This window comes from Vitis vinifera, chromosome 2, assembly GCF_030704535.1.
Source record: "Vitis vinifera cultivar Pinot Noir 40024 chromosome 2, ASM3070453v1".
In the NCBI taxonomy this organism is placed as follows: domain Eukaryota; kingdom Viridiplantae; phylum Streptophyta; class Magnoliopsida; order Vitales; family Vitaceae; genus Vitis; species Vitis vinifera.
Window position 1 is genome coordinate 2,756,299 of NC_081806.1, and position 278,375 is coordinate 3,034,673.

The 278,375-nt window shown below is 34.7% G+C and overlaps 29 protein-coding genes, 1 long non-coding RNA gene and 1 other non-coding gene across 63 annotated transcripts in view; 17 read left to right on the forward strand and 14 right to left on the reverse strand.

Annotated features, from left to right (window-relative positions):
- LOC100246139 (uncharacterized) overlaps positions 1 to 765 on the forward strand; it is a 3,566-nt gene extending 2,801 nt beyond the window's left edge. The window contains exon 6 of the mRNA XM_019216945.2: positions 317 to 765. Coding sequence (XP_019072490.1) covers positions 317 to 440 — 124 coding nt within the window. The 3' untranslated portion in view covers positions 441 to 765. The remainder of the gene's footprint in view (positions 1 to 316) is intronic.
- A 104-nt stretch (positions 766 to 869) lies between these two features.
- Positions 870 to 3,811, forward strand: LOC109121740 (gibberellin 20-oxidase-like protein). The gene is made up of 2 exons (XM_019216947.2): positions 870 to 1,986; positions 2,079 to 3,811. Exons 1-2 carry the CDS (start codon positions 1,625 to 1,627, stop codon positions 2,686 to 2,688), a joined length of 972 nt encoding a protein of 323 aa, XP_019072492.1. The 5' UTR covers positions 870 to 1,624; the 3' UTR covers positions 2,689 to 3,811.
- A 1,278-nt stretch (positions 3,812 to 5,089) lies between these two features.
- Positions 5,090 to 10,375, reverse strand: LOC100258234 (transcription factor EGL1). Its single transcript, XM_002270203.5, has 8 exons — positions 8,971 to 10,375; positions 8,054 to 8,308; positions 7,406 to 7,502; positions 7,237 to 7,251; positions 6,958 to 7,014; positions 6,007 to 6,846; positions 5,492 to 5,935; positions 5,090 to 5,349 (listed from the first exon to the last, which is right to left on the reverse strand). Exons 1-8 carry the CDS (start codon positions 9,090 to 9,092, stop codon positions 5,278 to 5,280), a joined length of 1,902 nt encoding a protein of 633 aa, XP_002270239.2. The 5' UTR covers positions 9,093 to 10,375; the 3' UTR covers positions 5,090 to 5,277.
- Positions 10,376 to 29,674: 19,299 nt separating this feature from the next.
- LOC100263372 (uncharacterized) lies at positions 29,675 to 33,852 on the reverse strand. Of its 2 annotated transcripts, none has more exons than XM_002270162.5 (5): positions 33,240 to 33,852; positions 32,523 to 32,589; positions 31,934 to 31,982; positions 30,275 to 30,319; positions 29,675 to 29,960 (listed from the first exon to the last, which is right to left on the reverse strand). In XM_002270162.5, the coding sequence occupies exons 1-5, from the start codon at positions 33,675 to 33,677 to the stop codon at positions 29,894 to 29,896; spliced, it is 666 nt and encodes a 221-aa protein (XP_002270198.4). In that variant the 5' UTR covers positions 33,678 to 33,852; the 3' UTR covers positions 29,675 to 29,893. The 2 variants fall into 2 exon arrangements, with proteins under 2 accessions (XP_002270198.4, XP_059598907.1); XM_059742924.1 differs by lacking the exon at positions 29,675 to 29,960 and adding an exon at positions 33,028 to 33,080 and having other exon boundaries at positions 33,240 to 33,618.
- On the forward strand, positions 30,805 to 31,089 carry LOC132255123 (uncharacterized). The gene is made up of 2 exons (XR_009467739.1): positions 30,805 to 30,957; positions 30,991 to 31,089. It is a non-coding gene; the product is annotated as an uncharacterized LOC132255123 (long non-coding RNA).
- A 1,253-nt stretch (positions 33,853 to 35,105) lies between the features above and the next one.
- On the reverse strand, positions 35,106 to 38,730 carry LOC100251282 (tyrosine--tRNA ligase 1, cytoplasmic). Its single transcript, XM_002274333.3, has 10 exons — positions 38,463 to 38,730; positions 37,967 to 38,114; positions 37,472 to 37,761; positions 37,300 to 37,396; positions 36,922 to 37,027; positions 36,748 to 36,830; positions 36,153 to 36,298; positions 35,893 to 35,998; positions 35,722 to 35,781; positions 35,106 to 35,388 (listed from the first exon to the last, which is right to left on the reverse strand). Exons 1-10 carry the CDS (start codon positions 38,561 to 38,563, stop codon positions 35,368 to 35,370), a joined length of 1,158 nt encoding a protein of 385 aa, XP_002274369.1. The 5' UTR covers positions 38,564 to 38,730; the 3' UTR covers positions 35,106 to 35,367.
- Positions 38,731 to 40,036: 1,306 nt separating this feature from the next.
- Positions 40,037 to 50,528, forward strand: LOC100256435 (kinesin-like protein KIN-14J). 2 transcript variants are annotated; one of them, XM_010662353.3, is made up of 23 exons: positions 40,037 to 40,582; positions 41,210 to 41,305; positions 41,626 to 41,844; positions 41,907 to 42,070; positions 42,175 to 42,273; positions 42,822 to 43,074; positions 44,427 to 44,554; positions 44,722 to 44,805; positions 44,945 to 45,022; positions 45,101 to 45,193; positions 45,289 to 45,318; positions 46,073 to 46,414; positions 46,495 to 46,576; positions 46,660 to 46,755; positions 46,841 to 47,020; positions 47,160 to 47,266; positions 47,352 to 47,530; positions 47,732 to 47,896; positions 47,986 to 48,239; positions 48,381 to 48,544; positions 48,653 to 49,173; positions 49,878 to 49,981; positions 50,135 to 50,528. In XM_010662353.3, exons 3-23 carry the CDS (start codon positions 41,730 to 41,732, stop codon positions 50,197 to 50,199), a joined length of 3,303 nt encoding a protein of 1,100 aa, XP_010660655.1. In that variant the 5' UTR covers positions 40,037 to 40,582; positions 41,210 to 41,305; positions 41,626 to 41,729; the 3' UTR covers positions 50,200 to 50,528. The 2 variants fall into 2 exon arrangements, with proteins under 2 accessions (XP_010660655.1, XP_010660660.1); XM_010662358.3 differs by lacking the exon at positions 41,210 to 41,305.
- Positions 50,529 to 51,090: 562 nt separating this feature from the next.
- TRNAV-CAC (transfer RNA valine (anticodon CAC)) lies at positions 51,091 to 51,164 on the forward strand. Its single transcript has one exon. It is a non-coding gene; the product is annotated as a tRNA-Val (tRNA).
- Positions 51,165 to 51,435: 271 nt separating this feature from the next.
- On the forward strand, positions 51,436 to 58,814 carry LOC100853340 (uncharacterized). 3 transcript variants are annotated; one of them, XM_010662377.3, is made up of 10 exons: positions 51,438 to 51,889; positions 52,249 to 52,338; positions 53,348 to 54,618; positions 54,710 to 54,828; positions 55,160 to 55,284; positions 55,863 to 55,962; positions 56,131 to 56,208; positions 57,193 to 57,276; positions 57,796 to 57,881; positions 58,166 to 58,814. In XM_010662377.3, the coding sequence occupies exons 3-10, from the start codon at positions 53,397 to 53,399 to the stop codon at positions 58,341 to 58,343; spliced, it is 1,992 nt and encodes a 663-aa protein (XP_010660679.1). In that variant the 5' UTR covers positions 51,438 to 51,889; positions 52,249 to 52,338; positions 53,348 to 53,396; the 3' UTR covers positions 58,344 to 58,814. The 3 variants fall into 3 exon arrangements, 2 of the variants coding, with proteins under 2 accessions (XP_010660679.1, XP_010660686.1); XM_010662384.3 differs by having other exon boundaries at positions 51,438 to 51,676; XR_787599.3 differs by lacking the exons at positions 57,796 to 57,881; positions 58,166 to 58,814 and having other exon boundaries at positions 51,436 to 51,889; positions 56,051 to 56,208.
- Positions 58,815 to 59,341: 527 nt separating this feature from the next.
- Positions 59,342 to 64,060, reverse strand: LOC109121741 (uncharacterized). Of its 4 annotated transcripts, none has more exons than XM_019216964.2 (3): positions 63,927 to 64,060; positions 60,872 to 62,834; positions 59,342 to 60,220 (listed from the first exon to the last, which is right to left on the reverse strand). In XM_019216964.2, exons 2-3 carry the CDS (start codon positions 62,816 to 62,818, stop codon positions 59,891 to 59,893), a joined length of 2,277 nt encoding a protein of 758 aa, XP_019072509.1. In that variant the 5' UTR covers positions 62,819 to 62,834; positions 63,927 to 64,060; the 3' UTR covers positions 59,342 to 59,890. The 4 variants fall into 4 exon arrangements, with proteins under 4 accessions (XP_019072509.1, XP_019072501.1, XP_019072506.1 ...); XM_019216956.2 differs by having other exon boundaries at positions 63,825 to 64,052; XM_019216961.2 differs by having other exon boundaries at positions 63,480 to 64,052.
- Positions 64,061 to 65,428: 1,368 nt separating this feature from the next.
- Positions 65,429 to 76,755, reverse strand: LOC100251356 (uncharacterized). Its single transcript, XM_019216977.2, has 8 exons — positions 76,341 to 76,755; positions 74,996 to 75,058; positions 70,429 to 71,184; positions 70,149 to 70,283; positions 69,120 to 69,203; positions 67,210 to 67,269; positions 67,045 to 67,131; positions 65,429 to 66,024 (listed from the first exon to the last, which is right to left on the reverse strand). The coding sequence occupies exons 1-8, from the start codon at positions 76,635 to 76,637 to the stop codon at positions 65,719 to 65,721; spliced, it is 1,788 nt and encodes a 595-aa protein (XP_019072522.1). The 5' UTR covers positions 76,638 to 76,755; the 3' UTR covers positions 65,429 to 65,718.
- A 5,262-nt stretch (positions 76,756 to 82,017) lies between these two features.
- On the forward strand, positions 82,018 to 84,168 carry LOC100261521 (5-amino-6-(5-phospho-D-ribitylamino)uracil phosphatase, chloroplastic). Of its 2 annotated transcripts, none has more exons than XM_010662403.3 (2): positions 82,018 to 82,177; positions 82,601 to 84,168. In XM_010662403.3, the coding sequence occupies exon 2, from the start codon at positions 82,747 to 82,749 to the stop codon at positions 83,854 to 83,856; it is 1,110 nt and encodes a 369-aa protein (XP_010660705.1). In that variant the 5' UTR covers positions 82,018 to 82,177; positions 82,601 to 82,746; the 3' UTR covers positions 83,857 to 84,168. The 2 variants fall into 2 exon arrangements, with proteins under 2 accessions (XP_010660705.1, XP_002273883.1); XM_002273847.5 differs by having other exon boundaries at positions 82,018 to 82,158.
- A 4,301-nt stretch (positions 84,169 to 88,469) lies between these two features.
- On the forward strand, positions 88,470 to 106,982 carry LOC100266723 (glutamate--cysteine ligase, chloroplastic). 3 transcript variants are annotated; one of them, XM_010662425.3, is made up of 17 exons: positions 88,553 to 88,861; positions 89,371 to 89,469; positions 89,735 to 90,080; positions 91,059 to 91,209; positions 91,553 to 91,660; positions 92,139 to 92,231; positions 101,727 to 101,810; positions 102,005 to 102,073; positions 102,155 to 102,225; positions 102,348 to 102,416; positions 103,388 to 103,481; positions 103,633 to 103,722; positions 103,807 to 103,887; positions 104,679 to 104,771; positions 105,511 to 105,591; positions 105,671 to 105,740; positions 106,639 to 106,982. In XM_010662425.3, the coding sequence occupies exons 3-17, from the start codon at positions 89,743 to 89,745 to the stop codon at positions 106,725 to 106,727; spliced, it is 1,581 nt and encodes a 526-aa protein (XP_010660727.1). In that variant the 5' UTR covers positions 88,553 to 88,861; positions 89,371 to 89,469; positions 89,735 to 89,742; the 3' UTR covers positions 106,728 to 106,982. The 3 variants fall into 3 exon arrangements, with proteins under 3 accessions (XP_002273626.1, XP_010660727.1, XP_010660724.1); XM_002273590.4 differs by lacking the exon at positions 89,371 to 89,469 and having other exon boundaries at positions 88,470 to 88,861; XM_010662422.3 differs by lacking the exon at positions 89,371 to 89,469 and having other exon boundaries at positions 88,553 to 88,865.
- Positions 106,983 to 109,228: 2,246 nt separating this feature from the next.
- On the forward strand, positions 109,229 to 111,944 carry LOC100244399 (tubulin beta chain). Its single transcript, XM_002273478.5, has 3 exons — positions 109,229 to 110,465; positions 110,664 to 110,933; positions 111,021 to 111,944. The coding sequence occupies exons 1-3, from the start codon at positions 110,072 to 110,074 to the stop codon at positions 111,689 to 111,691; spliced, it is 1,335 nt and encodes a 444-aa protein (XP_002273514.1). The 5' UTR covers positions 109,229 to 110,071; the 3' UTR covers positions 111,692 to 111,944.
- Positions 111,945 to 112,476: 532 nt separating this feature from the next.
- LOC100256502 (serine/threonine-protein kinase BSK7) lies at positions 112,477 to 127,325 on the reverse strand. 5 transcript variants are annotated; one of them, XM_019217003.2, is made up of 13 exons: positions 126,889 to 127,325; positions 126,722 to 126,788; positions 126,454 to 126,533; positions 125,987 to 126,340; positions 125,678 to 125,898; positions 124,452 to 124,587; positions 123,585 to 123,718; positions 123,394 to 123,499; positions 122,845 to 122,930; positions 121,549 to 121,737; positions 114,231 to 114,383; positions 113,641 to 113,754; positions 112,477 to 113,270 (listed from the first exon to the last, which is right to left on the reverse strand). In XM_019217003.2, the coding sequence occupies exons 4-13, from the start codon at positions 126,066 to 126,068 to the stop codon at positions 113,025 to 113,027; spliced, it is 1,467 nt and encodes a 488-aa protein (XP_019072548.1). In that variant the 5' UTR covers positions 126,069 to 126,340; positions 126,454 to 126,533; positions 126,722 to 126,788; positions 126,889 to 127,325; the 3' UTR covers positions 112,477 to 113,024. The 5 variants fall into 5 exon arrangements, with proteins under 5 accessions (XP_019072548.1, XP_059598935.1, XP_010660747.1 ...); XM_059742952.1 differs by having other exon boundaries at positions 127,108 to 127,124; XM_010662445.3 differs by lacking the exon at positions 126,454 to 126,533.
- A 9,463-nt stretch (positions 127,326 to 136,788) lies between these two features.
- LOC100261599 (lysine-specific demethylase JMJ17) lies at positions 136,789 to 181,443 on the forward strand. Of its 6 annotated transcripts, none has more exons than XM_010662455.3 (33): positions 136,789 to 138,428; positions 142,131 to 142,188; positions 142,720 to 142,842; positions 144,506 to 144,563; positions 144,684 to 144,823; positions 153,790 to 153,948; positions 154,055 to 154,141; positions 159,373 to 159,555; positions 161,223 to 161,375; positions 161,492 to 161,683; positions 161,770 to 161,841; positions 162,017 to 162,112; positions 168,538 to 168,624; positions 168,724 to 168,840; positions 168,941 to 169,151; positions 169,265 to 169,338; positions 169,536 to 169,594; positions 169,696 to 169,827; positions 169,921 to 170,080; positions 170,163 to 170,498; positions 171,147 to 171,329; positions 171,481 to 171,542; positions 171,762 to 171,840; positions 173,188 to 173,337; positions 173,443 to 173,576; positions 173,906 to 174,023; positions 174,102 to 174,175; positions 177,249 to 177,393; positions 177,663 to 177,812; positions 179,985 to 180,080; positions 180,170 to 180,265; positions 180,339 to 180,538; positions 181,129 to 181,443. In XM_010662455.3, exons 1-33 carry the CDS (start codon positions 137,092 to 137,094, stop codon positions 181,373 to 181,375), a joined length of 5,568 nt encoding a protein of 1,855 aa, XP_010660757.1. In that variant the 5' UTR covers positions 136,789 to 137,091; the 3' UTR covers positions 181,376 to 181,443. The 6 variants fall into 6 exon arrangements, with proteins under 6 accessions (XP_010660757.1, XP_010660765.1, XP_010660760.1 ...); XM_010662463.3 differs by having other exon boundaries at positions 169,265 to 169,329; XM_010662458.3 differs by having other exon boundaries at positions 168,944 to 169,151.
- Positions 181,444 to 182,895: 1,452 nt separating this feature from the next.
- Positions 182,896 to 186,142, forward strand: LOC100266792 (uncharacterized). Of its 4 annotated transcripts, XM_010662474.3 has the most exons (8): positions 182,898 to 183,169; positions 183,271 to 183,419; positions 183,496 to 183,553; positions 184,463 to 184,531; positions 184,609 to 184,670; positions 184,839 to 184,884; positions 185,059 to 185,148; positions 185,873 to 186,142. In XM_010662474.3, exons 2-8 carry the CDS (start codon positions 183,271 to 183,273, stop codon positions 185,918 to 185,920), a joined length of 522 nt encoding a protein of 173 aa, XP_010660776.1. In that variant the 5' UTR covers positions 182,898 to 183,169; the 3' UTR covers positions 185,921 to 186,142. The 4 variants fall into 4 exon arrangements, with proteins under 4 accessions (XP_002269986.1, XP_059598941.1, XP_010660776.1 ...); XM_002269950.5 differs by lacking the exon at positions 184,839 to 184,884 and having other exon boundaries at positions 182,896 to 183,169; positions 184,609 to 184,704; XM_059742958.1 differs by lacking the exon at positions 185,873 to 186,142 and having other exon boundaries at positions 182,896 to 183,169; positions 184,839 to 184,901; positions 185,059 to 185,149.
- A 1,663-nt stretch (positions 186,143 to 187,805) lies between these two features.
- LOC104881659 (uncharacterized) lies at positions 187,806 to 191,721 on the forward strand. Of its 2 annotated transcripts, XM_059742979.1 has the most exons (3): positions 187,806 to 188,258; positions 190,460 to 191,179; positions 191,377 to 191,721. In XM_059742979.1, the coding sequence occupies exons 1-2, from the start codon at positions 188,069 to 188,071 to the stop codon at positions 191,167 to 191,169; spliced, it is 900 nt and encodes a 299-aa protein (XP_059598962.1). In that variant the 5' UTR covers positions 187,806 to 188,068; the 3' UTR covers positions 191,170 to 191,179; positions 191,377 to 191,721. The 2 variants fall into 2 exon arrangements, with proteins under 2 accessions (XP_059598962.1, XP_019081734.2); XM_019226189.2 differs by lacking the exon at positions 191,377 to 191,721 and having other exon boundaries at positions 190,460 to 191,336.
- A 732-nt stretch (positions 191,722 to 192,453) lies between these two features.
- LOC100249560 (AT-hook motif nuclear-localized protein 5) lies at positions 192,454 to 199,830 on the forward strand. The gene is made up of 5 exons (XM_002273025.4): positions 192,454 to 193,783; positions 194,642 to 194,709; positions 195,088 to 195,219; positions 198,648 to 198,809; positions 199,236 to 199,830. Exons 1-5 carry the CDS (start codon positions 193,333 to 193,335, stop codon positions 199,461 to 199,463), a joined length of 1,041 nt encoding a protein of 346 aa, XP_002273061.1. The 5' UTR covers positions 192,454 to 193,332; the 3' UTR covers positions 199,464 to 199,830.
- A 515-nt stretch (positions 199,831 to 200,345) lies between these two features.
- LOC100254672 (probable glutathione peroxidase 8) lies at positions 200,346 to 203,288 on the reverse strand. 2 transcript variants are annotated; one of them, XM_002272900.5, is made up of 6 exons: positions 202,992 to 203,288; positions 202,499 to 202,575; positions 202,063 to 202,124; positions 201,468 to 201,586; positions 200,747 to 200,914; positions 200,346 to 200,650 (listed from the first exon to the last, which is right to left on the reverse strand). In XM_002272900.5, exons 1-6 carry the CDS (start codon positions 203,043 to 203,045, stop codon positions 200,618 to 200,620), a joined length of 513 nt encoding a protein of 170 aa, XP_002272936.1. In that variant the 5' UTR covers positions 203,046 to 203,288; the 3' UTR covers positions 200,346 to 200,617. The 2 variants fall into 2 exon arrangements, with proteins under 2 accessions (XP_002272936.1, XP_059598969.1); XM_059742986.1 differs by having other exon boundaries at positions 202,499 to 202,686; positions 202,790 to 203,254.
- Positions 203,289 to 203,673: 385 nt separating this feature from the next.
- LOC100259774 (probable phospholipid hydroperoxide glutathione peroxidase) lies at positions 203,674 to 206,786 on the reverse strand. The gene is made up of 6 exons (XM_010662503.3): positions 206,213 to 206,786; positions 205,687 to 205,763; positions 205,451 to 205,512; positions 205,178 to 205,296; positions 203,975 to 204,142; positions 203,674 to 203,876 (listed from the first exon to the last, which is right to left on the reverse strand). Exons 1-6 carry the CDS (start codon positions 206,477 to 206,479, stop codon positions 203,844 to 203,846), a joined length of 726 nt encoding a protein of 241 aa, XP_010660805.1. The 5' UTR covers positions 206,480 to 206,786; the 3' UTR covers positions 203,674 to 203,843.
- A 312-nt stretch (positions 206,787 to 207,098) lies between these two features.
- On the reverse strand, positions 207,099 to 208,730 carry LOC104881945 (xyloglucan-specific galacturonosyltransferase 1). Its single transcript, XM_010663688.1, has one exon. The coding sequence runs from the start codon at positions 208,728 to 208,730 to the stop codon at positions 207,099 to 207,101; it is 1,632 nt and encodes a 543-aa protein (XP_010661990.1).
- A 1,637-nt stretch (positions 208,731 to 210,367) lies between these two features.
- LOC100264973 (multiple C2 domain and transmembrane region protein 7) lies at positions 210,368 to 216,182 on the reverse strand. Of its 4 annotated transcripts, none has more exons than XM_010662511.3 (2): positions 215,938 to 216,182; positions 210,368 to 213,627 (listed from the first exon to the last, which is right to left on the reverse strand). In XM_010662511.3, the coding sequence occupies exon 2, from the start codon at positions 213,554 to 213,556 to the stop codon at positions 210,548 to 210,550; it is 3,009 nt and encodes a 1,002-aa protein (XP_010660813.1). In that variant the 5' UTR covers positions 213,557 to 213,627; positions 215,938 to 216,182; the 3' UTR covers positions 210,368 to 210,547. The 4 variants fall into 4 exon arrangements, with proteins under 4 accessions (XP_010660813.1, XP_010660820.1, XP_019080741.1 ...); XM_010662518.3 differs by lacking the exon at positions 215,938 to 216,182 and adding an exon at positions 215,099 to 215,628; XM_019225196.2 differs by lacking the exon at positions 215,938 to 216,182 and adding an exon at positions 214,572 to 215,078.
- Positions 216,183 to 218,994: 2,812 nt separating this feature from the next.
- LOC100242689 (glutathione S-transferase T1) lies at positions 218,995 to 224,183 on the forward strand. Its single transcript, XM_019217035.2, has 7 exons — positions 218,995 to 219,386; positions 219,546 to 219,619; positions 220,573 to 220,633; positions 220,994 to 221,047; positions 221,537 to 221,616; positions 223,137 to 223,342; positions 223,735 to 224,183. Exons 1-7 carry the CDS (start codon positions 219,322 to 219,324, stop codon positions 223,939 to 223,941), a joined length of 747 nt encoding a protein of 248 aa, XP_019072580.1. The 5' UTR covers positions 218,995 to 219,321; the 3' UTR covers positions 223,942 to 224,183.
- On the reverse strand, positions 223,739 to 230,277 carry LOC100259857 (probable copper-transporting ATPase HMA5). The gene is made up of 6 exons (XM_002269803.4): positions 229,585 to 230,277; positions 226,982 to 228,370; positions 226,628 to 226,882; positions 225,826 to 225,948; positions 225,069 to 225,548; positions 223,739 to 224,981 (listed from the first exon to the last, which is right to left on the reverse strand). Exons 1-6 carry the CDS (start codon positions 229,873 to 229,875, stop codon positions 224,565 to 224,567), a joined length of 2,955 nt encoding a protein of 984 aa, XP_002269839.1. The 5' UTR covers positions 229,876 to 230,277; the 3' UTR covers positions 223,739 to 224,564.
- A 3,617-nt stretch (positions 230,278 to 233,894) lies between these two features.
- On the reverse strand, positions 233,895 to 238,556 carry LOC100265045 (probable copper-transporting ATPase HMA5). Of its 2 annotated transcripts, none has more exons than XM_002269766.5 (6): positions 238,009 to 238,556; positions 235,994 to 237,382; positions 235,603 to 235,857; positions 235,229 to 235,351; positions 234,496 to 234,975; positions 233,895 to 234,416 (listed from the first exon to the last, which is right to left on the reverse strand). In XM_002269766.5, exons 1-6 carry the CDS (start codon positions 238,297 to 238,299, stop codon positions 233,991 to 233,993), a joined length of 2,964 nt encoding a protein of 987 aa, XP_002269802.1. In that variant the 5' UTR covers positions 238,300 to 238,556; the 3' UTR covers positions 233,895 to 233,990. The 2 variants fall into 2 exon arrangements, with proteins under 2 accessions (XP_002269802.1, XP_019072572.1); XM_019217027.2 differs by lacking the exon at positions 238,009 to 238,556 and adding an exon at positions 237,656 to 237,976.
- A 5,232-nt stretch (positions 238,557 to 243,788) lies between these two features.
- Positions 243,789 to 249,591, reverse strand: LOC100242756 (probable copper-transporting ATPase HMA5). Its single transcript, XM_002269722.5, has 6 exons — positions 248,992 to 249,591; positions 245,994 to 247,376; positions 245,634 to 245,888; positions 245,254 to 245,376; positions 244,511 to 244,990; positions 243,789 to 244,422 (listed from the first exon to the last, which is right to left on the reverse strand). Exons 1-6 carry the CDS (start codon positions 249,229 to 249,231, stop codon positions 244,006 to 244,008), a joined length of 2,898 nt encoding a protein of 965 aa, XP_002269758.2. The 5' UTR covers positions 249,232 to 249,591; the 3' UTR covers positions 243,789 to 244,005.
- A 7,037-nt stretch (positions 249,592 to 256,628) lies between these two features.
- On the forward strand, positions 256,629 to 258,971 carry LOC100253117 (probable CoA ligase CCL9). Its single transcript, XM_002272109.4, has 4 exons — positions 256,629 to 256,934; positions 257,145 to 258,192; positions 258,286 to 258,389; positions 258,511 to 258,971. Exons 1-4 carry the CDS (start codon positions 256,728 to 256,730, stop codon positions 258,727 to 258,729), a joined length of 1,578 nt encoding a protein of 525 aa, XP_002272145.1. The 5' UTR covers positions 256,629 to 256,727; the 3' UTR covers positions 258,730 to 258,971.
- Positions 258,972 to 262,958: 3,987 nt separating this feature from the next.
- LOC100247899 (serine racemase) lies at positions 262,959 to 267,250 on the forward strand. Of its 5 annotated transcripts, XM_010662544.3 has the most exons (8): positions 262,975 to 263,094; positions 263,187 to 263,267; positions 264,002 to 264,177; positions 264,324 to 264,410; positions 264,479 to 264,709; positions 266,220 to 266,293; positions 266,373 to 266,559; positions 266,900 to 267,250. In XM_010662544.3, exons 3-8 carry the CDS (start codon positions 264,002 to 264,004, stop codon positions 267,144 to 267,146), a joined length of 1,002 nt encoding a protein of 333 aa, XP_010660846.1. In that variant the 5' UTR covers positions 262,975 to 263,094; positions 263,187 to 263,267; the 3' UTR covers positions 267,147 to 267,250. The 5 variants fall into 5 exon arrangements, with proteins under 5 accessions (XP_002269706.1, XP_010660854.1, XP_059599007.1 ...); XM_002269670.4 differs by lacking the exon at positions 263,187 to 263,267 and having other exon boundaries at positions 262,959 to 263,094; XM_059743024.1 differs by lacking the exon at positions 264,324 to 264,410 and having other exon boundaries at positions 262,974 to 263,094; positions 264,449 to 264,709.
- Positions 267,251 to 267,711: 461 nt separating this feature from the next.
- On the reverse strand, positions 267,712 to 271,184 carry LOC100247828 (tubulin beta-2 chain). Its single transcript, XM_002271956.4, has 3 exons — positions 270,727 to 271,184; positions 269,897 to 270,166; positions 267,712 to 268,584 (listed from the first exon to the last, which is right to left on the reverse strand). Exons 1-3 carry the CDS (start codon positions 271,118 to 271,120, stop codon positions 267,905 to 267,907), a joined length of 1,344 nt encoding a protein of 447 aa, XP_002271992.1. The 5' UTR covers positions 271,121 to 271,184; the 3' UTR covers positions 267,712 to 267,904.
- A 2,688-nt stretch (positions 271,185 to 273,872) lies between these two features.
- Positions 273,873 to 277,371, forward strand: LOC100258154 (RNA-binding NOB1-like protein). Its single transcript, XM_002269591.5, has 5 exons — positions 273,873 to 274,313; positions 274,959 to 276,099; positions 276,394 to 276,562; positions 276,755 to 276,874; positions 277,008 to 277,371. Exons 1-5 carry the CDS (start codon positions 273,989 to 273,991, stop codon positions 277,152 to 277,154), a joined length of 1,902 nt encoding a protein of 633 aa, XP_002269627.2. The 5' UTR covers positions 273,873 to 273,988; the 3' UTR covers positions 277,155 to 277,371.
- Positions 277,372 to 278,375: the final 1,004 nt, after the last annotated feature.

Here is a 278,375-nt window from a genome sequence, read left to right on the forward strand (position 1 = left end):
CTGACACTTGAACTTCTCTCTGAAACCACTGCCCCCCCTTCTTTCCACCATCATCTAGGCATTTTCTTCTGTTGCTCTCCATCTCAGAATGATGCAGTGCCACCTGTGCTAGTGAATAAAGGTTTTGGCATGTTGATAATTGATAATCACTTATCATGTTTTCTTCCGGAACCAGTATCAGTGAGCTATTACATAGAGAAGCTGTTACAGTGTTTTGGGCCTTTTGGCTTGCCTAACTAGAGGCTAATATACATTAGCCATAAAGTATTTCTTCTCTCATGCAATTTCTTTTCTCTTTTGGATTGTGTGATACCAGGTACAATTTTGAGCACAAGTTCCTTGATGATGTGGCAAGAAAAATTTGCAATAGTGTTCGAGGTGTAAACCGAGTCGTTCAAGACATTACATCAAAGCCTCCATCAACAATTGAGTGGGAATGAAGCCATGTCGGAGGTTGATGGTTAGATGGAAATCGAGTAAGGAACTCTATGGCCTTATACAAGTGCAGGTTTTTAATCAATTATAGTTACTGTTAGTGGTTGCCTTCCCATGACATGAAATACAGTTAAGCTCGGCGGGAAGAGAATTGAGCCATGTGGAATTTCACTTTATTTAATGCTTGAGATCGGTGCTCTTAGCAATATTTCCTAGCTCTCATGAGGTCATGATTCTTTGTATGGACAATTCCACAAACCCTTTTGTGGAAACTTGCAATGATAAATTATTATTCTCCCTTTGATGCTTTGATGTATCAAGGAATTTTTATTCTTGTGCAACATATGTATATATATATATATATATGGACCTATGAATGGTTCTTATACAAGATTAATAAGTAAATTTTTCTGATTTGAAGTTTATCATAGGTGTAGCTACATAAGGAAAACTTCAAACTTCTGCTAGTGAGAACTGAGTAATGCTGAATACCTTTTTGGTTACCCTTAAACAACCTTCATTTCTCAGACCTATGGTTCTTTGAGTATGCTTAATTTTGTGCTCGTTGCAGTTGAGATTTAAAGGGTACAACCGTGAGTTATTTACTATTGTTATTATTGTCATTGTTTTTGTGATCATCATTGTCATTTTCATCATCATAATTGCTATCATTTTCATAATCATCATTAATTCACTATTATTCTAGTCCTAGGTCAACGGTTTTAGTCGTTAGCATTACCAGTAGCAGCGGTGATGGTGATGTGGTGCTTGTGGTTTGTGGTATCCATCGTCATGGGGATTATGGTATGATTTAATGGAAAATCCAATATTTAGAAGTGTCGATTTAGATAATACTCTCTTTCTTCCCACCTATTTATATATCTGTGTAGGCACACACAAACAACACCTTTTTGTTATGCCTGGGCAGTAATGGTATTCACGGTGGTGCCCCAATGCCAGCTCTTTTAAAATATGCATATTATTGTAATATATATATGGCAATCAATAATTATAGAGTTGAAAGTACCTTTATCATTGTTGTCCACGGTGGAGCTTATTGCGAGACCTTGATTAGCAAGTTGAAATTAACACTAACATTAAGCATCCTTTCTCTCTACCCTCTTGTATTTGTAATCAATCTCCTTCCTGTGACTGCAACCCAACAGAAGAAACTGTTGCATTTTCTTCTATGATAATGAATGAACCACCGACTCCCATACAACTTCCTGTGTTAGATTTATCTCAACCAGTTCACCCCTCTTTTCTAACTTCTCTTTCTCAAGCCTGTGAAGAATGGGGCTTCTTCCATGTAATGAATCATGGTATCCCCCAAGATCTTTTCAGCAAAGTATGTCTTCTTTCAAAGCATATCTTTAGCCTTCCTGCAGATTCAAAACTCAAACTGGGGCCATCTTCATCCATCAAAACATACACTCCCCGTTTTATTGCATCTCCCTTCTTTGAAAGCCTGCGAATAGCTGGACCAGACTTCTTGGCCTCTGCTAAGAGTTCTGTTGCTGAACTCTTTGACCAACAAAATTCTGAATTTAGGTAATAATGTCTAACACTCCAGTCTCTTTCTACCCTCAATTTGCTGTTTATTCATGTTTGTTTTGTTTGTCACTTTCTTTTTCACCTCATAGTGAGACGTTGCAAGAATATGGAAGCAAGATGGTGGAATTATCAAAGAGAATTGTGGAGGCTGTATTAATGAGCTTGGGAGATGGGTATGAGAGGAAGTTTAATGAATCTGAATTCAATAACTGTCAGGGGTATTTGAGGTTGGTGAACTACTCGCCACCCGAGTGTGTGGAAGATGAAGAGGTTGAAGGGCTTGGAATGCACACTGATATGAGTTGTATAACAATAGTCTATCAAGATGAAATTGGTGGGCTTCAAATGAGATCGAAGGGAGGGGAATGGATAGACATAACCCCATGTGAGGGTACTCTTGTAGTTAACATTGGAGATCTGATGCAGGGTTGGAGCAATGGACGATTAAGATCATCTGAACACCGGGTTGTTTTGAAGCGATTTGTGAACCGCCTCTCTCTGGCTTTCTTTTGGTGCTTTGAGGATGAGAAGGTGGTGTTGGCACCAGATGAAATCGTGGGAGAAGGAAACTCGAGGATTTACAAGCCATTTGTTTGCTTGGAATATTTGAAGTTCAGAGAGAGTAACGAGGAAGGTAAGTATGAGAAAGTTGGGTATACTGTAAAAGATTTTGCAGCTTTGAAACTTGAAATGAAGTGATGGGAGCTGAAACCATAAAGCTACCTGTTGTACTGCGGGCACATATATGTGTGTTTATTATACATATGCTGCTTGTTCTTTGCTGTTGTTGCAGGTCTTATTTGATTGTTCTGCAGTTGTTTGCTACTGAGAAGACAGGAACGGTTGTGTGATTCTAGATTTTCTTATCTTCTGTCTTCTTCTGTCTTAGCCTAATAGAATTTGTGTATAATTTCCTTGTGAAATGTGCCTATAGTGATTGAATTGGATACCAAGGTATTCTGGCTTGTAAGTGAGCATCAAAGTGGGCATAATGCAAATAAAAGAGGGAAGTTTGGTGGATTAGGATGTGAAAGGTTGAGTCTAGAATCTTGTTGGATTTTGGAACTAAATTGGTATTGTTATTGTATGTGGAAGAATATGTAATGAAGTTGAAGTTCAACTTTTTGTGTTATATGAATTGAATGTCATTCAGTGGATCTGGTTGCCTTTTTCTTCTCCCTTGTTTTCTTATTTCTACTTCATTGCTTTGACTAGGGCGCCTCTGGAGATAATATATGGTGCTCATTTTCCTGTCCACTTAGGAAGGATCTACAAGTTGAGAATATTTGATAAAAATAACTATATTTTATACATTGGGATACTCAAATGGCATACCTTGTTTCCCCACCTTGGTGATTTCTTCAGCTATTATGCTTTAACTCTCTGATCAAATGCTTGTATTGTTTTATACGCCGAAAGTGAACTTTGAAATAAATAAAAAGAACGATGATAGGGAACATTCAAGAAACGATCAAGTGAAAGAAACTCAATATTGTAAAAGAGGAGAAATAATGGGAGCTTTGCAGGTGAACAAAGGGAAAAGGGACCCAGATAAAGGAGGAAGTAGAGCTTGAAGGGGTGAAAGCCAAAGAAATGGAAGATACACCCTGATTTCTTCCAATATTGAAGCTGGGCATTCTTACTGCAGAACCACCGTGAATGGATTTCTGGAGAAGATGGTTGCCGATGGGAGATGATGATTGGGACCTCGATCCAATAAGTTATATGTAATGGCATTCTTGTGCTGTAAACCATGTTTTGATAAGTTAATCCCTCATTTGAATGGTTGATTTTAATAGAGCTTAAGCAACCTGATTCTCAATGCAATGGGTACCAAGAAGTCAAGGATTCTCAATCCCCTTGCCCTCCTTTCCCTTCTTTTTTTGACATTTGATGAGTTTAGTTTCCCTTTTACGACAGCCATTGTTTTTTAATTGTGATAGAGATGCTCTGTGTCGCCAAAAACTTAGTCTCCTTTATTTCACTGCCTAGATTTGGTGGACCATATGATTAGTTCCCTTTCTTTTACAATAAGAAAAAGCAAAAACATGCCTTGGAAAAGATCAAAGGTGGAAAAAAAGGGTACTAGATCTCCTCCAATCATGTCTGCCCAATCTCATATCTCAACACACCCTTTATTATCATTCACATTTGCCATGCAGCTGATTAAACATTCTCCAGGATCTCAGCCTTGGGTCATTTGTTTGTGTTTTCTTTAGCCCTTTATCCTTTGAGGGAAAGAAATAGAAGTAAAGAATGTGGCTCATGTTCTTGACCAAAATGAAAGGCAACCCCAGTAAGAATTTTACTCTGCTACTACATGCTTTCGTTCTGTCTTTGCGGCTGCTTTATACATGGTAATGATCCAGTCTTCCAACTCTATTATTATTAATCAGACGTTCTACACCGCTTTATCTTATTTTATTTATTTATTTCTGTCTCTTTCCTTTGAACAACTTTGCATAAAGTAAGCTTGCTTTACTTTATGACTAAAGCAATATCAGTATTATGTGCCTTTAAGCCCATCTTAATATTGATCGATCTAAATCCAATTCACATTTTTAAAATATATCTCATAGCCTCCTGGCCGACATTATAAACGCCCTTAAAACTTGATATCATTTTTCAGGCATTTAGTAGTAAGTCATTCTTCCTTGAAGTTGGTTTGGAGTACATGGAGAACAAAAATCACCTATGTATTTTTCGGATGGTTTGGAAGGCAAGAAACAGAATTGCGTTTGATGATAATGTGTTGTCCATCCAAAAACTAAAAGAGTTTTTTTGTTTATTTTCTTTGATCGGAGTTGAATTTGTTCATAAAAGATGGCCCTTCGACTTTAGTTGGTTTCATTGATTGGGTGGGTTTTTGTTGAGGGTGGGGTTTTTTTTACTCCTCCATGTTTGACAGCTGTTTGTTCCAGCTGGGGAGGGGGGGTTGGGGTAGGGTTTCTACTTTGTATACTTTGAGTTGCTGTTTTAGCGGCTCTTTTCAATACAATTTTATCTCTTTTATTTATCAAAAAAAAAAAAAGGAGAACAAAGTCACCGGTTAACCTCTATTATAGCTTCAGAAGTATATCCTAGATCATGGGAAAAAGAATACAAAACCCGGAAAATAGGTTTCTTCGACTTCATTAGACTATTCTACCTGTAGATTTATCAACTAGAGCTTGTGATTATGATGATCAAAGATCTACAGAGCTTTTCAACAACACAATTTTATAGTAACTGAAGCAAAAGATTCTAGAAACTCAAAGAACATTACAATTACCACCTAGAAATTGAGGTTCAACACTTTGGGACAACTCTCTGAAGTGCTTGTCTGATTGTTTCTGCTGATGCAAATGATGATCCCTTAAACTGCAAGTCAGAAACTACCCTTAGAATTGAGTTTTAGCATTTCTAGAAGTTAATAAATGATCATGTTCATGCTAGGTGCGCCGTAGATGATAGTTTACCTGGAAAATAAGGTGATATGGTTATGGTGATCTTGAGTTCATACCTTTGATTTAATGGTCAGAGAAAGAATTCCATCAACGCTGGCTGACTGAACTGACTGAGAATCTAAATGGAGATTGCTTACAGCATCCATGATCTCAAGCAACAAGCACTCTCTCCATGGACACCTCAGTTCGATTAGAATATCCTTCTCGTTCATATTGACTGTTATATTTTCAGCTGAATCATCTTTCAGTAAAACCCGGTTGGAATCAGGCTCCATTTCATCAATGTCACAAGCCTTCCTCTTGTTCAACAAAGGTTTCTTGCCATTTCCAACTCTGTCGTTGCCATAGTTATCAGATGTCCTCTCTGCAGTATCTGGGGTTCTCCTGCTTGTTCTTGCCTCTATTTCTGTTGACTCCTTGCTAGATTCCAACTCTTCAACTCTTCTTTTGAGCTCTTTCAGGTATTCTATGGTGTCATCAAGTACAGACACTTTGTTGACCTGCACAAACAAAGCCATTGAGTAGTGTCTTTAAACAGAGATTGACATGGGGGAATAGAGTTTCTAACTACCTGGTTAATAGAAGGAACAAGTGATCTGAGAACCGAGAACCTTTCATTTATTTTTTCCCTCCGTTTCCTCTCGGACAACACATGGTTCAGAGTGATTTCGTCAGCCTCTGGTCTCCAAATTTCATCGTTATCTCCATTATTATCCCGGGAGCTCATTAAGCAACCACCATGCATTTGAGCAACTTCAAACAGCACCTTCTTCAATAATTTTTGTTGGGTTCCAGTGTTCAGCTTCTGAGTACCCATCAATCCTCTTTTCTTCCAACTAACGAAGCTTGACTCCTTATTGGAATTTCGAAAGCATGGTCCCAAAATCAACTGGTTGGAGCTCAAAAGGGATGAAAGAATACACTGATAATGAAGATCATCCCGAAGATCCAATGAGGTTAATTTGGTGTTATTGCATTCCTGAAGGTCTACCAGGCAATGATCATTAACCTTTTCACCCTTTGAAATAGGAACAACCTTTTCAGGATTCATGATGGTCTGAGATATGCAGTCACTAGAGTTCATTGAGTTATGGACACAGTTACTGAATTCATCCTCCAAGAGTTGCCAGCTTTGTACCTGAGAAGCTCCCCCACCATTTAAGCAGTCAACCATAATCGATTCCTCTCCCAATTGATTCAGCTCAAACCCATCTGAGCTGTTATTTGGAGAACCTACTTCTAAAACTGCTGGATTAAGGTTGGTGTCGAGAAAATTATGATCAAGCTCTGCAGAAGCAGGGTCTTTGTCTTCTCTTATCTTTCTGGAATTAGATATCCTGGACAGCATGGGGTATGGAATCTCCAGAAAAGAAGTTTTGATGTGTTGGATGAGACTCGGGTCCTCCAAAACCTTCAAAGCAAATTATGAATAGGAATGTGAGTTGCATAGGAAATGGTACATGCTAATACAAATTTCTAAATGATTAAAACTCAGAGGCAAAATCTAACACAAAAACGTTACCATTTCAGTCGCACCCAGCTCTATCACACCTCCTAAATATGGAAAGCATACCACAGTCTGCAACTCAAAAAACAGGAGATGTTATCAATATCCAGAAAGCCAATGGTGTTGTGTGTTTGTAGTAGGAGGAAGGGTGTTGTTGACAATATCTAAAAACCCAGGGAAATTTTTGGAACAAATATCGCATTATATAGAAAGATCACTACATTGAATACTCATGTGACCAAGCCGGTCTAAAGAAACATGAGGATCAGGGCGAAAGAGAAACCATGACAATACCTGGATAGATGCACTCTGAGGAAGACGAATCAGTACAAGCCCCGGTCATTGAACGGAAACAAACAGAAAAGAAAAGTTCAGTTTGGTCATTTTAAGCATGCCAGCAAATCCCAGAAATTAAGATTCACTTAGAACTAAATCAGATTAGGGATGAGAAACAACAACCTACCTTTGCTAGCAGAGAGCGGCTGAACACTTTGCTCTCTGCATAAGGAGCATTGCATAGCCAGATAGGCTGGCCACTAGCCAATGTTCTTCCGGGCAATCTGAGGAACAATTTAGAGGAATATTAACAATGATAAAATTTTCTTTCTAAATCATTGTGATGAACATTATGAAGAATAACCCAGCACAACAACTGTCTGCAGTAGAACTCAGGATTCATGACTGGTAAAATTAGGTTCCAATCCAACAAAAAGCAATGTGGTAGTTTGGCAGATCTGAGGTCCAGTGGTCCCAAAATGGAAGACGAGAATTTATGAACAGAGGCCAAGATAGATATAGAAGACAAAGGAGTTATCAACTTGCAGTCAATAAATGTTAACTCAAATATTCTTCTCAACAATGACAATTCACACAAAACCTCATCACAATGCAGAATGATTTTTTATTCTTTTTCTGCTGAATTTTCCTTGTTTATTTGTGAAAATGATTGCAGAGCCTCTTCATAATGTGATGGGGTACTGTGTGATTGATCACTGCAGTCCAGAAAGATGTTAAAGCCCCTCACTGGAGAGGTATAAACCTTTGATTTTGAACACCTTGAAGATAAGCCAAAAAGGCTCAAGTTTAGAGAAGCAGTGGTGCTAGAATTTACCCTTGGCCTATATCGAACACGAAGGACATGCAAACCAAGTAATACCACTCTGCATCTGTGAGGTCTTCAGGTGATAATGCTGCAGAATGCCTTCTGGGTTGTGGGTTGGATTCACCTATTGAAAGGGACTCGTAAAGTTCTCTCAATTGCTCACTTCTCTGCAACCCCATTTGGTCAGCATTGAACTCCACAGCCTGAACGGTTTTTCTTGTTTTGATGTCTCCATTGTAGTACCCATCTCCCCACTCCAGTACCCTAAGGAATTCACATTTGCAATAAATGAGAACAGGAAAAGAAATATATGCATGTTAGTACTATAACCATGAGGGGCTGAATATAACAATATATTTTTAAGAAGTCCTTAGAAAGAAACCGAAATAAATCATTGCAACAACAAAGCAGCATTAACATCTTCCAGAATGCTACAAAGAAGAAATGACCTGTAAATCTTTGTCTGGGCAGTATGCCAAGATGGGAAACAATGTAGGAAAATGATGGCTACCATGACACTAAATTGTATTCCCTTCAGAAATCAGCAGATCAAACAAATGATAGATTAAAAGGAGTGGCGGATTTCATCAGTTTCAACTGTACAGGAACTACATTATACCTCACTTTACATGACAGATATACCATACTTAAATCCTGAGGCTGATATCAAGAGGAAAAGAGGATAAAGCTATTTGATTTATTTATTCATTGTGGGCGAAATGTAATCAGCTCCCCATTTTCTAAAGATTTCCCATAAACTTGTGCATACACAATGCAGAAGATGAAGACAAAATAATTATATACAAAAATTCTAGGTGGAAATTCAGAAGGCATATCATACGGAGCAAGAAAGCAGGTTTAAGGGAAAATAAAAATAAAAAATAACTAGGAACAGAAAGAAAGAGAAGAGATGGGAAGCTGAATACCCTGGTTGTCTAGTTGAAATTGACCAGAAGATTGCATAGCTCCATTGAATGTTTCTAACAGCAAGGGCAAGCTGGTTCCTTAGGTTCTCTGGCACTCCTTGATTTTGGGGTTCAGTATCCATGGTCTATTGCTTTGAAGTTGACTTATTTTTCTCACAACTAAAAATGAAAGAGAAAAAAAGGTAAAATCCCACCACTCAATCAGACCGCCAAAACCATCAGATACAAGTATTTTACAAAATGGATTCTTGCTCTGCAGATGATGCTTCTCCCTAAAAATAGATAACAAAACTCAGTTCCCTTTTTGGTGGAAAAATGCTACCCAAGTATCAATCAAGGCAGGTGTTTAGGTTGAATTCCTGATTTTGTATCCCAAAAAAAAGTAACCCAGATGGGTGTCTTTTGGACCGACTGCTTCTGGCTTTTGAACCAACCAACCATCACTCCAGAACCAGCTTGATCTCGCAGCAGAGTAATAAAAGAACCACACTCAGAAGGGAATCTGTGGATAGTTTTGGAGCTAAAACAAACAGAGATAAGAAGGGAAAAAGAAGCTTCTGCTGCTCATTCTCAGAAGCACTGGAACTGGGTTTTAAGCTAACCAGCCATACACCACACTCCCAGTGGTAAATAATTTCCTTCTCTGTACAGAACCAGAACACTCACTTTAATGAGCCCGCAAAAGAAAAGAGGAAAAAAAACTATCATCTTTGTTCCAATCTCATAAATGGGTACATGAATTTTCAACAAAATCAAACAATCTCCTGTCAAATAACCAAGAAAGACTACGCCTTTAATGGCTGAAAGAAGTGGGTTCCCCCACTCACTCACCCTTTTAACCCCAAAAACACCTCAATATCCTCTCTTATTTTGAAGATAGCTCCTCAACCCCAACAAACAAATTAAACAACTGCAGCACTGGACCTACAACAAAACCACACAACACCACTTTTGGCCTAGGGTGGGATGTGCTTGTTTTTCAGCCATGACCCAGCTCAAAAAACCAGTCTATAGTAAAGCTACTTTTAAGAAAGAACAAACTTCAAAATAGTAATAATTGTGCTGATATACATGCTGTCTTGTGCTTTTCTGCATTTCTTCATGGACTTTAAAAGAATTTCAAAAAAAAAAATCCAAGAAAAAAAAAAAAAGACACAGAAAAGTTTAACACAATAGCAGCAGAAAGATTCTCTCCTTCTAGAGGTGCCTTGATCCAAAGTCCATATCAGTGAAATCACAGTGACAGAGAGAGTATTTGTAGAGAGAGAAGGGGGTGGAGGAAGTAGTTGAGGGAACAGTAGTCACATGGACATTTAAGCTGCAGTTGCACGGCCGTCGTTATATGCTTGATGGTGGGATTTGGTTGAAATTATAAACTAAAAACCAAGAATAATTAATTCTTTCACCCTGAGGACAGAAAAAAAAATAGTCATTTCCTATGTTCACTCCCCGTTTTGCTCTCTCCACTTCCTCTATGGTGTGGAAGAAGCAATCACAGGAGTGTATGCAGCATTCCCGCAGTGGTAAAAAGTTTAAAAAATGACGAATTTCCGAGTTTGCCCTTTATATGCATGTGACGGAATAGCCTGGATCATCGGCCCGAGGCCATGTCACCGCGATTCCTGCTTGCGGTAACAGTGAATTCTCGGATCGGCTTGATACGACTCGGCTTGAGCGCAGTCTGTTGGAAGTACGGAATTGCCCTTGTGTCTAATAGAATAGTTTGTTATTTATCTGAGCCGAAGCTTCCAATAGGAACACGCCATGTCGGTTTCATCTGCAGCATCTCGGATCCATAAAAAATGTTAACATTGAATATTAGTTTAATTTTGAAGATTTTTTATTTTTTTATTTTATATCATTTTGTCTGAACTAAGATGATATCATACGTGAGAAAAAACAAACTTATTAATGTGAATTTGAGATTTTTGTTTTATCGAATTAGAATATTATTTTTTTTATCAATCCCGTATGTAGATGGAAATGATAATAAATATAACTAAATAAAATGTCATCCGCATAGATTAGGGATGAGAATGAATTTAAAAGAAAAAAATAATATAAATAAATAAATTTTTATTAATAAAAAATTGAGTAGGGAATAGGGAGAGGAAGTGGGAGGGTGGGGTGGCAGGGGACCATGAAATTGAAATCAAGAGGAAATGGGTCGGATTTGGAGCATGTGAAAAACAGAAAAGGAAAAGCCAAAAGACCAAATCCTAAAGGCCTTTTCCAGTTTGATTCATGTCCAATCCCCTTGTGCCACCCCTTACTGAAATCCATGCTGCCAGCTGTTCTATCATCACACTCTTTATGTTGTTCTCCATTATTTCTCAACCAATATCAAAGCAACTGTTTTCCAAAAACAAAAAACATGTTTTATTTTTAAATATTGTTGTCTCTTGTTTTATAAAACAAAAATATGTTTTAGAATTTGAAATATTTTTAACTTGCATTTAAATAATTTTTATATGTCAGAATTTTATTTTTAATCACTTTTTATGTTTGGTATTATTCAAAAGAGCTTTTTGTTCTCCAAAACAATATATATATCAAAATTAGAAAATTAAAAAAAAAACTTTTTCTTCTCAAAAATAAATTTTATTTAGTCAATTTTTAACATCTTGTTAGATCATATTTTCATCAGGGATAGAGCCAGAAATTCATTCATTTTAGAGGGGCAAGAGAGTGATCAAATTATTTCAAGAGGAGTAAATTTTAAGGAGGAGAAAAAATATCATTTTGGCCGGGAGAAAAAGTCAAAGGTTTGTGTGGAACTCGCATTTCGGCTCATGCGCTTTTCATAAAATGGCGACTCCAAATCATTTTCTTAATAAATAAAAATGGTCCACAGTTTGACTTATCCTATTTACAATATTTTGTTTTATTTTTCAAGCCTTCAACCTTATGGCTAACTTATTTGCCAGACAGTCCCTTTCGGTGCCAGCTCCTTGGTGCCCTCCCCAGTCTCCGCCCCACCCCCAGCTTGTAAGTATTTTTTGACAAAATATTTTTTCAATTTCTCTGGCCCAAATTTAACAAAAATAAATTAATAAAATTAAAATAAATAGGATCCGACAACCATATCCAAAAAGCTTGGGACAATATTTGTAATGAAATTTTGGTCGTTTTCTTTGGCTTCATTTTAGGAATACCCGTGGAAAGAAAAATTTTAAGCGTGTCCAATTGATACTAGCAATGAAATAATCTAAGTCATCAAAATTTAATGATAAAATTTAAGGGTCTGCTTGATAATTATTTTCAAAAATAATTATGAAAAACAGTTTTTGATATTTTGAAAAGTAAAAGTTTTATTGAAAACTTAAAATATTTTTAATTTATTTTTAATATTTTTAAATGTGTTTTAAAAATAGTTTTTATATTTACATATTTATATAATTATTTTTTAGAACAATCATTAAAAAATAAATAAAAATGATAAAAAAATTATATAAAAACAGATATATAAACAAATATGACTAAATATATAGATCTCTTATGGAATATAATTGATACCTATTAAGAAGCATGACTAATTACAATTAGTCAATATCCGATTTGGTGTTTTAGTTTGCATTCAACTTATATCTCGTTATTTTGTACTTTATATTTGTTTTTAGTACTTAATAACATTAATTTATACTATGATGCCTCGTAAATTTATATCATCATTCATCAACTTAGATTTCATTGTACGTTTTTAATGGTAGATATTATAAGTTGGTTAGATACCAAATCCATACCCTAACACTAATATTCACGAGATATTTTTCCTCACAAATTTAGATGAATCACTTTATGCAAAATAAACTTTATGGTCGCATTGGATTAGTGACTGGATTCCACTTCAAATATTTTAATGTCATAATAAAAAATAAATAAAATAAAATTACATGATATGTTACTAAAAAAATATGCTTAGATTTTGGAATTATTCATAAAATTCCACTGTTCCTTAAATTGGAACTTGAGGCAAGTCCCAAACAAAACACCACATTGCCTCTTGTCGTTACCCAAAAAGGCAAAATAATTGAATAGTGTTGCCCCCTGCATTCATTGGCTTCAACCATCTACTTTAATGCCTGTATCTTTCAATGAAACAATCATATCTTATATTCTTGTGGTCCAAAAATAATAATAATAATAATCAAACAATTATAATACATAGTTTTTTCTATATGCCTTTTCCCCATCCAAACAGACAATATGAAATCAACCCGTCCATGCATGGTCACTAAATATTCCGACAAAATCAAATAAATTACTTGAAATTCATGAGAAACCAAGGAGTGTTCCCATGTTTTAGCCATGAAAGGAATTCAAAATTATGTAGTTTAAGAAAGACTAATTCTACTTCAATAGACGAATTCTTTAAGTTCTTCTATTGTCTTAGAGTGGCTTGTAAGAAAACAAAAGTCATTTTGAATAATTTTGTCAAAAAATAAAAATAAAAAAATAAATAATTTAATTTAATTTATACATAAAATTAGTTAATACTTAATAATTTTTTATAACATTAATATTATTTTTAAATTCGTTTACCTTTTTTAAAATTTTAACTAAATATATCTGGTTCTTATAAATTTGAATGCCATTATACATTTTTTTAAGTATTTGATGAAATTTTAAAGTTATGATGATTGTATTTTTAGTAGAATCCTAAAAGGGAATGAAATTAACCCAAAAAATTATAATTTTTTATTTTCATTTTCAAGATAAAAACAAAAGTACAATTTTTTTATTTTTTATTTTTTAAAAAGGAGACCAAATATGTTTAAAAAAATCCTCACAATCACCTTTATAAACCAAAAAAAAAGAAAAGATTTTTTAATATGAATTACTAAAAAAACTATAAATTAGAGGTGACAATCTCACAAAGTTGTATATTAGGGTCAATGCGTTTTTAACACGTAAACTTGAATTTCAAAGTTAAAATCAAGTGGTTAAAAGTTAGGAAAGGAGTGTCATTTTCATAATAATGAACTAAAGACATCAAACTTTGAATAGTAAGTGTTCATTTATTGTCGGACTTACGTGGATGTATGGAAAAGTTGAACAACAATGAGGCATGCTTAAAAATAGTGGCACGCCGTCTGGTTTTAAATTCGTGGGCACTATTCTTGTACATGACTTCGAATTTGCAAAAGATTCTTCACAATCCAAAAATTAAGATGATTTGAACATGAATTTCGTATTCTCCAAGATTTTAGAGTAGATAAAATTTGATATTAGTATTTAATTTAAAAATAATTTACTTTTCTTTTTGTGTGAATCATGTCACATGTATCATAATTTGATTTAATAGAATTATTAAGAAATATATATATTTTATATTATAAGATATATTTGATAACTGTTTTTTAAAATTATTTTTAATATTTTATAAAATAAAAGTCTGTTTTAAATTTTAAAATATTTTTAACTTATTTTTAATAATTTTATATATTTATTTAATTTTTTTTAAAGAATCTTAAATAAAAAAGTGAAAAGAGAAAATTATTATAAAAAACAATTACAAAACATGCCCGTATACTTCATATGATGATTTCATTTGACGTGAAATCTTATAAAAAAAAAAAAAACACTTGTCGTATCACATTTAGGTTTGTGGGGTTTGTAAGAAAATTATTGAACAATGAAAAATAAAAAAGTATAAAAAACAAAAAAGCAAAAGAAAACCTGAAAATAAATCAATGGAAAGCTAATTCAAAGAGCAGGGTTTGTTCATTGAATGGGCCCTTTACATTTCTAACATTGCCATCATTTCAAATCATAAGAAAAAAATTGAGCTTTGACCCAAAATAATGCTTTTTAAAAAAAAATTCCAAAAAATAAAGTGGTTTTGAAAATAATGCCCGATCTAATGCGTTTGTGCCACATAAGCCGCCACATCATAAAACCGTAGTTGGTGACTACGGTTTTATTTTTCTAAAGTGTTTAGAAACCGTAGTTACCAACCACGGTTTTAACTTTTAAGTTTAAAGCCGTAGTTGGTGACTACGGCTTTGACTTTTTTTTAAAATGGTCAAAGCCGCAGTTGGTGACTACGGCTTTGACTGGTCAAAGCCGTAGTCACCAACTGCGGTTTTAACTTTATATATATTTATATATAACTTTAATTTTTTTAATAAAAATATTATATTATTTTGATTTTAAATATACTTATTTCATTATTTTAAAAATTATAATATACGAAATTAAATAATTGATATTTTTAATTTGATATAAAAATATATTTTTGAATTTTATTAAAATAATAGGCACTATATTTAATATAAATATAATTAATTAATTAAAATAAAATATAATAAATTATATTTATTTAAAATAAATAAATTATAAATGCCTATTTAGAAAAATAAAAAAGTAATATAAATTATTATATTAATTAATAATTTTTTATATATTATATATAAGTGGTATATAATACCTCTCACACACACACATATAAAAGTCTAATTTAAGTTTAAAATTTATCACATTTTTATTTAAATATATAAATAAATTTTATTAAAACATTTGACACTATATTTAATATAAATATAATTATTTAATTAAAATTAAATATAAATAAAATATAATAAATTATGTTTATTTAAAATAAATAAATTATAAATGCCTATTTGGAGAAAAAAATAATATAAATTATTATATTAATTAATAATTTTTTTATATATTTTATCGAGACCAGTTAGATGCACAGACCCATGACCATAATATATAAAAAAATTATTAATTAATATAATAATTTATATTATTTTTTTCTCCAAATAGGCATTTATAATTTATTTATTTTAAATAAACATAATTTATTATAATTTATTTATATTTAATTTTAATTAAATAATTATATTTATATTAAATGTAGTGTCAAATGTTTTAATAAAATTTATTTATATATTTAAATAAAAATGTGATAAATTTTAAACTTAAATTAGACTTTTATATGTGTGTGTGAGAGAGGTATTATATACCACTTATATATAATATATAAAAAATTATTAATTAATATAATAATTTATATTACTTTTTTATTTTTCTAAATAGGCATTTATAATTTATTTATTTTAAATAAATATAATTTATTATATTTTATTTTAATTAATTAATTATATTTATATTAAATATAGTGCCTATTATTTTAATAAAATTCAAAAATATATTTTTATATCAAATTAAAAATATCAATTATTTAATTTCGTATATTATAATTTTAAAATAATGAAATAAGTATATTTAAAATCAAAATAATATAATATTTTTATTAAAAAAATTAAAGTTATATATAAATATATATAAAGTTAAAACCGCAGTTGGTGACTACGGCTTTGACCAGTCAAAGCCGTAGTCACCAACTGCGGCTTTGACCATTTTAAAAAAAAGTCAAAGCCGTAGTCACCAACTACGGTTTTAAACTTAAAAGTTAAAACCGTGGTTGGTAACTACGGTTTCTAAACACTTTAGAAAAATAAAACCGTAGTCACCAACTACGGTTTTATGACGTGGCGGCTTATGTGGCACAGACGCATTAGATCGGGCATTATTTTCATAACCACTTTATTTTTTGGAATTTTTTTTTAAAAAGCATTATTTTGGGTCAAAGCTCAAAAAAATTGTCCCCAAACAGTTTATTGAATCCCCGGTCATGATGATGATATCTTATCCCCATCCATGACAATGATACATTGTTTTCATCACCCATTTTATATATTATTTTTGGAATAAATTTTTTAATATTTTATGAATTATGACTCTGAGTCTGAGCCATCCCATTAATTTTTCAGAATGTTGAGGAATTCAATAAAATCTAATGGTCCAGAATTTTCACCTTAATTATTTTAATCACACCACTCGTGGTGGGACCCAGCCCCAGTTTTTTGGTAAAAAAATAATTCTGACGAGGTCAGTTTTGGTATTTAAATTGTAAAAAGCTGTCAGCGGTCCTATGGACTACTAGGCGGCTTAGCCGTAAAGCTGACTGAGAGATTATTTAAAATGAATTAAAATATACTGAAAAGGTAAATATAGTGGGCCCACTCTAATACGTTGATACTACTTACCAGTCAAACGTCCCTTTTGGCCGCCGGTACGTCTGTAGTTGGTTCCACAAGAGTTTAATCAAGTATGAGCCGCTGTTTGCAATGATCAGATACGAGAAGGTCCACCATAGGTGGGGAGAACAGTCCAATAGGATGCGAGGAATATTCTACACGCTTTTGTGCTGGACTGCTACCCAGCCTGCAGATGTGTCCAATCAACGATTGCCTCACTCCTTACATCAGTGGTTCTGGTTGGTACACGTCAGAAAACCAGATCCCACTCAGATTATTATTATTATTTTTATATCAGATTAATTAATAGTTTTCATTTTTTAAGTCCACTTTAGTTAGAATTTGAATAAAAATAAAATATCGAATATTTTATCATTTCATCGAAAATTAATTAATTATGAAAATAAATAAAATAATAAATCATCTTGTTAAAAAAATAATTTAAGTATTTAATATTTACTCGTAACTTTCTCTTTTTATTTATTTTAAAATTATAATTAATAAAATAGGGGTTGAATAGAAAAAAGTATAAAAAAAAGAAGTGATAATTAAATATAAAATAAGGTCTTATTTATTAATTACAAAAATTTATTAACATCTATTTATTAATATGATATATTTTTTTCATTTTTATCTTTACCTTTATCATTTTAATTTAATTTATTTTTGTACTTCTTCTTCAATTTTTTCAAGATAAATGAAAAAAAAAAGTAAAAATAAATCCCTAAAAAGTCAAAGCCACTACTTTTCAAAGGTGGTGTTGTCACGTGAACCTTAAATATGCATACATTCATCCACATTTTTCCGATTTGTTCACATAGGAAATGAAAAATATAGTCAAATGTTCACACTTTGTATCATTATAACCATCTACGTATGAAAGTAACGTAGAAAGTTATAGTTCCTTCATACCTTGAAAGTTTTGGTTGAATAAAAATTAAATCTCAAACTAGTTTTTACTCTTAATATTTATACTTTAAATTTTTACTCAAATATTGTATTTCATTATTTTAATGTCACGCATTATTGAATTATGAAGTTTAAATTAGTTTTATTGCACTTTGTTAGGGATGTCGGGTTCGAATTATTTGGTCAATTCAGGGTTGAAAAAATTCTTTTATGTGATAATTGACAAGTTTGTATCTATCATATATTTAACTTTTTTTATGTTAAGGGTTTTGTTTTATGAATGAGCAAAATCATAATTGAGAGGTTTTTTTTCGAAAGTTTTACCATTATAACTCTTTTGATTAATGGATTGTTAAATATTAGTGTACTCCATGGATGTAGTGATCACATCGATTGTCGAACAACGGTTAAATTTTTTATTTATTTTTATCTTTTACTTGCATATATGCGTGATTTGACATATCTATATGTTCATCTCAATTTTTGTATATATATATATATATATAGACAAACATGTCTAATCATCGTGGTCCTTGATTTCGATTACCCCGAAAAGGAAAATGAAATGTGAAACAAAGAAAAATCAAGGAAAATGCAACAATTAAAAGCAGAGATGGCGGAGAGAGTAATGCATGGTTGCATGCAAAACGTGGCCATGCAATACTTCTCAATATGTAATTGTCTTTGTGGGTTGGTGTATGGATGTGTTCACATTTTCTGTGTTCGTCCAAATGTGAACTCGCAGGACAAGTCTTCCAACCATATGGTATCATATCATAGCTATCTACTTCTCAAAGTTATGTAGACAACTATAGAAATATTTAATAACTTCATTAGCCATCAAAAAGGATTTTGATTTTTATAACCATGAGTTTTTGGTTTTGGTTACTATAACCTTTTATAAAGAGAGACACGCCCTAAAACATTGAATTGTGAATAATGACAAAAAAAAAAATCACATGATATGTACGATTATATTATTTTACTTACATCAAGTTAGGGTTTGAAATGAAGACATGACTCAACTGAACCTTTGAGGAAAAAAAGAAAAAGACCATAAGACTATGTTTGGTTATTGGAAAGTACTAAAAAATGGAAATTCTTAAGAAAAATGATTTTATTATGCTTGGTTTCATAGTAGAAAATACAAAATAAAAAAAATAATAATTAAACTTAATTAAAAACTTATATATTTTAAAATTAGGTAATTTTTATATAATGGAGAAAAATAAGTTAAATGAGTTTTTAAAAATATATAAAAATAATTTATTGACTTTAATTCATTTTTTTATTTTACTTTTTTTTTTCTTCCACTTTTCTTCAAAATTTCTCGGAACCAAACATAACCTAAAGTATTAAACTAGAAAAAAGGAACAAGAAAATCACATCAAGTTAGGTTATGTTTGGTTTCCAAAAAATTCAAGGGAAAATATGAGGAAAAAATATAGAGAGAAAAAACAGAAGGAAATAAAAGTAAAGAGAAATAAAAAATAATTTTAAAGTCAACAAATTATTTTTATATCATATTTTAAACTCATTTCACTTATTTAATTATTTTATACAAGGATTAAATAATTTAAATATATATAAGTTTTCTACTAATTTTAATTATATTTGATTTTCTTTCATATTTTTCATAATAAAACAAAACATAAAAAAAATCATTTTCTGTAGTTTTTTTTTTTTTTCTCTTTCTTAGTACTTTCCAAGAACCAAACATAACTTTAGAATTTGAAATAAATATATGCCTAAATTAGACATTAAAGAAAAAGAGAAAAAAAAACCCTAAACTATTATACTATAAAAAAATGGATAAAAAATCATATAGTAGGAACAATTGCATTATTTCATCCACATCATATTGGGGTTTGAAATGAACCCACCCATGCCTTCACTAAACCCTCAAGAAAAAAAACACATGGTATGAATGATTACATTATTCCAATCACATCAAGTTGGCATTTAAAATGAATATATGTCTAATTCGGACCTTCAAGAAGGAGAAACCCTAAAATATTATACTATAAAAAGTGAATAAAAAAAAATCATATGGACATTATTTTATCCATGTCAAATTAGGGTTTCAAATGAATACATGTACGGATTGGACCCTCAAAAAAAAGAAAAAAAAGACCCTAAAAGGATTAAACTAGAAAAAATGAACAAGAACATCATATGATATGAACGGTTGCCTTATTTCATTCATATCAAATTAGGGTTTTGAATGAAATGTATGTTTGAATCGGGAGAATATATTGGAAACATGGTTCAAAGAGTTTAAATAAATGAATGTGAAAATTGCATAGAGGCCGGGTTTCTTTCTTACTTTCTATGATGTGTATTGATTTTTTTTGGGCTTTTGAGGGTGAATGATATAGAAGTAGTGACATGACAAAGAAAGTGATAAATGAAGAATAAGTGGCCCAAAAATGGACCTCCCTGTCTTTGAAAAAGAAAACAAAATGCAGGAAAATAATTCAAAGAAAAATTATTGCATATGGGTGTTCCCCCACTTGGCTCAAAATTTCATTTTTAATTGCAATTATAGACAAGGGAATTTAAAGTGTCACAATTGTGAATTTATACTTAGGTCATAATTAAGATATTAGTATGTATGGTAGGATTCATTTTGTTTGGGCTTGTGTGGAGGCATTCATATAATCATGGAAATGGTTATTTTATACCATGTGTTGGTTACTTTAGGATAAAATAATCAAAATTTAAAATAATATTTCTTTCTTCTCTCCCCTTTTGACATACCAAATCCTGGATTAGGTAAATCAAACAAGAAATAAATATTGCTCCAATCATTTTTAATTGAAGGATTTGATTGCAATTTCAACTTTTATAATGATGCCACATAATTAAAAATATTGAATTTTTTTTATGCATAATTAAGAATACAATCAATGATATGATAAAATTATGATTCTAAGTTTGAAAAGATTATAAAGTTAGGGATAAGATTTTAATCTATAATTACAAATTTTAAAACAGGTTGATTTGAATTGACCCAGTCCTAGTGTTGCCATATACTTTTTTTTTTTTTTAATGTTAATCACCTTATGAAAAATTATTAGAAGACAAAAAAAAAATTAGTGAAATTAGATAAATATTATCATAATTTAATATTAAATAAGAAAATTATTTAAATAAAATCATCAATGGACAGGATTTTAAAAATGGTTAATTTTTTTTTTCATTCAGATTAAATATCTGCAAATGAAACTTAACTTAAAAAATAAATGGTATTAAAATATCATAAGTTTATTAAGACCTCAAATAAACTTAACCATTGTTCTATTCTTCCTTCTACTTACTTAACCATTATATATATATATATATATTGGCAAGGGTCGTGGAACTATCACATGTGTCACATGTTTTGGTATGGGTTGTGGCACCATGGTAAAGGACACGACATGTGTTATGAAACCGCTTAGAATTTTTCCCATCTCAAATACAATTTTTAAAAATATTTAAACTAATTATTACTAATTTTTCCTATTTTTTAAAATTATTTTTCTAAGTAAAAAATTTAAAAATAAATTATTTTTTAGCACAGATAGTTTCACCGATCCTTGATTTCATATTCCAAAATTTTTTTCCCTTGAGATACAATTTTTAAAAATATTTACACTAATTTTTTCCTATTTTTTAAGTAAAAAAATATTTTTTCTAAAATAGCGTTGCATTTATATAGATATACCACCTTATTTTTCAACCGAATTTTTAGATTATCTAAATTTACTAAAAACTTTTTATTTTTTATATAAATAAATTTAAGTTTTTATTATAAAACCACTTCTTAAAGTCAAAATATATTTGTTGTACCCATAAGGTCACATATATCTTTATGCACCAACTTCAAAGGTTGTTGTTGATTTTATAATTGAAAAAAAAAATTCTTATATTGTTTCTTGATGAGACATCCCTTGTGGACATGATATGAAATATCAATAATCGGAAATACCATTATTATTTTTTTTTTCCACCAATAACATCAATCAATGAAAATTGAGATGACTAAAACTAAGACGTTAAAGCGAATTGTTGTCTTTCATCGTTGCTTTCAAATTAAATAAAGTTTCTACTTAAAGAAACATAGGAAACTTCCTATTCTTGATCATCTCGAATTTTGCAATCATCTTCTAATGTTTATCCGTAAGAGTGCAAACTCTATAAAGCTTAATAAATTTATAAAAATAAATAAATATATTTGAAACAAAAAATACATATATATTACATATAGATATATATAAATACTTTGGATTTATTTTTAAAATTAAATTTTCTCTTATATGATTCATTCAATTATGAAAATAATTCTTATTGCACTTGCTATTATTGCATTAGATACCAAACATTTTTTGTATTTTACTCTACCTCAACCATGATCATGACCTATACTTCCTTGATGGCCACCAAAACCTCTTGTAAATATTTTACTTTACGAGGTATATGCTCTAAATTAGAACATTTGATTTTTCTTAGCCATTCCTTATTTATGTGAGCATAATGAACTTATTAATCCTTCAAATTTGAGAGTGAGTACTCTTTATTTCTTCAATTGTTGCAAAAATAAACTTAAATTTTACATTTAAAGATCACATAACTTTCTCATTATTATGTGATTATCAAGTTTGTCACCATTAAACCACATTTGGTTTAAATTTGTTCAAAATAACTTGAAACTAATTCAAAGTTATTCATGCAGAAATACTCAAATTCAACTTTTAATATTTATTCCTCGATGATCACTTGACACAATCATCGCATTTTTTTAGTTTTTGTAGAGTATCCCACACCATTTTTGTAATAAATCTTTGATATTTTCTCAAATTATATGAATTCATCTATTGTTTAAAATATTTCATAAAGTGTATTATGATATTCCTTTTGGGAATTTTTCAATAAATTATTCTGCTTCTTTGATAAGGTCTTGAATCCTCTTAAATCAATCACTTTTTTTGTAGTCGTTATTCACTATATCTCATAAATCTAAAATTTAAACAAAACGTGCATTATAATACATGAATTGTCAAAATTAGGGGTGATAATTTATGTAGGTGGGTTGTATTCATATTGTGTCAAAGTTTAGGTATTATACTATTTAGGTTAACCCAAACTCGACACGAATAATTATCGTGTTAAAAACATAAATTCAAATACTAATGTGTGACCTATTTAACCTGTTTAAAAATTAGGTCCTCCTATTTAATAATTAGATTGAATTAAGTCTTATATAATTCTATGTAATTAATGTTTCAACTAAATAGGTTTATTACTTGATTGACCTATTTATTTAAAAACAAATTTAAAATGAGTGAAATATAAGTTGAATAATTTAAAATCATAATTAAAATAATTATCAGGATTATTAAATGGGTCAATTCCGACTAATTTCGAGTTATGCAAGTTGACCAAAAAACTACTTATTTATCAATCGAGTTATACAAGTCGATGTGAATTTGACCCAAACCCAATTATACTCCGATCTAAACTCGCAAAAAACGTATTGGATTTGTATTATATTGGTAAATTGTATCAAACATTGTCATCCTTAGTCAAAATTCTTACTTCTAAATTGTAAGAATTGTGATTGAATTGAGTTATTATTTACAACTATAGTTTCACCAACAAAATTACAACTTTCTTAATTTTTTTTTTTATAGATTTTCTATTATTCTAACTCTACTATTTTGGCTTTACATATTTCCTTCTTCTAATATCACATGTTTGAACCCACAATTATAGGCATTGATAATAAGTTTTATTAGGCTAATAATTTATTTATTCAACTTATTAATTAACATAATAACAAACTTATTTTCATAATAAAATAATCATAGTTAAACCAAAACTCTATTTTATAATCCAACAAAAACTCCTAAATAACATAAAAATATAAACAAATAATAATTCTCAATCTTTTTTAAATTCCTAAAATTTAACTTTCAAGATAATTAAGATTTTCAATGTAGAGGGGCATCAATCTTAACTATACATATTTGGAAACACCCATGCATGTTCATGAGAGAGGAGGACGAATCTCTCACCATCGTATAACAAATTTTTCTTTCTTTCTATTGGATTTTTTTTTACTAAAATAATATTTTATTTCATCAAACTTGTTCTTTCGCATAATAATAAATCTGTTATGGAAAAATAAAAAAACTTCCTTTTTTATTATCACTATTCCTTTTCTTAAATTTTGTTCTCTTCGATTAAATATGAAAATATAAAGAATTGTGAATTTAAACAAAATTAAGAGTTAAAAAAGTGAGTCGAATTTGATAAGACATGTGATAACACATTGTCCTAAAGCTGATAACATCTTCCTACATGCGGTATTAATGAACTATAGTTGCTCCAAAATACAATCCCAATTATTGACTTGAAGTTTTAAACTTTATATTTTTAAATAAAATCTTACAAAATCTGTATTTATAATAAATTAATCATACTTATATTATAATTTAAAATTCATAATTTAACAAAAACTTCTATACTTATGTTGTATATAAAAAAGTAGAGTGTTTATCAATTTTTTTTATATGCGTTTGGTCTTATCATTATTTTATTCAATTAATTTGAATAATATTTATTTTTTGAAGAACAACTTGAAAATTGTTTTAGATAATGTTTCTCTTTTTTTGAAAAAATTATTATAATTTTGATTAAAATAAGTTTAATATGAAAAGTGTAATTATGTTTCTAGACCCCTTTATATATATATATATATATATATTTTATAAAAAAATACTTTTACACGAAAACCCATATGTTCAAAAATAGATATTTCTTGTAATATAAATAAATAAAAATTCCTCAGATTTTTCAACATAGAGAGGGCATCAATATTCTTCATTACACATGTTTGCCAACAACAATGCATTTTCAATAGAAGAGGCCCAAGAGGGGGACAAACTCATCATAACAGAAGAACTTTTTCTTTCTTCTTGTCTTCTTGTCATAAGAGTGTAAGACTATATATTTCTTTTACCTACGACTTTTATCAAATAAATAATTTGAAACAAAAGTAAAAAACAATAATAATAATAATAATAATGAGAATAAGAAAGATGTGTATGTGATGATGATGGAGTTTCATGTCAATGTAAGGCAGCTTGAAGCTTTCACGTGGAGACAAGAACAAAAGAAGTGTCATAATTCAATTTGATCTCTCAGCGGAAAATTGTTGAGTGTCAGTGTGTTTGTGGTACTTGTTACACATCGTGTCTACTATTTTCCCTTTGCAAGCCCTTCCATTATTCAATTTAACTTTTCTACCTTATTAATTAACAAAAATAAAATATTTCTAATTTATTTTAAATTATTTTGTGGAATATTATCTATATATATATATATGGGCTCCGATGGTTGTTTAGAAGCAAACCCTTGCCCACTTGAGTGATACATAGAAAGTAAACACATGACTTTGAATGGAAGACTGTTACCCTCATGGCCAATTATTAGCAATTAAAACATTAGAGGAACATGAAAAACGTTACAATTTCATTTCCATAAAAAACCAATAGACATCGGAAAAAAGTTTCATAAGAAATTTTTGTCTGTTTGTTTTTGAAAAACTAACTTAAACCTCATATATGCGTGCTTGAAAAAACAACCTGAACACACCTTATTGTAGAAACACACCTTATTGTAGAAATACTAATCGCTTGATTAGTTGAAAGAATGAAATTATTGGCCGTGTACCAACATAAGAAACATGATATCATTAACATATCCAATTAGATATATTATATATTATTTATATAATATGAATGAAAAAATAATATATATATATATATATATATATATATATAATTTTTAAATTTTTTAATAAAAATTATATTATATTATATTATTTTCTATTTTAAAAAATAAAATATCTATACCATTTAAAAATACTTGTAATTAAAATATTTAAACTTTATAATTTTTTATTATTTTTTTATTCAATATAAAAAATATAATATATATATATATATATATATTATTTTATAAATATTTTAAAAATATATATTTTTTAAACACAAATTTAATTTTATAATAAAAATTGTTTTGTAAAATAAATATATAAAAGACAAAATTTGATAAAATAAATAAATTTATAATATATAGAAAATATATATGTTTAAAGAATATAAAAAATGAATAATATATTTCATCACTAATTTTATCATATATTGTATCATATTATATCCGATGAATCAAATATAACCTAACAAAAAATACATTCTTATTTATTTTTTAATACAAATAAATTAAAATTAAAATTTTGAAAAGAGAAAAAATTCACATCCAATGCCTATGTGAAGATGACTTTTTGCTCATCATTCTTATGGAAACCAACAAGTTAATAATAATAATAATAATAATAAAATAAAATAAAATTCCGTGATAGATTGCTTTCAAGACCCATGGAAGAAAATTTATAATTGGGAAATGGGATTATCTTTCCAGCTCATTACCCAACTTGATTGGAACTTTTTCTGGAAGGGATTTTATAATTTCATTTCCTCATCATCATCTTCTGAATCTAAGTGGTGGGTACCTGAACAGAAAAGAAATGAAAGGGACCAAAAGCACGTACCCCATTCTCTTTGTCCTTTTATTATTCTCAATATACCCCAGTATTAAACTTTGTCTTATTTTTGCATATAATTACAAAACAAATAATTAAGAAATTTTTTTTAATAAGATGTATGGATCTTTAAAAATGTTATTTTAATAAAAGATAATTTCATTCGTCTCCTTTTAAATTTTGGCTAAATACAATAGTCCCCGTAAATTTGAAATTTTCTTGGGATCTTCCTTATTTTAAGTGAGAGAGAGGAGGGAATGTGAGTAAAAATAAAAAATAAAAATGATAGGAGTGGTATTTGATGACATTTTAAATACGCATTTAGTCCAAACCTTGGGGAGGTAAACAAAATTAATCATCTTAATAAAAATAAAATAAAAATTAAAGTTCTAAAATCATTATTTTTATCATATCTTTTTATTATTTTATCTTATCCAATTTTATCAAATATATTTTTTGTCTTGATCTTATCAAAATCTTAGAGTGTTTATTTTTTAACTTTTTACTAAAAGTAATTTGTCATCGGACTTTAAGTTGTTTGTTTGTTTATTTATTATTATTTTATAATTTATTATAAACTTTTGACTTTAAAAAAAAAATTAGCTTTTTATAAATAAAAAGATAATATATTAAATTTTTTTATTTTTAAATATTTAACAATAATAAAATATTATAAAAACAAACAACCTAATACTTAACATTTTATATATATATATATATATATATAGAAAAACTTATCAAAACCATATTTTCTGATGTTCGTCGACTAACCTGCTATTGTGGCAAGTCAGCCTAATACTTAACACTATTAAACTAAAAAAAATACCAATTTATTTTTCCGAAAAAATCTTATTACCAAGAAAAAGTAGGAAATATAAAATTAAAATTTTGAATGTAGTATCACATTTATATTTAAAATTTAGACTGATTTTAACTTATTCAAACTCCAAATCAATAATATGTATATATATATTATTGAGCAAGGAAGTGAAGTGGTACAATACTTGCATGAACAAATGGATTTGTGGACCCTATTTTCACATGATTGTAAATCAACAGCCTACAATATGTTTTGCAATAATGCACTCCATACGACTTATTTCAATCGTACCCGTAAATTTCAAAAATATCTTTTACAAATACCAGCACATTTATTTAGATAAAAAGAAATTACTATTGTATTTCAAATGATTAATTTACATTTTTTTATGTAAATTATGTATAATTAAATATAATTTTTATTTACTAAATTTATATATTATTAACTTTCACTTAACGTTATAAAGCGATGATGTACTTAGTATTTTTCTTACAGAAACGTGGGTTTAGTCTAAGAGAAGACCCAATTTTCATTTTGTAGAAAAATTAAGTACCTTTTATATTCCAAAGATCAAAATATAGTTGTTTCACCATTTAATTCTTTACCTCAAATCAGTAAATGAAATATACACTAAAATCGATAAGCCTAAAAACTTTTTACTTTTTTTTCTTTTTGATGATAAAAGTAAGAGAGAGAGCTCTTCGTCCTATTCCTTTTTTTTTTTTTTTTTAATGGGCGGTTTTTGAGCAGTTTTAACTCCCATAATTGCCCCCCTATCTTATTTGGTTGGATCGAGTTGGATGAATTGAACACCCACCTATTCCAATGTTTATCATTAAAGAAAGGAAAAAATTGTTATAAGGAATCTTCTTAATCATCTAGATGTTGTTAAGAATCGTGAACTATTAATGTATAGAACGGAAAATATGTATATCGAGGTTACATTTTATATGTTGTGAATTCAAGTTGTGGCACACCCGATAAAGCAGGGGCACATAGTAACATGCCCTCTAGAGCCTAACCCTAATGATATGAATAATTGGCTGATTAGTAAAGGACATTAATGGAGTGACGACAATGGCCTTTAATGCTGCATTTGGGGCATCACCACGTTGAAATTCAATTGGACTGTCTGATTATATTATTATTATCCAATTCATTAGGTAATAGGACAACTAATTTAAAGTTTTTAGTGGGACTCAATCTTCGTCTTATGTTACTTCATTTCATATTTTTTTATATTATTATTATTATAAATAAATAAAAATATGTGATGAATGTTTCAGAGTCAAAGAGTTGGAGCGTGGGTAAGACTTACGAGTGTGCATAGCTACCCGGACCTTGCGGGCCCAATTCGATTTGTTTAGAGTTGTTCCAGTTTGCTTTGAAATTTGTGGTATTAGGGGAATTGGGTTTCGTGTTTGACATAATGGTGGCCCATTTTGATATTCATTTGTCACGTTAATAAATCGAAAGGGCAACCTACCTAACTTCAATATACTATATAGAGTTGGAGGATCTCCAGAAGATATTAAATTTAAAAATGTTCTTTCAACGTGCCATTTTCAATCAAAATCTTGAAGCACTTGCTCTTTTTTTTAATCTGTTATATTCTTTTCTAAGGAACTGAGGAGAAAGAAAGACTAAACAAATGGGCAAGGTGGGGTCTGTTGGGGAGGAGTCCTTAAGTTAAGGGCATCGGTTAAACGTCAAGGGGACGGAGCCCACCAAAGCTGGAGGCCTGCTGGCAAAGCCCATACATGTGTTAAGCCTAGGCTTCTTTGGTTTCTTTTTGTTGGGCCGTGTACACGCTAAAGCCCTGTTTGAGATAATATGGGACCAAAGCTAACTCCTATAATGGTGGAAAAGACCGAAGCTTTAGGTCTTTTTTGGCAACTATTTTAGAAAAGAATTTTCCATTCTTCTAAAAAAAAAAAAAAAAACGTTTAAGTAAAAAAATCATGTTTTTTTAAATTATTTTCAATTGTTTTTTAATGTTTTAAAAAACTAATTTTATACAACGCTATATTTAAAAGTTATTTTAAAAAAATATTTAAAAACATAAAAAATAGATTAACAAAATTCCAAGTTCTAAGTAAACTTTCGTTCTACAAAACATCAGTTTTCAAAATACCAAAAAAGTATTAAGGAAAGAAAAATAAGTGCAATGAGTTTAAAATAACATAAAAATAATTTATAAAGTTTAAATCAAATTTTTTTATTTTGCTTAGCTTCTTATTTCGTTCCACTTTGCCCCTTATTTTCTTTCCCCTAAATTATTTTTGGGAGCCAAATTCACCCAAGCACAAGACGAATTCAATAGGCACCAATAGCTAGAAAGAAGACCAATGCATATTCAATAAATTTGGAATACAAATCAGTGATTCATAATAATGTTAAAAAATACTGTGACTTTCAGCTACAAAAGGGCAAAACATTCCTTTCGGTTTTTGTTGGCTGGACCAGCCTATTCTCACTGCAAAATCACCAATAAGCTTTGAAAGTGTACCTTCAGATGATAGCGATATAACGGATAAATTGACCAGGTCAGCATCATGGAAGACGGGTAAGCCTATTTACACCCGAGTCCAGAGCATCTACATTCCTCCTCAGGATCTTTCTAGACAAGTATCAAGGATGTAAGCAAAATTCAAGATGACAAAAACTAAGCCATACTAAAAACTATATTGCATGATGAATTGTTCTAAGCCTAATGCAATTCACCAGGTTTGATTTTTAAAAACTTGGATCAAATTCTATCTGAAGTCATCGGTGTTAATCTGTGGTTTTTATGGACCACCCACTGGCTTGGTAGCCCACCTTGGATCCGGCTGCCTTCCCACTAGGGAAGGAAGTTGGACAAAGACCTCTGAACCCACAACAAATGAGAAAAAGAAGTGCATGGGCATGCACCAAACCAAATTAAAAGGATACAGCTGCATAGCCAGACCATCAACACCCTTCATCTCTTCATTTAGCCTGCAGCAAAGAAATTTCAAAAGAGATTAAGCTTTTCCCCCTCTTTTTTTTTTTTTTTTTTTTTGTCTCAACTTTTAAAAAGAAAAGGTCATACACAACATGCAAATGCCAAAAACAGATTTAAAGCTTTCAATCCTTTTCCACTTTTGTATCCAAGATTGCGGGTTGCTAAATGACTTACAGGTCAAAAAATCCCAATTATTAGTCACACTTTAGCCCCTTTGGTTAAGAAAGGAGGAGGCCTTTATCTCTGTAGGGTTTTGTACTAGCCAGAATATAATGAGAGAGGTGTGTGCAACATGTGTCACCGACAATTGAAATTTATATAAATCATATCTTTTCTCAAATAAACGTTTTTTTAGGGAAAGAGTAACTTTTACTAAATAGTGTGATTGGGTAGTGAAATATTTTTCCATGATCTAAAAGTAAGATGAATAAATGTTCTACTAACAGCAGTTAAAGCAACTGAGAGAAAACCACAAATGCTGCATATTTGATGGCTAAAGTTGACACCCCTGTAGATGCTACAGAGGGAAACTGTAAGTGCTCACAAGCCAAGGTCTATTGCTCTGGGATCCAGGTAACAGAAAAGGTCTATAAAGAGACTGAAATTAAGTTATAAGCCTTTTCTCCACAAGGTTTGATCCCACTCTTGGATCTATCTCCACAAGCACTTGGAACACTCTCTTAAATTACTCCCAATCCTGAACTTGATTCAATACCTTGGGAACAACCAAATAAATATATATAAAAAAACCTGCCATTCAATAGGACAAAATAAACTTGGAAACTATGCAAAGCTTGCAGCTTAATAACTTCTAATAAACTTGCAAAGTTCACTAAATCATATGAATATATATAAACTTTCATAAAGTTTTGTACATTTCTGAAGGTCATAAATTTGTAAAGTTTATAAATTCATACTACTTTATTTATAAACTTACACAGATTATAAAGGAATTAAAATTAATAATTTCTAAGTGCCCATGAGCTTGTGAATAGTAAATCATTAATTTAACCTAAAGTTCAATTAGAAAATTATGAAGCTTAGTGATTTTAGATTTACGAAGCTTAAATTATTAAAGTTGTAACAAGCCTGAAGCACAAGGCCAAGTCAGGATCTTAGGCCCAGATGTCCCTAGTGGAAAAAAGGTCCAGACCTAACATATTTTACATCCCTAAACACCAGCTACAGCTACATAACTGAAAGCCACCATTAAGGCCTCTTCAACCTGAGCAACCTTTATATATTATTTGCACATTCCTTTTCCTCTATTTTTAGCGTCGGTGAGAATGACTTAAAAAACTAGTAAAAAGGGAAAGCATACAGTTCAAATACAATGTCAAATAAAATGCATAAAAGTAACTAATTAGCTGCAATTAACATAGCAAATGCCACTTTGTTCTGTCTATCATGTCAGTAATCTCCAAGTATACCGCAACTTTAACATGCAAGTCATCTTGCAATACACTAAGGCAATTGACACAAATATCCAGGAAGATATCTCCAAGTTTCACAAACTATGCCTCAGCACTTCCGACAGTTTATGTTTCATCAGTATCCAATATCCATGCAAGCACATAATACCAATGCTGGACATCTAAATAAAATACCTGAGACATGAATTTATATACCGGTTTCCCCTTGTAGCTGCATCGAGTGCTGCAAAATGAGATAAAAACAAAAATACAGATGTAAATAAGGAGGTCTATGAAACATCCAAGCAACTGGCTGGTTAAAGTAATATTTCAGGGAGAAAAAAAAAATAAGACAAAAATTAATGCAAATCATCTAAAGCAAGAATCAATCCTAAACAATAAGTCACTGTTTACCGACATAAATTCAATTATCTGAGAAAACTAGTGCAGCAATAGACATATAGGGGACATATGCCCCTTAGGAATAGATATTTAGAACTGGGTTGTAATGGACTTGTGCATCTCCAATACTGGTCACATCTAATAATCCCAACCATTATCACTGCATCTGATCCAGAAGTGGAAATGCAAGAGTCATGATTTGAGGTAATTCCCTTTTTTTATCCTGGAATGTGAGGGAATTTGCCTTGCTCCACACTCATTTGCCCAAAATGCTTTAATGGGGTAGAGGACTGCACTTAGATTTTGTGATCACAGTTCCACCTACCGGAGTTTTTCTAAGAATAATAAAGCACTACATACTACACATGAATCCCTCGTTTACCTGATTCCTGGAGGCGGCCTGCAGCATCATTGAAGCACCGCATATGATCAACAGAACTGCTAGTAACCTACAATATTATATTGTACAATCAGAAAGACAATCAATGAATCAAAATTAAGTAGGTTCGGCTCTGTCCTAAAGAACTGCATATATAGACATATTATATCCAGGTTCTTATCCATCAATTCAAAAATTGAAATGAGATAACTCTTTATGAGTTTTCATCAGCCTATAGTATCTATAGATTTTCATCTATGCCAACAATCTAGGTAGTTTGCTGATGAGTTGCGCGTTCTAAGGGCCAAAAGTGTTAACAATTTAAATTTCCGCAAAGGCTCAAATTGGTTGCCGAGTAATCAAGAAAAGGAAGGAAAATTGAAGCCTTGCACTTTGTACTAAATAGATGCTAAAGAAAACAAAATTTCGGGTCAAATGGTTCTCCAAATTTCAGTGAGAATAAAAATGTGCAGTTTGGAATTTTCTTTCTTTTCCTCCAATTACTCACCAAACAATCGAGCAACACAGCAAACCAGTAATCAAAAACTCTGATTCTCCTTTCTGTGAGAAAACAAGTACAAGAAAAGAAAATTGAAATTTCCAACTCAAATGTGATCCAAACCTTCATTTTCCTTTCTTTTCCCCTATTTTGTCAGCAACCAAACGAAGGCTAAGAACTCAACCACAATCCCCAACAATTTCCACGATACCAAAACTCACCTCAGAGAGAGCCAAACGCAGCGAAGCAAAGAGAGAAGTGAAGCTCTCGGCGATGGCTACGGAGTCTCTTTCCACGACCTCCAGAGCTCTAAGAAGCTCAGTTGGTTTCGATTCAGAGCGGCAGGCATCAGGATGCTCCGGCGAACCTTGGGGACACGTGGACGGTGGATCGGAGTCTGATTCTGATATTAGGGTTTCGGACATGATCGGCAGGTTCTCCATGGACGCGAGCTGACGGCAGTACGTTGGACTCAGGATCCATATCATATCATGGATTTTTCGTATCGGGTTCGGGTCAAACGATCCAATATTAAGGACGTGTTTGGATATGACCACTAACATGAATATGACCAAATTGCTGATCAAAGACAACAAATTCATATTCAAAATTGTTGAAAAAATCATAAAATTGTTCCCTATAAAAAATTTACTAAACATATTTTCTAAATTAGAAAATAGGTTTTTGATCTAAAATTATTTGTATAAATTTTAGAAAATTTAAGCTAATTAATTATAATTTTTAAAAATCTCTGTTGCAAAGTCCTATAAACATCTTCTTCATCTCAAATTTTGAATAGACTCCCTGGATGATGAACAAATCTCAGAAAAAATTTAATTATTTTTGAAAAATCTAATGGAGCTGGCTTATGACAATTTTCTTTGTCAAACCATGCTATTTTTTTAATATATAATTTTACAAATATAAAACTAACTATATAATTAAAAATTTATTTGATAATTCTTATAAGAATGACCCATTTATTATAATAAAATAATAGTCGGGATAATTTAAAAACATGCAAATCAGTAATAACAAATATTTATTTTTATTTTCCCAACGGGTAGAGTTCCATGCTCGACCAATGTAAGCGATAGAACAATATAACTATATTTGATTGATTTTATATTGTATGACATATGATAAAAGATGGGATATATGATATCCTATGTTTGATTAGCAATGAAATATAATAAGTTATCTTATTATTTATCATGTCTTATGTTCAATATAACTTTGTACTTAGATGTTAAAGAAGCGAAATTTTTGAGTGAATTTTATTTATTTTCCTTTGATTACTCACCAAACAAGTGAGCAACACAACAAACTAGTAAACAACAACTCTGATTCATCTTTCAACGAGAAAATGAATATAATGAAAGAAAATTGAAATTTTCAACTAAAATGTGAAATAAAAAACATGTTTTAGATAACAAGTAGTAGTTGTTTTCACTAGTTTTTTAAAATAAAAAGAAAGCAGAAGTTGTTTAAACTTATTTTTAAAAATTGTTTTTAAGTTAAATATAATTTTTAAAAACAAGTTTCAAAAAACATGTCCAAACAAGCCCTTCATTTTCAGCAAAGATATTTTGGGCATCATGTAGGTATTGAAATGTTGAATATCCTTTCAAAAAATATATTTCATTATCATGGATCATTGCATGAATTCTTATAGTTTTGGAGAACTTTGCTCTATTATAATAAATTGGAAACCCTTAAATATAATTATCTGATTATTTATTTTTATTATTATTTTGAATGAGAAAAGTCATAGCATTACTTATTCACATCCTATTCCATATTTGGACGCCGGAAAATAATATGGAATAGAATAAAAGAGATGATAATTTTTTTTTTTCTATTGGTTATGAAATAAAATAAGTTAGTTTTTTTTTTTATATTTTATTATATTTTTATTAAATACAATGATAAAATATATTATCCATCATTTTTATTATTATTTTTGCATGAGACATATTAATTTTAAGTCACATAAGATATATCCCATTTATCATAAATTTATTTTTTCATTAATTTTTTTCTATTACTTATTTTATAAAAAAAAAAAAATGATTAAAAAATTAAACTTGTAGTTAAAAAAACTCCTTATTGGCTCAACGTTCAGTGAATATCGCTACATGATTGTATATCCATACATTTTGAATATACGAACCATTTTGTATTGGAGAAAGTTAAGGTAGAAGATTTGCAAACGAAAAAACAATCGCTTCCTAGTTGAAGTGGAGACTAATTTTTTTGACCATGAAGAACTCCCCTGACTCACAATCACACTTAAATCAGCCACCAAATCAGAATATGTTTCATGCCTCTTTCTTTCTTTCTTCCACATCACCGGGTGACTCTGTAGGCCTGCAAAACCAAACAAATATTTGGTGACTTCCCTTTGGAAACTCTTCATAAAACTTTTTTCAAAAACCAGTTCGAGCAACAATCGAAAATATAGAGACTATTTAAGAACTTTTATATTATCCATAAGTGTCCAGTGCCTACACAAAGACTAAGCTGAGAATTTGTTTTACTATTTAAGTTTTAGATATTTGTTTTCCAAAATAAATAAGAATTGTTCTGAAAAACCAACCCCAACAAGCCCTAGGTTTTTCTGATTTAACCAAAGCCATTGCAGACAGACATGATTAAAAGGAAAATTTCTGAAAATAATACAAAAGCCAAACGAGTATGTACCTTGACCCGCTTCAACAGATCTTTGGCATTGCTGTCATTAGCAAAGTGATCTCGCACAGGCTGAACATACAAAGAACAGAATAAATGATTCAGGTTAGTGGCTCACCTTTCCTAGAATTTGAGAGAAAATTTACCTGGGAAGCACATTGGATAAGACTAGGAAAAGCTTACCTGTAGTATCTTATTTAAAGCCTTAGACAAAGAAGGTTTGAGATCGCCTGGATGTAGCTCCCCATTTTCATAGTCAGCAATCAATTCTTCGTAACTTTTGAAGATCCTGGACAACCGAGAAATGGGGTAAAACCATTGTTATTGGAGTTCAAGAGACTGGCATCTTCAACCCAAGCATTGAGAATTAACAAAACTATATATACAAATGATAAATGGAGAATTGTAAATAAGTATCTGATCTGAGGGTGCATAAAACTCACTTATCTCCACCATTTTCAGCTTTGCGCTCTACTTTGAACTCATTAAACCATGGGAAAATGATGTAATTCACATACTCCAAGCATGGATTTCCTTCAACAACTTTTGGAGGGCAGTAAGCCTTCTTTATCTTCACATTCACCTCGGCCTGTGACATGGAGAATGAAAACATTAGAAGAATAGGTGCCCAAATATAAGTTACATTCTCAAAATATCCCAGTTCAATGCCTCACTAAATCCATGTTATATATCCGAGTCCTACTAGGTCTCCATTCCATCTGGGAAACTGTGAGGGAAAGGACAAGGAAATGGAAAATAGAAAAGAAAGAAAAAGGGAAGGGAAAAAAAGTTTGAGCTCACTAAACTTTCTCTCTTCTCCTTCTACTTCATTCATATTTGAAACACAGAATAAGAATGTTGAAAATGCATAAGATTCAACATAATTCTTATTTGACTTCATTCCCTTCACATTTTCTATGAAAACCAAACAAGAAAAATCGATTCCTCCTTTTTTTTCCCTTTCCCTCAAAGGTTCTGATAACCAAATCAACTCTGCTCTTTCTGAATTGTTTAAATTCCCTTAAAAAAATGCTATACCTCTTCATCCTCCATGAAAATGGAGGATGAGGGGTCACTTTTTGACATCTTCTCCTGCCCTTGCTGTAGACCAGGTAGCATATCTGCAAATCACATATAAGCAAGGCCAATAATGAGTAGCTGATTGAAACAAATGCTATTGTAAATACAGAATTAGCAACAGTTGGAGGTTACGGTGTGACAAGATGATAGGCTTGTTCTTCATTTTGATATCATCACAATACTCTCTGGCAAGTACATTCACTTTCCTCTGATCCATTCCCAACTGGCAGATGTCAGCCTGTTCAAAAGAAAAACCAATTTACGTGATTCTCTGTGATGTGTTAACATAAAATCAACCTAGGCAACCCAGTGTGTTTGCGTATGAAGAGATATACAAGGTGGGAAAAAATGGATCCCAAATTCTGAAAGAAGAAAAGGTGGTTGCTGGCATGGACATCCCCATCAACATAGGCATTGCTTACTACTGCTACATTACATTTAACTTCAATTTGTGATAGTCATCAGAAAATAAAAATACATTCATTACTCTAATTGTAAAACATCACACACCTTAAGGAAAAATATGTCAGCACATTGCATGCATGGGTATAGAATCTGAGCTGCACTCAATTCCTCCTGCTCGGATCGACCCATAATTTGAACACACCTACAAATGAAGAAAATGAAAATTTCCAACTTCACCAAATACTGTAAGCATCATTGACAGCAAAAATTAATGTACCTCATTATCCTAGGGAGCTTGTTCCTTCTAGCTATATCCATTACACGAGGCCAGTACTCATGTGCTCTGGCATTAATTTCTTTTGAAGACCACAAAAACTCAACTTTGCCTCCGTCAAGATCCATCCCAACAGCTTTCCATATCTCAATCAGATATCGTCCAACTGTTTCAATTTTCTTCAGATCACCCCCCATTTTATTGTTTAGCTGTGCAAACCAATCTGCAATCCATATCTTCACTCTGCACCCGGCAGATGTGAGTTTGTTCACACTTATTGTCTTCATAACTCCCTGCACATAAAATAAAACAACCATATTGAACATAATATAACTCCGAAACCAGCCAACTACAAAGGAACAAGAAAAATAGCAATTCATGTTGACGTTTTTATAGGTAAATTATAAGAGATAGGACAGTACAGAATTAATATAAGTCAATCCCGCAAACTATAACTAGAAATGATGAAAGGGAACACTCTGAATATGAAAATAGTACCTGAGCAATATGCATTCTGCCAGAGGGTTCAAAGCCATCATAGCATATGGGTTCAGGTTTATTCCTCAGCAGATTCATCAGCTCATCCTCTTGTATACACTCCTCTCCCACACTCCTCACGATCCTGAACTTCTCCTCCAACGTCATCCTGATTCAAGAGAACATCATCTCCAAAGCTCAAAATTTGCACAATTTTTCACAAGGATACAACATAAATCACCGTGATGAACCACTATTTCACTGTCTTGGAACTGAGAATTAAAAGGAAGCAAAAAAAAAAAAAAACTAGTTTTCAATTCTGTTAACACCCCCGCCTCGAGTAGCTGAGCCGACTTCCACGAATTCCTCAAACAACAACAATGGAACACTCAAGACCCAACAAATTTTCAATTTTAGTCCCTTTTCACCTATTTTCCGAGCATTCAAACAAATCGAAAGAGTAGAAAAACAAAAAATTGCTTCTATGTGGAGAGAGAGGTGAAAGATTGATTCTTACGCGGGCGCTGGATTGGAAGAACTGGCGGAGTCGTGATTCTGAGAATCGTTGACAGATAGAGATTGCATGTTCGGAGTAGGGTCTGAAGCTTCGCTCTCCATTGGATCTGCAGATGGTGGCCGCTTCTTGGACTCTATTCTTTCATTTCTTTGTTAGGAATCGTTAGTAGGGTTTCGGCTGCGTGATTTGGACTTTGTACGGCTCTGGTCAACTGGATATTTGAAAACTTTGTTTGCTTGTATGGGCGGGTTAGCCCGATTGGGCCAACTCGTTCCCAAATTATACTTGTAGTTGGGCTTGGTCTTGGGCTTGGTACAGTGTCTTCATTTATTAAATAAAAAATAAAAATAAAATCTTAATGCATTTTGATCTCGTTATCCCCACAATTTCGTGGGATTTTGAAAAAAAAAAAAAAATTAAACTATTTTTAAATTTATAACATTTTTCATAACATTAATTGAACGCCTATTTTGAAGAGATAGCTTAAATTAAATTTTAAAGTTATTTTTTAAAGAATATTTTTCATATTTAAATTATAATCATTTTTTAAATACAACTTCGAATTAATATTATAAAAGTATCGTAAATTCATAAATAGTTTAAAATATATTATATTTTAATAAATATTTTTAAAATTTGTTTTATTTAAAAAAATCCCAATTTGTAGCTTTTATATCAAATTTTTGTAACAATTTTTAAAAACTATATATTATTATTATTTTCAGTAGTAAAATTACATTTGAAACTCACTTCTAACCATTTTTCAAAATTGACTAAACATATATTTTTTTGTTAATAAATTGTTTCTTATTTTAATTTTCCATATATAAATTTATCTTAAACTTTAAGAATTATTTTCAAAATTTTGAAAATTTAAGATAATAAAAATTGTCTTGATTGTTATTTTCAATTTTTTTAAATAATTATTTTTTTAATTAATATTATGTGTAAAAGTTATTACTTATTACTATTTTTTATTTATTTTAAAAACATACAATAAGAAGCTGAGGCAAAAAAAAAAATTTATTGTCCTTATTAAATATTTGATAATTTTTAAATGACTGAAACCATTTTTTCATGAAGTCATATATTTATATATGAAAAGACATTCGTATATTCCACGAAATAAATTTTTTTATAGTAGAATTACGATTTTTGTTAACAAGTTGTAACGCAATAGCTCGTATACGGTTTAAAAAAAATTATAGATTTTAAAATCCACACGTTTTATACGTTTTTATTAGTTAGAAAAAAGGACATTTATTAGTTTATTGATTGTACATTTTTACATATTAAGAAAGCCATTTTAAAAATATAACAACCAAACACCTATAAATTATTAAATTCATTCAATTTTCAAATCAAACGGCGACGTAAATAGTCATAATGACGAGACCGTCCTTCTGAAAGCGTGGAAGGAACGAGACATGAATTGTTGCTTCCATGAGTAAATTTTTTAGGTTCCAAATTGAGGTGGACCACTAAAAAGGCTCCGGCCTGAACGCGGTGACGCTTTCCTTTGTGCTTTATAGCCATCAGGGGCCCACTGGGCTCGGCCACACTCAATCCCCCAATTTCCAAAAATGAAAAAATTGAAAAATGGAAAAATGAAAAACGACACAAAGCACCAGAAAGGCGGGAACACCAGTCCAAAATCACGGGCCAAATCTGCAATTTCACAATAATCGCAGACCCCTAAAATTTCAAAATCTCTGACTCAAACCATCTCTATTTCCCAACCAACGCACCTCCAACCTCGCCTTCTTTTTATTTTTTTTTGCTCTCCGTCTTTCTTCTTCTCTGAAATACCGGACGCCTTTCGGAAACGTCGACGGGCCGATCCGGCCGCTCCGGTGATAGATCCGGCCGACGGTTCCAACCGGAAGTCGGAGCTCCGCGTCTGCGATTTTCTTGTTTCCAGATCTCGTTCCGAGCCTCAGCTTTCGGTTTGGTCAGGTTCGTGTTTTGATCCGCATTTCGTCGCGGTGTTTGTGTTTGTAGGAAGTCTAGGGTTTTGAGCGGATCTGAGGTGGGAGTGCTAAAATGCTGCTTGAGATTTTGCGTTGTTAGGCGTCCGGTTGCCGAGAAACCGAGGGAAAAGGAAATGAAAGAAAATGAAGGTATTTGACGGTTTATTTTGCTTTTCTGTTGTTGTGGTTGTTTCCGAGAAAACGGGGAAGGTGGTGGACTCCAGTGAGACAAATAGCTGGATTAGGCACAGTTGAGAGTGCTTTTTTGTTGCAACGAAAAAGTTAAAGATTTGACGTGTTTGATTTGTTTGTTTGTTCATTTTTATATTTCATGCATTTTTCTCAGCAACCAAATGGATTCTCAAGTTAAGGGTTTTTAAAATTTGAAGGTTACATGCTTTGTCTTAGTGTACATTTCTCTAGTTTATTGCATGTGCAATTAATTCCAAATACTTCCGTGAAATTGGTGTGCTGGTGATACATTGTGTACTTTATGGGAGAAAACTTCCGATTTGTGAGCCCCATTGTAGTCATCTCCGTTCTTAATGGAACTTCCTCCATTGTTTTCTTCCCTAGATTTGGGTTTGTTTAAAATTTTACCTGTTTTGCGCAATAGCTTAATTTGTTTCTTCTTTATCAAATTTCCATCAAAGGCTCTAAAAGATATCATTGATATTTAAGATGCTTTTGTAGTTTCTCCTGTTGAATTCATGGGTCTAATAGTTGAATTTATATCTATTATGCTAAGTTGCACTTATATCTATTTATTGTGTTCAGATGAAACAAGTCTTTAACATCATGTAGGCGGCTACTTCAATCAGGTTTCTTAATAGCATAGAATGGTCAGAAAAGCAAGATTAATGCAGACCCAAGGTTGCAACCTATATCTCCACCTCTCTAACATTAGATTATTACACGTTCTTTATCAACCAGTACTAAGTTAGTTTGCTGATCAAGAACATAGATATCGTGATGCTTTTGTCTGTGGTTAACTGTTGATTTCTTTTTTCTCCCTCTTTGGACAGATCACATGATTTTATTATAATATCACATAGATTGTTTTGATTAAAGCAAACCAGATTAGGATTGTGCATAGCTTAATACTATTGGATTTCAACTTCTAATGTAACTGATGGTCACTGCATTTCTTTAGCAATGTGTGCACTTACTTGATTTTTGTTCTTTTCCTCCAGGGAGACTAGTATTTTCCAGATTAAAAAGTGTGGATGAGATTATTTCCTATTGGCACTGTGTCCATAATTGATCACAGAAGCAAAGTATTTCTCACGAGATCACCATGAATCCCCTGTCAGAATTACATATAAGTGAAAATGGAAGTTTTAAAAACTCAAATGAAGGTTACAACCCAGAAGTTGCTGAACAAATGGAAAGTTTTGATGGAACGATAGAGGGTAAGAAGTATACATTTTCTCCATCCCTCTCGTTGCACCAGTAACTCTGATTTTTTCTTCAGGTAACCTGAGCCAGAGAACACAATTAGTGGAGTGGCTAAATGGTATACTTCCTTATTTAAGTTTGCCATTGGAGGCTTCAGAGGAGGACCTAAGAGCATGTTTAATTGATGGCACTGTTCTATGTGGCATTTTGAACAGGCTGAGTCCTGGTTCCATTGAAATGGTTGGATTATCTTTCTGTTTTTCTTTTTCCCTTAAAAAAGAAATTGAGTTGGAACCTTATCTTTAGGTATTTCTTTCCATTCTAATGAGTCCTTTATATTTTAGGGAGGCATCTCCGAGTCATATTTGGAGAATCTCAAAAGGTTTTTGGCAGCTATGGAAGAGATGGGACTACCAAGATTTGAACTATCTGACCTAGAACAGGTAATTTACAGTTCTTGCTTGCAAGGCAGTTATAGTTTGTATAGCTTCTGACGTCACAGCAGTTGGTATTAGAGGTGCATCTTTAGTTGATTGAACCCCATGACGAATGGATTCAACTTAAACCTATGTTTTTATGTTGAGAAAGTGAGGCTTGATCCCGAACTATGGGTCAAAGCAATTCTCTGTTGATAATTCTGACCCAGATGAGTCAACATCTAATTGTGGGTCATATAAATGGAATAACCTTTGAGGAAAACCTAGAAATTAGCTTTGGAAGTATCCCAATCAAAACCAGCCTGAATTAGTTCAGTTTGGTTCTGATTTGGAATTGTCAGTTCCAATGCCAGGTCATTGTGCTTTTTGAGCTCATGGAGCCAATCCCCCCTGATTTGGTTTTCACTTCAATATGGACTGATCAAACATGAACTGACTTGCACTCCTTCTTGGTAAGCAAGAATGACGACTTTAGTCCTGTAGCCTTTTGCTATTTCTTCTACCTCTTAGTTTCTTCTTTACTTATTTTAATCGATGACTGAAATATTGTGCAGGGATCAATGGATGCAGTTCTCCAGTGTCTTCAGACACTTAGAGCACATTTTAATTTTAATATTGGGGGAGAGAACATTCGGAATTATTCAAGAAAGAAATGGAATTTGTGCGAGGTAGAATGTTTGGAGGGATTTGATCGTTCTCAAGGAGATGCATCTTCCCATGGAGAACACTCTGATGAATTTGTAGAAGAGAGGAGGAATTCACTGGACTCTAAATTTCAACATGTTTTGCGTCGTTCTGTTTTCTCAGGTATGGTTGCTTTCATGAATGATGGGAGGAAATTAAAGATGCGTGAACTGGAGAATTGATTTCCTAGTGGCATTGTATAGTGATTAATATAGTAGCATGCCTGCAGCCTGCCACTGTGAATCCTGATTTGTATTCTGAGACTCTGCTATTCATTTCAAGATTTGTAGTAACCATTTGATGAGTAGTGTACCAATGCTTCCTTGACTATCAGAAGTGGTATTGAAAAAAAAAGGGCATGAGAAAAACTGTTGTTGCTCATATGACTTCTCATGATCACTACTTAAGCTGGTTTTAGTGCTCTCTCTCTCTCTCCCCAAAAAATAAAGTGCTACTTGTAAACCTCATTACATGATATTGACAGTTTGTGGGAAAAGACTAGGCTGATCAGTATCCTTTTTCCCTTGCTTCCTTCATGATTTATAGGAATTGGGCCTAGTGTTGTTTGAGCTTGGGCTCTTTACCTTATCAGCTCAGCGCTAATGCTTGGAATGGTCTATTTAGTTTAGTTAATAAGTGAGCCAAGATTCAGCTCAGTAGCAGTTGGTTTCTCTATCAGCTGAACATATGATCCCATGCGTAGCCTAAAAGTTCAGATAATAGAAGAGCCTTTGAGAATTGTGAATGTTCAGATAATTCTTTTAAAAGTTTTTTTTTGTATCTATTTTGGGATTGGGTAAGATTGTATATTGGGGAGGCTCCTCGTCGACGCTTGATTTTGTAGATTGGTTAGGAGCTCCATAGGGTCTGGATGTTTTTTGTGTGTCCGCGCCTTTTTGTTTTTGGTTTCTTGTATACATCGTGTATACTTTTCTTTTTAATACAATTGCTTTTACCTATCATAAAAAAAAAAATTAAAAAAATTACAAAATTTCATCAAATAATTCCACTGTGGGTTGATCAAATTTCTCTATCAGCTGAACATATGATTCCATGAGTAGTTTAAAATCCATAAAATTTCATCAAATAATTTCACTGTGGGTTCCCCAAATTTTAAGTCCCAAATGCCCCACATTTAATGCTGATAAAAGTACAATTGGATATGATTATGTTGTATGTGTTGCTTCAGTCCTTTAGTCTTTTGAGCATGATACCTGGATTTTGGTAAATATATATGCAATTTTGTTCAAACACCCCCAAATATGGAGGTCATATACACAGCATTTGTTGCAACTCAAGTATGAAATGGAAGGAACTGGGAATTGAGGGAAGTGAGCTTGAGGCTGAGATGCATAATCTTATTTAGTTTGCCAAATGCCACAGGCTTTCTTTGCCATCTAAATAGTTAATATTGCTTATTGCTTATTGTTCTTTTTATCTTTATTTTTTTTCTCTTGATTTCTGTTTTTTGGTAGAGCCATTGGCTGCATCAATACATCATGTTGGACATAGGTTCCAGGAGGGGTTCCAATTGAAGCAAGGGGGTTATGCTGATTTTCCTGCTGCTAAAATTTCTGAATTAGTGGAACAAAAAAGTCTAGAAGTAATTTTCTCAACTATTTTTTTGTTTGTGTATTGCTATTTGAATAAAATTTTTGTTTTTATTCATCAAAGCTTAAGTTTCCCCAGGTAGTTGGAATAGAGGCCTGAGCGAGTTGAGTATTTCAACTTTGTGCTATTCTCATGCTCTTTAGCAATTCTTATGTGCAGAACACCCCAACTCATCTGCTTTTCAGCATTCTGATCAATATTCTGGATGGAAGCATTGAAAGAAAGAATGGGGATGTACCTCATGTATGGCTGTGAGAGGGTGCATGGATGCTATTTTACTGAAGCACACATGAATTAATAAACTGTTGTATTTCTTTTCCTTTATTGGTCTCAAGTATAGACTTCATTGCAAACCTTTTAACATTTTTCACCATTTGTGTAGCGAGTTGCATTTCTGTTGAGGAAAATTATCCAAGAGATAGAGCAGCGAATTTCTACTCAAGCAGAAAACTTAAAAAATGTAAGATGCTTCAAATAATATTCTGTCTAACAATTTTGTTCACTGTTCTTTAAATGTCTTCAATGTTGCATGCCACAGCAAAACAATCTTTATAAGGCTCGTGAAGAGAAGTATCAATCAAGAATAAGAGTACTTGAAACCCTTGCAACTGGGACCACTGAAGAAAATAGGGTAATTTTAGTGTTAGAGCTAAATCCATACATATATTTCTGCTCATTTTAGTTATTCAGCCAATTGATTTAAACTGTTGACCTTTCTTCTTATAGGTTGTTATGCACCAGCTGCAGCAAATAAAGGTGTGATTCTAATCTTTGGTCCCTGTTTCTGATACATAGCTAATTAAGGATGTTTCTTGTTGTTGATCCCCAATTTTCAAGGACATATTCTTATTATATTAGTCATAACCATGGCTGAAGAACAATTTCATGCATAACAATCCTATATGTCATCTATAAATTTTTTGAACTGCAATGACATTTCCACCGGGGGTAGTAGGATATTGGGATCATATAAGAATGCCAAACTGGAGTGCAAATTAGCTTATGTGAGTTCTTCAATAACTCTAGTCAATGAGGTTGGTTGAAAGGAGAGCTATTTGTCCAAAGATAAGAGCAACCACACAACATGTTCAAGAGTCCGGACCAAAATTTATAACCGAAAATGGAATATTGTTGCTAAAGTGGATCATTTTTGTATGATTTGTCATCAGAAAGGGCATAATAAACTAAATGCTAAATCCTATAGGTTAAGAATTAGATATGTCCTCCATGTTTCTTCAAGATTTGATGATCCTGTTGTCTTCTTACTTTATGGCCCTTAAAATCATGACAAAATTCATCTTTTGATTGCATTTGTCTTGTAATTCTTAAATTTTCAATAATCTCTTGACAGTGTTCAATGCACTTCAAACATGAATATCTGTGCATAACACCATTGTTGTTATTACTTAAAGATGCAACCTGTTTTCACCTAAAAATGTTTAGGGTTTTGGCTAGTAGTGTTTCTAACTTTTTGTACATTGCTGTTATCTGTTTACTTTTCTTCTTGCAGATTGAAAATACCAAAATAGAAGAGAGGAAAAAACTTGAAGAGCAGGATGTGGATAGATTAATGAAGGAGAAGGATCGTAGTGATAATGAGATTTTGGCACTTAAAGAGGAACTTGAAATGGCCAGAAAGACACATGAGAAACATTGCTTGCAATTGGAAACACAAGCTAAGGAAACCAAAGTCGAATTGGAGAAAAAATTAAAGGAGCTTGAGAATCTTCTAACAGATTCAAAGAAGAAGGTGAAAGAACTGGAGGCATTTTCTGAATCCAAATCTCGAAGATGGAAAAGGAAAGAACTCAGATACCAGAATTTTGTAGATTCTCAATTTGGAGCTTTGCAGGTTCTCATTAAATGTCATGCTCTTAACATCGTGTTGCTTTGATGTTGACTTTTGTAATACTAAGTTATCATACTACTTAGGAATTGAGGGTGGCTTCTGACTCCATAAAGCGAGAAGTTTTGAAGACACACAGGACTTACTCTGAGGAATTTAATTACTTAGGTAGGGTTTGTTTAGCATCTTAAACTTGTGCATTTATGCTGGCTAGGCATTTTATCACATTGAAAACTTCTTACCTTGAACAGGAATGAAGCTTAAGGGTCTAACTGAGGCTGCTGAAAACTACCATATGGTTCTGGAAGAAAATCGGAGACTGTATAATGAGGTTCAAGATTTGAAAGGTACAATGCTTAGCATTTCTTGGTTGTTTTGGTTTTTTGCCTTTTGTTTTCTGGCTTATTGTTTTTTTTTTCTTTTCCTCATTAGGAAATATTAGGGTGTATTGTCGGATAAGGCCATTCCTTCCAGGGCAAAGTGAAAAGTATACAACCATAGAATATATTGGTGAGAATGGGGAATTGGTCATTGTAAATCCTGCAAAACAAGGAAAAGATAGCCGTAGGCTGTTCAAGTTCAATAAGGTGTTTAGTCCAGCAGCCACTCAAGGTTATCTTCTTATAATATTTTATATTTGGCCTTGTTTCTTTATTTGTATATCCTCAGATTTCTATTCCACTTAGCATGCTTTTGTTAGGAAAGAACTTTTAACTTACTACCTTTATTTGTATATACATTGTGTTATCAGAGGAGGTATTTTTAGACACTCAACCATTAATTCGATCTGTACTTGATGGATACAATGTCTGTATATTTGCCTATGGTCAAACTGGCTCTGGAAAAACCTATACTATGGTATGTACCCACTTTATTTTTCATCCAAAAAATATGTTAAAGAGATTACTATTTGTACTTCACACTGTTCCTTTTGTTTCTCCAGACTGGGCCTGATGTATCTTCCAAAGTGGACTGGGGGGTTAACTATCGAGCTTTGAACGATCTTTTCCATATCTCTCAGAGCAGAAAAAGTTCCATCATGTATGAAGTCGGTGTCCAAATGGTTGAGATATATAATGAACAAGTGCGAGATTTGCTCTCGAGTGATGGTTCTCAGAAAAGATATCCTTTCCTTCAATTCAATACTTGTTTCAAATTTATTTGTGAGGTTTCAGTAACAGTTGGGTTTTTAACTTTATTGCTTGACTGGATGTACTTCTAATGGATGGATGATATATCCTTTATTGCATTTGGTTTAGCGAAACTACTACTTTTTAACTTGCTTCTGTCATGAAATTTTTTTGTACCCTTTAACTTGCACACACTTGGGATTTGGAGTACCACTCAACCAAATGGTTTAGCTGTCCCTGATGCAAGCATGCACCCTGTTAAATCAACCGCAGACGTACTGGAATTAATGAATATTGGATTAATGAATAGGGCTGTAGGAGCCACTGCGCTAAATGAGAGAAGTAGCCGATCTCACAGGTTTTACTTAGATATTAATCTAGTTCATCTCTTTTAATTCTAACCACTTCAGCTCTTTGGGTGTATTTCTCATTTGATTTTGTATGCAGCATTCTCACTGTTCATGTTCGCGGCTTGGACTTGGAGACTGATGCTGTTTTGCGTGGAAGTTTACATTTGGTAGACCTTGCAGGCAGTGAAAGAGTACTTCGCTCTGAAGCAACTGGGGACAGGCTTAGGGAAGCACAGCACATAAACAAATCACTATCAGCTCTTGGAGATGTAATATTTGCTTTAGCACAAAAGAGTCCTCATGTGCCATACAGAAATAGCAAACTAACTCAAGTCCTTCAAAGCTCTTTGGGTACATATCCTTCTGGTTTTTGAGTCTTGTGGTTGAACCATACCGTTTGTCAGTGTGCTTTAAGATTGGGAATTTGACTTTGTAGTTGTTAACATTTTCTTGCCTGGGCTTGTTTGACCGTTTCTTTTTCCTACTTTATAGGAGGTCAAGCGAAGACCCTTATGTTTGTACAGCTTAATCCTGATGTGGATTCCTACTCCGAAACTATAAGTACCTTGAAGTTTGCCGAGAGAGTCTCTGGTGTTGAGTTAGGTGCTGCAAGGAGCAACAAAGAGGGAAGGGATGTTAGAGAACTTATGGAGCAGGTCATTACGTTTATTATAATTTTCATTGTTTGACTTCTATGCATTAAGATTTTATGAAGTGCTGTTCCCTTGTGTTTGCTATCTTCTGATTCCCTGTTGATCTTGAAGGTGGCATTCCTCAGGGACTCAAATGCTAAAAAGGATCTGGAGATTGAACAGTTGCAGCAGGTTAATGTCAACTCCACTAGTGGAAAACGTGGTATGAACTCACTAAGGTATGGGTCTTCTTCTCCAAGAAGACATTCCATTGGGGCTTCTCGTCAAAGTCACAGGCTGCCACAAGGCAAAGGCTCAGGTCTTGTTCAAAAAGCGGCTTCTGATCTGGACAATTGCTCAGAGTACAGTGACAAGCATTCTGAAGCAGGTTCTTTGCCATCAATCGATGATTTTAGACATAAGGAATGTTTTGCCCAGTCCAAGCTTGCTGGGGGAGATGTAGGCCAGAATTTTACTGAAGACATTGAGCTATTAGGATTTGGGGATGCAGATTCTGAGGAGAGATTAAGTGATATATCTGATGGGGGCCTGTCAATGGGAACAGAAACTGATGGTTCAATCAGCAGTATTGTGGAGTTCACACTTTTCCCCGAAGCTGTAAAACCAGCAGAGAACACAGAGAAGATAGAGAAGTGAGTTTTTTGTTTCCTTGAGTTTCTTATTGCTGCTCAAACACTTTTTTGATGCTTTTATTTATTTATTTATTTTTGATAGATTTAAAGCAAAGGGAAATACATATGTTATCGGTCATCTGGGCAGGGGTTAGCTTGGCCACTTTCAAGATCTTTTATTCAATTTTGACATTAGAAGATACTTTGATAAGCCAACATGGCCACATATTGAATGTGGTTATTTGGAACATTGTAGTTAGAGAACATTTGTTGCATAAGAGCAGATAGCATAGAATTGAGCTTAATGCAACTGGATAACCAAGAGTTGGCATTTGTTCCCCTTAATGACACTTCTACAAATGTTTCTTTTCATGTTTGTTACTTATATTGCTGCTGCACCTGAAAACGCTTCTGAAATCTTTGTTTGTCTTTTTTCTCCTCTGCATAATAGTGCATGGAAATTACAGAACATGTTTGCTTTATTTGTACTTTGTGAATGAAGGACCTCCTTTGGAGTCTCTGTACTATTATAGAAAATATCGGTGTTATTTATTTATTTATTATTTATTATATTTGTTTGTTCTATTTTCTAGTGTTGGGGGAAACTTGGGCACCATACATTGGTTACTCAATGGATCCTCCACTTTTTTTTTTTTACTGAAAAACTATCCTGATCAAATATAGCTGATGTTTTTTTCTCCCTATTCTTGAATGGTCGAGTGCAGGTTGACCATGCCATCTAAACTTCCCAGGATCCCCCAGAAGCAGGGTCCATTGAGGTCTTCTCGGTTGCCATCGTCAAGCAAGAGTGCCTCGAAGGTTGCATCAAGTAAGTGAACCAAGTTACCCTATGTTTAGCTGTTTTCCTTGGAAGATGAAGTGGGCATGCCCTTCCTGTCTAACCCATAATCCTTCTAGTAATTTTCAATATTTTAGTCATCACTGATCACCTGCCCATCTCTTTTCTTGCAATGCTCCCCAGGTTCTAGGAAAACCCCTGCTGTTGCCAGCTCATCCTCGACCAAGCTCACCAAAAGATGGCAGTAAACTTTTGAAGGGAACTTGAAGGCAAAGCAATTTGGACATCTAAAGAACCCGCTCCTAGTCTAGTCTATACTTCTAATTTTAAGTTTATCATATCCCTAGCTTCCACATATCTCATGGGAATGCTTATGTTGAGAGAGGTAATCGGGAACCTAGTCAGTTTGTAATGTATATACTTTAGGATAGTGGTTGTATCACCTCCTATTTGCTGGCTTTCACCATGAATGTATCATTTTTTAAAATGTTTTTATCGCAATGCTTGGTTCAATTACCCAGAAAACATGAGAAGCTATGTAAGTTTAGGATCTTACAGAGAGTTGGGTTTGTTATCAGTTTCCATCGTTTCTGTTCCTTTTCCTAACCGCTCAACGATCAAATGCCAACTTAGGAGGACAAAATTAAGGCAATTGGGCCGCTCCTATCCATCTTCATTATCCTCAAAATCAATTTCCTGATATAGCAATTTGGTATCTGCTTCTAAGATCACTTCCAAGTCAGAACCGTCGAGATTCTCTGTTGATTTGAGCCTGTCATGCTTTGCCGTATGCATGGAGCAACGCTATTTCGCGTGAATTGGTTCGACAGACACGGGAGTGAAGGCCTTTTGCGTTGTATGAGATTGAGGTTTGGGTCCTTTATATTGTCTGTGAAGAAGACATTCAATGGACGTTTCACCTTTCTGAGCAGCCTGGCATGGACATGGAGGGTGCTCCGATGCACGCTAATCCCATCTGAGGATGACATGTACCCAATAGACAAATTTCAGACGATCGAGTGCTTAAAACTCATTTTCCTTCTTATTTATTTATTTATTTTAAACACGAGTAAAGAAGTGAGGATTACAAGTTAATAATTTTTGGTCAAGAATTTAAATTTGTGAATCATGCCCAACAAGTCTGGGTGGTGTAGTTGGTTATCACGCTAGTCTCACACACTAGAGGTCCCCGGTTCGAACCCGGGCTCAGACATATGATTTTTTATTTATAAGTGTTTATTATCATATCATAAATATTTAAAAACTAAAATTACAAAAGTCACATTAAAAATCATTATGTATAAACACACACATCATAACATTTGTAATCTTTAAAAAAAAAAGTCACACTGGGAAGTGTAACATCAATTCCCATTCATGAGGCATTTGGTAGAAGAAAAGAATCTCAATGGGGTCAATCCCAAACCACAAAGTTGTTATATATCTAGCTCCAAAAATGTCCTATCTCTAATGAGCCACTTACATTTGGGAAGCTGCATGTTGGTCCATTAATTATCTTCTACTACACGCCCACCAAAAGAAAATTCCCTTCTCATTCATTTCCACCGCTTGATCATCGATTCATCATCCCCCCCACAACCCCACCAATCACCACCGTTCGATGGGTTCCTAGGGAGCCCGACCGTCAACGTCTCTCGTATACAAGGGTCCAAAACCATACGGAACTGCTCGTAACACTGGAATTTTCCGAGCGTTTTCCTGACGGTGAGAGATTCACCTGGCTCACGTTAGCCTATCCGTATCATGTCGGATTGAAATTGAGCGCAATTGCGGAATTTAAACTTATGCTCAAAACCCTTCTCTACTTAAACCCTACTTTTTTCTTTTCTGGAAGACACTGCAGCATTTTCTCGGGAAAATGAACTGCAGCGGTATATCAGAACTGGTGTCCGGTGGTGGACGAGCGAACTCATCGAGGTTTCAAATACTGAAACTCGGGATTTTTGCATTTCAATCTCTGTGTTGAGTCTATGTGTTTCTTCTTTACCTTGTTTGGCTGCCGAGAACACTGGCGACACGAAAAGGACAATGTGGATATTGTCCTTTTTATGTTGACTTGATTTCTAGTGTTCTGTAGATGTGTATTTGTATTGGATTGGATTTGATATGCTTGTTCGATCGAGCTATGTTTTGCATTTCTACTAGTAAATGGTGTTTGAAGGTTTTTTACATTTCGATTGGTAGATGCTTTGTGGGTTTTGTTTGGATTATTGGTTCAAGGTTTTTGCATTGTGTAGGTTAGTCTAATTTCTGTTATTTTATATGATAATTTTCAGGGGCCCCGTATTGCTAGTCAATTTGGTGTATCCTAGTAGATCAGAGGGGGCTAAGCTTGGGTAACACTCAGTGGGGGAAGGAATTTTCAGGTAAACAAATTTAATTCATGCTCTTCATTTGAGGTTCTTATCATTGATGTTTTGATTTAATTTCCTTTATATTCGTGATTTAAATTTATTAGAGTTTCAAACTCCAATTTGCCATGTTTAGGTTCTTTTAAATTTTTATTTTTACACATTTAGTCATAGGCCTAAAAGAAGGATAGATTTCTAAACCTTGTTGAACCTTTATGAGCCACAGTTCAAAGGGTTGTTAATTGAATGATGAAGCATTACATGTGATTAACAGGAAAAACTTGGTTTCTCAGAGTTCCAATCCTCATCATGGAATGTAAAATGTATTTTTAATCAACTCCTTTTCTGAACTTTGTTGAGTAGGATATGAATGGAGTTGGAATCAGGAATTCATTTTTCAATTGTTCTTTAAATTTGTTAAATCCATAGCCAGTAGTTAGGATTGTCTAAGTGCATCTAATGGTTATCATTCTTGAACTTTTTCCACCTTTTTAAAAATAAAAAATTGTGAATTCACATTTTACTGTTTTACTTTTTTTGTGTGATTAATGGGGGTTTATTGATTCAGTAATGTAGATCATGCCCACACTTGAACTACATCTCAAATCTTTTTTCCTTGGTATAAACTGTGGCCTTTATAGTCTTAAACACTTGTATATCTATCACTATTATTTTTGCTACAAGTTAATTTTACAGACAGTGGAATTTTATTATTCTTAGTTTAATCCTACAAGTTAATTCTGAACACTTCACGCTGCTTCAATTTGGAATCTTGGTTCCAATAGCCTGCCTTGTGAAATAGACTGTCAATATAGGATGTGCAGGTGACTCCATATGGTTGGGGTTAAGGTTTGCTTGAGTCTGTCTTTATTCTACAGACAGTGGATTGTATTGTCAATTCCATTTTTTTTTTTTTCGCAAATTTTATTAATATGAAAGTAACAAGTTCATAACATGATTTCTTTTGGTTTACATTCAATGATGAAATTTGCTAATTCCTTGTTGCTGTTACTTTTTTGTCAAGACATTGTTTTACTAGCTTCTCTGAGGAAGTTTGTGAAAGATTTGAGAAAATGGGTTTCTGTAGTAAACAGCCCAAAAGAGATCAACCTTCAACCAATTACAGATATAAGTCACTCAAGCAGGCATCTTTTGAGTTTGTCCATGAAGATTATGGCGGCACTCTCCCTGATAATGATAATAGAAGAGCTAAAGTAATGGAATCCAAGTCTTGTGAGATTCTGAGCACAGCCGAGCTCATCTCAGCAGTTGGCCAAATATGGGATTGTGCAAGCCGTCCGCTTTCTATTTTCCAACCCAAAGCAAATTCAAAACACAATGACACGGACAGTAATAAAGAGAAGGTATTATGTTATCTTGGTGGAGAAGGATATGTCAGGGTACCTACTTCAGCCAATAGTAAATACTTCTGCATTGATTTGAAGACTGCTAGCCTTTTTTCACCCATGGTGCAGCCAAACATTGAGCATTTAAATATAACCCAAAAAATGTCTTTGTTTGAACCTGGTAATGGAAACAATGCACATTCTTTTTTCTTGAGATGTCTGCGTGGTGGTGCCAACATGCCTAATGAGACTTGGAAGGAAATGGGGCTTACAAATGTAGGAATCTCATATGATTTGGGAAATATATATAGATGGATGAGTAAAATAACTCTTGATACACTAAGATCTCCGGTTGATATTACCCAAATTGAGAACATGAAAACTAAAGAATGTTGCATTTCAAAAGATGCAACTAATACTGCAGGTTGCGGAATTAACATTGATGTCGCTATCCCTGCAAATCACCCGGCCACTGAAAGTGCTGACTGTTATACTGGTGTTACAGAAGGTAATGGGGCAAATGAAAGGGTGATGAATATAGGGGTGTCTATTAGCTCTTTGTGCACAGACTATTTCCTTGGGGCTGACCATGGTATAGCAGCTGGTGATAGTATTTCTAGAACCCCAAGTTCTGAACTTCATGCAGACTCTAATTTCTTGTCATCCACTGATTTTGCTTTTGAAGAATGTCAACACAAAACAGAGGGTGTTGATCGACAGAAAGAGTTTGTCACTAAGGATAAACTGAAAATGGAAACTTGCCCATCAAAACAGGATAAACATCATTATGTGCTTGCAAAACAAGAGCATGCTTTTGCAGGAGCATTCGCTGGAGTATTTGTTAGCCTTTGCCTGCACCCTGTAGATACAATTAAGACTGTCATTCAATCTTGTCAGGCAGATCAGAAGTCTATCTTCTCTGTTGGAAGATTAATTATTTCTCAAAGAGGTACGTTGTTTCTTATAAGAACTGCTGGTCACTTGTCTTAGGTGAGCTTGTTGAAATGGCCTTGTTAAACTGGTGGGGAACCTTTTTTCAGGTTTAGCAGGATTTTATCGTGGAATTACTAGCAATATTGCTTCTTCAGCACCAATTTCTGCAGTTTATACCTTTACATATGAATCGGTGAAAGGAGCTTTGCTTCCTCTTTTTCCCAAGGTAATATATGTGTGTGTGTGTGTGTGTGTGTGGAACTCTGCTTCCTCTTTTTCCCAAGGTAATATATGTGTGTGTGTGTGTGTGTGTCTGAGGAACTCTTTTTTGTTTTTCTTTGGTGGTGGTGGTTGGGTGGGAGGAGTGTTTGGGGCACACCATATTTGTTTGATTTTTTGATAGTGATGTGGTGGGGTTTGGGCACAGGTAACACATTGGTGGAAGCAGGTTTTGGGTCAAGTGTGAAGCCTAGAAGTTTATTCTGGCATTTGTTCTTAGTATAACAGATGTGATGCTTAGTGTCATTGTGGAGCACTTGATCATTTTTTTTATGCAGGAATGTCACTCTATTGCACACTGCATGGCAGGTGGTTGTGCAAGCATTGCTACTTCTTTCATTTTTACTCCCAGTGAGCATATAAAGCAACAGATGCAAATTGGTTCACACTATCAAAACTGCTGGTATATATTTAAGATCCTGCCATTTGCTTTTTCTATGCAACAAATTCAATGTTGCTCACAATTTTAATATGCAGTAATGTCATCTCTATTGTCTAGAATTTTATTCAAACAAAGGTGGTATAATGTAGTGTGGAAAGAATTTTCCATTATTCCCCTCTTAATATCATTCTTATTATCTAAGCTGTTTTACAAAATGTTGAAACTATTCTTTGGGATTTTCCTATGTCTCTGTGTCACAAGTTCTGTATTTGGAAATAGTTTGGAAATTTGCTTTTGATTTGCTTTGAATTTCAAGTATAGGACCTTAAGATATTTTGATTATGGCTGGAAGACCAGTATGAGATGGAAACTTCTCCTCTATAATTTCATTGATGTTTTGGATAGTACTTTAGGAGTGGAACTCTTTTTCTTTTCTTTCCCTTTTTCCTTTTCTTTGTATACATCTCATATACATGAGTTTCACTTCCCTTTTTGGAAATTTTTTTAATGAAATTTTACTTAAAAACAAAAAGATATTTTGATTGTGGCATGATTTTTCAAATGAGACTTTCTTTTTTTGGCACTATGTTACTCTGCAGGAATGCTTTGGTTGGAATTATTAAAAAGGGCGGTTTGCCTTCACTATATGCGGGTTGGGGGGCTGTGCTCTGCCGAAATGTTCCACACTCTATCATTAAGGTTAGGGTTATCTTAGATGCATGTGATCTATCTTCTATTGAGACCACTGTATTTGGATCAGTTTTGTCACAGTCTGATATTTTTTCAGCTTGTCCTTTTCCAATCCTCCCTTCTCCAGCAAGTGATATTTGTGGTTATTATATTAAAGATTTTGCTGATCACGCGCAGTTTTACACATATGAAAGCTTGAAGCAATTGATGTTGCCATCACTGCAGCCTAATGCCAAACCCAACACATTACAGACGGTTTGCATCTTTTCCTCCCCTCTTCCTTTGCACATTTAAGTCCATTGGGGTATTTTGGTTGCTTTTTTTTTTTTTTTGGTAGACAAAGGCAAATTGAAATGAAAAAAATGCCAAAAACAGGGGGCGCACCCTACATATACAAGCAGTATACATCAAGAGCCCAACCAGGCTCCAAAAAAGAAAGAATAGACCTAGAGAGAGAGAAGAAGGCTAGCCACAATAAAGAGCACCCAAAAAATTCAGAAAAGAGGGATTATCCAACTCCAAAAACTGCTGAGACCACTCTTACAGTGATTGGATAAAGAGATTCCTCAAGCTTTGATCTGACAACTCTTCCTCTTGGAAAGTTCTTCGGTTTCGCTCCCCCCAAATACACCAAAAAAGACAAATCCGAGCTAATCTCCAAATTACTCTTTTCTTCTTCCTTAGCTCCCTTAACTTTCCATTCTAGAAGAAGATTTCTCATTGAAGCTGAGAACATCCACACCAAACGGAAAGATGTTAACAATAAAGTCCAAAGCTCCCTTGTCTTATCACAATGAATCAAAATATGGTTAGCTGATTCTTCTCTGTCTTTACAAAGGCTACACCTATTGACCATGGACCAACCCCTCTTCATTAACGTGTCTAATGTTAATGAAGAGGAGCACACGATCCCCAAATCTCTTTGGCTGGGAATAATAAATTGTTCTCAGCCCTTAAAGACTTATAATATGATTTGACACTAAAGTTTCCCTTCCCATCGTTCTTCCAAACTAAGGAATCCTCCCCTTCTTGAACCTTTAATGCAGAAATGTGTTCCAACAAACGAGTTGGTTGTTTTTATGATACCTAGGCAACTAGTTTTATTTCATTTAGTTTTCAGTTATTGGAATTGTTGTTGCTGCTGCTTATGAAGAGCACTTTAATGGTATGAACAATGGAGCTATCTGTGAGAAATTTCTTTCAAAAAGAACAGCTTAAATAATTTTTGTACTCTTACAGCTAGCTTGTGGAGGACTCGCTGGGTCTACTGCTGCTTTTTTTACTACTCCTTTTGATGTGGTGAAGACAAGATTACAGACACAGGTTTGTAATTTGTAAGCTGTTTCCATTGAGCTACTGCATTTGCATTGGACTTAGCCCAAAGTAATCAAGTTGTGCTGTTAGAGACATTCAATCATCAATTATATGATGGAATTGAATGTTTATGCTTGTGCTAGTTCTTTTTTTTTTTTTTTCAAATAGCTGTTCAGGAGATGTATGAAGCATAATTTTGAATCCTTTGATTTGAATAAACACTAAGGCATCCTGTTGAAGTTAAAATCTAAACTCTGTTGACATTTCTGTTGCCCTCAAGTTTCAACTAATCAGAATTTCTCAACCAACATCGGCACTCCACAATGCCAATCCCTTACTGTCAGTAAACAATTGGTTCTAAAAGATTCTTCACATTTGATAGCCTTTCTGAAATTCCTTATATGGGTGATTTAACTAAAGCTGAATTGATCCTACTAAAACTTCGCTTGATATAATCATCTTCCATTTCAGATTTTTATAACTGGTTACATGGTTTGTAATGTTTCTGACATAGTGGTTGTTATGTAGATTCCTGGATCCATGAAACAATATAATAGTGTGTTTCACACACTTCAAGAAATAAGCAAGCATGAAGGGTTGAGAGGTCTCTACAGGTATGATTGCATTAGGTTTTACATTTTCAAACTGTAATCTTACTACATTAAATGGGAAATAATGGAATTGTGAAGTTTATGAAGTAACTTTATTCATGGGTTACATCTCTTTAGGTTAGCTATATGGTAGTCCTTGAGCCAGTTGCAAAGCTGGTTTGGCTACTATTTTAGAAAATGTTTCTTCGGCCAGCCACTGTGAACTGGTCCCTTTTCTGCTTATAGATCTTATGATACTGTGGTACTGTAATTTCAATCTGATGATTAATCTCATTCTTTCTTATCAGGGGATTAACTCCGAGACTGGTAATGTATGTGTCACAAGGAGCGCTCTTTTTTGCATCATATGAATTTTTCAAGAGTTTATTTTGTTTGGAGATGCCAAAACTTCATGCACAAACGATCCCGCACAAGCAATACATGGAAGGTGATTCAACATCATCATTGCCGTCTGCACCATCATGACCAACTCTGATCTTGCATTCTTAATCATCTGAGAGCACGTAACTCTCAGAGAGTTTATTTGTGGGCATGGCGGTAAAGAAGTGAAGAAACCTAAGTGTTACTATCTTTTGAAGCTTCTGGGAAACCATTTAAGGGAAATGGATGCACAAACTTATTTGGAAAAGCCCGAGACAAGCTGTTGTACCAGTTTTCTTGATCATGCCATTCATTTAGGCCATTTTGCCTCATTGGCAAAATTTTAACATCATTGCATCAGCTATGGCGTAGGGTCTCTGTACCATTCGGATTGTATCATTCATATTCCTTATTCTTGAAGTGTAGTAAGAAGCCAATAAAGCATAGTTTGCCTAGGAGGTGGCTTGTATCATTCTGGTCATATCATTTGTATTTCATTTCATTCAAGTGTATATCAGATTAGTAAAGCTTTGTTTCCCACCTTATAAATCAAGGAATTGCAGAGATTGTCTTCGACGAAGTACCTTTTGAGTTGGATTAGGAGCCAAAAGTCCAGAAAATGTTTGGTTTCATTTCAGCAGCTGCCAACCTTTAATAGCACAGAGCCATAAACATTCAGCTTTGAGCTTGATAAAAGGAGAAAGGCCTTTAAGTTAATGGGGAATTGGATTTAAGGGGAACATAATTATTGGACGAAGGACATGCCAACCACCGAGGAGTCCCAAATGCCCAGCAGGCATGACCAGACACAACAGGCCACGAAGATGTCTTTTGGGAAGCACATGATCAAGGAACATTCCAAAGTAAAGCAACCCAGGGCCCAGAAGGAAAGCTTTTCGTAAACAAATCCCTAATCCAACTTGGGAAGCAAAGTGTTAAGTGATTTGGGTTTGTTGAATCCATTACCCCCATTCCAGCTGGATCCCTGTTTCTTTATGAGGGAAGATTAAATCAGAAAAGGAGTACAAAGTATGGATTCCAACAGCATACTGTTTTCAAAATAATGCATACTGAGAATTTCAAGATGTTACATAAAATAACTCTTGAGACAGAATATAAAATTGGCCATTACTTATTACTTTTGAGTTACAATAGTTGCTCCATACAAAGTTCTGATCTTTTTTGCTCCAAATACAAAAGTAAAGAGTAAAGACAGCTCTTTTGGAGCCATTTCCAGAATCTATCCCTCTCAGCACCAAGGCCATCCTAAATTACAGAAGCATAAGTCAAAACTGCTATTTATCAATGATTTACCTCTTTTCCCTCTCTATCGAGTAATAATATGGACAGTATTGCCTTTTGTTTAACATTTGCCTATAGAATCAGCAGAAGAGATTGGACGGTACCAGATGAGGACTTTAGTACATCTAGTGTGGGAACCCCTCACTGTAAATGGCAAGAAATGGCAGCCCACAAACCCCAACATCTCCAATTCACCTAGCAAGCTGCTTGAGTTTATACCACAAGGGAATCTCTGAGCCTTCATTGTAGTAAACCCTTGGTATAAATGAAAGGAACCAGCAGCCCACATCATCAGACCTGATCCGGAATTCTCCAGTGAAGTAATTTCAGATTTACAGAGCAAGCTGGATCTAGACCCGAGCTATGGGAGAAAAGGGTGGGTTGAATACAAAAGGTGGCAGTGTTCCTTCCACCAGCTTAGGGACTTTCCTCTTCTCCTCTTCAGTGACTGCTTCGATTAAGAATTTTACTTCCTCCTCTATAAGCATTTTCAGTGAATTGCAATGCAACAAGTGTCTGTTTTTCTCATCCCCAGTAGTAGAGAAAGCTTCTGAACTATGCAACATAGCAACACAAATGGAGAATGCTTGTAATGTGGATAACTGTGCATGAAAATCAACTGCATACTGTCCCTCCTCGACCCTTGTTATGGTCAATGCAGGCACTCTCTCTTTGGCTCCCTATATGCAAAATCAGAATCATGTTAGAACTTGTAAAGTCCAAGGAATATCTATAACCAAGCATGAGTGCAATCTATATGCATTATGGTGAGACTAATTATATCCAAGCAAAAGGGTATATTTGCATAGGATAATTGCTCTATTTTGAGGATACTGTTTCTAAGAAGAGCCTTGATGATAACATATTTAAGGCATTCAGAGATCACATGAAATGGCTTACTTTGTTTATGGGGAATGCCAGCAAACAAATTCAACCTTCACTAAGGAGCTGAGACCAAAGATAATGGCTTGCAATTTTCCAATGATATTAATAAAGAAAAGATAAATTTTGGAATTCTTAACACAATATTGAAATAACGAACTAATATATCCATCTCAAAAGTAAACAAATTCAAATTAAAGTTCTTCTTACTGCAAAATCCGATGAAACATATATATGACACATCAAAATATTGTAGATGGTATAGAAGATAACATGGTAAGTGCACAATGAGAATTCACCATTTCCAGGGTCTTTCTTGGAGATCTATTTGTTCTGCCTATAGATCTCCTGGTTTGAATCCTCGATTAACAGTTCCAATCCTTTTGCTTGTTTGAAGGTTGATCTTTTTACATATTAAAACCAAATGTTATTTAGATGAAAAAGCTTACCTGAACAAAGAGTTCCAAAGGCTGCGGACTCTCCATGAGTGGACAATCTTCAACACGTAGAATACTGGGATTGTCAAACACGATAAGTGGACATGCCATGTCCCAGCCCCCACAGTCGCAGCCTCCACCCAACCTCCACCGATCCAGTAATGATGAAGGGCCTCGACTATCACCACTTGGCAAACCATGGTTCCCACTTGCAGTTACCACCTTCACTTTTGCTGGGCTCATGTCAAGAACATCCTTCTTTTTCTGCTCAACCATAGAGAGATCAAGAAAGTCAGAATGCACTTTATTGCTAAACTTCTCCCCTCTCCTGTATTTCAAACTTTCTCTCTTCTCAAATGGGACTTGAATAACAATAGCTGCTATTTCAAGATCAGGATGCAGATTTGCAGGTGCCCAAGGGTACGGAACTGCAGCATCAAAATCATCATGATTAGAAGCATGGTTTGTTTGACATTTGAGCTTCACTGCATCATCAGACACATCATCCAACTCCAAACTTTGCCCAGCCAAGCCTTCATTAGAACCTTTGGCAGGTTCAGCAGCCTGAGGGGAATGACAAGAGTTTTCACGGGCAGTGATACTTTTCCTTGCATGTGCAATGTCATACAAGACAAACTCTGTTACCATAGAGTTGCCAAATTTCCCACCATCTTGTAGTTCTGAACACAAGTAACAGGACACTTGCATCTGTCCCACCATAGAGGTTTCTTTATTGCTATCTTTCAATCCCCATCCACTGGCATTACTCTTCTTTCTATTGCGAATGGAGTGAAAGGTATACACCCAATTAAAGGCATTGTTCACTTTCCATGTCTTGGCCACCAAAACATCTTCAGGGTGCTTCAATGAGAACTCAAAAAAGGGCACCCCATGTTTAGTTTCCAACTTGAGATGTCCATGTAAGTGAGCTGGTGAACATGGCACTGCATAATGATGGAATTCCTTCTTGGCAAACTGAGATGCCAACTCCACATGCTGTGTCGTATTTGCAAAGTCATGCAACAAAGATTTCCGAAACGTTTTATTATTTCTGCCACTTGCCGGGCCTTTTGTGACTCCACCAGGCTTTACTACAGAATGCAAAGGACTTCGCTGAGATTTAGACTTTGTGAATGGATCAAACATCTTTCTAATAGGGTTAAATCGGGCTTTTGGACTGGTCCGCGAGTAATCACTTTCTGACTGAGAAGGCGAATGGGGCAATGCTACCTTAGCAGATAATGACTTGTACAAAGTCAGAACCGTCTCTCTTTCCAAGAGGTCATTGCTATCATTTTGAGGACCAACAACATCATCACATTTGAACTTTGAATCTCTGATTGAGTCTCTTTCTGCACTTTCAGCAGAGTGATTTTCTCTGTTATCCAAATTCAAACCGATTTCAGAAAATCCATCTGATGAGCCACCTCTGGTGAGAAAATGACCCGGGGAGGAGGGAAGACTGAAAACCTGAGAGCAGGGCTTCCTAACAGATGATGCATTCAAGTCAGAATTCAAAGACTTCACTGGGGATCTCTTCTCTTCCAGAACCGGGTCTTCCTCATCTGAACTACACAAGGAGTCGACTATCCTAAAGGGGAAAGATGAATCACTACTACGGGACAATTCAATCTTTCTCCTCCCCTCAACAGCCCCCATTTTCTTCTTCTTCCTTACTTCTTCAGAGCTCTGATATATGGAACCCCGTTTCAGCTCTACATTACCTTCCACACCAACAGGTCTATATCGAATGCTCTTACAAGAAAAACTGTGAAAATCACCAAAGCTTATCTCTGCAAAGTCCTCCTCTATGCTCAAAAGGTTACTTCTACGTGCGGGCTTTTCCTTTGTATTTCTCTTTCCAATTCCCAAGTAACGCTGATTAGATGGAAGAACAGTTCTAGGACTCAGACCCAAACTACAGTATTTTTCAAAATCCAACTCCATGTCAAGCTGCATTTATAGATCCACAGCTCTGCAACAAATGAGGGGAGAAACAGATCAGAACCTATAGAAGCAAGATGCCAGCCACCCACCACATCAGAATTGAACAAGTGAAATCAAATTCCTAAACTGAATATGGTAGGTTTCGTGCTATTTAATTGGCTCAAATTGAAGAATCAACTTAAAATTCTAAGCCCATTAAAAAGTTGGAAATCTTACACAACCCTAAAAATCAATTGGCATTGGTAAAAAGACATTCATCTCTCAGTTATAATCTGGTTCTAAGATCTACAGAGAAAATTTTAAAAGGAAAAAAAAAATCACAATTGATGCATAAAACCAGATCCTATGGAATAGCAGAAAGTAAAGAAATAATAATGCTGATAAATAATTAAATCTGCAGAAATAAGGAAACCAAAGCCATTCTCTCAAATTGGAGAAACCTCAAAAACCAATAATGCTCTATCTTCTGCTGTTGAAGCAATTACAAGCAAGAAATTAGGGAAAAGCACAGACCCACTAATTATTCCAAAAACTGATACTGGAAAGGCTAAAAAAATCTGAGCTTGATCCTAAAAACTGAACCCTAAACCTGACTAGGAATCACTTCATCTCTATAAGCAATCCAAAACGAGTAAAGCAGACAGAAACCAAGCAAAATTATTAAAAACATTACCTTTACATTTCCTTGCACCCTAAGCTAAAAAGCACAAATGCTTGCGAAAATGGACATACCCCACTAGATCTCAGAGTAGTGCATTCAAAGAGAGCAAAAAAAAAAAACCACAAACAGTAACAAGAAAAGTGACAATTTCCCAAATCTCTTGGGCTCAAAGACTCCAGAAATCCATAAGAGAAGCAAAAAAAAACACTCAAAACCCCATCTCAAAAAACAGTCAGCTGTAACCAAAAGAGTACTTAGAATTCTGAAAGAATCAAGAAAAGTACAGGGGTAAAAAGAAAGAGGAGTCAGAACCAAGGCAAGCAACAGAAAAGCACAATAAACACAACAAAAAGTGACCTTGTAGGGGAGAAGACAAGAGAGAGAAACAAACAGCATGCCTTAAACTGAAGAGAAAAAGAGAGAGAGAGAGAGAGAGAGAAAGAGTGATTCCACTCTTACCCACTCGACACTCTCTCACATGAGCAAAGAGAGACAAATAGCTGCAGCGCTTCAGTCCATGTCTACTAAAGAAAGCCATCTTCTTCAAGTCATCATATGCTGCTATGTGTTTTTTGTGCTGCGTGTTTCCTTCTCTTCTCTTTTTCTTTTTTCTATTACTTTCGTGCATGCATTCCAAGGACGGACCCACCTGGTGGAAGACAATCTTACCCCTTATCATACCACCTTCTTATCGTCCTTGCTTCTGATTTTGTATGGGCAAATTTGGAAATAATTGCTCATTAATTAAAGAAAGTTGGTGCACTAATCACTCACCAGTGCCACAATTATTTTTTCCTGTTTTGGGAATTGCAGAAATCATTTTGTTTTCTTCCCCCCATTTGTTTATATATATATATATATATTGGAAGAAGATCTTACGATTAGTATACTATTCCCAACCGTTGCCAGTATCATACATGTAAAGTTTGAATTCCAGATCCCCTTATATTTTTGAAGTGAATGGGTCCTTAATTTGCATTACCAAATAAATCTCCCAACTATCACAATTTCTTGAATGATACCATTTTTATTTTTTTTAATAAATGGTATGATGAATAATTACTATTTAGTATTTACTATATTTGTTGAAAAATCATTTTGATGAGTCAGCATTTTTGTTATGAAAATTATTTTTATAAGTTTTGTAAAGTAAAGGTGGAGTTGCAACAAGAGGACATCAAAATCCTAATACCACAAAAACAATTTTCTATTGTTAATGACAACATAAAAAAAAACATATTTGATAATCAAAACTTATTTTTATTTTTTTCTTAAAAATAAAAAATAAGATATTTTTTATCAATAGTCTTTTAATTCTTTATTTTTTTTTTACTTATTTTATAAAAACTGCTTTAGAAAATAGTTATACTAGCATATAAAATAATTAAAAATAAAACATATAATATAAAAATAATTTTAAAATATATTTAAAAATATTAAAAATATTTCAAATTTTCAAACAGTTCAATAAAACATCGAAAAATAAATTTCAAAAACCGATTGTTAAAATTATTTCTCAAAACTATTTTAGAAATAAGTTACCCAACCAAGGCCTTAGTAGTTTCGAAATTTGTTCTTACAATCACTTTTGAAGAATATTTTGGTTCAAAATTTTATTGAAAAAAAAAAAAGAATTTTCGCGCGTTATAAAAGCGTATCGTACAAGAGTTTAACAATAAAATCATAATACAGACTACAGTGGGTGAAATTAGTGAAAAAGAAATAAACATTTACAAACTCGTAAAAATATTTAGTGGGTGGTTGATGATTTAGGCGGGAGCAACCAAAACATGGGCGGTCGCACCTTTCCCTACGTAACCTTCAAAGTAGGCAAAATGACCCCCATACCCTCAGTCATCACCTGGAATTTCAGATTTATCCCTAGGACCCCCACCATCATCTACAAAAAACAGAGTGAACAAAGAACAAAGCAAAATATAAAATAGACAAAGACCCAACTGTTGGCAAAGAGAATCAACTCTCCCATGGTATTATTCTCTTTGATCATATCCTGAATCTAATGGCTGCCTTTGAGGTTTAACTTGTATAATATCCGGAATTAGCCTTACTGGTAAGCATTTTAGACAGGCCGACATTTGTTATACAAGTTGAGAAGGGAGTCTAGTTATATTGCATGTACAAGAGAACCCTAGGAAAGCACCAAGACACACCAACCTTGAGCATCAACCTGGTGCATTCTTACCAGTTGCCTGACTATTGACATTAAATTACAAAGCATCAGCTGCAAATCCTACTCCGTAACCTTAGTAGATCCAGAATTGTCACCAGTTTTAGCAGATGCAGGGTTGTCTTCGTTTTTAGGCTTGCTGAATGATTTCTGAGAGTCCAAGACTGGCATGTATGGTTCAGTTGTTTTCTTCAAGGCTTCCAGCTTCTCAGATTCACGGGGACTCACTAGCTTCTTCTCAACATCTTCAAACTTGGCAGTGGCCCATGGTGCTGTACCTACACTCCTGGCAGAACTTGGACCATCATTTAATGTGGAAATCTCATCTCTGGGAGCATACCAGTTGTTACCACAGGCAATGCACTCCAACTGAAACCAACACACAGTTTGAAAAAGAAAAGGTCAATAACCACTAGGAAACAATTGCAACAGCATTATCTTACCAACAAAAATGTTAAGTTACAAGACCATCTTCAATTAGAGCCTCTACAACTAACTCCACAGGTTAACTGCCAAACAAAAAATGGATTCATATGCAGGAGTGCACATAAATTATTGACCTTTACGTTTTCAATTGAGAAAACAGTTTCATTTATGATTTGAGTTCTTTGAATTTTCTAACAAGGGTAGTTCTGATTGCTTCATGTTATTTTCCATGATCATGAAGTTTTACTCTACCCTCTCCAATAATCCATATAAGACACATTCAAGCTTATATGATGCTTTATTGCAGTTACTCATGAAGAGTTGTACTCTTTTGGCATCTGTTGGACCTTCCAGATACCCAGCAGAAGTTGGCAGACAGAAGCTCCTTTCCAAACAAATGGCTACCCCTAATTCATGCATTGAGCATTCATGATACATAATTTTGTTAACCTTTTCTTGTTATTTTATCCATCAAATGTATTTTACCTTATTTAGTACAATGAATGACCAGTCAACATGACTGTTCTACACTGTTAATGGGCCTAATTTAAGTTGATGAGAATTTAAAGGCATAATAAAATATAGTTATAGCCATTAAACCTAGAATAATTTTGGTGCTTGAAATCTAAGATTCAGTTTAGTATTAGTAGTATTCAGCTATTGGATTTCTATGGTTTTCTTAACATGATGAGAAAGAACCACCTAGGTAAATATGGATACTGCATACACAACATTTGCAATTATAAACATAAGAACAGCATCAAAGATTCAGAAAACACATGTATCTGGAAATCAAGTGTATGGGCAAGTTCAAAAGTAGAGAACAAAAACCAAAACACTGTCTCTACAATAGACAAATATGCTTTTTTGATGGTGTACAAGCATGTTACTAACACATGATACATAGAGAACATATAACATAATTTTAAAAAGTTGAAGTGTAACAAGAAGAAATGCAAGAACCTGGTAGCGGTCTGCATTTCCTGCATGGATGATGTCTGTTACACCCACTTTTTTTTCCTGGCATCTTTTGCAGCGAGCATCGGTCATCTGAAACCCAAGAAAAAGAAATAAACAAAAACACTAGGAAAGCCAAAAAGAAAAATCAAGGATTAGAAAGAGAGAAACCTGCATTCGCTTCAACTCCTCAGGCTCCTTCTTTGCTGTTTCTTCTGCCGTTAAACCCTCCTAAAGCAAAAATAAAATCAGTTACAATTATAATGCACAACCCGAAGACAGAATTACATATTATAGATTGAAATAGGCCTGGTTAAGTTTATTACAGATCACATAAAAGTACTAGCAAATATTTATCACAGTATTGTTCCCGTTGTTGCAGAATGCCAAAAAGTTGGAAGTTCATATCTGCTCCTAATGTTTGAACTCTTGAAGACTAGAAAGAAAACAAATCACCACATTAGTTTTGTCTAGTGTTCAGAATTGCAACCTACGGGTGGATTGCCTATGATTCCCATTGATAATCCAAGATATCTGTTCATGTGTTAGGGTTGAGTCGATATGCCAAAAATAGCTATTAATGTTCACAAAAATATTTGCTTCCCCGACACATTTAATAGTTTGTAATATTTTACACATTTAATAGCCTGTGATATTTCAAACATTTAATAACATGATATTTTCCCTGTATTCTCTTTGGTCTTTCCCATAACATACAAAGCTTTACTCTAGCTACTAATTTGGATAACACAACTAAGTTACTATGTACAAGTAGAAGCCCCGTAATGGATGTCGAACCTAAGGGACATAACTTTGAAGTTGGGGAAATGGAGAGTCAAATGATACATTATCAACCAAGGAAAATTTTTGCTTCAAGTTTTCATTTTCTATAAATTAATAGCTTCATTATATGGTTCCTTTTTTATATAGCCTCCATTTCTGTACCAAAGTTTCCATACTACCAATTTAACCTACAAGTTTTAAGTTGTTAGGCCGTGGGCCAATAACGTATTTCTATCCTATTTGGGCTAAAACCCTGACAATTCCTAACGTTCAATTTACAACTAATGTTTTTAAAAAGAATCCTATATTTTGGTCATTTTATAAAGGTGCAAAATAGAGCAAAATTGATAGGAATGAATCTCTAGCATCTACTCAAAAAATAAATGAAAGGAAAAAAAAATCAGAAATTACTCCATCAAAGGTATTTAGGTGAATTTGCAGTTCTGAACATTGAGGAGTTCCCCCACCTCTAGAATGTCCATCCACAAACTTCCAGTACTAATTTCTACATGCCTATCTCATGTTCCTTTTTCAACAATCAAAATAGTTTTAGATTTCTGCTTGGCTCCTTACACAGTTTTTTATTTTTATTTTTTGATAGGTATGCTTGGCTCCTTACGCAGTTACACAGATTTTTTTTTTTTCCCTTATCAGACTTCAGACTGGTTTCTTATCTGAGCACTTTGGGATTTTTATTTCTTTCATAGGCAAATGACAAAGGTTGAATTCTATGCAACATATCCACTAAAACAACAGAACAATCATGCAAATAACCACCTAAAATCGAAGGTCTCTTGAGTTCCTGGCAAAACCCTTCATCATTTGAACACCTTTTGAAAACTACTATACTAGAAACAGCGTGCAAAAATATTTTATTTTATTTTCTTCCAGAGAAGAACACTGTCAAGAGAAAACAAAAACATCCAAAGAAGTCTTAACATTCATGAAGAAAACCGAATAAACAACAGAAACCTTCATAAAATCTCTTCGAAGGTCCTTCACAATGAAAGAACGACTAGCAATGATAAAGCTGACTTAAGTACAGGACTAGTGAGAATTCCAATATTGCAAAAGATCCCAATATAATACATCATATAACACCAGAGAATCTACAAAATTTGCGACTTCAGCAAAAATGCTGCTGCTAATAGCATAGTCATTATCATAATAATGTATTATACCCTCCACCACAAGGCCAGCAGACACACAGATAGATAACATTTCCCCCAGTAGCAGTTTGTAATTGAACTGCAGAAAAGTAATAATTGTGCAAATAGGACCCATTATAGACACCATACCTTTAACTCATTAGGTGACATGTTTAGTATTTTTGAAGGTTCCAATTCTCCATTTAGTAGACGCCTGGCTAATAGTGGATTGTTCTGTGAGAAGGAAAAAGATAAGAACAGACATCAATGTCTTACAAAATATGACAACAGTTGCAACAAATAGTAGGCACATAAATGCCACGATATTCTTCCAAAATTACAAGATTTCAACTTTTTGTTGGTTTTAGAAAATTAAGATCCCATTTGATTCACTACTTAAAAGCCAAACACTTTTTTACATTCTAAATAAGAGTTAATGCTGCAAATGAGTTTAATATAGAAACCATGAAAATATTGCTTCTCGTACAAGTTTCATTCTAGCTTATATAGAAAGTTATTTTATGTTCAATGAAACTTTTACAATATCTATATTACTCTTTGAAAATATGACTTTGGCTTTCACTTCAGCTTCTAGCTAAAGACAAACAAAAAGCTAATCCAAAAAGGGCCTAAACACTATATGAATATACTTTTGTCCTAAACTTCATTATCTCTTAAATATATTTGCAATAAAATGAGACGAAAATACTCTGATTATTATTTTGATGCATTTCATAGACTGTTGAGCATTAAGATAAAGACCATAATAACAATTAAAACAACAACAATAATAATAAACATCGTATCAACCTTAGGAGAAAAAGCACATTATGCCCAATGCGTATACCTCTCCCTTGATATTCATAACCAACGTTGATTGCTAAGAATGAAAACTATAACAATAAAATGAGAGAATAGAAATTCATCAATTTGGGAGATGTGTACTTATTTAGAAATGACTTTGAAAAGAAACATATGTGTATTATAAAATGTTCGGAAGAAGTATGGTTTTAAATTTTGATAAAGGGTAGTAAAAAACTTCACACTTGTGCAAATCCTAAATAGTATAGTTAATCCCTCATGAAATAGCAAAAAAGAGTCAATTAGTGATTCCGTAGGTCCACCCAAAATGTATGTCCTTGTGCATAAGCATATAAACAGCATACAGCCTCCCCTAACCTTGAGATTGAACACCAACTGTCGCATTTTTTGGTTGTACTTCTGGAAATCTGAAGAAAAAGCATCTTGTGATGCTTGCTCAAGAGCAGTCACTGCTGGAACAGCAGCATCTGGCCAGATAAAAGATCTGCCAGCCTGGAAACACAACAAACAGAAACATCTCAATCATATCAATAGCTTTGATATTTTCTATTCACACTAATCATGCTATTGCACAGAGAGACCTTTCTCAAACATTTCTAAAGGGCAAACCAAAATGGAAAGGAAAAATGTATCTTACAGTAAGACTCTTTGCGTCAGATCCATGTGCAGTTTCTGTGCGGTTATTATCACTTGCATGATCACTGTCACCAGATCCACCTTTTTCTTTATCATCTCTGTGCACATCATCATCAGAACAGCACACTGACTGAATTCCTTGAAGAAGCTTCTCCAGCCATTTGTCACGATGAGTTTCTCCAGTTAATGCCTTAAAGTTCACTAAAATAGTGCAGTATTCCGACATGTTACTTGTACAGCTCCCTGGTGTTTCTGGCTTTAAATGTTGGTCAAATCTGGTTGTTGCTTCATCATCCCTTGTAACATCAAGAGGTGACATATTCTTTTTTCTGAGAGTCCTTTTGGATTTCGTCTGATCTTCCTGCTCAGCTACAACTTCTTCAATTTCAATGTCAAAAAGTTCCCCCAAACGGGATCGTGTTTTCTGAACAAGAAGATCAACTTCATGTTGCAAGTTATCTTCATAGTCTTTATCAGTCAGCCTCCAAAGTTTCCGCTCCACTGTGTCATATACCCTTTGAACAATAAAACCAGGAAACTGTTTACGATTTGGGAGTTGCTTATTTAAAGGAACAAAATGCACCACACATTTGTGCATTACAGATTCTGCTGGAACCTCATCACGGTGGAAACTGTAAAACAGCTCCCTTGTATCACTTGATTTCCAGCTTCCACCTCCTTTTTTCTCAGCCTCCTCAGGACGATAAAACCACTGTCCAGTTACCATAATGCTTCCCTCTCTAGTCTGAGTAATGTCCTGTCACCAGAGCAACAATTCCAAAATACCACAATTCAAAATGGAGAAGAGACAACAAAGAATTATACATACAAACAATTGGATTCCAAAAGGAGAAGCGAGAGCACAAAATGTGTTTCTTCATCTAAATTTCTTTACCCCCTCTTTTGGAGTTATTTATCTTCTGATAGTAGCATCTTTCATAAGACAATAGCATCATTTCTCTCCTTTCTGGTTCCACCACCTAGTTTATCACCACCGATCCACTCTTTTCATTCTTTTCCATCCCCCTGATATACACATCTAAAACATACATCTTGTATAATTTCACAATCCTACAAGTTACCCATTCCACCCTCCCAAGTAAGAAAAAAGGAAGGAATTAAGTCAACAGTTATTTGATCCAATTTACAATGTTCATAAATATATGTTCCTTTTTTGAAACAAGTGTTATCCATTACAAGATGACATGACCACATCAGCTATATTACTACATTCTTTGAGCAGTGTATCAGACACACCTCAAACGCATAATACACCCACGATCCATGTAACAATCTTGCACCAGGAGAATGGTATGATACTTTGTGATCTTCACAGGATTTATCTTCATAAAGGTCTCTTTTCTCTTCTTTTTTTTCATTTTTTGATAGGTAAAAGATAGAATATATTAAAAAGTGAAAATGGTGCAGCCACATACACAACGAAGTATACAACCCATGCCAAAAGGCTAGAAATAGAGGGAGAGAAAAAAAAAATACCAACCATCCCAAACCACAAAAACCTAAAAAACAACCAGACTTCCTTCTAAGGGAAAAAACACTTAACACACCAAAACAAACCACTAAAGACTAGTAGGAAACAGAAGACACCCCGTAGACCATCTGGGACCCAAAACCCGCCACCAAGCTTCCAAATGAAGAGAACAACCTCAAAGAGAGGGAGCACATACCCAACTACCTCTCCCCTTTCCCTTGGACAAGAGCGGGGAGCAATTGTAATTGACCAAACATTCTAGTTTTCTGATCTTTCTCTCCAAACGAATATCCAAAGGCGATTTCTTCTTTCCCCCAACAATCTTAACTCCAAGCCCTCTTCTTGTTTCCAATTTTTTTAGAACAGGGTTGATTTCCTTCTCAAACTCCATCATTGGTAAACCCAAAAAGCTACTAAAGGCAACAAACTTACCTAGGAGACTACCAAAGCCCAAATTCTCCTTATCCGCAACCCTACAATTCCCCAAAGCATTGCTAGCCTCCAAACCCTCTGCCATAGCCACCATTTCATTACCCAAGGGTGCCTTTTCCACGCTATCTGTGAGATCCACCATCCTCCTATCTAGGAGCATCAAGCTAAGCGGCTGGAGACTAGAAACCTAAGACCCCCAGGAAGGCCCCACCTTTGCAAAACACTCCTCTTCAAGAAAGGGAAAACCAAACGGAGAAGGAGAAGAAGAAGGGGAGGCAAACCTACCCCCGAAACAAGCCGCTTCTGCCACCAAAACCTCGTCTATTCTGAACTCTCACTCCATTGGGCCCAGCAACTTCGCTTAAACAAGGGGATCTGCCTATGACTCCAAGGGAATGTCAAAAGTCCCCACAATAAAGGGGCTTAAAAAACCATCCTGGTTCAACACAAGCTCATTCCCAATGGGCTGCTTCACCAAAATAGGAAGGGACGACCCAAACATAGAAGGCCTAGCTTGACTCTCAACTGGAGCCTTAGAAGAAACGGCTAAGGCCTGACCCAAAGAGAGGCCCAGGCTTCCATCACTTCCCACGTTGTCTTTAAAAGGCCTCAAGCCCGCCTCCAAAAAAGGCCTAGAGATCTCCTTGTTGACCAAATTTGAACAACTCCCCCTTGAATTGACTTGTATAGGACATGTCTCCATCGCATCCCCCTTAATGTTGCAGGCCTGCAAACCTTCTTCCTCATGGCACCCGAAGCCTCCCTTCACTCTCCCATCTGCGCGTGAGAAACCCTCCCATCCTTCCCTAACCTCTAAACATGTGGGGTTCTCTTTGAAGACACCCTTGACACCCATGGCAAGGATTCCCACCACAATTGGAAGGTATTAACATGGCCCCTATCCACAACCATCAACCAGTTTGGCTTCTTACTCCCACCGAAATGAACAAGCAATCTAACCCATTTCAAGTAACATCTCTTCTCAATCTCCTCATCCACCATCACAAAACCCCCACAAGCATCTCCTAACCTCTCAAAAAAAAAAATTCCCTAAAGATGAGCCGGTAAACTTAGCACCCTCACCCTCACCACACCTCCCCGTCAGAGGCACCTTCTCTAAGGCACCCAACTTCTACCCCACAACAAGACATTTGCAAATACCTTCCCTCAAACAAAATAGGTCCCAACCCCATGACTTTTTCAGCCTCAAAAAATTCTTCAAACTCAAGAAGAATTGAGATTACAAATCGCTTTTTAAACCCTAATAAATTCAAGTCCAAAGCTTCGGTGAGTCAGAATTAGGCAATTGGGCTGAAGGACAATCCCAACTCCCCACCAAGCAGCTCTCGTGCGACTCCAAATTTATGAACACCTCCTCTGTTTCACTCTCAATCCAAATTGCTTCACTCAAGGCCCTCTTGCCACTATTCATAAAGACCTCATTGAGGATTTTAGTATGATCTAATGCAATTAACATGGAGTTGAAAATGTGGATTATCAACTTGTTTTTACATCAACTTCTGCCCCTAAAAGAGCTTTCAAATGCATACACCAAATCATAAATCACATCATATATCATTTTCCTATTGTCAGGTATCATAAAGTACTATGCAGAGTCAGTAATTTTCTATTCCATGTTTACATTTTTTTTTTTTATAAGTACCATTTCATGTTTACATGACACTAGTAACATGGCATATTGAAAAATAAGTATAAAAACAAGTAAGAATCTGAAATAGGAACATACTGTAAGAATGAAATAGAGAAAGGGATGATCAATTTCATGAAAAAATAATAGAAAAGAGGCAAATATAAGAACTCTCGTATCAATGTGATACATATATGAAGATTGAAAACTAAAGTCCTACTGAACTCAACTTAACAAATTATGATATATGAAGAATTTCTGAATTCCTTTATTGATTTATTCGGTACACACCATACACATATATATACACAAATGACTGAATAAGAAAATATCAATCTAACTTGATTCTCTCCTAAAATTAGGAAACTGAATCCTAAGGAAATATCCTAAATGATCTCTCCTTTTTTATTCCTAAAATACTTTCCTAAATTAAAACCATAACTTTGAATGCCAAATTTCAACAATATATAAACTCATTATATTTTTGATAGGTGATCTACAAACTACATACAAGATAAGCTTCCCAAGCTTTTAACTACGATTTTTTGAGTTCCAACGTCCAATCAATCCACTAACAAAGAATGTTATGCCAAAATTTTCAGGGTCCATGTCCTTGACTCGTACCATAAAATGAATTATGGCCATATATACAAATATAACCAAATATTTGTAGAACTAGCTAATCTTTTAGAGCACTATAAGAGGAATTCAAAGGGATTCCCAGACCTAACAATATCCAAGCACTGGAGGCTCAGATGCCTAGAAGCAGCTGATCAGACACAGTGTTCAAAGAAAACTGCCTATTTGGATATGCTCAGGTAATCAAACTGTGGGCTATACTGTTATGAATTAACCAAGATGAACCTTACAATAGAATATGCATGTGAAATGAGATGCAGCAAGAGGAAGCAGTAAGAAAGCATGAGGACAGAATTGAATTACAGATGACCAAGTATCATACAGAAATCCATAAACTTAAGTTAACAAATCAATCACCTTAATAATTGCCACATAAGGCTTTTGCTTTTCATCCTCAGGAACTAAAAGCACAGGATCTTCCTGCACAACCATAATAAAATGATATCAAAGTAAACAAGAAGTGGAGTATAACTTGACAAGTAAGATCCTTTTTTTAATTTGTTTAAAAAATGGAGCAATAATAACTACTGGGGCCCAAAAATCATTGAATCACATGGATGCACATTCTCAATTTGAAGCACTTAGAACTGAAATAGACACACAAAAATGTTTAAATCAAGCATTATCAACTTTATTGAAAAGACGAATGATGATTATTGCCCTGCTAAAGATGATGTTCAAAAAGGGAAAAACTGAAAATCCCAGGTGAACTTCATGTTAGGACTGATGGATTCCACCCAAGATGTTACAAGAAAGAGTATCTTTTACAGGGGCATGGCCTAACCAACATGGTTGTGGAGGATAAACCAAGTCCCGGTGTTGTCCTTATTGCAAATAAGGCAGTCGATTCCAAGCTACAAAGCTAGGGTGTGGGGAAGATGTGTAAGCTGGACATTGAAAAGGCTACAATCATATTAGTTGGGACTCCACTAAGTTATTGATGGAGAACATGGGTTTCAGGCAAATTTGATTGCTTGGATCAAATTCTGTATCCTATAAAATCAAATTCTCCATCCTGGTCATTGTCCCCTTATATCATTGTTCCGTTCTAGGTTTCCTTTAGAGTTGTCAAAGTTGAGAGAAGGGGAACCTCTTTCTTCTTTCCTCCATGGCCCGCATAGGATCTTGTGCGCTTCTGACGGAAGTGTTTTCCATTTGAGAAACTATGTGGGGGGGAGGTTCTAAATATTGAGCGACAAATGCATAGAGGAAGGGTTCTGGTTAATAAAATACAATAAGGTAACAAAGCAAAGCAGAAACCCAAGCACCTGTTCCCAAAACTCGATTAATAACAACAAAACCCCAAAGCCAGTTGAACCAAAACCCTAAAATACACTGAACTCTTCACCTATCAAAACCAATTACAATGCGCACAGAAATCACCATCACTACAGCTCGCCAAATCGATTTCCACTAAAAACTTCATAGATGAATGTTATTCCTTCTCAAAAAAACACAAAACACAAAGATTCAACCTTGCAATTATCCTTCCCACTCCTAATTCTTCTCAGGAACCAAATAAATAAATAAATAAATAAAAATCCGAAACATTGCCCTCCCCTTTCCGAAAATTTTCAAATTTTCCAATTCTTCCTCCAACACAGGAAAGAAAGGAAAAAAGAAAACCCCAAACCCGGACCATCAAAACCCTAAATCCCACCAAATAAAAAACACGCCACAAACACGAGTACAAGAAACTCACCAGATCGTATCGGTTTCCATCGAACTCGAAAGCCTCGTAGTGGCTCCTCCTTCCTCTCCCCTTACCCGAAACCCTAACGGCGTCTCCAATCGGCTTGGCGTCCTCCTGGGGTGCCTCCTCGTCCCCGCTTTGCGTCTCCTTCTCCCTCTCCTCTTCCTCCTCTGGGAGCTTGATCTTCTTCCTCCTCCGCTGCCTGGGTTGCTGCTTCTCCATTTCCGGAGAATGTAATCGAGAGGGGGGCTGGGCTTCGTCTTCGTCGTCACTAGTTGTGATTCGGGCGATTCGGCGGTTGCCCATTCAGCGTGTGATGAGTGAACTCAAATCGTGTGTGACCGCCAGGTGGCAGGGGGAGGTGGCAGGGGGAGGTGGCGCTCTTATAATCCGCGCCCTTGGCGGTGCTGTTGCTTTCTCGAAATTTCCGATTTGCCTCTCTCACATTAATAGAAAAATAAATAAATAAATAAATTTAAATATCATTATTATATTATAAAATAAAATAATTTATTTCCATTTTCTGTACTTACATATATATTCCATATTACTGCAAAGGGTTTTCTACTTCTTAATTCAAAATTTGATGGACTTTTATTTATTTCCATTTATATTTAGTGATGACCAAAATTATTTATCTTTATAAAAGATTCATCAAACACCTATAAAAATACATTATATAATGTATTGGTCTAACACTCAGTGTACCAAAAATAATAAAATACAACATACAACTATAAATATATATATATATATATATCAAATGCCTATAAACACAAACAACACAAATTTGTATGTAGAAATTTACATTTATTTGGCCTTTACTTGAAAATGAGGTGTTAATATTTATGAAGATATAAGTTAGCAGTACTCTAATTGACATGTTGACCAAAGTAGTGATATTAGAGAAACTGGAGTCATGCGCTGCAGTTTCAGTGAATCAAAGGTGAGGATAGGTTATTCGAGGACATCATATCCATTAATTATTGGAGAATGATTACTTGTATTTCAATTTTCAAGTGGGAGATTGTTGGTGTTAGAAATTTGAGACTAATCCAAGTTATGGTAATCATCCTAGAGGGGGGGTGAATATGGTGATGATCTATTTTCGCAAATTTAAACAAGTGAATACAAAAAACAATTATATGCAAGTATATAATAATCAATATATATACAATTACATATAAATTAAATAGTAGGAAAGAGATAATGCAAACACAAGAGTTTATAGTGGTTTGGCGCAACTCGGCCTACATCCACTCTCCTCTAATTTCAATCCCGAGCTTGTGGTTCCACTAATCCAAAGCTTCCAAACCAAGCCTTCAAGCAATACAATTGGATTATGGTTCCAATTCACCCTCTTGGACTTTTGGCTCCAAACACCCTTTACACTTCTCAAGAGATATCCCACTCTTGAACAACCCCTCAAGTAATACCCTACACTTGAGAAACTTCATCTCAGAGATTTACAAATGAATGATCTCTTCAAAATTCTAGTACAAAAACTTTAAACTCAAATGATACAAGAAAAACTAAGATTGAATGGTGCACTAAGAATATGCAAGTTATAGAACAACGATGCACTCAAAAACACTCTTCCAAGGCTCAAATATAATTAAGAAAGGTTTGGGAAGGTTAAACTTTAGAAACAATGAAGATTGGAGCCATTTTATAGAAGAAAAAAGTCAAACTAGCCGTTGAGGGTTCGATCGGTCGAGTTAGGGGTCGACCGGTTGACTAGCCGTTAGCATTTAATACTTGGCAAGTGACCGTTGGACCTCAACCGGACCTCAACTGGACCTCAACCGGACCTCAATCGAACCTCCATCGGACCTCGACCGAACCTCAACTGGTCGAGGTTCAACCTTGACCGGAAAGAGAAGGCCACTGGGAGAGAGAGAAACTTTTTGGCCTCCCTCAACCGGTCTACGACCGGACGAGCACAACTGGTTGACCGGTTGAGCCATTTTTTGGCTCAACACCCAACCTTTTTCAACTTAAAACCTTTTAACACAAGTTTGAAAATCATTTAACACAAGGTTTTAGTTGAAAACATGAAATCGTCCAATTCTTAAGATATTTAAAACAATATTACTCTTAAATGATTTTGGTGCATAAATAAAGAATGAAATGCATGAAAGTACTAGTGCACCAACAATCTTACAAAAAAATCTTATGAAGTTTTAGTCTTGAAAAACTCTTCTCTTTGAGGTGGTTTTCTTCTTCATGATTTCTCATTAGTTTGATTTGTCTTTGTGATTGCCACTTTGAAAATCGTTTGCCTAATCACACTTGAAATATGATCATTAGTTCTAAACCTTATTTTGTTATCATCAAAATCAAGATTAACCAAATCTTGGTTTCACAGTTGGATTGTTAAGTCCAAATCAATTTTATAGTACTTCACTCAGGATACCAAGGGTTGAGCTCACCATTGTAACCCATTTCATATTTTGATTAGTGGATTGTTGGATGTTATTACAATCCATTGATGTAAGGATCACGTTGATTGTGGAACCATATTAAAAATCTCATGTTTTTAATATGATAGTTGAACCAGTTTATTCTTAGTTTCAAATACTTCTTGTTGCATAAGAATACCACTATGCAAAATACAATTGTTGTGAATAAATGATTATATTAAGACAAATAACATTGGCTCACTAGGAATATTGTAACTCCGGGATCCTATTGTTATAGAATACTAAGGCAATCATACCTTTGATCAAACACTAATACACTAGCGATTTGCTTCATGAATCAAGTCTTAATGATACTAAGGCATTGGGAGAATGTCCAATGGATAAAACATTGGATTCTAAAACAATAACTCTCACTATCAACCTTCTAGTCATAAATTGAAAAATTGGATTTTATCGGTGATATTTCGCCGATATATTAGATATCGAGCAGTCTCGAAACGAAATTCAACATTGATCATCCAATGGGAGGAATATCGGTAAAAAAAATCAGAAAAATATCAGTTTGGAACTGATAAATCGACGAAAAAATCGAACGTGAAGCAATGGAGGAAACGTGTCAAAATATCGAAAATATATTGGCGATATATCGAATATATCGATGAATATATCAGATATATCGGGAAATATCGGAGATTTTCTTGAATGTTTTTTTTTATAAATATATTATATTTTTCTTAGTTTTTAATTATTTATTTTAAATCTATATTATCATTTTATTTTTAATTACTTTTTATATTTATCTCATTTATGTCTGACATGTTTTGTACTTACAATCAATATTATCGAAACTCCATGTATATTGTCTTCGACAAGATGAGTTTCCTTCATCTAACAATATGATGAAACCACATCGATATTCATTTTGGTATTAAGGACTATTGCAATGTCATATGTATTATGTTTATGTGTAAATTGTTTTCATTTAATAAAATATAATATTTTATAACTCAATTCTAACTTTTTAAGTGTACAATTCCACTTATAAAATAATTTTAACATGTATACATTATTTGGATTTTTCAAAGCATTCTCATCAATTTTGGATAATTTTTGTCTTATCAATATTTGTGTAAAAATATCTACCGATATTTCTCTAATATTTTCATATATTTGTAAAATCAAAGTGTTGATATATACCGATATTTTGATCCATGCTTCTAGTTAGTGAAATACCAAAACAAAAATCACTTACCAGGATGTTAGAAGAACATCTTATTAATGACATGTTGGATGAAAAGAATGACAATCTTACCATCAAAGAGTTGATATCACATGTGATAAGTGGAGCATTCTAACTTCAAACCCATAATTAAAGTCGAATATAAAAGTAAACAAATTTGTTACTCCCTTTCTTCATGGTACATTATCAAGATGTATTTTCAAATGCCCAATTAAAAAAAACATAATGGACTATTAAACTTTCAAACAACACCCATCTTGAAGTAGCCCTTTGTTTGGTTGCCAAGAAAATAAAGGAAATAAAAGCTCAAATCTCACATTTTCTACTTTTTTACTTCACAAGAAATACGAAAACCAAACTTTATTCAGCTAAACAACCAACAACACACAATCGAACCGAAAACTTTATTCCGCTTTTCAACATAAAATTCCAGCTCCGCCTTACTTCTCTCATCCGTCACTTTCCCAGCCACCAAACAGAAGAAGGAAAGCAGTAAGTAGTAGACAAAACATCACCGACAAATGAAGTAAAAGGCAAACCAAAACGAACCCACATGGAAAAGAGCTAAGAAAATTCAGGAATCTTCTGGGGAAAATCCAGAGAAGAAGAGAGAAAAAAATAAAAAATAAAAAATAGCAACCACCCAAAATTTGGCAAAAAAAAAAAAAAAAAAACCAAATAAGTGGAAAAAGGAGGAGTAGATCTCTTCCTCGGTGGTGGCAGGAGAAAATAAGGAAAAACAATAATATTATTTTAAGTTGCATTATACCAATAGATAATTTTTATATTTAATTAAAAAATACGATAAATAAAATAAATGAGAATAAATATGTTAATTTAATGATTTAAAATTAAATTTTAAGTTAATTTTTATCAAAAATGTTAATATTTAAAATAATGATTAAATAAAAAATTTAAATATAATTTAACTTAAAATCAATTTAAATCATTAAATAATAAATATTAAATTTTAACCAATAACTTTAATACTAATTAAAAAAATAAAAAATACTTAAAATATGAAAAATAAAAAAATAAAAATAAACATTAATTTATAAAACATCTTAAATTTATAACTTGATTTATATATTTTTAAAATTTTTGTTTCCACCTTTTTTTATTAATAATTTTTATGGTTAAAATTTTTAAATTTTTGGATAAAAAAACTTAATCTAGACTCAATAGATAAAAGAAAATTGCAGGCATTACAAATTAAAATATTTTTTTTAAGAAATACTTATTGACAAACACATTGAAAGAAATAAAAAATAATTTAAAAGGACAACGCTTCACCATGTCAAATTTTCATCGATCTTATTATTTTTTATTTTTAAAAATTAATTTATTATCTCAAACTTGTGACCACGTGTTCACAGAAATGATATAAAAATGTTGACTAAAATTTTAAAAAATATTTCAAATAAATAAATATTTAGTTTATTTATTTTTTTATAAATGATATTTAAATCTCCAAAAATTATGGCGTGCGGAGAGCCATCAAGCCCATGACAATGATGACCTGTCAATATCATCAGAAGCCGAAGGATAAAGAGCAAAACGTGGACGCCTCCTTATTCCTTGGGCTTTTTTTCAACGTACACGTGGCTTACTTTAAATGGTTTTATTTTCTATCAGTTTCCTAGATATTTCTTACCTTATTTTATTTTATTTTATTTTTATCGTACTACATAAATGACATCACCATCCAATGATAACAAGGATTTTTATTTTATTAAATTAAAGAAAGTATTTTTGGTTTTTATAAGGTTTAATTACAAGGTTTATTTTACGTTGAGATTTACCTTTTAAAATATTTTTGTTCAATATTTTTTTTAAAAATTTACTGTATGACTACGGAAAGAAACCCTTTTCGGATGAGGAAGAGCATCACCATAAATAATCATAAAACCGGGGGTAAACTGTAGAAAAGGCGGAATTAGTAGCCGACTAAACCGACACGTGTGGCTTTAGCCGCCTGGGCCGGTAATGTGGTCATGAGAGGCGGTTCTGTGATGCTATAAGCCACAGAAAGCGGTTTGGACAGACAGAAAGAGAGAGAAGATTTTACTTTCATACGTTCACACACATCCATACATCCTTCTGGAATCTAACATCTCCTCTTTCTCTCTCTATATCTCCTGCGTTCAGTATTTTCGATCAAACGGTTGGTGGTTCTCCCCCAGGTTCTTTTTATTTCTTGTTTGTACTTGTTCAGTTTTCAACTGTATTTGTTAATTTGGGTTGATTTAGAGCGGTGATTTGTGTGGAATTTGGGGGAGAGAGGGGGGTGTTTGTGGTGTGGACCATTGGAAATTTCTTTCTTCTTGAGGCGTTTTCTTTTGTTTTTGGTGTTTTAGATTGGTATGGTTGATGGGTTGTGTTTGGTTTGAATTGAATTCAATGTTTCTTGTGTTGGCGGCGCTGCTCTGATAAATTGTGCTGTCGGAAGGCTGCTTTGTGGTTTTCCCATTTGTAGTTCTTGAGAATATTCTGGGGTTACGCAGTTTTTCCAAATGAGATGGGGATTTTCACCTAATTTTTAGGTTCTATAGAATAATTGGTGGGAATCCATTTGTAGAATTTAAATTGTTGTTCTGAATTTCCAGGTGGGTAGCTTTCACTGGTGTGAATTCGGGCAAGTTTGCTTGTTTTTGTGAGTCAATTTCACAAGAACTGAAAAGGGGTTGTGGGATAGGCGTGGTAAGATTTTTGGAGTTAGGGTTCAGGCTGCTATTGTTCACTTGTTGATAAGATGGTGGATTCAATTGCTGCAACATCTCTGCTAGGGCATCGACCCCTATGCGGAGGATTGGGATTATCTTGTAAGGACATCTCATACAAACGCAGACTATCTGATGTTTGTCGGTTTCCATTGATGGAATTTCTTGGTAGAAGGATTAGTGCTTCTCCATATTTGCCTAGGAGGAGAGGAGGTGATCGGTTAGGGGCTTTGTCTATTAAGGCTCTTGCAATGGAGTTGACCAAAGAGGCGCATTCCTATAAAGAAGAGAGAATTCCCAGGAATTTGAGATACCGAATTGATACGGGAATTGATAGAAAACCTGGCTTATGGCCACCTGAGAACAAGGCGGATAGCTCTTCCCTACATAATCCCTTGCTTAGGCAAGAAAGAATGGGTTGTGGATGGTTAGGTGCTATATTTGAATGGGAAGGAGTCATAATTGAAGATAATCCTGATCTCGAGAACCAAGCCTGGTTAGCACTTTCTCAAGAAGAGGGAAAATCCCCTCCCCCAGCTTTCATTCTTAGGAGAATAGAAGGGATGAAGAATGAGCAAGCCATTTCTGAAGTTCTTTGCTGGTCCAGAGACCCAGCTCAGTTGAGAAGAATGGCTTCTAGAAAAGAAGATATTTACCAAGCTCTGCAAGGTGGGATGCATAGATTACGCACTGGATCTCAGGAATTTGTGAATGTTCTTATGAATTACAAGATACCAATGGCACTGGTTTCAACTCGACCTAGAAAAACTCTTGAGACTGCAATTGGAACCATTGGAATAGAGAGTTACTTCAGTGTGATCGTAGCAGCAGAGGATGTTTACAGGGGGAAGCCTGATCCTGAGATGTTTGTGTATGCAGCGCAGCTGCTAAACTTTATACCTGAAAGGTGTATTGTGTTTGGGAACTCAAATCTAACTGTGGAGGCTGCTCATGATGCCCGGATGAAGTGTGTGGCTGTTGCCAGCAAGCATCCTGTTTATGAGCTTGGGGCTGCGGACTTGGTCGTGAGGCACCTGGATGAGCTTTCGGTCGTGGACTTAAAGAACCTTGCTGACATTGAATCAACTGAATTTGGGCCTGGAGAGCCAGAAACGGAGATGGAGCGGGAGGAGGATTCATAGTTTCATACACCTCTACTTCAGCTGCTGTTGATGATGATTTCTGGTAACACATTTGAAATGTACAGTTCTTTCTGATTTAGCTATCAACAATAGTAGTTTTATATTGGCCTTTCCATGTATAAAAAACCACAAAAAAAAAAAAGAAAAAGGGAAGAAATCAAAAGGAGATGGGTGATCTGCATTGGACTACCCTTTAATGCTAATAATATATGTATTATCTGTAAAATACATATGTAGAATTTCGATATGTCTGTCCGGTTGTTCTATTTTTATTCAACATATTGAATGGCATAATTGCTCTGTTGAGACAAATGGTTATCTTGAATCTTTACTTGGTCCTACTTTGGGTTTCAAAGCAATTCCAAGGAAGATTGACTGAGAGTTGATCATTAAAGGTGAAATTAGCATCATTCTGTTAAGCAATCTCAGATTTGGTCATTGCTGTTTTATACCTGATCTGGTTAAGTTAAAAGATTTCAGGAGGTTTATGAGAGAAGCTTTGACAACAAGACTTTTTTCCTTGAAACTGCTCAGTGGACACCCTGGGATTCTCACCAATTTAGGCAGTTGTACTGCTTAATGCTTTGACATGCCCTATCTAAAGGCATTTTAAACCACTTGTTAAAGGTCATTCGATGCCAACCTCTCTATATTTACTTGTGCTGTATTCCTAGATGCCCATTTTTGCCCAACGTGAGGTTATAAGGGAGACTTTGTGGGGTTTTACCCGGCATGGAGCGATGTTTTAATTTTCTTTTTTATTTAAATATGATACATTCTCTACAACAAGTTTGGTTTCTACTATTTTAGATTCTGTTGTAAGCTCGCATCTTTATTGTTAATTTTAAATCTAATGACTTAAGTTAATTTTAAATTAAATTATTTTTAAGTTGTTGATTTAAAATTTATTTCTTATTTGTTAATTTAAATAGTAAGGTCCTTTGATAAATTTGATTTAAAATTTATTCTAAATCAGTAAATTGATATATTTATTTTTATTAATAATTATATTTTCAATCATCTTTAATAATTAAATTATTTATTAAATATATATATTTAAAGTATCATATACAGATTTATAAGTAAACATCTCTTGTAAAATATGAGAAACTCCAAATCCCTCTAGAGCCCAAACCTCCATTTCTCCTACCCGTTGTCCCCCTTGCTTGGCCCTTCTTCTAAGGGGTTGTTGTGTAACAAGTGCATAATGTCCACTGGAACGTCCATGGATTTTATCATCAACTTGATGAATTAATTTCAAGATATAAGGCTTTCCTATTATAACAGGTTGTTCAAAAGGATCTCCCGTTCTTTCATCACATATTCTGCTTTCATCACATATTCTGCTTTTTCTCGGATACTCGGGTTCAAATACCCATGGATTCGTTGTTTGCTTACTGGCTTCATATAATTCAGAAAATAACTAAATAAGATATATTACCATCAAATGATAAAATATACTCTTATTAAACATGGGTAAATGAGGTAAATGATTAAAAATAAGTTAACTATTTTAACTTAATATTTAAAAAGTTATTTTTTCTTTTAAGATGTGATGTTAAGGCTGTTGTTTGGTTCCATCAAATTTGAAGGAAAATGTGAGGGAAATAAAAAAAATGAAAGAAAATAAAAAATTGATTTAAAATTAATAAATTATTTTTATATATTACTTTGAAGTAAATTCACTTGTTTTAATGATTCACTATAAATATTAAATAATTTGAAAATGTATGAATTTTTAATTAATTTTAATTATATTTCATTTATTTGATACTTTTCATAGGATAATTCAATGAGAAAATCATTTGGTTTAGTAATTTATTTTTCTTTTAATACTTTTGGGAATCAAACCTAACCTAAGTTATTGTATCAAATATACTTAATTTATTTGATAATTTAAATTATATTAAGTTAAGTTGATTTACTAAACATCCTCTTGATAAGTTAAAAAATATATATAAAAAGTTATAACTAATATGATTTAAATCATGAATAAAATCTAAGTGAGTGTTTGATTAGCTAAATTATTCTTAACGGGTTAACTTGAAATTTATTATTTATTTTTCACTTTTAAGTATTAAAGTTGTTTGGTTAAATTAACTTGAAATTTATTTTAAGTTATTAAATTGATATGTTTATCATCATTAGTTGTAATTAATATTTATGTTTTAACTAATGATTATTTTCATTAATCTCAAATAATAAATTTATTTATTAAACATTTATAATATAAAAGGTAACTTTGAAATATTTACTATAAAAAATAAGTCATCTATGTAAAGTTGTGGTTATTGAATATATTTTCATTAGATGCAGACAAATAAGATATAAAAAGTTAAAGATTAAAAATAAATAAATTATTTTAATTTAATACTTAAAATCATTTTTATCTTTTAAGTTATAATATTATGTTATTTTATCAAATATGTTTAATCTACTCATTCCAGTCGGTAAGTTGCTTTAATTCATTAAGTTAAATTTTCCAAACAACCCTTCTAATTTTTGAATTTTCAAGAATCAAATCAGAAAATTGATATAATATGATTCGGAAAATTAATTTAAATTGATTTGAAAAGTCATTTTCATGGAATCTTAGCTATAGCTTGAACCTGGGACTTGGTGGGACTTGGTTGAGTGACATTGAATGAGACGTGGTCTGTTTATATATGTCTTGTGTTCTTTCCCATGAATACTAATATTAATTAGATGAAAGATGTGTGATGGGCCAATAAAAATGGTTGTGTTTGGCTGCTGAGAAAATAAAATAATAGTAATAGGTAGAAGAAGCAAAGTAGAATGGAAAGTCAGGGAGTGTTTGAATGGTAGTGAAGTGGTTGATGATGATGTTGATTTCCCAAGAAGTGGAGTAAAAGTACAATGCATCTGCTTCGGCTGCGGTCAAAGCCTCAAAACAATCCATACACCATATGCCAAAACTTAATCACGACGTACACGAAATTTCAACCTCTTTTGTTCTTAAACATGTTTTTGTTTTTTTGTTATGAAAAACAAAAAAGGTTTTCCAAAACCCTTTCCAAACAGAGCTTTAAGTAAATAGTTACCAAATAAAAAGTTTTTAATCAAATGGGTGCATTTTGAATACTCTTTTAAAATTATCGGTGTTAAAATATGTAATAATTCAATTATTCGAAATTCAAAACTAATTGTAAACGATGGATATTAACCCGTGTAGTATTGTAGCTTACACGTTAAGTATTCCGTCTAACGAGACTGAAAGGAATTGACGGGGCATACAAGTGGTGGACCAATGCAAAATGAAGAACCTTATGAGAGATTGATATGTCGTAATTCCTCTTCAAAAAGAATGATGCCTTGGGGAATGTGGACATAAGGTGGTACATGAATGATTTTTAAAAATTTTGAAAAAATAAAAAGAAAAATGTACGAGTTTTTAATTAATCATAATTATATTTTATTATATTATTTTTATAATAAAATAAAATATAAAAATATCGGGTTTGTTTGGTTGTTGTTTTTGAAAATCGTTCTGAAAAACAGTTTTTGAGAATAGTTTTTTGTGTTTTTAGAAAAAAACATGTTTGTTTGAGTTAATTAAAAAGTTTTTTAGAATAAGTAAAATAAAGAACTTGTTTGAAAGTTATTTTTTTAATTAATAAAGTGTTTTTTTCCATTAACTTGATATTATAAATATATAAATAATTTTCATATTCACAATTCATTTAAATTTTAAAAAATTATTTCATTTTGAAATTTTTACGTCAGTTATAATTTTCTTAAACAAATGATGAATTTGTCATTATGTGTAAGTATATTAATTTCAATAATTTAAGGAATAAAAAAGAGTTTGAGGGTGAGGTTGTGGTGGTTGGATGGAGCTCACCTCTGTGAAAACATAAAAAATAGTTAAGAAAACACAAAAATAGAAAGACAAAACATAAAAAACAATCTATTATTTGAACAATGAAAAACATTTTTTTATTGTTTAAAAAAAAATGGTTTTTGAGAACACTGTAAACACAAAAAAACAAAACACACCCCCTTCCCTAAATAAGGTTTTTATTTTTAATAACAGAAAACAGATATTTAAAACAGGAACAAACAACCCATCATTTTTCTCAAGATATTTTTTTTTTTTCACAATTAAACATAGTGATCTTTTTGTATGATCAACTTATAATAAATTTAATATATTTTTGGATATTAAAATTAAAATTAATTTATGAGTGATTTTAAAAAAAATAGTATTTTTAATATTTGTAATTAATAAATGTACGATGGAAAGTGTTCGGATTCAAGGGATTTGGGAATAAAACGACGAAATAAGTATAAAAAAAATTATTTTTTTTCTGTTTTATTTCGTAATGTTTTTTCATATTAAAAAGAAATTTATTCAATTTTGTTAAAAAAAAATAATATTTGTCTTTTTTTTTTCTTTCTAACTGTAGCATCAGACAAAAGTAGTGGTCCTCTTTAAATGGATACATGGAGACATACCAATCAACAATTTCACCTGCTAACATATGATGACGTGGACATTTTGCATCCCACGTCATCAAATACCTCATCATCCATTTGCTTTCCTTCTAGAAATGATTAAAAAAAAAGTGAGCAATTATTAATGGCTTCATCACAACCAGTCCTATCATTTCCCAGTATATATATATATACTGATCAATGAGAAGAGAAAAGAAAAATCTAATTTGAATATAAACGAAACAGAAGTTAGAAATTTTCTTTGCATCCAAACAGACATTTGAGTTTTACGATACAAATATAGGATAACGGAGGGAAAATAAAGAAAAGGACGAATCTCTGAGTGCTTACGTGTCAAACAGGCAGGACAGGAGGACCATAGAAAAGCAAAGGATTGCGCCACACTAATAAATTGCCTTTTTTTGCAACATCTTTTTTTTTCTTTTCTTTTCTTTTTTCTGTAAGCTGAAAGCAGCCATCGATCGCCTTCTCTCCCTCTATAAATTTTCAATCTCTCATAAACCCTAGGATTTCATTGCTCACGAACAAGGTAGGTAGTAAAATTCCACTTTTTATCGATTTATTTATTTATTTTCCTCTCATCATATGTTCGTCTGATTACTCAGAAACAAGTTTCTGAATCTTCTCATTCTCATGCAAAATTGTTCGAGTCTTTGTTTGTGATGTGTTTCTTTGGGGTCTGAGTTTTATTTTATGGGTTTGTTTTTTTATTATTGTTTTTGGGTTTTCTGGGGTTTTCTTTTGTTGGTTTGTGTGGCATTTTGTGTTAGTGTGTGGATTTTCCTGGTAATTTTGAAGTGGGATGTTTGATTTTGGGTTGCGGGTGATGATTTGATTCGTTTAAAATAGTTTGTGGTGCAGTTCTTATTTATTAATCAGTGTAAAGAGGGGGAAAAAGATCGAGTGAACTTGATTGATGATGAAAAAAAGAGAGAAAAGATGTGGTGAAACTGCAATGGGTCCTCTGGTTTGGGTGTCGTTTGTGTTAAAAAATATTTGAATTAATTTAATATAATAACGGCATTTTTGGATGACCAGGGGGAGTTGGCTTGCACTGTAGTTCTTTACATAGCATTTGAAGGTGTAAATGAATTATGCAGAAATAGGGGCCATTTCCACAACACATCAATCTTGTTGGTGATGATCATTTCCCTGCATTTTTGTGCCTAATTATTTTGTTTGTTAAAGAAAAACAAGGATATAAAGAACTTCACAGTCAACTCAAATTTAACGCAATGTGCATACATGCCCAAGCGAAATACAGTTGATTGAATTTGCTTTAATTTTGTTGTTATTCTGTTGGGTTGATGCCAGTTTGTTATTGCAAGAGTTTGAGTTATGTATTATGACTAGTTTTAGTTTCATAAGTTGTGATGGAAAGGTTACCTATATGATTCCTCAGGGGCAAACATGGCACTCGTTCCCCAGACGGGTCCATCATACTGCATGAGGTCTGAGGTGGTACACTGTAAAACTGGACAGAGTGCAGTTGTAAACATGACAAACAATATGGAGGCGTCTAAAATAAAGGAAACTCGTACCTGGTTGTCGTCACTATCAAGGAGCCGCACAAAGACAAAGCATATTTTGAGTCCTGATAGTGTAGGTGTTGGATGTAAACAACGACATCAGGTGATTGTTGCTGCGAGCCCTCCTACTGAGGATGCTGTAGTTGCAACCGAGCCACTGACAAGGGAGGATCTTATAGGATACCTTGCCTCTGGATGCAAGCCTAAGGAGAAATGGAGGTACAATTTCTATCCCTTCTTTGTATTTAAATTAGAATGCCACCTTCGGGCCATATACTTTACCAGAAGATAATTCGATTATGTTGTTGCTTATTTAGCAGGGAAGACATCATTATTATTGTTGTATATTGATAAGAGGTATTGTTATATTCTCATTTGGCAGAACATGCTATGGCTATACGATTTCTTTTTCATTTGACGCAATTTATTATTTAATGCATTGTCTAGCATAGGTTGTGTGATTGATCACATGCTCGTTCCTTTTTTTTCACAGTATAGTTGTCTTATAAGTTTCCTTTAGTCCCAGAAATCCTGCTACTTAAATATTAGGCGGTAGATATAAAAATAGAAATATATTTTTTATGAAATAAACTGTACCATTGACCTCATGCCTTTTTAATTCCAAGGGCTACTTCTTCCATATTACTTTCCTGATTTTTACATGGTGTGTTTTATTTGTCTTCAAACATATATTTTTTTATATGAATCCTGGAAGGTATGTTCAGCACAAATTCAGTGTAGGTTGTCTTTACTGCTTTACTACAAGCACTTGTGATCTTATCTTCGTAAAATTTGGCAAATTTGGGTGACTATCGGAACAAAAATATCCAGTGACACATATTATCTCCTCATGTACTTCAGCTTCACTTTTGCTATGAATGATGTAATGCTGAGAAGTGTAATAGGAGGATGGAATGTATGTATGGTTGTAGGGAGGTTCTAGAAAATTCATTTATTTGTCACATTTGGGTAGCTTCTTGTTACAGGTTTTTTCTCCTCTAAAGATTTTACTTCTTTTTTATCCTAAGATTTTCTTTTCTTGATGATGCTACTAAATTTACCCAGTATCAATGGTTTTTGCTTTCTTGTTAATTCATGTTGTTTCTGTATTGAAAACCAAGACTGCTTCATTAGCAGATGATTTTTCATTTCCTTTTCTTCTTGTGATTTATTAACTTAATCACATGGTCTTTCCAGAATAGGTACAGAACATGAGAAGTTTGGTTTCGAGTTTAGAACTCTACGGCCTATGAGATATGAACAAATATCTGAGTTGCTCTATGGTGTTTCTGAAAGATTCGGGTGGGATAAAATAATGGAAGGTGACAACATTATTGGACTCAAACAGGTAAACTGCTTCTTCTATGTTTTAATTGTAAGGAACTTCATCTATATTATTTTGTATGCTTTGAAAATTTTTTCATGTTCATATATTTAATCATTTGGTTTGTATACTCCATGTGTACTTTGGTGTGCCTTTTCAAGCACCTTTAATTTATTTGCTCTTTTACCCATCCAAAAAAATATTTAATCATTTGGATGGTAATGCTTGATAGCTCAATTTGGGAAACAGCAGTTCTTTCTAATCTTATTATCTTCAAAGGCACTCATAGCTAAGGAGCTTCCAAGAAGTGTTTTTCGTTTATTGTTGGTATGTTTCTGTTGTGAAATGTCTTATTATTGTTGGGCAGGGGAAGCAAAGCATCTCACTGGAACCCGGTGGTCAGTTTGAGCTTAGCGGTGCCCCTCTTGAAACTTTGCATCAAACCTGTGCTGAGGTTAATTCACACCTTTATCAGGTACTTGTCATTCTTCTCCTTCTTCATCTTCTTCTTTGATCACTGGATACCAAAGATATCCTCATATTGATTATAATAACTCCAATAAAATAACTAAAAGAACCCAAATTGTCAACATTATTTGCATTTAGCTTTGGTTTTTGAAATCTCGTAAGATAGGGTACACTGTATGCTACTGAACTTGGTTAGTCTGCTATTGATTATAATAACTCCAATACAAAAAACTAAAAGAACCCAAATTGTCAACATTATTGGCATTTAGCTTTGGTTTTTGAAATCTTGTAAAATAGGATATACTGTATGCTTCTGAACTTGGTTATTGTCTGCTATTGATTATAATAACTCCAATACAAAAAACTAAAAGAACCGAAACTGTCAACATTATTTGTGTTTAGCTTTGGTTTTTGAAATCTCTTAAGATAGGATATACCGTATGCTACGAACTTGGTTATTGTCTGCTAATGTTTTTGTTTAACAGGTTAAAGCAGTTGCAGAGGAAATGGGGATTGGATTCTTAGGTATTGGTTTCCAGCCCAAATGGGCTATTAAAGATATACCTATAATGCCCAAGGTATTACCTATTCCTCTATCTATGATCAGTGAATTGGATATGCAATACCAAAACGTGGCAGGTGGTTTAAAAAACAAGTGGGGATGGCTTTTGAGCCTGTCTTTTGGACTAAAATACTTGATGCTTTAAATAGAGAAGGCCGGTGTAATAGCCTGGGGCACTTTATTTAAAGTAACTTGACTTGCTCACAGTAGTCAGGAAAATGTGAACCTACTACAAGAAAATTATTCTCTGATGAATAACTATAATTCTCAAATGAGTTGGATAATCTGATTTAGTACTGTTCTTTTCTTGTTGTATATTTTTTTTAAGCAAGATTATGGAAATACCAGAGCATTCTACAAAATAAGATGGATCTTATTTCTTTTATATTGCTGCAAATGTTTGACTTAATATAATGTTTTTGAGGATCAACACTCAATGTTCCCAATGGGTAGCCATTCTTATTTAATGTTGATTGTGGAATTCTAATATATTTTATTAGGAAGTCTTTCTATAAAAGAATCAGTCAATCAGAAATTTGATGGTTTGTGTTATATACAAATGCTGGTTTTAGGTCTAGAAAATCCCCTAAAGAGGGACCATGATCGGGCCTGCCTTATGCATTTAATAAGCCTAGCATTCAGAATAACAACCCAAAATCAATAGCTTGAGGATTCTAGCTAAGAAATTTACACCTTCAAATAAGTTAATCAAATGAATTTTTACCATGTTATTTAGAGTTATTTTTTTTAAAGTGCTAGAGAAAGTAAATGGTTGCTTTTCAGCTGTTGATCCCCTCACTTATAAAATCTCTATGGCAAAAGATTTAGGAATATTGGATGATCTTTGGTAATCTGATTATTCTTCTTTAGATGGTGGAAAACTAATTACAAGGTGTCAAGAACTGCTGAGTATTTAATGAACCATTATCACATGATCATGGTAATTTTAGGAACAGATTCTGATTGAAGAATCCTTTCTAACTGTCATCTACATCACTACATACAATCCTTTTGTCAATTTATGGTTCTCATTGATGGGTTTCTCCATAGAGGGACTTTTGTGGGGGAAAAGCTAGGAGACTAATTGTTTGTAAAGGGCTGTTTCAGTGAGATGATTGTCAAGGAAAGTTGGGACAATAAGTTTTTTTTTTTCTTTGTTTTTTTGATTGGCATAATATGTTTTTATATGGATGTTTTGGTTTCCTTTTGTGTATTCAAGCTTGTGCTTCTGTTTTGGCTGTCCTGCTTAGGAGGATCCTCACCATTCTTCCTCAGTCTTATTTCCTTTATTCTTTAATCACACTTCTGATTCCAACTAAAACAAAGGTTAGGACGGTTAGGCAATTTTAGTTCATTTTTCATTATACTGCCGTATAGATTGTGGAAAAAATTAAGAAAATGCAGAATAAAGTGAAGAATTTCTGAACTCCTTTATTGATAATTAATCGGTACACACCATACACATATATATACACAAATGACTGAATAAGAAAAAATCAATCTAGCTTAATTCTCTCCTAAAATTAGGAAACTAAATCATAAGGAAATATCCTAAATGATCTCTCCTTTTTTATTCCTAAATTAAAGTCCTAACTTTGGCATTATTTCAACACTCCCCCTCAAGCTGGAGAATATATATCATATAATCCCAACTTGCAAGTTAAGTCTTCGAAGTTAGGCCTAGGTAAAGCTTTGGTGAGGATGTCTGCGGTTTGGTGCTTGGTAGGAACATAGTTCAATTTGACCGTCTCACTAGTCACCTTCTCTGTGATAAAGTGTCTGTCAATCTCAACATGCTTGGTCCTGTCATGATGCACGGGGTTCTTTGCTATGCTTATAGCTGCCTGATTATCACACATCATCAGAATTGGAGATGAACTCGTTTGTCCCAGTTCACTAAGAACCCTTTTTATCCAAATCCCTTCACAGATTCCCTGTGCAAGAGCTCTGTACTCAGCTTCTGCACTACTTTTGGCTACAACTGATTGCTTCTTACTCCTCCAGGTAACAAGATTTCCCCAGACAAAAGAACAATATCCGGAAGTGGACCGCCTGTCAGTGATGTTTCCTGCCCAATCCGCATCTGAGTATACTTCAGTGTCACGGTTCTCTGTCTTTCTGAAGAATAGGCCTTTCCCTGGTGTTATTTTTAAATATCTAAGAATCCTGTAGACTGCTTCCATGTGTTCCTCAGTGGGGCTGTGCATGAATTGACTTACAGCACTCACTGCAAAGCCAATATCTGGCCGAGTGTGTGAGAGATAAATCAAGCGCCCGACAAGCCGCTGATATCTCCCCCTGTCTACCGGTGTACTTTCTTTCTCGATACCAAGTTTCTTTTGACTATCCATAGGAGTATCAATTGGTTTGCATCCAAGCATACCGGTCTCCTTAAGAAGATCGAGTATGTATTTTCTTTGAGAGACTACGATTCCCTTCCTTGATCTAGCCACTTCCATACCAAGGAAATATTTCAAATTTCCAAGGTCTTTAACTTCAAACTCTTCTGACAAATACTTCTTCAAATTCTGTAACTCCCCCATATCATTCCCAGATAGAATAATATCATTGACATAGACTATCAATATGGCCAATTTCCCGGCATGACACTTCTTGACAAATAGAGTATGATCAGCCTGACCTTGTTTGTAGCCCAACTTCAGGACTGCTTTTGTGAATCTATCAAACCAGGCTCGAGGAGATTGTTTAAGGCCGTACAAGGATTTTTGGAGTTTGCAAACCTGATTCTTTGCCATACTTTCTTCGAAACCAGGTGGTATTTCCATGTAGACTTCCTCTTCTAGGTCCCCATTTAGAAACGCATTTTTTATGTCCAGTTGTTGCAAGCACCAATCTTGATTGACAGCCAATGAGAGAAGGATCCTGATAGTGTTCAGTTTTGCAACAGGAGCAAAAGTCTCCTGATAGTCTATCCCATAGGATTGTGTAAACCCTCTAGCTACCAAACGAGCCTTGAATCTTTCGACTGATCCATCTGCTTTGTATTTTATGGTGAAAATCCACTTGCACCCCACAGGCCTCTTCCCAACCGGCAAATCTGTGATAGTCCACGTCCCATTCTTCTCAAGTGCATCAATCTCATCTTGTACTGCCTTCTTCCATTCTGAAATTTTTAATGCCTCTTGTATTGTGTTGGGAACCTGAGTATCATCAAGAGAAGTGGCAAATGCTCTGTAAGATGGTGATAACCCTTCATACGTAACATAATTCCCAATTGGATGATCTGTACAACTCCTAACACCCTTCCTCAATGCAATTGGCAAAGTAGAATCATCAATGCTGGGAATTAACACCTCTCCAGCCCTATCCTCACCTATGTTCTCTTCAGGAAGACTTGAATTGGAGTCAATATATTGGCCACATGTTGACTGTGATCCGTGCTCTAATTCCTGTCTTTTCCTCCTCCTGATGTAAACTTGTAAGTTCTCATTAGCAAGTTGTGGGGCTATAGGTTGAATAGGCATGGGAGACTGGATGGTCACGGGAGAAGGAACATTTGTGTGCTGGGCTGGCTGAACTGATGGCGGCATGGGTGTGGACAACTCAGTGGGCGCGAATTGGGAAGGATTTGGTAACTCTGAATGAAAAGAAGGTACACCCTCAAGAAAAGACTCCCAAACTTGATGTTCATTCATGCTCTCCCCCTGAACATGAGATTTGGGATAGAAGAAGACATGTTCAAAGAAAGAGACGTCCATGGTGGTGTAAAATCTTTTGTTGGTTGGAGAATAGCATTTGTACCCTTTTTGGGTTGGAGAATACCCTAGAAAAATGCACTTATTTGCTCGAGGAGCAAATTTGCTACGATTTTGAGGATACACATGAACGAATGCCGTGCAACCAAATACTTTGAGTGGTAAATCAGAAGAGGCGGCATGGGTGTGAGGAAACTGTTTTAAGAAAAGTTGACGTGGGGATTGAAAGGTATAAGCACTCTGGATGGCATACGGTTAATCAAATAGGTAGTTGTGAGAATAGCTTCCCCCCAGAAATAGTTTGGAACATTAGAGGAAAACATAAGGCACCGGGCAACCTCCAAGAGATGTCTATTCTTGCGTTCAGCCACCCCATTTTGTTGTGGGGTGTCAACGCAAGAACTTATGTGGATAATGCCATGATTTTGAAGATAAGTACTGAGACTACTAGTAAAGTATTCCTTTGCATTATCTGACTTGAGGACTTGTATTTTGGAATTGAATTGATTTTGAACCATAAGATTGAAGGTTTGAAAAATGTGCCCGACCTCTGACTTTTCTTTCATAAGGAAAACCCATGTTACCCGAGTATGATCATCAACAAATGTCACAAACCATCGAGTGCCAGAAATATTTTTTATCCGAGAGGGACCCCACACATCACTATGTACTAGAGAGAAAACAGTCGAAGGTTTGTATGGGATTTGAGGATATACTGTTCGAGTATGCTTTGCAAACTGACAAGTTTCACAGTGATAAGATGCTGGATTTTTATTGATAAATAATTTGGGAAACAATTTTGCAAGGTAAACAAAGCTAGGATGACCAAGGCGATAGTGTAACATTATAATCTCACTATCTTTATTGACCTTAGAATTTGACACAAAATTGAAAGACTCTGACATACTCTGAGACTGTACGCAACTTGCTTGAGAGACTTGGTTTGAGAATTGGCCACATGAAAGGAGGTAGAGCCCGGAACACAGTTCAGCACTGCCAATCATCTTCCCCGATTTCAAGTCCTGAAAAACACACAAGTTTGGATAGAATTTAGTAACACATTGGAGATCACGAGCCAATTTGCTAATGGACAAAAGATTACAATCCAAGTTTGGAACATGGAGGACAGAGTCAAGATATAAGTCTTTAGTAAGTTTTATAGAACCTGTCCCGGCAATTTTTGACTTTGAACCATCAGCAATATGGACGGATGAATGACCATTACTTGGCTTGTAATTTTGAAGAATGGCAGCATCTCCTGTCATGTGATCAGAAGCACCTGTGTCTACTATCCACGGCCTCATTCCTCCTCGATTAGCAGTGAAGGCTACACCGGTAGTACTGCCACTGCCAACTTGGCTTAATAATTTCTGTAGCATCTCCATCTGCTCTTTGTTGAATGGACTCGGCTCGGGAACAGATGTGCTCTCAGAGTTGGCAGCCACGTGTGCTCTGCCATCTCTGTCAAACCGTGGCTTTGGTTTCCAATCAGCCGGTTTGCCATGAAGCTTCCAGCAAGTCTCCTTATAATGGCCTGGTTTCTTACAATAATCACACCAAGGCCTATCCCGTTTCTGATGATCTCCACCACTACTATTAAATGATCGAGCAGCAAGGGCAGAGACATCCAATGTTGGGGCAGGTTGCTCTTTTGATCCCATCATCACTTTCTTTCTACTTTCTTCACGCCTAACCTCTGAAAACGCCTCCCTGAGACTTAGCAGGGGTTTAATGCCCATGATTTGGCCTTTAACATCATCCAATTCCCTGTTTAGTCCTAGGAAGAACTTGAACAGTCTCTTTTGTTCCACAATTTGCCTGTATGTTGCTGCATCATCCGAACATTTCCATGAGTGAGTCTCAAATAAGTCAAGTTGCTGCCAATACCTTGTGAGTGTGTTGTAATACTGAGTAACTGACTGCTCTCCTTGGCGGAAGTCATGTAGAGCTGATTCAACCTGAAACAGTTCTGAAGTATTTTCAGAACTTGAGTAAGTTTCTTTGGCTGCATCCCATATGTCCTTTGCAGTCCCAAACAGCAAGAAATTTTCGCCTATGTCATTGTTCATGGAATTGATAAGCCATGACATGATCATGCTGTTTTCAATCTTCCACTTCCTGAAACCCGGTTCTGTAGTTTCTGGCATGACTGCTTCTCCAGTGAGGTACTCATCCTTTCCTTTACCGCAAATGAACAGCAACACAGATTGTGACCACTATAAATAGTTATGGCCATTTAATTTGTGTCCTGTGATGAGAATAGGAGAGGAATCATTGCCACCAAGGTTTGGAATTTCAGATCTGCCCCCTGATTCTGGTGACGTGACGCTGGATACTTGTGATGATGCCATTCCGTATTTTGTCATGGACCGGAAAGGTAGAAGAACACTTCCCAAGGCACGTGCAGGGACTGGAGTTGAGAAAAAATAGTCGGAGGACGCCGGAAAATCTGATTAGAGGGCCCGCGGAAGCAAAAGAACCCCAAAAGAGGCACGTGCAGGGCTCGGATTGCACAAACAGGCAAGAAGGGTGGCTGGTCGGCGTCAGGCGAGCCTGGAGGAGGAAGCGCGTCGCCGGAAAGTGGCTCACGCGCCCTCACGCGCCGGCGCGTGAGATGCAGTCGCTGGCTGGAAAAACGCGCGTGGGTGGCGCGTGGATGGGTTTCTGGTTCCGGTGCTTTGGAACAAATTGGAGATCTCCTCCAGGCGCTCCTTGCGGTGTAGAAAAAAACCGTCGTCGGAAAAGTTCACCGGAAAAGTTGCCGGCGGTGAGTGTTTTCTGACGACGATTCGACTGACCAGAAAGCGTTTTCTCCCTTGGCTCTGAGAATAGGGACTGATGACCGGAATGAGAGAGAGAGATGATCGGATTGAGATATGGCCAGAGAGATTTGGCCGGAATGAGTGATGGCCTGAATAAGAGGTGGCCAGAAGGGATTAGGGTTTCAGAAAACTGGCTCTGATACCATGAAGAATTTCTGAACTCCTTTATTGATAATTAATCGGTACACACCATACACATATATATACACAAATGACTGAATAAGAAAAAATCAATCTAGCTTAATTCTCTCCTAAAATTAGGAAACTAAATCATAAGGAAATATCCTAAATGATCTCTCCTTTTTTATTCCTAAATTAAAGTCCTAACTTTGGCATTATTTCAACATAAAGCATGTATACTGAGTCTGTTGTAGTTTCAGGTGGAATATTTTTTTGATAAGTAAGCACAAATTGTATTAAAGGGCAAACCGCCATAAGGCATACAGGGAGTATACAAACACAGCCACACCCCAAAAAACAAAGAAACAAGCAGCCTCAATGGCCCTTAAGTAGCCGCTAGCCACTCCAAAAAGATTAAAAGCGAAGAGGACTCCTCTCCCATGTACACTCTAGCCCAACTCCACAAGTTGCAAACAAAATAATTTTTGAGTTTCTGTATGTTTAAAGAGCCCCCCCTAAAGGCTAATCTATTTCTCTCCTTCCAAACCATCCAAAAAATACACACCGGTATGGAATTCCAGATTTTTTTCCTCTTTTTCCCCACAAAGGAGCCCCTCCAACTAAGTAACACCTCTATGACCGTCTCTGGGAACACCCAATGAACCCCAAACAAAGCAAGGATAATATCCCAAAGAACCCTAGCCACTGTACAGTGTAAAAGAATGTGATTTATATTTTCCTCTTCACAACCACACAAAAAACAGCAATTAGGAAGCTGCCACCCTTGTCTTTGGAGCCTATCCAAAGTAAGGATCTTCCCCCATGTAGCTTCCCAAGCAAAAAAGGCAGCTTTAGTAGGGACCTTGTCCACCCAAATGCATCTAACCGGGAAGGTGAGGGTATTAGGAGCAGCCAGCAGATTGTAAGCATGTCTGACTCCAAAAATACCTTGACCTCCACCTCTCCAAACCACCGAGTCCTCTTCTTGGGAGATCTTGACGTCCCTCAGCATGTTAAACAAAGCTCCTATTAAATCCAGCTCCCAATCATTTGAATCCCTAGCAAATCTGAGATTCCAACCCCCTTGACCAAGGCTAGAGTCCCAAACCTCGTTGATTGTTGCATTTTTATGCATCGCCAAAGCAAATAACTGAGGGAAAATTCTGGACAGCACCTCATCACCACACCAGTGATCAATCCAAAATTTTACCTTAGTCCCCTTGCCCACCTTAAACCTTATGTTATCCCAACACCAATTTGCCTCCTTCAAAATCTCCTTCCAAACCCCTACTCCAAACGCCCCGCGAGCTTCATTTGTCCGCCAACCAAGGCCTTCTTGACCATATTTCACCCCAATCACTTTCTTCCAAAGAATGTCCTCTTCAAAGGCAAACCTCCAAATCCACTTACTCAATAAGGCTTTATTAAGGAGATCAATCTTCCGTATACCAAGCCCTCCATTCTCCTTTTGAGTGCACACCACCTCCCAATTGATTAGGTGTATTTTCCTTTCCATTCTCCCCCCTCCCCAAAGAAAGTCTCTTTGTAACTTTTCAAGCCTTTTTGCTACTAACTTGGGCATTCGGAAAAGGGACAATTGATAAATAGGAATGCTGGCCAAGGTGCTCTTGATGAGGGTGATTCTCCCGCCCTTAGAAATGTATTGTCTTTTCAGGTGGAATATGTAGGCCTATTATGTAGGCCTATTATGACTGTATAGGCTACCTTATCAATTATATTCAAAAACCACAAGCCTTGGAATGCACAGATCTCTAGCCTAAATTCCTGTTTTGGCAAACCCCATTTATACCATAACCATATATGTATTGGCTGGATTTTTTGAGCTTGTGGTTTTGTTGAATGGGGAAAATCCAAGGCAACTATTTAGAAGAAATGGGCAGTGAGATTGGGTAATAAGTGTGGGAACCAAGGAAGTTGGAAGACAAAGGAATGGACACAGGCCACCAGGCACATGCCAGCGAACAGGAGAATTCATTGGCATTGTGCTAGCCTGAGCCTGACCTGGCAAGGCCTCAGGTCTATATCTAAAGGCATAGGCCTAGCCATACCTAGTTGTTAGAAAGCTGGTCCTGAACTAGAAGACATGATTTTCATACATAAAAAATAGATCTAACATAATCTAGTGTCCATGCATGCTTGCACACATTCACACATCTCACCCACCCTCTCCCTTCCCTCTCCATCCCAATTTCACATACTTAACATTAATCAAGCATTGAAAAGCCAGGACTGGCTCAATCCCCATGGCCTTGGTATCATCTAAAGTTAGATGAAATGGTAATTCAAGCCTTTCTAAGTTGTATGCCACTTCTAAATATTGGGCTGGATGAATGAACTGCAGATTGGGCAATTTGTATTATTAGCCTTTATCACATAATATGAAATTTTATGTTAACCTTCACACCACTAAATGATTTTATATGCTTCCTTGTTGATTAAATACAAAACAAGGAGCCAGTTAGCTGTTGTATCAATTAGCATAATTCTTTTGAGGGCCAAATGACTTGTTATTCCAAGCCTAACTATCTGACATTTCTCTCTGATCTTTGATATTCTGTGTAGCATTTTTCTAGATGGATGGTTGCTGTCTATATTAAGAAGGGGAAAAGAATTCTAGAATTCATATTGCCAACTTTTCTGTGATTCTAGTGTCTGAATATCACTACACTTTCTGCCCCCAATTTTCTGTTACAAACATATTAGTATTGTTCCTAATTGATGTTTCTTCCATAGTACTTGACTTTTTGATCATGTTGCTTTTCCATTCTATGGTTCGATTTCAGCCTTTTGTACTTTGATTACTTGCATATTGACATAGTGTTTTTGGCTCAGGGAAGATACGAGATTATGAGGAATTACATGCCCAAAGTTGGCTCACTTGGACTTGATATGATGTTTAGAACATGTACTGTTCAGGTAAGACAAATGCTGCATTTTTGGTTAAACAGTGATCAGGTCATTCATATCAAACCCTTGAAGGCTGATTTTGTTTTTTCATGATTTTATCTTCTATTCCTTGGTTTTGTGAATTACCCTGCTTTTAAATTGAAGTCAATAATTTATCTTCTGAATGGAAAGTGATGATATTTCTGGTTTTTCCTTGTTGATAGGTTAATTTGGACTTCAGTTCTGAAACTGATATGATCAGGAAGTTTCGTGTTGGACTTGCTTTGCAGCCGGTGAGAAACTTTGATGATTTCTATTCTTGTTGGAAATATCTCTCGTCTAATTGTATCTAACTGGTAGCGCTAATGCAACAGATAGCAACGGCTCTATTTGCAAATTCTCCTTTTGTTGAGGGAAAGCCAAGTGGTTATCTCAGCATGAGAAGGTTTCTAAAATTTTTTTTGTTGTTGCTTTCATATTCTTCTGTTTGTTTTCCATTGTCTTCTATTATCGATTCTTTCTTTAGACAGGCAGCTTTGTTTTATTGATCCTTTTTTATTTAAACAGCCAAATTTGGACTGATACCGATAATAACCGTACTGGCATGCTTCCTTTTGTTTTTGATGGCTCCTTTGGGTAAGTTTATCTTTTCCTTTCTGATAAGTAAGAAACAAAAAAGAGTCATGTTGTTATTTCATTCCTTGCTTGAGAAATGGTTTATTAGAATCTGTTCTGTAGTTTCCCAATGTTTTGAATTTTACATTTATAGTTTCCCAATGTTTTGAATTTTACATTTATCAGAGGGTATGTAAAATCTATAACATACGTAAATGATCCAGTATATATGAGGGGACCGATTAAACAATGTTTGTAGGTCTACCTGAAGAATGACACAAACAGTTATAGTATGATTAGAATTTTCTTGCTTACAAACAGGTTTAGAATTTTGGAAATATATTTATTGGCAGATGTTTGTTGTTATGAAGTAACTGGAAATGAGACCCATCTTTTCCAGGACTTGTTAAAGTTAAATTGGATCACCAATTGAATCTGGTTCCCAGGTTAAATTTCCTTACAAAATTTTCTGATTGGCTCTATACTGTTATGACAGCAACCTTCTTACTAATTCCTTGCATACACTTACCTGCATTTGTTACTTGAATTTTGAAGGTTTCATGGGCTCCATATTGCCTTATTGCTGTCTGTATTCAGGACCCTTAATTTATCTCAAAATATTAATGAGAAGACCCAGTTTTATGTGAGCCTTATATTATTTACACATCTATACTTTCTTTATGCAGAGGTCTTGAGTACCTCCGTAATTGCACTTTTCCTTTCTTCATTCATGTGGATAAGATCAATCTTGCATCAGTACGAGGGATCTGACTTATTTGCTACAGTTTTTTTAATTTTTTTTTTATTTAAAAATTTTGTGCATCCTAACAGGTATGTATTTGAGTATATTTCCTTTCCTACTTTGCATTGAGGAACCTTTGTAATCTATGCGAAAGGAAGCTGGTTTTCCATTTTTTTTTATGTATTCTGTTGACAGTTTTGTTGATTATTGACAATGGTATTCCTATTTCTTTCTATTTTCTCTGGTGCAGATTTGAGCAGTATGTAGATTATGCTCTTGATGTTCCAATGTACTTTGTCTATCGGAAGAAGAAGTATATTGACTGTACTGGAATGTCCTTCCGGGTTTCCATCTAACCTTAATACTCTTGTACTTGATTTTGTGCTTTCTTCATTAGCCATGCTCTTCTTTGTTCTAAGATTTTATTTTTCTTGATCATAATCTTCATCTTGAGCTTTTTTGGAACATAATACTTGTCATATGTTACTTCTTCAGGACTTCATAGCAGGAAAACTTCCTTCACTTCCTGGTGAATTGCCAAACTTCAATGATTGGGAGAATCATCTGACAACAATATTCCCTGAGGTATAGGCACCTGAGATCAAATTGATGAAATTTTATATTTCTTAGATGTTGTCACCTAAGAAATATGTTATTTTTTCCATTCAGGTCAGGCTGAAGAGATACTTGGAAATGAGGGGTGCTGATGGAGGGCCCTGGAGGAGGTTATGTGCTTTGCCAGCATTTTGGGTAGTTAGCCTCTTCAATCTGTATATTTATTACAAAGCCAGTTTGTACATGATTCAGTAATCATCAGTACTCATCTGTATGGAATAAGTGTATCTTTTCCAAGAATTCCTTGTTTCTAGACATGCAAAAGCTATCATGTGCTTGGCAAATGATGCAAAGCTTGCACTAAAGATGTTTTAGGTGTTGCATTAGCTGAGAGGCTTTATTTGTCAGAAAGAGGAAGCTCATCTGTCTAGGAGTGCATTAGCTAGCCTTTCTACTTTATGTAGGCTTTTACCATTCCATCTTCAATGGTTAATAGAATTGAGAAGATTCAAAGGGAATATTGCTCCCCATCGCCTTCCATGGTGCACTTAGAAAGAGGGAATGGAAGGATATTTTATAGGAAGAATTTCCAATGAGCAAGCTTAGAGAGATGTTGCTTAGGATGTTGTTTGTTTGGTGTAGGGATCTATGGAGTGTGCATGATTTGCTTTTCTTAACTTTCTTGTGAAGATGTGTTATGGGAATGCTTGATCATTGATCTCTTAGCCTTGTAGACTTTACATCATTTAAATTTGTGATGTAGTTATCACATTTTACGCTTGGATTTTATTTTGATGTACTATTATGTGTTATTTCTTGTGTGTAATTTCTACGTAGTGTCTGTTCGGCATGCATTACTTGTTCATGTATCCACACATAGACACTCACACACAGGTGAGTGTTCTAGCTTGCACAGGATGTTATATGTTATTAACTACCTCATTTAAGCAACATCAATCTCATTAAGATTTTTTACTATATGTCAGGTAGGCATTTTATATGATGAAGTTTCACTACAAAATGCTCTGGACATTATAGCTGATTGGACACTGGAAGAAAGACAGATGTTGAGGAATAAGGTACTGTCAACATTCTACACACTCAAATGAACTTTGTGATCTTGTGAGAGGAAGAAATTAACAACTCCATGGTCCTTGATATTCTATTGCATGAGGCAGTGCAAGTATATGTGTATTTTTTTTTTCCCTTTTGGCTTGCTTTTCATTCATAGTTCTGTACCTGCATGATTTAATTTGCATCATACAAGCCTGATAATGAAGGATATTTGTGTTTGGAAGGGTTGGAACTGGAGCACTATGTAGAATGGTTGCATCTTCACTTTTTGCTTATTGTGGACATGGGGGTGCAAAATTTCAGCAACTCTTGTTTGTCAAGTATTTCATGTTGCATATATAGGTGTTGGAGAGTCCACTCATTAGGGAGCTAGGCAATAAAAAGTTAAAAAAAATTTTGTATGGCTCCTTGTGTGGTATCTAAATCAGTTGAAGTGAAATAGTGTAGGAACTTACAATTTATAAAGTAATTTTCCAGATAAAAACTTAAGCTTAACTTTTTCTTATAATGCTAATGTTTGATGGGCTTGTATTCTGAGCTTGCCATAGAAACATGCTATATATGGCATTTTGCTACTCCATTATTGTAGAAGTAAATATCTATAGCATACTTGATCATTTATCATTTGAATGACACGTTGACATGCATTCTTCTTAGTTCCGTTCTATGTCATTGACTTACAGTCAGGTAGCATTGTTTTTTCTGCAATCCATATGGCACATCTAATCTTAAGCCATCTAGTAGGTTCCAAAGACTGGTTTAAAGACACCATTTCGAGATGGATTGCTGAAGCATGTTGCTGAGGATGTTCTAAAGTTAGCGAAGGTAAGTTGAGCACTGTTTTTCTTATGGTTGCTGCAGCTGCAATTGTGTTATTAAGCATTATGCATTTGTTCATCAACAGGATGGCTTGGAAAGAAGAGGCTTTAAGGAAACTGGTTTCTTGAATGCAGTGGCTGAGGTGGTTAGAACAGGTAACTAATTTTTTTTTTTCTCTCTCATTTGATCCTTTTAATTTGAATTCTTCATTGACCTACTTGGTGAGGTCTAAGGTGCTGGTTTAAAAGTCTTAACCAAGACACTCATATTCCCTTCCTAATGAAAAATGCTTAGTTGACATGTGCTCCTCAGTCTGAGAAATGCATCATTCATGCATGCATGTGCTCGTGTTGTGTACACTCATAATGCTGCAAGGAAATGGCATGTGTGTGCCCATTTTCCTCAATACACATGATGTTGCTGTTATATAACTAGGCAATCGCTGCAAAAGCCGCACAAATCTTGAGTTTACACCAGTATTGCTAGTCTCAGGAAGAAATTGATGCACCTTGGCACCACTAGAAGTTCTAGAATTTCTGTACATTTCCTTTAGGAAAAATATGATATAGCATATAGATTTATTTAAAACAAATCCAGCATTTCAAACATGCTTCACATCTCTGGATACCTTCACTGATTGGCATCCCTCTTTGTGTTTAAAGCTTTGGAATTTTCCACTTACTGAATCTTGATGGTCAGGACAAGCTTTAATTTTTCAAAATTTCACTATAAGTTTCAAATTTTCACTATAGGTACTTCTTCATGAATATGACTTCAAATCCAAATTTTGTGTCATTTCAAACTTCAAGTGAATGATGACCGAATCACATGACATGCTTCTGAAGAACCTATATTTTCTATCATTTCATTTTGGTCCTCTAAAACAAGAATCAAGGGTTTCCAGTATTCTGTTTGCAAGTTTTGATATTTATATTTTGAATGTTGAAACTTGGGATTAATGTTCATTTCTACAACTAACTTATGGGATATCACCCTCCTTAGAGGCATGTCCTCATTTGGCCTTGAAGTGATGGATGATTTTGTTATTGGCAGGTGTAACACCAGCTGAGAAGCTTTTGGAGATGTATCACGGGCCGTGGGGACAATGTGTAGATCCTGTTTTTGAGGAGCTACTATATTGAAATATCGAAGGCGATTGAAACTTTCCTGTGTGTTTCAGCAGTGCCTTTTTACATGCAAAATTCTCTTCAACCTGTTCTTTCTCCTTGTTGAAAAACAGAACAAGAAAAAGAGAAAAAGTTATGGTTATTTATTTTACAGTCTGATGAAAAAAACTGTTTCAGTTTACAGGAATAAGTTGTGATGTGTACGCCCTTACCTTGAGGCTTCCATGCAACCCCCATTCAATATAATCTGATCAAACCTCATTCAACTTATATTACTAGTGTGAATTTATTTGAACTCATGAGTCACCCTGAGTTTCCAAAAAACCTCATTGTTTGAGCTCTGTATCATCGTGTTTTCTTACCATTGGCTTGCTATCCCTGATAAGCCAGCCAAGTTTGTCTGCTCAACTGCCCTCCTCTTAGCTTAGGCCTCTAGAAAGGGTACATTTTTTCTGTTCTTTACCTCTAATATCTTCTGTTGCCTTTCCATTTCCATATCATTGTAAACCTAGGACATATTCTGATTCACCTCAGCCTAGAAGTTGATTATGAAAATTTGCTTGCATAGGAAAATAGCAATAATGCCGTTTGCCATGCAATTTTGGGTATCTTATCAAATGAATTATTTGATGTGTATTGCTCTCTACCAAGCATCAGAAAAGATGAGTAAGAAATATATCTTGGAAGATGTCAGGTTTCAAAAATGTCATAGGAAATTTCAAAAATTTCTATACGTATAGAGATGTTACCTAAAATCTATGACTGTTATATGCTAATTAGTGACCTGGCTGATAAAGATATCCAGCTTTCCGTGCCATTTGTGGTCGAGTACCCTCTAGAAACACTCCCAGGAAGCAAATGACTCTTGGGATGTCATCATTCAAAGCCAAGGAAGGAGCTATCCTCCAAGGCAAACTTAGTAGAGGAAAAACCAAAGTCAAACTGGAACAATAAGTTAACAAAACATAATCCAAGCCCAACTCCGCAAACAAGGTCCAAAATCTTACAATAAAGAAGAGAAACTACATGGTCTATGGGGAGCTTGAGCACCACGCTACACAATGCTACCATAGAAATAAGAGCGGGGCACTTTTAAAGCTAGTCTAGTAAAGATAAAGGTGATAGTTGTTGTAGTCTCCTCTAAGATGGACATGATCACTAATGTGAAGGATTGAGTGGTAAACTTTTGAGCTACCAATCACAGTTGTGTTAGCAAAAGAGCATTTACCTCGTACCCTATCATAAAGTAACAAGTATTTATTGGCAACTCAAGGCCCCCTTGCTTGTAAGGGAACACTCTTCTCAAGCTGACTTCAAGCAAAGTATTTAGCCTTAATGATGTTCTACTAGGCATTTCTTTTCTCTATTTGGGAAAGCAGGGGTAAGGATTATGTTTGAATCAAACAAGATGATTCTAGCCAAGAATGATGCATTTGTTGGGAAGTGATGGCAATCAAGGCCTCCTTATGTTGAATATTTTTAAAATTATTTTTAATAATGATGTTTCTACTCTTGCTTATTGGGTTGATTCTCATGATTCGTGGCATGGCACACTTTCTTGAAACTTTGTCCACCACAAGAGATATGTTTCTGTTCTTCACCTCCAATATCTTACGGTTGCCTCTCCATACCAAGGCCATGTGGCTGTCAACTTACGTCATGTGCTCCCCATTCCCTCTAGTGGCATCCCACCATATTGTTACAATCTTTGTGGTAGCTAGCAATAAAATTATTCTGCTTGTGGTATGTATATCCACCCACATCTATCACTTACATGTGGCCATGAGCATAGCTTGTAAAGCTTGTGGGTCTATTTCATTCCTGATCTGAGACAATCCGGCTAGGCCATAAGCCTGGTCTTGATGACTGGTGCCAAGAAAAATCTTCTGAAGCTATAAAATTACTAATTCAATTCTTAAGAAAAAAGTGGGGAGAACTGAAAGCTAAGATCATAGATTGACTCAACCAATTGCTGTCTTCTGCCTAGTTGCATGACTAAATGATTAGCCGAGTTCAACTCCATCTATGGTCTGTGAAAATGGGACAACCTGAATCATATGGGAAGAAACATAAATTCTTGGGGCTTTCAACTCGTTGCAGAACAATTTTCCTGATGTCCTCTTATTAACCCATCTTTGAATTCATTGAACTGGAGATAAATCTTAATGGCAAGTGCATCTGACTGGATTGATAGGTGGGTGGTTGCTGTGGAGGGAACATCTTAACATAATGGGTGATAATTTAGACAGAGACAGCTGACCCTGTTCTCTTCCCAATTCAATTGAGTGGTCTTTAGTGACTTGAAAACAAAGCTCTAACTACTCCTCATCTATGAAGTCTTCTCTCCATTCCATCCTACTGGGTACATATGGAGATCTATGAATGTAAATCATCCCAATGTGTGAAAATTGGATGATAAATCTTTCCTTAATTTTTTAATCTTTTCCTAGTATAATGTTATTATCTATGGAGAGAGCACAACATTGGATTTGGAACCCTAGTGCTTGTGGGGGTGGCTGAAGGAATACTTATTTCACAAGAGAATAGAAGAGACAGAGTGACAGAGACTCTCTCATATGCCCTTCAATAATTGAAGCTTCCTACCTATTTCTCACTGTCACACTGTCATCATCCCTAGGTTTTATATTACTCCATGCCACCTTTAATTTCAAAAAAAAATCTCATACTTGAGATTTAAATAATAATATGGTATAACTACCTTATCAACATGAATCTTACCAAGCTGCCCCTCTGTAGGAACCAATAGAATTTGTTTGTAACAGAAGTATGCTGGTCAATCTCAATGCTGTCACATACAATCCTAGAGGGAGATTGGATGGAAGGGGTGCAATCATTTTTTGGATTGAAATGATCTAAGAAGGCATTCACAAGAAGAAATGAGACTCTGAATTTGGTTTTGACCCCAAATGGAAAATGGGGTATTTTTGGAATCCAAACAACATATGGGGAATCAGAGGGAAAATGGAAAAAGAAAAAAAGAAGTATAGAAAAGGATGGGTCGGTAATTTTGGAGAGAATAAGGCCAGATATCTTAGCATGCAACTTGTTGTCTCCTTTCATTTCCAGCTCACAAATCTTGTTGGTGTTTGATATGCCCTCCCTCCAAACACACCCACATGAAAATTATTAATTCAATCTCTCACTCTTTCTCCCCCCCTCTCTCTCTCTCTCTCATTATTTTCCTTTCTTTAGTGAGAAATATCTCTACCTACATATCCCCATCGATATTTCTCTCTTCTTTGCTCTCTTCTTCTCTTATATATCTCCCTTTGAGTTTCCAACTTTTTGTCACAGCCTTTTGTTCCCAAGCCAATTGAGCAATCCATATCATTCTGAGAATGAGAGAAATTCTCCATATCCAAGCTGGGCAATGCGGGAACCAAATTGGTGGCAAGTTTTGGGAGGTGGTATGTGATGAGCACGGCATCGATACCAAGGGGAATTACGTTGGTGATTCTCATCTGCAGCTTGAGAGGGTGAATGTCTACTACAATGAGGCCAGTGGCGGACGGTATGTGCCTAGAGCTGTGCTCATGGACCTCGAGCCAGGGACCATGGACAGCTTGAGGACTGGCCCCTATGGCAAAATCTTTAGGCCTGATAACTTTGTGTTCGGCCAAAACGGAGCTGGAAACAACTGGGCCAAGGGGCATTACACTGAGGGGGCAGAGCTGATTGATTCTGTTCTAGATGTTGTTCGCAAAGAGGCCGAGAATTGTGATTGCTTACAAGGTACTTCCAATCTTTTGTTTTTTTCATTTTTCTGATCTGGGTTGTGTTTGGATCTTCAAAATAACCAGAAAAAGAGAGAGACATTGGAAATAGCTCAAGTCTCTCTAATTATCCATGTATTTTCTAAGATCCATAGCTTTCTTCTTTCCAGACTAGGCCTTGTAAACTCTCATTGAAATGCTTAATTTTACATGATAGGCTTCCAGATTTGCCATTCCCTCGGCGGCGGCACTGGATCCGGAATGGGAACCCTGCTTATATCCAAGATCAGAGAAGAATACCCTGATCGGATGATGCTCACTTTCTCCGTCTTCCCTTCACCCAAGGTCTCTGACACCGTCGTTGAGCCCTACAACGCCACCCTCTCCGTCCACCAACTCGTGGAGAACGCCGACGAGTGCATGGTCCTCGACAATGAAGCTCTCTACGACATTTGCTTCCGAACTCTCAAGCTCACCAATCCAAGCTGTAAGTTTAAAACCTTTCCCCAATTCATATATCAGTATGTTACCTTTGATTTATAAGCTTATATGTTAATATGATATAAACTTACAGTTGGGGATTTGAACCATTTGATCTCCACCACCATGAGCGGCGTAACATGCTGCCTCCGCTTCCCCGGCCAGCTCAACTCCGACCTCCGAAAACTGGCGGTCAATCTTATCCCATTCCCGCGATTACACTTCTTCATGGTGGGTTTTGCACCCCTGACGTCGCGTGGATCACAGCAGTACCGGGCCCTCACCATCCCGGAGCTGACACAGCAAATGTGGGATGCGAAGAACATGATGTGTGCGGCTGACCCGCGACACGGCCGGTACCTGACCGCCTCAGCGATGTTCCGGGGGAAGATGAGTACTAAAGAGGTTGATGAGCAGATGATCAATGTGCAGAACAAGAACTCCTCGTACTTTGTTGAGTGGATACCAAACAATGTGAAGTCAAGCGTCTGTGACATCCCTCCGACTGGGTTGGCCATGTCGTCGACGTTCATGGGGAACTCCACGTCCATCCAGGAGATGTTCCGCCGGGTGTCGGAGCAGTTCACGGTCATGTTCAGGAGGAAGGCGTTTTTGCATTGGTACACTGGAGAGGGAATGGATGAGATGGAGTTCACAGAGGCGGAGAGCAATATGAATGATCTGGTGTCAGAGTATCAGCAGTACCAGGAGGCGGTGGCGGCGGAGGATGAGGAAGAGTACGATGAAGAAGTGATGGAGAACTAGATTGGTGGCGGTGGTGGTGGTTGATGTCACTGGGTTATGGGTGTGGGGTTTGGCTGGCAAATAATCGAGGAGGGTGGGGTGCTTGTGTATTCAATATTTGGGGTTTGGTATCCCTATGATTGTGAATTTGTGATTTTATTTTTTATTTTTTGTCCGTTATTTATGTGATTTGTGAGTTGTGAGTATAAGTTTTGTACTTGAAACAAGTAAATCACTCTGTTAAAAGGGCTTGTTCATCAGACCCCTTCATTTCCCTTCTCCTCTTAAGCTTCCAACTCAAAAGGAGAAAAACCAATAATGTGAGTATATCAATTAGGGTATTAGTTTATTAGTGTCAAAGCTATGGAGGATTCTTATTAGCTTTGATCTTGGAGGGTGACTCATTTGTATGATGAAGTTAGTTGGATTTGGAGATTCAAAGAGGGGCTCCAAATCTAACATCTACTTAAGATTAAGATCCCATTGAGAGTGTAGTTTAATCTCGCCCATTAGGAATATTAGGAGACAATTCATATTTCATAAGAGCATCTGACTGAAATTACAAGAGCGTGGATTTACTCGAATCAAAAAGAAAAAAACAAGAAATCTTGGAGATAGAAAAAACTATCGCAAAATTTTCATTAGTTTGAGTGAAGATCAAGAGGTCAGCTGAACCTCTTTGCACAAAATCAAAATAGAGTGAGGGTTTTGTTGGACAAAATTTGAACCCCTGCAGGCATTTTTACAATTGCATCACAAGCTCATATCCAACCTCATCAGAAAACATTTCATATGGGTCCACAACCACAACAAAAAGAACAATTTTTATTTGACATAAAAAAATAAAGGGTAAATAGCATACAGAAACAGTCGATTTCACATCAGATATTGAGCAAACTACTTCAAATTACAACAATGGCAACAACTTGGGGCTAGTCAACCCTTTTGAAGCAAAACTTAAAATGGGGGTTAAATCCCTCTATAAACATATGATCCAATTCCAAGAACATCTCAATTATTTGCAAAGATTGTTGTCATGGAAAAGGCCCGTAATCGTTTTGACAAGGGCAAAGTGTTTTCATATAGATAATAGTGGAAGCATATCCCCAGTAAACTGACCAAAACCACCCACCCAGTAATGCTTCGAAAGAATGCTTCAAGATGACAACAAACCAACCAGTCATAAATACATAAAGATTGGGACCATTTCTGTCCATTTTAATTTTATGGTTGTTTTGAGGTTGAAGAGCCTTTGTTCATGCGACCTGGAAATGAAGGAGCTCCTGTTTGCCATCCAGTGGTCACCTTCAATATGAGGAAAAGAGATTTGGGTTTGGCCTTCACTCTTCTTTAGTCAAGCAGTTTTATTCTTCTTCTCTTCAAGTACTGAGCCTTCTTTAAGGGTTACCTCTGACTCATTCTCCCTTCCCAAAGCAGAAAGAGCTACAGCTTGTAAATAGGATGCTATGTGCCAAATGGGGGATATTACTTGGGCTTGCACTGCATCATTAAGGGCTTCCTGTGGCATATCACTCATGAGATAGCACAGACTACGGCGTGCAAAAACAGTTGGAGAAACCATGGTTCCAACATCAATAAACTGCACATTACACAAAAAAAACGCTCAGCTCAGTGTCATGTGGGATAGGCAGGATAAGTTTCTGTAGAAACATGAGAACCTGCATGGCAGAACCCAAATCACACAATTCAAAGAACCACAACTATTGAGTTCAAATCCAAGGAGTTTGTCATCTTTTTAAAACTTTTTCTGTGTCATATTTTCCTTCATCGACCATCTAAAATGTGACTTCATCGCTAAGAATTTTGATATAAAATCAACCAAGAGATGAGATGTGACCAGTACTCACCAACTGTGCATTCTACTTCCAAATAGACATGATAAAATAATAATAATAATAATAATAATAATAATAATAAAATTCATAAAAGGGGTGGTTAACCATTTTGACCTGGGTATAGCATTCAATTGCAGCTCTAAAATCTTTGTGCCGGAAAGCAACATCACCCTTTTTCTTTGAGTTCAATGTTTCTTGCATCTGGTTGGTCCACATCTGGAATGAAAGCTGCAAGCTAGAAAAACAATAATTAGCAAGACCATGTATAGCTTAGTGCCTGATACTACACCATTTAACAAAGTGGACACAGATCTGGTTCCAATTTAACCAAATCCACACAAGTTTAGAAATTTTTTACATAAACTGTGAAGTAAAAAATCACATTGACCAAAATTCAAAAGGGTGAGGGAAAAAAAATTGTGGTTACAAAATGGAAAATTTAAAGCCATGTGATGTATTAAGATCTGCTATTGCAATGCTACAAATCTGATGTGGCATAAACTGATAAACATCAGTGTAAAATTTCGTAAGCATGATAATTTATCCCACAAAAAAATTTCTTGCCATCTCACAAGACAATTGTCATGGATGAAAACCAAATATTTAAAATATGATTACAGTAACAATCAATGAGATGAAAACTAAACCCTGAATGCTATAAGATCATCAACTAATTTTTTTACTTTGACATGTCAGAAACAAACCTCAGTTGTTGCTCCCTCATCATCTTTATACCCAAGCTTTTCTAAAATCTCGTGAATGGCAGTCAAATCCATTCTTAAACAAGCTTCACCCAGGGGTGATAAAGGTAAAGTTGCACCACTTTGAGGCATACCCATCAATACATGAGAAGGAACCTGCACAACAAAGTAACAAAGGCTCACTCCATTGTTGTCAAGATGCTGTTGAACTTTCAAAACACCTTAGAGCTCACAGCTCATGCAGATCGAAAGAAAAACATTATACACACATAAAACCACACACTTATGCACATATAAACACATATAGAGGCCAAGATATGGAACAATGATAAATGTCGGGCTACCAAGCACAAACATTTGGATTTGAGATGTGAAAGTGGTCTTCAGCCCCTTCGATGACGCTGCTTTGATGGGACAAGCACAACATAATGACTGTATCCTTCCCATGATCTTTGTCCTTACACTCAAGTGAGGGGTTACCAAGTTGTGACTGATTTCATAATACCAAGGGATTTTAATATGCCTTTTTAATAAATTATCTAATTTGCCTATTGAAAAGAGAAAAAGAGAAGTTAGAATCAGTTTCATAAGATCTAATCTATACCAAATCAGAAAGGTGATTCGATGTCTTGTTTGGTTGGATCATTGTTTGAGTCAATCAGACTGAAAAATAAATTTTTTGATTGAATGGTATAATGTTCTAAGATATTTTTCAATTTCAGGGGAACAAAATGTTCAATTCAGGGCACAGGATGCATTTCTGCCTATCAGAAAAAGGCTAGGATACTTGTATATAAATTTCATTTCCTAGAAGACTTTATAATGAAGGATTTTATAGGTACTCACAGTCTCACAATAAAAAGGCTATGATTCACCAGAATGCATAGATTCGTAGACACTCCCATAGTGGGGGGATGGAAGAGGGCAGGGTGTATATTACATTAGGCATTGAATGTATGAACTATCCCATATATGTCATATATATGGTAAAACACACTGATGTCATATATGCTTCAGCAAGCTTGAATGATTGAACTTCCAGCCTCTTATATTACACTGACTTCGCCTGGGACATCCTCTGGACACCAACTGATCTACCAGTTGTCAGCTTCTAGATTCAGACCAGTTTAGAATTATTAGACAAGATCTTCTTTGACTATTCTATAATGTAACAAGGTTCTTGCAGTGTTGCAAGTCCTCAATTACTATGGTTTGGGATGATTAAACTTTGTATTATATCTATTATTAAAATCATGTCAGTTATTGCAGTTGTTGAGTGATGGTATCAGATATACACTCTGTAACAGAACATGAACATTGGAGGAATGAGATTTTATCTTGGGCTAACAAATTTCTAGAATCATACTGATGTACACATTCCGGCCCCAGAATCCCCCATAAGCATGATTGTTAATTAATTTTTTATCGAACATCCATTTTACGGTTACGGTGTGCAGGACTATCTGCTGTTGACAACTTCACAACTTCTTCATTTTTTTATAGCACAGAAACACTCTAGTTCTACTTCACAGGACAGGAAAACCACACAAACAACTCCTCCTCCAAGAACCATGTATTGGATAAGCCCAAAACTCAAACTAGGACCCCTCCTGCTTAATTACTACAAATGCAAGTAACACCAAAAGCTTCCAAATCACTCACATGAATACATAATACAAGGGGTGGTGCTGTTATTAGTACTTATTTTCCTGTTTCTCTCCCAGTTGTCAAGAATGTTGAGGACAATTACAGTCAACAAGTTAAGTAACTAAGTAATAATGAATATTTTAACATATATTAAAAAAGTAAGACCTAAAAATCTTACATTAATGACATGCTTTTTGAAAACTAACAAATTGTTTAATAGGTACCCAAAACTCACAAGTAAACCACTTAAATATAAAATATGAAAACTTTTTAAGACTAAACCAAATTGAACCCAAAAACCAAGACAAATATTAATCTAAAAAAATCCAAGGCACATGGAATATATACAATGGGTACCAAAAGGATCTGCCAAATAGAGAGAGAACACAAAAAACTACTCCCTCCCTCAGTTAGATCCCCACCTAATCATTTACATCCCTCACTCAGTTAGAACCATAGTGGTACTGTGGCAGTTATTTTTGGCCCACAGGTATAGCTGGTCCTGTAGCAATGTGGAAGCAGCTATTACAGTCCCATGGTAGCCATTATTAGCCATAGCAGCCACAACCCAGTATGTCGAGTCTGAGACCGAAGAAATGCAACCAATGGAAATTAAGGTTATGAACTGGATCAACAAAACTGAGCAGAGATTTAGTTAATTTATTTCAAAAGGACCATCACACTCTTGAATACAAGTCCCAAGCCTTATTAATAGGTAGTTAGTACAGCTACTTTCCTTCCATTCAGGAATCAAAGTGACGTTTTGCTTCTCAACCATCCAAGAGGAGCAATGACTTGGGAACTAATAAACACATATTAACTATGTAGTTTCTGTTGTTTGCTTCAAATAACCCGTACATTCTAGGAATGTAAATGAGCTGGCTACGGAACGGGCAACCACCTTGCCCATCCCACCTCTAAAACATCACAGGCCACCCAAAGTAGAGCTGAGCAGATATGCCTCATACCCGAGAACCAAAAATTTGAAAAATATACCCCTGACCCACTCCACCTCATTGGCTATTCTAATATATAAATAATAATAAATAAAAAAATCATGCTCAGCAACTAAATCCTATCTCAAGAACCAAAAAGCAATGATCATTTTACATTAGTCACTGATAAAAATAAATAAATAAATAAATTTAAAAGTAAATAAAAATCATGCTCAGCAACTAAATCCTATCTCAAGAACCAAAAAGCAATGATCATTTTACATCAATCAATGATAAAAATAAAATAAATATATATATATATATATATATACATAAATAAATAAAAGTAAATAAAAATCATACTCAGCAACTAAATCCTTCTCAAGAACCAAAAAGCAATGATCATTTTACGTCAATCAATGATAAAAAATAAAATAAAATAACCATTGATGCTCAACAACCAAATCAAACCATTTGTCAAGTTTATCTTACAACAATCAATCATTAAAAAAAATTGATGTTCAACATTCAAATCAAGACAAACTCTTACTCTTATCCATTTTTTTTATAAAAAAAAAAAACTGCTTATGGCACAGTGAATCCAATGAAACCATCATTTGAATGAAGCGAATTAAAAAATAAAACCTATGGAATGGAGAAAAAAAGATCCATTTATCTACTTTCAAATTATACTTGTTTGTACACTATTGTTAAGATGAATGTTGTTGAGAACACAGATTCCATTAGTAATGGCAATGGTATGGGAGATTTGGAATGAAGAATTTCCTGGGAAGATAAAGATTAAAATTTAAGGGAATATGAGATTCCATATTCAATATTGGAGAGATTTCAAGGAAGAAGGGATTAGGTTTGCGAGAGATTGAGAAATTCTGAGGAAATGAGGATTAGGATGCGAGAATTGAAGAGCATATAGGCATGTTGATGTAGGACAACCCTAGGATGGTTGCCTACACTCAAGGGTAGGTGGGCTAGGGTTTTATTTTTAGGGTGTAAGGAGAGGAACAAGGAATAAATTTTATGGTAGAGAAAATTATAAGATAAGAAATAGAGAGAAAGAAGAAACAATGAAGAAAAGATAAAAAAACCTTAGAGTCTCACTAAGGCCTTCTAGGAGTCTCACCTAGAAGAAAATCAATGGAGTCTCACCATTGAGGGTTGCAACCTTGCAATGAAAGAAAGTATAATATTATTCATCAAATTCATTCATTTGATTTACATTGATTAGCCTATTTATAGGCTTCTCTAAGAAATTCAAAGTCTACTAGGACTCTAATAACCTATTATGATTCTAATTCTAATTATAACATCCAAAGTCTACTAGGACTCTAATAACTTATCATGACTCAAATTCTAATTATATTATAACTCAACTAGCTAATCCTAATTAGACTCCAACAAATATTAATCATAATTTAATTCCAAGTAATATTAATCCTACTTTAATTACAATTAATACTAATTCCCTTTCTTGATATATATCTTGAAGATTCATCCTCATCAATACCCCCTGACTTGAAAAAAAACTCGACCTCGAGTTTTAGTGATTTTCCACGATCAATTGAAATTTCGAGCAATGCCTTCTACCCTTTCTTTCTTCGTCATCTCTTTCCCATGGTAAGACAAGATCTCAAGATCTCTTGAACTTGTTCAATTTCATGCAAGACAAATACTGGACTTCGAAAAACTTTTTGATGTTGTACAACAAGTTGATAATTCTCGAAATAATTATGTGTCTTCAACAAACTTGTGGAAAGTTGTTTCCCACACTCTTCTTGTAAATTGTTTTGTGGAAGAATAAGATTCTTGAATTCCCTATATTCAAAAGAAATTTCAGCAGATTCTTCATGTTTGCCACTACTCACGATAATGTTTGGCCTTGGGAAGTCAAACATCGATTCTTCTGAAACTTCTTCAACTTCTTTGAGCTCTTCTATTAGTTGATCTAAGATTAGTTTCATCACCTCTTGCTTTCTAGATTCATCAGTGATGATTTCTTCATCCTTTCTAGTAACTTCGACTTGCTTTTTAATAAGAATATTTGATGGCTCTTCTAGTTTCAAGGGTGCTACTTTTTCCTCTAGTTGCTTATGTGGTGGAATTTCCTTCATTGGACAAAGGATCTTCTTTCGCCCATTGCGCACAAGTGTGTAAGTGTTCTCATAGCCATCATGTTGGACCCTTTCATCAAAAAGTCATGGTCTTCCAAGCATAATATGGGCAACTTTCATCGACAAAACATCACACCATGCTGATAACTCAAAATTATTACTGAAATTAAATGTCAATAAACAAGGAGAACTCACCAAAATAGATGCGTCATTTACCCATGCTATTTGATAGGGATTTGGATGATCTTCTGTCTTTAGATTAAGCTTCTCAACAAGCTCCTCTGAAGCTAGATTGGAACAACTACTTCCATCAATAATCAAAGTACATAGTCTCCTTTGACAAGCAACACGAGTTTGGAAAATGCTAGTACGTCACCAATCCTCCTCTTCATTTAGCCTTGGTATGTTCACCAATGGCTGCATAAAAAAGTTGTAGCCTTCGACCATGTTTGCATACGTTGCTCCACTCCTCAATTACGTATGCCTTCATGCCAAGAATTTTCGCTCTGATACCAAAATTGATGTAGGACAACCCTAGGATGGTTGCCTACACTCAAGGGTAGGTGGGCTAGGGTTTTATTTTTAGGATGTAAGGAGAGGAACAAGGAATAAATTTTATGGTAGAGAAAATTATAATATAAGAAATAGAGAGAAAGAAGAAACAATGAAGAAAAGATGAAAAAACCTTAGAGTCTCACTAAGGCCTTCTAAGAGTCTCACCTAAAAGAAAATCAATGGAGTCTCACCATTGAGGGTTGCAACCTTGCAATGAAAGAAAGTATAATATTATTCATCAAATTCATTCCTTTGATTTACATTGATTAGCCTATTTATAGGTTTCTCTAAGAAATTCAAAGTCTACTAGGACTCTAATAACCTATTATGATTCTAATTCCAATTATAATATCCAAAGTCTACTAGGACTCTAATAACTTATCATGACTCAAATTCTAATTATATTATAACTCAACTAGCTAATCCTAATTAGACTCCAACAAATATTAATCATATTTTAATTCCAAGTAATATTAACCCTACTTTAATTACAATTAATACTAATTCCCTTTCTTGATATATATCTTAAAGATTCATCCTCATCACATGTACATTGATTGGATAAGTAAACATAATATATCAAGGAGGGGCCGGGCAGGCTTTAGTAATATCAGTTCTGGCCTGAACCTGATTCTTACTTCCTTATTCCCAGATCTGCCTCTAATCCATTTAAAAGCTATCCAAACCTGGTCTACTAGTGCGGGCCTAGCTAGGTGGGTTACCTGAAAAAACCCACCCCATTATCATTCCTAATTCATTCTTTCAATGTTATTCTACTTGATGATTTCTTCACGCCATTTCAAGGAGAAGTGTTGCATCCCCAACCACTATTCTTCTCCAACCCAATTGCCTATTGTATTCTTACGTGCTTTTTCATTTTCTTTCTATGAATAGATTAACAAAATCTCTTAGCTGCTGATTGAAATTTCATCCCCCATTTTGTGTCTCAAGAATTTTATTCAGCCAACAGAATTTATGCACAAGCATGATGGCCTCTAACATCTGGAACATTATTTAAGAGTTGTTGATATGCAAAAGCATTTTCTAAGAAAGCATCATAGATTCTCTTTTCCTTTCTGAAAACAGTAGCTGCTCAAGACGTTTTAGAGAGCTCACTGGCTTGGGTTCTTCAATATGAGCTTGATAGCATTTATACAAGGATGGAACCATGTCAAGGCTTGTGTTATCTCATCTTTACCGAAATGAATAATCTTTTTTACATAGACATTTCAAAATGCATGAAATACCTGCATTAAGCACAAAAAAACATGGGTATGAAGTAGAGAATGTGTTGGAAGCCTGCTATCAGATATGTTATCACATGCCTAAGAGGTGTCTCTGGAAAAATAGAGATGAAAAATATTGGTAGTTTCCCCCCAGAAGTTCCTTGGATACTTTCTTCACCTGTCACTTTTTTTCATGTATGTCAAAATAATTTTCTGTGCAGGACATAGTATGTTATATAGACACTTCATTTTGCTCAGATTAAAGAAGAACAAAATTGTAATGCTTCAAGAACTTAGCTCTGTCCTGATACCCTAACATGGAGTTAGACTAATCCAACACCTAAATGCATGACACAAACCAAACTCAAATGCACATGCTACCTGAGTACATTAACAAAAAAATAATATGCTTAGCCACGCATATACGACAATATGGAATTATGCATGTTGTTTAAAGCAACTAACAACAAACAAATCAAGAATCGCAAACAAGGAGATTGTTTCAAAATAAATAAGAAACCAAATAAAAAAATATTTGAAGGATGACTCTGATTGGAAGTTCTACAAAACATTGTAGCAAAGAAAAAAATTAATCACACAGCAAAACTCAGTCTGGATAAAGTTTCAACTATTTGAAAAGCATAACAACTAACCTCAGTTATTTCTCTTTTGATAGGCAAAGATCAAATATATTAACAATGCTAAACAAAAGGGTGCACAAAAGCATACATGGTGTATAAAAAGGTGCCAAAGGACAAAACAAAGCAGAGGAATACACTAAAAACAACTCCATCCCCCTACTTAGAGCTCAGCCAGTCAATAAACTAACCTCAGTTTCCTTCTGAAGAGGAATTAAAGCAGCAACTAATGACTTTGGATTGGGCCGCTCTCGGGGCTCATATTGTAAACATCGTGATGCTAAACGCACTAATTCAGTCCCATCATCACTTGAAAATTGGCCTTCCAAGCAAGAGTCCGTTAGCATCTGAATATTTCTGTCCCGTATCAGGTCAAGTGCCTGATTGAAATTATTCGATTAGTCTTTTTTTCTGATAGGGAAAAATAAAAGAAAATGTATATAGAAGCAAGTTGCAGAAAAGGAGGCACAAGCAACATACACACATTGAATAATTACTTCATTACTATTAGATGAGAAAATATATGTAGTGTAGTATTAAATATTCTCAGGCAAAAACTAGCAACAGAACATCCACAATTTTCCCAGAAACCAAAACCACAAGCTTGACAAGGAACAGGAAGTATGGAATTCTGAAGTTCACAATCTTATCCAGAGATCCCATGAGCCAGGAAAAGTAATATGAATGAGAAAATTCCATGGGCTACCATGGCCATTTTGTTTACACAAAACAAATATTCAGAATGAGAAGAAGTATTTAAGTAAATATCCCATCCAGTATAATCATTAAATAGATCCACATCTACATGTGTTGTGAGTACAAAATTTAGGAGTGAAGTACTTAGTGATGTTTAGCAGTTAGTATCCCATCAAACATGGAGGTTTAACTTTTAAACTCATGTCGTCAAATCCCTTACAAATCAAAGGCATGAGATACTAATCCATGTGTTTGAGCACGGGCACTGCCTTCTGAAAAGGATGCTTGTATACCAAGATCTAGTCTAGTCCAAGATAAGAAGTATCATTCAGAACACTCATGTTAATTTCTCCCTTTTTCCTTCTACACATACACACATAAGGATGCTCTAGTTGGCTGCTTGTTACTTCCATGGAGGAATATGACCTCTTCCTTTTTCTTTCTACACATACACACATGAGGATGCTCTAGTTGGCTTGTTACTTCCGTGGAGGAATATGACTCCAAAGTGCTTGGAAATATCTTAAGTTAAACTCTATTTGGAGTTTGCAACTCTATTTGGGTATACATAGTAATAAGAAAATGGCAAAAAGAATTAGGAAACTTTTCAGGAAGAAAAATTTGTATAGATGCCAATCACAACATTCAGAACAACAATTCTAAAATGTTTCCTGCATTTGTTCATCAAGCGCAAATAAACAGCACTTACAGGCCTTTTAAGTAATAATAATAGTGATCCCAATGAATTAAGCTTGCTGTATGGAAATGAAATTAGCAGGAAGAAGAATTACATGGCTTGGAGGAATATGTTTTCCACTGAGAAGGTCAAGCAAAAGGGTGCCAAAACTATACATTACACTTTCAGGTGTTACCCTTCCTGCAGAAAAGCAGAAAATGCCGATTATTTCGGAACTCAAAGTAACCAACAAAAAAAAATCATTACATCTCAAAATACAAGATTGCATTGTATGCATTGCATCCCCACAAAATCATATTGGCAAATAAAATTAGGACACATGAAATGAGTCATCCAGCTCCAGCACATACTACCACATTAACATTTATAAATAAAGACAATCAGGATTGTAGCAAGTCATGGAAAGCCATTGCCTTTCGGCCATTAATGGTTCCTGTCACAACAAGCAAATATATAAAAAGAAAAGAATGATATCAAAAGAAAAGAAAAGGCATTTCATTTGTGCATAATAGGATAAGTTCCAATTGTGACATCAGCTTTCCCCAATAGACAGCATTACCAATGATTCCATCTATATCGAGCTAGCAGAGACGAAGCAAAAAAAAAACAAGAGAGATACAGTGGGGCAAGTGAGAACAAATACCAGTCCTCAGATATTCAGGAGGTGTAAAGGCTAAGTTTGTGCTATAACTTTTTCCATCTCTACTATTCTTCATCATACCAAAGCATGAAAGTCTAGGATCGCCATCCTGAGATTTAATAAGAGCAATGTATCAAAGATTCTAAAAGAGAAAAAAAAAATACCATAAAATTGAAAAAAAGCAACATACTTACATCATCAAAAACAATTCTATAAGCATTAAGATCATGATAAAGTGCACGTCCTTTGCTGGTACAATATTCCAAAGCTTGTGCAAGATATAAAGCCACCCTTAATCGCATAGCCCATTTCATAGGTTGTGTTTCCCCTGAGCCAACACGTAATTAAAGTCAAATCAAACAAAAAATCTCATACCCCAATCCATTCAACAAAATGAAAGCAAATAGAAAAGTAAATGGCATCTGATGTAGGAGATACTCATACATGAGTGTACAGATGCAAAAGAAATTAATGAAGCAGCTCCTAGTTTCTTGAGCTCAGACTGGACCTATGACTAAGGACTCAAAAGAGATGCCTCTCTAGATTCATCCCAAGTTCCCTAAGACAAAACATAGCTCTATAGAGTTGTACAGGGCAATGTGTGACTTCTGCACTTTGTTTGACATAATCAACTAGGCCCAAAATTGAAATATGAATAAATTAACAAACAAAATAAAAAAGCTCACAAATGGATACATCACAAAAATTTTAAAAAGTGAGAAAGCCATTGTGACCTTGAAGAGAGAAATAATAATAAAAGAATTGGAGCTCTAATTGAACCAATGGCAAGTTAGGTAAAATATTCAAATCTGCGACACATTGCAGGAATTAACTATTAGCCGGAAGAGCTTGTGCCCCACACATGAGCATTTCATATCCATCAGAAGTAGATGCTAAAATGAAAACCTGTAAAATTTCAACAGCTACTGACAGTAACTTTCTGTTTCTCTTCAAATCCTATATTGAGTATCCCAAATATAGATTTCTTAAATAAAATAAATGTTGCACAAATGCTAAAGCATATGCAAGGTCACCAGATGTTGCATGTCTAAGAAACTTACAATGAAACAGGTGCTTTGCAAGTGTGTCATTGGGCATAAATTCTGCGACAAGTAACCTCTCATCTCCTTCAGAACAACAACCAAGCAAATTTGCCAATCTGTGATTTCGGAGCTGCCCAACAGATCTTGCTTCTTCCTAAAATTATCCAGGAAAAATCAAGATTTAAGTACACAAAGTGGACTCAAAATTCATGCAATACTAAACCAATTACACATCGAATCAAATGCAAACATGGAAATAACTGGCTTCAGTGCCCACGACATTAATAGAATGCGTTTCTAAAAGCAATGAAAGAACAACCATTATATGCATACTAGTTATCCAACTTAAAAAACTAACAACCAATTACCCAGCCACGAATAGTTCATAAAGAGGCTTGCTCATTGAGGAAACAAAACAACCGCTGCTTTATAAGTTCAAGTGAAACCCAAGTAAGATGGAACTAAATGAATAGACCAGTGAACCAAACTTAACACAAATCTGTCCTAGAAACTTGGAAATAAAATTCATGGGATGTAAAAAGCAAGAGATTATGGTCATCAAACCTATCAAAGGTTGACATGGGTAAGCACCAATTGTCAACTAAAGATGCTCAAGTGTATTGGAAAGACAAGAAGATATGTATTCCAAGGAATAGCACAACTTGAAATCAAAAGCAGGGACATCATGAACCCATGCATGGAAAACTAGAAATCAATCTTTCTTGGTTCCTCCTAAGCAGATATTTGATTCAAATTGAAAGGTGCACAGATGACAACCAAAAAAAGACTTGCATTGGGATAATGAAAAACAACATAACTGACAAGAATCCAGTGGAAGAAATGATTCTAGATAGGAGCAGATGGTCATAAAAGGATTCATGTATGTAACCAACTCATGTAATTGGGAATTTGGGATTAAGGCTTTGTTGAACCGAGTTGAGTTGGTTCCTCTTAAGCAATAAGATGCAGATCCAAGCATTGTCACAGTAACTTGCGTCTTGCTTAAAGTTCACTACCAAGCACAATACTGCATCATATCAGGGCTTTGCCCAGCAACATACCGGTCAAGTTCATCTTTAAGTATACTTGAGAAATGCAACTAAAACCGTAATGATGACAAAGAACATGATGGAAAACTTTGAGAATTTAAACTAAGCATCAGGCAATAATACCAGAAAAAAGAAGCAAAGAAACTTCATAATAAGGCATGACATACCAAAGCTAAAGAGCAACGATTTACTAACCAAAAATTGCCTGGCATCAGGCCAGGCTGATTTATTAAAACGTTTGACAGCAATCCGCCTTTGATTCTCAAGTTTCCCTTTATAAACCACATTGGGAGCCTTTTCACCATGTTCAGAAACTATGTTCTCCGCAGCAAATCCAGATGTAGCCATCCTCAGTTGATCAATAGTGTATTCATGAAAAGCAGGCAAATCATCAGCTTCACTGTTCTCCTCATTTTCTACCACAAGCAGATGGCAAAGCAAATGCAATCACTGAGATCACCCTTTGTAAGCTGAAACAAAAACTATAAACCACACTTCACTTACCAACACTGGGAGGCTCTACAACTAGTCCTTTCTGTTCGGAATCCCAGCAACAGACCCAGAATTTAGAACATTGACAGCCCATCCCGATCCAATAACTTGGAAGCAAAAACTAGCAGTGGATCTTGAAGATTCAAATTTTGTCAAATCTCAAAACAGCTCAAATAATCCACCCAGCTTCCAGAAATAATCCAATCTTAGTCCTTTTTCCATGCAAATGTCATATCTTCCCTTGCAGTCCCCAATTTGTCACAATACCCTCAACACCGGTGTCCATATACCAATCGTCCTTGAGAAACTGTAACTAATTATGATGATTCTGCTGTTAAATGCTACCACAGAGAACCCGCAATTGGCCTGTGATAAAAACAATATGATTGAGATGTGACCTCAGAGCTTTTTTCCATAATTGCAAATGAAGTTCAAATTTCCATTAATAGATACAGAGAGAAAGAGAGAGCGATCATAACTCATTAAGTCAACATTCCCAAGTCCAAGTCATGAATAATAAATGCTGGATTTAACATTTAGCTAAACCCCCGTTTGGTTGCTGAGAAAAATGTGGGAAAAAGATTCAATAAATTAAAATAAAACAAAACCCAACTCAACTGAGCTCAACCCACCCTCCACTTCTCACAACCCAAAACACCAAAAACACCCGAGATTTAAAATTCCCCCACTTCCTCCCTTCTTCCCCCAATTTTCCCAGCAACCAAACAGACCCCACAAAAACAATACCTCAACAACGCTCCCCTTCCGAATCAACTCTCACTGCACCTGAAGAGTATGCATCAGACGGTGACTCCTGGAGCCAATCAAATGACACCTTCAATCAAATCAAAACACTAAAAGCACGAAAAGTATGTTGAGGAAAAGTGGGTGAATTCTTATAAAAATCGCAGAACCTTAACACCCCCTTCCACGTCCCTCGATTCGGTCAAAAGATAGGGAAATTCAGAAAGTGATTTCAGAAAGTGTTTTCCAAAAACATGGAAAGTGGTTTTCAGATCCTTTTTTGAAAACCCCAGAACCCAAAAAAGAAAAAAAAAAATTAAGGATAAAAATCTGAGAGAGAGCTTTGAGATTGAGATAGCAGTAAATGGATATCATATGAGATCTCCCACCCCCTGTTTGAGTTGTTGTGTGTACGCATAACTCTTAAGTCTTTCATTTTCCCATTTCCACCGACATGACCCTTTTTTTTTATTTACATTTTCTTTTCCCTTTCCCTTCTTTTCTTTTCTTTTCCATTTTATTTCCTGAACTGGATTTCCCTGAAAATGAAATCAACCATAAATCACCGAAAAACGCTCTATTGAAATGGAGAAAACGTTTTACCACGTTTTTGCTGCGGCACTTAACCAACAAAGGGTCAAGCTTTGTACAATTTGAATAGAAATAGCCAGACATGTAAATGCTTTTTTTTTCATATATATTATTTAAATAAAAAAAACTTGGGTTTATTTTCTCTTCTTTTTTTTAAGAAATAAATTGTTTTAAAATTAAACAAAAGACAACATTGAATGACTTTTATTTGCATGCTGGTGGACTTGGAGTCACGTACCTAAATAGCACAATATTATAAATTTTTTTTTAATGAATAATTTTATTTTAATAGAACGAACATTTAAACCCATCGAGTAACCCAATTAATCAGGACGAATATTAAAAAGTGTGATTTTAGTAAATGACACATAGTATTGAGTTTAAATCATTTTATTGATAATACCTTAAATTTATCTTATATTAATTATTGTGGAGCAGTCACTATATCAAAATTTAAATCTCTATAAAAAAATCCTAAAAACTCAATTATAGAAGGTTCTCGATTATGAATAATAATAATAATAAAATAAAAATCTAAACTCAAAAAATGAAAAAGAAAACTCCCCATTACCCTTTGCTTGTTTTGATGGGATTTTTTTTTTTTTCTCTTTTAAGTGAAATGAAATGGCCTAGGTCACGAGGAGGAATGTATAAAATAAAATAAACCCGTCAAATAATCCAATTCATCAGAATGAATATTGGAAAGTGTGATCCCAATAACTTACACAATCTTGATTTAAATCTTTTAATTGATAATACCTTAAATTTGTTTGATACTTGTTATTGTGTGATCTGAAAGTTTAGATCCCTACGAAAAGTCCTAAAGACACGGATATAAAAAGTTCTCAATTATAAATAAATAATAATAATAAATTGTAGATCTAAACTCACAAAAAAACAAAAAGAAAACTGTCCATGACCCTTTGCCTGTTGTTGCCGTTTTTTTTTTTTTTTTTTCTTTCTCTTGGAATGAAAGGAAATGGCCAAAGTCACGAGCGGAATGTACAAATTAAAACAACCATTCTTCTTCTCCCGATTTATAGTCAAAGTGGCATCTTTTTCCTCCTCATCACAGAACACAAGTTGGGTACTTTTACTCAATTGTTTTAACATTTTAACCCAAAGATCAATGATTTCCCTCTTTAAAGATCCCAAAATGCCCAAACTTTTTGGCGGTATGATTTAAATTTGTTTTTAAAGAATAAATATTTTTAAAAATTTATAGCATGGTACATAATTAAATTTTAAAAATAGCTTAGTTTTGACCGAACAAGTGAATATTGTTTTCATTAACTTTTAAAATTAAACTAAAAATATGTAAAAGAATAATAATTAAAAAATCATAAAATACGAAATAAAGTAAAATATATATATTTTTTATTTTATTGAATTGTTAAAAATATTAAGATTATCTTTATTTATAATAAAGATATTTTATTTAAATATAATACCACTTATATAGCATGTCAATTTCACTTTTTCTACCAACATAAAAATATAATTTGGGTTCAAAGTGATCTTTTTCGCTAAAAGAATGCACATTTGGGTTGAAACGAATATTCAAAACAACCATTTTTTTATGTGTATTTTATCTTTAATTTATTTGAAAATGTAGTTTTAATACAAATTTAAAAATTGCATTTAGAAACTCGATTTTATTACACATTTTTAAAACCCCATCATTAAAACTATAGTTTATGATTTTTATAAAATACTGCATTGTGGATTAAAATGTTAAACAAATTAAGAGTGAGTTTGGTGTTGATTTTATGAAGTGTTTTTTGTATTTTCTAACACTTAAAAAAATTTACTTTTCAAGTATTATAAAGATTAAAAACACTTCATAAAATTACTATCAAATATACTCTAAAAGTATGTTTGGTAGGGATTTTAGGAAGTATTTTTAACATTTTTAATATTTAAAAGATAAAAAATTTAAAGTATTAGAAATTCTATAAACACTTCTTAAAATTATTACAAAACACAGTCTAAAAATGAGAATATGTTTAATAATAAATTTAGGAAATGTTTTTAATATTTCTAATACTTGAAAATTTATATATTTCAAGTATTAAAGATGTTAAAAACACTTCCTACAATCACATTCGAATACACTCTGAAATTGATAGTGTTTTGAAATAATTATTTATAAGTATTTTTTCATAAAACACTACATATGATTTTCAAAACTATAAGGCCCATTTGGCCATTTTTTGAAACTTGTTTCTAAAAAATTGTTTTTTATTTTTTAATTTAAAAACAAGTTCAGTAAAACATAACCAAACAATTTATGTTTTCATTTTATTTTTAAAATTTGGTAAAAATAGTTTTTACTTATTCCTTAAAAATTGTTTTTTAGTTCACTTTATTTTTAAAAATTATTTTTCAAAAACAATTACCAAACAGTGTTATAAATTTTTAAAAATGAAAAATTATTTTTAAATCATATTGTAAAATATACTTTAAGTGATATTTTGATATTTTTCTATAAAAATATTTTTTAACCGCTTATTAAAATCAGAGCAAAACGACTTTGAGGGAAAATCAAAGAGATCATCAACGAAATACCATAACCAAACCAATTGAGTTATTACTCAGACTTGTACTTGGTGTATGGTTGGACTTTTCACAATAGTACGGTAATTTAAAAACATTATTCTTAAATTATTGTAGCAAAAGAAGTTATTCCAAATATATTGTAGTTTTTGCCACGTAGGAGAGAGGTGAACGGATAAAATATTTTTTAAACCAAAATCGTCTTTCGAAAAAGACGATTTTATTTTCATTTAAAAAAAAAAATTCAAAAGGGAAATTGTCTCTTCCCTTTAAAAAAATTTAATTTAAAAAAAAAATCTCAAATTAAAAGAAAAAATTAATATTACAAAAAAAAAATGGAAACTAATTTAAAAAAAATTCAAAGGGTAAAAAATAAATAAAAATTCAAAAGGGAAATCGTCTCTTGAAGAGACGATTTCCTTTTAAATTTTTTGTTAAAAAAAATTAATATTTTTAAAAAAAATCTCAAATTAAAAGAAAAAATTAATATTACAAAAAAATTGGAAACTATTTTTTTAAAAAAAAATTTAATTAATATTATAAAAAATATATTTTTTTAAAAAATCCCAAATTAAAAGAAAAAATTAATATAACAAAAAAATTGGAAACTAATTTAAAAAAAGAGACGATTTCCCTTAAAAATATATATTTGTTAAATTAATATTATAAAAATAAATTTTAAATTAATATTATAAAAAATCATTTTTTAAAAAAAATCAAAAATTAAAAGAAAAAAAAATTGGAAACTAATTTAAAAAAAATAAATTAATATTATAAAAAATAATTTAGAAAAAAAATCCCAAATTAAAAGAAAAAATTAATATTACAAAAAAATTGGAAAAAAAAAATTTCAAAGGGAAATCGTCTCTTCTTAAAAACATTTTTTTTAAAATTAATATTATAAAAAAATAATTTTTAAATTAATATTACAAAAAATAATTTTTAAATTAATATTATAAAGAATAATTTTTTAAAAAAAATCCGAAATTAATAGAAAAAAATTTGGAAACTAATTTAAAAAAAAATCCGAATTAATATTACAAAAAAAATTGGAAACTAATTTAAAAAAAATAATAATATTATAAAAAATAATTTTAAAAAATCCCAAAAAATAATTTTAAAAGGAAATCATCTTTGAAGAGACGATTTTCTATTTTAAAAAATAAATAAAAATTCAAAAGGAAAATCATCTCTTGAAGAGACGATTTTCCTTAAAAAAAATTAATTAATATTATAAAAAATAATTTAAAAAAAAAAACAAAAATCCCAAATTAAAAGAAAAAAATTGGAAACTAATTTATAAAAAATAATTAATATTATAAAAATTAATTTTAAAAAAATCCCAAATTAAAAGAAAATTTTAATATTAAAAAAATTGAAAACTAATTTAAAAAAAATAAATCAAAGGGAAATTCTCTCTTCAATAGACGATTTCCCTTTGAATTTTTTTTAAAAATTAATATTATAAAAAATAATTAAAAAATCCCAAATTAAAAGAAAAAATTAATATTATAAAAATTGAAAATCCAAACTAATTTTAAAAAAAAATCAAAGGAAATAGAGACGATTTTCCCATTAAAAAAAAAAAAAGAATTCCTAGTCAAAAAAATTAATATTATAAAAAATAATTTTTTTAAAAAATAATCCCAAATTAAAAAAAAAATAGTATTAAAAATCCAAACTAATTTAAAAAAAAAAAAATTCAAACTACACTCACCAATTTCAATTGAAATTTGAAATTCAAATTTTAATCGGTTATTCTATACACTACACTACACTATTACCTATTCATGTGCTTATCCTATACACTACACTCTTACCTATTCCATACCTATTCATATGTTGTCATATCCGTCCATTTAATACTCCAATTTACTATACTTCACCAATTTCAACTTCTCATACACTATAAATTACCTTATTCCTCCCCATTTTCTCCTTCAAACTCTTTCTTACTCTTTCTTTCTAATTTTTACCTTCAAACTTCTTCACTCACGTTTTGTCCATCTTCCCCGCTTGAAAATTTAAAAAAATATATATTTTTTTAAGGGAAATCGCCTCTTTTGTAATATTAATTTTTTCTTTTAATTTGGGATTTTTTTAATTATTTTTTATAATATTAATTTAATTTTTAAAAAAATTAGTTTCCAATTTTTTTTCTTTTAATTTGGGATTTTTTAAATATTAATTTAAAAATTATTTTTTATAATATTAATTTTTTTAAAAAAAGTTTTTAAGGGAAATCGTCTCTTCAAAAGGCGATTTCCCTTTGATTTTTTTTTTAAAATTAATATTGTAAAAAATAATTTTTTTTTTAAATCCCAAATTAAAAGAAAAAATTAATATTACAAAAAAATTGGAAACTAATTTTAAAAAAATAAAAATTCAAAAGGGAAATTGTCTCTTGAAGAGACGATTTCCCTTTAAATTTTTTTATTATAATATTTTTAAATGGAAATAAAATAGTTTTTTAGAACGATTTTGGTTAAAAAAAAAAAAAATTATCGTTCACCTCTCTCCTATTTGACAAAAATTACCATATATTTTGAATAACTTCTTCTACTATAATAATTTAAAAATAATTATTTAAAATTACCGTACTATTGTGAAAAGTCCGTGTATGGTCACACGATGTCGCATTCAAATGTTATCTAAGGTGGGCCTAAAATGGAATGACTAAAGTTCCCACCAATTCAATGAATTAAAGAGGTGAATGGTATCTTGAGAGATGGTGAGGCTGCTCATCCTAGGCTTCACCAATTTAGGGGTATGGTTAGCTTCATGAGACTGTTGATTGTACCAAATTGGCTGGTTTAAACAAGGAAATGCATGGCCAAATAGAGAAATTAATGTGACCTAATCAATATTAACTTCCATGATGAGACTATTGGGAGATTTTATTGTTCCCATTTGGTGGCACATTCTTTATAATATCTGTGATTTTATCATGGAATTAATTTTATTTTTTATTTTTTGGAAGTTTATATGATTTTTTTTATATATTGTATCAAAGACTCTAAATATATATTTTTTATTTAGAAGTCATAGGACATTCAACCTTGACGTATGCTCTAAAAAGTTAAAATGAAAACACAAAATATCATATAAATACGATTTCAATAAAAATTAAATTTAAAATAAATATGAATAATTACATAATCATATTTAATTAATTTATTACTTTCCAATTATGTTTGTTTTGAATTAGTTTCCTTTTTGTTTTATCGGGAATATCATAAATTGAGAATTTAAATATCACGCCATAATAAGAGTGACATACATCCAATTTTTCATTTATACTCCTCGAATAAGAATAATATCATAATAATATATATTCTAAAATTCATTAATTAAAAAAAATCTAGCTAAGTCGGATTTGCTTAATTTTCTTAAAATATTACTTCTTGTTATCAAAATTTCTTGCAGAGTGATGAGCTGTTCAAAATCTATTTATAGATTTTGGCAATCTATTTGAGATTGTAATACACTACCTTATGATTCGAGATATGAGTTGTCTTGTTCATTATAATGGTTTTCCTGTGATGAGTACGCTAATATATGTGATGCATACTATACATGATTTACGATGAATTCTATTAATTGTTATAATTTATTAAGTTATTATACTACATGAACTCTCGACCTTTAGGAGATATTGAGCATGTGTTAAAGTAAACAAAAAACTTTAACATATGGGTGAGACCCTAATGTGATCATATATCATTATGAATTGAGTTACCAACGATGAAAGTTGGTGATAACGTATATTCTCAATAAATGCACCATCATATATAATGGGATTGAAATAGTGTGTCCCATTTGGTAATCTAAATGATATGTGATCTAGAATACTATGACCATTAAGGTTTATAAATGAATATTTATATGATTCCTTTACCGAGCTTAAGTGACTTAACCCTACCAGGGTTTTGGTCATTTAATATAACATTAAACGAGTTATAATTAATCAATCAGTCAAATTCAAATATCTTATTTATTATCCCCTATGCATTATTACATAATTACCAAAACGTCCTTATGCACCAAAGTAAATTTAGAGTCAATCAAACCCTTATAAAACCGTGTCATCATGGTATACGAGTTTAGAGCGTGAACCACTAAGACCTATTGGAGTATTGACTTTATCAAAGTCAGATTTTAAAGTTGATTTAACATTTCACTAGATAAAATCAATTACATTATAGTTAGGGATGACAATGGGGCGGGTTTTTTCAGGAACCCGCCCCGCCTCGCCCCTAATGGGACGGGGTTTAATTTTAATAAACGAGTTTGGGATGAGTATGAGATTTTTTTTTAAACCTGGGGTGGGTTTGGGTATTGCCCCATCCCATCCCGCCTCGATTATATATAAAATTATTTTTAAAATTAAATTAATTTATTTATTTTTTTACTATTTTTAATATATAGATAATAATACAATTTTTTAATAAAATAAGTTATAAAAAATATAATAATTTTATTATTTATAAAATATATTTATTTTAATGTAATTCAAAATTTTAAAAGTATTTTTATTTTTTATTTTTTAAGTTAAACAAGGCAGGATGTGAATTGTTTTTAATAAACGGGGTGAGGTTGGGATGGAGGTGACCGGTCCCAAACCTGCCCCATTGTCATTCCTAACTCCAGTACCCTATGTAAATAACAATGAGATGAAGTTCGAGTTCATGATCTATTATTTATATTGCATGTGGATTCTCCATGAATTAGTGTTCGTTATCTAACAAAGTATTGTTATCGACTATCATAATTACTTCTAAAATATCCGAGTTACATATTTAACTTATTATGTGATTAATTGACATACTCTAACTAAAACGGACATATGTCAAATTTCACTAAATAAATTACTATGACCACAAATTTCATGACTACACATCATTTTGATCACCCAATGTGACACACTGTCTCAATTCACGATATATCATGTCACCTCTATTAAAAATACACATTGCTACAAATATCCATTAATAGTGATTCAATTCATAAGAATATATGACAATTTTATGACATCACTCATAAATCAAAATCTCCCATTGATTTTGGTATAGACTCAATATCATTTAAAGGTTGAAAATTTATGCAGTATATTAGTTTGATAAATTATAATAATTGATAGCCTTACATCATGATCCACAATACGTCCTATCGAATTTGCATCATATATACTAGTGGACTCACAATGGGAAACTTATCCCGATTACTAAAATAAGTAATCCCTCTAATTAGGAGGTGATGCATTACAATATTTACTCCATTGTTGTAGATAATTTATTTAATTATAAAAAAACTCATTACATGCATATTTTGTACAATTATTAATATACTTAAGTCACATATAAAAGACATGAATTAAATGATAAAATCAATGTCAATACATTAAAGGAATGGTAAATAGACAATTAAGTCAATATAACTAAATGTAAATGATTGTTTGCTATTATGATTCATGGATCTTGATTAGCAGAGGGTTCATTTTTATTGTTTATAGCTAAGAGTTTATGATACGTTTGGTATTTTGAATAATCATAGGTTTGTGAATAGTTTCAAATCCATTAAATATTTCATCTATAGTAGCGTAATTATAATTAATTTATTGAAGTTTATTTTTATAAATAATTAAAAAAATATAAGTTGACCAAATATTGCCTATTTTGTTTCTAAATCCTCTATTTTATTTACAACTTAAAAAAATATATTTTTTATTTACTTTTGAAGAAATCATATTTAATATTTGTTGATTTACTTTTGAAGAAACCATATTTATTATTTTATATGAACAAACACATGAGCTATTCATTTTCAACATCAAAATCTTTTAAAATAGAATATTCATGTGATATTTATTGCATTATTAATATTTGATTATTTTATTGTGATTTAATATTTGTTTATTTTTTTTAAGATATCATATCTATTGTTTTATATGAATAAACACATGCACCCTTGCATTAATTTTGATCATCAAATTCTTTTAAAATAGAATACTCATTTCATGTTTTTTGGGTTATTAATATTTGATTATTTTGTCATGATATAGGGTATTAATTTGATTATTTTGTTATGATATCGGGTATTTGATTGTATTTTTTTCATCAGAGTTGTTATTGAATCTTTTGTTATTTAATTATTGTATTTGTTGTACAATTTAGATTATAAATTTCATTTATTAAAAAAACATGAACATTAATTAAAAATCTTAAAAAAAAAAAAATATTCACTAATATAAATACAAAATATTTTAAGTATTTTTATTTATAAAATAAACCTTATTAATTATATAAGATTACTAAAAATTCTTAAAATCATACATAAAACAGATAAAAAAAAAGGATGGGCACTTACCATATATTAGAATTTCTATGTTCCAACTAAAGTCCTAAAAACAATATTAAATTAATTTAAGGAGTACTAATTAATTGCTGCTATTAAGTTAAGAAAATCCATCTTCTATGGAATTTCATAAAAAAAAAGTCAAGTTTTAAATATTAAATTATAAAAATTTCCAAAGCGATAAACTCAAACTATCAACTTCATTTTTTTTTTAATAATTTCCTTAAAAAATTATATTTCTGATTAATCCCAACCGTCGGTTCTGAGCCCAAACCGTCTCTCCAAATCTCATCTGGGAACTCGACACGTGCAACCAAACCCGCGAAAGTACCAGAAAGGATTCCTCACGCGCTCCGTAGTCCGTGATGTGAGGAGACAAGATGGACGGTCCACGTTTCACCGGATACAACACGGCTTCCACTCAGATGAGCGAGTAGGTTGGCGTGTGGAATATTCGCGTAGCAAGTAAAGATTCCGTCAAATATCGCCTCGATGCATGCGGCGAAAAAAACCAAAAGAGATGGAACACTATAACGACGAGAAGAAACCCATGACCATTTTCGTAATTTCGCTGATTTCTATGCCCTAAAATCCAAAATCCCCTCTTCTCTCAACTGCCTCTTCGCAATACCACTTCTCCCACGAAGACCATTCTCATTCTTACTCTAAAATAAAAAGGACTTCTGGAGAGAGAAAGTGGGAAAATCTGAAACCCTAAACCACTTGGAGCTCTCAGACTGCAGAGGTACGCTTGAAACCCTAAATTTTACTGTAGCTGAATATTTAAAGTTAGAGCTTCATGGTTTGATATGGATGTGTTTATGTGACGTGGGTGTGGTTTCGCTGGTTTATGCATATGTGTTGTGGGTTAAATGGGGAAGGGGAGACCTAGGGCAGTGGAGAAAGGGGTGTTAGGGCAAAGTTCAAGTGTTTCATTATCAGGGTCACTGGGTATACCACCTGGGCCCGTGTATTACCCCAGTGAGGACGAGTTTAAGGACCCTTTGGAGTATATATACAGGATCAGGCCAGAGGCTGAGCCATATGGGATCTGTAGGATTGTTCCACCCAAGAGTTGGAAGCCACCTTTTGGATTAGATTTGGATTCTTTCACTTTTCCAACTAAAACTCAAGCTATTCATCAGTTACAAGCACGGCCAGCGGCCTGCGATTCAAAGACATTTGATTTGGAGTATAATAGGTTTTTGGACAATCATTGTGGGAAGAAGTCGAAGAAGAGGGTGGTTTTTGAGGGGGAGGAGTTGGATTTGTGTAGATTATTTAATGCGGCAAAGCGGTTTGGTGGTTATGATAAGGTTGTGAAAGAGAAGAAGTGGGGGGAGGTTTGTAGGTTTGTGCTGTCAGGGAGGAAGATTTCAGAGTGTGCGAAGCATGTTCTGTGTCAGTTGTATAGGGAGCATTTATATGATTATGAGGACTATTACAATCGATTGAATCATGGGGTAGTTAGGAGTTGTAAGAGAGGAATGCATGGGGAGAAGAAGGGCGAACATGGGGTCGAGTCTTTGAGTTCCAAAAGAAGGCGGAGAAATACTGATGGTGAGAAAGTTAAAGTTTGTAAGGTAGAAGAGAAGGAGGAAGAGTTTGATCAGATATGTGAACAATGTAAAAGTGGCTTGCATGGGGAAGTGATGCTTTTGTGTGATAGGTGTAATAAGGGATGGCACATTTATTGTCTAGCACCCCCTTTAAAGCGGATTCCCCCAGGGAATTGGTATTGCTTGGAATGCTTGAATTCTGATGAGGATAGCTTTGGTTTTGTGCCGGGTAAACGTTTCTCATTGGAAGCTTTCAGGCGTGTGGCTGATAGAGCAAAGAGGAAGTGGTTTGGGTCTGTATCCCCCTCAAGAATGCAAATAGAGAAAAAGTTTTGGGAAATTGTGGAGGGATTAGTGGGTGAGGTTGAAGTCATGTATGGCAGTGACTTGGATACTTCTGTATATGGGAGTGGTTTTCCTCGTGTAAATGACAAGAAACCAGAATCCGTTGAGGATGAGATTTGGGATAAATACTGTGCTAGCCCATGGAATCTCAACAATTTGCCCAAGTTGCAGGGTTCGATGCTTCGAGCTGTCCATAATAACATTGCTGGTGTAATGGTACCCTGGCTGTATGTTGGAATGCTATTCTCATCATTTTGTTGGCATTTTGAGGATCACTGTTTCTATTCAATGAATTATCTACACTGGTATGTATAATGTTTGACTTTATACCTCCTTTCCTTTTTAAGTATGATGGTTCCTTTTTCATTCTTATTATTTTATTTTGTCTTTTGCAACATCTATTTCTGAAATAAAGTAGGTCTTATTGACAAATTTGATCCATTCAGATTCATGGTAGTCTAAACTAAAAGGGTCCTAATTACGTGCATTTAGTTGTGAAGAAAGTCCGTGCTCTGTGAATGACACAATTGAAAACTTGACCAAATCTCAATATGAAGAGGGAGATTTGAACTGAACTTAAGATATAAAACATGTTCTGAGTGTGCCTGAAGTTCATTTCTTGTTATATCTTCTGTGTTATACTTGAGAAACCCCAAAGGTTAGGATATGGTCTATAGCATTCCAAATTTTCCTGGATCTAAATAAGGAACAATCTCAATGGAAATTGCTGGTGTTTTAGAATCCATATCCTTATTCATGGAAGTACACATTATGAGCAAAAAAAGAATTTTCAATATGTTAGAATTCAATATAGTTTTTTTGATAGATAAGAAGATAAACAATATTAAAAAGGGCTGCCGAAAGAGCGACCCATAGAAATCAATATAAATCAAAAGCCTTTTTCTATGGGTCTGAACTCTTTCAGTTTTTTTGTACCACCTTTTTTTTGGGATCAATACCAAGAAAGTGGTGTTTAAAGTTTAAACTTCTTTGGAAAGTGCCTTGAGTGAAGAACTCCTTAAGAAGACCCATGACCTCAAACTTAATGATATTCTAACACAACTATTGAAATGATGTAGTGAAACAATCTGACCCAGGGCCTTGTCCTCGCATAGATGGGAAAGAGCATTAAAAACTTTCCTTGATAAAAGTTCCTCCAAGCTCTTGGAATTGTAGCTCCCCAAAACCTCAAAACTCGATCCCCCAATGCTTGCTCTGTAATCTCCTTGTTGAGAAAAAAAAGAGAGTGGGAAGCTCTAGACACCCCATCCGTAATGTCGCTCTCTTCTGATAAACTAGCATCATTAACTTGCACTTTGGTCAACAAACTTCTCTTCCTGACCGCATTGGCCATTTTGTGGAAAAACTTAGTATTCCTATCTCCATCTTTAACCAAATTTCTCTAGTTTTTTTGTTTCCTCGAAGTTTCTTTCATTGAAGCCTCTTTGTGAATTGCTCAAAAGCCACCCTTCTAGTTTCTACCTCCTCAGTCGAAAGAGGAGAGACTCTATCCTTAGAATCCCAAAAACCAATAAGAGAAAGAGCTTCCGCCTTCCTGATCGTAATATTTGCATAGGCTTCTTTGTTCCATACCGTAAGATCCGTTTTAAGAGCCTTAAGCTTCAATGCAAGACATTGATCGCTAGATTTGATTCTTCATATCCCTTCTACCAACTTGTAACAAGGTCTTTGAACCCATTGGCTTTGAGCCATATAATATCAAATTTAAATGGCATTTTGCCCTTTCTTACCTTTCCACCCATAAGAACAATGAGACAATGATTAGAAATTGGCTAAGATAGAACAAAGTGAGTTAGGCTCGAGAAATGGTCCTCCCACTCTTCTAATGCCAAGAAACGATCTAGCCTTGAGCATGCTCCCACTCTTTTGAATGTTGCGTTCAATCTTCTCACAAAAGAGCCATCCTCAAAGAACTCTTTAAAGAAGCTCATCATCTCATATTTAACAACCTCCAGGTAATGTTGCCAAAATTTCATAGTGAACTCATTTGGCTCAGAGGCTTTATCCTCACTCAAGCTTGAAAAAGTAGAAAAAACTTCCTCTAAGAAAGGAATCTCCAATTGGCTCTCTTTGTGTACTTCGTGTGTACTTGGTGCGCCTTTCTTTGCGCTTTTAATATATTTGCTTATTTAGCTATCAAAAATAAAAAGAAGAAAGGAATCTCTAAGCTCCTTGAGTTTGCACTCTCTAAAGGAGCAAAAGACATCTTGTTGATGCTAGGCCTCCTATCACTTGCCTTAGACAATCAACCACAAAAGGGATTTGCATCCCTCTCCTTTATATTTGCATTCTCGAAAAGCCAATCTCCATTCACTCTTATCTCTAGCCATGTAGTTTTTTACCATTTTATGGAAATAACTAGGGTTTTCTCTCCCTACTTCAACCATAATTTTCTTGACTTGCCTCTAGGAGATTTATTCTTGTATGACCCATTTGTTATTCTTCCACAACCACCCTTCTAGCTTTAACTTGTCTACAAAAAGGATAGAAAGGACTACCTTCCAGTCCCTAGAGTCCTAGAAACTAATTTGATTTAAGGCCTCTACTTTTCTAATTGAGACATTTCCAAACATCTCATTGTTTCAAGCTTTTAGATCTTGCTTCAACGCTTTCCAAGCTAACACATGGCTGAAAGAGCTTTTGACATTATAACCCGTCCACCTAATTTTCATCCACTCTATGAAATCCTCTACTCTTAGCCACATATTTTCAAACTTGAAGGTAGGTGTGCCCTTCCTCATCCTACCTTCATCTAACAATATTAGGGAATGATCATAAACTGGCTTGGGCAAGATGCTTTATAAAAAGCACTAAAGTGGCTTTCTTAATCTTTTGATACAAGGAACCGGTCCAGCCTTGATGAAAATTGATTATTCAAGCTGTTGAATGAGATATAAAGCTCTCTAATTAGGGGTAGATTGCACAATTTAGCTCCTCAATAATCCTTGAGAACTGCCTTATAGTGGGTGAGCACTGGAGGCAATTCCTCTTTTTACGAAGGAATTTGACCACATTAAAATCCCCATTGATGCATTGGGATCATTTCACAACTCTCTAATGTTAGCCAATTTTTCCCAAAGTTCTCCCTCTCCTTGTCCACACACCCTAGTAAAAATCTAAACAAAATCATCCTTGTAGCTCGTGAATCAACAGGAAATGGAGTGGGCACCCATTTCCATCTTGATCAATTCCAAAATCCTATTATCCCATAAAACTATCATACCTCCTCTTTTTTTTTTTCCTTGATAAGTAAGAAAACTACTACACCTCCTGTTGTTCCCCTGGTTTCCATAGCTCCCCACTCTAAGAATCTGCCCATCCCTAGGCTCCTGATCAGTTGCATTGACATATGTTGTACCTTTGTTTCTTGCAGGCAAATAAGATCAGTCATTTGTAATCTAAACAAGGATTTAATTACGTTACACTTCTTCCTGTCATTTGCCTCTCTTACATTCCAAGATAGAACCCTGAACTTCATTGACAACTAGTTTTATTGGTGCTTTATACAAAAAAAAAAAAAAAAGGAAAAGAAAAGGAAAGAAAAATGAAAGTCATATATGCACAAAGGATGCAAAACTACTTCTCAAACTCTCCCACTTCTCTCAGTTAAAAATCCTCCTTATAGTTCTTACACCACCATCCTGTCAAGTCTTGTCTTCTTAATGCCTCCATGCCATGTCATGGAAAATGGATTGTGTGACCTCTCCTTGCCAACCATAGATACTTAAATGCATTGATTGAAATTCCATTTTTTTCATGGACATTGCACCAAATTAAAGTTTTCTTCTCCATAATGGCTTTGTTTCCCTTGCTGATTTGCTAACCTGTGAACCACCAAATAGATGCTCCTGCCTTGAAGGTAATATAATATTCGATTTGCTTTCATTACTTCTTGTTGCATGTGGTGAAGCAACCTCTTCTATTCCTTTCTTAAGACATTAATTAAATGCTCATTGGGTTTTGCACTGCTTCTCATATGTTCTCAGGGGAGAGCCAAAATGCTGGTACAGTGTCCCTGGTAGTGAAGCCATTGCTTTTGAGAAGGTAGTTATTTCATCACTTGTCTCTGGAGGGAGTGGGGTTGGGGAATGTTCCTTTTGCAATAGTTGTCAACTAAGTCCCATGATAGTATCTTCACTTCATCGTGGACATGGAGAAACACTTTTGATAGAGATTTCAATTTGATGAAATTAACTAGCTTATATCATTATATGCATTCATTAGGTCTTGAGATATCCCTCATTTTACTTGCAAGTTAGAAGATTTCTTTTTTGTGTTCTCTTGTCAAAATTTTTCAAGGAGGGGTATGGTGGAATATTTTCTGTATTTGATGAGTTTCTGCTTTGTTTCCTTGTTTTACTCTCTCTCCCTCCCTCTAGATATGACTTAAATTTATTCTCTTAGGTGAAAGTAGGTTATTTGAAGCTTGGATGGTTATCTGGTGTGGCAAGGGTCCACACCCGTTTGATGTTTCTACTACTGACCGACATTTCTTATAGTGTAATATTTATGCCAACCTAATTTTTTTATGTCAAGAGAACAAGTTTGTTATCGACACCCTATACCTTCCTGTAGGTGATGCGGAACTGTCTTCCTGATCTATTTGATGCCCAACCGGATCTGCTCTTTCAGCTTGTGACCATGCTGGACCCATCTGTGTTGCAAGAAAATGGAGTTTCTGTTTATAGTGTAATTCAGGTTTGACATTCAAGAACACATTCTATTTTCTACAATTTTCCTCTGCTGGGAAAACACATTTAAATGGCTTATTCAAATTATAAGTGATGGCTCTTTCTAGATGAGGGTTCTATGGGAACATGTGGTCCTAATACTGTGTTAGTGTTTATCTTCATTTTGTTGGTTTTACAAAGAATTTGAGAAAATATACTGTGGGTATTTCATCCTATTGATATAGGAAAAGGGTATCAAGGGGGAGAGGGGGAAGGGGTTGTGAATCAGGTTGCTGTTTTTGAACTGTTTTACGTGCATGTTTAGTTGCAGAACAAGGATGAAGAAATCTTTTTTTTTTTTTTTAATAGGTAAAGAGAAAGATCTGTTAAAAAGAGGCGCCAAAAGAGTGACTCAAGGTATACAATACCTATACACCCACTACCAAAACAGCAAAAAAAGGGAAAAAAAATAAAACATCCAAACAGAAGGGGCTAAAACAACCTCAACAAGAATCCAACCAATCAACAAAACTAACGAAAGTTAGAGCATAATCATCTATAAACAATTTTGTCTTTGACCAAAGGGAGTAAACCAAAGAACATTTTAGTCTTTGGATCGAAAGCATGTCATCACCGAAGGCCATTTTATTCCCCACCTTCCATACCATCCAATAGATGTGCAAAGGAGTTGCTTTCCAAACCTTTTTGTGCTCTTTGCCCACAAACAAATCATGCTAACTGAGAAGAGTCTCTTTGAACGATGAAGGAAATATCCAAGACCCTTGTTTTAACACAGTGAAGACACCCTGTCCAAAGAAGAAGAACATCTCCCGCAAAACCCTTATTTTAATACAGTTAATAAGGAGGTGGTCTATGGTCTCTTTATTCTCATGGCACATAAAACATCTATTTGCTAGGGCCCACCCTCTTTTTTGAACTAGATCCAAGGTTAAAGCTTTACCCCATGTTGCCTTCAGCTAATCTTAGGCTGCACCCATGAGTTCCAAATGCTTCTTGAGGGGAAAGAAGAGGAGTCGTCCAACACTAAGACGTTGTAGAGAGATTTGACAGAAAACTTGCCACTCTTTGTTTCGGTCCAAAGTACTGTATCTTCCACATCTCCACACACTCTCTTCCCATGCAACTGCACTAAAAAGCTCCCCACCACATCCTTATCTTCAAGATAGTGCTAAATCTTAAGATATCACTATTGAAACAGCCAAAAGGGCCAAAATATTTACATTTTTTTTTTGGAGCATAAATGAAACCTTGATAAACTTCATTTTATCAGTCTCTTCACTGAAGGAAAAAAATGTCAGAATTCCCTCTTTTGAACTTACAGTATGTTTTTAAAATTGGAAAAATTAGAAATGATGAATTTGAGGATTTTATCAAATAGGTGTTACTGATTGATATGTTGGAATTTGGATTGGTTCAAAATGAATATACAACCTATGTTTTCTGATCCTGAATTGGTTCTTTTATCGATTGTTGGTTTTTTTCCCATCCTCCAGGGTCTTGTTTAGCATATTTGGAAAATGTGTTTTTTTTTGCATATTATGTTGACATCCTTTTCCTGTTTAGTACTTTATTTCCTCTTACTTCTTTGGTTACTTCAAATGCATCACTTGCCTCTCTTTTGCATTGGATACTGTTATAATTTAATTCTACACATGCTTGCTCTCTGTTAGGAGCCTGGAAACTTTGTCATCACCTTTCCCAGATCTTATCATGGCGGTTTCAATTTTGGTGAGTATACCTCTTTGTAGGTCAAGAATGATTCATTGATGAAGGACTTGGTACATTTTAAATGGATCTTATGTAGCAAACATTCTTTGGAAATCTGATAATACATTTTGACATTTGCAGGCTTAAATTGTGCCGAGGCTGTCAATTTTGCTCCTGCTGACTGGCTTCCTCATGGTGGATTTGGAGCAGAGCTATATCAGCTGTATCGGAAAGCTGCTGTTTTATCTCATGAAGAGCTGCTCTGTGTGGTAGCCAAGGCTGTGAGTTCTCTGACCTGCTGTATATTTATTTGTTTATCCGTTTTCCTTTGGAACCACTGTAGTCTGTAAGAAACAAACTGTTCATTTAATAGAAAATGGAAGTAGCAATTCAGAAAAAAATGGATGAGTTATCCTTCAAAGAGTGATACAGGGATAAAACCAATACAAAGGAAGCCTATAAGAAAAAATTTAATGCAAAGGAAAAGAAAGAGAAAAACAACAGAACAAAAGAGCAGATAGTTTGTACCCCTCTGATTATTGAGTTTATAATAACCACTTTTGATTGTGTGGTTACCTAGGGGCCCTATAGTAAATAGGTTTTCTGCTTTTAATTGGAGTTATGTAGTGGTTATGTCATGGGAGAAGGATCGCTTTCTCTCTCTCTCTCCCTTTTTTTTGTATGTACTTATTTCATGACAAAGAAATGTTTGTTTCTGATAAAAAAACAACAGAAGTGCATGATGTAGGATCTTAAAAATTCCAAAACTATAGAATTTTATTTGTTGTATAGTGTCAAAGAAGACAAAAGAGAAGAAAGAAAAGAAAGATCCTTGGCACCTATCAAAGAAAAGAAAAAAAAAAGAAAGATCCTTGGCAATCACATTAATCCTAGGCAATCACAACTAGGATTTTCCATGCAATCACATTTATGAAAAAGACAATCAAACCCTTGAAGGAAGTATAAATAGATGCTGAAAACTTCTATCATGAAAATTTGTGTTCTCACTTTGAAATGCTCTTATGAGTCTCTTTTCTAGTATGACAACTTTTCTAATAACTTACCTTTCCTTGCTTGAATAGGAAAAGATATAGAAAATGAATATTCTTTAAAAACTAAAAGTAACATCTTTTGGATAGATAAAAAGCAATAGTATTGAAAAGTGCCAAAATGGGGCGCACCAAAGTACACATGATGTATATAACGGTCGCCAAAAAGTACTAAAAAAAGTGATGAAAAAACAAAAAAATACTACTTCCTTCTAACTACACCCATCTTTCTCTTATAAACAACTTGGACCAAGAAAACAATCCACATAGAAACAAGACTTTCAGTCTATGATTAAAGAGCTCCATATTCTTAAAAGATCTTCTATTTCACTCCTTCCTAATTAGCCAAAAAAAAAAAGCATAAAGGGCAATTTCCTAAATCTTTTTCCACTTCTTCCTGACAATAGAGCCATGCCAACCTAACATAGTCTCTCTGATAAAGAAATGCATCACCCAACAAATACCAAAAATAAAGAACCATAGTTGTCAGAACACCCTTGCATTGCTGCAATAATGAAGAATGTGGTCAATTGACTCCCTGTGAGTGTGACACAGGAAGCATCTATTCGCCAAAGACCAACCTCTCCGTTGTAACTAATCAAGAGTGAACGCTTTTCCCTAAGTCGTCTCCTAAGCAAAGAAGCTCGTCTTAGGTGAAATCCAAGCATTCCACGCAATACTTACTGGGAACTAATGTGATCTCCCCTCCTCCAGGCTAGAGTAAAGGGGCTTAACAGGGAATGTTCCACTCTTTATCTTCAACCAACACACCTTGTCCTTTCCTCCCTCTATTACCACCTTAACAAGAAGCCTTGCCAATAAGTGATTCACAATCTCAATCTCCCAATCGTTTAGATTCCTAGAGAATTTGGGAGTTCAAACACCTCTTCCATAAGAGTGAGACCATAAGTCCACTACCTAAGCCTCTTTTGAAGTAGCTAAGGCAAAAAGGGAGGGAAAAAAAAACACTTAAGGGATTGTTGCCACACCATATATTCCTCCAAAACTTTACCCTACTCCATTGTCCACAGATAAAGAAATTCTACAATTAACTATCTTACGCAACTTTCTTATGGCCTTCCATAACCTAACACCATAATCATCTCTTATTTCCTTAGAACACTAGCCCCCTTCAACTTTCCCATATTTACTGCTTATAGTTTGTCTCCAATACACCTCCTTTATGTCGTAAAGCATCCATTCCACTTGCACAATAAGGCCTTGTTGAGTGAAGAAAGACGTTTAACTCATTGGCCTTGTCTCCTCTTATTTGAAGAAATAGTGGCCGACTTCAATAGATGAGGTTTTCTCTCTAAGGTCCCTCCCTAAAGAAAATCTCGTTGAATTTGCTCCAATCTTAACCTCACTATGCTTGGCAAATGGATCAAGGACAAAGTAGACCGACAAGCTAGAAAGAGTATTCGTAATCAGTGTTAGTCTTCCCCTTTTGAAAATATATTGCCATTTTCACATTACCAATCTTTTATGGAACCTCTCTTCCACCCCATCTGAAGCCCTCAAAGAATTATGAAGGGCGCCTTGAGGAAGGCCTAAATAGGAGGTTGGGAGCACACCCACTCTGCAACCTAACACAATAGCCAACTCCTCCATGTTCTCCACCCTCTCAATTGGAATGAACTCACTCTTGATTAGGTTAATTTTCAAATCTGAAATGACCTCAAACCACATAAGTAACCTATTTAGGTAGTTGCCCACTCTACATTCTGGCTCACCGCACTCTTCCACTACCAGCCTCCACTTGAGGAACCTTAAGACAATCCACTTCCAAACACTCCCCTCTGAAGCCCGAATCACTTTCCCTATCACCATTGCCCCTTGACACCTTTGTAAACCCCTTTTTAGAGGTGTTGGCCACCTCCCACCCTACCAACCTGCTCTTGCAATCAGCAGGTGACACACCCATAACCTCCTTTTTCCCCCTTGAATATTGGCTCCTCATGCACTCAGCGCGCATGTTTGACCCTCACACTCAACCCTTTCCTTTCAGCCGCTGATTTTGAACTTTGGCTCCACCAAAGAGAACCAAGGTGGTAGTTCCCACCATAGTTGTACAATGAAGACAACCAAACCTTCCACCACCTGTAATGTCCTCAGCATGACACTTCAATTTGAACATACTAATACTCTAACCCACTGTAAGTGCTACCAACTAGCAGTTCCCTCATCCACTGCTATAAAGTCCACAATAGTCTCTTATCTTTTTGAAAATATTTCGGCTCTAAAGGTGAAAAGGGAATCCTACCACTATCACCTACACTTCCTTAGCCTAACCATCTTTCCGGAAGCAACCTGCCTCTGGGCTCCACCTCTCTAGATGTAACACCTCCTTAAACCTTCTCAAACCTCTTAAGAGCACTCTCTCCGAGTCCAAGAAATCCTCAAAGTCAGACAATATTAGAGCTCCTCCTAAAAGAGAAATTTTTCACTCCCTTTCTCATTGGCTAATTAATGGCTTCCCAACTGTTTAGCAAGCTTAAAACTAGGCCAGCTTTGTATACCTCAATAGGGTTGGTTCATGTTGTTTTTTGTTTGAGGGTTGGTAGCTTTGTATACTTCCTGTATGCCGTGAGGCTATTTGCCGTTTTATATATATCATTTGCTTATCAAAAAAAAACTAGGCCAGTATTAGAACCCTCACCCTACCTCCCAATCGGACAACACCTCAATTGCTTCTTTCTGTTTTGAACATCTTTGGTCCCCACCTAGATCCAAATTGCTTCAGCCACCTTACGATGAACCTCCTAGCAACATCTACATGCAAACCTTTTGTCCCATCCTTTGAGCTGAAGCCAACCTCCACAATCCTAAAGTAGGATGGGGTGGGAGGCAACCTTGCCCCAACAAAAAGATCTACACCAAGATGATGAAGTTTCTTGGCCAAAATAGACCACTCCCCAGGTAAGCCTCTTCCTTTTGGAAAACACAACAAAAATCTCTTAGCCTCCACAAAACTAACCACACAAAAAACGAATCTACCTATGTTCTGTTCAAACAGTCCTCCATCCTGAACTCTTTACCATTTTCCACCTAGACTTTTCTACACTGCTTTCCATCTTCATCCTTGCAACAAGCTTCCACACCCTCCAAAAGATGACACAAATTGCCCTCCCCAAACCTAATCCATGAAGAAAAGCCTCTGCTTCTCTCCATGATTCTCCCTAAGAGCTTCCCTCCAACCTTCTCTAAAGAGATTTCAAAAGATTTCTTTTGATGAATAAGATTTCAAAAGATTTCGATTCAACAGAAAACCAACACCTTCCTCCTTTCATGATTCAAACTTGAACTTTCCTAATATAATAAGAACCCTCCTTACTTATCAAAAAAAAAAAAATAATAAGAACCCTCATTTCTAATGTTGTTCCCCATCAAGACAACTCAAGGTGGCATATTTCTTTGGAAGTAGAATATTGTTAGAGGAGAGGTCAAAGCTTTGATTCTCAAGCCAAGTCAAAGCTATCATTAAAGTGGAGGGTCTATTGATCGTCTCTTCTTGCATTGTTTGATGACTTTGGGGCTTTGGCGTTATCTATTCAGACATGTCGGGATTGTTTGGGTTTCATCTAGGAGTATGTTCGATATGATGATCATTTCATATAGGGGTTTGGGAAGCTCCAACAAAGGTAAGATCCTTTGACAAATAACTTGTGACACATTGCTTTGGATTGTGTGGCGGGAGAAAGATGTTAGGATTTTTGAGGATAAGTGGAAGAGAACTGAGGGGTTGTGGGATTTACTTCTTCTATTCCTCTTTTTGAAGCTCGTGCTCCGAGGCTTTTAAAGGCATTTCTCTTAGTATTATCCAACTCAACTGACTTTCAATATATAAATCAAAACTTTTGTATGGATTCCTTGTATAGCATAGAAGGTCAATCATATTTTGATCAAGTTTTTTTGTAATAGTGGGATGGACTTCTAATCCTTCTCTTGTTTTCATTAATATAAATATATTTCTCTTGTTTCTGATAAAAAAATGGAGCTATGATTCACAAAATTATGAAATGAGGGAATTTAAAATGGACTCCTTATGAAATGAAAAGGTAAAAAAAAGAAATGAAAGTACTCGCTTTTGAGGCCTGACTTAAATGGGAAGAGTTTGGGGTAGGGATGGAGAGGTTCCATGCACCAAAAAGGAGTTACATATCACCCATGTAAAAGCAAAAATAAAAATAAAAAGAAACTGATCCTCACTCTCCAGAAATTCTTTGGAACCTTAAGCAACCAAAAATTAGTCATAAGACGTACTTCAGCTGATTTGTCAGAATTGGACATAACTTGCCTATAAAAGGCACATAATGTCTGGAGTTCTCAAAGATACTGTATTATGTTCCTTGTAAATGCCACAAAGTACAAAATGCATATATGGTCTTCAAACAAACAGGTTACAACCAGCCACTCTAAAAGGTTGTTCCACTGGAAGGGCAATGATCCAACATCCATCGAAGAGGGAAAACAAGAATGCAAAGAAATGATGGATCAGGAGATAGGCACGCATGAAACAAAAATAAAATAAAATTGAATCAGGAGATAGGCATAGCAATCAGGTTGGGATCGACTGTCACTAGGAGAACATTAAGAGACCCAGGCCTGATCTAGGCTTGGGACTAGATGTTGGTTAGGTTGGGCCAGAAAAGGAAGAAGAGAGGACCTTGTGTAGATGATCTTTGGCTTAGCTTTGTGGTATGGTGATGGCATGGGATTAAGGAGAATCATGGATTGAGTCCTCTTACATGCAAAAAAGGGACAAATGAAAGGGGTCTATGTGATACATGTGCCAGGGCTGTTTTTTTAATTTTAGGGATGGGTTTGGTCTCTAAATAGAAGCTGGGCTGGGCCTGGTTTCAAGCCTTGCGCCACACTGCCATGCCTATCAACAGGCCATACTCCTGTTCCCCACCTCTCTTGCACATGAACACCGACCTCCACATGTGTCATTTTGTTTGTTCTTGGCCTGGAGCTTGTGGATACTGGTTTCTGCAAATTTTTGGTCAGTTTCTGTGCTCCTCTTGAAGGATAACTCACCCTTCTTGCACTTTAAGAGTTCACTATAATCAATTGTTTGTTTTTGATAACAAAAAATGAAAAATACCCACCACGCTAATGCTATCCAAGTGATCCATTTTCAGAACTTCGGCTGGCTTAGACAGCACATAGAAACTTAAACAACCTTAGTTCGAAGCGATTTTTTGCTTCACTGAATCACTGCTCAAAAGTCCATTAAACATATCTTATCAGTGGCTTATCTGGAAGCAACTTGCCTCAACTCTCTTCCATATGAAAAAACATCTTTGGCATAGTATGCATGGAACTAAGTGAAGATTTTCAAATAAAGCAATAGTAGGTTTGAGCTCTTAATTCTGAAAAATTCAGTAAAAGTTCTTGACACATAATCCACTGCAAGAGCACAATGGTCTTGATCAACTTGAAAATGGTCTGAAAGCTAGAACCTGAAAACATCTTCTCATCAAATATCATATCAAAGGGAAATGCATTCTTTGTACCTTTTAATGGATATTACTTTTAGGATGGTTTGAATTATGATCCTGTGATGAATTTTATGTCATGTCTTTATGATTGGGTAACTTCTTAAAAAGGAATCCGACATCAATCAAATTCTAAATTTTGTAGTAATTTTTTTAAATAGGCAAATAAAGTAGTATATTATATAAAAACACCAAAGAAATAGTGCATCAAAGTACCTAGGATGTATATAATGGTCTCCAAAAGGCAGAAAAGAAAGGGAGCACAAAAACCACTCCCTCTCTTAGTGAGAACCCAACCAATCAACAAAATCAATTAAAAGCATTGAATGTTTAACTATCCACAACTTACTCCACAATAGAAGCTTACTAAGAAAAGTTCTTTTCAATCTTTGGTCATAAAACTCCACATTTTCAAAAGATATTCACAAAAAAGAGTGTCTCTCCACACTTTCCTTTTTTTTTTTTCCCCACAAAGGAGCCATGCCAACCTAAGAGAGGCTACATGATAGAGGAGGATATCACCCAAAATCTGCTAAACAAAGAAAAAAATACCTGCCATATAACCCTTGACTTGGTATAGTGAAGGAGTATTTGATCAATGGACTCTTACTCGACTTCACAAAGAAAGCATCTGCTTATCTGCAACCACCCTCTCCTTTGAAGCCGATCTAAAGTAAACACTATCTTAGTTGGCTTTTTAAGAAAAAATAGATAGTACCCAGGAATTTCAAATTACTCCCATTGGAAAAAGAATTGATCTCCTCGACTCTAGGATAGAATGTAGAGCTTTGACGGAATAAGTTCCATTCCTTGAATCCAACTAAATCACTCTATATCACTCATTTTCGATTCACCACCTATTCTTGTAGTCTACATAAGAATCTCTCTATGTTGTCCAACTCACAATGGTTAAAACGAGAAACATGGGTTCTAGTGGTACCCTTCACGCCTATAAAAAAAAAAAAAAGTGGTCCCCTTCACTTGTGTGGTCCTATAAGTTTGCCACCATGTCTCTTTTGATACCATTAAGGCATACAAAGAGGGAAATTAAGCACACAAAGTCTCACCTCCACACCACGTATCCTTTCAAAACTTCATCCAACTCCCATTACCAATAGAAAAAAAAGGCTCTACTATTAAAGAGATCACAATTCTTCCTAATAATTTTCTATAACTCAACCTCATAACCATCTCTCATTTCACAAAACCACCACCCCTTCTTCCTTACTAATTGACTTGCTTCCAAAGAGCCTTCCTTTCGGATTCATAATGCCAATTCCACTTACAAAGAAGGGCTTGTTATGCAAAGAGAGACACGACCATCTTTCTTGTTCATGGAAACAATTAATCACTTCAATAAATGTTGTTTTTTCTCTAGGGTCTCACTTCCCAAAGGAAGTTTCTTTGAATGTTTTCTAGCCTTAATCTAATTTCTTTGAATGTTTTCTAGCTTACATCTAACTTCCCTTAGAAAGTTAAACAAGGACATACAATAGATGGGAAGTTGGATAATGTGCTTTGAATCGGAGTGAGCCTCTCCTCTTTGGGAATATATTGCTTTTTCTACATTGTCAACCTTTTATGAAACCAACCACTTTTCCTCCCTAGACCAAGCCACCATTGCTTTAAAAAAGGCACCTAGAGGAATACCTTAGTAAGTAGATAGAAACCCCCCCTCCTTGCAACTTATCTCAGAGGCGAGCTCCTTTATGTTATCTACCCTTCCAATTTGAATCAACTTGTTCTTCTCTCAAGTTTATTTTCAGCCTTGAGATGAGTTCAAACCACTCGAGCAACGCTTAAATGAACCATCTGATCTTGAGAAGCCTCATAACAAGCTATAGTATCATTAGCAAACAACAAATGAGACACTTCGAACCCCCTACTTTCTCTCCCCCTCACTCCAAACCCCTACAAGTAGCCTACCTTCTTGGTGCTCTTAAGAAGACGACTAAGGACCTCCATTCCTAACACAAGTAAATAAGGAGAAAGGGGGATCTATTGTTTCATGCCATGGGAGCTTTGTAAAAATCCAAAAGGGCTGCCATTAATAAGAACTGATAGCTCTGTTGTAGAAATGCATCATTTAATGCATCTGATCCATTTTCGGCCAAATTCATCTTTCAAGAATTAGTAGCAAAAAGCCCTAGTTAATGTGATCTTACGCATTTTCAATGCCAAGCTTGCACATAACTCTAGAGTCATTGTTTTTCAACATAGAGTTGATAGCCTTATTAGCTATACACACTACACTGAGAATTTTTCTTCCCTTAACAAAAGCATTCTGGGACTTGTACGCCACTTTTCCTACCACCTTCTTTAGACTATTGGCTAATGCTTTAGGTAGAGCCTTATGCAGAGTTCTTTTCTCTGATGCATTGATCCTCAAAGCTACAATTTTTGTTGAGTCATTACTGCATTTTTTTTTATCAGTAAAAAGAAAATTATATTATAAAAGTGCTTGAAGTCAGAATTGCCTTTTTATTCTTAGTAGCTTTATATAAGGAAAAAAAGGCTCCTTATTATTTTTATTATTATTTTTTTTTTTTTGAGTGTTGTTCAATTATCCAAATCTTTGGTTATTTTTAATATTTACTGCTTAAGACACTGCATGCTTTTTCCTGTTAACTTGAACTTTCAAGTTATCTCTTTGGGGTGTCAGTTGCATCTGCTTGATTCTCATGTTGTTATTATCAGAATGACTGTGATAGCAAAGCATTACCTTATTTGAAGAAAGAATTGCATAGAATATATGCCAAGGAGAAAAATTGTAGAGAGGGACTCTGGAGCAATGGCATCATCAAGTCATCTCCTATGTCACCAAAGAAGTGTCCTGAATTTGTGGGTACTGAAGAGGTATGTGATGTGTGTAGGCTTGTTGATTCTGATTTTTTGGCCATATCCAACTAATGATGTTAAGGTGATAATAGTGGTGATGCATATCTTATGATGGCTTGTTTAGGATCCAACATGCATTATATGCCAGCAGTACCTGTTTCTTTCTGCTGTTGTTTGCTGCTGTAGGCCATCTGCTTTTGTATGTCTTGAGGTATGTGACCCTCATAAGTGTTTTTTAAATATTCAAATTCTATGTAGTATCATCGTAATGTTACCTTTTTTTGGCCATATGTATCTCCACCTGCAAGGTGTTTTGTGAACTTACGAGAAATCAAATAAAAAAGAAAGCAACTTTTTTACAGTTTTGTTTTTTTCCTCCTAACTGCCAGCAAAACAAACCCTGGAGAGCTCTTTATAGTTTTGTTTGGTTTCTTTGGTTTCCTGCTGTGTTGTCCTCCTCCTGTTGAAACAGCTATTTGTCACCTAGTTTTTTCTTGCTGAAGTAAAATCATTATTCAGAAACAAGAAACCAAAACTTGTCTTGGATGTGAGTTCTAAATTATTATGAGATTGATTTACCATGGGACAAGTTGATTGGAATATGGAGGGGGAAAATCAAAACATTGTCATTCTCATTTAATTTTTGCATGATGGAAAGCCTTAGCTTTAGCTTCTGGGGCTTGTTAATTTATATTGTTCATCATATATACATCATTTCTTGTCATTTCTGTTATTACAATTATTCTTATTGGTGTTATCATAGTTTTAAAAGGTGCCCTTTAAACACTTTTAGGCCCAAAGTGCAGCCACTCCTTAATCATAGCGCTTTACTTGCCAAGACATGAGTTTTATTGAAGAGGCACGCCTTGACTGCTTTACTTTTTCTTTTTTATCACTTTTATTTTTGAAATTTCTAATTGTATATTGAAATTTATATAATTTTATTATTTCTTCTAAATGTTTGGAATCTTAAATTTTTTAATACCTGGATTAGATTTTGGATCATATATTATAAAATTGATATGCATCCTAGGTCAAATTTCACTTCACTTAGGTGCGTGGCTTGTGTTGCGCCTTGTGTCTAAGCTATGAAAGACTTTTACACCTTAGGTGTGCCTTACACCTTTTAAAACTATGGGTGTTAAGAGAGAGTATGAAGAATGGTTGCGAGAGGAGGGCGAGTGTGGTTTGCTGTGGAGTCGAAATCTTTTGAGATTTCCATGGAGGAGGTTGGGGAGAATCTAAAAGGTGTGATTGTGGAAAATGGTAGAGGTCTTTTAGCTTGGATAAGGTTTGGGGATCTTAGTCTCCGGTGCTTGTTGGAAGGGGTGGAAGCTTGCTGCAAGGATGAAAGTTTGGAGAGGTGGAGTAATGGTTGGGAAGAGGGAGGAAGGAGATTTAAGTTGGAACGTAGAGCGAATGGGGTTGGGAGTTTCTTATTTTGTTCTGTTGTGGCGAAAGAAGGGAAATGTTTCTCGCTTCTCTTTTCCAAAGGGAGGGATATTTTTGGTGGATGTTTTGTTTTGGCGGAGAAGCTGTGGTCCTTAGGTGTTGTTCCGCCCACAAAGACTAGGAGTGTGATCTCTCCTGCAAAATTGTGGGGCGGACCAAGTGAGGAGCCAGTAGCTGGGTTTTTTGTTGATGCTCTTAGGAAAGATTTGGGAGTGGTGAGAGATGCTGCTTGGTTGCAGCTAGGAGAAAGTGAGGCTCATGGTGGAGAGGAGTATTTCAGACGGTGTTTGGTTGGGGGGTTTGGGGAGAGCCCTGAGCCTTTCCTGGAGTTGTCTTTGCTGAAACTTTATGTGCTCAAGATTTGATCTGTGAAAGGGGGGTTGAAGATTTCTGCTTTTAGGGGCACCTTAATTTTATTTGAGTTTGAGGACCTCTTAGAGGCAGAGAGGGTGTTGGCCAGAGGGCCAAGAAGGATTAAGGAGAATTTATTGAACTTGGTTTGGTGGATGCCGGAGGTAGGTTGTTGGATCAAAAAGGGGGGGCAACCAAGGAGTTGTTAGTAAGGGTGTTGGGCCTTCCTTTGCATTTGTGGAGCCGAGAGGTGTTTAGGAAGGATAGGGTTTTGTTGTGGAGGGTTCATTACTGTGGATGAAGACACTGCGTGCATGGCCAATCTGCAGTGGGCAAGGATCCTGGTCAAATCTGTTGGGAGAGTCCTGCCTGGGGAGCTGCATGTGGTAATTGGCAACGCTAGTTTCTCTTTCCAGTTGTGGTGGGAAGTGCCACCCTGATTTTCATTAGTGGTGCCAAGAAGTTGCAGCAATGAGCTTGGAGTGCTGGAGGATAGGGACGATGGGGTGGGAGACTCACGTGCCAACTATGGTGTGGGGAAGTCTCTGTACCCTCTGCCAACTGGGGATGGGGATGTGCCGTGTTCGTACATGAAGAAGTTGACAAGTGAGGCCGCAACAGTCGAAAAAGCTGTAGAAGGAGGCATTGTAGCAGTTGAGGAAGCTGTAGAAGGAGGGGATGTTTGGGAGGGTGACGAGAGGGTTACAGCTGTGGCAGATGAGATGAGTTTGACTGTGACAAAGGTCAAAAGTTTAGTGGTTTGGTCTTTGGGCCACAACCTTTGGGTTGCCAGGGGATTGGAGAGGAGGCCCAAAGTTTGATTGAGATGGACCCGGCCCGTGCAGGGTCAAAAGAGGAAGGGGGGCTTTCTTAAGTTTGGGCCAGGCCTAGGTTCCTTTAAGTTGTCATAAGAAAGAGGCTTTAAGTGGGGGAAGTCTTTGTAAGGCTTCTAATGGAGAACTGGGGGGCTCGGTGGGGCATTCCCTACTGATGAGGTTCGAGAGTTGATTTAAGGGGGTGGTGAAGTTGAGGTGACTGAGAGGAGGGAGGAGGGGGATGATGGAGCAGCTCTGAGGCCTTTTGGGGTTGCGTTTGTGGATCCTATGTTTGCGATGACAGAGAGGAAAGAGGAAAGCTATGAGGGGGATCTGATCAAATGCCTTGGTTCTTTCCTAGCGCTGTTGGTGGACTCACAGGCAGCAATTATAGACGAAGCTCTTTTTTGGAGGCAAACAACCACCCTTCTTCTATGCTGTTTTTTTTGGGTCCTTTGACTGTCGGTTTAAAGTTGAGGGTGTAAGATGGGTCATTGGAGCATTCAGTGAAAATGGTGAAAGGAATATCAGTTTCAGAGGCCAAAACTTAGGAGGTGGATCCTCCTAGGGTTGCAGGTTTGGGAGGTGTAGTGGATGGGGAGGAGTTTACATCTCTTCCCAAAGGTTTTGTCGAGTTCTCCACTTGTCTGGGGTTGCCAATTCTGGGTGTCGAAAAGGAAATCAACTCTCTTCTTAGAAAATTGGAAGCGAAGAAAGGTCGTGGGGTTAAGGTGTCAGGGGGAGGGCGAAAACCCATGTCCTCTTCGCATCTTGAGAAGGAAATTTGAAGGCTTGAGTGCTCAGTCAATTACAATAGTGCTCCATCCATAATAAGAAGATTGGGGAGGGGGGTGGGGACTTAGCGATAGTGGTCTCTGTAGGCCACTGATGGGAATTTTGTTCTACTAGGGGTTCTTTGTTTGTTTTGGGAAAGCTTTTGTTCTCTGTTTTGGTTTTTGCTAGGGGGTTCCCAACCCTTGTTGGAGTTGGTTGTTGGTGGGAAGGTGGGTTTGAATCTTTCTCTTCTCTTTTCTTGCTTGCCTCTGGGCCATATTTGTATACTCTGCATAGCTTGATTGTAATATGGAACCAAAAGCTTGAAGGCTGTTTTTTTCCATGACTAATGAACAATTGGGGCACTTCATATTATGAGAAGATGCTCATTGGCATGCAAATAAACCATAATTCTTTTTTTTTTTTTTTCTTTTTTTGATCAAAACCACAATTCTTTTAATTTACAAAAACTTCAGTTCATTTTGTTTTTGGGTTCATGGTGAACAAAAAAATTCAAATATGTGATTGTTATTGTTATTGTCTAGGTTGATTTTAGTTTTTGGTCATTCGGTTATAGATTTTGTGGATTGGGTGAGTTCTTTTTGAGGGGGGCGTTGTTTTTGTTGGTGCTGCTCCTTTTTTTGCACTTTTAAGCCTTCATTGTATATCCCTGTGTAATTTGGGGCACTGTTTTTGCATTTTTTGTTTATAATATACTCGTCATTTACTAATAAAGAAAAAATGGATTTGTGAGAGGTTCTAGGGAGGTTCTAGGTTCATGTCCCAAACGAGACAAAAATTGACCTATAAAAAAATTATTGCCTATCAAAAAATTATTATTATTATTATTATTATTATTATTATTATTTGTTCATATAGTGTCTATTGGGATACACTTCCTATTTTTTGTTTTAAAAATATGAAAATAAAAGCAATTTTTATATGAGGGAAAAATTCATAGAGGCTTTCATTGAAAAAGTAATGGTTTAAAAAGATTAAAGTGTCAAAAAAATTTTTACTACCTCAAATGTTAAAATTTCTGAAAGTTATTTTTAAAGACATAATCTACTTTTATGTGGAAGTTTATGAGTTTAAAACTAAAAACTGTAAGTGTACTTATAAAAAAAAAAAAAAAAAAAAACTAAAAAACTTTAAGGGTCTGTTTGGTTCCTGTTTTCAAGAACTGTTTTCTGTTCTTGAAAACAAAAAACACAAAAAACTTGTTTGGGGAAGGGGGTGTGTTTTTGTTTTTTGTGTTTTCCGTGTTCTCAAAAAAGTGGTTTTTGAGAATAATAAAAAGATGTTTTCATTGTTTTTTCGCTGTTCAAAGAATAGATTGTTTTTCGTGTTTTCTCTTCTTTCTTTTTGTGTTTTCCTAGCTGTTTTTTATGTTTTTACAAAGGTGAGCTCCACTCAACTACCACACCCCTACCCACAAGCCCTTTCTTCTTCCTTAAATTATTGAAATTAATATATTTACACATGGTTACAAAATCATCATTTGTTTAAGAAAATTATAATTGGTTTAAAAATTTCAAAATGGAATAATTTTTTTTTAATTTAAATGAATTGTGCATATGAAAATTATTATGCATTTATAATATCAAGTTAATGGAAGAAAACACTTTATTAATTAAAAAAAATAACTTTCAAATATGTTTTTTGTTTTACTTATTCTAAAAAACTTTTTTATTAACTGAACCAAAGTTTTTTTTTTTTTTTTTTTGAGAACAAAAACTGTTTTACAGAATTCAGTTCCCAAATACAATTTTTTTTTCTTCTTAATATACAAAAAATTGTTCTTAAAAACTATTCTCAAAAACTGTTTTCCAGAATAGTTTTCAAAAACAACAACCAAACAGACCCTAAGTGTATCTAAACAGGTATTTATTTATTTTTGTTTTTTGGTGGTTTCTAACCTTTTTTTTCCTGGATAATCAACTACTAAGATAAATAGGAATCCTTCTAGTGTTCGTCGAGCTTCCATTTCAATTTGACACTCATAATTTTGGGCTTCTGAACTCACCAATTCCATTTGCCTCTCTTGCAGCATTGTAAGCATCTTTGTGAATGCAAACCCAACAAACATCGCCTTCTGTACCGTCACACACTGGCAGAATTGAAGCAGTTGGTGCTGTTGATAGATAAATATAACTTTGACGAGACACCCCAATGTAGAGATTTACAAAGGCAGCTTTCATGTTCTGATGATTCGAATGCTTTGACAAAAAAGGTTCAATCATGTTTCTTAGCTAACTGCTAAACTAATACTAGTTTTCGCTCTATGCTTGTAGTTTATTCAATGTTCCTAAATTTGTCCATGTTTCATTTTTATTAATAACCCCTTTGGAGCGTATCCTTCTTTTTTGCCTGCATATTGTTGAGAAGTGAAAAAAGTCATGTTCTAGGTCTTTTTTTAGTTGGAATAATCTTCTTGTTGTAAGGTTTTTTAATTATTAATGAACTTTATTATGATTTTGAAGTACAAAGTTCTGAAATTTCATATCAGATTATCTTAGTAAGATTTCTTCTTGACATCCCTTCTTTACCAGGAAAGCCCAAGTCTTAGTCATCTTCATGGTTGTAATATTTGCTTCATTCTTTTATTCTTACTTGGCTTAAGTTTGGATGATTTAATTTGAGGCTCTAGCATATGGGGCATTACATTGATTATTTATATAATTAAACATCTGTTTCTTATAGATCTATCCATATCTCATAGAAGAGATAGATCTGCTTGGTTTATGCGCATGCAGGGTTGTTGTCCTAGCATTACTTGTAATTAACAGGAATCTGCAATATTGTCTTTGTAATCAGAAGTTTTGCCATTGTTTCATTCAACCACTTCTGAGGGAGACAATCATTGTGAAAAGATCTAGATCTTATTTATGTGTGTGCTTATTGTCCTGGCATTATTTGTGATTGACTTCTAAATAGCATCTTTGCTTTTAGAATCAGAAGTTTCTTCTTAATTTTGATTTAAAAATTTTCAAGGGAGAGACTCAATCTGAAATAGGGATATTCGGATTTATAAAAAGAATCTCCTTATTGGGATATTCACCTGTATAAAAAGAATCTCCGTATTGTTTTTTTGGATGTTACTGAGCAGTTGAGGATTTCTATTGATTTTTCATATTGTTAAATATTCTTCTACATTGATGTGTATCATCTGGTAGTGACAAATCAGACTTTGCTTTTTTACTTGTGCGTTGGATTAAAATATGGGATTGGACATGTGTTATATTTTAAAACTTGTTTTGTTATTGATCTGTATTTTTAGGATTAAGGATATTACAGTATAAATTTTCTGTAATATACACAAAGCAAAAGTGAAAAGGAAAACAGAACAGATATGCACAAACGAGGAGCAGTATAGATAAAATTGGAAATTGTAATTCTTGCAGGATACCTTATGGTAGAATATTAGGATCCCAGTGGGAAGACAAAAATTTACATGGAGCATTAATGTCCCCCTGAGATGAGAACAGGATTTTTTACTTTTTTCCTAGGAACTTCCTCATTACAAAAAGTTATCCTATTTCTTTCCCATGTGGCCTGGAAAGGTTATTTCTGCATTTCTCTTGAACATTGCCAAGAGAGATTTCATAGTATTAGGGTCTGTTTTGATTAACTTCAGAGATTTCATGGTTTAGTGTCTCTCTCCTCCTCTTTGACTTACACTTTTGTGTTGTAGATGTTTGTGTTGCTGAACACATACTTCGAATTAGTTGGTAAAGCTTTACTGAAATATTTTGGTTGCACCTAATCTGTAAATCTATGGTCTTCTTTACAAAGAAGAAATATCATGGCAGTTGTAAAATAAATAATCCCACCAATTAACAAAAAGTAACAAAAAGCATTGTAGCTATTGTCTACTGACGCCATCTAATGTATGTGTAGGTGAAAGGTGGCCATGTTTCTCTCGCCAAACTGGCAGAAGAATGGATTTTGCGTTCTTCTAAGATTTTTCAGATTCCATTTTCCAGAGACGCTTATGTTAATGCATTGAAGGAAACTGAACAATTTCTTTGGGCTGGTTCTGAAATGGATGCGGTGAGTTTCAAGATTTTCACAGTGTTCCAATTTTTTATTCTTTTTATGTCTCATGGAGATGTAATTGATAACAAGTATGTCTGAACTAATTAGATTTATCCTGCACTGGAATATAGGTGAGGGCCGTGGCAAAGAATTTGATTGAAGCCCAGAATTGGGCTGAAGGCATAAAAGATTGTCTTTGTAAAATTGAATCATGGTCATGTAATCGGAGCCACAATTTGGAGAAAGTAGATTTGGAACATGTTAACAATTTTCTGAATTTGAATCCTCTGCCTTGCATTGAGCCTGGGCATCTTAAATTAAAGGTGAATTGCAGCTGTAGTTTCTGCTCTGTGCAATCCTTCAATCTGCCAATTGAAATTCTTACTGCTGTTGGTTCTTTTTTGAACAGGGTTATGCAGAAGAGGCAATGATTTTGGTTCAGGAAATTGATTCTGCCTTGTCAACGAGTTCAAAATCCTCTGTATATAAACTCTCCACTTTATTCCCTCAGTTACCATACTTACAGTGTATTCTTCAGATCGTGTGGAAAGAAATTCTAATCACATGATTAAAAGGACTAAATTATTTTGATTATGTTTTGTCTATATCTATTAGTCTAATACACTTTATTCCATTATTGACTATTGTTCCTTCAGATCCCTGAGTTGGAACAGCTATATTCCAGAGCGTGTGAGGTACCTATCTATGTAAAGGAAATGGAGAAGTTGATGGCAAGGATTTCTGCATTGAAGGTATATAATTTTTTAATCCATTATCCAACCTCAGGGTTGACTTCCTACTGCACTTGAGTTTTTCTTTTGGCTGTCATTGTCAATCATTTGAAACATTGTTAAATGTCAATTAATTTTGGAATAGGTGCAAACTGGTCTTTGTTCTCTTGCTTACTGTTGTAGTAATTGGGCATTATAGTACCATTTCTGCATTATGTTAGATGGTTATCAATATTATAGCATGGTTTTCTGATTCTTTTTTCCTTTCCAATCTGATGATTTTGATGAAATTTTTTCATCCACTTTTTGTAATTTTTATTCCTTGTGTTCCTTGATTATAGAATTGTATGGCATTATCTGGATGGATTTCATTGGTTATGTTGATTAAGAACTGTATAAAACATTATATGGAGATCATGTTATGGAGATGGTAAAATGGTGTGTATCCACTGCGACGTTTTCTGTTCTGTTTAATGGCTCATCAACAGGTTTTTTCCACAGCATTAGGGGATTGAGGCAAGGGGACCCTCTATCGCCTTACTTATTTGTGATTGGGATGGAGACTTTAAGCTGCCTCATAAATAGAGCAGCAAGGGGGGGATTCTTATCAGGCTGTAGGATAAGGGGAAGGAGTGGAGATGAGACTTAAATTACTCACCTGCTGTTCGTTGATGATACGGTGGTATTCTGTGAGGCTTCCCAAGAGCATATGGCTTTTTTGAGTTGGTTGTTAATGTGGTTTGAAGCTATTTCAGGGCTGAGAATCAATTTGGATAAGAGTGAAATTTTACCGGTGGGGAGAGTAGAGAATGTAGAGATTTTGGCCCTTGGAACTCGGCTAAAAGTGGGAGCACTTCCTTCCACTTACTTGGGGATCCCCTTGTGTGCACTGTACAAATTTGTGGCGGTTTGGGATGGGGTGGAGGAGAGGTTTTGGAAGTGACTAGCCATGTGGAAGTGGCAATATATTTCTAAAGGAGAGAGAATTACTCTCATTCGGAGCACTTTGTCTTGCATGCCCATTTATTTAAGTGCTGTTTGTTTTTTTTTTACTTAATTCTAAATGGAACTTTAATTTTTAATAGAGTTAAGCATTAGGTTGTTTGTTTCTAAAATATTTTTTTCCATTTAACATTAAAAAGTAAAGAAAAACTAATATGTTACTTTTTCTATTTAGAAAAAGCCAAATATTTTAGTTTTTTCTATTTAGGAAAAAATTTATAATAAGTCATGATAAAGTAGGAAAACAAACAATCTAGAGTCTGAAAGTAAATTACTTTTGGCGAAAAGCTAAAAAAAAACACCCTTTTAATGTCTTTGATGCGTGTGCCAAAAGTAATTAGATTGAGATTAGAGCAAATCTAAAGGGACTTTCTGCAGGGTGGGGAGCTTTGGAGAGGAAGCCTTATCTTATAAAGTGGGCAATTGTCTGCTCAGATAAAAAGAAGGGTGGCTTGGGTGTTAGAAGTCTTTCTACACTCAATTGGGCCCTTTTGTTCAAGTGGAGTTGGCGCTTTGCGGTAGAAAGGGAGACCTTGTGGAAGCTTTGTTATTAGTAGGAAGTTTGGGGTGGAAGGAGGATGGTGTACCTAAGAAGTAAGGGAGGGCTATGGGGTGGGGTTATGGAAGGGAATTAGGAAGGAAGGATATCTAATGCTTAAAAAAACTGTATTTATTTTTTATTTTTTATTTTTTGTGGGGGATGGTAGAAGAGTGAGATTTTGGAAGGACAAATGGAGCAAGAACAATACCCTTTGTGATTCTTTCTCCTCTTTGTATGCTTTAGCGGATTCAACAAAGGTGTGGGTAGCGGACTGTTGGGACTCGTTGGGTGTAGAGGGGGGCTAGAATCCCTGGTTCTCTAGACCTTTCAATGATTGGGAAGTGGAGGCGGCAGAGAGGTTTCTTTTGTCTTTACAAGGAAAGAGGCTAGTCATTGATTTGGAGGATAAGGTGCTTTGGAAGGAGACTAAGGACAGAAAATTTTTTGTTAAATCCCTTTATAATGCTCTCAAACTTAGAAGTGCAGTTCCGTTTCCGAGGAACATCATTTGGAGCCCTTATGTTCCTACTAAAGCGAGTTTTTTTGCTTAAGAAGCTTTGTGGGGGAAGGTTCTAACCTTAGATCAACTCAAAAGGAGGGGGTAACCCATAGCTAACAAATGTTTCCTTTGTTGTGCTGAAGAGGAGTCTATTAATCATCTTCTAATCCATTGTACCAAGGTAAGAGTTTTATGAGAGTTACTTTTTGCGTTGTTTGGTGTGTTGTGGTTCTTTCCGCTTTCGGCTAGAGATATCCTCCTAGGATGGCATGGATTCTTTGTGGGCAAGAAACATAGAAAGGCTTGGATGACAACTCCACTATGTTTATTTTAGTCTGTTTGGAAGGAAAGAAACATGATTGCTTTTGAAAATGAGGAACTTTTGATTCAAATGATGAAATTTTTTTTGTATGTAATTTTTGGTCTTGGTCTAAGTCATGAAGTACCTTTACCTTTAATCAACTTTTTTGATTGGTTGGGTTCTAGGTGAGGGCCGGGGAGTTCTTTTTGCATCCTCTCTTCTTTTTTGTTTTTGCCTTTAGGTGTCTCTTGTATACTCCCTGTATGCTTTGGGTTGACCTTTACGTGCCTTTTTCTTTTAATATATAAATTTTTCTGTGTTTACCTATAAAAAAAAAGTTATGGAGATAGTAGAAGATAGGTCAAGATGCTCCAACAAGTGAAATTGAATTGACTGAGGATGAAAGCATAAACAATATCATACTCGCCAGGGTAGCCTAATTGGTTAGGGCGAACACTAGGAAGTGTGGTCTCAATAAGTAGCACATGGTCCTGGGTTTGAATTCTGCCATTGATGAGATCTTGAATTTACCTGATGTTGGTTGTTGCGGGACGGTCGGCACCCCGAGGTTTGGGTCCCTATAAAGTCCTAAGGGCTTGGAAAAGCATAAAACAATATCATGAGTCTAAATTGATATTGCAATTTAATAGTTCAGCTTTCTATCCAACTGACTTGTAAAATCAACATAATTTTCAAAGGTTTTTATTCTGGTTTAAACTCATTAAGGTTTCAATTGCTTCATCAAGGGTTAGGAACTTTTTTCCTGAAATGATTCTACCTAGAAAGAGAAAGAAAATGGGTTTTATTTTTTATTTTTATGTTTTTTCTTTTCTTTTTTGGGGAGAGTGGGTGGAAGATGAAAGTTATTAAATCTACTTTAAACAACACCTAGAGGGGTTGAATAGGTTTTTGAACCTTTTTAACCTAAAAATTAGTTATTAATAATCCTGTAACAAATCCTTTTTTGATTTAGGGAAACCTAAAAACATTCAATGTAATAACATAAGATTTATTATGTGGAAAACCATCCACACAACATGTAGATGTAAAACCCATGGGGTTAAAGACTTAGAATCACAAATCCATTATTTGAGAGTAAAGTACACAATTTTACCCTTCGAAAGGCATCCCTAAGTCTTACTCCTTAGCACCTACACTCACTGCATGTTTGCGATGTAGCACAATGTGTGCTCTTAATGGATCTTACCTTAGCACCTAAGGGGATGCAGATCTCCTTCTCAACTTAGTAGAAGCGAAGACAATTGTTTTTGAGAGTTTTGGGAACAAAAAGGCAAATTAGGTTTTTCCAAACATTTGCATCAAAGAGGAAATCCTCTTTAGGCAAGTTATTTATACTGCTAAGAACTTGGTGGACCAGATCTAGAGTTTTCCCATAATAAAGCTTTTACAAGTTGGAATATGAAAGCTTTGCCATGGGCACTTGAGCGCTTGAGGAGTTTTTTAAAACTGTTTTAAGAATCATTTAGCTCAATTTAAGAATCTAACGTCCACACCATGCCTTAAGTAACTCCAATTTGCCTTTCCTAGTTCTTTCCATGCTTACTGTGTCATCTCGGTTGATCACATAATAACCTTAAGTCTTTCATTGGAGAGTGAGACACAATTTAGAAAGGTCTTAAGCTAGAATGAATGGAACAAAATTGTTAATTTTAAACTACATAGCTTAATGTACTAATAGAATAGATGATATGAAACACATTTTTTAAACATATTGTACATGAATGTTGATTTTTTTTAAAAAAAAAATTCTTACAGGATTTTGTGCCTATGATTTTAGATGAGTGAAGGTTTCATTTCAAGCTTGTAATTTAGTACATTACAAGTACTTGAATTGCTTGTTTTTCATCCTCATGTGTCTCGAACCAACTTCTTAGGTATTTTCCATACATAAAATGGTTTAAGAATATAATTATTAGTGGTATCACAATTGAAGCCTCTTGCTTTAGGCATGTGCACGTTGTGCTCGACTCATCATTTTTAACCTATCTTTGTGCATAAACATTTCTTGTATTTTGTTACCTATTGTTTCAATGTATTCTCAGAATTTCCTTTTTATTCCATTTTTGAAGAACATAATTATTTTGTGGATTTAAAATAAAACTATAGGTTTGTTTGGCGATTGTTTTCAAAAACAATTCTGAAAAACAGTTTTTGAGAATAGTTTTTTAAAACCGTTCTTTGATGTTTTGTAGAACAAAAGTTTGTTTGGGAATCTAAAATGGTTTTAACTTGTTTTTTATGTTTTAAAACTAACTTCTATATGTGGTGCTTTATTTTTAATCATTCTTCATATTTGTACGGTTATTTTTTAAAATTGCCCTCAAAAAACAAGTGAAGACAATGAAAAACAACTTAAAGATGTTATCTGAAAACACCTTATTTTCTATTTTTAAAAACATAAAACTGTTTTTTGTTTTCTGGTTGTCAAACTTGTTTTCCTATTTTTTTTGTTATGGAGAAAAGAAAACCATTTTCGAAAATAGTTATCAAATAGAGCCTATAAGCTATGGTCCTATTATTGATTGTCTTTATTTAACTATTGAATAAATAAATCAGTTTTGTTTTGCATTTTTTTTGTTTTTATTTTTTTATTTTTATATTTTGCTGGAGAGACTTTGTGGGAATTTTTTTTTGACAATGGACCAACTCATGGAAAAGGGTGGTAATTAGCTAATTAATATTGCTTGAAAGTGTGATCAGAAATCAACTAACAACTTGCTAATCTGCTATGGTAAAGATAGGAATTTGTGGCATTTGGTATTCTTTATTTTTGGCCTTTTTTCAAGTGCTTCCTAGTCCACTAAGTGAAATTTTATTTTTGACAGGCAAATGAAAAGAAATTTATAAAAAACACTAAAAAAAAATGCACACCCAAGTACACAGGTTGTGTACAAGGAGCACTAGACAACACACCCTAAAAGAGAAGGCACAAAAAACACTCCTCCTTAGGAAGATCTCATCCTACAAAATTGAATAAAGATGTAGAACCTCCCTCTATAAACAATTTCATCCTTATAAAATGATTACAAAGAAAAGAATTTTTCAAAGAAAGACCTGTATGCTCCACATTATTAAAAGACCTTTGGTCTCATTTTCTCTATGCTATCCAAAAAATGCGTAATGGAATTGCTGTCCAAACCTTCTTACACCTTTTGCCCACAAAGGATCCATACCTAGATAAAAAAGTCCTTATGATTGTGGAAGGGTGGACCCAATATACACCAAACAAAGGAACGAGGAGCCACCACAAGAGACTTGTCTTGCAACGATGGAGGAGAATATGATCAATGGATTCATCTTCAACTTTACACAAAGAAAATACCTATTTTCAAAAGACTACCCTCTCCTTTGAAGTTGGTTGAAGGTCAATACTGAGAAGAAACTTGCTTTAGACGGAACCCATGGGTTCTAAATAATATCCATGGGAAAAAGTGTTGACTCTCCCAGTTCCAAGATGGTGTCTAAAGTCTTGACAGAAAACATATTCCTCCTTTGGTCCAACCACACCACCTTTTCCCTCCCTCTCATTGTTAAGTGCCATTCCTTGCAACCTAGCAAAGAAGTTTTGTCGGGGTGGAATTCGAACTTTGTTGACAAAAAGGAGAAGAAGGTGTGGATAACAATGATGTAGTGTTCGTTGTGGACAATTGTGCAGGAGCAGAATGATGGAACTGTTGAAGGCTTGGAGTGCCAGATCAATCCCTCAAGGAGTATTTATTCTATCTCTTTGCTTTCAGTCTACAAATACCTTGGGAATTGATTTCTTATCTTTGTTAGATTTTATCAATTGTATAGTATTTTCTTAGAGGACAGTTGTTTTTATCTTTAATCTTTTGTATTTTAGTGCCCTTTCTATTTATTTTGGGTGCCCCCTCCTTTTGTTGGGATTTTTTTTAATCAAATCTCTGTGTCTATGGAATTATATAAATAAATAAAAAGGGCCTTCCAAGCAAATTTTCTTTATGGCCAAAATCCTTATGTGCTAAACCAAGCAATTTCTTTTCTATTGCTTTGTTCTGTTGGTTTCTATTCCCTGCCATTTGTTTCTATTACTAACTTGGTCCATGGTTGAGAGCCCTTAGGTTTGGGTGGACAATGTAAAAAAATGCATCCTTGAGAAATGCCCTGCAGCAATTGAGGTTGATGTCCTTTACAGGTTAAAGTCAGAGGTGATTTAAATTGCTTATTCTACATACTTCTGTATTATTCTCTTGTTTGCTTCCTAGAGTTTTAGATTTTGTTTCTTATCAATATGAAATATTGAATAGATGCTGGAGCTTCAAGTTCAGCTCCCTGAAGTAGAAATGCTTATGGATCTTTTACGACACGTTGAATCATGTCAGGCCCGATGTAATGAGATATTGAATGGTCCTATTAATCTCAAGGTGAGTTTTCATATATGCTTTGATTTTTTTTTTCTTTCTTTCAATTGTTGAACCTGAATTGGGTGGTGGGGCCGTAAATTATTGAACTGTGGAAATTCAGCAGAATGTTGAAGTGCTTCTTCAAGAATTGGAAAGCATTACTGTCAACATCCCAGAGTTGAAACTTCTGAGGCAATATCATGGTGATGCTGTTTCCTGGATTTCACACTTTAATGATGTTCATGTGAACATTCATGAACGGGAGGATCAAGAAAATGTAGTTGATGAGTTACAGTGCATTCTAAAGCAGGGATTGTTGTTGAGAATTCAAGGTATGCCCCTTGGCATGTGCAGATTTTTATTTTTTATTTTCATGTTCAAAAATAGTTATTGCTCACTGTCATGATGTTATATGGGCCTCATGTCTGGTTTCTTTATCAAGCAGTCGATGAGTTGCCTCTTGTGGAGGTTGAGTTGAAGAAGGCTTATTGCAGGAAAGAGGCTCTGAAGGTATTCAATGCAAGTGTTTTTTTCCCATGTTATGTCAGGCTATAAAGAATTCCCTTTTGTCTTGTTATCCTTTCATCTCTTTCAGCTACTGAATAATGGATGTTATGCTTAGTGAATGGAATTGATGCATCTTTACTAATTAGATTTAGTTCTTGTAGTTGTGGCATTCTTTTTTCAAACTATTAACTGTTCTAAGTCATGTACAGGCGCGTCGTACTAAAATGACTCTGTTCTCCATCCAGCAACTAATGGAGGAGGCTGCCATGTATGCTTCCTCATCCTGTTGTTCCTCACAAGTTGACAATATTTTATGTTTTTGCTTTATATTTTTGTTGCTGTACAAAAACTCATATTGAAAAATTTCAGGCTACAGATCGAAGGAGAGCAATTATTTGTTGATGTTTCTGGAGTACTTGCAGCTGCTATGCATTGGGAAGAAAGAGCAGCACATATTTTTGCAACTGAGGCTCAGATGTCTGACTTCGAGGATGTTATAAGGTTTTTATGTTGCTTCCATTTTTTCATTCTGGATGTCTTGGGTTATGCAGCTTATTCTTCAATGGCTATAATAACCATGTTTTCATATTTTAGGACTTCAAAGGACATACATGTGATTCTACCTTCTCTTGATGATGTCAAGGATGCAATTTCAATGGCTAAGTCCTGGTTAAAGAACTCTAAGCCATTTTTAGGGTCTTCTTTTCCTGCCGCACATCCCTCCTGTTCCTTGCTGAAAGTTGAGGCACTGAAGGTTCTTATTGTCTCTTGCATTCTTTATGTTTGCTAAATAATTGATGGGCAGTAGGCATGACAATATACTCCATACTTTGCAGGAGTTGGTTTCTCAGTCAAAGCTTTTGAAGATATCCCTGGAAGAACGAACCATGATCCATTCTGTTTTAAAGAATTGCTTGGAATGGGAGCATGATTCCTGCTCTCTGTTAGAAGAAGTGGATTGCCTATTTAACACAAATAATATTGACAATGCATTGATTAATGGTCTTATTCCAAAAATCGAGCATCTTGTTACTATGATTGAATCTATCTTGGAAACTGGTTTATCTCTTGGTTTTGATTTTGATGAGATTCCAAAACTTCAAAATGCTCGCTCTATACTGCAATGGTGCAGTAAGGCTCTTTCTTTCTGTTCTGTAGCTCCTGCACTTCCGGTGAGTAATTCATTCTAAATATATAACATGCCCTTTGCAATGTGCATGCTACTTTTCATGTTGCAACTTGGTTTGACTAATAACATCCATGCATATTCTTATGTGGATTTAACCTTTTTTGTATAGTGGAGGTGTTCTATCATTTTTTTATTAGGTTTTCGTAATTGTGGGGAGGACTCCTCATGCTTCCCCTGTTCTTTTTATCTATAATTAATACATCTCTTGTTTCTCATTAAAAAAATGTAGCTAGTGGCATAACATTGTTTTATGTTATTTTAATTCTTTGTCATTGTTTTATCTTATTTGTTTTTATTTTATTGGCTTTTATTTTTTACATTATCTCATTTACATTATCTTTTCTTTACCTATCAAAAAAAAAATTATCTCATTTACAAGATTGGTATGAATTCACAGCAATTATTAAGAGTGTTCTAAAGTTAATATATCTTCTTTTGATGATAAACAACATAATTTTTTGGAGTGTGTCAATACATCTTTACAGTAGCCTATAGTGCATATAATGCTTGCACATCCCAGATTGTCATGGATAATGGTTTTGGAACATTTTGAGGCTTTGATCCTTTGATCTGGCCATTAGCGCCTTGTATCTTTTTGGTCGGTTTATCAGATTCTCTTTTTATCTTTTAGGGGATCGAGAGCTTGATGGAGAATGCAGAACACCTTCCTGTTACATGCGCCTCCAGTGCTCTCTGCAGCTCATTGATTGATGGGGTTAAATGGCTTAAGAAAGCATCAGAGGTGATTCCTGTTTCATGCAATGGCAAAATATGCAAATTAAGTGATGCCGAAGAAGTTCTTTCCGAAGTTCAGGTATTTAATCTGTTTGTTTTATCTTCTCATGTATTCACTATGTTCTTTTAACACTATATTGCTCAACATGTGTATTTAAGTTCTTTATATCGATATATACTTCCATTTACTCTGTTATGGACAACTTACTTTTTATGTCTTCAAATTGCAGAGGATTAAAGTTTCCTTTCCATTGATGGTTGGTCAACTTTTAAAAGCTATTGAGAAACATAAGTGAGTGTTCTTGTTTGTGGAATTCTGTCTTCCATTGTTTTAATTCCAAAAAGATGTAGAATTAGTCAGTTGGACATATACTATAAAAAATGGTTTGATAGGTATTGGAATCAAGGTGAATCTAGTTTGTCACATTTATCCCCTTGTTTTTTTTATAAGCTTCTTTTGATTATCAGGGACTTATCTTGATAATGACTTACATTTAAACTGTAAATGTAGGTTGTGGAAAGAGCAAATTCTTATCTTTTTTGGTTTGAAAACTGAAGAACGATCTTGGTCTAAATTGTTACAACTTAAGGTAATAATATGTTTCGTTTTGTGCACTCTGCTATATTTGATCACTTACATCAATAGTATTCTTGCAAATTGGGGGGATCTTAATCTTTCGGCATCTTAACTGTTGGCTTGAGTTTTTCATTGAAAATTATCAGAAGTTGCAACAAATTTTTATTGAAGACAGTTGTGGAGTGTTGATCCGAGGTTTCTTTTTAAATATTGTTTAATGATATCATGGTGATGCTCATGCATAAAAGTTCTATCTTATGAGTTTGTCAATATTTCAGTTATTGGGTTGTCTATAGTACTTCTTGAACTGCTTTGCATTTTAGCATATTTAAAGGTTAACTAGAATGGTTCTTTTATTTTTCTTTTTTATAAGCTAATTTACTTAATGAAGCTTAGTAATGTACCAACCCCTGTATCGTGATCCTAAACAAAAAAAGTACAAACTGCTGTATGGGATGCCACAGCACAAGCTTTTGGTGTTTCTGGAAATAAGATCATATGCCCTGAATATCATCTCTATTCCTTATTGTACAGGGAAACACGTAGAGGAGTTGTTTCAAGTAGGATATTGAAAGGCTTTGAAATCATTAATCTGGACTGTCAGTGGGCCTGAATGTTAAGTTCTTGTCCAATGGTTAGTGTTTTGTAATAGGTTTTGGACATCTGGCTTCTATTTTCTAGTTATCTTATGTCAAGCAATGATATCCGGATTTTCCAACTTCACCCTAAATTACACGACATGGTTTTGGGTGTGGGATTCTTTCTGGATTTTCCCAGATATCATTGTTGGATTTTGATTGATTTATTCTTTTATTTTCAACTTCCTTGGCAGATAGTTAAATTGGGGGAAAAAAAAGAGAAGAGTTTACTGGAAAGTGAACTTTCATAAGAATTTTTGGGGTTACTAAAAAAAGGATGGTGATAAAGGAGAAAAGAGAGAGTTCTTATTAAAAAAATATTTAGTTTTGATTATTTTTAATTGATTTTTTCTTCTTTTGTTATGCCGTATCAAAGTGTCCATAACCATTATTAAGATTCTTTCTAGCTGAGTCAGTGTATTGAAACTTATAGGTGTGAGGGATAGACACATATCAACATATGACACTCCCAATTGAACCAATGCAACATCAATGTTAAGGAGTGCCTCTGTGCTGATTGGTGTATAGAGGCAATTTAGATTAGCTTTTTAAACCAGCTATCTAAATTTCTTAGGCCAATAATTTATATTGAGATGTGGTTTTCTGAGAACTGTTTTACAGCTATAGGCAGCTACATTTGCTACAGGCTATTTTCTTGTTATCCTTTTGATGCCACATTATTTGCAGCTCATTTTAACTGCGGTTATCCTTGATGCATTCAGGAACTTGGAAAGGATGATGCTTTCAGTTGTTGTGAGTTAGATATGGTTTTATCTGAAACTGAAAAGGTAGAGAAGTGGAAGCTACACTGCATGGACATTGTGGGGCACCCAGTTGGAGATGTGAATTCTTTGCTCGATGCTTTAGTAAAGGTTTAGTTCAAAAGAAAAGAAATTACCTTCTTATTTCTCCTACTCTGATGGCTTAGTAATGGTTTTTAATAGATGTATTTTGGAATTTCTTTCAATGTCATACAGATTAAACATACTCTAGATAGATCTTTGTATATATACAAGAAGTCCAGGGGTTGCAATCCCAGAGATCCATGCATTCACTGCTTCAGTGACATTAAGGATCAGGAGTTACTAACCTGTTCGATATGCAAGGACTGGTAAGGTACTCGTTTCATTGTTAAAATTTCTGCTGCTTATTTAATCTCTTTCTCAAGTTTCAAACTTGATCATCAACAATCCATCCTCTCTATGTTGATGGCTCAAATTTCAATTCTGGAAAACCATCATTTTAGTTTTTGTGGAGCATTTTTAACAATGTGAGTCAATTCCTATTATGTACAGGTTTTGACTTTCGAGTGGAGAATCCACTGATTTTGATTTTTGGAAAAGAAAAATATGTGATTGATTTGTATATAATCCTTGTTTTGTTTCCAGTTGGGGTTTATTGTCTGAATTGTCATATACTTGGTTATTTTTGTATGAACAGCTACCATTTGCAGTGCCTAGGAGCAACACTAGGTCATCAAAGTGATGCAGAAGCATATGTATGCTCTTATTGCCAATTCATAGGGAGTGGGTCCATTTCTCGAAATGGTGGTGCTCTGGTATGCGCATTTGTTTCTTGCAGTCTGTCCTGAAGAAGCTTTAAATTTTTGTTCTCACTTTTCTATTGCTTGATGCAGAGATTTGGAGGGAAACGCCCAGAACTGAACATGCTCATTGAGCTTCTGTCTGATGCTGAAGGTTTATGTGTAGGGTAATAATCTGCATTCCTGATGCTTTTTTAATATAAAGTCATCATTGTTAATTTAGCACATCAAATGTATATTTTGTTTTCTTGATAGGAAAATTAGAGATATGTATTAATAGGTGTTCTTAGCAAAATGTACTAAGGAGGGAAAAACAGCAAAAACGAAAGTCCCTAAACAGCCTAAACCCCCTCCCAAGCTTTATATGAAATCTAATGAACCTATGAATCAAAGAAGGAACAAATGTATGGTTAATCTTTTCAATCGTCTTCTCACTCATCAAAAATTCTTTTCAATCATCTTCTAGTCAATTTCTTAGATTGGCTCAGTAACAATTGGTCCTTTTGACTCCTTTTATATATACATCAATCTCATGAATAGAATGATGAAGGTAAGTCAATGCTTCACCATGCTCATCTTTTGGAATAAAAACGCAAACCTTGTTAGCTCAGTATGCAATGAGTAACTTCTACATGCTTTTAAAGCTTGTATTTTCATTACCTCTTATTTTTTAATTTAGTGTGTCTCCTCTCACACCTTTTGTCTCAATTGCTTCTGTTAGAATTCCTCACCATCTGTGTAACTGTAGGTGTGTGTCCTTTGCTCTCACTTTCAGTTTGAATTTCCTCATTATCAGTGTGATGCGGCCATTATTGGAGAAGATATTGGCAAGTAGTTTTCATCATCAGGCAATTTCAAATATTGAGAAGCGACAAATTGTATCATGTCCCCAATTTTGCTAGTCATTTCTGCCAGCTGTTATCTTTTTGTTTTTTTGTTTCTCATCTTTTACACCGTGATGGTATTCTAATTGATTGATTTTTGTTTAATTATTTTGGTCTAAAATGATAGAAAGAGCATCTGACATTGAAATTTTGCTTAATAATCTCCTTCCATTATGGAGAAATAGCTGCTAGACAGGAAAAGACGAGGTTTGTGCATTTATTAACTTGCAACTTTGTAAGATTCTCTTGAATAGCAATCTAAGACTTTAGAAGGCGATTTGAGGTAGATTCCTTTTTACCATTTAAGAATCATGAGGAGCATGGGGAGGCATGTGGATAGGGTAGTCTAGGCAGTCCATATTTTAATGTTTGATTCAAGGATCAAAGTGGAGGTTTGGATATCGAAGTTGGATTCTTGAGCATAGTGGAGGGGAAAGAATTCCTTAATTGGTTAGGTCTGGTTGGTACAAAATTTGCTGATAAAGAAATTTCTAGGAGATTTCCTTAATTGGTTAGGCATCTCCCCTACCACTTATCTAGGTCTTGTGTTGGGAACCCTTTTCAGGTCATTTCCTGTTTGGGATGTGGTAGAGGAAAAGATTTAAAGAAGGATTTGCTATGTCGAAGAGATAGTACTTTGTCTGGTTTACTAATTTACTTAATGTCTCTGTTTGTCATCCCAAGAAGGGTGAGCTCAAGGTTGGAAAAGATCCAAAGGGATTTGGAGAGGAAGTTACATTTGATGAATTGGTCTATAGTTGGTGTGGATTAGAGGAATGGGGATCTATGAATTAGAAATCTATCCCCTCTTAACAAGGCTCTTCTTGGTATATGGTATTAGAGATTCGCGATTGATAGAGAATCTGAATCCCTTTGGAAATGGGTAATTTTAGGAAAGCATGAGGAAAAGGGGGGTTGGTGCTCCAAAGGAGTGAGGGTAAGGTACAAAGTGGGCTTGTGGAAGGCAATCAGGGTGGGTCATGGGATAAGGGTGAAATTTTTAAAGGATCGCTGGTGTGGGGATGTATCCTTGAGGGAGGCTTTCCCAAAGCTTTTTCGCAATTGCCACTACTAAGATGCATGGGTAGCTGAGATGCGAGAACCAGGATGGGGAGGGGGTTGTTAGAACCCTAGGTTTATAAGACTAATTTATGATTGGGTATTAGAGGAGGTGGATGCCTTTTTTAAGGGGAAGCGCATATCATTAATAGGGATGTGAAGGAAAATATGGTATGAAGAAAGACATTTTCTCAGTTAAGTCCTTTTGTTCCTCTTTATCATGTAGAAGGATGGAGGCATTCCCTTATAGCACAATTTGGATTTCCTTGGGTACCATCAAGGGTTGGTCTTTTCATATAGGAAGCTACATGGGGCAGGATATTGACATTGGATCAACACAATAGGAATAATTGGAGGATACTGAACAAATGCTATATGTAAAGGAGAAGAAGAAATGGTTAATCATTTTTTCCTTCACTGCTTGAAAGCAGCCATTTTGTGGTGGCTGATTTATGCTCTTTTTGTGGTGTGGTGATGCACTTGTTGGTGAGAGCTTCCCTTTTTAGCGGACATGGTTCCTTTGTCACAAAGAAGAGGAAAAAAAACATAAAATTTGTGCTTATTTTGTTAAGGGAGGGAATTAGTAGAGCATTTGATAATACGGGAAAGTGGACCGAACAATTAAAAAATCCTTTATGTATAATTTTTTGGAGCAGGTCAGAGTGTAAATAGGAGATTGCTTCTTGTCCATGATGGATTTTGTTGAGTGGTTAAGCTCAAATAAGACATGGATTATGTTTTTTTGTGTATTCCCTCATCTTGTTTTGGCTTTTGGCGCTACTATATGTATCATGTATGCTTTTGTGTGCCCTTTTCTTAGGCGCTGTTATTAGATTTGATTGTTGTATAATAAAAAAAAGTTTAAGCAAAGAGTCTTCCCAAAAGGAAATCCTCATATTGCTATCTGAAAGAAATCAAAAGATAAAGGTCATCTTCAGGTAAGTATGAGGGAAATTTTTTATTTCAATTTCTATGTTCACTTACAATTTGGGAATATTCTTGGCATCTCTGGAATTGCAACGGAAACTCCATTTCTTTTACATCTATAAGCGCATGGATGGATGCATGGAGAGATGCTACATTTTTTATTGTCATTATGGGTTTTTATGATACCTGAATCTGGTTGATTTGAAGTAATTGTTGTGGGTGTTCATCTTGCTTTTGCATGTTCATCTTTTTTTGTTCATTATCTTTATTGTTGTACCTGTTGGTTTCTTTGATGCCTATTTCTGAATGTTTAATTGGTTATAGATGTGAAAATATGAGCTCATCATTCTGGAGTGGCTGCTTTTTACAGGATTGAAGAAAGAGATGTAGTACAGCAACTTGTGGAGCTAGCTATTGCCTGCAAAGATTGTCTAACAGAATTGACAGACTTTACCTTAGCTTATCTTAATAGAGATCTCAGCATCATCTCAGAAAAACTAACTACTGCTCTGAAGGTACTTATTTTCCATTGTTTTATAATTTGTAGTTTGTATTTTTTTTCCACAAATACATGCAGTACTCTCTATTTTGGTGGTGTTGGATCTTCTTTTATTTATGTATGTTTTTGCTGCTATATGTAATGTATTTCCTCCCTTTTTTTCCCCTTGCCATGTATATTTTGTCTTTTCTCTTCTTGATAGACATTTTCTTAGCCAATGTAGGACATTATGTAGGTGCAAATTAGTATTATTCTCCTGGTTGTAATTGGTTTTGTTGCAAACAGGCAGTTGAAATGGCAGGTGTCTATTATAATCATGGAAACAACAGACTTGAGCTGGCATTAGCAAGAAACTCATGGAGAGTCAGGGTGAATAAATTGTTAGAGGATTCTCAGAAGCCCCTGATCCAACATATTCAAAAAATTTTGAAAGAGGTATGCCCTGTTGTTGCTTACTTGGCTGTTTGAAGCATTCTTTTCGTGGGACATGAATTTATTTCTGTTGAGTATGCTCTAGCACTATGGATTTGTCTTAATTGAGAATGTTCTAGCACTCAAATGAGGGTTACAACTTACAATCATGACACTACAATAGCTTAAGATTGAAAATATATCTTTGAAAAGGATGCATTTGTTATTTTGCCCAATATTGATTTAAGAATTAAGGAGGGGAATATAAACTCGAAAAATATATAGTTTGATGGCCTAGTTCAGCGCTTATTCTTCTTGTCTACTCAGAAGAAAAAGGAAAAATGTTAACATGAACTCTCAAGCCTCTAACATGGCACAAATTGTAATTTAGCTGCAAATGCTTCTAGTGGGCCTAGGCAGTTAGTATACACATGTAACACCTTTGAAAAACAGGAGTCTCTCTGCTTAAGAATCACATCAATGGTGAAAGCTCAAAAAAGAACACTCTTGGGCCCTGCTTGTGAATCACGTCTCTAATGCTTGCTTTACATTTAGGGCATGTTTGTCATTAACTAAAATTTTTTAGTACTAATAATGAAATTGAGGCTGATTTAGCAGAAGGTAGGTTGAGCAATTAAAAAATTGGATTTTGTTGCCATGTTGAAACAATTGGGATAGAAGCTTTCTTTGAAGCTTTCTATTATTTTTAGGATTGTGCTTGAGTTTAGCTATCAATATATTGTGCTGATGCTTCATGGATTTTAAATATAGCTCAGTGCTCATTCAAAAATTTCAAGACTAGTGAACACATTACAATAAGCTTACTGCTCCTGGTATCATTTTGGATATCTAAGGTGTTGTTTGGATATACTTTTTATTTTCTGTTTTTTTAAAAAGAAAATGATATTAACTTATATATAAAATGCAAAAAATTTTTGAGACTTATTTTAAAAACATAATTACTTAAAAAACTGTTTAAAAAAATTGAGGTATTAAAAAATTTTTACCTCGTCAAATTTTAAAAAGTAATTTTAAAGAATTACCTTATGTAATTTTTAAAGATAATAAGATAATCCTATACTTTTTATATAGAAGTTATTACTATTTTCTATTTTTAAAAATAGAAAACAGGAAATGTATTCAAACAAGCACTAACCTTCCAGTTTTTAAAGAGAGCCATTGAATGGAAGTAAAGTTGTAAATTGCCTATCTTTTCTTTCATCTTGGGGGAAATATGAACAGGTGGGGCTAATTCAAACCCCTCAGGTAAAATAAGAATAGCTCCCACATTCAAAGCCCCTCTTTTACCATTAGCAAGAACTTGTTCCAGTTGGATATCATAAGGAATTTGAACAACTGCTTTAAATACAGTATAAGGAAGTACTGCTTGTGGAACCTCAATATCTACAGGCTTATTATCTAAATGACAATTGGCACATACAATACGTCCCGTCATTTCTCAAAGGTGTTGTTTGAATACACTTTTTATTTTCTGTTTTTTAAAAAAGAAAATGATATTAATTTCTATATAAAGTGCAAAAACTTTTTGAGACTTAATTTTAAAAAATAATTACTTTAAAAACTGTTTAAAAAAATTGAGGTATTAAAAATTTTTTACCACCTCAAATTTTAAAAATTTTCAAAGTAATTTTAAAGAATTACCTTATATAATTGTTAAAGATAATAAGATAATCCTATACTTTTTATATAGAAGTTATTATCATTTATTTAGAAGTTATTACCTTTTATTTAGAAGTTATTACTATTTTCTATTTTTAAAAACAGAAAACAAGAAGTGTATTCAAATGAGCACTAACCTTCCAGTTTTTAAAGAGAACCCTTGAATGGAAGTATAGCTGTAACATCTTTACCCAGGCTCCTACTATTGAAAGCAAGGTAGGAGGAAACCATTGCAAAGCTGAACAATGTTGTTGATTCTGCTGCACTTGTTTTTGTTCCTTCTTTAGGGACACTATTTGTACCCAATCAACTATCCTTTTGTCTGATAAGAACAAAACACTATCCTTTTGTCTGATACAAACAAAAGGCTATCCTTTTGTTTATTGATGTCAATTTGTCATTACTTGCTTTGGAAAATGAGTTCATAGATGATAATTTGTTGCATTAATAAGCATAACTGGTGATTAAGGTTTTGCCTTACATAAATGCTAAGTGTGATTAATGCTCGCATGGCAGGGATTGGCCATAAGCATACCACCTGAAGATCACTTCAGGCAGAAACTTACAGAATTGAAGTGCATTGGCTTGCAATGGGCAGAAAATGCTAAGAAGGTCCTGAGTGTCGCTTATGTATTTCTCATTTATTTTTAATCACTTTCACTATTTATGTTTTGTTTGACACTTTGTTTTCCCATGTACAGGTTTCCATGGACTCTGGGGCACTTGGATTGGATGAAGTTTGTGAACTTATCACACAGGGTGAAAACTTGCCTGTTCATTTTGAAAAGGAACTTAAGGTAATAAAACAAATTTCTTTGCTCCTGTATACCTGAGCATTTCTTTGATATGCTTTTTGATTGGTGGGTGCAGTTATTAAGAGCTCGAAGTATGCTTTACTGCATTTGCCGAAAGCCCTATGATCAGAGAGCAATGATTGCCTGTGATCAATGTGATGAGTGGTATCACTTCGATTGTATCAAATTATCTTCAGCACCAAAAATCTATATCTGCCCTGCATGTAAGCCTCACACAGGGGAGCTATCTGTTCTACTGTCAGTGAATAAGGAGAGGTAAGAGTGGTGAAGATTGTGTTCCTTCCATTGAAAATCACATTATAATGCATAGCATCATTATGGTGTTTTGATGTTGTTCAGTGCTGCAATGTCAAGATACGTATGCTTCTTTGAAAATGTAGTGAAATGCATTCTATAACACAGTAGGACATTTTTCTCTTCCTATTGATTTTTTTCTTAACATTGCCCAACAAAATGGTGCATTGATACAAAAGACGTATACAAGGGTACCAAATGGCAAAGAACAAGAAGATAGAACAAAAAAGCAGCGCACTTCCCTTAGTCTCCAACCAATCTGCAAAGTCAACTATAGACATTGATACCTCATTTTGGTTTCTCACATGTATACTTCTTTTATACTGTGTATGCCTGTTTTTGATTGGCTCTTTTAATATAATATATATTCATGCATACAAACACACAGATTATCAAGTTCATGGTCAGTTGCTGGGATTTTGCCATCTTGAAATAACATTTTCTGCACTAAAATCTACCTTTACATTCTATAGCAGAATCTGTTGTTTTCATTCAGATTATTGCTATGTTGTATTCCTCCAACAATTGCTTCTGGTTTGATGCTTTGACAGATCAACTGGAGCTAAATATGGAGAACCTCAGACACCCTCTCCACCACACACAGAATCAAGAAGGAAAAATATAGAAGCTAAGCCGAGCCTAAAGCAAATGATGCCTGCAGCTATGGATCACGGTAATATCTTAAGGTATTCTGATGGAATTGATTGTTTGTTTTGGAGAAACCGGAAGCCTTTCAGAAGAGTGGCTAAAAGGCGAGCTGAGGTTGAAAGCCTCTCCCCATTTTTCCATATACAGTGATAAATACTTCACCATAGATAATCATCAATCATTTAATTTATTCAATTGATTCTTATGGTTTCAGCTCTCTTTAAGTTTGCCCAATAAGCAAATGATTAATAGTTGTTCAACTTGTCTCAATACACGCAAGATTGCGTGTGAAATTTTGAAAAGAAGCCATCAAGTTGAATTCTCTAAGCTGTTATTTCAATTTTTATGTCGCCCATCATGCAGCTATAGCTTGTTTCGTCATGAAAAGCATGGGCTCAAGGAGGGGAATTTTCATCCTTTCCCATGCTAATATAGAGGCATTTTATTGTCTCGACTGATTCTGTTTTGTGGAATTTGAAATACAGGATTCTTACAGGGTGTTTTGAGTAGAAAATTAAGAAACGAAAAGCATCTCACTAGTTTCATTATTTTAGTACCTTTTTTATTTGGACTAAAAATCCTAAAAGAGTGGTTGGAGTATTGTTGAATGAGTCTTGTCTCCCAGTAGTTTCAGAGGAAATTTATTCCCATGTAACAACAACTATTATCTTGGCTGCTCCAATGTGGGTGTTTTTTTTGTAATTTTTTCAAGTGGGCAAATACTTGCTGTATGGTAGAGGACATTGGTTCTGGGTTCAATTTTTGCCATTGGATTACTTGATGTTGATTATGGTGGGTGGGTGTGATCAGTATCCCCAAGTTTGGGTCCCATGGGAGTTTGTATGGCTCCATCGTGGAAAGGTTGTTCAAGGTTTAGGCCCTATGGAAAGTCCAAAGGCTTCAACTGGGAAAGGAAAACTAGTGCATTAGTTTTAGGTGGGAATTGTTATTATTTTTTAATAGGTTTGTATGTATTGATTTTTGATGGGTGGAAAATCAAGGAATATTTTTTTTTAAAAAGAAAGAAAAAAGGACAAGAGGGATTTAATCGAAGTGTTGATATGCCTTGCAAGTTGTAAGAAGATTTAAACGACCAACAATTTGGTCTCCGGTTAACATAGAAAAAGCAAAGAAAAGTAATGCGTATTTCATCTTTATTATTTTTATCATCTTTGTAAACAAAAATGAGCACCAAATATTGACACATTGCTCACAGCTACTCTTTTCAACTTCAACCTTTATGGCCTATGTGACAAGTTTTCTAAAAAATCAAATCAAACTAGTGTCAACTTGGGTTGAACAAATTAATTTTTATTCATTGTTTTAAAAATAATTTTTATATATTTAAAATTACATATATATATATATATATATAACCTTATTTTGATATTTTTAATGTGAAATTTGCATCTAAAAAAATATTCAGTATGAGATAGAGATTAAAAATTTATTAAAAAATAATTTCACAAAGATTTAAAATATAAAATATGAATTTTGTTTTCCCCCTTCCAATCAAGTAATCCAAAATTTGACCTCAAGAAATTACTTTTATTTAATCGTCCAAAATAGAAAAAAAAAAAAAAAAAAAAAGATTGTTTCTAAATTTTGAATTATTATTTTGATTTTAGAATATAAACTATCCAACACATGGATGTCTCATTTCTTACTCATTCCAGAGTATGTCTATATCTTTGGGTTAATGCGTAGGAAATACCTCTATACCACAAAAAGGAAACCATTTGGAATTTTCAGCACAAGCCAAAAGAAAAAGAAAAAACACACAAGACTTCAGAATGTATCCTTGTTGTTTTGGTAATTTGATTTGATTTTGGAAGAAAAAAGCGAAGAATCAACACCCAAAGAAAAATTAATAACTACCGCTTTCAGCCTATCAAAATTACTTCCAAAACCTCCAAAGCGGTTGTGCCTCACCAAGTGTTTGTGGTAATGCCCCACCGAATTTTTCATGTGACTTGTGTTTCTGAAAGTTGTTTTAGCCAACTACTAAAACGAAATTATCTTTTTTTATTAATGGGGTGTGATAGATGAAGTATGTGAAGCCAGTTAATTTGTTCCATGATTTGCTGAAAATGAAAGCCACTGAACGAGGGCGTTTGCTGGGTTTGGATGTTGGTGATAAGTACGTGGGGTTAGCTGTTTCTGATCTTCATAACAAGATTGCATCGCCCCTAAGGTAATCAGATAACTCTCTAGATGAAATATTTTTTGGGTTTTGTTTATGTTTATGATTTTATTATACATGTATGCAGTGTTCTGCTTAGGAAGAAATCAAACATTGATTTGATGGCCACTGATTTTCAAAGTTTGGTGAGTTTGCCCTTGTTGTCTTAGTATTTCTTTTTAATTTTTGTTTCAAGTTAGTTGGTGGAAGTTTGATCTTTAGATCTTGAAGGAATAATCCCAAACTGGAATCAGCAAATGCTTATCTAGTGGATGTTTGTTTTCTGCCAGTGTTATCATGTTTAAAAATTTTATGCATTATTTTTGGGTATTACAATGTGATGGTATGACTTCCTCTGTGAAAATTGAATTTTCCATTTAGCATTCCAGCATGTTTTTGTTAGAGGGATAAGTGAGTGTGGCTGAGTTGATTCATTCAATAGTGATGGTACAGACATGGCAGATCCCTTTTGATCAGATCTTGTTTGATGTATGACCCAAGTGGTTATAAGTTGTAACCCATGTGGATATCATTGTTGAGCAGCGAAAGATTTTGTAAATTTTATGCCAATGGTCAAACATGTAATTGGCTGTTGAATTTTTAGTTGTTACTTTTATTTCATGGCTCGATCATTGAAGTACTTGGATGCTTAATAAAGCGTTTTGGAGCAATTCTGTCAAATGACTAATGTGAAATAACTGCTGTACTTTGAGACCTTAGATCATTATAAGGCTTGAACAAAATTGGTGGTCACAGCATGTACTAGTTGATGATATATTTTTGCCTGAAGGCAACTTCACAATGACAAAGTGGAGAAAGCCTAAGCCTGGCTTAGTGTTTCTCATAAAAATAGCAAAAAAATACTACCTGTCATCATTGTTGGTCTCCTAGAGTTTTTTGTCTCGCCATACCCGTTTCTGAATTACATAAGATATGCAATAAGTGGCTAAATACCATGCATGATTATATTTGAAATTAAACATAATGTAAGGTTGTATTCAGAATGTTCATCTGGTCCAAATCCAAGTTACTGTGCCTCTTTTGTTTGCATGCAGATTTCAGACCTTTCTCTGGCAGGCTTCATTGTGGGCTACCCTTTTAATAGACAGCGGAGCTCTCCAACTGTGTGTTCTCATCTTATGAATAATTAGTTTACTCTCTAAGTTCCTCTCTAATCATGGTTACCATTCTTTTCAATAAGGCTGTGAACGTGAAAGTTTTCATCGATGATCTCTGTAAAACAGGAAAACTTGAAGGTGTAAGGTATACATATTGGGATGAGTGCTTTACATCAAAGGTAGATGCTTTGTAGCTAATCGAGGAATTTTTGAAGTTCAATATGGTATTTGTATTTTTCAAGGCAGTAGATATCACTTTGGGGCTCAAGCAGATGGTTTTTAACTTTCTGCTTCCTTCTTTCATGTTTTGAAGTTTGGAAATTAACGCTATAAACTGTCAGAAGCCTCATTTTGACCAAGTCAGAAGAAACTTTGAGTATTTGGTTTACTATCTTTTTATTATTATTCATGCCTAAATCTGTCCTCCCTTGCATTTATATATGATCCAAACAACATGGAATCTCTGATCTCCCTTGTTTTATTTCATAATTTTGGCATTGGCTGATGAGAATATTTATGATGATTTTTCTCAGAATGTGGAATTACTCTTAAAGCCTTTAAATTTGCATCCAGTGCAGTCGAAGACTATTCTTGACAAATTTGCTGCTGTTGGGATACTCCAGGTAATTACCCCTCTTCTTGTCTGTGCAACAGGCTCAATAGAATCCCTTGTGACTTTGTCTTGGTTCTCTTGAGACTCATTCAAAAAGCAAATTTGGGTAGGGCAAACTTTGACTTCCCCTGAAATTTGGATCTGCTCATATTGTTGAATATGCCATTTTTAACACACAAGGTTGAAATGTCCCCATATAAAAATAAAATTAGATGATATGCCAAAATCTTGAAATACCTTATTTTGATCTAGTTTAAAGTGGGGAACAAGAGTACTTATTTCTGTGCAATCAAAAGGTGCAGTTGATTCGACTCAAATACTATGTAAACACAGTAGACTGATTTAATGTTTATAGGACACTTAAGAGGACCGATGAGTTCTTTTACATGATAGTCTGTTGATTGCAGCTAATTTTAATTGAAATAAAGACAGTCATAGAGGTGACTAATGTTTTGTCATGTTGATTTCTAATCAGTTTTGATTTTTCAGTTTTTAAAATTTTTTAACTTGTTTCAAACTCTCAAGCACACCTTTGATAATGCTAGCTTGGTCTACATTACAGGCACAGTTCCTTAATAGCTTAATCTTTTAGAAAATTTGGTAGCTTGACAAATGAAATATTAACCATTTTAGGATTTCATTCCAAGGCCAACCTGCTTTTAGGCTTGTTCTTGATTTCAATATTCCCTTCTTAAACTTTGAAGTTACATCCTGTATATTTTCATATTTGGCAGGGTTACTTGGACCATGTGAACAGGATTCTAAAGTCAAATCCAAAGTGATGAATATATCTAGTTTGTTTTGCATGAACAGGGTAGGGAAATATTGTAAACTATTGTATTTTCAATTCCAAAGCCCCTTTATTTCATCTACTATGTCTTCTCTATCACTCAAAAACAGAGGAGTTACCTACAATGTCATCTTATGCTGTGATGAATGGAAAATAGCCAGCATTAACTAGACAACTGGATTGTGATTTGGGAATTTACATGACTATTCAGATATATTTTCTTTTTCTTCCTTTGCTTTTGTTCAAAGTTACTCACAGCCTGTGATTGAAGGTTACAAGTAGGCCATAATGCATTCTAACTATTACTCTGGATGGCAAATGGGCGGGTTTTCAGTTGAATGGACGGGTTTTTTTAGGTATCCAGTTGGACTTGTCATTATTCAAGGTTGTATAAACCCTAAACAAAGTGGGAGAGAGGCTTTAGAACCTGATTTGGGTTAAGGTCAAGGGATGGAATGGAACCATTCTGCTCTAGACATAATGTCATTTCACCTTGGCGCCTTCAAAATTAATCCAAGGTGATAAATAAAAAGAAATATTTTTTCTTAATTTGAGGTAGTTTAGTGCCTTTATCGGCCAAAATTCTTTAACCTCATTTTTATCAACTCTTCATCCTAAAAATTTGCTCTTTTCTCATTTGTTTCTTTTTCACAAGTTCCTTGCTTGGTGTAAGTGTTTTTAAGCTATAGTGCTTTAGTTGGAGAATCAATTAAGCTATGTTTGGGTCTAGAAAATTTGAAGGGAAATGCGAAGGGGAAAAATAATATATTTAAATTCAATAAATTATTTTTATATATTACTTTAAACTCATTTCACTTGTTTTAATTTTTTTATATAAAAATTAATTAATTTAAAGATGCATAAATTTCAATTGATTTTGAGAATAGTTTTAACATTAAAATAGATAACAACAAATAAGTTTAAAAAAAATACATAAATCACTTCAAACCATTTTTTAAGATTTTGAAATTTATTTAGAAAAATACGTCTAAGTCATGATAAACATTTTTGATCTTATTAAAATAACTCCCAAACACACTGTTAAGGTTTTATGTTATTAAATATCTTTAATACTTAAAAAATAAGAATAAAGTATTTTAGGTTAACAAAATTCATAATAAATTGTCTTTTAAGTCACTAAATATTAAATTTTTGAGTTTATTACAGACTAACTTAATCATTTTCTTTCTTCCATTTTTTGTTAGTCACAACTTTTGTCATCCCTCTTGCTTGCCTAACCCTTGAATTAACTAATGCCCTACCCTGAAACTTAAAACATTTTCAACCAAAATAAATATTTAGATTTTATTACTTCAATAATCTCTCACTGTATTTCATCAAACAATGATGCCTAAGCTAAGCAAGTTTGATAAATTGCTTTACTAAATACTCACATGGTCTCAAACGATCCCTTTGTGAAATTTTTTACATGATATGTTATTGATTTAGTCAATGAAGTAAATACCCGAACAAAGAATTTTTATGTTTCATCCTTATTTTTTTTTTACAATTTAGGGTTTTCCCCATTTTTTAAAGAAAATTCGTGGGGAAAAAAGAAAGAATGAATCTTGGGTTTTTATTATGGTAAAATTTAATTTATTTGCTACAGGACACTAGATGAACCTAGAAATAAAAAAATAAAAAAATAAAAAATAAATAAAAAATAAAAAATCTCCAAATATAATTTCGAAATACGTTACAAACTACATTACAAGAAAGAAATAAAAAAATTGAGGAAAGTTTTGAATACATATTGGATTGAAAAGTAACTCAGTTAATGTGGTATCAATTGCTGAGAATCAAAAGGAAAGTTATTAATTTGAATTTGATTTGAAAATTAAAACCAAATCAACTAAGTTTGAGTTGCATGTTAACAAGTTTATTATATTAAAAATAAATTGTAAATCACACTCTAAATACTTAATTTTTTTTTTCGGAATTTTCATTCCTGACAAACAGAATCCAGGGTTTTTGAAGGGCTCAAGAAAACACCTTCCACATTTCTTCTGACAAGTTTTCTTGGGAGTGTTGGGTCTCTGAAATCCAAGGTTTTTCTTGGGTTTAAGTTCAACCAATCTGCAACTGCTGTTTAGAGTTCCGTGCTCGGTCCTGGTTGACCCAGATTCTGGTTTCTTTCTCCATGTCTTCTTCTCCGCAGCGTCCAGAAATGGAGTCTGACCAGCCCTCTGCAGAGCCGGTGAAGAGTCCGAGAGGCAGACCCAAAAAGAATGGCTCCAAATCCTCGGGAATGGCGTCTCAGCCACTGCAGTTGATGGCGCTGAAACGGCGCAGAGGCCGGCCAGTTGGGTCTGGGTGGAGGCAAAAGTTGGGTAAGTTTTCTTCTGTCTCTATCATCTTTCATTCAGGGGCTCGATGATTTTCTGATACATACAGTCATGGTTTTGATTCCTGCATTTTCTCTTGGTTTGGTAGAGGGGGAAACCGAGGGAAATGGGATGAAAATTGCTTTGCTTTGCCGGCAGTTCAGATAAATATTGGTGGGTACTGTTTGGCCGTTATAAATAAAGAAAAGAAAATTCATGATTTTTGGGGTTTGATTATCTCAAAACAAAATTTTAAAATTTAAATATAATTGAAATTAAAATTTTAATTTTTCTTTAATTTTCTTTTATGATCATAATTTTTTGGAATATTAAATCTATTTACTTTTTATTTCATTAAAAAATGACTTAAAATTGATAACTATCATATAAAAAATATTATATAAAATGTAAAATCGATAAGGCATGCTTCGATACACTTCTTGTTTTTAAAAATAAAAAAATATCCTATTATAAGTATAAATTTATCTTATATCCTTAAAATTTATTTTTTAAATTTTTTAAAAATAATTTTTTTTTTATAAAAAGTAAAATTGATAAAGCTTGTTTGGATACATTGGTTTTTTTTTTAAAAGAAAATTTTATATAAAAAGTATATACTTATATTACATCCTTAAAAATTACTTTCCAGATTTTTAGTTTCTAAAAATCATTACATTTTCAATGTAAATTTCTAAGAATTATTGTATTTTATATAGACTTTATATAGAAAATGCATCCAAACGCATACTATTATACTAACTTATTTATTTAATTATCAAATTAATTATTTATGTTAAATTTTATTTCTTAGTTTTTTTTAATTAAAATTAACCTTTATTATTTAATTATAAATTTTTATTTATATATTTGATTATTTATCGTATAATCATTCCCATTTTGTATAATAAATATTATATTTTTATTTAAATAACCAAAAACTGATAATTATCAAATTTATATATTTAAAACTAACCTCGTATTTTTCGCATGCGCTATAACCGCTTTTTAATTTTTTAAAAATTGTTGAGGGTTGACATCCTCCTTTTTGCAAACCCTGTGACACATGATAAATTTTTTGTTAGACCACTTAGGACATTGATAAGATACAAAGAAAGACTAATGCCCAATTATTTATCTTACAACTTCTCCGGGATTCCAATTTTGGTTGATTCGGTAAGGTTATGTTTGGTTTGGCAAAATGCAAGAGAAAAAATAAAAGGAAAGAAAATAAAAGTCAAAAAATTATTTTTATATGTTATTTCAAATTCATTTTGCTTATTTTAATTCATTGATATAAAAATTAAATAATTTAAAAATGTATAAGTTTTTAATTAGTTTTAATTATATTTGATTTTTTTTTGTATTTGTTTTTATAGGACACCCAATGTATGCAAAAATCATTTTTATAAGGTTATGTTTGGTTTAAGAAAAATGCAAAAAAAAAAAAAAGTTACTAAATAAAATGATTTTATCATATTTGGTTTCATTATAAAAAATATATAAAAAAAAATAAATATTATTAAAATTATTTTGAAATTTATATATTTTAAAGTTATTTAATCTTTGCATAAAGGAAAATAAGTGAAATGAATTTGAAGAAACATATAAAAATAATTTATTGGCTTTAAATCTATTTTTTATTTTTTTCATACATTTTTTCTATATTTTCTTTTGCTCGCAATTTTCTGAAAACCAAACATAACCTTAGCATTTTTTTTCTTTTCTTAATACTTTCGGAAAATCAAATACAACCTTAAGGAAAACAATTTTCTCATGTTTGATTATATGAAAAATATCAACGAAAATTAAATATAATTAAAATTAGTTAAAAACTTATATCTTTTTAAATTATTTAATTTTTATATCAAAAAATAAAAATAGATGAAATAAGTTTAAAATAATATATAAAAATAATTTATTACCTTTAAATTTATTTTTTATTTTTCTTTTGTTCCAAATTCCTCTCTATTTTCTTCCGGTTGCATTATTCCTCAAATTTTCCGGGACAAGCATAACCTAAAGAAACATGAACACAAACCATGTATCAATCCCCGTTACTCTGCAACTCAAAACAGGAACTCTATAACTGATTAAGTGCTGTATCTGATATGGTATGGGTTTGCTTCTGAGTCCATTGTATTTTTTGATATCTATGTAATGTAGCCAAGTCTAACTTCTTTTTCTTCTTATTCTACTTCCTCTTCCAGCCAAAAGAGAAGTAGAAATGGGAAACGATCATCTGGTTTCTCCGTGTGGCCATGAAGATGGGTGTAGTGGCAGCCCAATCCAACAGCAAAGCCTGATTATGGATGTGCCCTTTCTCAAGAAGGTGTATCCCTCTGATGACATCTCAAATATGGGTGGAAGCAACTGTGCCAACGACACAAAGACGGTAAAAGTAGGCTCTTACTTCGTGAGTCCAAGCCTGTCTATGACACTGCAAGCCATCATCAACAAGCATGGCGACATTGCAAAGGATTGCCAGCTCGAATCAGATTACATGCGGACGCCTGTTTTAGAAGGCATATGTAAGGTTGTTCAGGATCTTCAAAACATCCAATTCAATGAGCTCAAACAGCATCACTTGAAATCCTTCTATTCTGCTGTAAAAGACGCTGAACGCGTGAACTTGAATGTAAAGTGGCTTCATCAGCGACTTGATGAACTGGTTCAGGCAGTGAATTCGATAAACCTCAAAGATTCAAAGAGAAAGAGCATGCAGAGGGTGGAATCTATAAAGAAAGCTTTGGAGTTGAAGAAGGTTCAGATGGAGGAAATTCAATCTAAAATTCAAGAATTGGAAGGGCAACTTGCATCAGAGACATTGGAGGAGGAAATACTGAACATCACCGTCACTGACATTACATCTAAATACGAGTTTTTCGAACACAAGTGTCTGACTGATGGGTTGCTTTAGATCTTCCTCTGTAATGCCCTCTCCCTTTATGCATCTCCAACACACACACACTCACTGCCTCTGCAAATATGGGTTGCTTTAGAATCTATAAGGGATAATTTCCTTGCTACCATAGATAGGTTGCTTCCAAGTTTTCATAATGAAAGAGTAGGCCAGGGTTCGCTCAATCTGATGATATTAAACCCCCAGTTGTTCACCTTTTTGCAGATGGAGTATGGAAGCAGAGCTATGGATGAGCTAGAGCTGTAGTCATCACCTACCTGAAGGATGGAAGTGCATCAATCTCCACCTTTTGAAGAAGGAAGGCAAATTTTTTGGTATTTTTGGAGTGGAGCTCCTCCAATCTTACTAATCAAATCTATATGGATCATGCTCCTTCAGCCTATGGGCGAGGAGTGGCAGAATTCAGCCCTTCTTGTTTGGTATAGTTGTATTGGATTAGTAGGCTTGATTGTGTAACATATGAATATTCAAACCTGTTTTCTCATGTTGGCTCCTTTCCGAAAAGAAAAAATTCTTTATACTGCCTACCACTTTAGCTTTCCATAACAGCTTCATTCCAATGTCTTTCTTATAATGGAATAGCTTCCCAAAGTATTCATAGATGAACAGGAGGTTCTAGACAGAGTCACCAACCATCAAAGAAATTGCATACCGGTGGTGGGAGCATCTACCAAATTTCATATTTCATTATTTTATATCTTGCTCTCGTATCACAGGGCTATCAACGAGGCTTTTATTAAGCACCAAATCAATGGTCTTGAATTTTCCCTTGAATTATTGGGGAGTTGTTTGGGTACTCCCAACAGATTGCAAAGAATATTTTGAAGAATATTCAGATTCATTTGTCCTTCAAGAACTGTTTGAGAATCTCTCTTGGCACTCAATTTAAATCCAATTTTTGAAGCATACCCAAATGTATATTTAAGAAAAAAGTTGGCAAAAGAGAAGTTGAAAGTAGTCTAGGCATGTAAACAAATTGAAAGTGGGAACTTTAATTTAATTAATTAATTTATTTTTAATTTTTTTTATATAGGATATGTAATTTGATAATGATTTTCAACTGGGTTTGATATTTATCTTTCATTTTCAGAATAGAATAAAAGTCCAACTTTGGGAGAATCCACAAGTCCCAACTTCCAAGGCAAAGACTATTTCTCGGCTAAACGACGTCGTTTATGAATGTAGGATGACGCCACCTGCCCTCGTGTTCGGCAAAATGTATCTTTTCTTTATATTTTTTTTGCCTTTTCTTTTTTCTTTTGCTGTTTGAATTTTGTTTGCTTCTCGCCATAATCCACGACACTACGCTTTTCTCTCTCTCACTCTCACTGTTTCCATCTTAAAGCAAACTCATCGCAAAGTCTTTGTGCAATGTGTATAGATGTAAAGGGAGAAAAAGAAGTGGGCTCACTGCCCTAAGAAATAGCAAACTGATAAGGACATGTTTGGTAGGGCACACATAGGACTGTCACTCCTCCAATGGCATCACTCTGGAGTACTGCTACTATTATACCCTCCTTTCTCCCCTAGTCAGAAACTCTCTCACCCCAACCCCAAACTCACTCCCCAAACAATAAAGAAAGAGGACTTCTCTTTTTCCACCTTTAATTCAAAAGCCCTCCCCATTTTTCTATTCACTTCTTTGTCCTTTTCCCACCTCTTTCACACCTCTTCCACTTCCCACTCCCATTTCCCCATCTGGGTTTTTCCTTTTTTTTTTTTTCTTCTGCTCTCTTTTGATGAACCTAATGTCGGTTTTTAGGGTTTCAGCATTGGTTTGTTCTCCATTGTAGTCTGGGTTTGACTGTTTTTGTTTTTGTTTCTTTTTTCATTATAAGCTGTTACACATTTAGAGCAAAACCCTTGTTAAACCCTAGTTTTTGGAAATTTCTATTAGGTGTGTTTTCTGGCCGTCTCTGGTTCTCCTGCGGTTTGGGGTTTGAGATAGAGGGGTCTCAAGCTGGAGTATTTTCTTTGTTTAACATTTAAGGAAAAGGTATTCTGAAACCCTAGTTTGGAATTTCTCTTTGTGTTTTTGCCTTAGGGTGGTTTATGGAATCATTGGTTCTTTTGTAGATTTAGGGTTAGAGAGGCTTTGAGAATAAGGGTATTTTTTTTCTTTTCTTTTTTTGGGAGTGGCTATTTTTACTTAGTAAATGCATGGATGGAAGAGAAGCCATGGCCTTATCTGGGTCACCACCATATTATATACATAGAGGGGTTGTTGGGTCTGCTTCATTGTCTGGGTCTGGTATACACTCCGGGGGGTTACATGCACCGCCTGGGTTCAGGCCCTTATCAAACCCTGGGATTCCAGTTCAATCGAATGTTAGAAACAATTCCGTTGGACAGACATTTTCAGTAGATCATTCACAGACCAATTTTCCTCATGGGTTTAACATGGCTGTGCCCTCTGGAGTACCACCGGCTGAGCCCGTAAAGAGGAAAAGAGGGAGACCCCGGAAATATGGTCCCGATGGGAATGTGTCTTTGGGACTGTCTCCCATGTCTGCTCGTCCTTCACTTGGATCTGGGTCGGTTACCCCGACGCAGAAACGGGGTAGGGGTCGGCCACCTGGTACTGGAAGGAAGCAACAATTGGCTACTCTTGGTAATTTTTCTTATTGAATCTAACCTTGTTTTGTATGTCCCAGTATTAATTTAGTTAATTAATTATATGAATATCTGTTCTCTAGAATTATTTTCGTGGTTGTTCTATAGTCATAACGCATCATGCATATTCTACATTGTCCATGGGGCAATGCAGGATTCTAACATCAGCTTGAACTGATTAATTATATTCCATTCAGTACTATGTGTACCATGATGTTACTTCTGGTTGCTAATTTTTCTTCATGTATTGATAATTTTTGTCAACCCATCATCCGCCTATTCAATGGATTTCATTCATATTCCAGGGACCAACTCTGGTCAGTTTTGTTATTCTTCTGAAATTCCATTGTTTAAGATTGTTAATCATGAGTGTTTACATTCTGCATAATCCGAATATTTTGTAAGCCTACTCAGTAGTTGTGGAAACACAAAGAAATAGTATGACTATTTTGTAAACTAATTAGTGGTTGTGAGATTCAGGTGATTATATGGAAGGCAATGGCAATGGCTTCTAGAGTGAAACATGATTCATGCTTGCTATAGCAAAAAGCAATAATATGAACATGTTCTAAACCTACTCAGAAGTTTTCAAACTTGGGTGATCAAATGGAAGTCAATTGCAATGACTTCTTGAGTAGAACTTGTTTCATGCTTGCTATAAAGATTTCTGGTGGTCTCCATTTGATCTTTAGAGTGGTGATACCAGGAAAGGAAAGAGGGATGCCTTATATATGTGTGTGTGTGTGTATTTACATATTTATAATTTGTGTTTCTTGCTCAAGTAGCTGAAGTCTGTTAATGGATGTTGTTTATTATAAATTTACTTTGGATTTTAAATGTTACTGGTTTCTGCTAGGTGAATGGATGAACAGTTCTGCTGGACTGGCTTTTGCACCACATGTCATCAGCATGGCAGTTGGAGAGGTATGCCATATACCAACTGATTTGTGGTCAGTAAGTTTATTGTGTAGATTGAGTGTATATTGGAGTTATGGAGTTGATTTATGAAGACATAAACAACTTGATGCCGGATGGATTTGTAAGCAGTATTAAAAAAAAAAAAGCTTTAATAGGAAGTTGGGCAAAAAAGAGAATGTTGCTACTGAGGATTAAAAACTTCAGTTTTACTAGCCCTGAAATGGCTCTGCCTAGAACTTGATGTAAATTTGCTAGTTATATAGTTTGATGAACTTTCATGTTTTGATAAAGTTTTCTAAATAAATCCTATAGAGAAAAATGTTGTATGTCATGCTCAAAGGCATGATTCCCTTTTGATATGATTGTGTTTGCATTCTTTTTCAGGACATTGCAACAAGAATATTATCATTTTCACAACAAAGGCCAAGGGCTCTGTGCATTTTGTCAGCCAGTGGTACGGTCTCTGCAGTAACTTTACGTCAGCCTACATCTTCCAGTGGCACTGTTACATATGAGGTTGAAACTCCTAATCTCTCTCTCTCTGTTTGTTTCTTTCCTGCCTCTCCCCCCTCCTTCCCAACAATCTCTTGGTATTTTCAGAATAAGTTATAACGTCTTGCCTTCTCTGTGAAACTCTATCTGAATCCTTAAGAATTTTTGTCCTGAAATTTGTACATGAAGGCTGCTGTTGTTTCCGTTTGCATTAACTGGTAATATTTAATGGTACTTTGGGGTGCTTTTTTGCTGTTTCTCTTTTTAATACATGTTTTGTTTTTACTTATCAAAAAAAAAAAAACTAGTAATATTTAATGAACTGATACTGTTTAACAACTAATTGAGCTAGACTTAGCATGCGCTCCCTTTCATATGTACTCTTTCAAGAGTTTCTCTGCTTGTTTATCAAAAAAAAAAAAACAACTAAATGAGCTTAATGCAATTGTTGTCCATGCATTCTGGTAGATCATGGTTAGTGATGCCATGTTTATGTCATTCCACAATCCAGGAATGTTATAGGCTAACACTACTGGCCAGGTACCACCGCATTTTTCAATGTCTATGTGTAAATTGTGAATATGTAAGATTATAAGGAAACTGACTAATATGGTACCGGGCTAAGTATGCATGGAGTTATGACAAAACTGATTAAAATGCAACTAAACTTCAGGTGTACAAATGTGATTATTGTAAGACATAAATGAAATAAATGAAACAAAACCCCATAGAATAGCTTGTTCCAGTTGAATGATTTAAAAGGGGGAGTGTCTGAGGGGTTTTAATTGAGACCAGGCTTAGATAACTTTTGATTCATTTCAATTCATTGACTCTTTAAGGTTAGATTTAGGCTAGGGTCTGCAGATTATGTTAGTATTTAGGAATTGGAGTTGACCTTTTGGGTTTGTAATTTTCTGAGGAGAAATGGATTTTTGGTTCAAGGTTGTGCTTGAGTTTAGGATTTGAGTGGAGGGTGAATGATTATTGTGCTTAGCTGGGCCTCTTGAGTTTGAATCTCCTTTTAGTCCAGGAGCAAAGTTAGTGGATAAGCAATAGGTCCACCTATGGTTATATACCATGGGTGCTGTGAGGATTAATTAATGAATAAGACTACTTTGATTATGTGATTAAATAGAAATAGGGGCTCTGGGGAATTGTGGGTGGCAAAGAATAATGGGTTAGGCTTTTAATGAGAATGGTTGCATTCTATGGCTAGTTTGCATAAATGGAGAGGTGACGGCGCTTGAGACAATCAAAGATGGCTAAGAAGAGATGATGGCTCCAGGGATAATAAATATGGTTCAGGTCAATTGGTTTCTGGTTTTGATGATACTGGTGGTTGTTGTTACACAATGATGAAGGTGAAAGCAGAATGGTCGATTTTGGTGAGTGAAAGTTTGGCCAAGTGTTTACCTTGCGGTCTCTTTAGGTAGAAACAAGGATTCTTAAGGTGGCTTTCAGATGATTTAAGGGATGGATTGCTGTAAGTAAGGTTGCAAGTTGGGACCGATCAACTTGAGAACAAATCCAACCTGACCAGCTTTAAGTTATTTGGTTTAGTTCTCTGCTGTAGGTCTAGTGAGTCCAATAACAGGTTAATAATAATGAGATATCAGGGTTGGGTGTTTCTGGTTACAGTGAGAAGAGAGAGTTGCCATCCCACATGGACAATGAAATTAAAGCATTCCTCTCCTTTTCTTTGTAAAGAAATTAAAAAAATAACTTTTTTTGACTGCTATGTCTTCATTTCATGGCACCAATGTAGTTATTTCCATGCTTAAGAAGGTTGGTATCACTTTGTGCATTTTGTCTTTTTACAGGCCATGCTTTATTGGTTTTTTAATCATTGCATTTATATTCTAAATTAGTTGTAATCTTGTGTTATCTGCTTTAATTATGCTGGTTAGTATGCAATTTTGCTTGCTATTATATTATGCTCCTTGGCTCTATCTTCCTTTCAGCTTGTTATTATTTTCTTTGATTTTCATATATGGCTAGTTTTGATTAGCTCATGCATGCTAGTCTAATTATAGGATTATGTTTGCTGTTGTTTCATGTATGCTGGATTTGTTTTAATAAATATGCTCATTTAGCTTGTCATGTTTCCTGCATGCTTAATTGATGTTTCTTGTTTTACTTGGTTAATTGTTTATCCCTCATGCATTTTAGGTATTCTTGCATTTTGTTATTTGAATCCATCTTTTTTGCACCTTGTATCCTTGGAGATACCCTCCTTCACTCCCTTGTGCCATAAGTAATTGGGGTAGTTTAATGTTATTAAACTATCAATTTGACCCAAAAGCTAGTCTGTTAGGTAATTAACCAACAATATGTATCAAGCCAACTTTGGCTAAAGCATTGCTATCCTGCCTGAAAGGCATCTTGGTTTGGGCTTGCACATAGGCTCAATAAATGCAGAAAATAAATAAGTGGTGAGGTTTGAATTTATGAACCCTTGACATAAGGGCTCTAATACCATGTTAATTATCAATTAACCCAAAAGCTAGGTTTGGTATATATTGTTGGTTCATTACCTAATAACTTAAGTTTTTGGGTCAAATTAGTAGTTTAACAGATATGAAATGACATTTAGTGTTTATCTGTTAGTGGAGTAAAGTAGAGATTACCCTTAGTAGGTATGGGGTGATTCACAGCACATTGTGGGCGTCTAACAGCTGCTGTGAGTGGCATAACTGACTCACATGCTCATTCCTGGAGATTGTGAACAATTTACTGTCTGTTAAGCGTTTGGGAATTTTTTTGGTTCATGTTTCTTCCTAAAACAGGGGGCAGCACCTTTTCCAAGAGCTGTTCAGATCAGCTTAGGATGCGAGATGCAATCCTGATGTTTGATTTGGAAAAGCTTAGACATGCTTTGGATTCGTTTTGGTACTTCTAACCAGTAGGATGCTTTTATCCTTGACTGAAGGATTAATACAATCTAAGCCTTATGTTATTTTTGTGGTTCATCATCCATCTAAAATTAGATTATTAAGAGCTCCCATTAAAGAAAATGTTATTGAGTGGTCTTCCTTTTATATACTTCCCCCTGTATATGCACTTTTCTTTATTAATACAATTCTGCTTATAAAATGAAACGTCTCATATGATGACACTATAATTCAAAAGAGATCTCCAGACAACACAGGTTGAAAGACAGTCACCATGAAATGAGGAAATCACTTTTGCAACCATTATTCATCTCAAGTATTGGATTGTCCTTTTTGTATTTAATTGTTAAGCATTAGTGTATATCTCCTTTTTGAGCTTGAGTTGGTCTTGATAGAGGTTATTATTGTTGCCAATACTGATATGGTGAATGATGTCTTCTAAATTTTATTTGATTCTTGATGGAATTTCTTTTCTATTATGGAAGAAACTTTTAGTCATTTATCTTGGTTTTGCCTTCCCATATTCTGTTGCTGAGAGAACCCCTTGGGCTTTCTGTCTAGGGCCGTTTCGAGATTTTATGTTTATCAGGTTCGTATTTGCCTGCTGAAACTGGTGGCCCCCGCAACCGAATTGGTGGTATAAGTGTTTCCCTTTGTAGTCCTGATGGTCATGTAATTGGGGGTGGAGTTGGAGGGATGCTTATAGCTGCAAGTCCAGTTCAGGTATTTTCTTAACACCTCCACCATGTGCTTTTTGAGGGTAATGTTATCAATTTTTTTGTCTATTTGATTTGCTATTCACCATTTCTCAAATCTCCAAACTAATGTTCTTGTTGGAGCTTGATTCCAATTTGGGACCATACCATTTTCTGCTAATATCTTATTGCAATCAACTAGACATTTTTGCATTGGACCCCGTCAATTTTAGTTGTGTCCAAAAGAAAAATTGGCCATGGTAAAGCAGTTAGGCCTTAAAAATTGCTTGTGTATGATTTTGTGGGCATGTGGTTGTGTTCGGAGAGGGGACTTTTTTGGCATTCTTGATCAATGTTGTGGGAGACTGGTGGTTGGTGCTTGGGTCATATGAATATCAGGGAAGCCCCGCTTTGAGAGACAGCACCAGTTTTTGATAATTATCACTTGTTGCAGGTGGTAGCGTGTAGCTTTGTTTATGGCGGTTCTAAGACAAAGAACAAAAATGGGGATGAGCCTAAAGGTGATCAAAACTCAGGGCTTCAGCCAAGCGAGTCGGCTGCTCCATCAAGTGTTCCTCTTGGTCAACATTTCGCACCTATTTCAGCAATGGGCATGTGGCCCAGTTCACGACAGGTAGACCTGAGGAACCCCCACACTGATATTGACTTGACACGTGGATGACAATTTGATGGCATTTAGACACGGCACTTCTGTATATACGTGTTGTATATCAATCATGCTGTAACTCTGAACCCGACTTGTTTGCCCACTGGTAGATAAAAGAGTTTGTGCCAACATATTTTGTAACAGAGGTTATCATTTTTAGGTTCTGGGGCAACAATGGTAACTATATAGAAAATTTTCTGGTAGTTGGGAGGACAAGGTACCATAGTTAATTTTATGTTCAATTTGAACTTCTTTTCAAAATGAAATGATTGGGGGTGCTTGACTTTAGGTTTTGAGATTCTGTTGTAACCCATATTCTCATTTTTAGTCTCTGGAAATTCTCATTGCAGTTGAATGTGATTTCCCTATATTTCCTCTTGAATAATCGCTTACAGCATTCCTTTGAAGCAAGCTTTTACTTCATTTATGCCACTTCTTCAAGTGTATCTTTGAACTAAGCTGCTTGATGCTAGGTCTCAAGTGGTGGCGGTTTGATTGTTGCCATGATTATCAAACCTGAACAAAGCCTTAACAAATCAGGATTGGAATTCTAAAAATCATAAGGTTTTGTTCATCAGATTACCATCTGCTTGATTGACTTAGTCGTATCTTGTGAGTTCAGGCATCCCTAGATTCATTCTCTGCTTGGTGTGATCCCGCTTTGCTTAAACTCAAAGCTTTAGCTCAGGTCCACCCACACTGAACCAGCTGAACCATTTGCATATTCCTCTTTGGCTGAACAGATAGGACTCTGGCTGTAATCAGCCTCTAAGCATTTGTCATCCCTACACTGCATCTGAATCATCATCTACTGCCAATATTGGCTTGGACCCTCTTGACATTAATGAATAAGACCTGGTTTTGCTGGGTTGGGACACAAACTAAGGCTTCACCAAGTTCAGATGATTGTTGGAGAATCCATTGAAAACCCAAATACTGAACAGGATCATAAGTATGAACATAATTCTGTTTCAGTTTCTTGAGAAAACCAAAAGGGAAAAAAAACGGATGATTTGATTACACCAGAGAAACAAAGGGAGTCATCTTTAAACATAATATCATCCAAGTTCAACTTCGTCCAAGGGTCAGGTGCACACACAAACAGGGTAAGCAAACATGAGGAGCTTGATATCTGCTATGATACTAATAAGCTCTTCATTTCTCAGAATTTAAGACACCTCCAACAACTTCTTTACATCATTCTGCCATAGTTTCACAAATCCAAAAGACTGATATCAAGAAACAGAAAGGAAGCAAAAACCAAAATGAACTTTGAGAATCATGTGTGTGGGTTTTACCTCAACGGTGAGAGGGGAAGTTGTTGGGTAATAACGATCAACAATTTTCCCATTTTTGTCAACCAGGAATTTGCCAAAGTTCCACTGGATATCATCCCCAAAGATTCCCCATTTTCCTGACTTTAAGAACTTGTACAGTGGAGCAGCATTTTCGCCATTTACGTCAATCTAATATAAGAACACCACATGGATTTGGTTAAAATATAATCCCAGACAGTTCACAATGAAACGGTAACATATGAGCTTTCAAACCGACAATGAATTGTCGCCGTTGGCACCAGAGGGCAAAAGCTGTGGTTGTTCTCTTGGTTTACTACTACTAACTTGAAGGTCAAGCAAGTCAGATTCAAAATGGGAACAGAAATAGAATGGCTGTGACAATCACTGCTGCATATGTTCATTAAGTCTCACTTATATCCACAAAAAACAGTGCGCTTATTAACAAAAATCGGAAGCATGACACATGACTGGTCTACACATATCTAGAGGCATTTATTCGAAGGCAATCATGTGAATAATCTTAAGAGTGCCAAGCGCTGTTTGAAATGGCAAGTTAGCTGCTCAAATTTTGTGAATTGTCTGCTTTTAAAAGGAAAAAAGGGAAAAATAAACAAAAACAGCAGAAACTTTTTTGTGCTTATAGTCTACAATAATTAACATTGCATTATGACCAACTAATGTGACAGAATAAAATGCAACATAGTCCTATGCTTTCTATTACCTTGTCAAAGACCGGGAATTCTGATTTGAAGCGAGTGCACACAAACTCTAAGATCTGTTCATTACTTCCCGGTTCCTCCTCTCCAAATTGATTGCATGGAAATGCCAATATCTCTAGGCCTGCAATGAGAACAGAAAAGGAATCCTTAACTTGTTAAACCAAGAAGGTCTTATAGAACTAGATTGCTGGAGTAAACTTCTAGCTAATTTGACGCTTGTATAGCCAGTAGAACAGTTTTTATTCTGTGTACAAATAAGGTAGAAGACATGTTCCAGATGCTTCACAGACACTTATGGACATCATCTCAATAATTTTCTTTTTGCCCCCATTCACTAAGGAAGAAACTGTCTTGAATTTCATTCTATTTTTTTCCTCCTTGATCATATTCAGCAGCTTTAGTACAGCTTGTCTCTGGAAAGAAATCATCCTCCTTTGTTTAACTTTCTTATATGATTCAATGAAATTTTGTTTCTAATAAATAAAATAAAATAAAACAAAATTCTTTTCACCTCAATTATGAATTTTTTAAGTATGCTGATGATGATAGTTAAAATAATAAGCATGGAAAGGCAATGAGAAAGTTCAAATTGCAAACCTTGATCTTTGTACTTCTCGTATAACTGATTCAGCTCTGTGTAATTTGAGTTGGTTAATCCACTGCCACAATTGCCCAAACAATAAAAACAAAAACAAACCAGCATTTTGATGGTGTAAGTACCATCAAGAAGATTTCAATGGTTAGGAAAATGAAAATGGATGACCCCTAAATTGTATATACGAACTGATTTTACCCGATTTGAGAACCACTACAGTTTGATATTCTGATACCCAATTAAGAGCTTGTTTGGTAGTTAATTCTAGGAAGCGCTTTTAATATTTCTAATACTTGAAATTTTTTATCATTCAAGTGTTAAAAATACTAGAAATGCTTTCTAAAATCACTCGCAAATGCACTTTAAAATAAATTTCAATTCGAAACAAAATCATAACAAAAGATGAACAATGATGAAGCAGAAAGAGATGGGGTATACCATTTGGAGGCAACATTGACAATCAGTAGGACTTTCCCCTTGTAAATGCTCAGATTCACACTCTTTCCCTCAGCATCCTGCAAGCAAAAGAAAACACAATAGAAAATAGATCGATACATGTGATTCCAAAGAGAAATATTCAGCTAGAATACTCTTGCAATGTTACATACACAGCATGAAACATGAACCTACAAGAATTTTCTTTAAAGGCGAGGGGAAAAAGATATATAAGACACTGTAGCAAAAAGAATTGAAGGACATTCCTCATAGCTAAGCTAAAGAAAGAAGTACCCAAGAAACCCTTCTTCAGTCAGTCACAGAAAGAGAAGAAACCCACTTCGCGGATGGGTGTGAAACCATCATCCATGTCAAAAGGCATTCAAGACCTTGACAGTGGACCTCATATCGAAGAACAAACAAAGGGAAAACAGGAAAATAACTCAAACCCACATCAAATGAAATAATCAATTTTAGATACAAGGAAGAAACAGACCTTAACGGTGAAGTCATAGATTGATTCTGGGCCCTGCTGTATTTGCTTCGACATTGTGTGATGTTTTGACTCTGTGGGAGGTGAACACTTTTCAACCCCTCTGATGCTGTACTCTGCTGCAGTAGCTGTGGTTTGTGGGAATTCAATTTGGATTTCAACTCTGCAGCTCTAGGGTGCGATCTTTAAGGACAAGAATCTTAGGGGGAGGGAGGGCTGCAGGTAATTAAGATACACACGCAATGATCACCCTTCTTGTTCATCTTATTATTCTATAGCCATTCAATATTAATTAAACTTATGTCAAATCAATTTTTTAAGCCCATTAATTAAATATAGCCCACAAAATAATATTTTTTTCTTTGTCTTTTTGTAACCCAAGGGAGGAGATTTAGAATATGGCCACTTGCATTTACCAACTCTGGACGTGATGAGCTGTGATTAAATATGATAAAAAGATAATAATTCCATTTATTAGATACAAAACATCCCATCACCACTTGATGGGACTCCAAGTGGACCCAGAACAAAAGTTATAAACCATGTAATGGCTTACTGTAGGAGGCAGCATGATCATTTCACTTTTGAATTCGCCAAGATCAAGCCAAGAACCTGAGTTGATATGGCAACAATTACTAGATCTTCAAAACGTGAACAAATCCATGGTAATGAGATTGGGTATGTTATAGTTAATAATAACCATCTGATCTTTATTCAAGCAAAACACTACTCTTATCAAACACAACTGTAGTACGTGAACATAAAACATCCTGAAAACACCCTCATCATGGTGCTTATTACAGAAACATCTTCATCGGGTTCTTATTTATTTGTTAAAGAGAGCTGATGCAGCACTTATGAGATTCCGAGCAGTTTCTTTATGTCCTTCTGCAAAGAAATAACAAAACTCATCTGGGTCAGTTATCACAAACTCAAACTCACTGTTCAAGACTCAATACTGACTAACAGGGAAGAATGGCTTTTACCTCGATGCTAAGGGGAGAAGTTGTGGGTGCATAGCGGTCAACAACTTTGCCATCTTTGTCCACCAGGAACTTGGAGAAATTCCATTTGATGTTGTCACCAAAGAGTCCACCTTTGCTTGACTTCAGAAACTTGTACAGTGGAGCAGCACTATCGCCATTCACATCAATCTAAATTGAGAGCAAAAATTGAAGGTTGTCATAGAATGTCACTGACTCATGAAACAGCAATGTGAGGAGATAGATGTATTGCTTGCATCACACCATCTTAGGGATGACATCAAGAGCACTAATGCATATTTGTGTGCAAAGATTTATCATGGCTGGAACAATCACCTAAAGTTTAATGCCAACTACTGGCTTGCATTTTCATTTTTTTCACGCCTACATATCAATTGAACACTTTCCCATGTATTTGACTCAGTCCTCCAAAACCCTAATTCCCACCACAGAGACAACTCAGGGAGTCTTAATCAAAACAATCCTGGGACCCTTATTCTGCCCATTCCTGAAAGGAGCATTTATTGGGAAAGGCCAGGGCCTCCCTTTCCTGAGCAGGTGTGTCTACCAATTGAGCTACCAGAGGGATAACAATCTAAACCACTGTGATATATTCCTACAAAGGAATGAGGCTTTGACTTGCCAACTCAGCTGAATTGGATTGTGCTTTGAATTTGGTTTAACATAGAAACTTGATTTAAAGAAGGCTGGTGAAATAGAGTTAAAAAAAACCATCATTTGCTCTTAAATATGGCATAACACACACAGAAAAGGGAAAAGAAAGAGTGCAAATGAAGGTATCTTTCTTGTTCTGCACAGTTGGATCAGATTTATAATATAGCCTCCTAGTTAATAATATCACATAGAGTCTTACATATAAAACTTCATGCTGATAAACGTCGATCACATGATGACAAAATCTAGACAATGGCCTTCAGTTATAGCATTGTCCATGCACAATGCTTAGAAGTTGCAAGCTGATGAGTAATTGAATCTAAAATCCACTTAACTTGTAATGAAGAATAAGATCTCGAGGTTTGAAATTTGCAAGCTCCCTAATAAACAATAATGGTGAAACAAGCACCCCTTTTTATAAGTTCAGATCCACTCACATTTATTAACATTATGGCAGACTACCACAAATATGCAAGAGAAGAGATGTCTCAAATTAAAGAAATTCAAATTGAAGTCCTGCGCAATGCCTACCTTATCAAAGATGGGATACTCAGCCTTAAAGCGAGTGCAAACAAACTTTTCTATCTCTTCATTACTCCCAGGTTCCTGTGCTCCAAACTGATTGCATGGGAATGCCAAAATCTCCAAACCTGCACTCATACAAAAGGAAAAATCAACCAGCTGCATCCAAGGCCTTTTGCCCTTGAACTTGATTGATAAATGCCAAGGACTTCATTCACACACACAAATATTTGTGCTACATGGACAAACAATAAGAGCCTAAAAATAGGTATGAAACACAACCTTGATCTTTGTATTTCTCATACAACTGATGCAGCTCTGTGTAGTTTGAATTGGTCAAGCCACTGCATCAAAAACAAATGATTAAACTCCAAATACAGTCATAATGAAAAAAATAAATCAGACATCATTTCAGAAAAATTGAATTAAATAGATATTCATCAAAGTAATTTTCCACTCATACAAACCAAAATTTCCAAAACATGAAGCAATAAAACAGATGAGAATCTATACTGTACCATTGTGATGCAACATTGACAATCAAGAGGGCTTTTCCCTTGTAGATGCTAAGATCAACATCATTTCCCCTAGCATCCTGCAAGTAACGAGGACATAAAGGTTTAACAAAATCAACAAAACTAAAAACCAAATGCCCAAACGAAACTTAGAACAAGCAATCAGTAACCCAAAATTTCCCTTGAAGAAAAATGAACACTTGGTTAATTCAATTAAGCGATTCTCGAGGATCTAAAAGTTAATCATTTTTCCACTTTCTTATGCCTCCAAAGAGTATAAATAGTTGAGCCCTCATGTTTTTCTAAAAAGTGAGACCTTAGGGTTACTGTGCTCTCCGTTTGGATGCTGAGAAAATGACCAATAAAAAAAAAAACGCACAAAATTTTTGCGACGAAAATTTCAGGCCCTGATGAGGGGAGGGTTTTGTTTTCTTGAGCCACAGAAGATAGCAATTCGATCAAACAGTGGGTGAGGAGAAACAATTTCATCAATTAAACGAAACCCCAATAAACCCATGTAGAATATTACCTTAACGGTGAAGCTGTGGACTGATTGCGGACTGGATTGGCTTGCCATGGTGTGATTTGATCTCAAAGGCTGGTAGTAAAGCAGACCACTCTGTCTCTGATAGATTGGGTGGGACGAATAACTGGAAACCCCTGTTTGGGTAGACGGAAAACACAAAGAGAAAAAACGAACGCGTGAAGAAAACAGAAGGGATTGCTTCAAATTAGAAAAAAAAGGCTTCACTAGGCGAGAATTTCTTCCAAGAAGAGGAGCTGAAACACAAAGCATTTAAACAAAATGAAGCAGGGTCGGGAAAATATATAGAGAAAGAAGACAAAGCCCAACCTTACACGTCAAGGGATGGGGCTCACACGTGGCGAATAAACGTGGAGACTAATGGATCACAGATATGGTTTCGGTGGAATATGCTTGATGGACGGCTGGGATGGATTTGATCAGAAGAAATGTAGAAATGGTACTGTCATTCAACGATGACGGTTGCAGCTTTTCATTTCTAAGTGGAATTCTGGAAGTTTCCATATTTGAAGGCTAAGATGTTTTCACACTGTTCATTGTTGAAATACAATGGAAACAGATTTGGGCTTGTGGGTATTCAAATACGAGTTGAACTTGAGTCATATGAACGAATTTGAGACACAAATTAAAAAAGAAAAAAAGAAAAAAAAAAGTACTGGATATGAACCTTTGATATGGACTTTCTTCTTCTTCATTTGTCAAAGAGAATGTGAATGGAATTTTTTGAAAAAAAAATTTGATGGGTTACAAAGTTCATATTGGTAAAACTCTTAATCATAAAAAATTTATTATAATTTGTTTCATAAAATTGTAATTAATGGTGCAAAAAAATGATTTGGGATTGCCCTTGTGTGTTGCATAAGAAACCCCATTAATTTACAGAAGTTGAATCCAATCTGCTGATCCTTTCGAGAAGGTTGTTCATGCTGATGGAAAATGCATCCTGGAACTTGTCAAACTCAGAACTTGAATCTCCATACACCAATCCAGGCAACAGTTCATACACAATGTATCTCCTCATGTCCTCTCTTTCCCTCACTGAAACCTTCATCAGCCTCTCCACCACATTCATCTTCATTGATCTCACATCTTCTTGGTCTATGAACACTGAATACCTGGTATGATCCTCTGGTAAATGCCATGGATACTGGTAGTATGCTGTGAATGAATCGAACAGAACTGGGATGCAGCCTGATACCAGAGAGTCAAATACTGATTTTCTTGTGGGGCTGTCTCCAGGAGGCTGTAAGCAGAATTCCGACTCCATGAACAGCTCAATGATAGATTCAGGCTGACGACAATCACCTGAATCGCAGTTCAGAAACTGGCATTTTCCGGTATCTGATGAAGTGCACTGTTTGATCAGTATCGACCTTATGTTTTCTGGTGCACCTGGCCTTGCAGCGCCTGCAAAACTCACTAGGTTTTTGCGCTTGGACCGCATGATTTTGAGCTGCCATGTGATGATATCGTCGTCTGAATGGGGGTGGAAGTGAGTAGGATGTGGGATGCCAATGTCGTTCATATGCCATGGTTGTCTCTCTATCAAGAGCTTTATTGGGTTCTGCATTTGATCAAGCTCTAGAAATCTAGTCCCCCATGAAATTTTGTTATTCCTCCTGAAATCCCAAGAGATTTTGCCTAAAACAAACACATGGTCCTTACCTGAATTTCGAATCCATGGCTGCTGAGACTCAAGCCACTGTATGAGTTCTAACCCCAAGGTGTCCTTGACATCACTGGAAACATTCTTGAAGTGCCATCGCAGGATGTCTAGTCCACCATAGAATGGGACATAGAAGAGCTTTGCTTCATTCTGATTGTAAACCCTACAAGGATGCTTCAAAACCCTGGAATGAAATATTGGTTCCAGAGAATACTGATGAGTCTGGTGCCATCCCTTTCCAAGCTTCAGTATCGGCTCTCCCAACGCCTCGTTGCTCAAATATTTACAGAAGTCCATCCATGGAATCATATCATAACAGTGATCCACCAACTCTTTATTGAACTTTGGTGGCAGATCATACACAAACACCCCCCTCCCATTGCAGTCACCAGTATTCCCATTTGCCGTCCAGGATCGATGTGCCCGAAGCTGCTCTTCAACTATCTTAACAGCATTCTCAACCTCATCTCTTTCATTTCCAGTGCTGTTATCTGCAATTGGAACCGGGTTTTCAACAAAAACATCCACCATCTCTGGAGTAGTACTAGTACTACTAGAAGTATTGTGGACGATCGAAACTGGGATTTCAAAATTAGGTTGGGTTCCAGCAGAGAGGCAGTAGAGGTTGTTAAGCCTCCGGGAAGACACGCACACGTGGACAATGTTCCCGGAGATAATGGTGGTGGAAGAAGACCATAGGAAGAGAAGGACTAAAACGAGAAGCACCGCAGGGATTCTACATAGAAGTTTGGATAGAACTGAAATGAAGGAACCAAGTTCTTCTGCTTCTGCCTTTTTGGGTAGTCTAGATCTCTTCTTGGACACAGAAATGGCCATTTCTGGTGACAAAATTGTTTCTTCTAAGTTTTGCTCCTGGTTTTCTACTCGGGGGTGGTTCCATCTTTTCTAGGAAAATTTAGTGCTTGGACATGGAGGCACGTATTGGAGACTGAATTTGCTTGCATTTCGAGGAAGGATGCATATCCCATGAATCATTGGTAGCCCCCTAATTTGCTTGCACGACCCTGTGTGCACTGCATAATACAAGATCCATACATTTGACTCATATTTTCTACTAACATTAACACCCATAGTTTAACATTCCTTTTATGGATTGTATATTAATTTCCTAATATTTTTATTTTGATTTTCTTATTCTAGTAATTAGTTGACTTTTAAAAGAGTTTCACTTTTCTTATTATTGAAGTTAAATGGGTTAACTTAATTTGACTTTGCCAAAAAAGTTTACAGCTGTACCTATTTAAGCAGATTTGGAATCGGCAAAAGAAGATTACGTAAGTCATCCATCATCCACGTATTGGAGCATACTACAACCACGTGGCTTTGAGGGTCACTATCCTAACTCCGTCCTACATATTATATCTAATATTAAGACCTTTTTAATATAGTCTTGCTTAAATAATAAAATCTTTTGATTTCAATTTAAGCAATGTACAAAATTAATAATTTTACTAAACACATGAGATACTATACAAAAAAAAAAAAAAAAATTCCTTAACATCCATAGGAAATATAAATCAATAATTAATAAAAAATATATATTTTTTAAAATAGCAAACAAAATTTATAAAATAATATTTAGTAATCTCTTATAATTTTTATTTTTCTCAATGCAACTTTTTTTTTTTTATTTTTTACTTTTTGATAATCGAAGAACTATAAACCTCGAGGTGATGACTGCTTTTCTCAATTCAACTATTTTTTGGAATTATTACATATTTGGAATTTTCTTTTTATTTTTTAAGGTATTAAATTTTAACATTTTTTGTAGGGGTCTTTCGCAAAAATACGATGCTCTCTCTAAATTAATAAATATTAATTTATGAGAGTGCTATTTTATAGAGGTTTTATTGTAATGGGAAATGGAGAATATTTTTGCCCTACTTGACGGAATGTTGAAGATATGGCTCTAATTAATTAATTATGATAATTTTTCTAATTGCATTTTACTTTCTTGATTATCTATCTATTGTTTTTCGTTCTTGGAATAAATTTTTTCTTAAGTGTTTTCTTCTTCACCCCATTATCTTAATAATATAAGATTATCATATGCTATGACTACGTGGGAACCTGTCAGGTACCCTGTTGATCAATTGGTTGATCTTAAACATCAAGGGGGTCGGTATGATGGTATCCATCATTCAGTGCCAATCATCAAGGGAAAGGCATCAGCAAGCAATTGGCCTTCAATTGATATTTCTTTAACCTTTCTGAATCGAAGCCAGAAAACCCAGTTGAAAAAGTGAAAATGTACATCGAAACGCATGCTCATCAAAACCCCATATGGCAATTTACTTGGGTTGGGCATCTTCAGGGTATTAAGCTAATAAAACCCATCAAGAATCTGGGGTTTGGTTAGGTTTTTCTAAACCTATTCACCTGTCCTAGCACATAATATTTTGATACTTCAAGAGTGAGAGTTTCTTTCAACAGCTCATTATTCTACATCTGTGTGGCTAGAAAGGCCATATACAGAATTTATTTATACTCCCTTGGGGTCTCAACAGTCGATTACAGTAGTCTAAGACCAAGACAGACTGAACAACTAAAGAAACAGAAGAACAAGGTGCAGCAAACATTGATGAAGAACGAAGGGAAATAGCCTAGCAAGAATCTCCAACCTACAAGGCTTACTACAACATACTATCAGTCCTGGCGGGCAGGCGACGGAAGAAGTTGATTGGTGCTGATGGCAACCTGTAGCGAAATCTGGGATGTCTCATCATGTAGAATCCTGCCAAGGCTGCTATGACCTGGAATGGTGTCACATACAATACCAGTGCTGCTACCAGACAGAAAGTAACAAAGATGGCGGTAGCTCGTGGATCTCGCCAGCTTAACAGAGACTGAACTCGCTCTCCCTGAGTCGCTACATCACCCACCACAGTCTGAATCCTACCAGCCACGCTCCTCAGGCGATCATACCTCAATCTCACCAGCTCTGGGCTCCGGCTTGTTGGAAATGTGTCGAACTCCTCATCAAGTTCATCAGGGTGCACTGCATCAGCTTGTGAGATCCTTGTGTTCATATGTGGAGGGTACCTTGGCCGGTAGCGGAAGTTCCATACCCCTATCAGAAACATATAGAGGAAGACGGTGGGTAAGATTAGTTCTGGGAAGCAAACAAGCATGAGAAAGAGCACATGCACTAGCACTGTTGTGATGGGGTTCCTCCACATGCAGATATCACCAAACCATTTCCCTACTGCAAATAATCCCGAGAAAATTGACATTAGCCGGAAGAAATTTGCCTTGCTCCGCCGCATGCTCCAAAGGTGTGAATCCACATCCGACATGTATTCCACCACCTCCTTCCGGAGTGGGGGCTCTGCTCGACCTAACCTTGCTGCCACTATGTTGACAGCTTGGTGTCGTAGCATATCAAGCTGCATCACAGAAAAGGGCCTTACATAGTGCATTTTTGGTAACAAGGGTCGTGAGTAAATATAAAGCATGTTTACAAAAGATGTGCAGGAAAATCGGATTGCCATATGCAGCTCTCCCATCTTCTTGACGCCACTTGGGTGAAGAACCAACAGGGGATAAGAGTGAGTATAAACACGGCCTGTTTCCAGGGTAGAAATACGAATCCGAACCTTCCCAATTTTCAGGTCTTTGTTACCATTTGAACCCTTTTCCCCAAGCTGGCTATTGTCAAAAACACCTACAGTGAGAACTGTAGCTGGATCAAAAACCTCCCATGTGTACTGCTCATTGTATCTTGGACAAAGGTTATCCACAATAGTTCGTGTTCTGATCCATTTGTGACCATACTTGGCCACACAGTAGGTATCTGATGTGCCCTTCCCATCTCTTGTTTTCATGGGGTGAAGACCTACAGCATTCAGGATGCCAAGCTCTAAAACCCCAATGGATGGCTTCCAGAGCTGTTTTGCCGTGGGGCGGAGGTCACTGCTATAGTGAGTTGACTCATCAAGAACATGGTAACCTCCATCTAGACAAACTTGAAGATGGAGCCTGCTAGAGAATTTCTCTTTCTTCAATTGATCCACGTCTACAGCTATGGGCTTTTCCAGGTTATACCACCGGGAATGGATCATTCGATCATCAGCACGCCTATCTACTGTGCTCAATGGTATGATGACCCTTCCCAGGATCTCGTCTTTTCCAGGACCCACACGATCCTCGACTGAAAGTATCAGATGATCTTCAAAGGGTTCGGCAGCAACGAATAAAAGATCCTCATTCCAGAGTGTGGTCAGTGACCGAGCCTGAACTGTCTTTGTCTTCATGACCTGGTTTCCTATATGTACCTTGACATACACATCTGGGAAACGATTCTTCTCTGTTGGGACCAAATCTTGTGCCTCAATAATGTTAACACGCACATACCATAACCGTGGTGCATGATAAACCTTTGAACGGATCAGAGTAGAGGCAGCTGCTGAGCTGTCAACGGGTGTAGCTGAATCAGAATGCCATGCATCAGGAAAAGCCTCATCTGCTTGGGTGCCAATCCAGACTGCAAGCATCAGCTCACCCTTGATCTTCTCCCCCTTCTTGTCCTCTAGCCGGTACCATTCTGGAGCCAGTGGGCTATCAGGCGGAACCCGCATAGGAACCTCATTGAGGTCAAACCTTGCCCTGCCTACAAAGTCATCTTTTACCAGATCCTTGTCCTTAACCACTACTTCTAGTACAGAAGCTTGCATCCGATCCCTCGAAAAGGCAAACACTACATTCCACTCTGGATTTTGCTTCTTCTCCATGTGCTTTGTAACTCCTTTATAGTTTCCAATTTTCACCTCAACATATGGATCAAGACTCCCAGTAACATCCATAGCAGGAAGCTCCCGAGCCTTAACAACCCTTACAAAGAGGAACTGCATTTGTTCAACAAGATCATAAGTGCTTGCAGTCTTGTCTGAACGAATAACACGACCCCTGACAACTTGTCCTCCTCCAAGGAATGGACTCGTCTCTTTAAGTGCAAAATCAACAGGTTGTGCTGGTGATGAAGAGTACATGCGAACAAGCTTTGGAGGCTGTGGTTCAGATTTCATCTCATCAACCCCATATTTTGTTGCTTGATGGACTGCTACCGGAAAAGACTGGTGCTGATGTTGGGGATGATTTGGGTTAGGGAGATGATGGAAGGTGTGTCTTGCCTCTGCTTTCTCACTGCCAGTTGGGACTGGATTGGGAACTGTTTGGTCATGAGTTAGGCTTGCATCTTTATGTGTAGATTCAACTGAAGGAACTGGGATAGAGGACTTTATTGAAGGATCATCTGTGATATAAACTTTAAGGCCAAGCTCCCCTCTTACACGTGAGAAGATGCCCCGTTTCTCCACAGGATAGTGCAGGACAACAGCATCAGAGTATGGGACAAATGAAGTCCCAGTTAGGGAAACTTTCCCAAGGAAGGACCTGGAGTTGGTAGCCTTTGTGTTATTATAGATGTAGACATCAAGAGTGAGGTAATGGAGGTTGGAAGGATCGGAGATGTTGAAATAGAAGCTTTCATTCCAAACAGGGTTGAGATCCTTTTCTTTGATAGTGGTTCGGAACTTCTGACCATCAAAGTAGAGCTCTACAAAGGCACTAGATGACCCTTGCCCATCTTTAGGCATAAGATTGTGTGCACTAACCACATCTACCCCCAGCTTAAGGTTGTTCATGGCGATATAGGTGGCAGGGGTTGCTGAATCAAATGTAAACTACCCGGGAAATGGAAGATGATTAAAAGTACCTGAAAAGCAGTGCAAAGTTCATTTAGTATGTCATTAAGAAATAATCCGTGAAACAGACATGATACAGTCATTTGGAAGACATGATATAGGTACCACAAGGAAAACGGTCTCGGTTCACCATGCCCAAAAAGAATTGAAGATCTTCAATGCTTATACCTTAAAATATCAGAATCATTTCTAAATATGCCATAGAGAAATATCATCTTTTCTTCAAGAAATATATCCTCAAATACATTCTCAAACTATAAGAGCCATGTTTGATGTAATATTAATGTGAATGAGGTGGAACTCCTAAAATTATGATACATATACTTTCAAATGAGGGACTTGAATCACAAAAGTACAAAGCAAAGATAGTATCAAACCCGTAGAGATCCTCAAACATCGATAAATTGATAGATCCAAATTCCTGAACACCGAACAAAATATTTAGTGGGTAACAGATGGCCAAGGAAGAATTAGAAACACTGAGGTTCTGTTTGCTTCTGTGCAGAACAATTGATAGCAGGGATGCTAGATACTAGTTGCAGCAGATAAGGTGGGTATGTATTTCTCTTCAACCTGGAGACATGCACTCATATGCCAGACCAAAACGGAAGAACTGGTTTCTTTGCAAATACTAAAACAATTCAATAGATGACAAAAATTACCACTTCAAAACTTTTCTGTTGGGTTTATCACTGAAAGCTGATTTGTCAGCTCAGATGTAGTATTGAGCCAAACAAAATTCATTTCCCCCAAATGTTCATGCTTCCAATCTTAACAGATCTATGGAAAATCAACTTCAACAGCTAAATATGAACCTCCTAGAAGAATAATTCTAGCCCAAAGGTGAAGGAGTCATGCATAGCAGATAGGAGAATGAAACAGTAACTACAAAACTAATCTGCAGAACCAGTGGTTCCATTACTCTTTAGCATGCTGAGAAATCCAAACCATTTACCAGGAGGCAACTACCGACACTCGAGATGGGAATTGATCTGCATTGTTAGTCATAGATGGACAAACCCCAAAATCCCAAGCAGGCAGATCTAAAGCAGATTTGAGCTTTGCACTCACACTGCCAGCTTCACTTATAAGACAGTTCAACAAAATCAACACATAATTTAACTGAAAAAAAAAAGGGCCCATCAGCAATCTACTCTCATCATCTAGAAGAGACCAAAACAAATGCTCTGAAGACAAAGCTAAATACAGCTAAATGCTCACTTTCTGAATCAGAAACAGGGGGGGAAATGGTTAACAATTTCCAGGCCCAGAAGAGTTTTTCTTTGCTTTTTCTAATTTTTTTATTGAGTTCTTTTCTCAAATCATTGATACCAACTCATCAGAAAAAGTTTAAAATGAAGTTAAGAGGCTTAAAATAAAGGATTGGATTCAGAAAGCAAATGGGTCAAACACTTGTTCAGAGGCATGTGCAAGACTCCCTCGTACAAAGATCAAAAACTTTAAAAAAATGAGCATACCCACCACTCTTCAAGCTAAAGGGGGCCTTAAATCTCGCTAAAGACATATGAACTTTACTCCACCCGATTCCACTGAATATGCACCCACAAACAACTACCGCCTAAATGCTGTGTTTGGATCTCACAGCTTTCCATGGTCCTCCTTTTGGTTGCTGAGAAAAGGTGGGAACATAAGACAACTTTTTTAATACTGATTTGTCAAAGTCACATCAACTTTGCCTGATATTGCAGAACAAGGATCAAATTAGGCTTATATGACATGGGTTCTCCGTTTCTTGACACCAAGGAAAATAGCACTAAAGATTCAAAATTTTATTTCTCCTTTTTATTCTTTTTCCTCATTTTCTCTGCAACCAAACAGAGGATCAGTTGAAGCCAAATGAACAAAAGCAGGAACTAAATTTAGACACTTACAGGAGAAAGAACAAACTCAAATCACAGAAGAAAAAAAGAGTAGAGAGCATAAACTTGCGTTTTCCTCAATTTTTGACAAAAATAAAATAAAATAAAATACGAAAATAAACTGTAAAAATACACAAAATAAACTAAAATAAGTTGACAAATTTTTTTCCGGGCACCCCAAAAATAAGCAGAAAACAAAAGAAACCCAAAAAAATAACCGATTTTCCCAAGAGAAACCTAATCTTACGTGGAGAAATGAGTTAGTCCAGACTCCAGAGTACAAATTCATGAAAAACGATGAACAAAATAAAATTAAAAAAAAAAAAAACACACACACACACACACAAACAAACAAAAGGACCCATCTCTTCTGAGCTCCTGCATGAAAACTAGAAGAGAGTGGAGAAACAAAAAGAAAAAAAAGAAGGGGGGAAAAGTCACCTCATTTTTTGAGCTAAACTTGAGATTCTTGGCATTTGCCTCATAAACAACGAGAGTTGGCAGAGAAACAACAATGCAGCCTCAGAAACAGCAAGTACCCAGTATCCACATAGAAGAGAGGAGAAGAGGAGAGGTGTAGGTGTGTCGTAGATTACAGTCTTACAGATTACCTCTCCATTACTCCGGGCAGAAAGCACAACAGTGAGTCCTTTTTTGCTTAGTTTTTTGGGAGTGCAACGTTATAATATACAAAGGCACCCTCTGAGTAAATGTTGAGAGCACAGCAGTCACAATCACAATCACTCCCTTGGGATTCTAATTGAATGCCCATTTCATTTAAATTCAGTGGAGAGTACCATTGAAATTACTCCAACATAAAATCAATTTATAAAATTTCATTTCATATAGTTTTCCTAACCATAACATAACAAAGAGTAATGCAACATTAATGAAAATGTAAATTATAAAATGATTTTAAGGGACAGGAGGATCACATGGACCCATGTTCTTGTGTGATGGGACTGGTCCCATCCAGGGGTGGTGGTCTGGTGGCCTTGTGTATCATATGATTTTATATGAGATTAATGGACCGACTATGCTTAGAAATAAACATTTTCTTTCTCGTTTACGTACATATTATTTGATGACCTATCAATCTATTATCTATGCATTATTATCTCCCTCAATCACCCCATGGTATTATAAAACTTCATTCTAATTAAATTAATAAAATAAATATATTAAAAATGTGAGCTTCTATAGTGATTGATTCAATGCTGACGAAGACTGGTTACGTGACACAATTACCAAAGCATCACGTGGCTGCCACGTTAAGGGACTTAAACTAAAGACAAAGAGAACATGGGGGAGATTTTGAAAATAGCAGGAAAAATAGGGAGCACTGACAACATATCAGCAAATCCTCGTCATCCAATAAACTGTGTGAAAAATGATAAAATTCTGGAATTGTGGGGGTGGAATATGATAATAAAGAAAAGAAGGGGGCGAGTAATGTAAAATTGAGAGTGTGGGAGGACTGAGGGGTGGGCAAGCTATATACAACCATGGCCATACCTCTGCGCTCTGAGAAAACTGTATGCCCACCCAACCGTGCCTTTAATATCGCAATAAAGACTGTTGCCTGTGGGTTGAGTGGCGGGTAAAAAGGTGGGAGGGATTGGGTGTTCTCGTGATTACCAAATCTCCACCTACACCCTCACTCACCAGTGGTCACAATTCTGCCACGTTGATCGCATCCCACAATTATCCCAGTCAGCATGCCCACCTCGGCCCACTTCTGCACTGCCCTCCTCATTTCGAGGCACTGTACGGCCTCTTCTGGAAGCCTCCCCCTCTTCCTCTACTAAACGGTGTCGTTTGTGACTTTCAATAACTATTTATTGTCTATTAAAATGATCAAGGTACGATGTGTGTATGATTATCTCATTCCTCATTAATATGTTGCATTAATTTAAAATTTTAAAATTTTAATTTGACGATAGTTTGTATGCCTATTTTGGTAACTTTCATTATAATTTTACAAACATACTATTTATTGTAAAAATTTATTTTAATGATAAACTACAACTATGTATTTGATACATGGTATTTAATTTATGCTAACAATATCAAAAATATTATTTTTAAAAAATTATTTGGAATTTGGGAACAAAAATTTATTCTATTTATTAAAGAATTGAATCTAAATAAAATATTTATTAAATTCCCCTTTCTTACATCTTACTTAATTTACCTTCATTCTTGTTTTTATTTTTATTAATTACAATCCTTTTTAAAACTTTATCGTAAACTATTAGAGCTATAACTTGGACATATTGATTGAGTTGATGATTAACCATGATTAAAAATTAATTAATTTAACCTAACTTAAACTCTAATTTTACGTACTCAATTCAAACTTAACTCAATATCATTTTTCTAAATTTGGATTTAATTCGAGTTGTACAAATTAGAGTCAAGTTGGTTAAGTTAATCTCGAGTTAATCAGGTTAGTCTCAAGTTAATTGAATTGATTTCAGGTTGGTTAGATTCCATAATTTAAAATCAATTTACAATATGTGTTTTTTTTTAATGTATTTATATGGAAATTTAATATATTATAAATTATATATTTAATATATATATATATATATATATATATATATATATATATATATGATATAACTTGGTATTTTTTCTTAAAAAATTTATTATATAAAATAATATATATTGTAAATATTATAAAAAAATATTAATTCGGATTCCAATTAGATTCGAATCATCTCCCTATCCAACTCAAATTGAGTTTAAATTGAAAAAACCTAATTCAAGTCTAACTTGAGTATTAAAAATTATTAACAAAATTTGTCTTGGGTTGGAATCAATCTATCAAAGTTACACTCCTACAACTATATTTTTCTATTCATATCTTAAAAATTTGATTAAAAGTGATGAAAATATCTTATATATGTAAATCTAACATCTCATATTTTTTGTCTTGAAAATTAATCTGTTTGTTGACATAAATATCCATCAATATATCAATTATTTACACGTGTTTTTAAAGAAAAGTTTATTTTTACAATTAAGAGGTGAAAATATTTTTCTCCAAAATAGGTATTTTTTGGGATTAAAAAAAAAAAAGTAAAGGTTTAGATTTATAAAAATTAAGCAAATTTTACATTATCATATTCTCATCCTACTCATATTTTCCATATCTTACCCTTTTTTAATGGTTTGATCACATGTAGCTGTTTATATTTTTCAAAATTGGTATATCTTTCTTAATGGGTTCATGTTCAATCATTTAGACAAGTAAAATTGGACAGGGGCTTTGGGTGGACCAACCCCCACCATTTTTAATAAAGTTATTTGTTTGTAGAAAGTGGTTGCATAAGTTTTATTATTTTTCACTATTAAATACTTAGAAGAATAACGTTACTATTTTAAACACATAATTGTTTTTTTTTTTTGGGAAAAAATATATTTATGTCATATTTTTATTTCCAAAAAAAAAAAAACTTTATAGTATATATTTTTAAAATATAGAGATGATTATTATTTGGAAGTGGTGAGTCTGGTGACAAAATTGAGACCCGTATAGGATGCTTTTTTCAGAACAGAGTCCCACTTCCAAGAACATGAAAGGATTGATTAGAAAAAAGGGAAAAAGCAATGGCTGCTAAATTGGGATATTTTCCAAAGTCATCCTGTTGGCACATGATTTGATGTAGATTGTAGACACGGTCAGGATTTGAGCAACCCAATGAATAGGACAGGCCCCATATCGCCATAGCCATTGCAGTGTGGAGATAAAAGCGATAGGGCAAACAACAGTATCAGACAGCACTACTTCACAAACTCAGAACCCAGAAACCCAGAAGGATGAAGCTCAAAATCTATGCCGATCGGATGTCTCAGCCATCTCGTGCTATCATCATCTTCTGCAAGTGATTTTTATCCTCTTTCTAATGTCCATTTCATTTTATTTTATTTTATTTTATTTTTTTTAAGAAAATGAAAGAAATAAAGGGTTGTGTTTATTTGTGTGATTTGGTTGGTTGATTGATTCAATACTTAAAATGGGTTTTCTTGTTGTGTGTTTATAGGGTTAATAGAATTGATTTTGAGGAGGTCAGAGTTGACCTGGCAAAGCGTCAGCATCTTTCCCCTGATTTTAAAGGTGAGAATTTCAGGATTTGGATCACAACTCTGCGTTAAGGATTGTTGGAAAAAGTGATGGTTGTTGAAAAATTATGCCTCTTAATCTATCCCTAAAAAGCGTATTAACAAATTTGGGATTTGAGTATAGGGAATTGAGGAGTTATTCAGAAATTCATTAAGAAAAAAATAAATGAAGGAAATTTGAGGTAAAGGTGATGATATCTAATTTAAGAAAGTAAGAAGAATGTCTCACCTTTCCTTATTTTTCTGGAATAATGTTTGAGAATAGTTTAGTAATCATTGCAATGGGTGTGATATACTTAGGTTTGATTCCCTTGATTAACAGATCGGTGTAAATTTGGGAATTTGGAAATGTTTCCAGAATTTTGTGGGGTCGTTGAGAGAGTAGAGCAAAAAGGGAGAGAGATGTAGATGTGTTAGGCAGTTCCTTGAATGAAGTAAAGCTACTAATTTAGTTGAAACCATGAACTGATGGGGAATATTCCAGCATTTTGTTAGTGGAAAAGGAAGGGGGAGAGAAAATTGGTCCCTTGCTTGAGGATTAGTATAGAACTATAGACATTGCATGATCTTCAATGATTGCCCGTGAATAATAATTGCGTTGATTAATTTGTATGCCAAGATGTTAAGTTGGATTCTGTTGCAAATCACTGAAAGAAAAAAAACTTCTTGGAGTGTTTTTCTTTTTCCCCCCATTTTAAAGGCTCAAGCTGTCTTAGCAGTTCATTAACCGTAAATCTTCAAGATTGGATGTTCTCTAAACTGTCTTTTTATTTTTTTATTTTTTATTTATCATGGACCTGTCTATACTTTATCATGCATATCGAGCTACCAAGACCGAATTGCATGTGTCTTTCTGTGGAAAGTGTAACTCTTAAAAAAAAGTTTTCAATAGCATGTTTATTTCTGTAACTGACAACGTGAAGTTTTTATTACAATTTGTACTTACAGTGGTAAACCCTATGGGGCAAGTTCCAGCAATAGTTGATGGAAGATTTCAGCTGTTTGAGAGGTATTTGAAAAATGTGTCTATTGGCTTCTTGAGTTATGATTTTCTGACATTGTTTGCTAACACTGTTGATGTTAAATGTGTGCTTTTGTAGTTTGTAAAATACTTATTCATTACTTATATAGCACTTCTTTTGAACTATGATTGCTCAAGATGCACATTCCTAGTGTTCATTTAGCAAAAACCTCTTCATTTATAATGGTTGATTGTGAAGGACCCCCCGTTTTTTTTGTTACTGTTTCATCCATAGGGTTGGTGAATGAAGCTCCTTTGATGCATGTGCTTTCCATGAGTCTGGACCAACTTGTGCTTTTCTTAGATTTTGTAAGGGATTTTTAATATGTATCTACATTCTTCTTGCAGCCATGCAATTCTTATCTATCTTGCTTGCGCATTTCCTGGAATTGCCGATAATTGGTAAGAATAGTTACTACACTTTTGCCATTAGTTTCCTAATTTCTGGATGTTACATGAACATTTCCAATTATGTGCATGGGATATCTGTTGGACATGTACCAAATGGGCATGTCTGATAGAAGCAGCAAACCCATTCCTAGGTGGCTAGAAGTTCCTTGAACAACTTTTTACCTTGCTTCCATGCTACATGTACAAAATTAATCAAATTTTTTCTTAGGACAGAATGTTACATACACATTCAATTCACCACAAGGTATAGAGGAAGAAAATTTGGATGATTCTGACCCTACAGACATGTCCTTATGTCTTGAAAATTGGAGGATATCTGACCTGACACCTAGACACATGGGTTACAATGTTTTCATTTTAATCTGTGCTTTATGTTTTAGAATATGTTATACGTTACAATATTTTGTTTCATCTTATATTCACTTCCAATATCCATATTTTGCAGCAAAATTTTAATCCTTTTTCCCCCTATATTTCAAGGTACCCAAATGATCTTTTCAAGAGAGCTAAGATCCACTCAGTGTTGGATTGGCATCATTCCAACTTACGTCGTGGTGCAGGTGCTTCCTTTTGGCTACTGATAGATGCTCTCATTTTCTAACTGATTATGACAATCTTAATATATCTTTCGACTTTGCAAGGAATAATCAACCGTCTCTTGTACAAGGCTACTGATTCCTACACAGTGAATGGTTCAAACTCTTCTTTTTGGATAGGCAAACAAAAAGTATTACTAAGAGCATCTAACAAAGTGGGGGACATTGAAATGTACAGAGTATATATGAAGGGCACAAAAATGGCAGAGAATGAAAAAGAAACAAAAGTTTCCCTCCCATTAACTTGAACCTAGCTTATCAATCCGAGGGCTAAAAAACACTAAGAACTTCCGAACCCTCAGCTGAAGAGTACTCAGTAAAGATATTTTGACCATACTGGTCCACATTTTCAAACAGTCTTCGATTCCTTTTCTATCCAAATGGTCCAAAGGGGCAGCCTCTCTATGCCTTCCTACACTTCTTCTTTTTAAACTGACCAAAAGTCACTACCCTCCCCGTAGCCACTTCCGGAGCAAGGAACCACACCTTAGTTCGGACCCATGAATTCATATTAATTTCCCAGAAAATTCCCTACCAATATCCGGCTTCAAATAAGGATAGAAAGCCTTGACAGAAAATAATCCATCCAAATTGACCTATCTTCTACAGTAAACACTTGTGAAACTTATTGTTAGTCTTTAGAAGGTGGGCTGGAGTGACCTCATTAATGACAATCTGGTTAGATAATTTTACTGTTCTCATTTTCTATGAAACAAGAACTTATGTGATGTTCTTATGGAACTCTAGTCTGTTAATAAATATCAATGCTTTTTTTTTTCTTCCAAAACGATGTTGGTGACAATTTTGTTTTCTTTGCAAAATGTTTGGCTAGAGCTGCATAACTGGCAACAGACCCATCTTCTGGCTCTTGCATGAGCTTTGCTGCATGTTTTCATAGAAACACATACACATACCATGTGTCAATGTAAGTGTGATAAAGATTCAAAAGAAGAGGAAAATTCCTTTTAATTCATGGAAGAGGCTTACATTTTATCATGAGAGTTGAAACAGGTTCCTTCCATGTGGATTATCCAACTGTGGTGTTCACAATCCTTATTTTCCTTTCATATGATTGGTGGTGTGGTGTTTTCCCATTAAAATACTAATTCATTTCCCAAGTATTTATCTGAGGGAATCTCTAAGTTGTGTTGGCAGCTATAGATATCAAGTGTTAGTGACCAATTATGAACTTCAGATTCTGTATATATTTATGCATCAATCACTGTTGAACTAGTGGATCATATAACTGCTGATTAATCTTCTGTTGAGATATACCTCTTAGTTTCGATATCCACATGTGTACCTCCCACTTCCTGTATTTTGGAGAAGGTTTCTTCTCTTCTTTTGATCAGTACATTTTGGGAAGAACCCCTCATCCTTCAATTGTACTTTTAATTTGTCTATATAATTGTTTGTTTCTGATAAAAAAATATACATATATTTTTGGTGTAACTATGCGCTTTGCCCTCTTCCATCTTTTTCAGCCCCATTTCTTCTAAATACTGTACTGGGACCTGCACTTGGCATTAAAGTGAATCCGCAAGCAGCTGCTGAAGCTGAGAAACTCTTGTTCTCGTCTCTGTCAAAAATTGAATCCTTTTGGCTGGAGGGGAATGGGAAGTTCTTGCTTGGAAGCTCTCAACCATCTGTAGCAGATCTCAGCTTGGTTTGTGAAATTATGCAACTAGAGGTAAAGGATTGGCTCAGTACTCATCTACTTCTCTTTTGATTTTTTTTTTTTTTAATGTGTTGTTTATATGGATGCCTTGGTAATAGATGTCTTTTCAAAAATTGAATTTTGGTCTCGATTTCAGATTTATCATTCTGATGGGAATGGAAACTTACTGATGATGAAAATTTACTTTTCATTGTTATTTGAATCCTCTCTGAAGATCACTTGTTTCATCACTTGTTTCTCCTTCTACTTCTCTCTAGTGCCATCTGGTTGCCAGTATGGTAGACCAACTCCATCCAGTTAACTATAATTGCTAAAACAAACATATTCCCCATTAGCCTATTGTTACTTCATGATCTGGTAACAAATGACTTACTTCAGCTGATATAAGTTTTGTATTGGATTAGATTTTGGGCGATAGGGAACGCAATCGGATATTAGGCCCATACAAGAAGGTTCAGCAGTGGATTGAGAATACTAAAAATGCAACTAGGCCTCATTTTGATGAAGTACATGCACTCCTTTTTGGATTCAAAGCAAGGCTACAAAAGCCACCGTCAGGGAGGGCAATCAATGAGGCAAGCAAAAAAAGGGCATTGCATTCAAAGATGTGAGAATCATGTTGCTTGTATTGTTGAAAAGATCTGTGATTATAAGTTTGCAGACAGTAAACGTTATAGGAGTGGTTGCGTGTTACTGATATTGTTACAAGAACCGTGTTACTTGTATTGTTACAAGATCTGCAATTATGAGTTTGCAGAGGATAAACATTATAGGAGCGTTTGGAGCCAATAAGGTGGCCGAACCTTGTTTCCTTAATTGCAATTAAGCTATATGCAAGAAAATGTTATTTGTATCTTTTTGCCTTCATTTAATTTCATTTTCTGGCAAATCCATTTTACTACTGCTCTTCGGGACAGCATCTTCTTGTCTCCATTTAATTTCATTTGCGGGAAAATACGTTTTACTTCTGTTCTTCAGGACAACATTCTTATGTAAATGAATTAATAACCAACCAACCTTATTTCTATCTACATATCATCGTCTTCAATCTTATTCTTAGGCTAACTGCACTTCTGCATGGCATAATAAAGCTGAAATCAAGAGCACAGGTGTAGAGCACAGGTGTGAATCACTTTAACATTTCTGCGTCTCAATGGCATCCAGCTTCCTTATTCCTAGGCAAACTTCTTGCTGCACAGTATACACAAAGTGGAAACAACACCATTAGGATCAATCACTCGATCCTTACTCCCTGCATCTCAAGGGCATCCAGCTTCTTGGGTCTTTTGTAGTACTTTAACAGAAGAGAACAGCAAACAACACTGACGGAAGAGGCTGCCATGGCAGCTCCAGCAATCCATGGTGGTAAACGGAATCCAGAAGATGGGAAGAGAGCCCCAGCTGCAATTGGTATGCCGAGGAGATTATAGCCTAGTGCCCAAATGTAGTTCAGGCGGATACGGGAAAATGTTTTTCTGGAAAGGTCGATGGCGGTTATCACATCTTCCAAGTTGCTTTTCATGAGAACAATGTCTGCTGCCTCGATGGCAATGTCTGTGCCTGCACCAATCGCCATTCCAACATCTGCAGCGACAAGAGCTGGTGAGTCGTTGATGCCATCTCCAACCATTGCCACGGTATAGCCCGACGCCTGTGGAATAAAGACAAGATTCTACAGCATTGGGAATAATCACGAATAGTCATTATTCATGTCTTGGAGCTAATTTTCAATTTATACCTGTAAATTCTTCACTTTCTCTGCTTTGTGCTCAGGTTTGGCTTCAGCGATGACAGTTTCAATCCCAACCTCCTGAGCAATGGAATTTGCAGTTCCCCAGTTGTCACCTGTCACCAAGATGCTCTTAACCTTCATAGACTTGAGAATGGTTATCACATCACGAGCACCTGGCTTCAGTGGATCAGATATGGCTAGAACTCCAGTCAGCTCCCCATCTATCGATATCAGAATCCCAGTTTGAGCCATTTCTTCAATTTCTTCCAGCATATCTTCAGCATCAACTGGAATGACAATCTTCTGGTCTAACATCAAGCTCTTGTTGCCCACTATGATCTCTTTGTTGCGAACAATGGCTTTCACTCCATGGCCAGTAATGGAGACGAAATCCTTTGCTTCTGGCCAAGTGGGATTCTCTTCATCTTCTCTGAATTTCTTAGCATACTCCACAATGGCCTTAGCCAGTGGGTGCTCACTGTTCACCTGGTACACATTCAGAGCACCTATGTTGTAAATATTCAAACTTTATGGGCGAATTTGTAAAAAGCATGGTTCACAAGCTTAATGTTTTAATTAAACATTTGAAAATGATTTTTGGTTTGGCAAAAAGTTTAACAAAAAGCAAATTCTGAACTGAATCCAAGTTTCGATTATATATCAGAACTACTTTGAAGGCCAGTGATATGACAGGGCCAAGCCTCATAAAAATGTTTCTTTAAAACAGATAATAGTCGATAATAGTCTATGGAGAAATGCCTACCTCAGTGGCCGCAACAAGTTCATAGAATTCTTGGAGTACCATATTTTTCCAGAGCCTTGTGTTAACAACTACAGGCTTCCCAACTGTGAGGGTCCCTGTCTTGTCAAACACAATGCAATTCACCTGCAAAATCAAATAAACCTCAAGATTATATTCAAAGGTCCTAAAAAAGGCAACACAGTTTTGCTTGCTGTTTGAATATTCTGGTGGAACAATAATTCTAGACTAAATTAATTTGGAATTCAAGTTGATTGGAACAAGGGGTCTGTTTGGTGCAGTGGAAGGTTTGTTTCGAAACGAAACAAAAAAACACTTAAGAACAAACACAAAGATCACAATATGATTTAAAAATTGGGGAATAATTCTGAAAAATATATTGAACTCTTCTTTTAACAATTACAATAAGTTCTTAAATAATGTTTATAATGCGAAAAAAAAGGAAATAACTGAAATAGGAAATTAGAAATAGGAAACCAAGGTAATTGGAAATGAGAAAAACTAAAATTTGAAAATAGAAACTAATCTAAAATAAAAACAAGAAACTAAAAATAGAATCTAATGAAAATAAAAATTAATGTAAAATAGAAACTAATGAGGGAGGAAACTAAAAATAGAAACTAATGACCGAGCAAATTAAAAATAGAAACTAATGATGATCATGTGCTGCATCACTTGTAGTGTCTAAAATCTAAAACTAGCTAGTGTGATTGAACATGGAGGTTTTCGCTCAAGAATCTTCATTCCCCAAGATTTGTTCTTCCTTGAAAATTTGAAAAGGGCAAGATGATTACCACATACTGACCTTATGTGCACTTTCTAATGCTTGACCGCCTTTGATGAGGACTCCCTGAGAAGCACCAACACCGGTGCCAACCATAACAGCAGTAGGAGTTGCAAGGCCTAGAGCACATGGGCAGGCTATGACCATGACAGAGATTCCAAATTGGAGTGCAAGCTGAAAGCTATCCATGGAAGATGGTATCCAAGATTTTGGGTATCCATGGAACTTTCCAGCTAAAAACCAGGCAAGAAAAGTTGACAATGAAAGGACAATGACCTGCAAAAGATTTACAATTGTCAGCAAAGGCCTGAAACCAAATTATCACTCTATTTAGAATACATAAGGAAACCAATGAGAAGGCATTTTAATGTTTACCAAAGGAACAAAGAATTTAGAGATGCGGTCTGCAAATTTCTGCACAGGAGCTTTAGCCATCTGGGCTGACTCAACAAGCTGAACAATCTGTGAAAGAGCACTTTCTGATCCAACCCGTGTTGCCTTAATATGTAATACCCCATTCTCATTCACAGTCCCTCCAATCACTGTGTCACCCTTCCTCTTTGCCACAGGCCTGGCTTCTCCTGTTATCATGCTCTCATTGACATGGCTTTGCCCCCAAATAACAAAACCATCTGAAGCTACTTTTGCACCAGGAAGAATTTTAATCACATCGTTCTTTTGTATCAACCGACTATCTATTTCCTCTTCATTAATCACATTTCCTTCACTGTCCAGGGCTAACAGAATTGCAGTCTCAGGCGACAGGTCCATAAGCTTGGCAATGGCATCAGATGTCTTTCCCTTGGCTAAAACCTCCAAGTATTTCCCAAGAAGAATAAATGAAATGAGCATGGAGCTCGTTTCAAAGAAATCTGTGGACTTGAAGTCCTCAGAAGTAGCAGCTCTCAACACAGAATAGACAGAATAAAAATAGGCAGCATTTGTTCCCAAGGCAATCAAAACATCCATATTGGCAGAACCATGGCGCAGTGCTTTATAGGAGCCAGTGTAGAATCGCCGCCCAATAACAAACTGTACTGGGGTGGATAATACCCACCTCAAAATCTCTCCAATGCTCAGCATATTCACCACTTTGGTATCTAATCCATGCTTGAGACCAGGGATATACATGAAGACCATGGAAGTTAAGAATACTGGAATTGTAAAGACCAAACTCCATAGGAAGGATCTATAATATTGCTTAATCTCCTCCTTTCTATGAACTTCTCTTCCTCCTTCTGGAGATATTGCTGCCTTGTAACGGCCAGTTCCAGTTGACTCAATCACATTGATAAGGTTTCTGGGGCCCGTCACATCTGGTTTGTAGGAAAGGGAAAATTTACGGACTGTAGGATCAACGTCGATATCTTGAACCCCTGGGAGTGCTCGGAGAGAATTCTCGAGTATCCTCATTGAATTATCAGTGCCAACTCCATCAACTTTAATCTGAATCTTGCTCATGTCTTCCCCAGCACTAATAAGTATGGCTTCAAACCCAGCATCTTCTATGGCTTCCAATAGCTGGTTGTGGTTGATGATCTTAGGATCATAATGAACTCGGGCCTCCTCAGTTGCTAATGCAACTTGAGCCTTTTGCACACCATGCAGTGCTTGCAGAGAAGATTCAACAGTTGAGGTGCAAGAAGTGCAGGTCATTCCATTTATGCGGATTCGGCATACTTGAATGGATTTCTCATTTGTCTCATCTTGAATCAATGTGGCCTGAAACCCCACATCTTCAATGGTCTCACGAATTGTCTCCTCCTACACAAAGTGAGCTGACAAGGATAAGAGTCTACCTACTAACTCTTAGAAAACAAAACTTTTTACAACAACGTCCTTTTGGAAGTTTACAAGGGCTTGTTCCTTTTTCTTCTTTAAAAGCAAAAATAAATAAATAAATAAAATAAAATATTGAAAATCAAAATACAAAAAATAGATTTTTATTCTTAAAAACAAAAAATATCACTCCGTTTGAAAAGTTCTTTTTAAATAATTTTTTTGAACAAATTTTAAAAGCTGTTCTTTCATGTTTAGTAGAATAAAAGTCTAATAAATTATGTTTTTAAATATATTTAAAAAATAACTTTTATAGTAATGTTTTATTTTTAATCATTTTCTATACTGATATAGTTATTTTTTAAAACAATTCTTAGAAAATAAGTAAAAATGACAAAAATAAAAAATAAAAATATAATGTTTTTTATTTTTTAAAACAATTTTTTTTTTTAATTTTGTGGCTGCCAAATATATATTTTCATTTTTTTAAGGGAGTAAAAAACCATTTTAGAAAACAACCACCAAATGAAAATATATTTTAATTATATTCTAAAGGCTATTTAAAACAATAATTATAAAACTACGAAAAATAAATAAAATAAAATATTAAAACATATTTAAAAGTATATAAAATAGATTAAAAATATTCAAGTTCTAAAAAAAGTTTTGTTTTATAAAACAGAAAATTTTTCTCAAAAACTATTTTTTAAAATTTTAAAATTATTTTAAAAAACACTTCACGATCAATTCTTCTTTCATATTTGTATCACTATTTGCAAATATTTCTCAAATTTTAAAATCTTTTTAACAAGTAAAGATAAATATTATAAACCAAGTCTTTAACACTCCTATAAGAAGCAAATCACAATTCTCTTAATGAAGGAGGATTAAATTAAAGAGAGAAATATGAATTTGTTTAATTTTATAAAAGATTATGTTAATTAATTTGTAGAAGAAATAACTCAAAAGCGGAGGGAAGGGACTGGCATTGATTTTGGCGGTTTTGGGATCAAAGCGGTTCTAATTCAAACTTTCAAACGCTGTTGGCGGGTACCTAGGGTTCCTAATTTTCTTGAGAAAAACTTCGATCGCCTTTTCCATCAAACCAAACATCACGAAAGGAAAACCTAAAATCGAAAACCAACGAAACAAACAAAATCGGAAGAAAGAAAAGGGAAAAAGGAAAAGAAATCACTTACGTTAACAAAAGAAGGATAAAACATGACCTGAGCCCTACTATTCAAAACATCAACCACCGCCTCCCGAATCCCCGGCAGCCGCTTGACGGCCTTCTCCACCGATCCCGCGCACGCCGAGCATGTCATTCCAATCACCGAAAACACCGCCTTCGCTTCCGACCCTTCCACATCCCTCTCCGTCTCCGACACCCCCTTGGGATACTTGGGCATCGAGGGGTAGTGCGGCCTCGGCGACAGACCTCCGAAGCTCTCATTCCGAATACACGCCAGCGTCAGAAACTTCGCTGCCATAACCACAAAATCTCTGCAAAAGTGGGAATACGATAGGGTTTGAGATTGAAGGAAGAGTTTAAAGTCGCAACGTCGCTGCTCGCTCGCTCACTATAGCCACTACGGCTCAAATAGGAAATATGACAAGGAAGCAAAGTGAATCAGACTCCACATGTAACAGAGCTAGCAAAATGAATCAGACTCCACGTATAAAAGACGTGAATTATTGGTGATTCAGATGAAAGTCAGTCCCACCACCACGATGAAGCATGATGATGTTGTTTTGGAAACTTGGGCGTTTTAACCAACTTTTAAATGAGGTAGTGGTTGTTGGTGTTCCCATCATTTCTAGTTTAAATGTGATGAGATCTGCGTGCTTATCTGCTGCCAACTCTAACTGACTAAAGAGAGAGAAAAGAGAGAAAGTTAATACCCGAATCTTAGTCTATAGAAATTAACATTTTAAAATGAAAGACAGAGCAGGATGTTTACTTGGAAGTATTGATAACACCCACAAACTCTTGAGCCTGTTTGTCTGCTAAGAAAACCAATGCTTACATTTGTATACAGTAACTTGGAAGGAATCATGGTCAAGTTCAACAACCAAACACGTCCCCATTCAATGTATTGCAAAGAAAGTTACATACCGAGATGGAAATCATAAATTTTGATTTTTTCTTTTTTAATGGGGATTTGTATGCCCATTTGACCTTAGTGATGGTGCCATCCCTAACCCTAGTCCAGGCATAAAAAAACAATTTAGAAAATTGATTACATCATCTATGGTGAAGAATCTTCATTAGTTTATCCCCCAATTGAATTAGTCATCTTGGTTTGATTTCCATGGTGAAGAATCTTCATTAGTTTATCCCCCAATTGAATGGTCATCTTGGTTTGATTTCCAAGGGTATTGGAAAGCCAATAACCCTTTCACACGATCAGAAAACGGCGGCAAACAATGATCCAACAATGTGTATTTCTATATTAATTTGATGGTGAATCCTGCCACCTCTACTAATTACCTCTCCTTCCGGTAGTAATGAGATCGACTAAAATTGGATTTACATAATTTTTTGTTTTATGATATCATAGGTTGTGGTACATGCGAATGAAGAGTGAGAATAAAAATCTCATTTTTTCTCTACTACGTTAACATGTTTGGATAAATTTTATGAACGTAGGAATGAAATAAAAAATAATTTTATTTTAATTCATTGTTTAAGGTATTTTAATTCATTCATCTTATAAAAAAATAAAAAAAGTTTAAAATTAATATTTTATCCTTATATAATAAGACCATTTTTTGTCTTATTATTTAGTAAAAAAAAACCTTTCAAAATTTATAAATTTATTTTAAAATGAAAATAAAAAAATATTTTAAACTCTATGTAAAGATATTATTGTCAATTTATTTCTTTTCCATTATCATTCTTATTATTACTAAATATTAAAACATTATAATAGAAACAAATACTCATTTCAATCTTGAATTTCTAGATTAGTCTAAACACTAGAAATGAAATTATCAAATTCATTTCTATTCATAGCCGTTTGCCAAACACCCTAATAATATATACATACAAGACGTGTTGGAGTTACAAAAAAGATCATTTTCTTTACATTGGTATCTTTCATTTTCACATAATTTTCTTATTTTTATTTTTATTTCTTTATGTTAATAAAAAAAAAAAACAACCCTCAACCAATTGTGATCAATGAAATCGAGGCATCAATTGGGGGCATTCAACATGTAAAATGATTTAAAAAAAAAAAAAAAAATCACTTTCAGAACCGTTCTTTTGTTAATTTTATAACACAAGTAATTTTCAAACTTTAAACAATTTTATTTTCTCAGCTACCAATCAATACGTCATGCCAACAAAAAATTTGGTATACCTGTAGCTACATAATTGGGCCGACCATCTTCATACTATCATTTAACAAGTTGACAAAGCTAGTTGCTTATTGCATGGAACTTATTCCTAATATAAAATTAATAGCTGCACTAATATTAGTTATATTGAAATTTGATACCTTGAAAGCTGAATTGTAGTTATTGATTGTTTAACGATATTTTAATCATTTTTATATGAACTTCATTGAATTTATAACCACGGGCCTACCGCCTATCGACATGATCAAAAGATTCATTAGTTAGGTGGATTCTTTGAAGTACGACTAACAATTTAATTATTAAAACAATACCGGCAAAAACTAAACATGAATTTATTTTTTCCCTGTTCTAAAGTTCAAAGGTGACATTGACCTATATAATTATATTAGAATTAGAATAATATTACAATTTTGATGAAGATGAAATTTGAGTAGAAGATTTTTATGGTAATTTTTTTTTTTAGTTAAATTCAAGTTTGGGCCTAACACGGCAGCCCGCTTATTATTTAATATGGAATTCGGCTAAAATCCAAGAAGGCCCATTTCATGTTACAGCCCACTTGCAATTTTTTTAGTCTGGGCCGAAGGGTGCGTGCAGCTTAAGCAAGGTGAGCATGACTTTTGGGCCTTTGTGCTTTATAATCTATAAAAAATTATCTTAAATTCCTTATATATTTATATTCATTTAAAAAAAAAATTAAAAACCATTTTTATTAAAACATGTTTGATTACATTTTGAATTGACAACTTTTTGCTATTAATATTAATTTATTTAAATAGTTAAAATTATATTAATAATTTATTTTGTCAAATTAATTTTATGTAATTTTTTTTTATATTTTAGTAATTTTTGAATAAATTTATATTTTTAATATTTTAAAATAAAAATATTTAAAATTAAAAGGATAAATATAAAAAAAAATTAAAATTAAAATCATAGTCATTTTTTAAAATAGGATTAATAAGATAAATATGAAAAATGATTAAAAATAAAAGGATAATATTAAATAAAATGGTGTTATAAATTTAAAATAAAAAATAAATTAGAAAAAAAATAATTAAAAAAACACGCATAACAATTTTTAAAAAACATAGATAAATATAAAAAACAGTTGGTGATTATTTTAAAAATCCAATAAAAAAACACGCATATTGATTTTTCAAAAACAAGCATAACAAATTTTAAAAAACACAACGATTTTTAAAAAACAAAAATAAATATTAAAAACAATTGTTGATTATTTTAAAAATCTGATAAATTAATTGTTGATTTCTTCACCTTACAACTTGTGTGTTTTCTAAAAAATTTGTTGGATATCATTGAGAAATAGGAATCCGTGTTATCAAAGGATTTTTTGTGATTATTTCTACTATTAAATGAGTGAAACATCCATTTTGGTATCTTATTGAACAAAAATGATGATATTGTTTCTCTATTGATAAAAAATTCCATTTTTTCAAATGAATGATTTGAAGTCCTATTGATTCTAACAACGGATTGCAAAGTTAATCATTTAGACCTTTCAATTCATGGATGTGGATTTTAGACTTATGAATAGGGATATTCCCAAAACTCACAAAACAAAAAAGGAGGCGAGTTAGACAAAAAAAGAAGCAACTTAGGACAAAAGAAAGAAGTGACTTCGACAAAAAGAAACAAAATGATTAAGACAAATCTTTTTTGTCACTCGTCTAATTTTTTTTTTTCCAAGATATCAATATTTTGACCAAATTCCTGACATTTTCGTCCACGAGTACAACCAAGGTTAAGGGAAAAAAATTATATCAACTTGAAATTTATCACAATTTATTAAAAATACTTTAATTTTAATTTTAAAATTTTTAAAAATATATGAAATTTTGTTCAAATTATTTAATTTTAATAAATTAATTTCACAACTCTTCAAAAACTTGTCATAAACTTAAAAGTTTAACATTATTTGCTTCTCATTATTTGAATTTTTCTTAAATTTGAAAAAAAAAAATATTATATTACTTTCAGATTTTAAATTATTTATTTTTTTACTTTTTAATAACTTACTACAAACTTTTTATCGAATATTAAAAAACTAAATATTTTAACTTTTTCTAATAGAAAAAATACTGCTAATTTTTCTTTACTTTTTAATATATTAATAAAAATAAAATATTAAAAAGAATATATAATTTAATATTTAACATTATTAAACATTAAAATTATATTGGGAATAAACTAAAAAAAACAAACACCAAAATCAACCCCATTAGAATCGATTTTCGACCATTACTCCCTGCATCTCGAGAGCATTCAGCTTCTCAGGTCTTTTGTAGTACTTCAATAAAAGCGAGCAGCAAACAACGCTGACTGAAGAGGCTGCCATGGCAGCTCCAGCGATCCATGGAGGTAAACGAAAACCGGTAGATGGGAAAAGAGCCCCAGCTGCAATTGGTATGCCTAGGAGATTATAACCCAATGCCCAAATGTAATTCAGGCGGATACGGGAAAATGTTTTCCTGGAAAGGTCAATGGCTGTGATCACATCTTCCAAGTTACTTTTCATGAGAACGATATCAGCTGCTTCGATTGCAATGTCTGTGCCTGCACCAATTGCCATTCCAACATTTGCAGCTACAAGGGCTGGAGAATCGTTGATGCCATCTCCAACCATTGCCACGGTATGGCCCGAAGCCTGTGGAATGAGGACATGATATTTAACAGATTGAGAATGATCATTATGCATGTCTTGGAACTATTTTTCACATTCATACCTGTAAATTCTTCACTTCCTCTGCTTTCTGCTCAGGTTTGGCTCCAGCAATGACAGTTTCAATTCCAACCTCCTTGGCTATCGAGTTTGCAGTTCCCCAATTGTCACCTGTCACCATGATACTCTTCACTTTCATAGACTTAAGAATAGATATGACATCACGAGCACCAGGCTTCAGTGGATCAGATATGGCTAGAACTCCAGTCAGCTCCCCATCAATGGATATTAGAATCCCAGTTTGAGCCATCGCTTCAGTTTCTGCCAGCATATCTTCAGCATCAGCTGGAATGGCAATGTTTTGATCTAACATCAAGCTCTTGTTTCCCACTATGATCTCTTTGTTGCGAACAATGGCTTTCACTCCATGGCCAGTAATGGAGACAAAATCTCTTGCTTCAGGCCAGGTGGGGCTCTCTCCGTCTTCTCTGAATTTCTTGGCATACTCAACAATGGCCTTGGCTAATGGGTGCTCACTGTTCACCTGATACACATCCAGAACATCTACATTTTAAACATTCCTTCTCAACATCATGGTTGACAAAGTTACTGCTTGAGTGGACAGCTTAAAAATGATATTTGGCTTTCCAAAAAGTTAAAATAACAAGCAGACCATTGAATTCAACCCAAGTTCATAATATCTATTCAAGCTAACTTTTGAAGGCTGGAGATACAAAAGGCTGAGTCTAATGAAAATGCTCTCTAGAACAGATAATAGTCCCTCGAGAAAGGCCTACCTCAGCAGCAGCAATAAGTTCATAGAATTCTTGAAGTACCATGTTTTTCAAGAGCCTTGTGCTAACAACTACTGGCTTCCCAACAGTGAGGGTACCTGTCTTGTCAAACACGATGCAATCCACCTACAAGATCAAATCAGCTCCAAGATTATCTTTGATACACCAACAAGGCAAAACCAGTCTTATTGTTTGAATAAACTGTTGGCAGCAGTACTTATTACAATTTTGGACTGCATTAGTTCATTTTCAAGTTTATTGGAGTAAGAGCAGCGCCTAAAACCTCAAAGTTTAGTTTTTTAAGCTTAAGAATCTTATTCTCCGATGTCTGTTTTTCCTTAAAACGTAAACATGCAAGATGAGTTTCACACACTGACCTTATGTGCACTTTCTAATGCTTGACCGCCTTTGATGAGGACACCCTGAGAGGCCCCAACACCAGTACCAACCATGACGGCAGTAGGAGTTGCAAGGCCTAGAGCACATGGGCAGGCTATGACCATGACAGAGATTCCAAATTGGAGTGCAAGCTGAAAACCATCCATTGAAGTCGGTATCCAAGATTTCGGATATCCATTGAACTTTCCAGCTAAAAACCAGGCAAGCCAAGTGGAAAATGAGAGGATAATAACCTGCAAAAGATAGGCAGTTGTAGGCAAAGGCCTGGATTAAATTATCATTCATTTTCACATAATTTATAGTACTTATCACTCAATTTAGAAAACAAAAGAAACTGAAGGAGAGGAGAAATGTATATTAGATGTTTACCAGAGGAACAAAGTATTTAGAGATGTGGTCTGCTAATTTCTGCACAGGGGCTTTAGCCATCTGGGCTGACTCAACAAGCTGAACAATCTGTGAAAGAGCACTTTCTGATCCAACCCGTGTTGCCTTAATATGTAATACCCCATTCTCATTCACAGTCCCTCCAATCACTGTGTCACCCTTCCTCTTTGCCACAGGCCTGGCTTCTCCTGTGATCATGCTCTCATTGACATGGCTTTGCCCCCTAATAACAAAACCATCTGAAGCTACTTTTGCACCAGGAAGAATTTTAATCACATCATCCTTTTGTATCAACCGACCATCAATTTCCTGTTCACTTATTATATTTCCTTCTTTGTCCAGTGTTAACAGAATTGCAGTCTCAGGTGCCAGGTCCATAAGCTTAGCAATGGCATCTGATGTCTTTCCCTTGGCTAAAACCTCCAAATATTTTCCAAGTAGAATAAATGAAATGAGCATGGAGCTAGTCTCAAAGAAATCTGTTGATTTGAAATCTTCAGAAGTAGCAGCTCTCAACACGGAATAGACTGAATAGAAATAGGCAGCATTTGTTCCCAAGGCAATCAAAACATCCATATTAGCAGAACCATGACGCAATGCTTTGTAGGAGCCAGTGTAGAATCTCCGCCCAATAATGAACTGAACTGGGGTGGATAACACCCACCTTAAAGTTTCTCCAACACTCAGCATATTGATCACTTTGGTATCTAATCCGTGCTTGAGACCAGGGATATACATGAAAACCATGGAGGTTAAGAATACTGGAATTGTAAAAACCAAACTCCATAGAAAAGATCTGTAATATTGCTTAACCTCCTCCTTTTTGTGAATGGCCCTTCCTCCTTCAGGAAATATAGTTGCCTTGTAGCACCTAGATCCAGTTGACTCAATCACATTGATAAAGTTTCTGGGTCCTGTCACATTTGATTTATAGGAAAGGGAAAATTTATTGAGTGTAGGATCAATGTCTATGTCTTGAACCCCAGGGAGTGCCCGAAGAGAATTCTCAATCAATCTCATTGAATGGTCAGTGCAAACTCCATCAACTTTGAGCTGAATCTTGCTCATGTCCTCCCCAGTACTAATAAGGATGGCCTCGAACCCAGTATCTTCTATAGCTTCCAGTAGCTGATTGTAGTTTATGATCTTAGGATCATAATGAACTTGGGCTTCCTCAGTTGCTAATGCAACTTGGGCCTTTTGCACGCCCTGCAATGCTTGCAGAGCAGATTCAACAGTTGTAGAGCAAGAAGTGCAGGTCATTCCATTTATGTGAATTTGGCACACTTGAGTGGATTTTTCATTTGCCTCATCTGGCATCAATGTGGCCTGAAATCCCACATCTTCAATGGTTTCACGAATTGTTTCCTCCTACGCAATAGCAGATAAAAATAGTAAGAGTTCGCGCATGAACAGAAGGAAAAGCAAAATGGACATGGAAGTAATTTGGAATGAAGGAAACAGAAGATTGGAGCAGAACACTGTTTAGAAAAAGCCAGGAACAAATTATTTCATTTCATGTTAGCAAACTTCAACGATAGTAAAAGATCTTAATTATCCAACTTTCCCAACTGGATTGTTGTAAAGAACAAAAAGAATTCTGAACAAAATTAAAAAAAAACAAGTATAAGCATCCAAACAGACTTTTGATAAACATCAGAATACTATTCTGAGAACTGTTCCCTTCGAAAAAGTTCCAAACAGGTCCTAATTTTCTATTTTCTCTTCTCATACCTCCACCGTCCATGGGACAAAAGAAACCAGAATTTTAAAAAATTAATTAAAAAAAACCAACCTTTCGTAGTTATTCTACACGTTTTCGTTTCATTTTATGATTAGGCAGTTCGTCAACGACTCTCGTGACCGCTAACTACCGTTCCTAAATTTCACGAGAGAAAAAAAAAAAAACTTCGCTTGCCACAATTTCCATCGAACCAAACACCACCGAATTAAACCTAAAATCTAAAACGAATATAACAGAAGAAGAAACCACTTACATTAACAAAAGAAGTATAGAACATGACCTGAACCCTATTATTCAAAACATCCACCACAGCCTCCCTAATTCCCGGCAGCCGCTTGACGGCCTTCTCCACCGATCCGGCGCACGCCGCACACGTCATTCCGATCACCGAATACACAGCCTTCGCCTCCGATCCTCTCACATCCTTCTCCGTCTCCGACACCCCCTTCGGATACTTAGGCATCGACGGATAGTGCGGCCTCGGCGACAGATGTCCGAAGCTCTCACCCCGAATACATTCCAACGTCAGAAACTTCGCCACCATTTTCCTGAAATCTCCCTATCCCTCTTCCTCTGCCTCTTCCCTTTCCTCTTCAGACAAAGGGGAGAGCACGTGACTTAGCGGTGCTTAGAAGCTAACCTGAGAAAAGGTGGCGCCAACTTTCTCGTCGCGGGACCGCAAAACGCTGCGTTTTGACGATTTTTAAATCAGTATGTGGCGGTTCATGGATTTGTACGTCAGTGCTTATCCCATTCCAGCTTCGGCCCCCTTCATGCAACAGAAAAAACAAATCTTCTCATATTTAAAAAATATTCCCTAAAAACTAATTTATAGCTGACACAATTTTTTTTTAAAGAAAAGTTTGAACACTTTCTAAAATAAATTATTTTTTAAAAACAAGAAAGTATTTTAAGGGTTGCTGTATTTTTTTTGGAAACTTCTTTTTTTAAGTTGAAGGATAAAAAATAGTTTTCAAAAACAAACTTACATAGAATCAAATATATTTATATTTTTTTTTGTTTTTAAAAATAGATAAAATAAAATTACTTGTTCTCTATTTCACTTTATTTTTAAAAATTATTTTTAAAAAATAATAATTTAACAGTACTAAAAAATTTTAAAAACAGGTTTTTATTTTTAAAAACAGAAAATTATTTTTAAATCACATAAACAAAAATGATCTAATATAAATAATTTAGTAGTTAAAAATAATGTAAAGTAAGCATAGGAAAACATTTTGACAAAAATAGGTTGCGGTTTGTTGAACAAGGAAATGATTTGATTTTCTAAAATAGGGGCAAAAAAGGAAAATGATGTAACACAAAACTTATTTGTATTTTCATTACTTTTCAAAAAAAAAAAAAGTTTCATGAATGAATTGTTTTTCCTAATTTAAGAATGTAAATACTATAACGATCCAAATTGACTTGAATTCGATGGATTTGTTATTTTATCTTCAACTCCTGCCATTTTTGTGAAGAAACTGATATTGCAAAACAGATTCTAAAATTTTAATAAATATGGAAGTACTTTTAAAAAGCATTTTACATAAAGGTGGTACCAATAAAAATGTTGTAAGTTAAAAATTTTTTTATTAATTACTTTTAAAGCTAAAGTTTTAAAAATAGTTTTTGAAACTTTACTCAATATTTAAGACTTGTTTGGTAACTGTTTTCGAAAATAATTCTGAAAAATGGTTTTTGAAAATCGTTTTTTGATTTTTGTATAACTATTTGGAAACATAAAATGGCTTTAACATGTTTTTAATATTTTTAAAAATAATTTTTATATTTAGTATTTTATTTTTAATCATTATATATGTTTGTATAATTATTTCTTAAACAATCCTAAAAAATAAGGAAAAACAATAAGAAAATAATTAAAAGATGTTATTTGAAAACACCATATTTTATATTGTTAAGAACAAAAAATATAAAATAATTTTTTGTTGTCAAAAGTGTTTTTTGTTTTGAAGAATAGAAATTTGTTTTAAAAAATAATTGTCAAATATACCCTTAATTTTTGTAAAAAAAAATGTTTTCAATTATTAAAAATATTTTTTGGGAAAGTTTTAAACAAATATGCTATAATTGAAATCAATTGACCCACTAAATATAGAAGTTAGGAGTTGGTTGGATGGTGAAATTATTCATTTTATAAAATATAAAAAGGGAAATAATGGAAAAAAAATTTAACAAATTTAGTAACACTTAAAAATATTTACTAACTCATTTCTCAAAAATCTTTGAAAAAAGGTTTCCTACTAGGGATTGTTAAAAAAAAAAAAAGACATTAATCTCTTATTTCCCAAAATATAAAAATTACAAAATATTTTAATGATTGAAGATGACTTTAAACAAATATATTCATTTTGAATACAAATCATATTTGATCCCCTATTAATTATTTACTATGGCAATGGAGGATCAAAGTATTTTTTAATTTATTTTTTACTTCCCTTTTTATTGAGTGTAGGTTAATTCAAGGTTATGCTTATTTATCGGAAAGTATCAAGGAAAGAAAAAAAAAATTAAAGAAAATAATTTTTTTATGTTTGATTTCATTATAAAAAATATGAAAGAAAATAAAATATAATTAAAATTTATATATTTTAAAATTATCTAATGTTTATATAATGGAAAAAAATAAGTGAAATAAATTTGAAGGAGGATATAAAAATAATGTATTTTAATATTTTTTTATTTTCCTTCATTTGAATTTGAAGAAGGATATAAAACATTTTGAAATTTTATTTTTGTCACCACAAAATAAAAGCTTATTATTTTTAATTTATTTTGTATTAATTTTGATAAAATGCTTTGACTTTAAAATGTTTTTGTTAAGTGTACTTTTATAATAAACCCTTTTATAAAATATCAATTAAGCGCATAGTGTTTTTAATTATATACTACATAGTAAAAACAAATAGTTTTTGAAATTTAATAATATTAAAAAAATATTCCATAAAAGCATTTTTTATTTATTTAAATTTTACTTAAAATCTACATTTTGAAAAGAAACTATTTTCAGAATATTAAATAGCACTCTCAAGCCTCAAACACCTTCCAACCAGACTAAGAAGAGAAGGAGAAAATGCTAAATTTGTTTTTCTTAATATTTTTCTCAAAGAAAAATGTTAGAAAATTTTGGAGAAAGTGTACAACTTAACAATATTTTTTTATTCTATTTTGTATTCTCCCTCAAACTTTCCTAGTACCCAAACATACCTATTAAGTGAGAATTGTTACTTTCATGTATGAAGAATATGTTAGAATTAATGATCATATTTTATTAGTTGGTTGTAATTTGAGTTTGAGTCAAATAAGATGTGGAATATGTTATCCTAATTTTTAGGAAGTACTTACTACATATATTAGAGGGTTAGTGTTAGCTTATGTTTTAGGAATCTCTCTTAGTGGGCTAGTGATTGATTTATTTAGGAGTCTATTGCAATTCAATTATGTATTTAAATGCAAATTCATGAATAAAAAAGAGTCCAATTTCAATTAGACTACTTGCCTTATTTAGAGTTTTTTTTACTTCTCTTTTCCTAATAGTTGTAGAGACGACAAATTCTTTTGGATTATCATCTAGTATTAAAGCAAACAATGTAGGTTTTATCCCAACTCAACCTACCATTCTACTTTTTCAAGAAAGTGGATATGATGTTAGAGCACGAGGATGAGGACTCTTTTTTATCTCCTAAGATTAGTGGGAACTTATGGATAAGGGTTATGAAGAAGAGGAGATTCATGTTGAGGCTATCAAAAATGTTTGAAAGAAAGATGCTAAGGCATTGTTTTTTATCCAACAAGTAGTTTTAGAAATTATCTTTCCTCAAATTTCTAAAGCAACAAAATCCAAAGAAGTTTAGGATGCTTTGCAAACAGGATATCAAGGCACAACTAAGGTACTTACCATTAAATTTCAAACTCTTCGTAGGAAGTTTGAAACGTCACTCATGAAAGATAGTGTTTGCAATTCCAAAATATGGTGAACAATTATTTGATGAAAAAGTGGTTGAAAATTTTTTAAGAAGCTTGTCTAAGAAGTATAATCATGTGGTTGTAGAAATAAAAGAATCTAAAGATTTAAGTATACTAACCATTGATGAGTTACTTGGTTTTCTTCAATCCCATGAAGAAAAGATTAAGAGATATGAAGAAACATCCATTGAAAATGCATTTTGAACTAAATTGCAGAATTCTAAATATAAGAAGACAATCACAAGGAATCTAACAACCAAAAAAAAAACTGAAGAAGTGGAAGAGGTGGTGGACGTTCAGGTAACCACTACCTAAATGAGTTTGGTGAAAAATATGAAAACTACAATCATAAGTCAATCCAATGCTACTATTGTAAGAAATTTGGCCACAAAAAAATACTGCAAATTGAAAGAAAAATATGTCAAATTTGTTAAGGAGAAAGAAAAAGACAATGAAGAATCTAAAACTTTCTTTGTTGTTATTCTACTAAAAAATGTGTTTAAGATGTTTGATATATGGACAATGGGTACAGTAATCATATGACAACAAACTTGAATGTCTTTATAAGTATCGGTAAATTGGTGAATTTTTGGTACTATAAAGGTAAAAGGTGAAATAAGTTGAATAAAAAATGTTTTTTTATGTTCCTAATTTAGATATAAGATTATTAAGTGTGAAGCAGTTTATATTAGAAGGCTACTCACTTGTTTTTGAAGATTTGACATGTTTAGTTGTTCAAGATAAAACCAAAGGAATTTGTTAGTGAAAGTTCATATGGCCAAAAACAAAATTTTTCCTTTAACCCTTGGTGGTGATACACATGCACGTAATGTTTCATTAATCAATGATAATTGGTGGTGGCATCATAGATTTGGGCATCTAAGCTTTAAGAATTTTGAACATTTGGAGAAAAAAAATATGGTGCATGGTTTGCTACCTATAAAGAGTGTAGATGAAGTCTATGAGAGTTACGTGTTTGGGAAGCAACATTGGGATGTTTTTTCAAAACGGAAAGTAAGCAGAGATACAAGACCAATTGAATTGGTGCATATAGATGTTTGTGAGCTAATGCGAACTTCTTTTCTTAACAATAACAAGTATTTTGTTATTTTTATGGATGATTTTAGCAGGATGTCTTGGGTCTATTTTACCAAAGAAAAATTATAGACGTTGTTTATCTTCAAGATCAAGAATCACTTTCAAAAGAACGATGGTTTTTCCTTGAAGACATTGCAAACAAATTGTGGTGGTGAATTTTGTTTTAATGAGTTTGAAATTTTTTGTGTATATTTTCAATCTCAATTTAGGAGCCATTTCATGGAGTTTAAAGAAGCAACTATCCATTGCACTATCTTCCTCCACAATTATCCATTGTGATAATCAATCCACAATTTCCATAAGAAAGAATTTTGTGTTTCATGGGCGCGCAAAACATAGAGATATGTCATCATTTTATTCAATAGTTGGAATCTAAAGGAACCATCAAGATGATATATTGCAACACCAATAAACAATTTGTGATTACATTTACAAAATCTCTGCCTTTATAGAAGTTCTAGGCTATGTTTGGTTCCTGAAAATTTTAAGAAAAAATGTAAAGGAAAGAAAATACAATAAAAAGCAAAAGGAAAGAAAAAGTAAAGAAAAATAAAAAATAGATTAAAAGTCAATAAATTATTTTTATTTGCTACTTTAAACCCATTTTACTTATTTTAACTCATTGAAGTAAAGATTAAATAATTTAAAAATACATAAGCTTTTAACCAATTTTAATTTTATTTTATTTTCTTTGATATTTTACATAGGACAATCAAATATGAAAAAATCATTTTCCTTTTCATTTTTTTTTCTTTTCTTAGTATTCTCTTGGAACAAAACACAACCCTAGTATTACAAAATATGTTGGGAGTTGCAAACTTTCAGCATTAAGGGGGAGTATCGTGATTAATGCTGATAATTACTTCAGCTTTTTTTTTTTTTGCTCTATTTTTTTTTCTTTTTACTTCCCTCTTCCTATTAGTTGTTGAGAAGATAACTTCCTTTGGATTATCAAAATGATCAGTTGAACAATAATATACCATTAACCCTAGCGTTTCTGAACTAAATTGGAGTTTGGACCTAACACAGAAGCTTAAGCTCAGTCTGTGATGACCTTATTCTAATAATCTAATCTAGATATCATCCACTAAGATGTTATTCCTAGGCAAAGGCCATTGCTACATTATATACAAGAAGCTGAATCAACACCACTAGAATCAATCAATCACTCAACTGTCACTCCCTGCATCTCAAGCCCATCCAGCTTCTTGGGTCTTCTATAGTTCTTCAACAGAAGTGAGCAGCAAACAACACTGACTGAAGAGGCTGCCATGGCAGCTCCTGCAATCCATGGTGGTAAACGCAATCCAATAGATGGGAAAAGAGCTCCGGCCGCAATTGGTATGCCTAGGAGATTATACCCTAGTGCCCATATGTAGTTCAGGCGGATACGGGAAAATGTTTTTCTGGAAAGATCAATGGCAGTTATCACATCTTCCAAGTTGCTTTTCATGAGAACAATGTCTGCTGCTTCAATGGCGATGTCTGTGCCTGCACCAATTGCCATACCAACATCTGCAGCTGCAAGAGCTGGTGAATCATTAATGCCGTCTCCAACCATTGCGACGATGTTGCCTGAAGCCTGCAGTGGAATGAAGCCATGGATAATAGCAGTGAGATCATAATCATATATAAGTCAGATGTCCTGAAACTGATGCCCGCATTCATACCTGTAAATCCTTCACTTTTTCTGCTTTCTGCTCAGGTTTGGCTTCAGCAATGACAGTTTCAATTCCAACCTCCTTTGCTATGGAATTTGCAGTTCCCCAATTGTCACCTGTCACTATTATACTCTTCACTTTCATGGACTTGAGAATAGATATGACGTCACGAGCACCAGGCTTCAATGGATCGGATATGGCTAGAACTCCTGCCAGCTCCCCTTCAATGGATATCAGAATCCCAGTTTGAGCCATTGCTTCTGTTTCTGCCAGCATGTCTTCAGCTTCAAATGGAATGGCAATGTTCTGGTCTAACATTAAACTCTTGTTGCCCACTATGATCTCTTTGTTGCGAACAATGGCTTTCACACCATTCCCAGTAATGGAGACGAAATCTTTGGCTTCTGGCCAGGTGGGATTCTCTTCATCTTCTCTGAATTTCTTAGCATATTCTACAATGGCCTTGGCTAGTGGGTGCTCACTGTTCACCTGGTACACATCCAGAGTACCTACATTCTAAGTATTCATTCTTCGTGGGCGATTTGCAAAAGCATGGTTCAAAAGCTTACTTCTTGAATGGACTGTTTGAAAAATATTTTTGGGTTTCCAGAAGTTTAACAAGAAGCAAATTCAGAGGTGAATCCAAGTTTCTATTATCCATCAAAGCTACTTTGAAGGCCAGTGATATTACAGGGCCAAGCCTTCTAAAAATGTTCTTTAAAACAGATAATAGTCTTTGGAGAAAGGCCTACCTCAGTGGCTGCAACAAGTTCATAGAATTCTTGGAGTGCCATATTTTTCAAGAGCCTTGTGTTAACAACTACCGGCTTCCCAACTGTGAGGGTCCCTGTCTTGTCAAACACAATGCAATTCACCTACAAAATATAATCAACTTCAAGATTGTGTTCAAAGGTCCTAAAAAGGCAAGACACTGGTGCTTGCTGTTTGAATATTCTGATAGAACTGGCACTTCTGTGACAATTTTGGACTAAATTAATTCAGAATTCAATTTGATTTGAATGAATAATTAATGTGGTTAAGTACGGACTTTTTGAGTTCAAGAATCTTAATTCCCCTAGGATTGCTTTTCTTTAGAAAGTAGAGAAGGGCAAGATGAATACCACTTACTGACCTTATGTGCACTTTCTAATGCTTGGCCGCCTTTGATGAGGACACCCTGAGAAGCTCCAACACCAGTACCAACCATAACAGCAGTAGGAGTTGCAAGGCCCAGAGCACATGGGCACGCTATGACCATGACAGAGATTCCAAATTGGAGTGCAAGCTCAAAGCTATCCATGGAAGAAGGTATCCAAGATTTTGGATACCTATGAAACTTTCCTGCTAAAAACCAGGAAAGCCAAGTGGAAAATGAAAGGATAATAACCTGCAAAAGATAGGCAGTTGTTAGCAAAGGCCTGAAACCAAATCATCTCTCTATTTAGAATGCATAAAGTAAACAAAGGAGACTAGAAGGCATTTAGATGTTCACCAAAGGAACAAAGTATTTGGAGATGCGGTCTGCAAATTTCTGCACAGGAGCTTTGGCCATCTGGGCTGACTCAACAAGCTGAACAATCTGTGACAGAGCACTTTCTGATCCAACCTGTGTCGCCTCAACATGTAACACACCATCCTCGTTCACAGTGCCTCCAATGACTGTGTCACCCTTCCTCTTCGCCACAGGCCTGGCTTCCCCTGTGATCATGCTCTCATTGACATGGCTTTGCCCCCAAATAACAAAACCATCTGAAGCTACTTTTGCACCAGGAAGAATTTTAATCACATCATTCTTTTGTATCAACCGACTATCGATTTCTTCTTCAGTTATCACATTTCCTTCACAGTCCAGTGTCAGCAGAATCGCAGTCTCAGGTGCCAGGTCCATAAGCTTGGCAATGGCATCAGATGTCTTTCCCTTGGCTGAAATCTCCAAATACTTCCCAAGAAGAATAAATGAAATAAGCATGGAGCTGGTCTCAAAGAAGTCTGTGGACTTGAAATCTTTAGAAGCAGCAGCTCTCAACACTGAATAGACTGAATAAAAATAGGCAGCATTTGTTCCCAAGGCAATCAAAACATCCATATTAGCAGAGCCACGGCGCAATGCTTTGTAGGAGCCAGTGTAGAATCGCCTCCCGATAACAAACTGTACTGGGGTGGATAATGCCCACCTCAAAATCTCTCCAACACTCAGCATATTCACCACGTTGCTATCTAATCCATGCTTGAGGCCAGGGACATACATAAAGACCATGGAGGTTAAGAATACTGGAATTGCAAAGACCAAACTCCATAGAAATGATCTATAATTTCGCTCAATCTCCTTTTCATGAACTTCTCTTCCTCCTTCAGGGAATATCATTGCCTTGTAACGCCCTGATCCAGTAGACTCAATCACTTGGATGAAGTTTCTAGGCCCTGTCACATCTGGTTTGTAGGAAACGGAAAATTTATTGAGTGTGGGATCAATGACAATGTCTTGAACCCCTGGAAGAGATCGAAGAGAATTCTCAATCAATCTCATTGAATGATCAGTGCAAACTCCATCAACTTTAAGCTGAAGCTTGCTCATGTAGCCAGTAGTAATAAGTATAGCTACAGACCCAGTATCTTCTATGGCTTCCAAAAGCTCTTTGTAGCTTACCATCTTGGGATCATAATGCACTTGTGCTTCCTCATCTGCTGATGCAACTTGGGCCATTAGCACACCACGCAGAGCTTGGAGAGCAGATTCAACAGCCGTGGAGCAAGAAGTGCAAATTCCATTTATCCGAATTCGACACATTTGAGTGGATTTGGCATTTGTCTGATGATCTTGAATCAATGTGGCCTGATAACCCACATCTTCAATGGTCTCACGGATTGTCTCCTCCTACAAAAAGTCAGATAAGAATGAACAGCACGAAAATTTTCTGCATTCATGTCATGTACTCGTTTAGAAGGAAGGCAACATGGCAGTGGAACTGAACCCTGTTTCTGAAATAGAATTCAATCTTTTTTTATTCATTAATTTAAGTAAAACAATAGAATGATTAAAAAAATATAAAGAAATTATTTAGAAAATAATTGATATATTAGTTTTGTGTAAATCTTGGTTTGTGGAAATTTTAAAATTCCTAAATATGTGATTTACAAATAAGAGACATTAATCTTTTTCTAAATCATTTCATTATATTCCTTTTACTTTTATTTTTATAGGTAATTTTTATCATCCAATTCATGATGAAAAATAATTTTTATTTTAATATTTTCATACTTAAATGAATGGACACTAGAGAGAGACAATATTTTTACTTTGGAGAGAGAGTTCATGAGTAAAAAGACTAAAATAGTATTCCTTTTTTTTTCTTATTACCATTTTTTTACTTTTCTATTTATTATTATTATAATAATTTATTTTGTATTTTTAACATATTATATATAAGTATTATTGTAAATAATTATTTAGTATTAAAAACAATAAAAATAATAATTATTTTAATATTAAAATTATAAATAGTAAATAATAATAATAATAATAATAATAATAAATAGAAGAAAAGAAATGAGAAAAAAAATTATAAAAAGCAAAGGTGAAATGTAGAATTTTTTTTTTTAAATTAAATAGTCAAATATCCCAAGAAAAATTTAAGTAAAACTCATGGGTTGTGGAGCGAAATATCATTCTTCTATAATCTTTTAAGCAATTATCTAAATTAAGAGAAATTAATGTAAAAACTATTACTTTTTATATTGAGTTTTTAGTGAAAAGTTTTCATTTTATCTCTATTTTTAAATTATATTTTTTTTAAATGTTTTTTGATATTTTTAAATTTCTTATTAAATGAGAAAAATTAACACCTTTTTAGTGAAAAGTAAAAAAATGATTTTTACTTTTTCATTTTTTTTCCAAGAAAATTTAATTAACAAAAAAATTTGTTTTTAATATATTTTAAATTAGAATAAAAAATGAAACTTCCTTTTTTAAAATTCTTTTTTACAACTGAATAAATATTAATATTTAAGTGATATATCAAATTAAAACCAATAACGCTTTGTATTTGCACATTTTTGTCCTCTTATTATCACATCATGATATATCAAAGAAAAGTCCAGCCAAAGAAAAAAGGGCAATAGTATTTATGAAAATTATTTTAAAATATACATATTTTAAAATTTTTGCTTTCCTACAAAAAAATAAAAATAAAAATAAAAACCGAAATGAATCTTGAGCTTTTTCCAAAAGCATAGAATTAATTACAAACCTGATGATTCTTTGCCCAAAAGACACAAATCATTTTAGAAGATTAGATTCCACGCCCACTAACTAAATCAAAGTGTTGAATACAAAATTCGATCACTTTTCTTGCCATTTTAAGTGGATGCTTTTTATTTTGTCGGTTTCGAAATCTCGGTAGGGGTAGTTTCTCTCGAGAAAAAACTCCCCCTCTCACGTTTTCCAACAAACCAAACACACCCAAGTAAAACCTAAAATCTAAAACACTTACGTTAATCAAAGCCGGATAAAACGTGACCTGAGCCCTATTACTGAGAGCATCAACGACCGCGTCTTGGATCCCCGGCAGCTGCCTGAGGGCCCTCTCCACCTGTCCGGAGCAGGCGGAGCACGTCATTCCGGTCACCGAATACATCGCCTTGGCCTGCGATCCTTCCGCATTCTCCTCCTTCTCCGGCACGCCCTTTCCGGACCTCTCATTTCGAGTAGAGGACAGAAACTTGGGCGCCATTAGCGTAAAATCTCACCCTCTCTCTGCTTCTTCTTCTTCTGTGAAAAAAAAAATTTATACCATGAATTGATAGGAATGTGGTAGGGTCTGGGATGTAGTGGAGAGTGGATGGGAACCATGATTTATTTAGTTGATTCCAACATCAGACACCATGATTGAGGTGGTCTGGAAATTGGAATGCTGCTTTTTAAGTTTTTACTATCTTTTGGACCCCAAAAGTTTGATCTTGCCCTCACGCCTCATTTAAAAAATGATAATGGTGTTCCTGGTAACAATCGGCTTGATTCGATTGGGTATCAGCAATGGAGGGCTGCCCTCCACGACTTCTTGATTCTGTCTTCACTCTTCAAGCAGGAGAGTGGCGCTGGCATGGATCATGATCGTGACTCTTTCAAATGCCCTATGCTCTTTTCCGATGACTCGACCCTTTTTTTTTATTTATAAATTTAAAAACTATTTCATATCTTTTAATTAATTAATTTTATTTTTTAAAAATAATTTTTGGAGGAATGAGGAATCACCCATTTTTGAAAAAATAATTTTTTAGATTTTTAAAAATGATTTTAGGACGAAAATAACCAAGGACAAAAACCAGTCGACTCCTACTTTACTATATTTAGCTCCTACAGTAATGATAAGGTGATTTTACAGGTGATTGGGTACTTTGTTCTTGTCTCCACTCTTCAGGGGTGAGTGGTGTTTGGCATCCCCCACGCCTTTTTGGATGTGACCCATCTTTCATATTCCGGTATTTGTTGTGGACTTACCTCGGACATTGAGTTTATGTGGCGTTTTCATGTTTTATTTTTAAAAAAATTTATATATTTCTAAATTATTTAATCAGAAATAAATGAAAATGAGTTTTAAAAAATATATATAAATAAATTATTAAATTTAATTTCTTTTTATTTTATCTTTTCCATTATTTTTTTATATTTGTTTTATCTGGTATTTTCTTTTAAATTTTTTGGGTATTAGTAATGGTTCAAACTCCATCAAGGGAAAAGTGCGTTTCTACAAAATAGAGAAAAATTTTAATATGCTTAATTCTGGAAAATTTTGAAGAAAAAATAAAAGGAAAAAGAAATTGAAGAAAAATAATAAAAATAAAAAATAGATTTAAATTTAATAAATTATTTTTATACTTTTCTTCAAACTCGTTTTTACTTATTTCTTTCTATTACAACAAGATTAAATAACTTTAAAATATATAAAAAATTATTTTTCTTAATATTTTTTCTCTCTAGTATTTTATGGAACCAAACATAGCTTAACTTTAAGCCTATTTTTTATTTTCTTTCATTTTTTATTTATTTTTTCTCTCTATATTCTTTTTCAGGCATTTTTCTCAAATTTTATGAGAACCAAATATAGTTTGACTCTATGTTTGGTTCTTAGAAAATACAAGAAGGAAAGAAAGGAAAAAGTAAAAGCAAAAAATAATGAAAGAAAAATAAAAAATATAGTTAAAATCAATAAATTATTTTTATAGGTTGCTTTAAATTTATTTAATTTATTTAAATTCTTCTACTTAAAAATTAAGTAATTGAAAATAAATAAATAAATTAATTAATATCTCTTTTAATTTTTTAAAGCAAAACCAAACATAAGAAAATTATTATCCTTAGGTTAGGTTTGTTCTCGGAAACTTTAAGGTTATGTTTGGCTTACGAAAAATATTAATGGAAGAAAAAAATATAAAGAAAAATGTTTTCTTCATATTTGATTGTCGTGGAAAAATATCAACGAAAATCAAATATAATTAAAATTAGTTCAAAATTTATGTATTTTTAAATTATCTAACATTTACAGAGATGAGTTAAAATAAGTAAAATAAATTTAAAATAACAACTAAAAATAATTTAACGTAAGAAAAATAAAATAAAAGATAGAAGGAAAGAAAAATTTTTAAAAAATAAAAAATAAATTTAAATCAATAAATTAAATATATGTGTGTGTTACTAAAAAGTCATTTCACTTATTTTAAGAATCCTAACACTCCACAGACAAAAAAAAAATGTTTTTCAGAGGTGACCGTACTTGGAGATTTGAGAATCATAAGTTTGGAATTATTATTATTATTATTATTATTATCATCATTTTATCAGGATTTGTATTCTCAATTTTGTAATACCCATTTGATCTCAGTGGTGGTGCCATCCCTAATGCAGACAAAAAAAAAATGGAAATTTAAAATTGATGATCTGATTTAGTGGAGGATCTTCATTAATTTAATCACCACTTGACTAGGAATCCCATTTTCCATGAGGATTTGTAAACCACATACCATTTTCCTATTATTATAATATAGTCCCGAGAAAAAAAGTGTTAAAAAAATGGTTTTTTTTTTTTTTGTGTTTAGTTTTATTATGGAAAATATAATAAAATAAAATATAATTAAAATTTATCAAAATTTTATATACTTTAAATTATTTAATATTTATATAATAGAATAAAAGAAGTAAAACAAGTTTGAAGAAATATATAAAAATAATTTATTAAGTTTAAACCTATTTTTTATTTTTATTCACTTTTTTTTTTTTTAAACTTCTCGATTATGTTTGATTGTCGAAAAATTTAAGGAAAAATGTAAAGGAAACAAAATAAAAAAGAAAAATTAGAAGAAAAGAAAAAGTAAAGAAAAATAAAATATATCTTTTAAATTTAATAAAATATTTTTATATGTTTTTTTAAACTCATTTACTTATTTATCTTTATTATAATAAGATTAAATAAATTTAAAATATGTAAATTTAAAATTATTTTAAATCATATTTAATTTTTCTTTATATTTTCTATAATAAAACCAAATATGAGAAAATCATTTTTTAAAATATTTTTTTTATTTCCTTAATATTTTATGAGAACCAAACATAACCTTCCTCCTTTTTTTTTCTCTCTCAATTTTTTTGGAATCAAACATAAATTGCATCTCTATATTTTTTTTCTTCAAATTTTCTGGAACCAAACATAGCCTTGATGTTGGAACCCAAAAAATGAAATCAATTTGAAATAATGTTTTAGACTATATTTGGTTCTTGAAAGGTGGTAGGGAAAGAAAAGAAATCCTAAAAATAATAATTTTTTTATATTTAGTTTTATTTTAATAAAAAATGTAAAAAAAAGTCGAATATAATCAAAATTATTAAAACTTTTGTATATTTTAAAATTATTTAGTTTTGATATAAAAGATTTAAACATGCGAAAAAAGTTTGAAGTAGTATATAAAAATAATTTATTAACTTTAAATTTTTTTTTTCCTTCACTTTTTTTTTTCTTTTTACTTTTTTTCTCTATTTTTTTTCCTCGCATTTCCCCTCCAACTTTTTGGAACTAAACATAACCTTAAGAATCAATTTGAAATGACGTCTCCTGTAATAAGATTTTGTTAAGGGGAAAATGAGAATGGTTTCTATTTTATCTAATAATAAGAAGTATTATATTATTTTCAATAATTTAAATAATGATTGAAATAAATTGGCCTAATGTATTAGATTATAAGAATGTATGAAAATTATGTTAAAACAAATAAATAAATAAATAAATAATTAGAAATGTTAAATTATAATTCATAGAAATAGGTTGGAAACAAAAGATTAGCAATTTCTTTTATATTTAGTTATTTTGAATATATTATCTTTCTAAAAAATTAAAATAAATAATAAAAATATTAGTAAGGAGATATCGATGTTTTAAGATTTGAATAACTAATAATTAAAAATAAATAATTTATTAGATTAACAAAAAATTATTTTTAAAAAATAAATATATAAAATATAATCTAAAATTAGACATAATTAACCTTTTATTTATTTAGGGTATATAAAGGTTATTATAATTTATTATAAAAGGGAAATATATGGATATGGAAATATTAAAGAATGTCAAAAATATCAATTTTTTTTTTTTTTACAATTTTTCGAACTCATCCAGCAAATTTGAAATGTTATTGGAAAAAATGTGTTTTTACACACTCATATAAAAATAATTATAAAATAAATCATTTAAAAATAATTCAAGTTTTATGCACTCATCGGTCAAATGTAATACTTAAGATAGTAAAAAATAATACCTATATTATTAAAAAGTAGTACCTAAATGGTCAACTATAATATTTTTGATAAAAAAAATGTATTAAATGTTAAATATTTTTAAATAACTGTTTAAAATTAAATTTTATAAACTTGAGTTTCTATTTTGTAATATTTTTTTCCAATGAATATAGAAACGCACTTTTCCCAAGGTTATTCTTATGGATTTGAACATAAAAGGCTTTATTGGCCCATCAGGCCCAGTCAGTATCCAAGTGACATTTTTAGCCCACAAAAATGTTGTTGGTGCAATAAAGCCCATCTTCTAAGCATGGCATTGATTTTGGGCCTTAAAATCGTCTATTCTTCACATGGGCGGCTCAATTTGCCTCAGCCCAATTAAAAATGACTTTCTGAAACAAAAAATTAATTTGAAAATGAAAATTCCGGGTATCTGGTTGAGCCCCAGTCCATTTGCAATTGTACTATTCTAGGTGTCTCGAGATGTGTGCTTTGCGTTGATGCATGCATGCGTTGTGCTAGATTGGAAGTCGCACTTGGCATGGTGTGCCTACCCTCATTATGTACGCCCGCTTGTGGATAATGTCAAGTAATTGCCTGTCACTCTCTGAAGAGGAGGATGCTTATCGACTGTGGTACCACTCCTTTTCAACGCACGGAGGAGGGGACAGACTCACCTCATTACCTGCCCATGATTCATGAAGGTGACTTCTAAGAGTTTCTGTCAATCATCTGTCCTCCTAGAGGTTGCATTTATCTCACTGCACTTGTGAGATTGCATTGAATTGACCCTCGTAAGGCATAACATCCTAATTCGAAGAGTGACCTTTATTAACCCACGGACATTATCTACGTAATTTGAATTTATATTGGATGTGAAATTATATAATTAATTTGATAATATCATAAATTTACATTGTGATCCATAATGGGGTTGGATACATTATTGTTTGATTTCTATAGGTTCACCTTAATTCACTTGACCATCGTTTTTTTATTGGGATTAAATCATATGGGTCCAACATGGCTGACGCTTAACACATCCGAAGGAAAAACTAGAAGCCCAGAGCCGTAGCCCTTTAATCCATCAATTGTTTATTTGTCCCTTTATACTCAGATGGTACCAGAAGTTAGTTGGACATAAGCTTTAGTCCTAGTACTGAATCCTCTTGGGGATACCCCCTTTATAAAAGGACAAATAAATAATTGATGAATTGAGGGATCACGACTCTGGGCCTCTAACCTTCCCTTTAGATGTGCTAAGTGTCATTCATGTTGGACCCATATGACTCAATCTCAACACCTTACACAATCTAAGGAGCCAAAATGTTCCGATCAATGCAACAAGGATCTGGCCTTCAATACACTCCAACCTCAGTTTGTTATTCATAGCATAACATGAATAGTAATAATAATAATAATAATAATAATAATAATAATAATAATACATGGTGGATAGCTGGATTGAGTTGTTATGCAATGATGGACCATGGCTGCTTTATGCGGTGAAGGATCAACCGGCCGGGACCAAATACATGAACTTAAGCGTAAGCGCTTACGTTCCACTCCCACAACAAGAGGCTAAAGCTTCCGCGTCCGCCAAGCACTGTTGCAGATTGGACCCCTACGCACACGGCTTGTCCGTCCCAACTCCCAAAAAGCTAAGCTGTTTCCTTTTTGCTTCCTCTGCCTCCTTCCTACTTTTTCTGTTTTTCAACCTGCTGACTTGCCATAAACTTTTCTAGATTTGTTAAGGAAGCATTAAAAGGCCCTTTTTCACGACAAGTAGCACTTCTATAAGAAAGATTTAACAAAATTTTAGCCATGTTTTCTAATCCTTCTAACAATTAAAAATTTTTATCGTTCAAATATTAAAAATAATTCTCAAACACATTATTAGAATATATTTAAAAGTGATTTTAAAAACGTTTTTAATATTTTTAATACTTAAATAATAAAATTTTTTAAATATTAAAAAGATTAAAAACATTTTTTAAAATCACTATCAAACAAATTCTTAAAATATATTTAATAGGGATTCTTAAAAAAAATTTAACCATTGCAACACTAAAATGATAAAAATTTTCAAATATTAAAAATATCATAAGTGCTTCATAAAATTACTATTGAATAGACTCTTAAAGTCCGTTTTGAAATAATTTTTAATATTTCTAATATTTAAATGATAAAAAAATTTCAAATATTAAAAATATTAAAACATATTCTAAAATCACTATCAAACGAGCTTTTAATGATTCTCTTAAAAACATTTTTAGAAAAAATGTTTTTATTAAAAGCACTTCAAATAAAAAATTTATCTAACACACTCTAAATTATCTTCTTCCTAAAAACATTTTTTGAGTTATACAAAAGATTTCATGGACTTTAATAATATTTTTATAATACTTTACCCCTTTATTTTTAAAATAAAAATAAAAATTACAAATATATAATCTTTTTAACCCTAAACGAGAATTTCAATCATCACATCATATTGTATTTTCTTAAACATTTTTCATATTTTTTTCCATAAATTAAGAAATTATCTCAATTTCTCTAAACATTATTTCATTAAAATCATTAATTTAATAATTAAAAAAAAGGAAAACAATATTTATTTCGTGGGGCTTAAAAAATAAATTATTTAAAAAAATATTTATAACATTATCAATACAAACTAATAAGCTATAAACTCGCATCACTATCAATCACATTTTAAACGTTACAATATTTGAAAGTTTATAGCAAGAGTTGGTCCAATGAAGGTTGAACTACATCAATGCATTTATTGCATCTTATGAGTTCTAAGATTAGGTATCACACATGAAAAGTGTGCCAAGTGGGACTGATTAATGCCACATGAAAAAATGGTATCGGAGAAATTGGGATGGATTTGATGTGAATCAGAATCTAATTAGAAGGTAAAAGTTTTAAATGTTGATTAATTTTGGAAAAAGGAAAATATGGAAGTAGTAAAAATGGCATGCATGTGATTTTACCATTTGGGAATTAAGATGATTTATGGATCATGGTATTCGGATCCAACGGTTGACCAGCCTCTAAAAGGAAAAAAAAATGCAAAAAAAGGAGTCCCGTTAATGTCTCACCAGAATTTTAAAATCCAAGGACTCTGAGGTGGAGAGTTTCTTGGAAGAATCGGAAACGTGACGGGATTCCCCCTGGCTACACCAGTTGGATCAATGGGACCCACCGATGGCGTCAGATTTGACGGCACTGGATAGTCCACGTGTCGACCCCACAAGATGCCCGGAGATTCATGGATGGCGGAATCCCGCAGGACGCCACTCTCAAATATTGACCGCTCGCCGCCATCCTACGTGGAAATCGTTCGCTGCTCTCCTCCTATATATATATATATATATATATATATATCTGCCATTTCTCTTATTGTTGTGCACACATTCTTTTAAAGTTGAAGCTGATATGGAAACCCTAACCCTAACCCTAACTGGTTTGTTGAAGCAGAAGGCTGAGGAGTTCCCCTCCCGCCGTGCGCTTTCGGTCTCGGGAAAACTCGATCTCACCCACGCTCGATTGGATGAGCTTATTGATAAGGCCGCCTCTCTTCTCCTCGCGTCCGGCATCAACCCCGGCGATGTCGTCGCTCTCACCTTCCCAAACACCATCGAGGTGAGTTTTCCTCCCAGAAATGAGGGTGAATTTGAAGTTAGTTTCAAGTTTTGGCTGTTCTGTTTTCATTAGAACAGTGGATATGGTTCTAACAGAGCATATACCTTCCCATTCCGCTTTTCGTTTTTCCTCGGTTTCTCCGCAACCGAGCAGGGAATGTTGAAACCGAGAAACTGAGAGATTTGATTTTTATTTCTTGTTTGGTTGCAGTCTGTGGTGGTGTTCTTGGCTGTAATTCGATGTCGAGCCACCGCTGCGCCGCTAAACTCCGCGTACACCACCGAAGAGTTCGAGTTTTACCTATCCGACTCAGAATCGAAGCTTCTGGTGACATCACAAGAAGGAAACCAACCGGCTCAAGCCGCCGCTTCAAAGCTGAAAATCCCTTGCATCACAGCCACTGTCTCCGACACCGGAGATGACGTCATTCTGAGTGATTACAACTCTGATTTGAAGTCCAATTCGATTAATAGCATCGTCAATGACCCTGCCGACGTGGCACTCTTTCTTCACACCTCTGGGACGACGAGTCGACCCAAGGGCGTGCCTCTGACTCAGCTCAACCTCGCATCCTCCGTCCGGAACATCAAATCTGTTTACAAACTCACTGAGTCGGACTCGACCGTCATCGTCCTCCCACTGTTCCATGTTCACGGCTTGCTCGCCGGTTTATTGAGCTCCCTCGTCGCCGGAGCCGCCGTGACTCTCCCCTCGGCTGGGCGATTCTCTGCTTCGACGTTCTGGTCAGACATGATCGCGTACAAGGCCACGTGGTACACCGCTGTCCCTACGATTCACCAAATCATCCTCGATCGCCATCTAAGCAAGCCCGAGCCGTCTCTCCCTAAACTGCGCTTCATCCGCAGCTGCAGCGCATCCCTCGCACCGTCAATACTCGCTCGGCTTGAGGAGTCATTTGGCGCCCCGGTCCTTGAGGCTTACGCCATGACGGAAGCGACTCACCTCATGGCATCGAACCCGTTACCCGAAAACGGTGAGCACAAACCCGGTTCGGTGGGCAAACCGGTTGGGCAAGAAATGGCAATATTGGACGAGAATGGTGTGTTGCAACAACCTAACGTCAGTGGTGAGGTGTGCATAAGGGGCCCAAATGTTACCAAGGGCTACAAAAATAATCCTGAGGCTAACAAGGCTGCTTTCAGTTTCGGGTGGTTTCACACTGGAGATGTCGGGTTTCTGGACTCCGATGGATATTTGCATCTTGTTGGGCGAATCAAGGAGCTTATCAACAGAGGAGGTATTGATTTTAACAGAGCATCATTATTGGCATCTCACATTTGTTTATGTTTGTGTTTGTGGACCATCAACTGGGTTGTTTCAAAATTTTCAGGGGAGAAGATATCGCCAATTGAAGTAGATGCGGTGCTTCTGTCTCATCCGGACGTTGCCCAAGGTGTTGCATTTGGAGTCCCTGATGACAAGTATGGGGAAGAGGTACGGAACCCACTCTATTGATTATCAATTTTATCATTACCTAAAAACAGGGATGAAAGAAAAGGCTTGTGTGTTTGAAATGTTACAGTGTGCTAATCTTGGTTCGTTTATTCATATTCAGATAAATTGCGCCATAATTCCTAGAGAAGGGTCTGACTTGGACGAATCAGAGGTGCTGCGGTTTTGCAAGAAGAATTTGGCAACTTTCAAGGTTCCAAAGAAGGTATTCATGACCGACACTCTCCCGAAAACAGCTACTGGGAAGATCCAGCGTCGACTCGTGGCAGAGCATTTTCTTGCTCAAATCTCCACAGCCAAAATCCCCAAATTTGGTGCTTAGTCAAGCAATTATTTCAAACATTCTTATTCCTATTAGGTGCTTCATACATTCTCTTAATAAGATATTCCCAATGTTATATTATGTAGCATGGGAAGGCTCTGTTATTCAAATTCAGTAAACAAGAGTCACCGAAGATGTGGTAAAATTTGTTTTGCTTTCTCTCTTCCCATTGTTGTGATTATGAGGATTGGACGTTGGAGCTACATTTGCCATCAATTTATTTGAGGAGACTTGTGTCGAAATGGGGTTTGTCGGAGGAAAAAACTGATGGCTTTTGATATGATTGATTGGAAAGAAATTATGAACGCACATGGGAGCTCTAGGCCGCCCGCTGGCCTAAAACCATTTATGTAATTGATTCCTGTCTTATGTGGTATCTCTTAGACTCTTACATTAGAAAAAAAAAAAAGGGTAGAAATTAGTATAATATCCAAAATACACGCCTAAACCATTGAACAAAAGATAAAACAGTCAAATATAATGGAGGCAATACTATAACAGTGTAGCAAATAAAGTTCTGGTAATAAAGTTTGGGAGCAAGTTTATGGAAGTAAACATCTTAGTTAAAACAAAAAATGCACGGATTTCTTGGAAAACACCTTTCCTGTGAAATCGAACAGTAGAGAAAGACAACCTTAAATGTTTTAGGAGAAAACTCCAATGAAAATTTTGGAGTTTAACTTGAAACAAATATGCACAAATGTTATAGTGATGTCAGCTCAAGGTCGAAGAAAAGCAAACAACATAGTTTTGTCCTAAGTATGCACAACTCATAGAAAGCTTGATGTAGCCTAGGTGACAAACTGTACTAGTTTTCACATTATGTAGCCATGATTCATATTATTATGGATTTACCAATGCACTTAAAAAAGGGCCAATTGAATCTTTGACTTAGGTATATCTTTTATCTTTAGAGGTGGTATAGTTTCTTTGAGGTTGAGATTTGTGTAAGTAAACTTGCATTACATGATCTACAATGGAGGTCAATTGGGTAAATTCTGGGTAGCTTAGAAACCTTTTGAAAAATATCACCATATAGACTTGTAGGGAGTTCCTCTCCATGTATCCCTTTCAAGCTCAAGACCCTTTGGCTATCTAAGGCAAGTATGTAACCCATTTAGGATCATTCCGTCCAAGCCAAGATAAGTTCCGTCTGGCACCAGAAGTGAGAGGGTTTCCTTCTCACATAGGGTCAGACATAATTGGCAACCTAGATTTCTAAATAGAAAGGACTGTCCATTCAAGTTTTTAAAACCTCTGGCATGCGTGATCAATCACGTCTGACATCTGAACGGTCGATGAGACTCCATTTAGCTCACAAGTCCATGTCAATTAATTGTGGCACATAATCTCAGATGTTGATAGTCTAAATGGACAAATAGCTGCACAATCCGAGATTTGGCACATCAGCAAATTACACCTGCCAACCGCCCTTAATTGAGATGATTGCCCAACCGCCCTGAAGACAATCATAATTACAAAAAGGGTCAGAGTGCATAGTTAGTACTACAGTGGTGATGTCATTAGCTCTATATAAACCCTTCAAAAAGCATGAACAAACTACGCACACACATATGCTCACTCTCTCCCACAAATAGTTATAACTACTCTTATCTGACTTAAGCTTTGGAGAGGTGTGCCCAGACCACTCGTCCAAACATCCTTTTGTGTAGGAAAGAAGTTCATCTGCCTCCAGTACAACTAGATGGATTCTTTATAGGGCATGAAGTAAGGAACAAGTCCGCCTGACTCTAACAAAGCTAGACGAACCTAACTCCAATTGGCTTAGTACCAACAATTTTCTTATGTGCTAATGCACTACGATAGCTAGAGCATTATAACTAAGGCTAAAAACACTATCTAATGGGGGGGGGGGGGGGGGGGAGGGAAGGCATAGCAATATGGCAAGTGCTTGAAATAGGGATTACATCCCAAAATTTTATGAGATTAGAGTTGAATTTGATAGATCGTTAAATATATTAAATAAAGAAGTACCGAAAGAAACATGAAGATTGATAATAGCTCATCTACATAATTGGAAGTCTCAATAAGTAAGTTTATATGTGTGATAACAAGTTACTTTTAAATTGTAAAATGAATTGTTAATTACTTAATGAACAAGAGTCCATCCTTATGATATTGATAAAACATATGTTGTCAAGATTGATGATAAGATCTTATTCTTAATTAGTATAATATGTCCTATGAATCGTGTATGTAATTGCACAACACACCTAATAGATTCAAGTATATCAAAGTAGAAACAATGTCGCTTCATATGGGAATTTAGATAAGTTTATGAAAATCAAGATGAACCTCATCACTTGACACTTATTAATGTTAACTTGATTTACAATATAATAAAGACTATATGTCAATAAAGACTACTTATTATACAATAACAACTTTTGGTTCACAAATTTTCATGAAAATTTTATCATTTACAACCCTTAAGTTCATAGCATAAAAGACACTAATTCTAATGTATTGGATTCTTTCGTCGCTACTATCATTATTGCTTCCTCTTACCTCATTCTAATTCAAGCAACATATAGGAGATTGATGGATGATTCTTGAAGCTTTGACCATTTTCCTCGTCGTACATGGGAAGATATAGTAGATCTCATACCAAAACTCATTTTTGTTATCTTCACTAAATTCAAAAACCCTCTACATCCTTGTGTTATTTGTTGTCACCCTTATGATTATGGTGAGTTGTGTTATTGGAGCTACACGTACTCTCAAATTATTAATGGAGGAAAATTAAGTTCAAACAACTAATGATCGAATGAGGAGGTGAAAATGATGACTTTTGTGATTATTGGTGGAAAATAAATTACTAAGATCATAGATTAGACATTTACGTTTTCTTGTTCAAATTAAGTAGTATTAGTAGTAATAATAAAAATTATTATTGAGATTATTGTTGGAAAATAAATTACTAAGATTCTTGTTCTAATTGAGTAGTAGTAATTATTATTATTATTATTATTATTATTATTATTATTGAGATTATTAATGAAAAAAAAAATTACTAAGATCATAGTTTAGACAGTTACATTTTCTTGTTCCAATTGAGTAGTAGTAATAATACTAATAATAATTGAGATTATTGGTGGAAATGAAATTACTAAGGTTCTTGTTCAAATTGAGTATTAATAGTAACAATAATAATTATTATTGAGATTATCGATGGAAAAGAAATTACTAAGATCATGGATTAGACAATTAAGTTTTCTTATTCAAATTGAATAATAATAATAATAATAATATTATTATTATTATTATTATTATTATTATTATTATTATTTGTTTTTCTCCTTATACTCCCTTTTCTCTATGTTCAATTCATTTATCATTATTATTATTGTTGTGGTTGTTATTATTTTTACATGTTCTACTTATTATTGTTGAAATTATTAACTAATATTGCCTTTTCTCTATGTTCAATTCATTTATCATTATTATTATTGTTGTGGTTGTTATTATTGTTACATGTTCTACTTATTATTGTTGAAATTATTAACTAATTATTTTATTATTAAAAATTATGATGAAAATGTATTAATATTTTACATGTATAGCAATTGGATTGTATATATCTTGAACATAATATTTCTAGTCATGTTTTCTATATGTCTTTTACGTTTCGCAATATTAATAATAACAAGAATATGATGATAATGAGTTTGGAATTAGTGTATGTTGGGTAACTATTTTCAAAAACAATTTTTTTAAATAGTTTTTTTAAAATTGTTTTATGATGTTTTATAAAATAAAAAGTCTGTTTGAAAACTTAATTTTTTTTAAAATTTTTATATATAGTGTTTTATTTTTAATTATTCTACATGTTTGTATAATTATTTATTAAAACAACCCTAAAAAAAAGTAAAAACAATAGAAAATAATTAAAAAGATGTTTTCTAAAAATACTTTATTTTCTATTCCTAAAAAATAATAATAATAATAATAATAATTTCTTATTATCAAACGTGCTCTTTTATTATTTTGTTTTGGAGAATAAAAAAACTATTTTCGAAAACAGTAAACAAGTTTTTCTGGCTCCAAGGAAGAAGGCAAAATCAATGGCATGCTCTGGATATCGGAAGTGGCCCATAAGGGGATAATGAATTGGGCCACAACTTGTCACCTGAGATGGGCCGGGTAAAGATTTTTGAGGATGTGCGGGCTAGGCCTGCCTCCCTTTAAAATGACAACAATGTCCCTGCCATCAACTCAAAGTTACAGGTTTGGAAGGAATGCCTTGAACAATAGAATATATTCCTGTGAAGTGGGAATCAACATGGCGGACTAATCAACTGTATTTTGGCCGGACTCTGTCTTTGGATTTCCTCTTCATTCACTGTAAGTTGTTCTCGGCAGCTCTCTCTAACCTTTATTTTCTCCTTTATGATGATTTTGATCTCTTTTTATTTTCCTTCGTTTCATATTTTTAGTATCAATTCGAAGTTGGGAAGCTCTAATATATTTGACAATTAGGAGAACAAAGTGAAATCCATTTGGTGTTTTGCTCTCAGGTGCCAGTTTCAATCAGCCTTAACCAAATTTGCACTCTTCTTGGCGTGTTGAGTTTGTGTGTATATAAATATATAGCTTCATAATTGTGATTATTGGATGGATTCATTTGAATTGATTTAAGTTCAAATGGACTAGGGTTTATGTTTTGGATTGGTTTTGATATAGGTTTAGATAGGGATTATATAGCCCAAGTATTATGAAGGAATACCCACGAATGAATTGGCAAATGGAATCGTGGGTATGTGAAAATGCAGTTTCTACACACTATGCTCCACCTCCTTACACTGCAAATTATGCATATGCATTCAATCACACAATGAAACCATGAATATGAATATTCATTAGGTCATATTTTGTATTTTATGAAGAAACCAATTCAGTTTGTTCAGTGGGTCTTTGAAGAGTGACCCCGGAGAGATCGTGTTGCAGAGAATGCAGAGAGAAAGTTGAGCAGATTATGAAATTGACAAGTCTTGTTTTTGGAATAAAAGTACAAAAACCAAATTTATGAAGCACTGTGAATTTATTTCTGAAATATAAATCGTAATATATTCAGTAGTGATTCACTTGTCATTGTTTCTTATGAAAAATGATTTTTGTTAATTTTCAAAACAAGAAACTGAACTATGAAATCCAACCTTTTATCTTTCTGCATAAGTAAAGCTCGTGTTTGGTATCTTTTTCAATTTTCTTTCAGAGACTAAAACCGTGTATTCTTGTTGGTGATGTGAAGATGGAAGCAGAGAATGAAATAAGGAGTAAGAGGTATGCTGCTGACATTTCCTCCATACGAGAAGCACAAGTGCGGATCAACTCATTCATACACAAAACTCCAGTTTTGACTTCAGAAACCCTCAATTCTCTTGCTGGGAGGGGGCTATTTTTTAAATGTGAATGTTTTCAGAAGGGGTAAGAAGCTGATTAATGGTAATGGAAAAGACGTTAATTCTTATTTTCTTACAAGTGATGTTTGAGCTCTACATCCTATCAATTTTTTAAAAGTTATATAGCTTTTTTACCCCAGGTTAAACAATTTTTTTCTGATTGTTTATCAGTGGAGCCTTCAAATTTAGAGGTGCCTGCAATGCTATTTTTTCACTCGATGATGAGCAGGCAGCCAAAGGGGTTGTAACTCACAGCAGGTTTGCTCAGAACTAATTATTACTTACCTATTCACCAGAATATCCACTGATCATGTCTCCAAAATTAGTGGGAATCATGCTGCAGCATTGTCTCTGGCTGCAAAACTTCGGGGGATTCCGGCATATATAGTTATACCAGAAAATGCTCCAAGATGCAAAGTTGAGAATGTCATACGTTACGGTGGCCAGGTTATCTGGAGCAGGGCCACAATGCAGTCAAGGGAAGATATTGCTACCAGGGTGTTGCAAGAAACTGGTGCTGTTCTTCTTCATCCATATAATGATGGGCGCATTATAAGGTACAATGCTGACTTGAAAAGAAAAAAGGGTTTTCTTTCCATCTTTACATTTCTTTGGCATAACTGCATAAGAGCATCATGAATGGATCTGGCTATCTAGTTAAAATTCACTATCATTGCCTAGAATGTATGTCTTAAATTTTTTTGGGTAGTTGAATGTATTTCTTTATTGTTCATGATTCCATGTATGCGCTTGATTTTGATTTGAAGTCCATAAGGATACACCGTAGTTTCTATCCATAATCTATATGCATGTCAAACCTAATGATTGTACAGGTGAAATGAGAGTGGAGAATGGCATGTTCATATGCTAATTCTGCAGGAAAGTTGTAGAAGGAAATCAGGAAAGCATTTCTTTCTACAATGAAGATTGTAGCTTCTAGAAAACGTAGTCTTTGATATGTGGCATATTTCAGAAGCAGGGAAAAACATCTAGGAATTAATAGGGGAAACATTGTGGAAATGTCTGTGAAACTGGCAAAATGTGTTTAAGCCATGACTAACGAGTTTTTGCTATCCATGTTTCCCAAGCCTTTCCAATGTTTATTTTTTGTCACACATTTCCCATATATTTCTGAACAATGTTTAGCAGTTTGATTTCACATCTGATTCCCTGTTTCTGCTTCACATTTTGACAGCTATAAGGAAGATCAAATGTAGGTTGTGATACATCATTAGTGCACAAAGTTCTCATACTGACAGGATGTTATTGATGCCTTGAAGTTGCATAAAGGGAGATTAATGTTGCCAGTAATCCCCAAAATTTTAGATATAAGTTTTAGATTCACTTTGAACTGCATTCAAATTGAATTTTCAAATCATTCAAAAATTATTCAAACATTGGAAAATTTTGTATAGAAAAGAGTAGAAATTGGTTTACCTAATTGGCTGACACCAGAAAGATCTTAAAATTTAAATTTGAGATCCACTATACAATTCCCACAGAGTTGCTTCAAAGAAAGAGATATCATTTTATTTTGGTAAAGGTTCATGCATCATATAGGGTTGGTATCCATTTGATTTTCCTTTATGTGGTGAAGTCTAGATCTATGATGGCTAATGCACTTCTCTTCCTAAGTTCCCATAAGCTTGATTTATCTGGTAACTGTTAGCAGTAATATAGGAAGAGGAAGAGTAATGCTTGCAAGTTGCTGTAGGATTGTTTTGCATAAGAAAACTTAGGACATCTTTACTTTAGTCGAGAGTAGCCACATGAAATAAATCTGAAATTTTTTTAAGATTCGCATAGCTACTGATGCTGTTGCCTTGTTGTGTTGTCTTGTCATTATTTCTAAACTACATAGAGAAAAAGAGTAAAAGGCTTTACTCCATTGTGTCTCAGTAATGTGCTGTATGTTTATGAAGATCGAATTTCCCCATTACATGAATCCCAAACATTTATTTCTTCTCCTTTACTGAGACTCCAACATGTTGTGAACTGAGAAGTACGTTTAAAATAGAAGGAACTTGTAGTATGGCTGATTGACACTGTTTTAGTTGTTTTTTGTAGTGGGCAGGGTACCGTATCACTGGAACTTCTGGAGCAAGCCCCACAAATAGACACTATAATGGTTCCAATAAGCGGTTTGTTTGATTAGATTGAAATGCGATTACCTTGGATTGGCTTATGCTTTTCTTAACCCCCCACTAAAAAAATTTGTAGGAGGTGGTTTGATATCAGGGGTGGCATTGGCTGCTAAGTCCATCAACCCTTCCATTCGAGTATTTGCTGCTGAGCCGAAGGGAGCTAATGATGCAGCTCAATCAAAAAATGCTGGCAGGATTATAACATTGCCTGAGACCAACACCATTGCTGATGGGCTTCGAGCTTCTCTTGGAGATCTTACCTGGTACAGAGGATCTTACATCACCTGTGTCCTGTTTGCCAATTAATAGTAATTAAAAAAAAAAAAAAAACTTTCCTACCCTACTTCAATAACATGGCACCAGTGCCCCATCATATTCCTGAACCCATGACAGGGCTTCAGCATCTTTCGTAGAATGAATTAATACAGTTTACAGAAGATGGGAGCCTTAAAACATGACATTCTTGTATAGTTGGGAGTGATATTATCAGCTTCTAACTGTTAGTTTGTCTTGCCAGATCGATTTCATTTGTCTTCATTAGTCAATGAGTTTAGTGCGGGTAATTGTCTTCAACATCTCACATTCTACCTTTGAATGGAGCAGGCCTGTAGTACGAGATCTCGTTGATGATATCATAGTCGTGGAGGATAAGGAGATAATCGAAGCCATGAAACTCTGTTATGAGATTCTGAAGGTTGCAGTAGAGCCTAGTGGAGCTATAGGTCTTGCCGCGGTTCTGTCTGACAGTTTCAAGAAAAATCCTGCTTGGAAGAACTGCAGGAACGTTGGAATTGTACTTTCGGGGGGCAATGTTGATCTGGGTGTGCTTTGGGATTCATTGGGTAAATAAAAATCAAACCAGTCCTGGCTCTCATGTAGACTCTACTGGAGCTTGTTCTTGGGTCATCATTTTTATACTGAAAATGCAACAAATAATCTTTAAAATTCCTCAGAGTCCTCTTAGGCTCTTACTGACCAGTGCCTTAGAATGTGTTACTCATTGCCTGCTTTGATAGAGCTAAGATTCATCAAACATTCTCTGAAATGAAAATTATTTTCATTCACTCAAACGTCATCTTTCCAATATTTTAACTTACCAAAAATTATTAGTTTTTTAGAAATTGGTTATCAACATGTCAGAATATTTTTTTCCACATGATTACCACAACCAAAATGCTGGCCAGACAACCAACGGCCATTGCAAATAGAATTAGCAACTATGCCCAGAGAGAAAAATACTCATAGATCACCTGTTAAAACTGGTTTCTCTTTTTGGGTAGCGCAGTTGCTTATAGAATAGAGACAATGACAAGAAGTCCCTGATATTGAGGGAAGGTTGGAATGACAGAATCCACGCTACCTGTGCAGAAAGAGTAGTACTAAAGTAGTAATTATCTAATATGGAAAAGCAACAATGCAAGTAACCCAGTACTCTATTGTGAAAACAGCAAACCCAAGAAGAAAAATACTACGCACACCTCCCAAACAATCAATGCAAAATTGCACCAAAGCCACTCCACAACCACAAACATCCAAAAGGGTATTATCAGCATCAATAAAGAACCTCCCTACATTCAAATTCAATAAGCATGCTATGATCAAGCAAGCTTATGCCTCGTCCTCCTGATACTCTTCCTCGTCTTCATAATCACCTTCTTCATCTGCAGTTGCATCCTGGTATTGCTGGTACTCTGACACCAAATCATTCATGTTGCTCTCAGCTTCTGTGAATTCCATCTCGTCCATTCCCTCACCAGTGTACCAGTGCAAGAAAGCCTTCCTCCGGAACATGGCAGTGAACTGCTCACTCACCCTCCTGAACATCTCTTGGATTGATGTCGAATTCCCAATAAATGTTGAAGCCATCTTCAACCCCGTTGGAGGAATGTCACAAACAGTAGACTTCACATTATTTGGAATCCACTCAACAAAGTAGGATGAGTTCTTGTTTTGTACATTAATCATCTGCTCGTCAACCTCCTTTGTGCTCATCTTTCCTCGAAACATGGCCGATGCTGTGAGGTATCTACCATGGCGAGGATCAGCTGCACACATCATGTTCTTTGCATCCCACATCTGCTGGGTAAGTTCTGGGACTGTAAGAGCACGGTACTGCTGGGACCCACGAGATGTGAGAGGTGCAAACCCAACCATAAAAAAGTGTAGCCTTGGGAATGGGATGAGGTTGACTGCCAGCTTGCGAAGATCTGAATTCAGTTGGCCAGGGAAGCGGAGGCAGCATGTGACTCCACTCATTGTGGCAGAAATTAGATGGTTCAAGTCACCAACTGAACAAATACAAACACTCGGTTAGTTCCAACATTAGGAAACCAATTTTAGCCAGTTTGTCTACTCAGGAAAAACTCAGAAAAAATAATGCAGAAACAATCAAATTTTCTAATATTGAACGGTTCATTACTTTTTACTTTAGAAAAATGAAAATTTGTTATCACTCTTGCTTGTAGTTAAACATGCTACAGAAGGACCAGTACTTCACTTACAAAAACTCAAAGCCAAAGCTGTCAAAGAGAGAGATGCAGTAAGTCACTTAATTATTAACGTAAACGTTAACCAAAGACATTATAAATAATAAAGCGGAAGCCTATGCAGACTTATTTAATTTCCTTGGAAGACAAAAAGGTCATCCAAGGAGATCCATGTGAAATCACAACTGTTTTTGTCCACAAGGAATAAATAAAATCAGGAAATCACGTGACTCAAGTGTGCAGCAGCTAGAATATAGAGGCGAACTCTACTATTACATATATTGAAAAACTTGTTCATTTTCCCATCCAAAATGCTTCAATCCTGTCATGGAAGGAAACCCCAATTTTCTAGTTGAGGACCTTGTGGACTAGCATATTGTTTGTCAAACCACCACCACAGACAGAATATACAAGCTGTTCACACAATAAAATATCAGAAACTGAGGAGGGCTAAACCATACCCCTCTGTACTGAACATAAAAAGACATGTTCAGACGTCCTCCAGCTTGATTCTTAGATAAAGATAAAACTATCAGCTGGACAGACTGAAAATGGATTCCATGCCCCTAAACCAAAACTTCCTCTATTCCCCGATGGGAATCGAGGAGGCAAGACACATGTGCCATGCAAAGACTAAAGAAGTCTGGCAATCACGTGAACTTTGCAGTCGAATCAGAATAAGAATAAGAATGGATTATTTTATTTGTCCTCCAGTGGGCATCTGGCCCGTCCACACCACCATTCAAAGTTCTATCCGTCTGACATGATTTCCCACTGCAACCTCAACTGCCTTCTGTTAACCTAACCCCTTTTTTCTATAAAATAGGTAGAACGGCTCCATAACAAAACAAAGCGTTTGTCTCGAAAAAATATATATACATGGTAAACAAATTATATGACGGTACACAACCTAACAATTGAGATGATTCCAAAAATAAACGACGGATAAACGCACAGCCTACTGTTATGATAGGAAACTTGAATCTCATTTAACCAAACCCTAAAGATTGCGTTGCATTTTTTTCCTTTTTTTCTATAATTCATACTAAACAAAATTTAAGAAACCTACCAATTAAAAGGAAACAGACGAGTAAGAAAGGGGAAACAAACTTACAACTGGGCGTGGTGAGCTTGAGTGTACGGAAGCAAATATCGTAAAGAGCTTCGTTGTCCAGAACCATACACTCATCTGCATTTTCAACAAGCTGGTGAACAGATAGTGTGGCGTTGTAAGGCTCAACCACCGTATCGGACACCTTCGGAGATGGAAACACGGAGAATGTTAGCATCATCCTATCAGGGTACTCTTCCCTTATCTTTGAGATCAGCAGCGTTCCCATTCCAGAGCCGGTCCCGCCTCCCAATGAGTGACAAACCTGGAAACCTGAAAATAAATCAAAGATTCAAGAGTTTATTTTCTTGAACGCTCTGTTCGGTTGCTGAGAGAAGACAGGAATGGACAAAGGGTACACCGGAATCAGGCCAGACAAAATTCTCAAGTTTGGCTAATTGCAATTTCAGGCTTAGTTCAGCTATGCTTGAATTTCCTTCAGGAAACAATAAACGGCAGAAGATGGAACATTTAAAACTTTGTTGTCTTGTGTTTTACTCTTGTTTCCCGATAACACAACGTAGGATTAGAGTGAGAAAACAAAACCACAAAACAAAAGGGCTTCTAGGCCTTGTTTGGCTGCCAAGAAACTTGAAGAACTATATTTCCCACTGTTTGGTTGAACAGAAAACAAAGGAAAAAAGAAGAATTATTAACTCAACCAAACAATTGGATCGAATGCAGTGGACTTGGAACAAACATATTCACTCTCATAAGCCCAAATCCGACGTATCTTTCCATCCCCTCTCTCAGCGCCCAGACAAAAACGACATGAGAAAAAAAAAAACGCCCAGAACAGAGTGGAACAAAGTTTAAGGGAAAGAGAAACGGACCTTGTAGACAGTCACAGTTCTCAGCCTCCTTCCTCACAACATCGAGAACAGAGTCGATAAGCTCCGCTCCCTCCGTATAATGACCCTTGGCCCAGTTGTTCCCGGCGCCGGACTGCCCAAACACAAAGTTATCCGGCCGGAAAATCTGTCCATACGGCCCAGATCTGACGCTGTCCATCGTCCCTGGTTCAAGATCCATGAGAACCGCCCTAGGAACAAACCGGCCACAACTGGCTTCGTTGTAGTAGACATTAACTCTCTCCAGCTGCAGATCGGAATCCCCATGGTACCTTCCGGTGGAGTCGATGCCGTGCTCGGCGCACACCACCTCCCAGAACTTGGCTCCGATCTGGTTGCCGCATTGGCCGCCTTGGATGTGGAGAATCTCACGCATTTTCTCGGGAAAATTGAGTGCGAAAGTAGAGAGAAAACAGGGTTACAGAGGGAAATGGGGGGAAATGGGGAAGCGGACGAATTTATAGGTGGAAGTTGACGGCTTCCCTTACGACTTTAGGAAATGAAGTAGTAAAACTTCACGGCGTTTATGACGGACGTTGGGTTTTAGGGGGAATCTGAAATTTGAACGGAGATTTAGTTGGGTGCTTACTGGAGTTAAAGAGATTGACACGTGTAAGGATCATATTGGCTTTCGCTAGGAACAGTCGAACAAATGGGTGACCAGAGGTTCCTATTTTTGGCGAGCTCTCCTGGTCACACCACCATTGTCATACGTAATTACCACTCTATCCTCACAATGGTCTACATATAATGATATTTTGAGTGGACCAAAGATGTCAATTAGTCAAATAGATACATGCCATACAAATATTAGAAAAAGTTTTTTAAAAAAATTCAAATTTATTTTACTTGATTTTTTACATAAAGAAACTTAAAATATAATAAAATTAAAGGAAAATAAGTGAGATGTTTCGTTAGACTTAATTTTAAAATTTTAAATTAATTTAAAAATTGAAATTAAATTTCATTTAGTGTACATTTAATAAAAAGAAATATCATTTATGTTTTACACCATCAATCTTTATCACCTTTTCATGGGGTACTGAAAAAAGTTTGCATTTAATGCATATTTAAGAAATGGGGGCTTTCCAGCCGTTTGATTCCATCGGACGGTTGGAAATCCAGAGTATCGGTCCGAGCGAAAACAGGGGAGAGGCTGAGGGGGCATTCGAGGATTGTGTGTGGATGAAGGGAACTGAAATAGACGTGGAAGTAGAGGAAAGCGTGGATCGTACTCCGAGATAATGAACTGACACGTGGAGCATGATGACGTAATCAAAGGCACTTGAATGAGAGCTGGAGATGGAGTGGAATAATCATGTGAGAGCAGATGTAGCCATCAACACCAGACTTGGCATCAAAGCAAACCAACCCACTCTTTTGGATTTTGATTGAGAGGTACGGAGATTCCTCTCTCTAATTATAATATTGTTAAGTTTCATTAACTATTCGGCAAGGTATAGATAGAAGCGTTTCCATTTGAAGTGCTTTCAGTTGAAGTCCTTTCTCTAATAACATTTTCTTGATAATTATTTATAATGGTTTTTTTAAATATTACAAAACATATTCTAAAAGTCACCTAAACCCTTAGTTTAAAATAGAGAAAACAAATAAAAATAAAAACAAAAACTAAATTTAAAATTAATAAATTATATTTATGAACTACTTTTAAATTCATTTTACTTATTTTAATTCCTTCATATTAAATAATTTAAAATTTCATAAGTTTTTAATTTATTTTAATCATATATTGATTTTTTTATAATATAACTAAACATGCTAAAATAATTTTTCTTATTATTTGTTTTTTAAAATAAATTTTGTGAACTAAATATAAACTTAATGATAATCCTTTCAAACTATGTTTGGTTCTTAAAAATTTTGAGGGAAAATATGAAGGAAATAAAATAAACAAGAAAAATAAAAAGAAATAAAAAGTGAAGGAAAATAAAAAATATATATGTTTAACCTTAATAAATTATTTTTATATGTTTCTTCAAACTCATTTTTCTTATTTCCTTATATTATATAAAAATTAAATAATTTAAATACATATAATTTATTTTCTTTTGTATTTTTTACCGTAAAACCAAACATGAAAAAATTATTTTTCTTAATACTTTTTTTTCTTTCCTTAGTACTTTTTAGAAACTAAACATATCATAAATAACAATATAGTATAAGCAATTAAGATATTTAAGGTATTTTTATCATGATTTTTATTTATTATTATTATTATTATTATTATTATTGTAACTTATTTAAGTGAATACATGTGAGGAACATATGACCCAAATTAGAACAAAAAAATTATCACAAAATTAGGGATTTTAGTTAGGGTTTTTAACATTGTTTGAAATATGCCTATTTATCATTCAACGATTATAAGGGTAAAAATTTGAAATTCCACTTAGATTTGGACTAAACATACAAACCCCTTATTAGTTTAACATTTCGTAAAAAAATCTCTTATCATTTTTATCGATCAATTCCACTTGCTTTGACTCATAGTAGAAAATATATATATATAAATTTCAAACTAATAGGAGTACAGTTTTAGAAATCATATTTTAGGTGTATCTAACCCCAAGCGTAACCACTTTTTAGTTGTAACGTCTTGTTTGTCAAACCCATTAAACCTATTTCTTTTGTTGAACAAATTAGATCGCATTAAACCTATTAATGAAAAATTAAACACATCACCACCTACTCTTATTGAATTACGCAAAATTGATCCTACTAAAACCACACCCACCCATTACATTATAAAATTGTCATTTTACTTCAATTTTAAATCCTATTACATAGTCCACATCTATCTACTTTCTTTACAAACCCTCTTCACTTTTGTACCAAAGGAATGAAGGAATACATACACTAACAATATATAAAATCAAACACATCCATACCCTCTAGGATTTTATCAAAGCTTCACCGCACACTCGCATATTGAAGGATGAATTCACTGAAAAAAAATATATATGTAAAAGAACTTTTAGGTTGCTGGTTGGCGGAGCGCAGAAGGTACGAAATAGGTCCATTTAATTGTTATCTTAGCCCAAAACCTGATCCAGGCCCATTCTCAAGGGCTGAGGAAAGTCTCTGGTTCCGAAGCCCGAGCCCAAGCCCACTTTCAAACGACGTCGTTCGTACTTGATGTTTCCTGTATCACCTCCTTCAACTAGGGTTTTGCTTAAAAAAACAAAACCCCAGCCCTCTATCTCACAGTCCCTAATTCCAAGCCATGGAGGAACCTCCATCGCAGGCTCCATGTTGGAGCAACATAGTCAAGGCGCAACCACCCCCAAAACCCCACCACCACCAGCAAGCCTTGATTCCCCCGAATCTCCCTGTCGGCAGCTGCAAATCCAGCAAAGGCATCAGCATAGCCGTCGTCGATGCCACCGCCATTATACAAGGCGGAGAGCAGCTCACTCGATGCGCCGACAAGTTCGTATCTGTCTCCGAAGTCATCGACGAAGTCCGTGACCCCGTCTCCCGCCACAAGCTCGCCTTTGTTCCCTTCACTATCGACACCATGGAACCATCTCCCGAATCCCTCAAAAAAGGTCTCTCTTTCTCCTCTTTTTTTTTTTAATCCATCTCACATAATTCATGTTTATACACTGTTTTGATTCTGAGAAAATGAGAGAAGAATGTGTGCTTAATTTAGTTGTGCGCTTTGTTCTGGTTCTGAATGAATGAGAAAATTTTGTTTTATTTTTTTCTCTTGTTCTCTCATTCTTCTGGGAACCAAACAGTGCTATTAGATGTGGCTCATGTGAATTTAGATCAACCTAGAAGAGATTTAGGTAGGTCATTGCGATTTTAGGTAATCGAATTACTTGCAAATTCTGGAAGGAGCCAGTCAGCCTGTGGAATTCCGATGGCTAAATGCTGTTTGGGTTTCCATTTCTTTTATGTTTGACTGGGGATAATGGTACAGTGTAATCTGTAAATTATTGTTGATGGGATATGTGCTTGGTTATCTGCCTTAGCCTGACTTCAACTTTGAGATGGATTTTAGGCATATGATGAAAGAGAAGAAAGGAAATTTTTTGAACTTTCATGTGTAGCTCGTTGTGGTCATTCTTCTTATTAGAGCACCTAGGATCCGAATTTTTATTTGTTTGCCATTTTTTTTTCTTAAATTTCAAAAAGGCTGTATGAGGTTGATTAGGAATTGAACTTTTGTGTTCTGTGTGGGGTGACAGTTATCAACTTCGCGAGAGCCACTGGTGACTTGCAGACGCTTTCAGATGTTGATCTTAAACTCATTGCATTGACTTATATGCTGGAAGCTCAGATCCATGGGACTAAGCATCTTAGGGACAGCCCTCCGCCTATCCATGCGGTTAATGTGAAAAGGCTGCCTGAGAAGGATATGCCTGGGTGGGGCTCTAATGTTCCTAATTTGGAGGAGTGGGAGGCATTAGAACATGAAGTCGAGGATGGATCAAACCCAAATTCGAGAATCCTACCATTGACCGATTTAAATTTAAATGTTATCCCTGCAGATGATCACTCTGAAAATGGTTTAACAGGAAATGGAGGTGAAGCTCGATCTGAGGATCAAGAGGATACTGATCCCACATCGAGAAGACCTATGAGATATTTGCCTAAGAAGAAAGAAATAAAAATTGAGGGGAAGAAGATGGTGGCAGATGGAGTTGATGCCTCTCAGGGGCAATACGGTGATAATGCTGGTGATTGGTTGCCTGCTGTAAGTCGAAGTACTCATCGAAGATACCTTAGAAGAAAAGCTAGACACGAATTGCATGAAGCATCATTGGGAAATGGTCATCAGCATGATGCAGAGGAAAACATGGAAAATAACATCATTGAGGACACTGAATGCGCTGATGAGCTGATGCATGAAAGTCCTGAAGGAAAGCTTGTTGGAAATGGGATAACAGAGGAAAGTGGGACCACTGGAGGCAAGGAGGGTGATGGAAATCTTTCCTCAATCCTACAACAAATGAGGCTCGAAGAAGGTTCACTGAAGGATCTTCAAGAAGGGAAAGAGGGGGACTTCTTGTGTGGGGGATCTGAGTCCAACAATTGCACAGTGGCAGAATCTACTTCTGATAATAATGCACATATAGCTGTTGAAGAGGATGAGGTTGAAACTATCGATGAAAGGTTGGACCACTTGGAGATCTCAAGCCAGATGAGTGAAAGTGTTGATGTGTCATATATAGATGACGAAAGTAGTGAGCAAAGCTGGATGTTGAAATCCTTGTCTGATTCGAGTGTAGCTTGTGTAACCAGTGATTTCGCAATGCAAAATGTTCTTCTGCAGATGGGTTTGCGCCTGCTGGCACCAGGAGGGATGCAGATACGCCAGCTGCACAGGTACAAACTGCATGCAATTTATGTTGACCGGGTTATTACTGATGTCTACTTATGATTTTCTTCTGCTTGTTATTCAACCTTTGAGACACAAATGCCACAGTTCTTTGTACTTTTCTTTAAGTTCAGAGTTTTGAAACTCTGAAACATGTATCTTCTAGGGTTCATCCATATTAATAGGACTTAAATAATTGTATATGAGTTTTCTCTATGTTTGTGCTAGGGACATCTAGTCTCACATAACTGACCTATTGTACCATGGATATGTGATTAATTTTTGGAACATCATATTTCCAGATGGATTCTTAAATGCCATGCCTGCAATGAGGTGACTGCTGAAATTGGGAGAATTTTCTGCCCAAGGTGTGGCAATGGTGGCACTTTACGCAAGGTAGCTGTTACAGTTGGTGAGAATGGAATTATTCTAGCAGCTCGTAAGCCACGTATTAGCTTGCGTGGCACAAAGGTAAGTAAATGATTCTCAAGCTTTTCTATTTCTTAGCAATTACTGTGAAGTGTTCTGGTTCATACTGTTCCTTGGTTGTGCCCATTATTTTTTCAAGCAACTCCAGTATGGTTGTACATAAAGCACGAATATTGCAGATATATATATATATATATATATATATATATGTGGCTGACACTTGGCTGCATGCAGTTTTCACTGCCTTTGCCGCGAGGTGGAAGAGATGCCATTACTAAGAACCCGATTTTACGTGAAGATCAACTCCCTCACAAGCTCCTGCACCCCAAGACAAAGAAGAAAGCTAATAAACCAGTTAGTTTTATTCCCTTTTCCTCCCCATTTTTTTAAAAGTATTGTTATGCATGGGTTTCTCATTTCTATTATTGTTCAAATATCTTGTATTTAATTGAAGTTTAATTCATACATTTCCTATTGTTTTTTCTAGGGAGATGAATTCTTTGCTTCAGACGATTTCTTCAGCCACCATACTGATAAGAAAACTTCTTTAAGGCCTCCTGTAAGAGAAGCATTGGCGGTCTTCAGCGGAAAGAGGAATCCTAATGATAATCATTTCTCACGTTCGAAGCGGTAGATGGCAGTTTGAGCTGGAGTTTTGAGTTTTGTTCATTCGTTTCGACTTGGTAGCTGTATTGAAAAGAAAAAAGAGGGGTTTTGCATGGCCAATTCAAGGTGTTAATGATTGTTTCTTTTTTTTTTTTTGGGTTTATCCCCTTCTTTTGAGTGAGCTAGACCCATAATTTGTCATGATGCTTATTATGTTATGGATAGTTTGCTCCTATCGAGCACAATTTTGGTGTTTTCTTATTTTTCTGGAAAATTGTTTTCAAAAAGCGATTCTAAGGAACAGTTTTTGAGAACCATTGTTGTTTGATATTTTGTAGAGTAAAAGTTTGGTCGATAATTTGAAATGTTTATAGCTTTAACTTGTTTTTTATGTATATATTTTTTAAAGCAGCATTAAGTGAAAATAACTTAAAACCATTAAAATATGTTCTAAGAAAATAGTGACAAAATACCTATTTTCTAGTAGCCAAATATGATTTTTGTTTTCCATTGTTGGAGGAAATGGGAAAAATGCATCTAAAGCAAATGAGTAAGCTTGGATGAGGAAATACAAAGGAGATGGTGGTTCATATGCCACAGCTGTGACAAAAGGTGAGAGAGTGAGACTCTCATTACTCATTACCCATTTTTTATTCTGTTCATCATCACACTGTCTGTCTTAACTCTTGCTTTAATTTTGAGCATCGAGTCAGAAGATTAAGTGATTAGCAATTTAACAGAATCCTTAAGCTCCATGGTCTGATGATGTATTTTAGGTGCAATTGGTTCATAGCCAAACCTATTGATTTAATTCTTTCTCTTACTATGAATATGGAGTAAAGTGGAGCGATTCAGTGGTCAGTTTAGTTATCATTCTGAGAATCTTGAATTATCTGATATGTCACTGCTCCCCCACTCTTTAACTGAGAAAAGGCTGATGTTTGTCCTCTTGGTTCAACTGAAAAAGGGGGGCTCATATGCACTGTTTCTCATGTCAATGTGGGGAGAAACTGGATCATTTGCTTATGATTGACACTTACCCAAACGTTTTGTGTTGGGTCTCTCCAAAGGGTGTTCCTGATTTTCCAGTGCTGCAACTGTTGCACTACCAAAAAGCTTTTACAAAACATCAACTCTGACCCAATTATCAGCAATTTGAATATCATATCCAGTAATGAAATACCAAGGAAATCACCCTGTTCTAGAGGGATGATCCTTTGAAGCCAATCGTTTTGAATGCTTCAGGCAG

What these genes read in the sequence shown, in the direction of transcription:
- LOC109121740 (XM_019216947.2), top strand. Translation starts at nt 1,625, where the DNA reads ATGATAATGAATGAACCACCGACTCCCATACAACTTCCTGTGTTAGAT. An exon ending in CAACAAAATTCTGAATTTAG is followed by an intron (nt 1,987 to 2,078) that starts GTAATAATGTCT and finishes TTCACCTCATAG; the next exon opens with TGAGACGTTGCAAGAATATG.
- LOC100258234 (XM_002270203.5), bottom strand. Translation starts at nt 9,092, where the DNA reads ATGGATACTGAACCCCAAAATCAAGGAGTGCCAGAGAACCTAAGGAAC. An exon ending in AGCTGGGTGCGACTGAAATG is followed by an intron (nt 6,847 to 6,957) that starts GTAACGTTTTTG and finishes TTTGCTTTGAAG; the next exon opens with GTTTTGGAGGACCCGAGTCT. An exon ending in CTCTGACCATTAAATCAAAG is followed by an intron (nt 5,350 to 5,491) that starts GTATGAACTCAA and finishes TCTGACTTGCAG; the next exon opens with TTTAAGGGATCATCATTTGC.
- LOC100263372 (XM_002270162.5), bottom strand. Translation starts at nt 33,677, where the DNA reads ATGTTTAGTAAATTTTTTATAGGGAACAATTTTATGATTTTTTCAACA. An exon ending in AGGCCGCCTCCAGGAATCAG is followed by an intron (nt 31,983 to 32,522) that starts GTAAACGAGGGA and finishes CTCATTTTGCAG; the next exon opens with CACTCGATGCAGCTACAAGG. An exon ending in TATATAAATTCATGTCTCAG is followed by an intron (nt 30,320 to 31,933) that starts GTATTTTATTTA and finishes TCTTTGCTGCAG; the next exon opens with GCTAAATGAAGAGATGAAGG.
- LOC100251282 (XM_002274333.3), bottom strand. Translation starts at nt 38,563, where the DNA reads ATGGAGAGCGAAGCTTCAGACCCTACTCCGAACATGCAATCTCTATCT. An exon ending in GCAGAATGCATATTGCTCAG is followed by an intron (nt 37,762 to 37,966) that starts GTACTATTTTCA and finishes TTTTATGTGCAG; the next exon opens with GGAGTTATGAAGACAATAAG. An exon ending in TTTTCATGGAGGATGAAGAG is followed by an intron (nt 36,299 to 36,747) that starts GTATAGCATTTT and finishes TCCATGTCACAG; the next exon opens with GCCGAGGTGAATGTGAAGAT.
- LOC100256435 (XM_010662353.3), top strand. Translation starts at nt 41,730, where the DNA reads ATGAATCCCCTGTCAGAATTACATATAAGTGAAAATGGAAGTTTTAAA. An exon ending in TTAGAGAACTTATGGAGCAG is followed by an intron (nt 48,545 to 48,652) that starts GTCATTACGTTT and finishes TTGATCTTGAAG; the next exon opens with GTGGCATTCCTCAGGGACTC. An exon ending in AACACAGAGAAGATAGAGAA is followed by an intron (nt 49,174 to 49,877) that starts GTGAGTTTTTTG and finishes GGTCGAGTGCAG; the next exon opens with GTTGACCATGCCATCTAAAC.
- LOC100853340 (XM_010662377.3), top strand. Translation starts at nt 53,397, where the DNA reads ATGGGTTTCTGTAGTAAACAGCCCAAAAGAGATCAACCTTCAACCAAT. An exon ending in TGCTTCCTCTTTTTCCCAAG is followed by an intron (nt 54,829 to 55,159) that starts GTAATATATGTG and finishes TTTTTTATGCAG; the next exon opens with GAATGTCACTCTATTGCACA. An exon ending in AACCCAACACATTACAGACG is followed by an intron (nt 56,209 to 57,192) that starts GTTTGCATCTTT and finishes GTACTCTTACAG; the next exon opens with CTAGCTTGTGGAGGACTCGC.
- LOC109121741 (XM_019216964.2), bottom strand. Translation starts at nt 62,818, where the DNA reads ATGCAGCTTGACATGGAGTTGGATTTTGAAAAATACTGTAGTTTGGGT. An exon ending in CTTTGGAACTCTTTGTTCAG is followed by an intron (nt 60,221 to 60,871) that starts GTAAGCTTTTTC and finishes TTTTGCATATAG; the next exon opens with GGAGCCAAAGAGAGAGTGCC.
- LOC100251356 (XM_019216977.2), bottom strand. Translation starts at nt 76,637, where the DNA reads ATGGGCAACCGCCGAATCGCCCGAATCACAACTAGTGACGACGAAGAC. An exon ending in CTGACGCAAAGAGTCTTACT is followed by an intron (nt 70,284 to 70,428) that starts GTAAGATACATT and finishes TTGTGTTTCCAG; the next exon opens with GCTGGCAGATCTTTTATCTG. An exon ending in AGTTGGTGTTCAATCTCAAG is followed by an intron (nt 69,204 to 70,148) that starts GTTAGGGGAGGC and finishes TCCTTCTCACAG; the next exon opens with AACAATCCACTATTAGCCAG.
- LOC100261521 (XM_010662403.3), top strand. Translation starts at nt 82,747, where the DNA reads ATGGTGGATTCAATTGCTGCAACATCTCTGCTAGGGCATCGACCCCTA.
- LOC100266723 (XM_002273590.4), top strand. Translation starts at nt 89,743, where the DNA reads ATGGCACTCGTTCCCCAGACGGGTCCATCATACTGCATGAGGTCTGAG. An exon ending in ACATTATTGGACTCAAACAG is followed by an intron (nt 91,210 to 91,552) that starts GTAAACTGCTTC and finishes ATTGTTGGGCAG; the next exon opens with GGGAAGCAAAGCATCTCACT. An exon ending in ATATACCTATAATGCCCAAG is followed by an intron (nt 92,232 to 101,726) that starts GTATTACCTATT and finishes TTTTTGGCTCAG; the next exon opens with GGAAGATACGAGATTATGAG.
- LOC100244399 (XM_002273478.5), top strand. Translation starts at nt 110,072, where the DNA reads ATGAGAGAAATTCTCCATATCCAAGCTGGGCAATGCGGGAACCAAATT. An exon ending in GAATTGTGATTGCTTACAAG is followed by an intron (nt 110,466 to 110,663) that starts GTACTTCCAATC and finishes TTTACATGATAG; the next exon opens with GCTTCCAGATTTGCCATTCC. An exon ending in CAAGCTCACCAATCCAAGCT is followed by an intron (nt 110,934 to 111,020) that starts GTAAGTTTAAAA and finishes ATAAACTTACAG; the next exon opens with TTGGGGATTTGAACCATTTG.
- LOC100256502 (XM_010662445.3), bottom strand. Translation starts at nt 126,068, where the DNA reads ATGGGCTGTCAATGTTCTAAATTCTGGGTCTGTTGCTGGGATTCCGAA. An exon ending in ATGAGGGAGCAACAACTGAG is followed by an intron (nt 113,755 to 114,230) that starts GTTTGTTTCTGA and finishes TCTAGCTTGCAG; the next exon opens with CTTTCATTCCAGATGTGGAC. An exon ending in CAATTGAATGCTATACCCAG is followed by an intron (nt 113,271 to 113,640) that starts GTCAAAATGGTT and finishes TGTAATGTGCAG; the next exon opens with TTTATTGATGTTGGAACCAT.
- LOC100261599 (XM_010662455.3), top strand. Translation starts at nt 137,092, where the DNA reads ATGGGGAAGGGGAGACCTAGGGCAGTGGAGAAAGGGGTGTTAGGGCAA. An exon ending in AAGTTCTTTCCGAAGTTCAG is followed by an intron (nt 171,330 to 171,480) that starts GTATTTAATCTG and finishes TTCAAATTGCAG; the next exon opens with AGGATTAAAGTTTCCTTTCC. An exon ending in CTAAATTGTTACAACTTAAG is followed by an intron (nt 171,841 to 173,187) that starts GTAATAATATGT and finishes TGATGCATTCAG; the next exon opens with GAACTTGGAAAGGATGATGC.
- LOC100266792 (XM_010662474.3), top strand. Translation starts at nt 183,271, where the DNA reads ATGAAGTATGTGAAGCCAGTTAATTTGTTCCATGATTTGCTGAAAATG. An exon ending in GGAAAACTTGAAGGTGTAAG is followed by an intron (nt 184,671 to 184,838) that starts GTATACATATTG and finishes CATGTTTTGAAG; the next exon opens with TTTGGAAATTAACGCTATAA. An exon ending in AGAAGCCTCATTTTGACCAA is followed by an intron (nt 184,885 to 185,058) that starts GTCAGAAGAAAC and finishes GATTTTTCTCAG; the next exon opens with AATGTGGAATTACTCTTAAA.
- LOC104881659 (XM_059742979.1), top strand. Translation starts at nt 188,069, where the DNA reads ATGTCTTCTTCTCCGCAGCGTCCAGAAATGGAGTCTGACCAGCCCTCT. An exon ending in TGGGTGGAGGCAAAAGTTGG is followed by an intron (nt 188,259 to 190,459) that starts GTAAGTTTTCTT and finishes TTCCTCTTCCAG; the next exon opens with CCAAAAGAGAAGTAGAAATG.
- LOC100249560 (XM_002273025.4), top strand. Translation starts at nt 193,333, where the DNA reads ATGGATGGAAGAGAAGCCATGGCCTTATCTGGGTCACCACCATATTAT. An exon ending in GCAACAATTGGCTACTCTTG is followed by an intron (nt 193,784 to 194,641) that starts GTAATTTTTCTT and finishes GGTTTCTGCTAG; the next exon opens with GTGAATGGATGAACAGTTCT. An exon ending in TCAGCATGGCAGTTGGAGAG is followed by an intron (nt 194,710 to 195,087) that starts GTATGCCATATA and finishes ATTCTTTTTCAG; the next exon opens with GACATTGCAACAAGAATATT.
- LOC100254672 (XM_002272900.5), bottom strand. Translation starts at nt 203,045, where the DNA reads ATGTCGAAGCAAATACAGCAGGGCCCAGAATCAATCTATGACTTCACC. An exon ending in TCTATGACTTCACCGTTAAG is followed by an intron (nt 202,576 to 202,991) that starts GTCTGTTTCTTC and finishes TTTTGCTTGCAG; the next exon opens with GATGCTGAGGGAAAGAGTGT. An exon ending in AATTCCCGGTCTTTGACAAG is followed by an intron (nt 200,915 to 201,467) that starts GTAATAGAAAGC and finishes TTCTTATATTAG; the next exon opens with ATTGACGTAAATGGCGAAAA.
- LOC100259774 (XM_010662503.3), bottom strand. Translation starts at nt 206,479, where the DNA reads ATGCTTTGTGTTTCAGCTCCTCTTCTTGGAAGAAATTCTCGCCTAGTG. An exon ending in TGAGAAATACAAAGATCAAG is followed by an intron (nt 205,297 to 205,450) that starts GTTGTGTTTCAT and finishes GTATGAGTGCAG; the next exon opens with GTTTGGAGATTTTGGCATTC. An exon ending in AGTATCCCATCTTTGATAAG is followed by an intron (nt 204,143 to 205,177) that starts GTAGGCATTGCG and finishes CTCTCAATTTAG; the next exon opens with ATTGATGTGAATGGCGATAG.
- LOC104881945 (XM_010663688.1), bottom strand. Translation starts at nt 208,730, where the DNA reads ATGGCCATTTCTGTGTCCAAGAAGAGATCTAGACTACCCAAAAAGGCA.
- LOC100264973 (XM_010662511.3), bottom strand. Translation starts at nt 213,556, where the DNA reads ATGAACAACCTTAAGCTGGGGGTAGATGTGGTTAGTGCACACAATCTT.
- LOC100242689 (XM_019217035.2), top strand. Translation starts at nt 219,322, where the DNA reads ATGAAGCTCAAAATCTATGCCGATCGGATGTCTCAGCCATCTCGTGCT. An exon ending in CCTGGAATTGCCGATAATTG is followed by an intron (nt 221,048 to 221,536) that starts GTAAGAATAGTT and finishes CTATATTTCAAG; the next exon opens with GTACCCAAATGATCTTTTCA. An exon ending in GTGAAATTATGCAACTAGAG is followed by an intron (nt 223,343 to 223,734) that starts GTAAAGGATTGG and finishes GTATTGGATTAG; the next exon opens with ATTTTGGGCGATAGGGAACG.
- LOC100259857 (XM_002269803.4), bottom strand. Translation starts at nt 229,875, where the DNA reads ATGGCAGCGAAGTTTCTGACGCTGGCGTGTATTCGGAATGAGAGCTTC. An exon ending in CTAAATTCTTTGTTCCTTTG is followed by an intron (nt 226,883 to 226,981) that starts GTAAACATTAAA and finishes AATCTTTTGCAG; the next exon opens with GTCATTGTCCTTTCATTGTC. An exon ending in AGAAAGTGAAGAATTTACAG is followed by an intron (nt 224,982 to 225,068) that starts GTATAAATTGAA and finishes TTTATTCCACAG; the next exon opens with GCGTCGGGCTATACCGTGGC.
- LOC100265045 (XM_002269766.5), bottom strand. Translation starts at nt 238,299, where the DNA reads ATGGTGGCGAAGTTTCTGACGTTGGAATGTATTCGGGGTGAGAGCTTC. An exon ending in TCTATACTTCTTTTGTTAAT is followed by an intron (nt 237,383 to 238,008) that starts GTAAGTGGTTTC and finishes GCTATTGCGTAG; the next exon opens with GAGGAAACAATTCGTGAAAC. An exon ending in AACTTATTGCTGCTGCTGAG is followed by an intron (nt 234,976 to 235,228) that starts GTAGGCCTTTCT and finishes GATGTGTATCAG; the next exon opens with GTGAACAGTGAGCACCCATT.
- LOC100242756 (XM_002269722.5), bottom strand. Translation starts at nt 249,231, where the DNA reads ATGGCGCCCAAGTTTCTGTCCTCTACTCGAAATGAGAGGTCCGGAAAG. An exon ending in TTTATCCGGCTTTGATTAAC is followed by an intron (nt 247,377 to 248,991) that starts GTAAGTGTTTTA and finishes GACTTTTTGTAG; the next exon opens with GAGGAGACAATCCGTGAGAC. An exon ending in CCAAATACTTTGTTCCTTTG is followed by an intron (nt 245,889 to 245,993) that starts GTGAACATCTAA and finishes TATCTTTTGCAG; the next exon opens with GTTATTATCCTTTCATTTTC.
- LOC100253117 (XM_002272109.4), top strand. Translation starts at nt 256,728, where the DNA reads ATGGAAACCCTAACCCTAACCCTAACTGGTTTGTTGAAGCAGAAGGCT. An exon ending in CCTTCCCAAACACCATCGAG is followed by an intron (nt 256,935 to 257,144) that starts GTGAGTTTTCCT and finishes GTTTGGTTGCAG; the next exon opens with TCTGTGGTGGTGTTCTTGGC. An exon ending in ATGACAAGTATGGGGAAGAG is followed by an intron (nt 258,390 to 258,510) that starts GTACGGAACCCA and finishes ATTCATATTCAG; the next exon opens with ATAAATTGCGCCATAATTCC.
- LOC100247899 (XM_002269670.4), top strand. Translation starts at nt 264,002, where the DNA reads ATGGAAGCAGAGAATGAAATAAGGAGTAAGAGGTATGCTGCTGACATT. An exon ending in GGGGTTGTAACTCACAGCAG is followed by an intron (nt 264,411 to 264,478) that starts GTTTGCTCAGAA and finishes CTCCAAAATTAG; the next exon opens with TGGGAATCATGCTGCAGCAT. An exon ending in TATAATGGTTCCAATAAGCG is followed by an intron (nt 266,294 to 266,372) that starts GTTTGTTTGATT and finishes AAAAATTTGTAG; the next exon opens with GAGGTGGTTTGATATCAGGG.
- LOC100247828 (XM_002271956.4), bottom strand. Translation starts at nt 271,120, where the DNA reads ATGCGTGAGATTCTCCACATCCAAGGCGGCCAATGCGGCAACCAGATC. An exon ending in GAACTGTGACTGTCTACAAG is followed by an intron (nt 270,167 to 270,726) that starts GTCCGTTTCTCT and finishes ATTTATTTTCAG; the next exon opens with GTTTCCAGGTTTGTCACTCA. An exon ending in CAAGCTCACCACGCCCAGTT is followed by an intron (nt 268,585 to 269,896) that starts GTAAGTTTGTTT and finishes GTATTTGTTCAG; the next exon opens with TTGGTGACTTGAACCATCTA.
- LOC100258154 (XM_002269591.5), top strand. Translation starts at nt 273,989, where the DNA reads ATGGAGGAACCTCCATCGCAGGCTCCATGTTGGAGCAACATAGTCAAG. An exon ending in CAGATACGCCAGCTGCACAG is followed by an intron (nt 276,100 to 276,393) that starts GTACAAACTGCA and finishes TCATATTTCCAG; the next exon opens with ATGGATTCTTAAATGCCATG. An exon ending in AGAAGAAAGCTAATAAACCA is followed by an intron (nt 276,875 to 277,007) that starts GTTAGTTTTATT and finishes TGTTTTTTCTAG; the next exon opens with GGAGATGAATTCTTTGCTTC.